A 247,048-nucleotide genomic window follows, 5' to 3' on the forward strand; every position below is an offset into this window, starting at 1 on the left:
TACACTGTGGAAATTGGCAAAGGCTATATATCAGGATCCTCTTCCCAACCCCACCCAGAGCTGACCAGCAAAACTCTACCAGCACAGGGTCTCCCAAATTACTGTGGGGCAAGTCTCATCTCCCACCTGGACTTTTATTTCTGGCCTCTTGCTTCAAAAACCATTCACGCTAGAGTTCAAATATTCTAGACTTGACAGATATCTGCCAGGTTAAGAGGGCTTCTTTCCTGGATTATCTTTCAGGATTCATCTTTATCCTTTGATTTCAGGTGTTCATTCTTATTTTGTCAGCATGTGGTGGCTTTTAGAATGTTTTCAGATACTTTTTCTACCATTTTAAGTTGCTTTTAGCTTGAGAGTTCATCTGGATCCCTGGTTACCAGAAACTGGGAAGTTGGGTTCTCTCTGAATGTTAGATATTGTTCCAGATGTTAAAAGAGAGATCATAGGGTTACAGAAGTGAGTTATTTAGTTATGGCTTGTGTCTTAACCTCTCTGTGCCTCATCTGTAAAATGGGAAAATAGAAAGAACACCTGCCTTTCGGAGCTCTCATGAGAATGAAACACGGTATTTGTCAAGGACTGAGAACAGAGCTTGGCACATCGTAAGAGCTAGAGACCCGGAAGTATTTGTTGAATAAAGGACCTGGGGATCCTTCATCATTATGAACCACACAGGGTCAACTACCTCTCTTTCCTGGGCTGTTAAATTCAACCCTTAATCCACTGTGAATGGGGAAGGGGTTGGTGAGGAGGTTTCCAACTCTGGAGTGTGATACATAATTGTGCAGAAGCTCGGGCCCGGCTCCTGCTTCTAGGCAGCCTTGGTCCTCACCTAGCAACTTGCAGCGGCGAGTTGTTTTCGTAAACAGTGGTGCTTTGGTGTTTGGGGAGCAGGCCATTAGCAGAGGAAGAGTACTGAAGAGAACGTTCCCTCTCCCCTCTCGGAGACAAGAGCCGAAGGGTATGTTGCAGGGTGTGAAACCCCACTCCTGTTTCGGAAAAGGACACGAAAACTCAGAAGTCACGCAGCCAGTTAGCAGAGTTCTGGCCAGAACCCTGCTCTCGTGCTGTGGTCTCCAGGATTCCCGGCTCCACATCCATCCCGAGGCTGGAAATCAGCATGGCGGGAATGTGGACGCTATGGAAATTGGCAAGTGCTGTCCACCTGGCCCTCCTCCACCCAGAGCTGGCGGGTAAACACTTAACAAGCATACCACTGCTGGAGCTTAACGGGGTCCTAAACAAAAGTGAGGGACATCTCCCTAGAAATGTGGGCCTTATGATAGACTGGAGGTCTTGAAAAATTTTTTTGACAAGCCAGATACTGTAATCTGCCATCCCTAACTTTCTTGCCTGAAACTACAACTATAAAAATGGTCGCCAGCTCAAATTCCAGTATATGGGCAATTTGCCTATCCATCCATGCAACCATTGGCTTGCCCAGAAATTGGGCCACTGGAGGTTATTTAAAAATAAAGAGAGAGTGGACATGAAGTGCTTTGAAATACTGATGCGTTCAAAGGTGAGTCAGTGTAATTCAGACGCTTTTCTAACAATAATGATTAAATACAGGGCGTCTGCTCAGGACCCAATGACTTGGAGCAAAATCAGAGACCTGTCCACAAACAGGCTTGGTGAGTTCTCTGGTCAGGAACCTAGAAGGCTGCCCAAACGCCTTCTGCCGCCTTCCTGCACACTACCCGGCATCTGGATATCTGTCCCAGTTCTGGGTAAGCCCTTGGGGGTGAAGGCCACCCCCCACTACAGAAGCTAGCAGTGGGGGCCTGTCTCCTTTTTCTGCCAGGGCCTTAGGTCCTGGGCATGGGTTCCAACCTTAGCCAGATGGCAGATGGTTTAGCCAGTTGGTTTTTTAAAATAATAGCTTTATTGAAATATAATTAGCATACCATAAAATTCACCCTTTTAAAGTGGTTTTTAGTATGTTTACAGAGTTGTGAAACCATCACCACAATTATTTTTAGAACATTTTTGTCATCTGAAAAAGAAACCCTCTACCCAATGACAGTCGTTCCTCCCCCTCCCACCCCTGCACCCCCCCCCCGCCCCCGCGCCGCCCCCAAGGAACGACGCAGCTACTTCCTGTCTCTATGGATTTGCCTATTCTGGACATTTCACATAAAGGGAATCATACAATGTGTGTCCTTTTGTGTCTGGCTTCTTAGCATATTTTCAAGGTTCATCCACGTCTCACTTTGATTCTTTTTTATGGCGGAACGATATTCCTTTGTGTGGGTTTACCACATTTTGGTTGTTCCGTCACTGGTTGATGGGCACTGGGATGTTTCCCCTGTTTGGCTCTTACGTACAAAGTTACTATGAGCATTACCATACAGGTTTTTGTGCAGATGTGTTTTTTCATCTCTCTTGCCTGTATATATACGGAGGAGTAGAATTTCTGGGCCATATGGTAACTCTCTGTTTAACATTTTGAGGAACTGCCAGACTGTTTTCCACAGCAGCCACACCATTTTCTGTTCCCATCAGCAGTGCACGAGGGTTCCAACTTCTCCGCATCCTCACCGACACTTGTTCTTTTCTGTCTTTTTTATTTTAGCCATCCTAGTGGGTGTGAAGCGGCATCTCACTGGGGTTTTGATTTTGACTTTGATTTTTCGAGGGAGCGGAGGAGCGGTAGGAAGGTGACTTACAGAGGAAGTGGCCACTGGAGAGCCCAAGAGCGTTGGAGGCACTGAGCTCCTGGCGTGGCGGGGCCGTGGCATCTGGCCGCCTTTGGTTCCTGCTCATTTTCAGAACTCATTTCTCCATCTTTCCATTGCTTCTGTGAGTTACTGGATAGGCTTCAAATAAAGTCCCTTTCCACTTAAGCTAACCACTTTCTTTTGGGGCAAATCAAAGATCATGATGGATACTATATTTAAGCTATCCCTTAGTCTCGACACTTACTTATACTTTCCTGAATTTGTCTTATTGTAATCCTTCCCTTCTCCCCAAACTGCTGTAAGAGTGTCCTGCTGTTGTCCCTTTTCCCAGCCATCCCCTCGGGTCATCTAGTCCTATGCTTCTAAGATGCAAATGCAATCCACTTCTCCTTTAATCTTCAAATTTCACCTCCTTGTTTTAGTGCATGCGGCCATCCATAATGTAAACACTGCTTTCTCTGGATTGCTCTCCTGCCACCACCCCGGGGACCCCTCAGATTGGCTTAGAGTGCCTCATTTATGTGATTTCCTCTCCACCTACCCTGATCTCCTCCTTCCCACCCCATCTGCTCTAGATGCCCCTACATCTTATCACAAGATACTGTAATTATCATTGACATGTGTTTCCCTCATTACAATGTAACCTTCTTAAGGGCAAGAACCAGGCTCTGCGCCACATTGTATCCAGGGCTTACCCCCCCCGCTGTGTTGACACTGAGGTCACTTCCTAAGAGGATCTGTAGGCCGCAGGTTATTGCCGTTTCATCATCTATTCTAAAAAAGTAAAAAAAGGTAGAAGGGGCCGGCTGGACACTGAGGAAGGGGTGATTGGTATGCTTCGCTGAAGCTCTTTTGCATAGCAGGCTGCCTTCTGGCAATTACCAGCGGCTAGGGGCAAGGAAGAGTGAAACATGATTGTTCGTGAAGGCACAAGATTGTGGAGAGCATTGTGATTACATTTTTTAAGATACGGAAATCTCTGGGAAGCTAAGGAAGATGGAGTGATGTCAACTCAACACCTAAGGTTTCTGAAGCAGGAGCCAGCTGTAAGCATTTCCACCTTTGGTCGGTGTCACGTAAAAGAACGCGTCAGCTTCAGGGCTGGCTCCCCCCGTGACTTAGGGTCTTTCCTGGGATCCTCTATCTCACACCAAGACTCTGGATATAAAAAAACGAGAGTGGCCCGATCTTCTACTTGGGAGACCCGGCTAGCCTCCCTTCCTCCTGCTGATTGTTCACACGAAAACATTCCTGTTCAGACTCGTGAGGAAGAATCATATAGAAGAAACTTCTAGACCACTGAGGTGTCATCTTGAGCCTACAACCCTCTCTATGGTCACTGAATGCTTCTGGCTTTCATGCACACTGTCTTCTCCATCTGGAATGTTCTCCCCTATCTCTTCCCATGACTGGCTCTCAGCATCTATGTCTCTCGTCTTCAGAGAGACCCTTTCTGACCATCTTAAGTAAAGCGTATTCCCCCTTGGTATTCTATGTCATAGGGTCTGGGCTTTTTCTTTAAGGCTCTGAGCACAATTTGCAATGACATGTTTATGGGTTTGTTTCACATGAGCTCCCTAAAGACAATGGCCATGCCTGTCTTGTTCACCCCCGCATGCCCAGCGCTAGCGCTCAGTAACTATTTGCTGGACTCATGAATGGACAAATAGATGGATGAAGCCCATCTGTGAACTCAGGCTCTCGCAGAGGAGAAACAGGACAGCAGCCGGCCCCTTCGATAGGACGGTGTGCTCTGGATTTGCCACGACCCCCCCTCTCCCTCGTGTTGGAGCCTGAGCTCGATGTGTTCATGGTGCTTCAGACCCCAGGGCCGCGGCAGGGGGGCGGGCATGCTGCCGGGCTGGCCGGGGACACGCCCCTTGCGGCACATGCTTCCGTGGGGTTTCGAGTGCTGGTGAGTCTGTGCTAGCTGCTTAGAACTGGACTGCTTCTCCTCCCAAAGAAAGCAACCCCACTTGCTTTGAAGAGTAAGATACAGGGGCACCTGGGTGGCTCAATGGGTTAAAGCCTCTGCCTTTGGCTCAGGTCATGATCCCAGGGTCCTGGGATCGAGCCCCGCATCGGGCTCTCTGCTCAGCAGGGAGCCCGCTTTCCCCTCTCTCTCTGCCTGCCTCTCTGCCTGCTTGCGATCTCTGTCTGTTAAATAAATAAATAAATAAATAAATAAACAAATAAATACATAAATGAAATCTTTAAAAAAAAAATAAAGAGCAAGATATACAGAAATAAATGCCATGTGTGCACTAAGGTAGTTTGTGACTTCCGATCAACAAAACAAGCAAACATGAAGGACTTGGGAAGGCCACGGTGGTTCCGTCCTGTTCTGCGGCCGCACCTGATGTAAAACTCCCCGCATCGTACATGTCATTGCAAACTACCAAGAACGACAGCGGGACCAGCAGTGGCCGGTGATCTTCCTGGGCCTGATGCTTCTCACCTGAGCATTGATAAATACCCATCGTGACCTAGAAAGGCCGGAGGCCTGCCTCACCTATCAGCAGCTCAGGGTAACAAGCTCAAGGGCACAGGGACCCCACTATTAACTGTCCTGTGAGGTCAGTCGGTCCTTATACTCTGTATCGCATTCTCATTGAAGAATGTCACATCAACCCAGGGTGTCATTTCAGATTTTGGGGCTCGGTCCCAGGACCCTGGGATCATGAACTGAGCCGAAGGCAGAGGTTTTAACCCACTGAGCCACCCAGGCGCCCTCAGATTTTATTTTTAAGCAATCTCTACCCCCAATGTGGGGGTTGGACGACTCAACCCCGAGATCAAGAGTTGCACGCTCTACTGACTGAGCCATCCAGGCGAGCCTGGATTGTTTTTTGGTTTTCGTTGTTTTTCCCTTCAAGCTAAGCTACCGGAGGGTAGTTCTATGACATATGAGTAGGGTGGCAAGTTGCTGTTGATTCCCAATGCCCTGTATCTATTTATTACACTCAATTTGGAAGCAGCTGCCTGCAGGGGAACTGTTAGCCAAATCCCTAAAGAGCGTGTTGAGGCTGAAAACACCAGTGTTGAGGGAGCCGTGGCTTAAGGACACAGATCTTTAGAAAAAAGACCCTTCTTGTCTGCATTGCCAGGAAGCGCAGCAGAGGCTCGAGTTCACAGAGCATAGACAACAAGTGAAGTGAGCCCAAAGCAGTTGACCCCGACTGGCTTCAGGAGCATTTGCTTGAGAATGGAGAGGCACAGGGCAGATTTGGAAGCAATTTGGGGGTGACTCAGTCAGAAAGGTGGTACAGATTTTTTTTAAGACTTAAATTTGAGGGACGCCTGGGTAGCTCAGTTGGTTAAGCAGCTGCCTTCGGCTCAGGTCATGATCCCAGGGTCCTGGGATCGAGTCCCACATCGGGCTCCTTGCTCGGCAGGAAGCCTGCTTCTCCCTCTGCCTCTGCCTGCCTCTTTAAGGTCTGTGCTCGCTCGCTCTCTCTCCATCTGTCTCTGACAAATAAATAAATAAAATCTTTAAAAAAAAAAGACTTAATTTTGAGATAATTTTAGATTTTTAAACAATATGTTTTTATTTATTACTTTAGAGGGAGAGAGAGAATCTCAAGCAGACTCCCCACTGAGCATGGAGGCTGATGTGGGACTCGATCTCATGAGCCTGAGATCATGACCTGAGCCAAAATCAAGAGTCAGATGCTTAACTGACTGAGCCACCCAGGTGCCCCAAGATAATTTTAGACTCATAGGAGAGTTGCAAAGGTAGAAGAGAGAGTTCCCAGGGACCATGTGCCCTGCTTTCCAGGTGTGTATACCCAATGTAACCACTATACTGTGATCAAAACTAGGAAGTTAACACTGGTGCGATGCTGGTAACTACATTACAGACCTCACCTGGATTGCCTTCTTTCCCCAACGTCCTCCTCCTGTTCCGGAAATCTGTTCTGGGATTCCATTTCTCCACTGTGTCTCTCTAGTCCCCTCTGGTCTGTGACAGTCTCTCAGTCTTGTCTTGCTTGTCACGACCTTGATAGGTTTGAAGAGCGCTGGTCAGGTGGGTCGTGAAGACTCAGTGTGTTCGTAAAGATCTGTGGGGATGGGTGAGCCTGGCCTCAGAAGTTCAGTGGCCTATGAACTGAGGCACAAAGGAGGTCTGCAGTTGTTCAGAATGGTTTTCACATTTTTTAATGGTTGCAAAAAAATCAAAAGAAGGTAGGGGCGCCTGGGTGGCTCAGTGGGTTAAGCCTCTGCCTTCGGCTCGGGTCATGATCCTGGAGTCTTGGGATGGAGCCCCGCATCGGGCTCTCTGCTTAGTAGGGAGCGTGCTTCCCCCACGCCCCTGCCCTGCGCCTGACTCTCTGCCTACTTCGTGATCTCTTTCTGTCAAATAAATAAATAAAATATTTTTTTATTTGATTTTTTTAAAAGATTATTTAATTTATTTATTTGAGAGAGAGAGACAGATATTACAAGTAGGCAGAGAGTCAGGCGGAGAGAGGGGGAAGCAGGGTCTCTGCCAAGCAGAGAGCCCAATGCAGGGCTCGATCCTGGGACCCTGAGATCATGACCTGAGCTGAAGGCAGAGGCTTAACCCACTGAGCCACCCAGGCGCCCCAATAAATAAATAAAATCTTTTTTAAAAAAATCAAAAGAAGATAATTTCATGATATATGGAAATTATCGTGAATTCCCATCTCAGTGTGCGCGAGTAAACAGGATTGGAACGCAACAACACTCACTCATTTCTGCATCGTCTGTGGTTGCCTTTCTACTCCAATGGCCAAGTCAGGGAGTCGTGACAGAGCCCATTTGACCTGCAGAGGCTCGATATCTGCTCTCTGGACCTTTATAGAGAAAGTCTGCTGACCTCAACATCGAGAGCCTGGCAGGACTTGGCGTTCGCCTTCATTTGAAAGCAGCTCCAAGTTCATCTGTCCAGTCATTCTACAGATACCACTGAGGACCCACTGTCAGAGCCAGCAGAGACCCCTATTTGAGCAAGCACTAAGGAAGCCAAAACTTTGGAACTGGAGGAGGTCAGTGTCCATCAGCGGCCTCCCCGGGTCTCCGTGCGGCGTGTCCTATAATAATAGCTGCTGCCCTATTTTGAGTTCTGCCTATGCTGGTAGCGCTGTACCAGTGCCCTCTCCTTTAATCCTCTCAAACAGCCAGGAGCTGTTCCCGGAGGAAACCGAGGTTTCAGAGCCACACCCACGGGCACACAGGGAGCCACTGAAGGGCAGGAGCAGAGAATGAGCCCAGTTAAGCTCATGGGCTTCCAGAACAGATGCCGGGCAAAGATGCAAGCCATGCTGGGGAGGAACCTTGGGGTCTGGAGCAGAGGGGCGAGGTGGAGGGGTGGCAGGGAGGGCTCCTGGGGTTTCCTGAACTCTAGAAGCACCAAACCATTGATCAGCAGCTGGAGGCCCCGTCTGAAACAGTATTCTCCTTCCAAAGGAACAGCGCAGTGTTCAGTGATTGGGCCTTCAGTCTTGAAGTGCAAGCCCAACGACTAAACTTCTTTGGCTTTTCCTCGCTCCCTTCCTGGTATCACTGCTCAGCCGTGCATGCTGTTGGAGGGTATGGGGGCTGCGCTCACTCTGTAGGAAGGCTACCCACCACTTCCTACGCCTCCAGCATCTGTGTGGTCAGCAGGTGGGGCCTGCCGGGGACAGCAGGCAAAGGGCCTCCTGGGGCTGAAAGGTACACGGGTCTTCTCCATGTTGGTCAAACAAGTCGAGAGATTCCCAAACAAAAGCACTGCAGAAGGGGGCTCCAAAGATGAGATGGGGAACCCCTGGCCACGCTGGGCTGGGAGTGGTTGGAACGCTATTGACAGGAATCCTGCTGTCCCTTTTTGGCTTCCCCTCCCGGAGGAGACTTGGAGACAGGGAAGCTGGTTCAGCACAGTGGGAGCATTGCAGGGACCGTGCGACCATGGTTCCAGCTCACTGGTCCAGCCACAGTGGGTCAGGCCGCTGGCCAGTCCCGCTTTAGACAGTGATTCCAAAACATGCAGTCACCAAGAACAAAATCAGAGCATGCCCAATTTAATGAAAGAAGCCTCTGCTTGGTGTCCAGGCTGCATCCAATTCTGAGCAATTTTTTGAAGACAACAAGTCATCTGAGAATTTCCTGTTCCCTAAAATGTCCCTAGGAACTTTTTAACCAGCTTGGTAATATATCTCCTAAGCCCTTAGCAGCTGCAAAATTGATTCGTAAAGCTTGTCTTTTTTTTCCTTCTCTCTCTCTCTCTCTTTTTTTTTTTTTTTTTTTTTGGTTGTTTGGTTGTTTTTTTTTTTTAAACAAAATGTAAACCTGATTACCAAGCCTGGCACGACAATTTGATGAGCAGACGCCACGGAAAACCGGCCCACGCTGTTGGTCCCAAGGTCGCCGTGACACAGCCTGTTTTGGGGTAGACAGTTCTGTTCTATGTTCCAGAGTTCCAAAGACTCACAGAAGCCAAGTCTCCAAGTGGATGCCAGGCAGGGGGGAGCGCTCTGCGCACAGGGGACGGCGTCCTGTCATTTACTTCTCTCACGCGCACTCTGCTCCTGAGGAGGAAGGGCTCTTGGGGGAGCCGAGATGTCATCTCCCACGCCAGGGCCTCCGGGGACAGACCCGGTGTGGGTGCGAAGGACTGAGCATGTGTAGAGAATCACATTTGGCACACGGGTCTGCGCGAGAACTCATTACTGGGAACAAATCTCTAAAATCAGACCGTCATTTCACTTGTTTACACAAAGATGGTGCTCTATTCCCAAGGTCAAAACACCGCTGAAAACTCAGTCCTGTTCCCCAAACATCCCCCGAGCTGGGCAACTGGGCCCTGTTTTTGCCTGCTAATGTGTTTTGAAGCCCAGCGGAAATTGAGGCAGCGAATGTCCCCGCCGCTGGTTTTGGGGGGGAGGTGTCGGGGAGGGGGAGGCTCACAGACTCTGGTCGGTGAGTTCTGCCCTCTGGGGGCCAGCCAGGTGGTTTCTGGCCCAGGTGCAGAACGCAGGGCCCCAGGGGGGCTTTTTTGCATTCTTTCTGGCAGTTGCCACCAGGGCTAAGCATGGCCAGTGATGCTCTTCCCTAACGGCCACACACAGCCATTTAGGTGTTTTGCTGATGAGAACCCAAAAGCAGGGTTCTCTTGCTTCTGGGTTCTCCCCTTCCTCCCCTAGTCAAACTGCAGGTAGGGGTGACCCACAAGAGGTCTAAGGTCCAGGTGGCCCTCGAGGGCCACACGTGTCCCTAGGACCAGCCTACCTCCAGGTCCTTTCCAACTCTGCTCTGGTAGCTTTGCCTTACATTAGGCAGAGGGACGGGCCAGGGGACCCAGCCACCCCGTACATCCGGCTGCCAGTGTGTTTCTTGCCTCCACCCACTTTCCTATTTCAGAAACAGTGGAATGTCCAACTTTGTGAATTCCATTGCTTAACAGAAATTTGCTTTTAATGTCTAAATATCCCAAAGATTAGAGTGGGGGCAGGGAAATGCAGGAAAGCAGTGCCTCTTGGGGCGGTGGGGTGGGGGGAACACCCCACACACACAAAGTCTTTTGTGCTTCAAACATTCTTTAAACTTCACTGCCTATAGGATCTTGTCTGAAATCTTGTGAAATGGTTAGGCCAAGAATGTCCGTCGTGAATATTTCTGCAGTGATTTCGTCTGGAAGTTCTTCTTCAAGGCAGATTTCTGAACCTAGCCAAACAAGAAAAGAAAACAAATGCTTTCATAACGATTAGGTTTCTAACTTAGAAGAATTTCCCAAAAATACAAAGAACCTATACTAGCTTTGTGCTACAGTTTGGCTGTAAGTTCTTAAAAACCCCTGGGTGGAAATTGGCTGAAATCCCTCCTTTACGGTTTGGAGCACTGTTACCAAATCTCTGTGAACTCCATTGGAAAGCTTTAATCACATGGTTTGGTTGATTTGTGTGTAACAACTGGGAGCTTTACATCCTGAGGTCCCACGGGCACAAGGAATGGGGGAGGGGAGCTTGGAGGCTAGAAATGACCCACAGGATACTGGAGTCTAGAACTGTCTGAGATCAGGAACCCTGTTTAATGTGAGACTGGGAATGAACAATGAAGCTGAGGGAGGAGCGTCGGGGTGGCTCAGTAGGTTAAGCGTCTGCCTTCAGCTTGGGTCATGATCTCGGGGTCCTGGAATCAAGTCCCACATCAGGTTCCCTGTTCAGTGGGGAGTCTGCTTCTCCCTCTCCCTCTGCCTCCTCCCCTGCTTGTGCTGTCAAATAAACAAAATCTTTAATAAGTAGACCTCATTATAGAAGCACCACCATTTTTTTCCCCCAAGATTTTATTTATTTGTCAGAGAGAGAGCGAGCGAGCACAGGCAGACAGAAGCAGGCTCCCTGCCGATCAAGGAGCCCGATGTGGGACTCGAACCCAGGACGCCGGGATCACGACCTGAGCTGAAGGCAGCTGCTTAACCAACTGAGCCACCCAGGCGTCCCAATAAAATCTTAAAAAAAAAAAAAAAAAAAAAAAAAGCCACCTACAGCATCTGAAGTCTTCACAAGGTTGTTTGAAAAAAAAAAAAAAGAAAGAAAGAAAGAAAGGAAAAAGAGGAAAAAGGGAGGCAGAGGGAGAAGGAAGCCTGGCAAGGGTTTGGTAATGATGGCAGGCTCTGACCACCATGGGCCATCGGGCGGCATCTGGGGCTTGGCAGTGGAGACACCCTTGCAGGCCTGGGAGAACTGCTTTTTTTTTTTTTTTTTTTAAAGATTTTATTTATTTATTTGACAGAGAGAGATCACAAGTAGTCGGAGAGGCAGGCAGAGAGAGAGAGAGAGGGAAGCAGGCTCCCTGCTCAGTGGGGAGCCTGCTTCCCCACCACCACCCCGCTCTTTCTGCCTGCCTCTCTGCCTACTTGTGATCTCTATCAAATAAATAAACAAAATCTTTAAATATATATATTTTATGTATTTATTTCAAAGAGTGAGCGAGAGAGAGAGCATGAGCAGGGGGAGGGGCAGAGGGAGAGCGAGAAGCGGACTCCCAGCTGAGCAGGGAGCCTGATGCAAGACTCAACCCCAGGACCCTGGATCATGACGTGAGCCAAAGGCAGACGCTTCACCAACCAAACCCCCAGGTCCCCCTCGGGAGAGCGGTTTAGACTGGATTCTCCAGCACTTAAATTCACAAGCCCAACTTCAGGTCCATTGTCCTCGCTCCGGTGGGCTAAAGAAAGAGGTGGACCATCCTCCAGCAGGAGGGGCGAGGAGGGGTGAGCTTTAAGAACTTCCAAGCCCTGGTGGCTTGAAGCCGGGCTGATGCTTGCTTGTTGCCTTGTCCCTACTCAAGTTTCCCGACAACGCCTCTCGCAAAACACCTTCCAGGCTGTATCTTCTCGTGCTCAGGACTCACGCACCCCAGCCGGAAAGATGGAGACCGGGTCCGTGGAACTAAGGGAACGTGCGAACAGAAGGCACCGAGGAGGGACCGCACATGGCAACAAAGGCTTTCATCTCTCAGACACGACCCCCGCCCTCTGGTCCTTTCCTAACTTATTCATGGTGGGTCCCCAGCCGACTTTGCTGTGTGCACGGTATTAAAGAGAGAGGCTTGCACCAGTCAAGAGAAATAAATGCACTTAGGTCTCCAACAAATTGGGAAGCCACAGCTGCACGCCCAGGCAGAGCCTGCCACAGTACCTTTGACGGAGGAGGCCACAGGCTCGGATTTCCACCCCTCAGGGTTCAGTCCAAACAGGGTAGCGAAGCAGTCAGACATCTCCTCTTCGGTCATGTGCTCACCTGAGTAAAGTAGAGGAAAAAGTGTCCATTCAGCTCCTGGGACGCCGCCTCACGTCAGAGCTTATTAGCATCATTGTCCCAAGGTCTTAAAGAGAATTACTCCATGATTTCCTTTTCTCAAGACACAAAAACAATCTACGGGGTCCCATGTCACTGTCATATATCCTTTTTCATGTTGGGGTGAAGAACGGTGCTCCCAGAAGGGGAAGGCTGTTGGGGCTCGTAAGGAGAAAGAAGACAACTTTCTTTCTTTCTTTTTAAAGATTTTATTTATTGGGGCGTCTGGGTGGCTCAGTGGGTTAAAGCCTCTGTCTTCGGCTCAGGTCATGATCCTGGGGTCCTGGGATCAGGCCCCTGAGCTTTCTGCTCAGCGGGGAGCCTGCTTCCTCCTCTCTCTCTGCCTGCCTCTCTGCCTACTTGTGATCCCTCTCTGTCAAAAAAATAAATAAAATCTTAAAAAAAAATAAAGATTTTATTTATTTATTTGTCAGACAGAGATCATAAGTAGGCAGAGAGGCAGGCAGAGAGAGGGGGGTAAGCAGGCTCCCTGCTGAGCAGAGAGCCCGATGTGGGGCTCGATCCCAGGACCTGGAGATCACGACCTGAGCCGAAAACAGAGGCTTTAACCCACTGAGCCACCCAAAGTTGCCCCAGAAGATAACTTTCTGATAAAGGCCATGTTCAGCTTCATTTCCCCTTCCCTCACACCAGGACCACCAGGACCACCAGTCTGACGGAGAGGAAGAAAGTCTACCTGACTTCCTCGTGTACAATAATGAGGAAAACAGTGGGGAGAAACAGAACATTTTACATTGGCGTTCTTTTACCTCACCATTGCGTCCCAATGTCATCGCAGCCCAGTGACACTGGTGGCTCACCCTTTCGCTCCCCTTTTACAAGTGAGGATACTGATCCTCACGGGGGTTCAGCAAGTTGGGGCATAAATCACATTCTTAGGGACCCAGGATGGCACCCTTCCAATCACCCTGAGTTTGCCAGCTCTACGGACCAGCAGGTAACGTCCCTCATGGTTGAAACCATGGTTTTGGGGGGAAGCAGACATCGTCTGCTGATGCCAGGGGGTCTGCTGCCCCCCCAAAACAACTCCTCTCCAGTGGCAACAGCCCAATGGTGTGATAAGAAACTACCTATTGGGGCGCCTGGGTGGCTCAGTGGGTTAAGCCTCTGCCTTCGGCTCAGGTCATGATCTCAGGGTCCTGGGATCGAGCCCCACATCGGGCTCTCTGCTCAGCGGGGAGCCTGCTTCCCCCCCTCTCTTCTGCCTGCCTCTCTGTCTACTTGTGATCTGTCCGTCAAATAAATAAATAAAGTCTTAAAAAAAAAAAAAAGAAACTCGCTATTTATGGATTTACCTTTCGTTAGAAGCAGATTCAGGAAATCTTCTCTTCGTATGGCTTTCTTTCCTTTTGAATTGGTAAAACCAAGAATGTCAAAGCTCTCCTGGATCCCACGCATGGTGTTACCGAAAGGTGGCCTATGATTGAGGTAAACTTTGAAGAAATCTGGTAAGTTGATTTTGTCAATTAGCTTTCCAGTGTCCACATATTCACTAAATCTGACTTCGTTAAACATATCATCAATCTAGGGAAGAGAGTTTAAAAAAAAAAAAAGACTATGGTGAGCAGGAGAGGCACTTCGGGGGCACCTGGGTGGCTGTCTCGGTTGGTGGGGTGTCCAGCTCTTGGTTTTGGCTCAGGCTGTGATCTCTGGGTTACAAGATCGAGCCCTGTGTTGAGTCCTGTGCTCCGCATGGAGTGAGTCTGGTTGTCCCTCTCCCCCACCCCCTGCCCCTCCACCACACACTCTCTCTCGCTCTCTCTAAAATAAATAAATAACACCCGTTTTTTTTAAAAAAAAGAAAAGACACCTTTAAAAAACATCTTAAAAAAAAAAAAACACCTTGCTATATTTCTAAAAATTGGACAGTAACAGACAGATGTTTACAGTTAGCTGAAAACCTGTCTGTTGAGGGTTGCTTATATCCCCCAAGAAAAAGATGTTGATGTCCTCACCCCCAGGAGCTCAGAATGTGACTTTATTTAGAAACAGGGCCATGGCAGCCGTAATTAGTGAAGATGAGGTCATACTGGGGTGGGATGGGCCTTTAATCCATTGTGAATGGTGTCCTTATAAGAAGAGGGGAGAGACACAGGGAGGGGACAGCCATGTGATGACAGAGGCAGGGAGTGGAACGCTGCTGTTTCAAGCCCAGGGCTGCTGGTGGCCAGCAGAGGCTGGAGGAGGTGAGGAAGAAGGGAGGATTTCCGAGCACGCCCCTGCTGACAAGTGGATTTATCCTATAAGAGGATACACGTCTGTTGTTGGAAGCCACCAGGGTGTGATGCCTTGTTAACAGCCCTAAGACAGCTGGCCAGTTTTCCAATCCTATCGGCACTGTTACTTACCTACCCATCTCATCTACTTCCTTGCTTTGGCAAATAGAGCTTAATTTCATTTAGAAGGCAGAATCCTCACAAACTTGGAAATTAAAAGAACAAGCAAATAATTCCATGTGAAACTCAAATATAGGACCAAGGGCCCTAGTAAATTTCAATTAACTGCACCATGATTCTTGTTTTCTTTCCTCTCTTTTCCATTTTCAATGTGCAATATTTTATATATACAAAAGATTACATGGAACTTATGGGATTTGATTAAAAGATGAACACCTAAGAAGCCATCATTCATTGAAAAGTTCAACAAAATTGATAAATCTTTAGGTAGAATAACCAAGAAAAAAAAAAAAAGAGAAAAGACTCAAAATACTAAAATTGGGACTGAAAGAGGGGCTACCAGTACCAACTTTTCAGAAATAAAAAGGAGGGTAGCTCTTTCTGCCCATAGATCTTGTCTTTGTGTTTTAATAAAACCTTTTTTGCACCAAATAAAGTATGAGCAACAGCCTGTTAATAGGATAACTTAGACGAAATGAACACATTCCTAGAAAGAAACAAACGACCAAAGCTGACTCAAGAAGAAATAGAAAATCTGAATAGACCTATAACAAGTGAAAAGATTGAATTGGTAATTTTAAAACTTCCACAAAGAGGGGTGCCTGGCTGGCTCAGTCAGAAGAGCATCTGACTTGATCTTGGGGTTGTGAGTTGGGCCCCATGTTGGGTGTAGAGATTGCTTAAAACAACAACAACAAAAACTTAAAAAAAAAATTTCCTTGAAGGAAAGCCAAAGACGAGATGACTTCACTGGTGAATTCTACCAAATACTTAAAAAATACCAATTCTCCACAAACTTTCCCAAACACAGAAGAAAAGGGAACACTTCCCAATTCATTCAATGAGGACTGCTTCCTGATTTGGAAATTCATTATGCATTTGCCAAGTTTTCTAGAATGAGAAAAGGGTGCTGACCTGTCTATGGATTCGAAGGAAAATACGGTGCCCTTTAGTACAGATCTCTAATGGGTCTCCTTAGGGAACAGGCAGAATGAGGGAAAGGGAGAAATAGAAAAACAAACAAAACCCCTCCTCAGTGTCCTCCTCCTCTCTCTCTGCACTATTTTTTTTAAGATTTTATTTATTTATTTGACACAGAGAGAGATCACAAGTAGGCAGAGAGGCAGGCAGAGAGAGAGGGGGAAGCAGGCTCCCTGCTGAGCAGAGAGCCCAATGTGGAGCTTGATCCCCAGACCCTGGGATCATGACCCAAGCCAAAGGCAGAGGCTTTAACCCACTGAGCCACCCAGGTGCCCATCTCTGCACTATTTTTGTACCATGCATATTGCAGTCAGCTGAAATTCAGAAACCCAAGTTATGTCTGGCAAAGGGCTAAAAATTAGTAATTTACTTTAATATTTACATTTTAAACTGATATATTTCCTAATAAATTGTGAGACTTGGAATTTTACAGAGAGAAAATAAGAGTCACAGAAAAGTGGGAAATATTTTTTTCCCCCTGAACATGAACTCAGTTTTGGTCTGTAGGAATAAATCAGGAAATGAATCTATATTTGTATACAACACTTATCAATAGGGAACCAATTTTTCCCTGTCCACTACATTTTAGAAAACAAAAATTGGAAGAACACCCTTTTGAACCTACATCAAATATCAGCTGGTCTGGGGCACCCTAGTGCCTTGGTCTGGCCCCAAGTATCAAGAAGAAAATGGGGCGCCTGGGTGGCTCAGTGGGTTAAGGCATCTGCTTTTGGCTCAGGTCATGATCTCAGAGTCCTGGGATTAAGCCCCGAATCAGCCTCTCTGCTACTTGTGACCTCTTTCTCTGTCAAATAAATAAATAAATATCGGGATGCCTGGGTGGCTCAGTTGGTTAAGCAGCTGCCTTCGGCTCAGATCATGATCCCAGGGCCCTGGGATCGAGTCCCACATCAGGCTCCTTGCTCAGCAGGGAGCCTGCTTCTCCCTCTGCCTCTGCCTGCCTCTCTGCCTGCCTGTGCTCACTCGCTCTCTCTCCCTCTATCTCTGACAAATAAATAAATAAAATCTTTTAATAAATAAATAAATAAAAATCTTTTACAAAAAAAGAAGAAGAAGAAGAAAATAAAAGTCTTTTGCAGTCCAACCAACCAACCGTAATTTCTGTGGAAGATCTGAGGTATTTTCTTTCCATTCCCCTTTGCAAAATTCTCATCACATATGTATATAGCTTTGTATCCTGGGTTTTTTTTCCCCCTTAAACACTGTATCTTAGTGATCAGTATTTAGATTAGTACTTAGATTAGTATTTTCTTTTTTTTTTTTAAGATTTATTTTTTTTTTTTTTGACAGAGAGAGAGATCACAAGTAGGCAGAGAGGCAGGCAGAGAGAGAAGGAAGCAGGCTCCCTGGTGAGCAGAGAGCCGGATGTGGGGCTCCATCCCAGAACCCTGGGATCATGACCTGAGCCGAAGGCAGAGGCTTTAACCCACTGAGCCACCCAGGCGCCCCAAGCCATTTATTTTCAATGTAACATTCTAGGAATGGTCTTTTTTTTTTTCTTCAAGATTTTATTTATTTATTTGACAGAGAAAGACACAGCAAGAGAAGGAATACAAGCAGGGCGAGTGGGAGAGGGAGGAAGCAGGCTTCCCGTGGAGCAGGGAGCCCGATGTGGGACTCGATCCCAGGACCCTGGGATCATGACCTGAGCCAAAGGCAGATGCTTAAGACTGAGCCACACAGGCACCCCTAGGAATGGTCTTTAGACATAACGTCATTCGTTACAGATACGAATAAACTTTAAATGATACTACATAAGTAACTTTAAGTGGTAACATTTTCAATTGGAGCACTTATTTAGTTTATATTATGTACAATTGCAAGTCATGTATAATTTTATGTATATATAAAACACTACCCAGGATAACATTATTTAGATTTTTTTAACTGTATTAATTATAATTGTATTATAAACATGTGCTACTATTTAACTATGAGCCAGGAGAGACTAGGGCTCAAAGTTTGACCATTGATGATAGACCTAGGTTCAAATCTTGACTTTCCCACTTTCTTTCTGCACTGACTCAGTTTCCTCATCTTGAAAAAGGGGGTAATGGAGTTTTGAATGTATTTATTTGAATGTATTTAAGGTGCTAAACATTAATGCCTAATACATTGTAAGCTCTCAAAAGGCGGTAACTATTCTGGTGATTATTATACTGTCTATGCCCTTGCTAATTACGACCCATGTAATTATTATATAAATTATAATTCATAGTTACATAAAGTATATGTACGACTTATAATTACATAAATAATATACATGATTAATATGAATTATAAACATCATACACGATTTAACTCAATTCCGAAATAGAAGACTAACCCAAAAACAACAAAAAGGAGCTCTAAAGCGGGAGTTACTCATACCCAGAGTGCTCCGAAGACCTCAGCGAACGTTCTCAGCACAAACCGAGGAGGTGATTCACCTCTTTACCCTCTTTTCCCATGCAACTGATCAAGGATCACTGCTCGAAAAGCACCGAGTTGGCAGTTAGAGCACCCTTGACATCTCTTTCCTGAGACTCCTTTGCAAGCGTGAGTTGAAAAGACAGACTTCGCTACATGTCGAGACAAAGTTCACGCTGGGAGAGGAGCCCCGGAGACAGAATGGAAGGCTGTGAGCCTTCCCCGAACCCCAGAGCGAGGCCGGGCTGGGGAGGAGCAGAGGCTCCCGCCATCCTGCCCCGAGCGCCAGGCTTCTGCCAGGCCTTTTATCAGCATTCTGGCCCTTCCTCCGCAAAGACTGTGTTTTTCATTTGGTTCACTCGAGCAGATTTAAACATTGGGTCCCCTTCCCAGAGATCCTGATTTCATTCATCGGGGTTGGGGGGGGCAGTATAAGCAGTCGTGTTTTTTAAAAGCTTCCCAGGGGATCTGAATGTATAGCCAAGGTTGAGACGCACAGCTTCAAATCAGGGGTGCTCAAGCTTTGTCAGGGGGTCAACAGGACCAGGAGGGCTTATTTTAAAAAACACTTCAGGTCCCGCCCCCGGAGTTTCTGATTCAGTGAGTCTGGCTGTTGGGGGCCGGGGTGGGTGGTGGTGGTGGTGCAGAGAGTCTGCCTTTCTTAACAAGTCTCCGGCTTGCTGGCTTGGCCGGGAGGGGCACCTCTTTGGGAACAACTGCTCTTAGACCACAGAGCTTGGGCAGAGGGAAGACACCAGCCCCCAGAAGAATCGGGACCTGGCTTGGGGTGTTCAATAGAGAGGCGCGTTGTAGGGACCCAGAGAAGTAAGAAAGGAAACGAAAGAAAGCCCAGGATGCAGGCACAGGAGGTCATGGGAGAATTGTTCTTGAAATACACAAAAGTCTTCTTTAAAATAAACACTTGCAGGCACCTGGGTGGCTCAGTCGGTTAAGCGACTGCCTTCAGCTCAGGTCATGATTCTGGGGTCCTGGGATCAAGTCCCACATCAGGCTCCCCCTGCTCTGTGGGGAGCCTGCTTCTCCCTCTTCTGGCTGCTACTCCTCACTCCCCATCTTGTGCTCTCTCTCTCTGTGTGTCAAATAAATAAATAAAATCTTTAAAAATAACCACTTGCTGCCTTCGTTGCTTTAGTTCAGTTTAGTAGCGGTAACTGAGCATTTGGTTTCGTGCTAGGTGAATGGAAAGCAAGCCACTTAATTATGACGAGAACAGCCCTGCACTCTAGGACTTCTCAGGCGGCAAATATTTATTAAACACCTGCTAGGTGCCAAGCCCTGGTCTGGGCCCTGTGAAGAGACAACGTATATGGAGAGTGAACCAAAAGGAAGGTCTTTCACTGCGGTTTGGTTCTCAGCCCTGGCTGCCCGTGAAGCACCCCTGGGGGGCTTTCCTCATCAGCTGAGCCCAGACTCCACTCCTAGATTCACTGCTCAGAAGGGCGGCCCAGGCACCGGCACGAGTGACTTATGTTTGGATTCCGCAGCTCTCAGACCTTCGGTGCCACATGCAGGTGCTCGGCTGCAGAAGCCCTCGTGAGGTGGGCCTGGGAAGGCCTCATGGAGGAGGTGGATGGGGAGGTCAGCCAGCAAGGATCCGGCCAGTCTCAGGTGAGGGGGAGCACGTGTGAGGAGGGGGCGTGAGCAGCTCCCCCAAGCCCCTCCCACGTCTCCTGTCACTGTTGGAACCCCCACCGACAAATGAAGCGGCTTAAAGCTGGTCTCCTTGTTCTCAAGGTCAGAAGTCTGCCATGGGTCTGAAGAGCCAACATGAAGGTGTGCGTGGGGCTGCGTTCTTTCTGGAAGCTCTAGTGGAGAATCTGCTTGTGTTGCCCTTCAGCTTCTAGAGGTGCCACTGTTCCTTGGCCCTTGGCCCTTCCATCTTCAAAGCCAGCAGCCTCATCACCAGCTCTGGCGCCTCCTTCCCTTCTCGTGCCTCCTCCTCTGACCCCGACCTCTTGGCTCCCTCTTCTAAAGACCCTTGTGATTACACCAGGTCCGCCAGATTATCCAGGATAATCTCCCATCTCAAGATCCTTAATTTAATCATACTTGTGACATTCTCTTGCCACATGAGGTAGTGTATTCACAGGTTGCAGGAATGAAGACCCAGACCCCTCTGGGGGGTATTATCCCTCCTGCCACCAGACCGGCGGGTCGGGATTCCCATGAAGCACCGAGAACCTTGGTGCTATCGGCAGGTCAGAAGTGGCACACTGGCAGGGTTTGTGTGGGACTTCCAGAATTAGGAGATTTCATATAGAAATCTAGCTTTCAGGGGCACCTGGGTGGCTCAGTGGGTTAAGCCTCTGCCTTCGGCTCAGGTCATGATTTCAGGATCCTGGGATCGAGTTCCGCATCGGGCTCTCTGTTCAGCAGGGAGCCTGCTTCCTCCTCTCTCTCTCTCTGCCTGTCTCTCTGTCTACTTGTGATCTCTGTCAAATAAATAAATAAAATCTTAAAAAAAAAAAAAAAAGAAATCTAGCTTTCAGACTTCTCTTGGAAAGTCGGAGGAGTCTGATGATGGTAGGCCTGCATTTCCAGACGCAGACCTGAGAAGAAACCATCCCTGTTAGAGAGAGGGGTTCTCCGGCAGGGACACCACGGTATCCAGGCAAGAGGGGCCCCCTCTGGTTAACCTCAAAGGAGTCTTGGGGCCATAGGAGGTCCCCACCTAGACGCCCTGCCCTCCATCATAACCCATGCTCTGGGAACCCGGAACCCCAGGACTACCCCCGCCCCCAAATAACCCAAGCCCACTTCCAGGGCCTGCAGGTCTCCTGAAGTCTTCCTCGGAGAGGGACCTGCACTGTGACCACGCCCACGGGGTTGAAGGCTGGCCAAGGAGGGAGCCGGGCAGGAAGACAGGCAGTCGCCACTGGCCCGGCCCTCCTCATGCCGCCCGTCCAAGTGGGAAATGCAGGGAGCCCCAGAATCTGAAGGAGCCCAAGTCAGAGGGAGAACTGTCAGGGCAGAGTATTAACAGCTTGCTGCTTGGTTTGTAACTTCCCAGGCTTAGCCACGCGGTGCCTGGGCTTCTGCAGGCCCTGCTGTGTGGCCCATGACAGAAGGGAGACCCGGTCCTGGTGGCCTGGGTCCCCTTGCTCAGGCTTGTTTTACTCTGCCTCCTCGGCCATTCACTCCCATGGCAGCAGAAAGCCACCAATGGCCTTAGCACCATTTTCTACTCACGCTTTCCAGCCTCCCTGTGAGGCAGAGAGGAACACGCGACATTTGAGCGCAGGCCTCCCTCGGTGGACAAGCAGGCTGCTGGCTGCTGGCACGCCTCTGTTTCTCTTGTGCTGGTTTCTCCGGCTCGCATGGCCAGGAGGACTCTCCGTCTGCTCAGGGCCCCCGACCCCCGTCCCCCGCCCCAGGGTGCCCTCTAGCGCGGCCCCAGCAGATGCTGAGGAGCCCACTGTCCCGGTGCGTGTCGTCACCGGGGACCCTCTCCTGGGGCCCCGGGCACGGAAGGAGGGCACTGGGGAGGAGGCTGCCAGGCCTGGCAGCCCCTCTGCACACTCGCATCTGGAGACACCTCCGCTATTTATGCTGGGCTCCGTGACTCACGACCGCTCCCTGCTTCCTCCAGGAACTATATTTGGACGACGGCTGCCTTTCTCCAGGAGTGAGACGGGCCACACCCGCGGGACCCAGTGGCAGGGTCAGGCCAGCCCTTGGTGCTTGGCCTCCGTGCTTGCTCTCTCCCTGCTGTCTGCGGTGAGGGGGGCCCAGAAACGAAAGCACTGCTCACTGGGGGCCCCTTAGGAGAACCTTCCCCCAGGCCCTCATCAGAGCCCCGGGGTCAAACACTTCCAGGCTCACCCTCCAGGAAACGGCTTTAAAATCTAAATGTCAAGTCCTCCAGCTTGTCCCAGACCCACAGTCCAGGGTTTGTCAGGCAAGCGCTCACCGCTCTTCAAAGTCCTGCTTCCTTGTAGCTACCCAGAAACATGCACCCAGAAACTGGTTCAGGCCAAGAAATAATAAATAGAGACCAATCTGGCCGTTCTGCAAACATGGGAGTTATTGATACGCAATTCTACCCCCCAGGTACGGAGGCACAAGAAATTAAAACCCAGCTTTTGTACACAAATATTCATAGCGGCGTTACTCATAAGAGCCAAAATGTGGAAACCACCCAAATGTCCATCATTCGATGAATGCAAAAACGCGACACATCCATACGAATGAACAGAATATTATTCAGTTACAAAGAGGAAGGAAGCATGGACACCTGCTACAACCCGGAGGAAACTTGCAAACGTGATTCTCCCGTGAGGGAAGCCAGACACAAAAGACCACATAGTGCATGAGGCCATCGCTATGAAATGTCCAGAACAGGCAAATGCATAGAGGCAGGAAGGAGACGGGTGGGTGCCGGAAGCGGAGAGGTGGGAGTGGGGACCGTATTTGGTGGGTCACCGTATTACGTGCGTTCATGGGTGTGGGGTTTCTTTTTTTTTTAGGGTGATAACATGCTCTGGGATTAGACAGCGGTGATGGCTGCACAACTCTGTGAACTAAAAGCCATTTCAAATGCATGAACTGTAGGGGATGGGACAGAGCTCCGCAAAAGTTGTCAAAAAGAAAGAAAAATAATGGGAGGTGAAGTCATGGCAAAGGCAAGTAACAAAGCAAATAACACTCATATTTTTTTGAATATGTTTTCCACCACCACTGTGACCTATCCTGTTGCAATCATAAAACCAATAAAGATTAGTACACGCTTGTTATAAAAAAAATTCAAGCAAAGATATATAAGGAGAAAAGAGATATAAAATGAAATAAAATGCCCTATCATTCCCCATCCCTCAGCTATAACCAGCATTCAATGTCGCAATTTTTAGGTTTTTTTTTTTCCTTGTTCGCACTAACGAGTCCGCGTAGAAACAGAACCTGGGAAGCCCTACTTCCCCATCTGTAAAATGGAGACCATAAAAGCATCTTCTTGCCGGAGGGTTAAACACCAGCAGGGTTGGCATAAAACAGGGCGTGTGGCAGGAGCCCCAGAGAGAAGGGCCTGGCTGTTGCTGGTGGTGCTGGTGTTATTATGGTATTGTTGTCCCCTGCACTCTTTTTTTGGCGGTTGTGTGGCATTTCGGGATTTCTTTCTTTAAACGCGTTAAAGTGTGAACAACAGAAATTGTTTTGTCTGACCCTGATCTCTCTGCAGGGGCACACACTGCTCCCTGGTATAGGGCTCTCAGCTGACCGGGAAGTCCTCCCTAGAGCACTGGGCCATAGAAGGAACTCCCAACATTTCTGTTTCAGAGCAAACCCAACATGTTGAGGGCTTCTTTTCTACGTGCAAATCTCCCAATTCCCATGGGGTCTTGATCGGGGCAGACCCTGTGCCCAGGACCACTGGTTCAGATTTCTCCTCCTTGCATGGGGAAAGCTGCGCTGGTTGGCCACGGGCCCTCCATCCCAGCTGGGACCATGGTTTAGCCACAAGATTAGCACAAAGGGCTTTGGGAGGATTTGTTTGTTTATCTTCCTGGGTTTTGTTCTAGATACAAAAGCAACACAAGCCACACGCTTGTAGCTAAGAAAAATTAAAACATTACAGAACTGTATAGTGTAAGTCCCTTTCCCCATATAACCACAACTGTCTTCTAAGGAGGGTAGAAACTACTAAATGGGTAATTTTTCATTTATAGACCCTCAAGATGGGCTTGCGTTGCAGGTTTGGACACAGAAGCTAAGAAAGCCAAACTGGCCATGGCTAACACAAGGAGAACGTGGCGTTCCTGGGCGCGCACCAGGACAGAGGGGGAGCAGAGCACGGAGTCGTGCGTGGGATGAAGGCCGGCAAGGAAGCCCCTGTCAGAGTGACTGGCAGGACTGGGAGAAACGTCTAAAAGCAGTTTCTGGTACATTGCTGGGAAATCCAGGTCTGTGTCTCTTTCTGATGATTCCCAAATTTTCAAGCAAGTTGTCTTCCACGAGTGGGCTTTGTGTTTTTGTGGAAACTGAGGAATGAGCTGAGTGTCAGGTCTGGAATGACGTGGGGTAGATAGAGTCTGCACACACACATGGGAGCCCCCAGGGGAGCCCCAAAACCCTGACTCTCATGGACCAGAGCCAGGTTCCAGCTGGTACCAGAGGCCCCTGCTGACACGGGCTTATGTGCACAAAGTGGGAAGTAAAGATTCTCCCAAAGCCCGCCCCTCAGAAGTCAATGTTGTTAAGCATTTGGGGCGTGGTCTTTCAGAGTTTTGCTAGGCATGTACGAATATCTAAATTATTATTAATGAAATGAGTTCATGCTTTACACATGGTTTTGTGACTTGCCCTTTTCCCTTTAATCACAAATCCTCCGTACATGCTTTTTGAGTCAAAAAACGTTGGTCATGGGGCACCTGGGTGGCTCAGTGGGTTAAAGCCTCTCCCTTTAGCCCAGATCATGGTCTCAGGGACCCAGGATCGAGCCCTGCCTGCATCGGGCTCTCCGCTCTGTGGGGAGCCTGCTTCTCCCTCTCCCTCTGCCACTCCCCCTACTTGTGCTCTTTCTCTGTCAACTATATAAATAAAATCTTTACCAAAAAAAATTTTTTTTAAAGTTCAGTGATTGTTTATTCCTCTCTAAATATTCCTAAAAACACTAAGTTCCTGAATCTATCAAATGCTACTGCTGATTACCCTGAAATCAAATAATAATGTCAGGGATTCTCTTTCCCTTGTCTTTGTGCCAGATCTGACCAAAGCCCATCACCCCCTCGCTCCCTCATTCATCTGACCAACATTTGCAGAGTGTCCCTTATGTGAACACTTGCCAGACACACCCCTCTCTGCTCACATTTATAGAACTAAGTGGTGACCCAACTGTTAATTCAATGCGAAAACCTATCAGGATTAAACAAGGAGTGCTCTGCAAGCAAAACAGAAACATTGCCACCAGTAAGCATGTGACTTGCCATGTGACGCAAAGGCAAGTCCCCAACAGGGCACTCCAGAGTCCTGCAGGAAAAGAAAATGATGAAGCTAGAAGACGAAACTTTGTCCTGTGTGTACGTTTTCCTGTAGAAAACCGTGATGCCGAAGTTTTGGTTCCTTCTATCACATTACAAACCGTGCAAACAGTTCATTTTAAAAAATGAAGATCTCTAAGTAGAGTAGGCCCTCCCTGACCACACTTTGGCTGTATTATGCCCAAGTACAACGCTCTGCAAAGCATGGGAAGGGTTAGGAATTTGCAGGGAGGGTTATATTCTTCTGTAATTTGGCTTCAATTTACCACACTGACTAGATTCAAAACGCCTAGGCAGTTAAATTGACGTAAGAGAAAGATAAGTAACGTATAGCCTGGGTGGTGGTGGGGCACTGGTGTGAACCTCTGTGACTGTGTCTTTTATGGAACCAAGTGCTGAAGTATTCTACTAGCTCTGTGTCCTTCCTACAGCTTCTCAGGGACGGGGGAACAGCTGCATCTTAATGGGAAATGTTTCATTAACCACAACGAAGCCTGAATTTGAAAGTTTCAAAGCCCTGAAGAAGTTCTTATGGAAGTCCCTATAAATCTAATGTGAAAACAAGAGATCAAAAAGTTTTCAGATAGAAACAGACTCATCAGCTCGTGAGGTCTGCACACTGATGTGGCCACATCTGGGCCAGGGGCCTTTGGAAAACATCTCCAGAGAGTGAGTGTGTTTATTTAGGTGGACGGAAAACCCTGGAGGCCAAGGGATTTATGAAGACCTCCCAGGGGGCACTGAAACTCTCCTTTGTGACAGAGAGGAGAGAGGTCTCCAACAGCCATTGGAAACCATACAATTGCCATTTCCACTTCTTTTTGTGTATAGCGGAGGCTCGATGCCACTTTACATTTGCTGCAGACTAATGTTTTTTTTCTGGGGACGGTTCACTCACCAGCAAGACCTGGAGAGGGTGTTAGGTCTTAGTATGTTTTGCCAGTGACTGGCTGGCTGAGGACCTTCAATCACGGCACGAGCTTGCTTCTACAGGAAGCAGGAAAAGGCCGGTCACTCTGAGCCCTCCATCTGTCTGTAGCACCTCATGTGCTAGGTAGCGAGGGTCACAGAGGCTAAACACCAAGAATTCCCTTACCAGCCAAGCAGGACTGCAGAGGACACATTTAAATGAGCTTAGGGCTGAAAATCAAGGATCCTGAAGGAGGAGTGCGTGGCTGGCTGCCAGTAGAGCATGTGACTCTTGATCTCAGGGTTGTTGAGTTTGAGCCCCACACTGAGGGTGTAGAGCTTACGAGAAAGAAGGAAGGAAGGAAAAGAAAAGAAAAGAAAATCCCTTAAAAAAAATCCTGAATGAGAAAACTGCTATCAGTTTGATGACTTTTCAGTCACTTATGCAAAGTGCCTTTACCAGATGAGTCAAGGAAATAAGAAACTGGTTTTAGAAAGGAAATTGTGAACAAAGAACCACACAGTCAGAGAAGCCCTGGCCCTGAGGTGTTTCACAAGCTCGCGTCCAGAGATGAGGACACGATGATGAAAACAGTGATACTCGATGGTATTTTCCAAACGTGTAACACGCCACGGCCTGTGCTAAGTAGATGCGCGGTCACTCTTCAGTCACCCGTCCCAGGAGGTGGGCGCTACTACTACTCCCACTTCACAGATGAGGAAACAGAGACTTGGAGAAGTCAGGGATGCGACCCAATCGTGCGGCTGCCCAGTGGCTCCAGGCAGGGGGTCGGCCCTGGGGCCACCTGACGCGGGAGGCACTGCCTCCCTACACGGACGGCTTGAACCTGAGACACATCTGATGCCCGCCCGCAGGACGTGCATAGCGGTGAACCTGAGACACCTACAGGGGTGGAAGAGGGACCCTCTCCCCGGCTAGATGATGGAGTAAGGGACACCCCAGTTCCAGAGGCCTCCCTGTGAAGTAAGAGTGTGTGGCACCTGCTTCAGAACAGGCCAAAGGTGCCCAGGAAGTTGGTGGGTCTGGATGTAACAGGAGCTGGTAATTGTTGAAGCTGACTGATGGGCACACGACAGTTTATTACACTATTTTCTCTGCTTTTTTCTGTTAGGAATTTTCTAAAATAAAAAGTTAAAAATAAGTAAGAGAGGGGCTGTCTCATGTACCTCTTAAACAGAACACGCCGTGTTGACAGGAAATACGAAAGTGAGAAAAGGGGCTAATCAGTAGCTACTCTGTGTGGCACGGGGTGGGGGGGGTCCTTAGACCCACGTCTGTCAGTCCTCGAAACAACGCTGGAGGTGCCAGCTCCCACCAGCCTCGTCTGACAGACGCCGTCACAGGAACTCAGACTCTCACTGACATGACTTGCAAGGGGTCAGCAAGACCAGCCAGGTTCTGGGGCCCCCGCACTTCCTAGCAACGTTCGCGCTTCCCCTTCCTCAGTCTGGAAAGCCATATGCCAGCCGGTCACCCCGAGAAGGTGGGGCTTCACTTAAGATCAGTGCGTGGGAAAAAACGGAGAAGATGGACCACAGATACAATAAAGATGATGGAATACGGGGGCGGGGGGGAACCCAGGTGAGAAGTGGAAAGCGGTTATTTCCAAAGTGAAAAAAGAAAGAGGTTTCTCTAATCAGTCCAGTTGGGGGGTGCCGTCCCGCTTGTGTTCACCTCACTTCCCAATGTCCAGGAACTTCCCAAAGCCTCAGAATCGTGGACCCATTTTTTTTTTTTCCTCTGCAGAATTCCATCTGAAGTCCACTCCTGCCACCCCAGAGTCCTCGTGGTCAAGGTGCCTGACCCTGCCTCTGACTCACGGGAGCATCCAGGCTTGGCCAACCTGAGGAGCGCCTGCCCCGAGGACAGCAGGACGAGGCTGGGGGCAATGTTCGGGCTCTGGAGTTGTGCCTGCTGCACACAGGGGCCCAAGGACCTACTACGTTTACAAAGCAACACGGAGGAAGGAGAGGCCTGGGGGGGACGATGCTTCCTGGCAGCAGCATGTGGGCCTAACCTAGGTCATTCTGGGCATTACCTCTACCTCTAGACTTGGAATCCTGCGAACCAAAAACTAGTCCACATTAGGTTTCGGTAACCTGTGACCAAAGGAGGGTCCTGACTAATAATCCTGTTTTGCTTTGTCTAATCCTTCCTTGAGCAGGAGCGACCCTGGGAAACACCTCACCGGGCCAGTGTTCCAAGGCAGCTGTTTACAGCCAGCCCTGGGAGGGGGAAATGCAGACTCCCAGCCCCCCTGCTTGGAGAGTCTGACCAGCTTGGTCCAGGATGGGCCCGGGAATCTGTTCTTCCTTAAGTGCCCCTTGTACTTCTGAGGCAGTTTGCTGGTTTGGGACCTGGCCGTTCGAAGGAACGTGCTTTGGAAGTGCAGCTCTCTGTAACACTTTTATGTGGGTTGCACAAACTTTCACCATAGTCGCTGCCATTTCTGGGCATGTACTTTTACAAAATGTACATTGGTCAAAAGGCCTTTTGAGGAGCTCAGAAAACCCGCTGTGCGGAAGGCACTCGTTCAAGTCTCTGCATGGGTCTCTGGGCCCTCAGAGCTCATTTTTCCCGATGCTATTTGGAGAATAAAAGTCACCTTCTGGTCAGACCCAGAGTACATGGAAACAGGTGGTTCTAGGTGCGCCAGCAGAAGTAACGGGGACCACAGCTTCCCTCCCTGAAATGCACCCAGCCAGCAATGTGGGCACCACAGCGGAGCTGGGTTTCAGGCCTTCTGTGTGCCTGATGGTGGGCTGCGAAATGCGACATTTTTGGAAAGCTGCTTGGCAGCGGAGCCTTGAAGTTCCTATTCTCTGACCCAGTAATTCTATTTCTAGGACTTGGAGATGGGAAAATAATCAGAGGAGTATGCAAAAACTGGAACCAGAGATGCTCATCGTCGCCATTCTCAGACAGCTGAACACTTCAGACAACCAATGTGTCTGTCAGCTGGGGACTGGTTCAGTTAAGTACACAGCCTGTCAAAAGCACGTCATCTACATCAAACCCAAAAGCTTCCGCGCAGCCATAGAAATTAGCAAAATGAAAAGGTAACCTACAGCATGCGAGAAAACATTTGCAAACCACATCTCTGATGAGGGGTTGCTATCTAAATACATAGGGAACTCACACAACCCAACAGCAAAACAAACAAACAAACAAAATACCCCAATTTATAACTGGGCCAAAGACCTGAATAAGTATTTTTCCAAAAAAGATATTCAAACGTGAAAATGTCCTCGACATTACTCACCGTCAGGGAAAGGCAAGTCAAAGCTGTACTGAGCTATCACCTGCCCCCTGTTAGAATGGCTACCCTCAAAGACAAAAGGTAAGTGCTGGCGAGGATGTGGGGAGAATGGACCCTTGTGCACTGTTGGTGGGAATAAACACAGAAAATGTGATTTCTGGCTATATAATGGAATATTATTCAGCCATAAAAAAGAAAGAAATTCTGCCACTTAGGACATGAATGAAACTCGAGGGTATTTTACTAAGTGAAGTAAGTCAGACCGAGAAAGACATGTATGTGGAATCTAAAAAGAGAAACCCCAAACTCATAGAAACACAAAACAGACAGTGGTTGCCAGGGTACAAACTTCCAGTGACAAGATGAAAAAGTCCTGGAGAATGTTACATGCAGCATGATGACTATAGTTAACAATCCTGTATTGTATATTTATGTGAAAGCTGCTTGGGGGCACCCGGGTGGCTCAGTCCTTACGTGTCTGCCTTCAGCTCAGGTCATGATCCTGGGGTCCTGGGATCAAGCCCTGCATTGGGGTCTCCACTCGGCGGGAAGCCTTTTTCTCCCTCTCCCACTCCCCATGCTTGTGTTCCCTCTCTCAGTCAAACAAATAAAATCTTTGAAAAAAAGAAAGCCGCTAGAAAGTAGGTTTTAAAAGTTTTTTACCAAGATCCCACATGCCCATTGACTGATGTGGCATATATACACACAGTGGAATATTACTCAGCCATCAAAAAGAATGAAATCTTGCCACTTGTGGTGCCATGAATGGAGCTACAGTGTTACTATGCTCAGTGAAATAAGTCAGTCAGAGAAAGACAAATACCATATGATTTCACTCATCTGTGGAATTTAAGAAACAGATGAACACATCTGGAATGGGAAAAAAAGGAGAGAGGGAAACAAACCATAAGAGACTCTTAATGACAGAGAACAAACTAAGGGTTGATGGAGGGAGGAGGGTGGGGGATGGGACAGATGGGGGGGGGTTGGGCATTAAGGAGGGCACCGGTTGTGATGAGCACTGGGTGTTGTATGTAAGTGATGAACCACTGAATTCTACTCTTCAAACTAATATTATATTAAATGTGAACTAACTAGAATTTAAATAAAAATCTGAGAAAGGGACGCCTGGGTGGCTCAGTTGGTTAAGCAGCTTCCTGGTCATGATCAGGTCATGATCGAGTCCCACATCGGGCTCCTTGCTCAGCAGGGAGCCTGCTTCTCCCTCTGCCTCTGCCTGCCACTTTGCCTGTGCTCGCTCTCTCCCTCTCTCTCTCTGATAAATAAATAAAATCTTTAAAAAAAATTTTGAGAAAAGAAAAAATAAATAGATAAAAGTTTCTTGCCACACACATACACAAATGTAACTGTGTGAGGTGACAGATATGTTAACTAAACTTATTGTGGTGATCATTTTGCAATAATACATATATAAAAGCACTACACTATATATTTGCAACTATATAAGGTTATATGTCAATTATATCTCAATTAAGCTAGGGGGGAAAGTATACTGTCTGGGAATTTTTACCATCATGCTCACAAAACAATAGTTACTAAGAGTGTTGATATAAATATATCCATATATACACATATATACCTATATACACCCACAAATCCTTACATCTACACATGCATATCTGTAAACTGTTGATATACATGGACATATACATGTATATACCATATAATGCCAATTTTTAATTTTAAAATAGAGATGTATCTATATCCATATATAAAACAACAGAAGGGGGCGTCTGGGTGGCTCAGTGGGTTAAGCCTCTGCCTTCAGCTCAGGTCATGATCTCAGGGTCCTGGGATCAAGTCCCACATTGGGCTCCCTGCTCGGCAGGGGGCCTGCTTCCTCCTCCCTCTCCCTCTCTCTGCCTACTTGTGATCTCTCTCTGTCAAATAAATAAATAAAATCTTAAAAAAAAAAAAACAAACAGAAGGAAGTCCACCAAAATGTGAACAGTGATCATCTCTGAGGAATTTCTATTTCTTTTTTATAGTTCTATTTTCTAAATCAGAAAAAGTTATAAAATTAAGATATGTCCGCCAAAGGCAAGGAAGCAGGGGCAAAAATGAACTATTGGGACTTCATCAAGATCAAAAGCTTTTGCACAGCAAAGGAAAGAGTCAACAGAACCAAAGACAACTGACAGGATGGGAGATGATATTTGCAAATGACATATCAGATAAAGGGCTAGTATCCAAAATCTATAAAGAACTTATCAAACATGGGCACCTGGGTGGCTCAGTTGGTAAAGTGACTGCCTTTGGCTCAGGTCACGATCCCAGAGTCCCGGGATCGAGTCCCACATCGGGCTCTCAGCTCCATGGAGAGTCTGCTTCTCCCTCTGACCCCCCCGCCCCACCTCATGCTCTCTCTCACTCTCTCTCTCTCAAATAACCAAAATCTTTAAAAAATTAAAAAAAAAAAAGAAATTACCAAACTCAACAGCCAAAGAACAAATAATCCAATTAAGAAATGGGCAGAAGACATGAACAGAAATTTGGCAAAGCAGACATCCAAATGGCCAACATACACATGAAAAAGTGCTCAACATCACTTGGCATGAGGGAAATACAAATCAAAACCACAATGAGATACCACCTCACACCAGTCAGAATGGCTAAAATTAACAAGTCAGGAAATGTCAGATGCTGGCGAAGATGCAGAGAAAGGGGATCCCTCCTGCACTGTTGGTGGGAATGCAAGCTGGTGCAGCCACTCTGGAATACAGCATGGAGGTTCCTCAAAAAGTTGAAAATAGAGCTTCCTATGACCCAGCAATCGCACTATTGGGTATTTACCCTAAAGATACAAAGGTAGTGATCCGAAGGGGCACGTTCACCGAATATTTATAGCAACAATGTCCTCAAGAGCCAAACTATGGAAAGAACCTAGATGTCCATCAACAGATGAATGGATAAAGAAGATGTGGTATGTATATACACAATGGAATACTATGCAGCCATCAAAAGAAACGAAATCTTGCCATTTGTGATGATGTGGATGGAACTAGAGGGTATTACGCTTAGTGAAATAAGTCAATCAGAGAAAGGCAATTATCATATGATCTCTCTGATATAAGGAACTTGAGGGGCAGGGCAGGGTATCATGGGGATAGAGAGGGATAAAATGAAACAAGATGGGATCAGGACGGAGACAAACCATTAGAGACTTAATCTCAGGAAACAAAATGAGGGGGGTTGAGGGGGAGGGATAGGGTGGCCAGATGATGGACATTGGGGAGGGTATGTGCTATGGTGAGTGCTGTGAAGTGTGTAAGCCTGATGACTCACTAAAGCAAATAACATATTATGTGTTAATAAAAAAAATAAAGATATGTCCTTTAAAAATCATGTTTTCAGGAGAATCTAGGTGGCTCAGGTAGTTAAGCATCTGCCTTCGGCATAGGTCATGATCTCAGGGTCCTGGGACTGAGCCCCGCATCAGGCTCCCTATTGGGTGGGGAGTCTGTTTCTCCCTGTGCCCCTCCCCCCACTCATGCTCTCTCTCTCTCTCTGCTCTCTTTCAAATAAATAAATAATCTTTTTTAAAAAATCATGTTTTCAAAGAATTACTAATAAATGCAAAATGGTTAGAACAGCAAGTGGAAATATAGAATAAAAATATGTATTCAACATGGTACCCATTCGTTTTTTAAAATTTTATGTAACTGTTATGTCTGTGTATGTGGGATTATAAGTAATTATGTTCTTCATTCCACTTGTGTACCTTTCCCAAACTTCCCACGATGAAAATGTGGTAATCTTTCACGTCTGAAGGAAAACCCAATCGGACAACCATTTTCCCTGCGGTGCTTCTGGTCCCTGGGAGCCCCGCGCAGCTGGGCTGTGTTTTGTGAGGGTCATGAGGACTGATGGCTTCTTCTGAGCCCCACGGCCCAGCATGAGCGCCCACCTCCCAGCGGCACCCCATTCACACAGGCTGGGGCGGACAGCAACTGTTCCCTGAAAATCACCCCCACAACACCTATTCCCTGAGCTCTCCCTCCGCGCCCAGCCCTGCGCCCCATGATTCACACGCATCACCTCCTTGAGCTCAGCGCGGGCCCCTCTGCCTAATTCCCAAACCCGAGCGCTTCCCCGGGTCACACTCCGGTAAGGAATAAGACTTTCCAGAATATCTTTATGGTAAGTCTGTTTCTAAGGAGCACGTCTGGTACACCCAGAACCTTCTTTCTGATCCGTTTATGTAAGAATGATGTGAAATTTTTAGCTTGACCTATAATTGTTGTTCCCAGAGGTCGTTTTCATAAATAATGGGTCCCACCGCTGCTCGTGTTTTGTTTGTACCTACCTTCTCTTCCGACGGGTAAAAGCCAATTGCCCTCATGACAAAAGGAAGCTCTGACAGGCAAATGTGTTCCGACACCTTTCTGGTCTCCATTGTATCAATACCTTGACTACGGAGCTGAGAATAGTAAAAATAGTCTTCCAGCTCCTACATTGGAAATAAAATGGAAACACAACACACATTTTGGCTTCAGTCTGAAGCATCCATTTGGACTCCAAGGGCATTTTCTAGAAAAGTACATTTTGAGCTCAGTGGGGAAAAGAGATTGGGGAAAAAAGTGAGAAGGTTCACCCCAGGCACATTTGTTTTACAAACATAACTAGATGTTACTAGCAAGTGTTTACTCTGAGGACAATTACCCTGTAGAATTTTCCTTCCCTGCCACCAGCCACCAGACCATAGAACGGGGTCAAGTCTTCGCCCCCAAGAGAAACAGCCGCGTCCAGCGCTCTAGAACAGTAACAGAAACACGGCTGTTAGAAGGCGCGAGCGCAGGTCAGCCGGCGTCGCCTGGCACCGCGGGCCTCACAGGGAATTACAGGGCCCGTACAATTAGGGGCTCTAGAAACCTGTTAGGAAGATTCCCTCGAAAATGAGGCTGAAAATGACAAATCCCATCGCCATGCAGAATCTGATGGTACAGGGCACCCGCCTTAATGACAGTGATGCTCTCTCGCTGGTGACAGCGCAGGCACCTGGCAATTTGTCTGCAGTGTTTGGGGAGCACGGCTCTCCTGAGGGAGGGCCCCCGTATGCTGAACCCACAGTCCTCCCCGGCAGAGCAGCTGCGCCCGTAACATGAGCCCTGCATATGGCCGGAGCCAAAAACCGGGATAAGTGCAGGTACGCTGCCAACACTAATTGCTTCCATAAAAACTCGGGAGGCCACCAGGGACCCACGCCAGTCAGATAAAAATAACCCTCTGCTCTCTAACATGGGGTCAGGCTTTCTAAAAATAGGCACTGTAAATGGTAAGAAAACCTACTTTTTGTATGAGACTGACTTTGCCCCATACAAAATCCACGTAATACGAAGTCATCGTAATAATCCACTAACTGGATTTCTGCTAATCAGGCCATTAGCCTCTTTGTGGGGTTATTAAAACACACTTCAGTGTAGACCACAGTGGCGAAGTGGTTTAAGTATCCAGAATCTGGAGTCAAAGGGACAAGCGTGAGCCTTGACCCTGACACCTGCAAGCGGTCCGATCACGGGCGAGTGACAGCCTCCCTGAGCTCCTGTTTCCTCATCTGTAGAATGGGAATGATTACAGGCCTGCCTCACGGGGTGGTTGTGGAAATGGACTGAAGCCACATGAAGGGCTGGACGGACACGAAGCCCTCCGATCTCCTGCGAGGAGCGTCTGTTAAGGTGTGCTGTTGAATCCGAAAGCCCAGGTGTGAGTCCCAGCCTCTCCACTGACTCCAGTGCCTGGGAGGGCCCTTTAACACTGGGGAGCTGGTTTCTGGACACATGGGGATGCCGTGTGGGGACACCAGTCATCCCTGCCTCCCAGGATGGCTGTGAGATGAAACCAGCAGCGCACAGAAGACAGGCGGCACAGGGCCCGGCCCAGAGAAGGCTCGGTACGAGGGAGTTAGGGTTATTCTTCTCTGTTGAATGGGGTGTCAGTATACACCGACGTCTTTCTTCAAATAACCTCTTACCAGGCCCTGCATAAGCAGGCAGCATTGGTGTCTGGGGGTGCTGTGTGTTCTCCAGGTGGGTCCGAGGCCTCCTCTGCAGCAGGGACCAGCCCCCCCCCCCACCCGCCCTCAGCTTGTTCTCAGCCCTTATATTCGTCATGGAGGCAGGTGTCTAGCTGAGAGGGCCTCCCCCTCTGTGACCTCTGGGCATTGCCCAGGATCTGTGGGAGGCCACTTTTAGCCATGTGGCTTGGGCACAGGGCCAGGTGAAGACCAGAAGTGACGCAGAGGAGCCTGTCACTACGAGGAGTGCCTGGGAACATCTCCCTGGGGGTCAGGACTGTCCTGCACCTCCTGCTTCCTGGCCACTGCCAACAGACCTGGGACAGCCGGAGGGACAGGACTGGGGTGGTCCAACCGGAGCCAGGGAAAGAGACCCACTGTCTGTGTGGTACGAGCAACAGCTTGTGGGATCTGAGGACTGTCAGCGGCCGTGGTCGCGCTGGGTGACGAAATCCAGGTGTACGAGAACAAAGCCCACAGCAGAGCCGGGCGGAGAGCGAACGCGGAGTGCACACCGTTCCGGCTCTCCCCGCAGGACGGACCGAAAGATGCCCAAGACCGTCTCACGAATTCCCCTGTGTGCTTAAGCTGGGTCTCTAATGCTTGCAACAAAAAAGGGGGTCATTAGGGCACAAAGGGCAACACGTTTATAGAAAACCTACTGTGTGCTGAGACAGACAGACAGTACTTCCGGGAAATGAGCTCAGTCAGGAGAAGCAGCAAGTACTGTGACCCGTGGTTAGTTCACACATGCGCCGAGGAGGCTCGGGGGCGGGGACACCAGCAGCGGTGGTAACCTTTACTCTCAAAATGCTGATGGTATTCCCATTTAACAGATGGAGAAACTAAGACCCAGGAGTTAAGGGACTAGCCTGAGGTCATGCCACAAGCAGGCAGGAAAGGTAGCATTTAAATGGGGTCTTTCTGACAGCATGGTACTGGCACAAAAACAGACACATAGATCAATGGAACAGAATAGAGAGCCCAGAAATAGACCCTCAACTCTATGGTCAACTAATCTTCGACAAAGCAGGAAAGAATGTCCAATGGAAAAAAGACAGCCTCTTCAATAAATGGTGCTGGGAAAATTGGACAGCCACATGCAGAAAAATAAAATTGAACCATTTCCTTACACCACACACAAAAATAGACTCAAAATGGATGAAGGACCTCAATGTGCGAAAGGAATCCATCAAAATCCTTGAGGAGAACACAGGCAGCAACCTCTTCGACCTCAGCCGCAGCAACATCTTCCTAGGAACAACGCCAAAGGCAAGGGAAGCAAGGGCAAAAATGAACTAATGGGATTTCATCAAGATCAAAAGCTTTTGCACAGCAAAGGAAACAGTTAACAAAATCAAAAGACAACTGACAGAATGGGAGAAGATATTTGCAAACGACATATCAGATAAAGGACTAGTGTCCAGAATCTTTAAAGAACTTAGCAAACTCAACACCCAAAGAACAAATAATCCAATCAAGAAATGGGCAGAGGACATGAACAGACATTTCTGCAAAGAAGACATCCAGATGGCCAACAGACACATGAAAAAATGCTCCATATCACTCGGCATCAGGGAAATACAAATCAAAACCACAATGAGATATCACCTCACACCAGTCAGAATGGCTAAAATCAACAAGTCAGGAAATGACAGATTCTGGCGAGGATGCGGAGAAAGGGGAACCCTCCTACACTGTTGGTGGGAATGCAAACTGGTGCAGCCACTCTGGAAAACAGCATGGAGGTTCCTCAAAATGTTGAAAATAGAACTGCCCTATGACCCAGCAATTGCACTACTGGGTATTTACCCTAAAGATACAAAGGTAGTGATCCGAAGGGGCATGTGCACCCGAATGTTTATAGCAGCAATGTCCACAATAGCCAAACTATGGAAAGAACCTAGATGTCCATCAACAGATGAATGGATCAAGAAGATGTGGTATATATACACAATGGAATACTATGCAGCCATCAAAAGAAACGAAATCTTGCCATTTGTGATGATGTGGATGGAACTAGAGGGTATCATGCTTAGCGAAATAAGTCAAGCAGAGAAAGACAACTATCATATGATCTCCCTGATATGAGGAAGTGGTGATGCAACATGGGGGCTTAAGTGGGTAAGGGAAGAATAAATGAAAGAAGATGGGATTGGGAGGGAGACAAACCATAAGTGACTCTTAATCTCTCAAAACAAACTGAGGGTTGCTGGGGGGAGGGGGTTTGGGAGAAGGGGGTGGGGTTATGGACATTGGGGAGGGTATGTGCTTTGGTGAGTGCTGTGAAGTGTGTAAACCTGGTGATTCACAGACCTGTACCCCTGTGGATAAAAATATATGTTTATAAAAAATTAAAAATTAATTTAAATGGGGTCTTTCTGCTCCTGTCTGAGCACAGTAGCAGGACTAGCGGTGGGTGTGAGGTTGAGCATCAAAAGTAAAGGGGGTTTTAAAACAGGTGCCAGGCAAGGGAAGGGGGGGGTATGCCAGCAAAGACAGGGCAAAGGTCGAGTATGTGTAGACTGAACCTTAGGAGAAGATGCCAGGGAGGGAGGGGTGCGCCCCGGAGAAGGGCCACGTGCTGAGGGATGGTCTCTGGCCCAGGAGCACACGGATGAAAACCGTGGGAACGTGAGAGGACACAGGGTCTTAGTTTCGCCCTATGACTCTCCCCCCGTCGGTAGGCCAGCAGGGAATTGTGTTTGTTGACTTGTTTAGCATTGTTACATTTCTTCCCATTAGCGAAGCACTGAACATATTAAGACACCAGAAGCAGCAATGAAGTGCTAATTAGTTTATAACGATCCTTTGTCCCCACAACAGATTAAATTGAAATTCTCAGAAGCCTGGACTCTGGCCAGGCCCAGGAAAGCCATTGGAAAGCCGGTGCCTTTTTTTTTTTTTTTTCCCTTTAATCTCTACCATGATTATGGAGAAGACAAAATGAGAAGGAGGAGATTTTGTTCTGTCCCCAGGGTGTCGCTCACTCCCACTGTCCCAGGTGACACTCTAGCTGCCTAGGAATCAAGCAGCTCCTTCTGGGCACACCAGCGGGAAGTGCTTTTTCAATGTGCGAGCTCACCTCTAGCTTCTAAATTCCCACGTTCCCAAGATCTGCTGTCTTAGCTGAAGGCAGAGGTGAAGGTCAGAGCTCCTAATGCAGTCTGAAACCAGTGTGGACCTACAACAGATCTACCTGGCTCTTCCTGCCCCGGTTTTTTTTTTTTTTTTTTAATATTTTATTTATTTATTTGACAGAGAGAGAGAGAGAGATCACAAGTAGGCAGAGAGAGAGGGGGAAGCAGGCTCCCTGTTGAGCAGAGAGCCCGATGCGGGGCTCGATCCCAGGACCCTGAGATCATGACCTGAGCCGAAGGCAGAGGCTTCAACCCACTGAGCCACCCAGGCGCCCCTTCCTGCCCCTGTTTAAGCAGCTTCGATGTCTGCCATAAAAGCGAGATGTGCACTTGGCACAGGAATCGAAGGAAGGAAGGATTCTCTGGGAGGGAAGGGGCCTCCGAGCTGTCGGCACCCAGCTTTTGAGTGTGACGCCGTGAGGCAGGAGGCTTTCTGAGAGGCAGGGGCTGGGAAAAGGTGCTCAGGGGTGGGAACCGGCTCTGCCCTGTGGCAGCTCCGTAAATCTGGGTAGACCAGAGGACTGCTGTAGCCCTCGCCCCCTTTTTCAGTAAGGCTCTTCAATAAGCCCTTCATAAATAGGAGAGAGAAACCAGTTAATGTACTGAGCCCCTAGCTCTGCGTTATTCAATCCTTACAAGAATCCTATAAAAGTCCGTATTACTAGCCGCCTCCCCCCCACCCCTCCTGCATTTCACAGGCAAGGACTCTAACAAGCAGAGATGTTGCAGAACAGGTCCTAGGTGTCACAGCCGGCAGAAGGGAGGCTCCACACCCGAACCCATGTCTCTTTGACCTCAAAGTCCGAGTACTCAGTGGTGTTCAAGCCTGCACCTCTCCGGCTTCACCCAAGGCAGTCTCAGCTCAGGCCAGGTGGGTCAGAAGAGCAGACTGGAAACACATGTTACTAAGAATACTATTGCTGTCACACAGGCTTTGGAGATTTGGGCAGGATCTTTCTAGCTGGCGTGAATCTGCAGATGACAGTGCGGCCCGCGCAGGAACAAGGCGGAGCCACGCCGCCTTCACTGCAACCCCCATCGGTCCCTGAAGCAGAACAGTAACCTTCTGTCTGCGCACACATATAGGCAGACGTCGTGGCGGTACAACCCAAAGGCCGGGCCCAAAGTAGGGGCCCGACACCTGTCTGCTGTGGCTGGTTAAAAACAGGGGGTCTACCGCTGACACCTTCCTTGTGGGGTCGAGCTTCTCGCCTGGTCACTTACCTTAAGTTGATTTCCCACTGCACCACCGATCGGTCCTGTCCTCCCGCCGTGAAGGCCCAGCAGCCGTCATAGGAAAGGGCCATTCCCGCCACCCCACTGGGATGGCATATGATGGCAGCTGTCTTGTGTGGATTGCCATCAACTGGTAAGATCTGAAGACCAACCTAGAGAGGAACAGGTCATTGGAAATTCAGATTCAGATGACTGGGCCCCAAGCTCGGGTCTGGCACGTCCGCGCATCACCCCTAGTGCGGTTTACTGGAAGGGCCTATGCTTCTGGAGCCACCTCAGTGTGTGCCAGCCTGTTTCATAGGGTTGGGGGTTCACACACACACACACACCCCTGTGGGGTCGTCCCTCAGGAGAGATGCCAGGTTGCGGTAGCAACACAGGAAGGAAACTTTTACTGGTCTTCCTGGTCAGATGTCCAAAGTTTTCCAGGAGAGTTCTAGAATCCTATGATTTTATGCTTTTCAACAGATTATTTATTAAACGTAGAACCAAGTGTAGCTAGTTTGCACGTCTTTATGAGATTTTTCCATGTCAATAAATCGGAAAGAAAAAAAAATCCTTTGGTGACCCCGTGTCTTCATGGGAGTATAGAAAATGCAGTAACTCTGCTCAGAAATGCTTCCTAAGACCCAATTTTCACTCGTTTAATGGCAATTTTCAGGATCACTGTGAACCAGGAGGAAATAGGTCATAGCTAGGCTATGACCTCTGGCATCCTGGAATGTGATCCTCGTCGGGGCGGACTGCTACCCAAACCACACAGAGACGTCTCCCGGAGGCAGAGAGCCAAGGGCTGATACCTTGTCCCTGTTAATAAACACCATGTAGCGTTTCTGCAGTTCCAAGGTGCTTTTCACCGGGAGGATTTGTATCTGCTCAATGGGAGAACCAAAAACCGGCCCGAGAAGCGTCTTTCTGCATGAGAAAAAAAAAAAAAAAGAAAGAAACACTTTTTTTTTTTTTAATTCCACAAATCTGAACGTAAGCTCCCTGACTAGCTACCTTTCATGAGACCGCACATGTTTTGCATTCCCAATTTCCTGTCCTGTCACTCAGCAAAGAACCTCTCTCTCAGCCGCTGCTAACAGCCGCCATAAATGAGGGGCAACAGCTCCAAACAGTAAATGCTCCAGGGAAAGTCTGATTGTGAAGAATGCTTTCCGTGGTGGAGGCTCTGACTTGCCTCCTTGACAGCTGAGTGAAGGGAACATTATGCCTCGAAAACGTGTATAGGAACAAGGGACAGGGAAAACGCGTTGAGGAAGTGGCACGCGTTGGCGGGGTGTAGGGAGACACCCCTCTCCCAGGGGCAGCCCGAGAGATCAGAATGAGGGGCCGCCCACGGCTCCAGACCCCTGACATACATGCACCTGACTCCAGGGGCAACACATAGACTTCCAAAACACCGTCTGTGAAAATAACTGTAATGAATCATACCCCGGCAATGGTCAGGCTTCTTTAGCTCAGACTCTGCTAGGAATCTGATCCCAGGCGAGGCTCCGGGACATCACCTGCAGCCCAGACAGGAGCTTCAGGACCCCTGGCTCCCAAAGACACCTTCTGAGGTCTCGGAGGCATCCTGCTGTGTTTAATTCTTAAACTTCTTTTTTTTTTTTAAGATTTTATTTATTTGACAGAGAGAGATCACAAGTAGGCAGAGAAGCAGACCAGGAGTGGGAAGCAGGCTCCCCACCGAGCAGAGGGCCCGATGTGGGGCTCGATTCCAGGACCCTGAGAGCATGGTCTGAGCCGAAGGCAGAGGCTTTAACCCACTGAGCCACCCAGGAGCCTCATGCTTTATTTAACTCTTAATTATGAATCCTTTTTGCTTTTTATCAGGGCCCACGAGATTCACTTTATAACCTATGAGAGCTGGATCTTCTCCCATGTGAGGTCCGTGGCTATTGCAAACTTTTTATATGATAAGCCCCTCGTTGTTTAGATAGGTTTTCTCCCTGGGGCCCCCCATGCCCAGCCCGTGTCTGGCGGGGACAGTACACACCCCAGGCGTGTGCACTGACTAAATGAAGCGCAAATCCATTAAGCAGTCTTTTTTAAGGCCAGGCTGTGCCAGGCTCTATGTGAGGGGCTCGGGACATACCCGTGAGTGAGGTTTAGTCACGGCCACTGAGCTCACAGCCTGACAAGAGATGACAAACACTTGGAAGCACCGTGAGGGGAGAGGTGTAGGAACGCGCGAGTGCAGGGCCCCGAGACTGCTCTGAGGAGGGAGACGTGCGAGCTGGGTCTGCAGTGGTAAGTTGGGAAGGTAGAGAATATGGAAGAGGCAGACAACAGGCAGCAAACAGGTGGCACAAGGCCGCGGGAAGTGGGCTGTGAAGAAAACATAAAGGGGCAGGAGCGGGAGGAGGAGGGCAGTGAGCTGGGCAAGGGGCCGGGGCCAGCTGTGAGAGTGCCACGGGCAGGGGGCCGTCAGGTTGGTGATCCGCGGTCAAGTTCATACACATGGAGACTTAGGTAAGGTGTCAGACACGCTAAATGGCCGCCTGAGGGACCACGCACCAGCTAGCTGCCGGTCACCCTGGGTAGGGATGTCCGAGGGCTTCCCCCAAGCATCACCGAGTAGACAGAGGTAGGGAGAGCACGGCTAGGGGCAGACTCTGGTTTGAATCCCAGCTCGGACCCTCGAAGAGTAGGGGCAAGGCTGCGGAGAACGTGCAACCACCACAAACTGCTGGTGGGAATGATACCTGGTGGCATTGCTTTGGGAAACAGTCTGGCGGATCCTCAAATGGTTAAACAGAGTTACCAGGTGACCTGGACATTCTGCTCCTAGGTCTTTGCCCAAGAGAAATGAAACAGGGCTCTGCCTGGAAACCTACACAAGCATGTTCACAGTAGCCCAGAACAGAGACGACCCAAATGTCCGACAACAGGTGAATGGATAAATAGGGTAGGTTTATACCATGAAATATGAACCAGCCGTAGAAAAGGAAGGAAACACTGACACACAACGGTAGCACGGACGAGCTCTGAAGCATCTTGAACGAAGCCGGACACAAAAAGTCACATGCTACATGGTTCCACTTATGTGAACTATCCAGAATAGACAAATCCACAGAGACAGAACATAGCTTGGCGGCTGCCGGGGTGGGGCAGGAGTGGGGGAAGGGAGGGATGGGGAATGACTGCTCATGGGTATGAGGCTAAATAAGTAAAACCTTTAAAAAATTTTAACAATGGGTATGGGCTTATTTTGGGGTGGTGGAAATGCTCTTAAATTAGATAGTGGTGATGGTTACACAACTTGGTGAATATGATAAAAGTCCCTGAAAAGGGGTAAATTTTATGATAGGTAAATTACATCTTAATTTAAATCATAAATAAGAAAAAGGGGGGAAAACATCAAACTAAAAATCAGCCTTGGTGCCTCGGGTTCCTTGCCAGCACATAGGGACAATGACACGCCTACCCCGAGACTGTGTGAACAAGTCGGTTAATATACATAAAGCACTCACAACAATTTCTGGCACATAGGAGGACCCTGGAACTGTCACCTCGTATTTGTTAAACGTTATCTGACAATTTTGCAAAGTTAATATCTTTTGCTTCTGACTGAAATATGTCACATACTCCTTGCAAACCATTTCAGACATTTAGACATGCAAAAGCCTGATAATCTACCCAGACCCCCACACTGCCACACCCTGGAGTTCCCGGGGACTCAAGAATTTCCTTTATATATTCTAACATATACAGTTTTATGTGAAAAGTAAATACATTATAGAAATCTAACTATAGGAAAATACATTGTGTCTTGGGAGCTATTTCCATGTCACTACACAGACAGCATACTTTTTTTTTTCTTTTCTCAAAGCAGCATCATGTTTCAGCACAGTGACGAGTCATCATTTAACTAATCCCCTATTAATGGACATCTGGATTGTTTCCATTTTTGAAAGTATTTTCGAGCAAGACATCCTTTTACTTATGTCTCGGCATACTGTGTGAGGGCTTCTGTGGGCTACATTCCTAGACATCAGAAGACAGGATGCGATTTAGCAAAGGGAAATAAAGCTCTCTCCCAAAGAGCGTTTCCATGTCCCCCCCAACAGGCAGTGGGACTGTCCACCCGCTTATACCTTTGCCAACACTGTGTCCTGTCAGTCATTTTTATTTCACTAATCTGATTTGTGAAAAAATGGTGTTTTGTTTTCATCTGCATCTTTGATACTCAAGTGAACATCTGCTCATAGGTTTATTGGCTTTTTTCTGCTCACTGCCTTTCAAGTTCTCAATATTTTAAGTGCATTTTAAAATCGCTTTTTATTTGTCATGAAGAGACAATTCCTTCCCAATTAAGCTGTGGTTATGAGGCCTTGTTATTCCTACCACTTAAAAGATGCTTTATGGGGACGACTGGGTGGCTTAGTGGGTTAAGTCTCTGCCTTCGGCTCAGGTCGTGGTCCCAGGGTCCTGGGATCGAGCCCTGTGTCGGGCTTCCTGCTCAGTGGGGAGCCTGCTTCCCCTTCTCTCTCTGCTCTGCGCTCTGTTGCTCTCTTTGTCTCTCTCAAATAAATAAATAAAATCTTTTAAAAAAATAAAACAAAAATGAAAATATCCATTATGCTAATTTCCAATTCATTGTCAGTGGCAGAAATTCCAAACTGTGTGGCTTGGAGTCCCTGCTTAGTAACTGTTAGCATCCCCAATCTACCTGCAGAGTGAACTCAGATTTACTCAGGACTTGCATATCCATGGGATATTCCATTTCCAAAAAGTTTGTGTCCGTTAAAGATGATGTACGAAGATTCTGAGATCTTCCTAAAATCCTTTCTACCTACTTCTTTCAAATGTCTCCTTCCCAGTGTTTTGATATATTTTTTTTAAAATGGTGCTGAATTTCTCTCCTGTGCCTGCCACATGACATGGCATTTCTCAATTATTTTTCCTTGTATCCTTCTGGAAACAAATGTTTAAAAAAGAAGAAGATGATGTTGATAATCTTGGGTGATGCTGACCTTTGAGGACCAGAACCCTGATCCTCCTCTGGCACGGGGCCAACTGCTGTTGGCGTCGCACTTCCTTCTCTCAGGTGAGGTCCCTAATGGGTTCTCACCTGTTGCTCTAGCCTCTGGACCTCTGTTCTTTCCGGCCATACCCATGAGGCAGCCAAACCACAGGCGGAAAGGGATGCCCTCTCTAGGGCTGACTAGGTAGGAGCCCACGGCCAGGGCTGCACCTGGGCCCAGTAGTGCCAAGTAGAGGACGGGGTCAGAATTAGGCTCATGGGTTGAGTCCCACCCCATCCTAAGCACAAGCTCTGTCACTGCTCTGAACCTCAGTGGGATATTACTTGAGAAGCAGGAGAGTTGTTGAAGATGAATGTGGAGCCTGGTGCAGAGGTGATGCACCATGATCTGTATCTGTCACGAGGAGCAAACCTAGGGAGCCCCGGGCCTAGCAGCACATGGGCCAACCACAGATGTTGACCTACTTCAAGATGGAGGAGCTGCTGCTCTGAGATGAGCAGCTTTGGATGCCCTGGGGTCAGTCCTTTGGCCCCTCCTCTATATGCTCGTCCCCTCTAGAATCTTCTCTCGTCTCATGGCTCTAAAGCACCATGTGCTCCCGACCTCAAATGTGGACCTCCAGCCCAGGCTCTCCTACAAACTCCACTCCCCTACCAAGATGCCAATGCCGGGGCAGCAGGAGCACGGCGGTCGGCATCCCTACCTTCAGCACCTCGGACAGAACCTGGCTCAGGTAGGGGCTGGGTAAACACTGAGTGAGCACACGAATGCCATCAGGTAAACTTAAAAACGCCTCTAGGAAGCAAGAGTAAGGCAAATCGCACAACGACGGGCCCCTGGTGGCTCAGTGAGGAGCGCCTGTGATTCCTGATCTCAGGGTCAGTTTGAGCCCCACAGTGGGTATAGAAATCACTTCAAAAAAAATAATAAAATCTTTTTTTTTAAATCGCACAATTGATACTATTCAAGTGAAAAGATGTTTTTAACGCAGGAGGAGAAGATAGGAGAGTTTATAAGGCATCAGCGACTTTGCGGGGTCCTTCCCTGGGTCTCGGGCCCGGAGCTCTGGCTCCCTCATCTCCGTGCGGGGCTGGGCTCAGAGGCAAGGGCTCTGGATTCATATCCTGCTTCTGGCGACTTCCCAGCCACGGGACCCTGGGTGAGACTTACTCAACTCTTCTGCACCTCAGTTTCTTCCCCTGGGTAGTGAGAGATAGTAAAGGCAGCCAAGCTGCTCATGGGTCTGTAAGCCGGGACTTAGAGAAGATGGGGATGGAGAAACTGAGGGAGGCGTCACGCCAGCGGGAAGCTGTTAGCGCTTACCGGCACATTTTGGTGGTAGAATTAAAAAGTTTCACTTTGTAGCCGCTGTTGCAAATGAGCAGGAAGAGCTCCTTGGTGAGCGGTGGGTACCAGACCATACAGGTGGGATAGTTGCCCTGGTCGGTGCGGTGAATGTCCAAGATCTCCAGGTTGTCTCTGCAGCTCTTAAGAAGATTATATTCAATCTGCAGAGGAGGCCAGATAGACACACATGAGGCTTGAGCCAAAGAAGGCAGTCAACAGTCCTGTTCTGGGGGACAGTACTGGTCCCCCTAAGAGAAGACTTGCCTAGACCCTCACTCCTAACAGGCTGCCCTGATGAGCATTCCTTTTTTTTTTTTTTTTTTTTTTTTTTTTTTTTTTTTTTTAAAGATTTTATTTATTTATTTGACAGAGAGAGATCACAAGTAGGCAGAGAGGCAGGCAGAGAGAGAGAGAGAGGAGGAAGCAGGCTCCCTGCTGAGCGGAGAGCCCGATGCGGGACTCGATCCCAGGACCCTGAGATCATGACCCGAGCCGAAGGCAGCGGCTTAACCCACTGAGCCACCCAGGCGCCCCTGATGAGCATTCCTTATGAGCAAAGACAATGAGCTGCTCTAAAAACACGATGCTACTTACCCCTCCGGACTCCCCTGCCAAGTCATACTGTTGTGCCCATTTTACGGGTTAGAAAGCAGAGGTTCAGAGAGGTTCGGTGGGTTGCTCAAGGTCACATAGCTAAGAAGTAGCAGGATGAGAATTCAAATTTAGGTCCAACGGACCCCAAAATCCGAACTCTCACAGTTGTGTCCTACCGTCTCCCTTACCATTATCTCGGGAACTCTTCAAGGGTAGGAATACATTCATACCTAATCTCTATACTTGACAGTCATAAATTGGTAGCTTGCCGAATTTCATCCACTGGCAGGTTTTGGTGGCCAGACCATAACGAATGGATGACTGGACGGCCAGTAAAGGAGAGATGGGAATGGAAGAAAGGGAAGGAGCGAGGAACAAAGTTTAGATGCACAGATACAGATCTTCCTTGACTCGGGGTGGGGTTACGTTCCAATAAACTGTTTTAAGTTAAAACGGTCATAGACAAAAATGCACTTAATATGCCTCCCCTACCGACCCCCACAGCCTGACCTGGCCCACCCTAATTGTGCTCAGAACACCGAAGTGAGCCTACAGTTGAGCAAAATCACCTACCACAAAGCCTGTTTTATAATAAAGTGTTGACTACCCCATGTAATTGATTGAACTCTGTCCCAAGCTTGACAGAACGGCTTGGCTGTGTGGGTGCAGCTGGTGGCCGGTGTGCTGGCTGTTCACCCTCATGGTCGCACGGCCGACGGGGAGCTGTGGCCGCTGCTCACCATCACACCAGAGGAAGGGACCACAGATCACGAGCCCGGGACAAGAACCAAAATCAAAATGCCAAGCGTAGTTTCTACTGTAAGGAGTACTGCTTTCGCGCATCCTTGAGAACAAGTGTCGACTCAGAGAGCTTTATGCTACCTCACTGTACATTCATTTTCTCCAACAAGGACCCAGACTGGGGGCCCGGTTCTAGGCCAGATGCCAGGGACCCAATCTCACAGGGGTGAGGTAAACGGACATTGAACAGCTCACCAAGAGCCTGTCCCTCCCGAGGCTGAGCAGCCTCGGCTCGTTGCTGTCCAGATGAACCCCAAACAGAAGACTGCGGATGCTTTTGCGATGAGAACGAAGCCTTGCCAGGTATTCCCAGACCCGGTGTCCGTTTCTGACTACCACCATGTAAACGGCCACAGTAAAATACACGTCCTGAATTGGAGCCAAAGAGCAGAAGTTATTCCTTTTTCAGTTTTGTAACTTAAAAATCATCACCATGTTTTCCATATTAATGCTGCCTTTAGGGCATTTTATCCAAAAGGAGATTTTAGTCTGTCTGAGCAAGTAATAAAATCACACCCATTTTATAGATGGGAAAACTCAGGTTAAAAGTAGATAAGCCACAAAGGTAAGGGGGGGGTTAGAAAGCATCCGCCTGACCCTGGGGCCTTCTTTCCGGTCCCCACCTCATTCTGTGTGGAAAACTGAAACCCTGACTCTTTTTGCTTTGCTCCTCCCTTCTCTGTATCCAGCCACGCAAAATGAAAAAGGTATGATTTCCACGGCTGAGAGTGAGTTGGGAGTGTGCGCAAGACCAGCCTAAAGGGAAAGGGACACCTAACTTGGGAGCTGCAGGGGCCCGGAGGCTCGGCGGCCGGCCTATGAAGGTTTGGAGCACAAAGACCAGGGTAGAGGCCGGGCACACAGGCAGGGGTGGGGGCGCAGCAGTGACGTGGCAAGCAGCGGTGGCTCTTCCCCCTCACCCAACATCAAGGCAGGACGAGCGCATGGCAGACCAGGAGAGCTGGCAGGAAGAGAGAGGCTAAAGGTCTCAGAAAATCTTTACTGAGCTTAAGAGCCCTATTCATAGAGGGAAGGAACGGAATCCAAAACACCGGGGGAAGATGGTGCTTTGAGATACATGAGAATGTCATCTTGTCAAAAATCAAAGAGAAAGATGAAAGAAGGGGACGCCGAGGAAGGGGTCCGGAAACCAACACACCGACATGGGCTGTCAGGATGGCAGAATCCCCGCCTGCGCGTCCTGAGGCCTAGGCTCCTTTCGAGCGACAGTCCCTCCTCTCTCTATAGAGGCCTTGTGGAGATACAGTTCACACCGCACACAGTTCACACCTTTAAAGTGTATGACTCTGTGGTTTTCAGTGTATTCACAGATCTCACCACCACAATTTTAGAGCATGTTCACGACCCAAAAAGAACCCCGAATCCATTAGCACCCCCCCCTCGCCCGCACCCCCCCCCCATGCCCTCTCTCCCTTTTGGTGGTAACAAGGTTGCTAGATTCCCTGGACAGTTCCCAGTGGAAACACTTACAGCAGTCGCCATGTACTGGGAGTCATGGGAGAAGCTGATATGAGTCACGCTGGTTCTGGAATATTTGAAAGGCTCTGGGATTTGGTTTTCTAAGGACATTGCATCAAGAATGTAAACTGTCCCCTCTGTGAAGCCAGCTCCAAGAAGGGCTCCTGAAATCACAAGCCAGAGAACAATGCTGGAAAAGAGACTTCATTCCTTCAAAAAACACCGACTCCAGGCCAGGCTGTGCTCTAGGAGCTGAGAAGACAGTAATGAACGTGACAGACCAGGACCCCCGGAGAGAAACGGAAAAGCATAAGGCTCTGGGGTGAGTGTTCAGACACTAACTAGGCACCGAGAGTCGGCAGGGTCCAGGACAAGGCGTCTCATCTAGCCTGCTGGGGGGAGCGTGGCCTAAGTAAGCTTCCTGGAAGCTGTCACAGCCAAGGGCACAGCCATCTGGGTCTGTTTTTGACTTGGAGCCCAAGATAGGCTGATATAATGAAAATACCTTCAGGATTGTAGGTTAGACTCTGGACGCCCAGCCCCTTCTCAAAGACCCTGCTGAAAAGGTACTTTTTCTCCTCATAATCCCACACTTTGATCATCCCACAGAAACTGCCAATGGCGATGAGGGGCTGGTACGGGTGGCAGGAGATGGCACAAATGGCATCCTTGGGCTCCACGAATAACTTCTCAAGTTTGGTCCCATCTGCCGTTAAGTGGTACACTGTCGCATCCGACGTTCCAATGATAAGATTCCTGTTTGCCAAGAAGGGACCCGACAGTATCAGTGTTTGCGGCGCATGGGGCACGGAGGCTATTCTGCTTCTAATTGCACACGAAACGCCTCTGTCGTCTGCAATTTAGTGACATTATTAACCCAGCGTCTCCAAAAATATACTACCAATACCCAACAGCCTCCATTTGCAAGGGAAAAAGCCCACATTTCTACATGTAAATGCAGTCATTAAGTATGCAGATGGACAGTCAGTTGTACAATTAGCTAATCTGCACATGCAAATATTCATTTGTGTATGCAAATATGGAGTGTGGTGCACACATACAGATGTGCCTGCAAATGCTGCAAGGGTAATTAAGCAGACTCGCAGATAATTCAGTCTTGAAATGTTATGGCTATTAATTATCAAATGCCTTTAACCGCAGCACTAGGACAAACTCGGCTTCGGGAGAAGATACCAAGCTCCTGCAAAGGCCTTCAAACACAACAGAGACTGCAGCTCAGGGATAAAAGCCCTTTCCAGTTTCCAGTCGCTAAAGATCCTTAATACGCATAGAATGCTTCATTCTAAAAAAATGACTGAACGGTGATTCTAATCAGCTGCGGAGATCCACCTGCGGGCCCCCGAGAAGGACCGAAGAGGAAATCCCGCTCTGTCTCGTGTCCCGGGAGCAAGGTGGCCATTCCACCGCGTGCCAACCGACAGAGAGGGCAGCAAAAATTTCTTGGCCATTCAGCGGACTAGATTCATTAACAACCTACCTTACAATAAAAAGGTCACCTTTTAGAGTGCAGTCTGGAGGATAGTTTGATTTTTCGGTGGGGGGAGCTGCTGGGGTCTTGGAAAACGACAGGGTCCTTATGGAGCTCAGTTTGAAGTTGCTGTACCAGTTAACAATGGACAGGGTCCGATCGTAGAACTTAATGTTACCTCTAATATCACCTGTGACGATATAGCTGAAATGGAGAAAAACATCTGTCTGGGAAGGAACAGTAGTAACTACCAGGTACTGAACAGATAATTTTGTGTCCGGCTCTGCACTCCAGGTGTTGTAAAAATTTCACTATAATATTGTCCTACAAGGTTGATTTTACTGTTGTTTCACTTTACATCTGGGAAACGAAGCCTCTGAGAAGTTGAGAAATTTGCTCAAGGCCCCGGGTGGGGGGGGGTGGTTTGCCAGATTTAGCAAATAAAAAATGCAGGACGCCAAGTGAAATTTGAATTTCAGTGAAGCAAGCAGTAATCTTTCAGCAGAAGTATGTCCCAAATACCGCCGGGGACCGACTTCCACACGGCAGCCCCATCAGGCCCCATGGCTAGACTGTGCGGGGATCCAGGTGTACCCAATGCAAAGCACATGCTCCTCTCTCTTCGCCCCGCCCTCCTACATCAGCCAAGGGCAGTGGCAGTGGGCGGTGACTGACATTCTCTGCCACGAGACCACAGAGGACACCAGAGTCCGTCCACCAGCCCTCTGAAATCACACAGCTTGGCAAAAGCACACAAGCCGCGTTACGGGAGGGCACTGCTGTCAGAGCCATATAAAACCCTGTCCGGTCGTCACAGCCAAAGGCAGTGTCGCGTGACAAAATGGCTTTTATTTCCAGTCCTCAGATCTATCCCAAATGGGCTTTTTCTTTTTTTTTTTTTTTAAAGCTTCTGGCATAAGTCTAATCACAGTGGGGGGGGGCAGGATGGGGAATGAATTTCCTCTTATAGATGCAAAGTGATTAAATGCAGTTTCTGATTAATAAGCGAGGCAGGTGGGCAGAGTAATTGGCGAGAACATCGTTCACTGCCCTCTGCTGGAAAGAAATGGCAAAACAGGCCAAGTGTTTTCAAGATCTTGGTGGCCGACCCCCCCCCCCCCCCCCCCCGTCCTGGTTGGGTTTTATTTACCATGGAAAGAGGGGAACCCAGGCCTGGTCTTCCCTGGGCCCTAGCCCCCTAACTAATTAAAGGCTGATTCATCATCAGCTGCAATTCTACTATCGTCTTTTCCGCAACCCTGAGTGAGGACAATTTGCATTTCTCTTTGTAAAGACGTGCCAGGACCTCACCGCTCTCTGGATTAAAAGAAATGAAAAGGAAAGCAGGGCTTTTGGAAAGCAGATGGCACAGTGACTCTGACCACGTGTGCACGGTCCCTATCATGAGGCAGAGTCCTCCGTCCCTGTGGGGAACTTCTCAAGCATCCAGATAACGACCATTTTCATTTAGAGCTCCTCTGTGCCAGACAAGGTACTAGAGTTTTACGTGGCTTATCTCACAAAAATTCTCATAAAATCACTCTGAGGGAGAGGGTTGTCATGCCTGTTTTGCAGGTGGAAAAATGGAGGCTCAGCCAAGTTAAGTTCCTTGCCCCGAGTCGTTCAGCAAGGAAGGGATACGTCTGGAAATTGAACCCCTTTCTGTCTGAGACTAAGGCTTTTTTTTTTTTTTTAAAGATTTTGTTTATTTATTTGACAGAGAGAAATCACAAGTAGATGGAGAGGCAGGCAGAGAGAGAGAGGAAATCAGGCTCCCCGCTGAGCAGAGAGCCCGATGCAGGACTCGATCCCAGGACCCTGAGATCATGACCTTGAGCCGAAGGCAGCGGCTCAACCCACTGAGCCACCCAGGCGCCCTGAGACTAAGGCTTTTAATGACACTCTCTGAGCTCCCATAGTCTCTCCAGCCAGCGAGCTTTTAAAGTCCTGTTGTATTTCACCTTTTCATAATGGGTGATATTTTGTAATTAGAAAAAACAATACAGGGCACCTGGGTGGCTCAGTGGGTTAAGTCTCTGCCTTCAGCTCAGGTCAGGATCTCAGGGTCCTGGGATCGAGTCCCACATCAGGCTCTCTGCTTGGCAGGGAGCCTGCTTCCCTCTCTCTCTCTCTCTGCCTGCCTCCCTGCCTACTTGTGATCTCTGTCAAATAAATAAATAAAATCTTTAAAAAGAAAAAAACAATATAGCTATTTATGTTATTTTCTTAAAATTAAAGTATGTAATATTTAGGGTGAAAATGACTGTAATTAGTGTGAAAGGAAAAAAAAAACAGTTTTTGTTTCACCCACACAAAGGGATTTTTTTAAAAGTAATACATGGCCATGATTTTTTTTAAAAAAGCAAACCAATTAGTACAAATGAGATCATGAGAAGAGGGGAAACCACCCCCACCCTTGCTCCCACTTCTCTGGTCTTTTCCTCAGAGATACCAAACATTCCCAGTTAATAAGGAATTTCCCCAGAAATATTCTCTGCATATACAAAATATGTGTGTACATCCAAAAAGGTTTTAACATACTTTGGTAATCACTGATAGCTGCTTTTTAATTAAGTTAATTACCGATCCACTGTAGTGAGCACAGTGAGGCCCTCTTTCTGCAAATGAACCAGTTTACAAGGTTTGATTTGAGGGAAGCCCGCAGAGGCGGAGGCAGACGACGTTGGGCGGTGGATGTCCCAGACAACCAGCTTCCCTTCCATTGTTGCGGAAAGTATTTGTGTTAAATTCAAATGAAAGACTGACTGGCTAAATTTTCCCACGAGCTTGTTGAAGGTCTGCATTTCAGAAGACAGATTATAAGTTACGTTGGTATACATGTAAAACAAAGCATTTGTCAATAGGGCCTATTTTATAATATTACATTGATTTACAGTAGGAAAAAGATACAATTAGAAAAGCCAATCGCTAAGAAATCTCTCCCCCGTGGATTGCCACGGTGCAGGCCATTCTGAACCTCTGAAGGTGTGCTAGGAGCGAGTGAAGGGCTGTGTACGGGGTTCATTAAACTGTCTGCTTAAAGCAAATGAAAAAGTGTTTAACCAGTTGTTTATACCTGCTGAACTTCTCTTACCGAGGTTTCAGAGACTGATAAAAGAAACTAATGTCCCTGCCTTGTGCAAAAGCATGTCCGGTTGTAAGATATCACAAAATAATTATCCCAGTCTTATAACTATAAACTTTTCCCATAAACTATTTTCCCATCAGTAGAAATTAAGTACTGTACACAGACATGCCCCTGACACCTCAAGAAATTTGTGCTACATAAAATAAGGCATGAGGGCCATCTTTCTTAGGCACTGTCTTGGAGACGAAGTATAGAAAGAACCCAGAGCGGTGAGTGGAGTCCTGCAGTGAATGTTCAGTGAATGAATCAGTCAAAGAAATGTCTTCATTTGTCACGGGTACAACAAGTTTGCTGCCCCCTTCTCTAATGACACGGAGAGGACCCTAGGGCTCACCTCTTCTGCCTAGAACACAGGAGGGTCAGGAAAACAATAACTAGTCAAGGGAGGGCATCTGCTTCCATACAAGGCATTTTCATGGCTTGTGGGTTCTGTATTTGCAAACTCACCTACTCACAAAAAATTATTTATAACCCCATGGGGCGCCTGGGTGGCTCAGTGGGTTAAGCCTCTGCCTTCAGCTCAGGTCATGATCTGAGGGTCCTGGGATTGAGCCCCGCATCGGGCTCTCTGCTTAGCAGAGAGCCTGCTCTCCCCAACCGCCAGCCTCTCTGCCTACTTGTGATCTCTGTCTCTGTTAAATAAATAATAAAATCTTTAAAAAATTTATTTATAACCCCAAAAATCAACCCTTGTGGCCCCTTCATGATTGTTTGCAGATGTGTGCATATGCGGAGTGGCAAAAATTTGACTCTCGCTATGCGCACGTCCCCAGCTGAGGTCCAGTGAGGACATGCTCTGCCGTCTTCTTCCAGCTTTCAAGCTGTAAACAAGAGTCCTTTCCAGGGTCTGCTTAGCGCCACGTTGTTCATGTTTTTGAGGTGCTTTTTGTTAGTGAGGCAGTATTTAACGCCAAACACGGTACTGAAAGGCAGTCTAGTGATGTGCCTTCCAGAGCACATACCTGAGTTAGATAAACGTCATTCAGATATGAGTTCCAGAGCTGCTGGCTGTGAGCACTAACACATCAACACTGTGTATTAAATACGGTGTCTTCAAACAAAAATACACGTAATACAAGGTTCTGTATCTATCTGTGGGTGAAACTGTTGTGACCCGAGGCTGGCAGGACCCCAATCCTGTACTTCTCGTAGGACCGATGACTTCGTATTCCCTGAGGTGTGCAGAGACTTTGTGAAATGGAACTGCCACGCATAATGAGAATTGAACTTTATTGTTTGATAACTTTGATTTGTGAAAAAGAGGTTTGGACAGAATCATTTCTCTTTGTATTCATCTATCTCAACTTTTTTTTTTTTTTTTTGGCATTCCCTCTTAAAAATAAATTTCTATAAATCGTAATAAGAGTGAAGAAAGGAAGCAGAAGAAACACCATAAGGTGCTGACTTAGGGCAGATTACATGGGTGTCAAACACAGAAATTGTGGCAGGAGACGGGACCCGAGGCCCACCTCAGATATGATTATGGCCCCAGGCGAGCCGGCAGGCAAGATACCTGTTTCCTCCAACACCTGCTGCACCGCCTTTCTACTGGCTCTGAAACGTCTAAATAGCCAAGATCACGTTTATTATTCTGAAAACTGGGTAGCCTAAAAAGGAGCCACTCACATTCGACTATTTATTATATCACTCCCAAATAATTTTTCATTCTTTGTCCTATGAACACATACATTGGTAAAGCCATCACTTTTTTGGGTATTTTCTCAGAGTAGTCAAATTTCTTTTCCATAATATTTTATTTTGAATAATGTTTCCATTATTTTCAGCTGACGATTCAATATGGTAAAGGACCCAAGTAAAAATGTCAAATCATTTCCCCACGGTGTAATATCAAGACATACAAAGGGTAGCCCGGAGTGAATAAGCTTACACATATTTACTCTCCACAACATCTGACATATAAAAATGCGGGAGGCATACTCACTTTTTCTGTTAAACGTGGGGCACTGTGAGCAAGTAGATCTCCCTCTTCACACTGAGGGGAACAGAAAAAATAATCACTACTACAAAAAGACCTGGTTTCTAAAAGAAAGAACTACTATAACCACAAAATCAAAAGAAATGCATCTAAACAGGGCCAGAGCTTTGCAACCTCTACAGATAAGAGAACCTGCTGCCTCAAGGAACATCTGAAAACATTCTGAAAGAAAAGCAAATACGTTAAAAAAAAATGCCACAAACGATTGTGACTTTAAATGGTAGTAAATGAAAATCTGAATGCTATATTTATATGGCATTAAAGCTGCAATAAGTCCTGGAAGAAACAACTAGCACTGAAAATTGGTGATTGAAATCAGTGTTTTTGTTTTGCATTTTTAATTGAGGTAAAATTCACATAACATAGAATTAGCCATTAATCATTTTATGATTTTTTAAAGATTTTATGCTTTAAATGTTTTTAAAATTTAAATTAAATTAATCATAAAGATTTTATTTTGAGGGGCGCCTGGGTGGCTCAGTGGGTTAAGCCTCTGCCTTTGGCTGAGGTCATGACCCCAGAGTCCTGGGATCGAGCCCCACATTGGGTTCCCTGCTAAGCAGGGAACCTGCTTCCCCCTCTGCCTCTTGTGACTACTTGTGATCTCTGTCAAATAAATAAATAAAATCTTATAAATAAATAACGATTTTATTTTGAAGTAATCTCTACACCAAACAACTCTAAGATCAAGAGCCACGTGCTCCGCTGACTGAGCCAGCCAGGAATTCCAACCATTCATCATTTTAAAGTGTACAATTCAGGGACATCTAGTACACTAACAATGCTGGGCACCATCCTCTCCATCTGATTCAGGACATTTTCATCACCCCAAAAGGAAGCCCCCCTCTCCATTAAGCCATAATGCATGCCCCTCCCCTAGCCCCAACCACCACCATTCTGCACTTGTCTTAATGGATTCCCCTCTTCCGGACATTTCACATCAATGGACTCATATAGCACATGGTTTGTTGTGTCTGGCTTCTTTCCTTTATCATGATGTATATGCGGTTCATTCATGTTGTAGTGGGTGTCAGTGCCTTGTTCCTTTTTATGGCCAAGTCATAGTCCGTTGTACAGACGGACCACATTTTGTTCATGCATTCACTAGCTGATGGACATGTGGTTTGCTTTTGGTCACTGACAATCATACTGCTGCTATGAACGTTTGTATGTTTGTATTTGTCTGAGTGCCTTTTTAAATTCTTTTGGATTCAAGGGCGCCTGGGTGGCTCAGTGGGTTAGGCCGTTGCCTTCGGCTCAGGTCATGATCTCAGGGTCCTGGGATCGAGTCCCGCATCGGGCTCTCTGCTCAGCAGGGAGCCTGCTTCCCTCTTTCTCTCTCTACCTGCCTCTCCATCTACTTGTGATTTCTCTCTGTCAAACAAATAAATAAAATCTTAAAAAAAAAATTCTCTTGGATTCAGGAATTGCTGGGTCATGTGGTAATTTTATGTTTAACTTTGATGTTTTTTTAATCTCACGATTCTGCCCTATGTCAGTATATACATTGCTGATCTGTTTGCTAATTCCTTTCTAAAAGGGGGTAAAAACCAAGGTCTTGAAAAACCCTGTATTTTTTTAAACCTGTTAAATACATTCAAATAAATATTTGCCTCAATACTTTAAAAAATTAAATGAAATTTAAATTATCTGCTTCTGATTTAATACACTAGTTTCCAATGAGTCTAAAGTAAATGCTATAATTAAATCAAAGCATTTTAATACATATTTATTGCTTCTAAGTAGATACTGTACTGTTACATTGCCAAAACATCTGTACTCAGGGAATGAACACATACTTGTCCCTACATTTAAGACAAATCAAAATATTTCTACTTACCCACAAATAATATATTGCCTGTGTTTTACTGTTGCTCACCAATTCTTTATTATTTGCTGGATTAAAAGTAAGATAGTTCTGAAATATAAGGTACAGAAATATATTATATTACAATAAATTTTCTGTTTCTCTCTGGCTAAGCTAAATGTTAAAAATAAATAATAGCTGAGTAGGAATATAAAACAGAAAAGACAACAGCATTTTGTAAGCAAAAGGAATAGAATTTAAACACTGAGTGTTGGGACGCCTGGGTGGCTCAGTTGGTTGAGCAGCTGCCTTCGGCTCGGGTCATGATCCCAGCATCCTGGGATCGAGTCCCACATCAGGCTCCTTGCTCGGCAGGGAGCCTGCTTCTCCCTCTGCCTGCCATTCTGTCTGCCTGTGCTTGCTCTCTCTCCTTCTCTCTGACAAATAAATAAAATCTTAAAAAAAAAAAAAAAAAAAAAATAAACACTGAGTGTTAAAATTAATGGTCTCAAATGTGTTCCCTTTCTTATTTAGTCTTATTTATTATAATCCATTGGAACAAGCAAAAGTAGCACAATATTCACTAATAACCTTTACTCTGTGTCCTTTTGGACAAAAACTGCTGCATACACATTTCTAAATTTGACAAGGCCACAAGGTAACTTGGAATGAATGCCAAATACTGGAAAGAGTTTCTGATTCCTGCCAACACGGTGAATAGCCTGGACTGCCTGGCTCCCTTCCCAAAAATCAACCCTGCAGTAACTATGCAAGTGAGGAAACCACGAAGTACAGAAGCTGAACAACAGCCACACCACCACGGAGCTCCCCAGGGAGACTGAGGCGCGTGTCCTGCGGGGGTATGTGTGTGGGAGGGGGCGGCTACGGCCTGAGGTGAAGGGATGCAAGGGGCAGCCCTGGGAGACAGCTTCTAGAAACACGACTTAAGTTCCATTCCTGCCACCTCCACACCATCACCTACTCCTTGCCTGCTCCAGGAATGTGAAGGACCAGTGCCAATGTTTGAGAAGTAATTTCAGGACAGCTCAATGGCCTCAGCAGGGGTGGGGAAGGATAGGGAAGGCGGGGCGGGGGGTTGCAGAACAGTTGGAAGAAAATGCATGGACAAGTCCTCACAAAGGCTGGAAATCAGCCTCAAATCACTGCGATCTGTGATTCGATTAATCAGTTAATCTCGTTAACTTTGCCAGATGCCAGCAAGAAGCAAAAGTGAGTCTTCCTTGGAGGAAGGTACCATCCTGAGCCTCAAATTATTCCTAGACTTTTTAAAGCATGACACTGGGCATCTGATGAAACATAAGCAGGCATATGAAAGAGACATTTCCAAATGACTGACAACTGAGGGGGAATCAATCGTCAGCAAGAGACCCCAGGAGATGCAGGCATAGCACCAACACATGCAGACTTGACAATAACTGTGGTCACGATGTGCCAGAGAGTAGAGGGCACGATGGGCAATCTCAGCAGTAATTCTCTTTTTAAAAAGAATCAAATAGAAATTCTAGATCTAAAAAAAAAAAAAAGATTTAAAAAACCTCAAAAGAGGATTTAACAGAAAATTAAATATAGCCAAAGAAATAATTAGTAAGTACAATGGGAAGATAAATTAGAAGAGGAAAGATCCAGACTGAAGGATAAAGACACAAAAGAACGGACAATATAGACAATAAGAGACATAAAGGACAAGACGGGTCCAATGTCTGTATAATTGGAGTACCAAAAGGAGAGGAAAGAAAAAAAGGTGATAAAAGTGATCTTTAAAGAGGCAGTGGCAGAGAATTTTGCAAAACTGAAGAAAGAAATGATATTCCAAGTTCAAAGAACCCCAGAAGATATGTTTTGGGTTTTTTTTTTTTTTAGATTTTAATTTTTATTTATTTATCCTTTTTTGTGAGTAATCTCTATGCCCAACATGCAGCTCGAACTCACAAGCCAAAATCAAGAGTCACACGCTCCACTGACTGAGCCATGCAGGCACCTAGTTTTGGATTTTTAAGAAAAATCAACAACATATCCATATACATACAGACACATCATTAAAAACTGCTAATAATCAGCAGAAACCCTTAAAAGCAGCCAGAATGGGGTAGGAGGGGAAAGACATACATAACTTTCAGAAGAGGGAACAGTAAGATTGATAGTTGACTTCGCAATGGAGTGGTGTTAAGTCTGAAGACAATAATGTCAGGGCGCCCGGGTGGCTCAGTGGGTTATCCCTCTGTCTATGGCTCAGGTCATGGTCTCAGGGTCCTGGGATGGATCCCTACATCGGGCTCTCTGCTCAGCAGGGAGCCTGCTTCCCTCTCTCTCGGCCTGCCTCTCTGCCTACTTGTGATCTCTCTCCCTCTCTGTTAAATAAATAAATAAAATCTTAAAAAAAATAAAGACAATAATATCTTCAGAGTAAGGCAATAAGAACCACACTACAGCCCTATAGTTAGGGCAGATAGCCTTCAGAAACAAAGATAATTACCAAGAGAAACGAAGGCATATATCTACAAAGACTTGTGCGTAAAAATTCATGCACCTTTGTTTTCAACAGCCACAAACAGGAAACAGGGCTAATGTCTTTTAACAGGTGAAGAAGCAAATTGTGACATATCCATTCGATGACTACTCAGTATTCACATTTTAAAGGACATAAAGAGGAATAAGGAAGAATAAACTATTGTTGCATACATAGATGAATCTCAACAATTAAATCGAATAAAAGAAGCCAGAGCCCTCCACAAAGAGAGTCCATTTCTGTAAAATTCCGGGGCATACAAACTAACAGACATTAATAAACAGGAGGAGGGTAGGTGCTGGGAGGTAGGCGGAGGGTGAGTTTAGGGTTATCCCCATCACAAAGGGAAGTCACTGAAAGACTTTAAGCAAGAGAGAGATATGATCTGTCCGGCTCGTTTAAGAACTGTCGCTCTGGCTGCTGCAGGAAGGCAGGAAGGGCCAGGACAAGAGCGAACACGGCTCAGCCGGAAGGATGTCGGAGTCACGCAGGGAGCTGTGGTGCCAGCGGAAACGGAGAGGGAAGGGAGGATTTGGGGTGCATCTTGGGAATGAATGCACAGGCCTTAAAAGTCATGGGAATGGATGAGAACACCCAGGAAGAAGGTGCCGCCGTGAGAGGAGCTCCCACAACTCAACCCTGAGGACGGCCAGCATTAGAAGGTGTGCAGAGAAAGAGGACAAGCCCACAGAGGAGCCCAGGGAAGGCTGTGAGCCCAGGGAAGGGGTCTTCAACAACCACTGGGAACGGTGCTAGTGAGGATGTAATAGCCCTCGCTTGACTTGGAAACGCCAGGGACTGTGATAAGCACAGATCTGGTAGGGCCATGGGCAGGCGGAAGACAGATCAGAAGAACCAAAATGTTCATCACCGGTAGGATAGAGAAATGAGCTATATTATACTCAGACAAGAGGAGTCTACATAAGCGTGAAAATTAGTGAATTATAGCTCAGTAATCAAAATGGATGAATCTCAGAAACAAGGCAGACAAAATGAAGCCATTATGTCCAGATAGGCACCTAACAAAACAGGTAAAACAAAATACGATCGCACTGAGGGAGGGGCGCCCGGCTGGCTCAGCCGGCAGAGCCCGCAGCTCCTGATCTCAGGATTCTGAGTTCCAGCCCTATGTGGGCTGTGGAGCCTACTTCAAAAAAAGTGGTGGGGGGATCCAGGTGGCTCAGTTGGTTAAGCCTCCGACTCTTGATTTTGACTCAGGTCAGAATCTCGGGGTCCTGACATCGAGCTCCGCATCAGGCTCCGCACTCGGCATGGAGTCTGCTTGAGAGTCTCTCTCTCTCCCTCTCCGTCTGCCCGTCCGTGCTCACGTTTTCTCTCTCTCTCTCTCTTGCTCAGGAAGTCAAAAAAAAAAAAAAAAAAGGAAAGTACTGAGAGATACTTGCTAGACAAAAGTATACAGGAAAGCAAGGGAATGTGTAACACAAAACCTGGGACACTCCTTAACTAGTTAACCCTAGTTAACCCTAGTTAACCCTAGTTAACCCTAGTTAACTTGGGGATGGATTTGGGGAAGGAGGACAAAGGGCCTCCCAGGGTTTGGGTGATGTTCTTTCTTGATCAGGCAGTAAACACACAGGTACCTTTTGTTTTGTGCCTTTAAATGGACACATTTTGCTCGTATGCCTCCTTTAGCAATGAAAATATAACGAGATCGAATATTTTGTGCACAAAAGAGTAAATGAGACATCATGAAGTCGGAAAGCAGGCACAGACAGCACCTCGGAGACATGTTACTGTGAAGAAGTGCAGGGAGCCAGAGCCGGAAGGAGACGCTCCATCCGTGGTGTCCTTCGGAGATAGGGGGAAGCGAAGGCATGTGTGTCTGCTCTGGGTATAGCCACCCAGCGGAGGGACAGCTGCTCGCTGCAGGAGACGGCCTCAAGCGCCCGAGAGGAGGGCGTCTCGGGCACTGGCTGCTCTTACAGGCAGAGGGGAAGGGGCAGTGGTGAGCCTGAAGCAGGTTGTAGGCTGGGAGTGAGAACAGGCCAGTGTTTGTACCTGATGGCCCCCATTCTCTCAACGCAAAATGAAAGAGGTCATCAGGGACGCCTGGGTGGCTCAGTTGGTTAAGCAGCTGCCTTCGGCTCAGGTCATGATCCCAGCGTCCTGGGATCGAGTCCCACATCGGGCTCCTTGCTTGGCAGGGAGCCTGCTTCTCCCTCTGCCTCTGCCTGCCACTCTGTCTGCCTGTGCTTGCTCTCGCTTCTCTCTCTATGACAAATAAATAAAATAAAATAAAATAAAATAAAAAAAAAAGAAAGAGGTCATCAGCCAAGAGGAAGAGGAAGGGCCGGGGAGCGATGAAGAGAAGGTGTGAGACAGTTCGCTCTAGACACAAAACAGTCAGCCTACTAGAAAGCTGGGCTGTGCTGAGAGCTCGCTCACCCTGTGTGACTCAAGCCCAAATCGAAGGGCTCAGTCCGGCTGGGCGGGCAGGAATGCAGGGCAGGCCGAAGATGGCAGAATCCTTCCAGACTTGGGGCCTTGCAGCGCTGTCCACAGCACATTCCGCTGTGACCGAGATGTTGGCTCATCTGTTCTGTCGAACGTGGCAGCCACTGACCACAGGGGGCCGGGGAGTACTTGAGACGTAGTGACATGGAGGAAATCAATCTGTAGTTTTATCTCACTCTACCTGACTTAAATCCAAGCAGCCACATGTAATCAGCAAAGTTTCATGGCAGAGAATCCCCCCAAAATCAGTTGCGTTTCTATAGACTAGCAATGAAAAGCCACGAAGGAAATTAAGAACACCGATCCACTTACGATAGCATAAGAAGACCTAGGAATAAACCTTCGGTGGAGGGTTTGTTCACTGCAAACGGCACTGCTGAAGGAAACTCGAGAAGACGCAAGTGAGTAGAAAGACGGCCTGTGCCCGTGGATTGTTTTTTGTTAAAGATTTTATTTATTTATTTGACAGACAGAGATCACAAGTAGGCAGAAAGGCGGGCAGAGAGAGCGGGGGGAAGCAGGCTCCCTGCTGAGCAGAGAGCCGGATGCGGGGCTCGATCCCAGGACCCCAAGATTATGACCTGAGCCAAAGGCAGAGGCTTTCACCCACTGAGCCACCCAGGCACCGCTGTGCCCGTGGACCGTTAAGAGGACAACTGCCCAAAGCAATCCACGGATTCAATGCAAGCTCTAAAAAGTCTCAGAGCGGTTTCTTGCAGCAAGAGAAAAGCTTGCTATAGGCTACTGTATCAGCTCAGCTTATAAAAGCTGTGAGGAAATTTTTTGGAGACCTAGAGGGATGATGGGGGCCAGAAGGAGCGAGATGGACACAAAGCTGCCGCATGACGTGTGCCCCGCTAAGCCCAGTCACCCAGGCCCTCTGACTGGGTTCTGGGTCCTGCACCCAGGTGAGCACTTTGCACAGTGTCTGGTGTATCGCAGGGACTGAGCAGCCGTGTGACAGGCGAAGGGTGCAAAGGACAAGTAAGACGACACAGAGCGGAAGAGTAGACTTGGTGGGTGTCCTTGGCAAGTCGCTTCAAGCAAACCGAGACTAATAATTTCTGGGTCTCAGGAGCAGTTAAGAGCGTGGGTCTAGAACAGGAAAGGCTGCTGGCCTGGGACTTCAGACAAATGACCTAGCACTTAACAGTAGCAGTCCACTGTGTTACTAAAGAACTCCTTCCCAGCCCGTTTGCATGGACTGCATGAGATGCTTGCTCTAACAAACTTAGCAGAACCTGGCACATAATATATGCTCAAGAAAATATTGCTCACTATCATCAAGATTAAAATGAGTTCAAGGACACGATGGTGTTTTTTTACAAGTGCTAGTGTACCGTAACTCAACACCAGCAAAACCCAAAGTAGGTTTGGACCTGGGCTCGGTGTGACTGTAGACACAGCTTTGCACACTCAAGCTGAGCTCACCTGAACACCATATTCTTTGAGGAGCTTGAGGGTACACGCTGGCGTTTCCACAGCTAAGGTCCACCTCCAGATGCAAACTTCCTGTGAGTGACAGCAGATGGAGAATGAGAAGGTTCCTGAAGGCTGCTGACGAACCCAACACCTCTCGCGGTGGCCGTGTAACTTTGGCTCGGGAACATGGCACTGTGAGCTGAACCCCAGGGAGAGAACACCTAGCGAGGGGCCATGGGGTCCGGTCGTTCCCTGAGAGCATCACAGATGCCATGTGGCCTGAGCAGAGCTGCTCACCGGGACACACTTGACAGGCTGGCCAGCCCGCTGAGGCGGCCTCCAAGTGCTCCGTACCTGGATTTCAGCATCGGAGATGGTTGCCAGATATTTGGCGTCCCGGGTGATGGCTATGGCCTCGATGCCGTGGCCTTCTGGGCAGCTGTCAAATATTGTGTGCACAGGAATGCTGCAAAACAGGACCGGGGAACACCACTTTGCGGAGGTCTGCCATGCTCCCCGGAGGGACTTGCTTCAAAAGCTAAGGAGGAACCAAATGTGGTCCGTCCGTACAACGGACTGCAATGCAGCTGTACAAAGGTAGGAAGCACCCTGCTGTATCAGGGGTGGACCCCAAAAACATCACGTGAAGTAGAGAGGCCTGACACAAAGACCACATGTCGTTCGAGCTCCCTGATATGAAGATTCCAGAATTAGAAAATCCACAGGGACGAACTGGCACATCAGGGGCTCTCAGGGGGAATGGGAGGGATGACCCATGGCTTTGGGTTTTCCTTTTGGGATTTGGGAACTAGGGGCACCCAGCGGGCTGAGGTGGTGGAGCATGGAACTCCTAACACCTTGGGTTGTGGGTTCGAGCCCCACATTGGGCGTAGAGATGACTTTAAAACAGCAGTTGGAACTAGATATAAGCGGCGATGGCACAACACTGCAAACGCGCTCAATGCCACTGAATCGCACACTTCATGACAGTGAATTTGACCTTATGTGAATTTTACATCAATTTAAAAAATAATAAAACTAACAGCATTACGCAAACGTGCCGTTTGTTCTCTTCATGAAGTCGACGGTCACCCGCTACTGAGCGCTGATTCCACGCCAGACACGAAGGACAGAAATATGGAAGAAAGATGCTGAGGACAAGACCCGGGAAATACTCAGGGAAACGAGTGCCCTCCCACCTAAGCTTTTTTCCCAGAAAAATAATAGCAAAAGTAAACAGGGAGAAATATAAATTCATGTTCATCGTGGCACTGCTTTAGTGGCAAGAGAATCTCGAAACACAAATATCCACGAATGTGGGAACTGTTAAAAAATATATATATATTATGACGTAACCATATAATGAAAAACTAGGTTACTTGCAAAAAGAATGAGGCAGGGGCGCCTGGGTGGCTCAGTTGGTTAAGTGGTTGCCTCCAGCGCAGGTCCTGGGATCGAGTCCCGCATCAGGCTCCCCTGCTCAGTGCAGAGCATGTTTCTCTTTCTCCCTCTGCCTGCCGCTCTGCCTACCTATGCTCTCTCTCTTTGCCAAATAAATAAATAAAACCTTTAAAAAAAAAAAAAAAAAAGAATGAGGCCGATGTGGGAAGGTGACCAAAATTTTGAGAAAAAAAGCAAATTGCCGAACAGTGTAGGTAGCTTCATCCTGCACGAGGGAGAGAGAGTGCACACGTTTCTGTGCACGGAAGAGTCTAGAGCAACAGATTCTAAACTAAACAAGGATGACTCTGGAGATGCGTCTGGGTGAGGAAGGACTCACTTGTTTCCCCCTCATTCACTTCTCTACTGTGTCACTCGCAGGACTGTAGAACCCTAAGAAGCAGGAAAAACCTTGTCACATGCAGAATTAAATGAGATATTTAAATGTCTAAGTGAGCCAGAGAAACGCAACAGAAGCAAGGATGTAGGTGATTGTGAGTGAGCAGGAGCGGGTGGCGGAAGGCCGGGTGGTAGGACCTCCTAATCCAGGACCGTGGGCTGGTGGTTCCCCATTGTTTTTCATCACAGAGCCCTTGTTACTGGAAATATCAGCAGGCCTCGGAGGTCACTCCAGTGCCCCAAATGGCTGGGACCAAATCTGTGCCTCAGCTGAGGACCTGGCTGGTTCTCTGTCACCGGAGAGGACTTCATCCCCCTGGGAAGTAGCCCCCCAAATCATTTGAGAGAAGGCAGCCCTAACATTGCTGTGAATGACACAGTGATGTCCTTAGTGGGGAAAAGCATCTTATCCCTGTGGCTTTCCAGAATTAAACGGAGAGCCAGTGATGTCAGCTGGGCCTGTTCTGTAAACAATTGGTGGGAAGAGAATCTGTTTATTTTTCTTAGGAATGGGTGATGCTTAAGAGAATTTAACATTATCAGAGACTCTGATGGATTAAATTTGTGATTCTAATTTAAAGCCCGTGGTTGATTCAGACTTGTGATTTTACATTCAAATCACACTGATTTATAAACAATATTAGAATGCTTATGAGAACTTAAGATTTGCCATAGTTATGTCTAATTTATTAGATTTACAAGAATCCCTTAAGTATGGGTGAAGGGCTTATTTTTTTAATCAGACTACTAAAGAACTTAGAGATAAAACCAAATATATTCAATTTCTAAGTGCAGTTTAAAAATGTTTAAAAGGAATTAATAATCAAATTTGTGAGTGGGGCCAAACATTAATCAAAACCCCCTTAAAGGCAATGGTAAAAATATGCTAGATTTATAAAAGGAGTAAGATTTATAAGCTGAATAAAAAGCTTAAGGAAAAACTATGGTTCTTAGTTTATCACTCTAATAAAGTGAATATTAATTCTAAAACCAAGTATTCTTTTCTGGGTCCCAAAGTCATCATTTACTGTATCATAAAACTCGTATTGACATATTGAATTATTAACCACAGATGCACTTTACTTTACAATTAAAAAGAAAAAAATCACTGCCAGAGTCACCCCTAGTCTAGTAGGGGAGACAGCTTTATAAGCAAGAGCAAAGTGGGGCACCTGGGTGGCTCAGTCAGTTAAGCCTTCGGCTCAGGTCATGATCCCAGAGTCCTGGGATCGAGCCCTGCATCAGGTTCCCTGCTCAGCGGGGAGCCTGCTTCCTCCTCTCTCTCTCTGCCTGCCTCTCTGCCTGCTTGTGATCTCTATCAAATAAATAAATAAAAACTTACAATTTTTTAAAAAAATCATATTTTTACGATGGGGCGACTGGATGTCTCAGTCGGTAAAGCATCTGGCTCTTGATTTCGGCACAGGTCACGATCTCAGGGTCCTGGGATTGAGCCACATGTCGGGCTCTACACTCAGCGAGGAGTCGGCTTGAGGATTCTCCCTCCCTCTTCTTCTGCCCATCCCCCACTCACACTCTCTTGCTCTTAAATAAATAATTAAATCTTTTCTAAAAATTGTGGAGATGGTCAGTTTTATGTTATGTGTATTCTATTTTTTTTAAAGATTTTATTTATTTATTTGACACAGAGAGGGAGATTACAAGGAGGCAGAGCCGCAGGCAGAGGGAGAGGGGAAGCAGGCTCCTCGATGAGCAGAGAGCCTGATGCGGGGCTTGATCCCAGGACCCTGAGTCCATGACCTGAGCTGAAGGCAGAGGCTTAACACTCTAAGCCACCCAGGTGCCCCTGTTATGTGTATTCTAAATCACCATCCTGGAGGTTGCGTTACAGAGTGAAGCTGCAGAGGAGGAGGCTGGCCAGGCGGGCGTAGTGGGGCAGGGGCAGCAGAGGTGGGTTTAGAAGGCCTCTGGGAGGAGATGCAACAGGGCTTGGGGACATTTTAGCAGGAGATATCCACGGGACATCCAGGTGGAATGTTCTCCAGCAGCTTCCTCATCCATGAAAAGTGGAATTCTGAGGTGGTTATGGAGATGAAGATGGTGTGGTATCAACCCCAGGTCTGCTCCCTCCCGGCTGGAGAACAGGACCAACCACAGCCTCACCATCTTGGGCCAGAGTAAGCAGAGTCTCAGAAGGTGGGTGAAAACCAAGGGGACGTGGCATCAGAGAAGCCAAGGAAATGAAGGGTCAAATGCCACTGGGACGTCTAGTAAGATGAGGACCAGGATTAAGTAACAGGGCCCTAGGAGGTCACCGGTCACCTGGGGGACCTGCATCTTAGGACATCCAACCAAACTTTCCAGAACACCCGAGAGCATTTAACACAACTTCTTCCTAATCGTCCCCAACTGGACTCATCCACCCCCCACAACCCAATCAGGGCCTTACAATCTTATCAATTAATCTAGCACTGCCCTCTGCCTCTAGGACCAGGAATGAAGAAAGAAAACACACATGAACATCTACCATGGGCCATGTGCTGTGCCTTACTGGTCTTCACGACAGTCCTGTAAGGTAAGTGTAGTATACTGAGGACCCCATCAGTAGTCAGGTCCATCCAGAGCCTCAGGATGTGAGCATTATATGGGAATAGGGTCCTTGCAGATGTGTTATCTCAGATGAGGATGGGTTAGGATGGAGCCTAAAACCAATGACTGCTGAACTCATAGAAGAGCAGACACAAAGAGACACACAGGGGACAACGCCATGTGAAGACAGAGGCAGAGACTAGAGTGACTGGTCTACCAGCCAAGGAACACAGGGCTGCCAGTCACCAATAGCATCTGGGAGAGAGGCCTGGAGCAGGTTCTCCCTCAGAGCCCCAGAAGGAACCACCCCTTTAGGCACCCTGATTTCAGACTTCCAGCCTCGTGAACTTTGAGGGAATAACTTTCTGTTATTTTAAGCCCCTTTGCACGTGGTAATTTCTTAGAGCAGCCCAAGGAAACTAAAACAGTGGGTATGATCAGCCTCTTTTTTTATAGATGGGGAAAATCACTTCACTTCACTGGGTTAGAGTCAACTCCCTCACCTACTCTGGGACACCGCCAAACCAAGTTTCTGGGCCTAAAGAGACAAGAACTGTAAATGGAGAAATTCAAGAAGGTAATGTCACTCGACCGGGCCTCAAGGCAACAGGATGGCCAGCCTCCCCAGGCCGCTTCACCCTCACCCGGCATCCCGTCGCTGGCTTCTGCACGCCCAGACCGGCATTTCTCATTTGTTGCAGATACACTACACTGAGTAGGGAAAAACAGGCCTGCGCCACGCTTACCCTGTGAAGGAGTCCCAGATGATTATCAGGCAGTCGGGCCCTTTGTCGGCAGTGGCAATCCACCGCCTGTCTTCACTGACGCAGAGGCAGGAGATCACGTTAGCATGGCCCTGCAGAAATGCAGAGAAAATGCTCTGAAACATTCAGGACAGCCGGAGAGGCTGGGGCCCCACAGAGAGAACTGAGCTCCCTCTCCAGGTTCATCAGGCTGAAAATTCCACTCCAACGGCCTTTCCCAGGCATTTCTCCACAGCCAGTGGTTTTCCGATTTTCTCTCCCTCAAAACCCCTGAAGGGTAAGCCACACTCCCCAAAAGGACAGGGGCTCCCTATAGATCTAGGCATGTGCCCAACTCTGAACCCAGGTGGGGAATAAATGTTGGGGTTCTGCCCCGCCTCCAGCCCCCTTGAAGTCCTGCTGGCCTCATCTCCCTTAAACAGTGTCCACTCAGGCCCCTGAGCAGATCTGGAGCAAAAGCCTCTTCACTGTCCTCTCTGCTTTTGCTTCCATCCCCCCACAATCCTTTCCCGGTAACTGAGGAACCTTCCGGAAACAAACAAGATGCTAGTGCTCCCTGCCAGGAAACAGCTCGTTTCCTCTCCCCTTGCTCACTCCGTGTCAGTCACACCAGCCTTCCTTCTGGAGCCCGTGGGCAGGCCTGCAAACCTGGATCTCCCTGGGTCTGGACTTCTCCCCAGACTGCCCCTGGTTGGTTCATTCTCCTCAGTCAGTCAGATCTTGGCGCAAAGTGCACATTTGCCAGCCTACCCAACTGGAGGGCCATCTTTCACTCCTGATCTCTCTCCCGCAGCAGCCCACATTTCCTTTGGAGTGCTTGTTGTAATTTGTAATTGTGTATTTATGAGACTATAAGCTCCATGAGGGCTGGGGGACTAGATCTGTTTTTTTCATGACTACAGACCCAGAATCTGAAACAAAGAGGTTCTGATAAATACTTATGGAATGAATGAATGGATGGATGGATGGATGGATGGATGGATGGATGGTCAAGGCCACTCCCAGCCACCTGACTCTGCAGGAGGCCGGACACCTGCCTGGCATGGAACCTATTTCTCAGCCCCCCTGCCTGCTGCTCCTTCTTCACTCTGCAGACACGAACTACCCCCTCTCCCTCCCAACAGCACTGTGCTCAGTGCTACACATTCAATGAAGCTCCGAGAAGGGCTGCTTGCTGGGCTTGTGTGTGTCTCTGGACATCTAGATCCAAACTTTGCACCCACATGGCATGGATCCCTGAATACCGACTAGGCTTTTGGGAACCCCTCTCTGATGTTTTTGACCTAGGCATTGACTTAACGATGGTCCTTATTAAAATAAATGTCCAGGGGCTCCTGGGTGGCTCAGTCAGTTCAGCCTCTGCCTTCGGCTAAGGCTTTGATCTCAGGGTCCTGGGATCGAGCCCCACGACAGGCTTCCCGCTCAGCAGGGGAGTCTGCTTTTCCCTCATGCTCTCTCTCGCTTGCTCTCTCAAATAAAAAAATAAAATCTTAAAAAGCAACAACGATGGGGCACCTGGGTGGCTCAGTGGGTTGGGCCTCTGCTTTCAGCTCAGGTCATGATCTCAGGGTTCTGGGATCGAGTCCCGCATCAGGCTCTCTGCTCAGTAAGGAGCCTGCTTCCCCCTCTCTCTCTGCCTGCCTCTCTGCCTACTTGTGATCTCTCTCTCTGTCTCTCTCTCTCTCTCTCTGTCAAATAAATAAATAAAATCTTTTTAAAAAAATTAAAAAAAAAAAAAGCAACAACGAAAACTTGCATACCTGAAGATGGTGCTGAGTATTCTTGAAGACATCGTAGATGACCGCAGTGTGGGCACAGACGTACAGAAGAACTCGCTGGTTTTCATCTCGAATGTAGTAAACAGGAAGCGAACTGTTCCATCCAAAAGACCAAGTCATGGTCTGGAAGACAAAGGCAAGACCAGCAAGACACTGAGTGCGCCGAGCCCTGAACTGTGACACCAGGCACCCCTGGCGCAGTCTCTGGAGGGCAAGGATTTCACATCATCAGTCCAAGGTGAGAGGGATCACTTCGAGAACATCCTCACCCACATGCTAGGGCGCAGAGGACCCTCGAGTCCACGACGCCGAGTGAAAGGGGCCACACACAGTGCAGGGTTGGTCCGATCCATAGAGATGGAAAGGAGCCCAGTGGCTGCCAGGGGCCTGGGGAAGGTGGGCGGGGAGTGACGGCTCCAGGATATGGATTTCTTTTGTGCGGGATGAATTAGACAGTGTGACAGCTGCACAACCTTGTGGACATGCTAAAAAGGAATAAATAATACGTTTTAAAAGGGTCAGTTTTATGAGGATGTGGAGAAATTGGAACCACTGGGCATGCTTGGTGGGACTGTGAAACAGTGCAGCTGCTGTGGAAAACCCCAGGGAGAGCTCTCCAAACACTGAAAGCAGAATTAGCGTATCATGCGGCAACGACACTTCTGGGTACCTAACTCAAAGACCTGGAAGCGGGGTCTCAAAGAGACATTCACACGCCCATGTACAGAGCAACATACTTCGCAGAAACCAAAAGGTAAAAGGAAACCAAGCATCCAATGACGGATGAATGGATAAACAAAATGAGTGTTGTTCGAGCTTCCACAGGAAGGAGATCCGATGTTCTACAACATGGATGGGCCTTGGGGACATCACGTAAGTGAAATCCACCAGTCACAAAAAGACAAATACAGTAGGATTCCACTGACATGGTCCCAAGAGGAGTCAGATCCAGAGAGACAGAAAGTAGAATGATGGTTGCCAGGGGCAGGGCTGGGGAATAGGGAGTTGTTCGATGGGTAGGGAGTCTCCGTTTCGCAAGATGAGTTCCACGCGTTGGTTGCACCACAGTGTGAATGTATCAACTACGATGCTGTACACTTCAAAATGGCTAAGATGGTAAATTTTAGGGGCGCCTGTGTGGTACAGTTGGATCAGCAACTGACTCTTGGCTTTAGCTCAGGTTGTGATCTCAAGGTTGTGGGATCCAGCCCAACACTGGGCTTCACGAATAGTCCGCTTAAGACTCCCCTCGGCCTGGGGTACCTGGCTGGCTCAGTGGGTTAAAGCCTCTGCCTTAGGCTCTGGTCATGATCCTAGGGACCTGGGATCAAGGCCCACATCAGGCTCTCTGCTCAGCGGGGAGCCTGCTTCCTCCTTTCCCTCTCTCTGCCTGCCTACTTGTGATCTCTACCTGTCAAATAAATGAATAATAAAAAAAAAAAAAGACTCGTCTCTGCCCTTCCCCACCCCCCTTTCAAATAAATAAAGAAATATTTAAAAGAAAGAAGAGGGGCGCCTGGGTGGCTCAATCATTGGGTGTCTGCCTTCAGCTCTGGTCATGATCTCAGGGTCCTGGGATCGAGCTCCGCATCAGGCTCTCTGCTTAGCAGGGAGCTTGATTCCCCCCATCTCTACTTGCCTCTTTGTTTGCTTGTGATCTCTCTCTGTCAAATAAATAAATAAATAAAATCTTTTAAAAAAAAAGGAAAAAAAATACAGGAACAGGAACAGAAAGAAGGTGTCCTCAAGGAGCTAAACAAATTTGCAGAGGGAGGTGGTCTAGAAGAGTTGAGTTCTACAGTGAGCCCAAGGCTAACAGGGGACCCAAACGCCCAGCACACAGGACACTTGCTCTCATCAGCGACATCACGGGATGTCGTATTAGCTGGCTAAACAAGCCAAAAGCCTTCACGGGCTCCAAAACATTTTCTTTCAGACTGGGCAAGCCCAAGTTTTGCCCTTGAACTTCACTGCTCAGAGGAAACCCAGTCTACAGAAAGGAGGCTGTCAGGGGTCTGCATCTGCCACGAGGCTTTGCCCTCAACCTCGTCCATGTTATCATCCCTGCCAGCACCACCACGATCATCGTCTAGATGTGAACACCCGTCCAGCGCTCACTGTGTGTCGGGAACGACATTCAACACTCCAAGAGCCTTCGATCCCTTGTAGATCTTCCAAAGGCATAATCTACAGGGAAAAGGGGAAGTGAATCCTAGGAAGCAATTTTCAGTAGCAGGTGGAGGAAGAAAGGAAAAAACCCTCCTCCCCTTCCTTCTCTTGGTAAATGGTAATATTGTGCGGCCACGCAGATGCCTGGGGACCTCCTGGTGCCTTTCTCGGTGGCTTTCACTTTTTCCAGAGGCGAGGAGGGAAGGGGGAAAGGAATGGAGCAGGAGGAGGAAGGGAGAGAGAGGCGGAAGGGGAGGACAGACTGGCCTTGAGTCTCCCACAAGGAATGGCACCCGATGCAACAGACAAGCCACGTCCGGAATTTCCTGCCTGGGGAGCGACGCTGTCGGGCCCAGATGTCAGGCCCAGATGCACATGTCCCGCCAGAGTGCTGAACTGAACTTTAAAGCATACGAGTCTATTATTAGTTCAAACAGGATATTTCTGGTGGTATTTTTTCTTCCATATGCATAAAATTCCCTTATTTCACAATGCTTTTAAAGCATTAGAGGAAATTAAAAAACACATTACACTCACCAAAGGATACACGTTGGCGCGGTCATCCTTTCGAAACAGTATGTCCTCGCTGGTAGACACCAGTGATTTCTCCGGCTTCTCTGCTTCTCGTCGCTCACTTAAGTCTGATGATCTTTTTTCCTCTCTCCTTTCCTGTCCCAGTTCATCCTGGGGCATCTGGTCGATTTTCTCCCCAAGCTCGCTTGAGGGCTGTGTTTCGGGGAAACTAATCTCTGGTTCCTCGGAACGGGTTTGATCCAAATCAAGAAATTTTAGTTTTGGGCTCAAGTCTCTTAAAGACTCATTTGTTTCCAAATGCTCTGATTCTAACGCATCCTTCCCCTCGCTAAGGGTTCTCTTAAAAAAGAAATAAAAGAAGATTGTGATTTCAAATACAGCGCAAGCTGCTTGGTTCCTTTACCTTCCTTTCTTTTCATACTCAGCCCCCTTAGAGTTGGCCTCACAATGGAACTATGAACTGTTTCAAAAAGGTGCCTGGGGGGTACCTGGGGGGCTCAGTTGGTTAAGTGTTTGCCTTTGGCTCAGGTCATGATCCTGGGGTCTAGGAGCGAGCCCCACATTGGGCTGCCTCAGTGGGGAGTCTGCTTCTCCCTCTCCTGCTCCCCCCCTTCTTGTGCCCCCTCTCACTCTGTCAAATTAATAAATAAAATCTTAAAAAATAATCATAATTAAAAAAAAAATAAAAAGGAGCCTGGGACGTTTTGTACTTAAATAACATGAATCATGTGTGTGCCAGGTTTATTCTTGGCCTACGAGCAGAACCACACAGCAAAACCATTCTTCTAAGTGGCCCTGGTCATCTCCAAGGATGGGCGAGTCACAGTCACTTCTCCTTGGACCACAGCTGAGTTCTCCTTCAGGGGGAGAGCCTACATTACTGTGATCTCGCTGACTCTGTTCTAAGACAAGCGCATTCCAACTAACCCCTAGGAACTCCTTCTGTCAGCTCCCCTGCACACCTCCTCCAGGAGGCCTTCCCTGACCATCCTCCTAGCTGGGCTAAGTGTCCTTGATTTTTGTTTTTTCAATATCTCCCATGCATCTCTCAATCACTGCCGTTAGCATATTGTTTCATGGTGTTCATGTACCCTAGAGCTCCTTAAGAGAATGGACTGTTTCTTATTTGTATCATCCCCATAGCCTGGCAAATGGTAAGCATTGCATGATTCTGAATGAATGAAAGAAAGAATAGATGAATGACTTAAAATTACTACTTACTAGGGAAGTTCCTGATATGACTGACTGGGCATCAGTCAGTGTAACTATCTCCAAACTGGTTATGGACTTGGTGATTTGTTGAGGCTTTGCTGTGGTTTCCTCCTGAATGGCAGCCTCCTCCCCCTGTGCTTCTCTAGACTTTTCCTCTGTTTCTTCTCTGACGGCCTCCTCCTCTTGGCCATATTCTTCCCCCTCTTCCTCCTCCTCCTCCCCTGCTCCCTCCTCCCCTGTCTCTTCCACTCTTCCCTCTTTCTCCCATTCCTCCTCTTCCTCCCCCTCTTCTCCTTCCTTCTCTTTCTTCTCTGCTCCTTCCCCCTCCTCCCCTGGCTCCTCTCCCTCCACTCCTTCCTCCTCCTCTGCCTCCTCCCCTTCCTCCTCGACTCCTCCCTCCTCCCCTTCCTCCTCCTCTCCTTCCTCTTCCTCCTCCCCCTCCTCTCTTTCTTTGTCCCCCACCACCTTTCCCCCTTCCTCCCCCTCCTCCCCTACTCCTCCCTCCTCCCCCCTTCCTCCTCGACTCCTCCCTCCTCCCCTTTCCTCCTCGACTCCTCCCTCCTCCCCTTCCTCCTCGACTCCTCCCTCCTCCCCTTCCTCTACTCCTCCCTCCTCCCCTTCCTCCTCCTCTCCTTCCTCTTCCTCCTCCCCCTCCTCCCTTTCTTTGTCCCCCAACCACCTTTCCCCCTTCCTCCTCCTCCCCCTCCTCCCCTCCCTCCTCTACTCCTCCCTCCTCCCCCTCCTTCCTCTTCCTCCTCCCCCTCCTCCCTTTCTTCATTCCCCACCTCCTTTCCCCCTTCCTCCCCCTCCTCCCCTTTCTCCTCCACTCCTTCCTCTTCCTCCTCCTCCTGCTGAGGCTCTCTCGGTACTAATATGTCATCTTCTCTGAATTCCGGTTGCATACTTTCCACCTCTCTATCAAATTGATTATATTCTTCTTCCACTTCTGTTTCTTCTTCTTCTTCTAGTGGGAACTCCCCTGCACCTGACATTCTTCTTTGTGGAGTTTCCTTTAGAGAAATTTTGACCATAACCATCAGCAGTTCACTCTATTTCCCATTTTAATTTCCTAGTGCATGAACCTATCAATGGACTGTGTGCAATGCCAGCTGTGGCTCCTTTCCACAGGAATAAAAAGAATTTCATACTTCTGGGAAAGCCTGTACCAAATTGGAAGCATATTCATACCAGGGCCTCTCATCTTTCCAGGAATAACTTTAGAGCCCTGTAGCTCATTTTGTATATATTCCTATTCCCACAGGCAAGCAAAATGATAACCCAGGCATCAACAACAATTCTAATAATGTAAGTAAGGGGAGAAGCAGCGGCTTAGTGGTTAAAAGCGTGGGCTTTGCAGACAGCCTCCCCTACCACCAATCCTGGTTCCACCACTCACTTGCTCTGAGACCTTGGGCAAGTCCCTGTACCCTCAGAGTGCATATTCGCTCACAGGCAGGATAAAAGTGAGAACCCTCCATTCTGGGGTTGAGATGACCTATGTAAAACGTTCAGTGCAGCTGCCGCAGAGGGCTTGAGAAAGGCAGCAATCGTTTACAAAGTTTAATGGCCTTCTAACATAGTCTCTCACTTATTTCTTCCGACAAACTGGAGTTTGAGGCTCTGGGAGTTGAAATGACTTCATCAGCTCACACCGCTGGAAAGAGGCAGACCTCTCTAACGCTGGGTTCCTCCAGGTGGAAAAAGTGCTAAGATTGCAAGCCCGGGGCCCTGAGCACGGGGCATGCTCCCACTGCAAACTTTGCCGGTGCATCTTGATACTGGGGCCCAGGGGAGGGGAGGAAAGTGTGGGGGTCTGTGGGGGAGGGGAAGGGGACACAACGCCCAGGCGCGGCTCCTTCCTCCAGCTCAGGTCTCTCTGAGGCCACCCCGCCCCTTCCCAGGTGGGGCGAGCGCCCCCCACCCCCGCGGGGCACCAGGTCCTCCTGCACCAGGAACCCCGCCCCCGACTCACGGAGTGCGCCCTCCGACAACCTCACAGGGCCGGCCCTCCCGCCGCCTGGACCCCTCGGTCACCTCCCCAACCTCCAGCGGCCACTGCTTTCTCCTCCGCGCGCTCCTTAGCTACGGTTGCCACCCAAGCCCTGTCCCCAAGGTAACCGCAGCGGCCGTAAAGCGGGAAGGCCGGCTGGTGGTCACGTGTGCAAGGCTCCGCCGCGGGCGGGCGGCACGCCCCCTGGCGGTCCGCGGGGGAGAGGCGCCGCGGGGGCCCCGTGGCGAAATTAGCCTTCCTGGTCCCACCGTCTTCCGCTCCCTCCCCCAACTTTTTCCCCAGGCGCCCACGTCTGAGAAGCGGCATTGGTGGCTCCCTGTAGTTCTGACTTTCTGAAGGCTAAGTAGGAGCTGTTTGGTAAAATCCTCTTTGTCAAAAGCAAACTAAATTTCCTGGCCTCCCGGACACAGCACGCATCGACCCTCCCCACCTTCTCATGGGGCACTACCTGTCCTGCGCAGTATTTCAGCTAGCTGGGAGGACACCCTAGGTAGGCTACGTTATTTGCTGTTCCGATCACAACGTATGTCTGCAAAACCAGCTGAGTTCAACCTGTGAGGATCATTTCAAAGTGACTTTCAGCTGCGATCTCACAGAAGCCGGCACACACCGCCATCCTGAGGTTTCTAAAGGGAGATCTGCGGGAAACCAGCCAAAGGCACTGCCGCAGAAAACTCGGGTGCTCTCATTTTAGGAGAATGTGAATGACTCTCTCCGTCCCCCACCCCCCACCCCAAGCCCCAACGCTGGTTGATTAATACATACATCGCAAAAAAGAAAAATAAAAAGGAACAAACTGGATGGTACAAGCTGTATTTATTATAATCTAGGGCTTATAAAAGATTGGAAAACACTTGGAAAGAGAACACACACAATTTAAACAGCAAATGCTGGTAAGCACAGCATGTAGGGTTGTGGGGGGGGATGCCCCTGGATGTAGTTTTGAGGAACACACCCAACAGGAAGGTTTTCCCATTGAGCATGAGAATCCATGGCTGGAAGCACACCCCAGGGCTGACTCCTGCCGGGCAAGCTGGCTTCTGTATCCAACCCAAGCAAATCCATTCCCAAGGAACCCAGGCATGGTTCATCAGAATGGGCCACACTGCCTCAGAAACAGAAAGTGGTGGGCAGCAAACAGGGAAATAAACATTGTGATAAGGTGAAGAGAGAAAGTAAAACACAGGGTCACTAAGAATCACTGAAACCCATGTTGCCATGTGAAAGAAAATAAAAGGAAGAAAGAATCCACATTTCCAAGGAGTCAGATCTGCACACACTGCTGGTTCTCATCAGCGATCACGCACACCTTAGCAGTTTACAAACTACTGTTGATGTGAGGGGATGACCAGGAGATTCAATTATAAAAAGTCAATTTAGAAGGTAATTTGCAAAAAAAAATAAAAAATAAAAATAAAAAATTATCAGGTTTGTTTTTTTTAAATTCCAGAAACAAAGGGAGCTTGCTGCCCTCTGGTGGGATACAGGAGAGGAAGCAGACACCACAGTGGGTTACCTGGGGAGCCTCCTGATTTTCCCCACTCTTCAAAGGAGCAGTTGTGGTCCCATAGGATGTAATTTCTGTATCCAAGCAGCAATGCCACACTGCAAATGTATGTGGTGAAACCCCATTCCCTAAAGGCTGATGTTCTTAAAGTGTTGTTGGTCAAATCTTGACTGCAGCACCACTGTTCATTTGTTCTGTCCCAAATTTTTTTTTTTTTTTTTAAATAAGCTCTACACCCTATGTGGGGCTTGAACTCAGAGCCCCAAGTTGCATGCTCTACCAACTGAGCCAGCCAGGTGACCCTGTTCTGTTTAACTTTCTTTCTTTTTTCAAGATTTTATTTTTCTTAAGTAACCTCTGCACCCAACGTGGGGCTCGAACCTACAACTCCAAAATCAAGAGCTGTATGCTCCACCGACTGAGCCAGCTAGGCACCCCTGTCCGGCTTTCTATAAGAATGTTCTAATTCTAAGCTTTGGTTTGAGAGGTTTTCACAAGAAATTCAGTTGGCACTAAATGTTAACTGAATTTAATTTAAATAAAAATTAAAAAAAAGAAATTCAGTTGGGGTGATAACATGGTCATATCAACACTGAAAACTGTTGATTTGGGAGAAAAAATTCCTAAAAGAATAAAGTCCTATCGGCTCCCGCCAGAATAACTCCCGCCCACTTGCCCACAATCCAGAGGACTCCCCTTTAGGGGCCACGGCCTAATTTGCAAAAGATACCAAGCACAAATCAAGTTAACAAGGCCTTAAACCCAAGAGATTACACTGGGAGGCCACGGCATTTCCGTCACCCAGAAGTTCAGGCTTCCAGCCTCTTCCAGATCCTGAAGCTTCGGGGAGAGAAGAAAAGGAAGAAATTCCCAACCAGACCCATGTCCAGGGCAAGGGCAGATGTTTTCCTACTACCGTTCCCCAGGGAACATCATCTTTGCAAAGGAATAATGTTGCAGCTGGAAGAAAAAAAGAAAAGGAACAGCATAAGTTTGGTGGCTCCATTCAGAAGACCAGACAGTGAGCCCCCTAAGTGTTTCACCTATGCTCTTTTTTTTTTAAGATTTTATTTATTTATTTGACAGAGATACCAAGCAGGCAGAGGCAGGCAGAGGGAGAGAGGGGGAAGCAGGCTCCCTGCTGAGCAGAGAGCCCTATATGGGACTCGATCCCAGGACCCTGAGATCACGACCTGAGCCAAAGGCAAAGGCTTTAACCCACTGAGCCACCCAGGCGCCCCTCGCCTGTGCTCTTTAATTCTTTTAGAGCAAATGCCCAGGTAAGGCGAGAACCAGAGTGACCAGGGCTCCCTCTGCCGCCATACCTGTGATCTCACTGCTGCTGTAGGTGCTTATCAGGCGATCTGGGGAAAATCCTCATTTCCCAGAGGCCCCCCACCTCCTCCCCACGGCTTTAGGGCTGACACGCACTCAGGTGACAGCTGACAGGGTGTCGTCAGCGAGCAGAAATGATACTTTACCCCAGCAGTCCTTTTCCTGCCCAGCGGGTCGGGACAAGTCTAAGCTGGTGTTTCTCCCCTCTGCGGATCACTGTCACATTCAAGGGTTTCTGAAAGGAAAAGAGGCTCATTTTATAGTCCACGTGTTTCGTATTCAAAGAGATTCAGACTAACAACCCGGAATACTGACTTTTCACACCAGAGTGGTAGGGATGCTTGTATTAAACATAGTCCCATAGTTGTCAAGAGTGTGGGGGACGTGACACTCTTGGGGCAGCCGATGAGTCACAAATTAGTAGGGTCTTCCTGGACAATTGTGTCTCCCCACCAAAAAAAATCTTTAAAAAGGTGAACACGAGATACATTTTGCAGAAGTACAAGACGATATATGAACAAAGTGTTCCTTCTAGGACTGTTTATAAATTCAAAACCTGAAAACACTCAAAATATCCCTCGATAAGGTATTATTCAAATATACCATAGTAAACGAAGCAGTTTTAGTAAAAACAAAATGAGCAAAGTATGAACCCCTTTGAATATATGCTTTTTTGTTTGGTTTTTGTTTTTTATTTCTTTATTTTTTTTAAATTCTTTTTTAAGAAGGCTCCATGCCCAATGGGGGGCTCAAACTCTTGACCCTGAGATCAAGAAGTGCATGCTCTACCAACTGACCCAGCCAGGCACCCCCTGAATATACCTTCTAAAAGGGGATATAAATTGCTTCATGCATACAAAGCTTTCTGGAAGAAATACCAAAACACTGTGAACAATGGTTACTTGCAGAGAGAAGCACTGGGAGTTTGGAGTGAAAGAGGATGACATGTATATCTTTTTTTTTTTCCCTCTTTTTCTTTGAAGATTTTATTTATTTGAGAGACAGCAAGCGAGAGAGTACAAGCAGGGGGAACAGAGAGGAAACAGCAGAGGGAGAGGGAGAAGCAGAATCCCTGCTCGGGCTCTGGGCCCAATTCCAGGACCCTGGAATCATGACTTGAGCTGAAGGCAGATGCTTAACCAACTGAGCCACCCAGGCACCCCCACTTTTATGTCTTTCTGTACCATTAATTTGTTTTTATCATGTGTATATATTACTTTGATGTAAAAAATTAAAACAATACATATGAAGGAAACTTAACAAATTACAACAAGGTGCATCAAAGGCCACTATCAACAGAGTGAAAAGTAGCTCACAGGATGGGAGAAAATATTGGCAAATCATATATCCAATAAGGGATTAATATCCAGAATATGTGGGGCACCTGGGTGGCTCAGTGGATTGAGCCTCTGCCTTTAGCTCAGGTCATGATCCTGGGATCCCGGGATCGAGCCCCACATCTGGCTCCTTGCTCAGCGGGAAGCCTGCTTCTCTCTCTCCCACTCCCCTTGCTTGTATTCCCTCTCTTGCTGTGTCTCTCTCTGTCAAATTAAAAAAAAAAAATCCAGAATATGTAAAGAACTCTTAAAACTCACAATAGCAAACCACCCAATTAAAAAATAAGCAAAAAACTAGGGGCACCTGGGTGGCTCAGTCAGTTAAGTGGCTGCCTTCGGCTTGGGTCATGATCCCAGGGTCCTGGGATCGAGCACCACATAGGGCTCCCTGTTCAGTGGGGATCCTGCCTCTTCCTCTCCCACTGCCCTCCTACTCATGCTTTCTATCTCAAATAAAATAAATAAAATCTTAAAAAAAAAAAAAAGCAAAAAACTCAAGTAGATATTTCTCGAAAAAAGATAAACAAATAGCCAAAAGCACATGAAACAATGTTTCACATCACTATCACTGAAGAAATACAAATCAAAACCACAGTGAGGTATCACTACACACCCACTAGGATGACTACTGTCCAAAAAGCAGAAAATGACAAGAGTTGGTGAGGATGTAGAGAGACTGGAACCCTTGTGCCCTGCTGGGGGGAATGAAAAATGGCCAGTTGCTGTGGAGAACGGTATGGCTGGTCCTCAAAAAACGGATGATAGGGGCGTCTGGGTGGCTCAGTTGGTTGGGCGTCTGCCTTTGGCTTGGGTCATGATCTGGGGGTCCTGGGATTGAGCCCCACATCGGGCTCTCTGCTCAGCAGGGAACCTGCTTCCCCCTCTCTCTGCCTGCCTCTCTGCCTACTTGCGATCTCTCTCTCTCTCTGTCAAATAAATAAAATCTTAATAAAAAAAAAAAAAAACTGATGACAGAAGGACCACATAATCCTGCAATTTTTTTTTCAAAGATTTACTTATTTATTTGAGAGAGTGAGTGAGCGTGCAAGGGGAGGGGCAGAGGGAATCCCAAGCAGACTCTGCTCTGAGCACAGAGCCCCAAGTGGGGCCTGATCTCATGACCCCAAAGATCACAGCCTGGGCCAAAACCAAAAGTCAGATGCCTAACCGACAGTGCCACCCAGAAGCCCCCACATAATACTGCAATTAAACCTCCTGGTATACACCCCAAGAATCGAAAGCGGGGACTTGAACAGGTATTTGTGTAGCCCTGTTCACAGCTACATTACTCATAACAGTCAAGAGATGGAAGCCAACCAAGTGTCCATCAACGGACAAGCGGATGAACAAAACATGGTCTATTCACACGACGGATCATTCAGCCTTAGGAAACATGGACACACACGACAATGTGGATGGACCATGAAGACAGTATGCTAAGTAAATCCACCAGCCACAGAAGGAGAAATAGAGTCTGATCCACTGGTAGATGCAAATCCCACTGAGAGCAAATTCACAGAGACAGAAGACAGAGGAGTGATCTCCAGAGGCTTGGGGAGAAGAGAATGGGAAGTTAGTGTTTAACAGGTACAGAGTTTCAGTCTGGAAAGTTGAGAAAGTTCTGCGGATGGATGGAGGAGATAGATAGGATGTACTTAATGCCAGAGAACTGCACACTTAGAAACGGTCTAAGTGTTAAATTTATGTTATGTGTATTTTACCACAATTTTTAGAATTATGGCAGATCTAGCAATGGAATTTCTGAAATCTGACAAAATAAGAAGAAAAAAAGAGAAAGATGCCATTTTTCACCTAGATGGTCAAAGAAGAAGAAAGAGCACAGGTGAGAGATGACGAGAAGCAAGCCCTCACCTACACTGCTTGAGAAAATATGAACTGATCCGAGCTTTCTGGAGGACACCTGACAACATCTATCAGATCTGTAAATGTGCACTGCCTCTGACCCAGTAATTCCACTTCCAGAAATCTCTCCGACAGAACCCTCACACAAAACAAGAATGTTTACTACCCCATTGTTGGAGATGGCCAAACATCGGACACAACCTAAATGTCTGCTACGGAGGGCTGGTGACATAAAAGATGGCGGACCAACAAATGGAATATGGGAATATACCCACATGGGAATCTTGGGGGGAGGACCCAGAACACTATGTACAGTAGGTCTTGTTTGCCTCCTTTTTCAAGGAGAAATCACTATAGGCATATTCATTCATACTTAAGAAATGTGTGAGAGAAGCTGATGTGCTTCTGGTTCTAGAAATGATATCCCTAGACAAGCTAGAAACGCAGAGGTCATCCTTGACATGAGATAGGCGTCATATTACCAGGCTGCTAAAACTGTCAGTCCTCCAATCAGCTCTCTGTCTTCCCAGCATCTGGAGAAATCCTTCCGAGACACAAAGCTGCCTACATTTGTTACCCTCAGTTTGGAAGTGTGCATGGCTCTCTACTGCTCCTCAGGGAAAGAGAATGAAATCTTGATAGGACCACAAGGCCTCGCGCAGTCTGGCCCTGGCCAACTTCCCAGATCTACCTCCTCTCTCCCTACTCCCTTTCTCCTTGTTCTGGGCTCCAACCATCTTCTCTGGAACTCCCACCTCAGGGACATGGCCATCTCTCTGCCAGTCTCTGGCCTTGATCAACTTCTTTTAAGATTTGTATCTTTCTAAGTAATCTCCACACCCAACATGGGGTTCGAACCCACAACCCCAAGATCAAGAGTCACACGATCCACCGACCGAGCCAGCAAGGCAACCCCAGGACTTTATCAACTTCTAACACTCACAGGTCACGTCCTCAGGAAGGTGATCCTAAGACCCATCACTGCTCTCCCAGCCTTCTCGAACTTTCCCTTCATGACACTCATGAGAGTGTATAATTACGTTTGATTAATGTTTGTCTCCCCCACGAAAGGGTTCCCGAGGCAAGGGCCTTCTGTTTTTCTGTGTTGCTCCCACACCTTGTCCAGCCCTCAAGCAGAGCAGGGAAGGGACTTAGAGGAGGGATAGACCCTCTTTCTTCAAAAACGTTTGCCCTACCTGCTGCTTTTATACTAAAAATGCATGATTTTTATTTATGGGAGATATAATTAATATACCACCAAATCCATTTTGAAGTATACAATTCAGGGGGGTTTAGTATATTCAGACATTTGTACAACCATAACCACGACCTGACTGAAGAACATTTTCAGAAGACCCCTGTGCCAAAAGCAGTCACTCCCCATTCTGTGCTCCACTCAGCCCGGGGCGACCACCAACCTGCTTTCCGTCTCCGCGAATCTGCACGGTTCTGGACGCTTCACATAAACCAAATTCTAAAACACGCAGCCCTTTGGGTCTGGCTTCTTTCAGCACAAATCCTTTCAAGGCTCATCCATGTTATAACATGTCAGCACTCCATTCTTTTCTACAGCTCAATACAACATGCGTTGTTTATAATAAAGATGACTTTTTTTTAAATTTAAGATTTTTTTTTTCCTTTGAAAATACATGGATTTGATGCAGAAGCTGAGCTCTGGGAAGTGACCAAAAGACAGAGATTTGTCTACAAGAGGACTGATTTCCAGGTTTCCATAAAATTGGAAACTACCTAAATATCTAAAAACAGAAATGTGGTGGGGGTTTTTTGTATCATTTTTCTAAAGTCACAAAGCGGACTCTTGATACTCAAGTTGGACTGTGGTTCCGGGAGGATCCAGGGCCTTGAGGGGGTGAGGTCTCCCGACCCCAGCAGTATGATATAATGGAATTCCCCAAGGAATTTCATTTGAGAAAAGGTGCTAATGGGGCACCTGGGTGGCTCAGCAGGTTAAGTCTCTGCCTTCAGCTCAGGTCATGATCTCAGGGTTCTGGAATCGAGCCCCGCATCAGGCTTTCTGCTCAGCAGGGAGCCTGCTTCCCCTCCCCCCACCTGCCTCTCTGCCTACTTGTGATCTCTCTCTGTCAAATAAATAAATAAAATCTTTAAAAAGAAAGAAAAGGTACTATTACTTACAAATGTTCAGTAACTGCTTTTGTAAAAAAGGGTTCATAGTCGCCATGCCCTGCGTGATAGCTGATAATAATATTGTATTGCCTATTTGAAAGTTGCTAAGAGAGTAAACCTTAAACGTTCTCATCACAAGAAAAACATTTTAATTACGATAATGGATGTTAACTAGACTTATTGTGATGATCATTTCTGTAACATATACAGATAGTGAATCATTACACTGTACCTCGTAACTAACATAATATTATATGTCAATTATACCTCAATAAAAAAAAAAAGGATTCATAGATCTATGAAGAGTTTAGTAATAAATTTTAACAAGAAAAGGCAGACTAAACACCAGTAGCTGTTATCACTAATCACCAAAAACTGGAAACAACCTAACTGTCCCCACGCTGGTAAATGGGCAAACCATCTGGCACTCATCTACGCAGCGGGACACGACTGAGCAGTAAAAAGGCACGAACAACAGAAACACACAACAATACAGAAGAGATCTCAGATGTACGCCGCCAAGTGCAAGAAACCAGAGTTAAAAGGCGACGCGTACTGTGTGGTTCCATTTATATTCTTGAAAAGGAACAACTATAGGGCACGGATTGTGGGGTGGGGGTTGGGGGAGGGGTTAACCACAGATATGAGGCCATTTTGGGGAGGATGATGGAACTGTTCTGTATCTTCATTACAGTGGCAGTTCCCAGACTATGTACATGTGTCAAAATCCCCAGTACCGTACGCCATACAGGGTAAATTTGCTGTAGGTAAGTTACCCTAATAAAAATAGCCAATAGTTCTATATGCTACTATATGAACAGACCGACCCCAGAAGAACACAGAGCTGCAAAGTGGCTACCTCTGGAGGAGAGATTTTTCATTACACGTTCTTTGATTCGGTCTGAAACATGTGTAGGTATTACCTCTTCCAGAAAAAGAGACATATTTACAAAACAAACCAATAACAATGAGCCCAGGCAACTGCAAAGTTTAGAAGCGTGTGCAGCAAGGTGCACAGGACACGTAAGAAAACCATAACCCTAGGAAAGTCTGGGGAAAAGGAGTGAGAAAGCAGGAGAGACTCTGGGTAAACATAACAGAAGAATGCTACATCTAGAACCCTCACTAACATGACAGGACAACTGACAGTAACGAAGGAACACCACCACAGGACAAATAAATCACAAGAAAGGAGACTGCAAAGATGAGAGAAGGCACCAGAATGAAAAGCCAACAGAAACCGGCAAGTGGTAGCTGAGCAAGGAGAGAAAACAGAAACCCTGTGTGGTGGGTTCTAGAAAGTGCCCATAAATTCTTTGATACTCCTTTAAGAGGTAAAGGCTAATTCCCCTACCTTTGAGTGTGGGCTGGACTTGGGTGAGTCGCTTCTAATGAACAGAATCATGTGGAAGTGATAACGTGTGTCTTCAGACACTGGGTCAAATGTGGCTCTGCTGCCTCCTCTCTGCGTTCTCCAGGACCCTCACTCTGAGGGGAGCAGCGGCCACGTTGTAGGGATACCCCAGCAGCACTACAGAGGGGCCCAAGCGACGAGGAGCTGACGTGCTATCAGCCATGTGAGTGGGGCATCTTAGAAACAGATTTTCTAACCTTGACTACAACCTCATGAGACTGTCGGCCAGAACCACCCAGCTAAAACACGCCTGGACATCCACCCCTCAGGAACTGTGAGAGATAATAAATTTAAGCTGCTAAGTTTACAGTGACTTTTTTTTTTTTCATCACCAATAAACAACTAATAAACCCTTCATGGCAACAGGTTAAAAAGACGCTGATACGTGTGCCTGGGTGGCTCAGTGAGTTAAGCCTCTGCCTTCGGCTCAGGTCATGATCTCAAGGTCCTGAGTCAAGCCTCATGTTGGGCTCCACACTCAGCAGGGAACCTGCTTTTCCCTCTCCGTCTGTTCCCTCCCCCTGCTCATGCTCGCTCTCTCTCTCTCTCAAATAAACAACAACAAAAAAAATCTTTAAAAAAAAAAGAAGCTGATAAAGAACAAATTAATTTGTTCTAGGCAACCCCAGAAAGGTTCAGAACAAACAGACCAATGGATCATAAAGAGTAAGAATCCCACTCATAAAAATTTGATATATAACAGAGGTGGCCATATAAATGAGTGGGTAAAGTATTAACTATTCACTAAGGGTTTGGGGACAACTCTTATCCATCTGGGGTAAGAAAAACTTTTGGTACCCTACCTCACACCATTCACAGAATTAATTCCAGATGAGGTATATACAAAGTTGCTGTATATGTAACAAATGTCTGCACAATGTCTTCTACATCAATGTTCGCAGGGGTATTATTCAACAGCCATAAAGTGAAACCAAACCCAATACTCATCAACTGACGAATGGATAAATGAAATGGGTGAGTAATGGATGTCCACACAAAAGGGTATTCCTTGGCCACAAAAGGTATGGTACTGACGCCTGCTACAACACGGGTGAACCTTGAAAACACGATGCTAAGCAAAAGAAGTTAATCACAAAATAGCCCATGTTATATGATCCCACTTAAATGAAATGTCCAGAATAAGCAGATCCATAGAGACTAAAAGTTTAGTGTTTCAGGGGTCGGTGGGTAGGGAGAAGGGGGAGTAACTGCTAAGGGGTATGGAGCTGATTTTCAAGGTGTGAAAATGTTCTAAGATTGACTGTGGTGATGGATGCACAGCTCTATGCATATACTAAAAACCACAGTTATGCACTTTTTGTAATCTCTACACCCAACGTGAAGCTCAAACTCAAAACCCCGAGATCAAAAGTCACATACTCCACCGACTGAGCCACCCAGGTGCACCAAGCTATGCACTTTAAATGGGGGAACTATACAGTATGTGAATTATACCTTGAAGCTGTTAAAAAAAAATAAGAAAGATTGGGGCACCTGGCTGGCTCAGTTGGTTAAGCAGTTGACTCTTGATTTTGACTCAAGTTATGATCTCAGGGTTGTACAATCAAGCCCCACATCGGGTTCTACATTGGGCAGGGAGCTGCCAAAGATTCTCTCCTCTCCTTCTCCCTCTACCGCCTCTCTCCCTCTCTAAAAAAAAAACAATAAAATAATAATAATAATAATAGGGGCACCTGGGTGGCTCAAGACAGTTAAGCGTCTTCCTTCGGCTCAGGTCATGATCCCAGGGTCCTGGGATGGAGCCCCACATCGGGCTCCCTGCTCTCCATAGGAAGCCTGCTTCTCCCTCTCCCATTTCCCCCACTTGTGTTCCTTCTCTCGCTCTGTCTCTCTCTGTCAAATAAATACATAAAATCTAAAACAAAAAACAAAAAGACAAAGTGTAGATCTTTGCCAAGGTAACTTCTGTTAAAGTTACATTACTGAGCCATGCGCTGAGGTCGTCAGGTGGGAATGCTATGTAAAAGCCTACTGACTGCAACCAATTTTGAATCCCAAACCTTACTGTATTTTCAAGGACTGAAACTGACCATCTGTACATGAATCATATTCTAATGTACTCATCCCTGTCCCATATTTCCTTAAATTCTCAGGTATGGTTTAGGCAGGGAAGACCTTATGATCTTAACAAATTTAACAAAATGGTTATTAAGTAACTTTAAAACAAAACAAAACAAAACAAAAACACTTCCAAGTAATCAGTCACCATACACTACGTTAAAAAACAAGGAGCTAACGGGAAAAACGTATATAGCATGAAAACAGGCCACAGTTTCGTATCTGGAGTATGCAAAAAATTCCTACCCATCATTTTTTTTTAAAAGACAAATAACCCAAGAGAAAAAAAGATGAGAAAAAAGGTAAACAGACAATCCACAGAAATGAAAATAGGAACATTAATGGACATATAAAAGATACTCCACCTCACTGGTAATCAGGAAAATAAAAATTAAAATAAGATGCCATTTCAACAAAAATGTTAAAAGATCAGCAATACAGAGTACTATGGAAGATATGATGCACTCACATACTGTTGGTGGGCGTACAAATTAGTGAAACTTTTTTGGATTACCTACTATAAGTGTGTTTAATACACTGAGAGCCTACAATTCTATTTTCTGGTATTTACATCAAGAAGTAGTATGTGAACATGGATATACGATTGTTCATGTTAGTATAAAATCAAAAGTAACCAAAACGTCCCCTGATAAGGCAGGGGATAGACAAGCTGGGGTCCGTTCATACAAGGGAGTGCTATGACCAATACAGCAGAGCAAGGTATGTGAAAATGCAAAGCTCTCCAAGAAACAATGGAAACAGGGATGGGAAGCAGGGCAGGAGTACTGATACAGGGTGGCTGCAAAGGCCTCTCCCAGGTGTCATTTGTACAAAATGAGGGATGGACATAAGGGAGAAAAAGCTCTCCAGGCAGAGAGAACAGCAAGTGCAAAGGCCCGGTGCCTGAGCAACCGCTCTCTGAAAGCAGCAAAGACCCCGCTGTCGATTCCTGGCCCCGGGCCATTCTAGGGTTACTGAGCAGATGTGACCTCCAACTCACCCCCTCACTGTGCTGCACCACACTGCCAACATTATGCAGAGACTGGAAGTTCTGGGTGTTCACAGAGCCAAACTCCACAATCTCGTCGTCCACTTGCAGACCCTAAAGAAAGAGAAAATAGAAAACCAGGGTAGAGGTCAAATGTGCTTCTGGTGTTCTTCACCCTTCCATGTCCAATTTAACATCCAGGCCAAGAGCTTGTTTTCCACCAGGAAGAGTGGCAGGTGTGAAGCAAAGAGGTCAGGCATTTAGCTATCTCACACGGGAGGCAGCGGCGGGTAACTGGGCCACCTCCTCCTGCGGGTTCCTTCTAGGACAGATCTAGTAAAAGAGGGCCAGATCTGCTCAATGTCTGATAAAAGCTGGTGGCAGTACAGGCTGTAAAGCATGTGGAGTAGGGGTACCTGGGTGGCTCTGGGTTAAAGCCTCTGCCTTCAGCTCAGGTCATGATCCTGGGGTCCTGGGATCGAACCCTACCTCGGGCCCTCTGCTCGGTGGGGAGCCTGCTTCCCCCTCTCTCTGTCTCTGCCTGACTCTCCGCCTACCTGTGATCTCTGCCAAATAAATAAATAAAATTAAAAAACAAAAAAAGAATGCGGAGTAAAAGCTGTTTTCTGGGGTTAGGGGTAAAAAGAGGCAGGCCAACTTCAGCCTCTTTTGTTCAGGGGTCAGAATTAATTAATTAATTAATTAATTTTAAGATTTTTATTTGAAAGAGAGTGAGCCAGAAAGAGAGCATGAGCAGAGGGAGGGCAGAGGCAGAGGCAGACTCCCCACTGAGCAGCCTCCCAGGACCCTGGGATCACGACCTGAACCAACTCAAGAAGCTTAACAACTGAACCATCCAGACGCCCCTAGAGGTCAGAATTTAGACACATCTGGGGCACCTGGGTGGCTCAGTCATTGGGCGCCTGCCTTTGGCTCAGGTCATGATCCCAAGATCCTGGGATCGAGCCCCACATCGGGTTCCCTGCTCCACGGGAAGCCTGCTTCTCCCTCTCCCACTCCCCCTGCTTGTGTTCCCTCTCTCGCTATCTCTCTCTCTCTCTCTGTTAAAAAATATATAAAATCTGGGACACCTGGGTGGCTCAGTTGGTTAAGCAGCTGCCTTCAGCTCAGGTCATCATCCCAGCGTCATGGGATCGAGTCCCACATCTGGTTCCTTGCTCCGCAGGGAGCCTGCTTCTCCCTCTGACTCTGCCTGCCACTCTGTCTGCCTGTGCTTGCTCTCGCTCTCTCTCTGACAAATAAATATATAAAATCTTAAAAAAAAAAAAATATATATATATATATATAAAATCTTAAAAAAAAAAAAAAAGAATTCAGAAAAGTTTGCCCTAGAGGTCCCCACACAAGCAGCCACAGGCACAAGGCTGACCTAGGACTAGTGTGACCCTTTCACTCTAAGAATGCACTGATCACGAGTCACTCACTCCTTCAGCAAATATCTGTCATGGGCCAACTATAGCCCTGTGCTAGATGCTGTGAACAGAGCAGCAAGTAAAATGAGGCTCGAGTATAACTTACCATCCTGTGATCACTACAGACAGTGAGCAGGACCTGGATTTAGGACCCAGTTCCATAGCTGAGGAGCTACATGTCTTAGCACCAGTTACTTCTGGTCTTAGAGGGTTTTTTCATGGGTAAGATGGGGTTATGATCAGTACTTACCCCAGGAGGCAGCTATGGAATTAAATATTAACTACACAGGCACCTAAAAACTTGAACATGATGTTCAGACTCGCATTACTCATCATATCCAAAAGATGGAAACCAAATGTTCATCAATTGATGTGTGGATAAAATCAATGGTATCTATCCACATGGTGGAATGGTATTCAGCCATGAAAAGGAAAGAACCAGAGATACATGTTCTCTCACAGATGAACCCTGAACGCATGATATTAAGTGGGAACAGCCAGTCATAAAGGACCATATATGATTCCATTTAGATTAAGTATCCAAAATAGGCAAATTCAGAGACAGAAAGCAGACTGGTGGCTGCCAGGAACTGGGAGAAGGTAGGACTGGGGGCTGATGGCTAACCAGCATAGGGTTTCCTTCCAGAATCATGAAAATGTTCTCCAACTGTTGGCAGTGATGGCTGCCCAGCTCTGGGACTACACTAACAGCCACGGAACTTTACGCTCCAAATGGGTAAACTGTATGGTATGTGAACAGTTTCTCAATAAAGCTGTTTAAAACTTTTTAAAAATATGCCAGGTAAGATCTAGAACTCACTTGGCAGGACAGTTGGTGCAAAGCAAGGACTCAGTAAATGGTAATACTACTGTCCTTCTCATGAGTACAACTCGGTGTCCAGCTGAAGTAAGCCCAAGAAGAGAGCCCCTTTCCCTTTCTGAGAATACTTATCACCTTCTTCCTCGTGTCTCGGGTCTCTCCCTGAGCAGGTTAGTGGGCAGCAGGGGCTGACTCCCCTCCAGAGCCCCGGCCCCAGCACAGGGCTGGACCCCCAGGGCTCCATCAGTGTTTGCTAAGTAAGTGGGTGAAGTCCGGCTACGGCCTTGTCTGTCTGTCCACGGTCCGCCCCCACCCCACACCCCCACCCGAGGCTACCTGACCCACCGTACCCTCTGGGTATGGATTTAGGGGATAGGGTTCTGGCTTACCGCGGTACTGGCTGGGGAGCCCGGGCTGACGCTGTTCACTTTGGCGAAGGCCTGCGGCTGGCTGAGGCCCTCGCTCTGGCCCAGGCTGCGGCTCATGGCCTCCTTGTGGGCCTCAGCCATGTCCCGGGCCTGCTTCTCCTTGTCGCGAGCGTGTAGCTGGTGCAGGGCCTCTTCCACCTGCTTCATGATGGCCTTGTGATCGTTCTGCAAGCCTGGGAGGAGAAAGCCACATCAGGGGACAAGGAAGACGGCCGAGGACACCAGACTCCCACATCCGTTCACGGAAGGGTTAACGAGCACTTACTCCTAGCCAATGGACCAGAGGCAGAGGACAAATATGTGGCCAGGATGACGCTCAGAGTCCAGCAAGGGAAGCCGCTCAGGAACAAGTCACTGCTAGACCTGCCAATGACTGCCGCTGAGCCAGCCAGGACCGACCCTGCCAATCTAGATCAGGGGAGACGTCCCAAAGGCAGCGCTGTTTCACCTGAGACCGGAAAGGTGCGGAGAAACAAGAAATCGCCCCTGTGAATCCAGAGCCGGCACCACAAATGCACACATGGGGCAAGTGCGCTGGTCACGCAAACAAGTGACCTGAGCTGGGCATAAGAAGGACCTCACCTTTCTCCTAATGCCCCGGAAGGAAAAAGGGATGCCTAAATCCGCTAATATGTGGCAGGCAATGTTCGGTCTAGGAGAAGGAACAGGAGAAAAGCTGGAAATTAGAAATTTGGGGGTAAAATCCCCTTTTGCAGTACTGATGGCTAATCCAAAATGTGGCAAACTGGGGCCGCCTGGCTGGCCCCTGTTGGAAAAGCACGAGACTCTTGATCTCTAGGGTTGTGAGTTAGAGCCCCATGTTGGATGTACAGTTTAGTTTAAAAAAAAAAAAACAAGAGGGGCGCCTGGGTGGCTCAGATGGTTAAGTGTCTGCTTTCAGCTCAGGTCATGATCCCAGGGTTCCAGGATCAAGTCCCACATCGGGTTCCCTGCACAGTGGGGAGCTTGCTTCTCCCTCTGCCTCTATCTCTATGAATAAATAAAATCTTTTAAAAAACAAAAGAAACGAAAACAACTTCTGAGAACAGTTTTTCAAAGAGGATCAGTAAGAATTGCTCAGAGGCGCCTGGATAGCTCAGTCAGTTAAACATCTTTTTAAAGTGTGGTATTAGCAAAGAGATAGATCAACAGAACAATATAAAAAACTAAGAGACCTAAATAGGTCTGCAAATTTCCTATGTAATACTGCTAGCATTTCACATTAATGGAGAAAGAACAGGCTATTTAATAAATGCTGCTAGAACATCAGGGGAACCATCTGGAAAAAAAGTAAGTCAGCACTCTCTCTCACATGGTAGGCTCTGTTTCTCGAATTTCCCTCAGAATCCTAAATGCCAAGTAAAGCAGGCCACAGCCCTGGGGAGTCTAAGGGTTGATCCAAAAGCCCCAAATTTCCCTCAGTCTTCACATGGTTTTTCCCTACTATGTAACTTCTACTTGTTTCAGTACAAAAAAAGGTTGCTTCTTTCCCCAAAACTTCCAAGGAAAAGTGATGCTTTAAGAAGCTGTTCTAGGGGGCGCCTGGGTGGCTCAGTGGGTTAAGCCTCTGCCTTCGGCTAGGGTCATGATCTCGGGGTCCTGGGATTGAGCCCCACATCGGGCTCTCTGCTCAGCAGGAAGCCTGCTCCCACCCCCACCCACCTGCCTCTCTGCCTACTTGTGATCGCTGTCTATCTGTCAAATAAAATAAATGAAATCTTTAAAAAAAAAAAAAAAAAAAAAGAATAGGCTGTTCTAGGATCACAGGGCAGCTCTGAGGAATGTTCGACAGCTTGAGATGTACCTCACTCCTATGGTTACTTGTGTCTCCAGAAGTTCAGCCTTATACCAAAACAGGCTATGGATGGAATCAAGATTCAGACACATAAACCATGAAAAATGTGCCTGGGCAACCAGAGGTTGGGAGGTGCAGCTCTGGAGAAGGGAGGGGCTCCGAGCCATGGAACACCTCCAGAGGCTGGGGAAGATAAGGCACCGGCTCTTCCCTGGAGCCTCCAGAAGGAACACAGACCTGCCAACACTTCCATCTTCGCCCAGTGATACCCATTTGGATATCTGATTATTTTAAGACAATAAATTCCTGACCTCTGAAGCCACGGAGTCTGTGGGTATTTGTTACAGCAGAAACAGAAACTCATATACTGCCTCACCACTACTCTCACTTGTTCCTCAACTACAAACAAATAAATGACTTTATTTAGGACAGTGACATGCCCACCACAGGGTACATTCCCCAGTGTGTCTTACAGGCCTAGGGAAAGCAAAAATCAGTGCCATAAGGCGGAGGTGGGACCTACAGGACAGATCCTTAAAAGAGGGGACTGGCTGGCAAAGGACCTTTCGCTCTTCCTACCTTCTTCCTTCCCTTCCTTCCTGCTTGGCACATGGACATGGTGACCCTAAAGACGGACGACATGTCCTACGGATGGCAGAGACTGGGATGTGATGGTCAGCCCCCCACTGGCGACCTCCACATGTCTGTCCTGAGGGACAGAACACTCCCGCGTGAGTGACCGCAGTCAGGTCACTATCCTTCCCAGGTGAACGTCTTTCCTAACACATAACTGATTATTGATTAGGACTGTAAGCAATTTGTGACTTGGGTTTCTATCATCATTTCAGGAAAAGTTTCCACAGTGAAGTCAAGTCCTTAAAAACAAAATAAACACTGAAACCGTCAATTTCGAACCCTAGAGGCAACTTCATTTCCTCAGTTCTCCATCCCTGGATGGGGACAGTGAGTTCATCCCATGACGGAGGCAGAGAGGGAAGCAGAGAATATGGACGAGGGGGATTTCCCTCGTGTGCCTCAGTCTCCCTCGCCCCCAGCCAGGGGCTGGGCTGTGTGCGCCCACGACTCACAGGCGATGTTGTGCCTTGCGGTTCGGACTTGGTACAGGTCCACGTCTGACCGGGGGTAGTCCTCGCAGTCCACCAGCGGCTCGTTCATCCCCACGCCTTTTTGCTGGAGGGAAGAAACATGCTTCAGATTTCAAAGGTACAAAGTCCTCAAGACCTTTTTCCCTTTGCAGCATCATCAGGGGAACAGGAACGAAAGCTGTCACAGATGTCACACACAGCACAGGACACATACTTTCCCCATAGGCTCCCGAAACCACCCTCTGGGCAGGGCATTATTGCTTTTTATTGACTTTTAATAACACAAGTAATGCAAGAATCCATTTTCCTCTTCTGAAGTTAGAACAGGACAGATAAAACTGAAGACTCTTTGGAGCTTTGTCCCCAAGGCCAGCCTCCTGGACTCCTCCAAACCCTCCTTCCTACAGCAGCTGATACCTGGCTGGTGGCCTTGGAATTTGGAAGGGAGTGAAAGCCCCAAAGAGCATCCAGCTGTGGCGGGACTTTGGTTCTTTCGGAAAGTAAAAAGGGACCTCAAAGGGATTTCAAAGAGGTTTTTATCCCTTGAAGGACACCCTGATATCAATTGCCGCCTCCGGGGAAAGGAACTGGGCGGCTAAGGGACAGGGAAGGAAGAGGGACTTTTCATTTTCTATCCCTTTGTAGACTTTTTGAATTTTGACCATGGACGTGTATTCCCTCTTCAAAACAATACATTTAACATTTTAAAGTCTTTTCCTAAGTAAGTCAGAGCAGGGTGCACAAAGGCAATGAAACGCATCGTGTGATGGAGAGCAGAGAGTTTCCAGTCGGTTAGACTTTGATTTGAATCTGTTCTGCCGTGTACCATCTGGGTGCCCTTGGTTAAGACCTTCCCCTCCCCAAGCCTCAGCTTCCTCAATTATAAAATGGAATAGCACTTGCCTTGCTCTCCACTTGTCGTGAGAATTATGAGCTGACCTGTGGAGTGCTTAGCACAGTGCAAGGCACACCGACAGGGGGGTGAATAGTGGCCCCCAAAAGATGTGTCCCAAGTCCTAACCCTCCAGAACCTGTAAATGTGACCTTGTTTGGGGCGGGGGAACAAAAGGATCTTTGAAGATGTAATTCAGGCTCTCAAGATAAGATCATCTTGGATTTAGGGTGGACTCTTAATCAATGACAAGTGCCCTTGCAAAGAAGAGAGGGAGAGGGGCGCCTGGGTGGCTCAGTGGGTTAAAGCCTCCGCCTTTGCCTCAGGTCATGATCCCGGGGTCCTGGGATCGAGCCCCGCACCGGGCGCATCGGGCACATTGGGCTCTCTGCTCAGCGGGGAGCCTGCTTCCCTCTCTGCCTGCCTGTCTACTTGTGATTTCTCTCTCTCTGTCAAATAAATAAATAAAATCCTTTAAAAAAAAAAAGAGAGAGAGAGAGAGAGAGAGAGGGAGATCCACAACACAGAGAAGAAGGTGTGATCAAGGGCAGAGACTGGAGTTACCCAACCCCAACTGTAAGCCACGGATGACCTAGGACGGAGGCATGAACAGATTCTCCCTCAGAGCCCCAGAAGAAACCAACCCTGCCAACGTCTCACTTATTCTTAGCATGAAATAATATTCTATTGTTTAGAGGTACCACAATTTACTTATCGGTTCACCGACTTAAAGACATCTCGGTGGCTTCAAGTTTTGGCAGCTGTGAAAAAAAGCTGCTGTGATCATCACGAAGGTTTCTGTATGGACACATTTTCAACTCCTCTGGGTACATACCATGGAACCCAATTGTGGATGGTATGGTGAGAGTTTCTAGTTTCTAGGCCAGAAAGTGCCCTGCTTTTGCATTCCCACCAGCACTGTATCAAAAGTTCCTCCACATTCTCACCAACATCTGGAGTCGGAATTGTGAATCCTGGCCATTCTGACACCTATGTAGTAGTGCCTCACGGTTGTTTTAATTTGCATTTCTCTGATGACGTATGACCTGCAGCATCTTTCCATAAGTTTACTTGCCATCTACAGACCTTCTTTGGCAAGGCGTCTGTTAAGGTCTTTGGCCAATTTTTTAAATCAAGCGGTCTGCCTTTATAGGATTGAGATGGAAGAGTTCTTGGTATTTTCTGCATCCCTTGTTAGGTATCTGCAAATATCCTCTCCCACATGGTGAGCTGTCTTTTCCCTCTCTTGACTGTGTCTTTTGAGACACACATTTTTAAAAATTTTTTTTTTAATTTTTTATATACATATAATGTATTTTTATCCCCAGGGATACAGGTCTGTGAATCGCCAGGTTTACACACTTCCCAGCACTCACCATAGCACTTACCCTCCCCAATGTCCATAGCCCCACCCTCCTTTCCTGACCCCCCTCCCCGCCCCCCAGCAACCCTCAGTTTGTTTTGTGAGATTAAGAGTCACTTATGGTTTGAGACACACATTTTAAATTCTAATGAAGTCTGTTTATCTACTTTTTCTTTCGTTGCTTGTGATTTTGGCATCACATCTGAAAAGGTTTTGCCTGATCCAAGGTAACAAAAATTCACTCCCAGGCTTTTTCCTAAGAGATTTATAGTTCTAGCTCTACCTCCTTTAAAAAAAAAAAAAAAAAAAAAATCACAGAGCAGGGCTTCAAGCTTAAAGCTTTCAGCCAGCAGTGGTAAACAGTCAAAAGGAACGAACATATTATATCAATGTGATATGCATTTTAACCTTATATTTAAGGGGAAAAAATTCCCAGTTTTTTCATATGCTGTAGAGTTATAAAATTTTCATTTAAGATAAACTTATTTAGGGACACCTGGGAGGCTCAGTAGGTTAAGCCTCTGCCCTCGGCTCAGGTCATGATCCCAGGGTCCTGGGATCAAGCCCCACATTGGGCTCTCTGCTCAGTGGGGAGTCTGCTTCCTCCTCTCTCTCTCTCTGCCTGCCTCTCTGCCTACTTGTCATCTCTGTCTGTCAAATAAATAAATAAAATCTTAAAAAAAAAAAAAGTGGATCAACATGAAGAAAAATACCAAGGGAACGGCAGTACAGGATGTATTATGGATACAGCATCCTATTTGAGGTATAAAATAAAGTTCGGAAAATTGTTAGCAGAACGCTTGAAAACACAAGTTCTGGATTCAACAGGCCTGAGATCTGAATCTCATTTTGTGACTCCAAGCAAGTGACCTCCCCTTTCTGAGCCTCAGGGTAACACACCAACTTCACAGGTGGTTGTGTGGATTTCATGATATAACACACAAACCAACGCCCCTCAGGCATTTAGCCAGCACCCAGTAAAATGGTACCCCGGCCTTCATTTGATGCTTCCATTTTACTCCCATCACCTAAAATGCATTTCATCCAACCTACCTAGGATGTACTTATTTTTCCTCTGCAGGCTGATTTGTGGTTTTACACTCATGGGCCTAGGAAAAACTACCAGTTTTGGTGTCAGACAGACCTGGGAACTAGGCCCACCAGAGCCCTAGACAAGGGTTGGCCTCACCCTAGGCCTCAGTTCCCTCCATACACAATAATGTTAATGACCCTTAACCCGTCACTCAGAGCTCGGTCTTTAGAGCAGCAGCATCAGGATCGCAGGAAATTTGCTAGGAATACAGCATCTGCACCTGCACGCCCCGTCCTCATCAGAAACTGAATTTTAACAAGATCCCCAGGTGCTTGCCAAACACATGAAAGTGTAAGACTTTCTGACGTAAAGTGGGTTAGCAAAGTACAGATCTTCTGGTACACGTTCAACCCCGAAGCTGGTGGTGATTATCACCCCACCGCTGCAAATGTATTAGCTCTGTGGCCTGAGGCAGGTTTAAGTTAAGTAACGCCTGTTTCCTCACCCCTAAAATGGAGGGAATGACAGACCTCAGCCCCAAAAGGCTGCTGCGAGGGTTAAATGAGCTAACCGATGTAAAGCAATTAAAACAGCGCCCAGCACACGGTAAGGGCTCCATAAACGCTGGCGGTAATACCAACACCCATTGCTTAGTTAATCCCGTTGGTTCCTCCTGCCTGCTGCCGACAGGGGCCGCAGTTGTGCCGCTATGAGCCTCCCAGGCAGGCAGCGATCCACGGCGGAGAGCTCAGACGCAGGCCGCCGGGAGCCCCGAGCCCACACTCACGCTCTCCAGCACTTCATAGTTGGCTTTGATCTGCGCCTCGATCTCCTCCTTGCGCCGTATCAGCTCCTGGACGTCGCTGACAGTCACCACGCCGGCCTGCGGGGAGCCTTCGCTCGGCCTATTTTCCCCCTCCGACATCGCGCACCTCCGCGCGGGATCCCGAACGCCGGGCTTCCCGGCTTCCTGGATGCGGACGCACGAGGAGACTGCGGCTACGGCTCCGCCCGCGGGCCAAAATTCCTCGCCACCCGCGAGCCGCCGTTGAAGGGAGAGGTGTGGTTTCGGGGGGGCGGGGTCGCCGGAAGCCACACCCTGCTGGAACAGATCCTTTGGTGACATGGGAAGAACAGGATGGGGAGGCAGGGGTTCCAGGTCCCTCATCAGCTAGAACAGGATGATCTCTCCCTCCGTGACTCATTTGCTTTCCGCGTTCCTTCAGCAGACATCTACTGAGCGCCTACCATATGCTTGTGCCAGAGCGCCGTGCCGGGCGCTCCAGCTCCGCTCCTCACATCTACCCAGCCCTCAGAGTTAACAAAACACATTCAGATGCCTTATCCCTCTTTTTTTAAAAAGAGATTGTAGGGGTGCCTGGGTGGCTCAGTGGGTTAAGCCTCTGCCTTCAGCTCAGGTCATGATCTCAGGGTCCTGGGACCGAGCCCCGCTTTGGCTCTCTGCTCAGCAGGGAGCCTGCTTCCCCCTCTCTCTCTGCCTGCCTCTCTGCCTACTTGTGATCTCTGTCTGTCGAATAAATAAAATCTTTGAAAAAAAATAATAATTTAAAAAGATTGTATTTTTTAAATTATTGTGGATATCACTGTTATTTTTTAGAGAGAGAGCTTGCACGCGGGAGGTAGGGAGAAGCAGAGGGAGAGAGAGAATCCTAAGCATGCTGCATGCCAGGAGCGGTGGGGAGTGAGGAGGGAGGGGACTGTATCTCAGGATCCTGGGTCAGGACCTGAGTGGATATCAAGAGTCAGATGCTCAACCCACTGAGCAAGCTCAACCCACAGAGCCACCCAGGCACTCTAAGATTTTATTGTTTTTAAGTACTTTCCAAACCTAATGTGGGGCTGGAACTTGGAACCCCCCAGATCAAGAGGCACATGCTCCACTGGCAAAGCCAGCCAGGTTCCCCACTTTATCCTCCATTTTACAGACCCAACAAGCTTAGGTTCAAATCTGGTTCTTGCCACTTACTGCAACATACATGACCTTAGGTAAATTACTTCGCTGCTCTGAGCCTGTTTCCTCATCTATAAAATGGTTGCAATATATCTCAGTGCTGTGATTTTGCCAACAAATATTTATCGAATGTCTCATATATGTCATATGCTGCCCCAGAAGCTGAAAAGGTAAAGAATTGAGTTATGACTCAGTGTCTCTTACATATGAAGGCCTCTATAAATTTTTCCAAATATAATGATGATAGGGGCGCCTCGGTGGGTTAAAGCCTCTGCCTTCGGCTCAGGTCATGATCTCAGGGTCCTAGAATTGAGTCCTGCATCCGGCTCTCTGCTCAGCAGGGAGCCTGCTTCCCACCCCCCCTCCGCCTGCCTTTCTGCCTACTTGTGATCTCTGTCAAATAAGTAAATAAAAATCTTTAAAAAATATACAGTGATAATAATTTGTCAAATACTTACAATGTGCCAGACACTGTTCTAAGTGCCTTACACGTATCAATCCAACAACCTTGCGAAACCAGGATTATTATTGTCCTCACCTGACAACTGAGAAAACCCTTTCAGTAACCAACTTGCTCAAACAGAAGAATAAGCTTCCAAATTTTCAGTCCAGCTTAATGAAATGATGAAACTTGACATCTAAACATGTGCCCCCTAACATTTTGCACCGAAAAGGACACACCATCACCTATGTAGTATTCAAACATGTTTGTCCTAAATCTAATCACGGTAAATAAACACAAATCCAAATTAAAGAACACTCTTCAAAACAACAGGCTTGAACTCTTCAAAAAAGGTCAGTGTTGTGAAATACACATATACAAGCTAGGCAATTGCCTAGCTTAAAGACTAAACAGACACAACAATTAAATGTAATGTGTGGTCCTTGATTGAATCCCAGTTCCCCTAAAAGAAAGAAAGAAAGAAAAAGAGAAAAGAAAAGAAAAGAAAAAACCCTATAAAGGACATTCTTGGGACAACTGGGGGAAATTGAATATGGATAGGGTAGTAGTGATGGGAATTCCTAAGTTTGATACTTTGTACAGTGGTTAGATAAGACGAGGTCCTTAGCAAATGCACCTGTGGTATTTAGGGGCAAGAAAAGCAACTTACTTTCAAATGCTTCAGAAAAAAAGGACAAATATATATTTGTAGACAAGAGAATGATAAGGTAAATGTGATAAGGTGTAAATGATTGGTGATTCTGAGTGAAACATATACTAACATTCTTCCTTACTATCTTTGCTACTTTCCTGTAACCTTGAAATTCTTTCAAAATAAAAACTTACAAAAGTAATCTTTACACAGAAAAAAAAACTAAAATTGATTACATTCCGCCTCCTATATTTTGTTCAATTATTTTTTTTATTTTTTTCGATATTTTATTTTATTTATCTATTTGAGAGAGAGAGGGAGCTGAAGCAAGGGGAGAGGCAGAGAGATAGGTAGAACCAGATTCCCCACTGAGCAGGGAGCCCAACGTGGGGCTCAATCCCAGGACCCTGAGAGCATGACCAGAGACAAATGCAGATGCTTAACCCCTCAATTACCTTTTTAAAATAAACTAACATTTCTAACATGGACACCTTCCCTAAAAAAAAAAAAAAAAAAATAGGAAGAAAAGAGAGAGACGTGATAACTAAACACAGTGCACAATCCCTAACTGGTTATTTGGGCTTTCAAAAAACAAAAAGCAGCAGGGTGCCTGGCTGGCTCAGTTGGAGAACCATACGACTCTTGCTCCTGGGGCCGTGAGCTCCAGCCCCACACGGGGTGTAGAGATTATTTAAAAATAATAATAATAATAAATTTTTAAAATTTTTAAAAATCAAAAGCAGCAGCTTTAAAGGACATTATTGAGGAGCACCTGAGTGGCTCAGGTCATGATCCCAGTGTCCTAGGATCGAGCCCCGCATCAGTCTCCCTGCTCTATGGGAAGCGTGCTTCTCCCTCTCCAGCTACCCCTGCTTATGTTCCCTCTCTATCTCTCTCTGTCATAAATAAAGTTTAAAAAAAAAATAAAATGGGGAGGGGTGCCTAGGTGGCTCAGTGGATTAAAGCCTCTGCCTTCCGCTCAGGTCATGATCTCAGGGTACTGGGATCGAGCCCCGAATTGGGCTCTCTGCTCAGCAGGGAGCCTGTTTCCCTTCCTCTCTCTCTGCCTGCCTCTCTGCCTACTTGTGATCTCTGTCTGTCAAATAAATAAATAAAATCTTTAAAAAAGAAGAATTTTAAATCAGTTACTGATACAGCTGGCACCCTCAGAAGGCTATTTAAGGGACATTTAATGTAAGGCCTGTTTATAGAGTAAACTTAAGGGAGCAAATCAGGGATAAAGAAAGCTTCCGGGACCGGCAATCCTGGAGGTCAGTTACCACCCCCAGACCTATAGGCACAGGGGGAGACAAGAGTTTCAGGACCCAGAGAGGGTGCAGCCACCCAGCAGGAGTGTGGTGTTCAGTGGAACACAGCTGCTGCTCAAACATCTGGAGTAAATACCCTTCCTTTGCCTCCTCTCGCCTCCTGCCAGAGCCTCTGATAAGCTGAGGGCAAGAGGGTATAGGATACAGAGAAGGCCAGGGAGGGAAGAGACTTGGAGGGGCAAAGGTATATCCAGCACAGTCGTCAATATTTCAACACTTGGGAAGTAGGACACAGAGCCTCACAGAGCGTATGGTCCTATTTTTATACAGCGAAGTAAATTCTCCCATATATGCCTATGTAATTGCTTGCACATGACTGCAGCAAGAGTGAGGGGCCCCTGGCTGGCTCAGTCGGTACAGCACGAGACTTGATCTCGGGGTCGTGGGTTTGAGCCCTGTGCCGGGTGTAGACATAACTTAAAAGAAAAAAAAACTGTATTCACTTCGGCAGCCCATAAACTAAAACTGACTGCATGAGAAAGGAGAAAGACAGGGGATTTTATACATGAAATTGTTAATATTTAGTACCTGGGCAGAGTGTGGGGCAGAGGAGAAGATGACTAGAAAAACAAAACAAAACAAACAAACAAACAAACAAAACAGGATATTTATGAATAGGAATTCCAAGTAATTTAACAAAGAAAATAATTATTAAAGAAACAGCATATCCAAGGAAGATAGATTATTGTAGATGCTTTTTCTAATGAATGACAAGATTTTGCTTCTAGGGGTTGGTTAAAGTAATTATGATACAGCCATTCAGTGAAACACACACAGATACACAATGAACATAGGTGTTTATTACTATGAAAAGTGTTTACAAAGCACACGTCTAAGAAGTTGTTATAGGAAAGTGTATCTATACTCATAACCATCTATACATGTCCCCATACCTACGTACGTATCAATGTGTAGCTCAGTGGTTATGCCCAGATCAGTCATGGTGGTTGTTTATAGTCTGTGGAGGAAGGATCCTGGGTGGGTTTGTCTTCTGTATTTTTTTTTCTCCTTGTTTTTTTCTCCTTTTAATTATGTGTATCTTCTCTTTTTTCCCCTAAATTGACTTTCAATAACTCTGTGATAAAGAATAAAATAAAACACATATCTGAGCTCGTTAAACATGTGTGTTCAGTTTGTAAAAATTCAGAGGTGCTTTTTGCATCTTTCCATGTATATGAATCTTCAATAAAAATACTACCTTTCAGGGCACCTAGTGGTTCAGTCAATTAAGCATCTGCCTTTGGCTCAGATCATGATCCCAGGCTGCCAGGATCGAGCCCCACATGGGCCTCAGGGAACCTGCTTCTCCCTCTCCGTCTCCCCTCCCCGCCCTCCTCTGCATGCATGCACTCCCCCTCTCTCTCAAATAAAATCTTAATAAAAAGTACAAATTCTACATCAATGGATTTCACATACAAATTCAAATTCCTAGCTTCATTTGAACAAAATCTGGCCAAATCAGGCGCACGTCCCCACAGGTAATGACTGCTGGAGCTGAGCAATCATCGTCCTTTTGGACAAAGAATGAGTGTAAAACTCCACAACCCCAAGCACCTCTTCTCTCTTTCATGACACCCTCCGGACATCCAGAAATTAATAACTTCTCCGAACCTTTTCATTTGTGAAATTCCTAAGGTTCTCCAGAAACTGTAGGACACGCCAAGAAAAAATGAGAAAATGGCACTGAGAATAAAGGGAATAAATCTCAACTCTACTATTTACTAGTATGTACTGCTTAGCTTCTCTGAGCCTCAGTTTCCTGAACTGTAAAATGGGTATAATAATAATAATACCCACCTTACAGGGTTGTCAAGTTACATGTATAGTATTAGACACAGAGTCACTCCCATCTCTATAGGTAGTAGAGACTCAAAGCTCTCCCCAGTATTCAGAAATGCGAAAAGAGGTTTCAAAGAGGTGAAGCAGTGCATTGACAGCAACTTGTAGGCCAAAGCTAACTCCCCTATTGCCCTTGTGGAGAAGGAAAGTCAGTCTTCTGACCTGAAGGGTGGATGATGTTTCAAAGCTTGGGGACTTTGGATGATGAGGACACAGGTTCAGTCTGGAAGGCATCAGTGTTTAATCTTGAGTAACCTCACTCCCGGCTTACGCAATGCTGGAGCCACTGACGTGATAATAGTGGTTTCACCTGAAAGGAAAAAGAAAACCCCTTTGATGTGCCCTGGGCCTCAAGCCAGAGCACTTGCTCGGCCTCCTGGCCATTGCTCTTCTCTGCCCACTCCCCAGTCACAAAGGCCTCCCACTCCCTAACCTCAAGCAACTAGAGCCCTCCAGCCACTCCTACGGGCTCAGGAAAGCCCATTATAGATTCTTCCGGAAGTTTGCAAACGGATTTTTTCTTCACACCAGCATCACCTAAAATTAAATTCTACTAAAAATTAAACGTTAAAACTGCAAAAATTTAGGGGTGCCTGGGTGGCTCAGTTGGCTAAGCCGCTGCCTTCGGCTCAGGTTATGATCCTGGGGTCCTGGGATCGAGCCCCACATCGGGCTCTCTGCTCAGCAGGGAGCCTGCTTCCTCCTCTCTCTCTGCCTGCCTCTCTGCTTACTTGTGATCTCTGTCAAATAAATAAATAAAATCTTTTTTTAAAAAAAGTATCTGTAGCTATTTAACTCTGCTGCTGTACCATGAAAGCAGCCATACACAGTTTGTAAATGGACTGGTACCGCTGTGTGCCAATAAAACTTTATTACAAAAACAGGCAGTGAGGGGGAAAAAAAATAGACCGTGGGCCAGATTTGGACCAGGGACTGTAGATTGTCCACTCCTGCCCTGACAATCAATAAAACAAATCCAGCCTTGGTCTGTAGCATTTGCTGAATTCTGTGCTGTAAATACTCCCCATGGCCAATTTCGAGCTACCACTGTGAGGTCAGTCCCTGAAACTTGGGAGTTGAGAACAACACATGCACCAACATGTCACACAGATATGATAGAAGCTGCCTCAAAAGCACAAGTAAAATGAAAAAGTGGCAAAATAACTAGGAGGTGGTGAAAGCTTACTACCTTTGTTTTTACCTTATTTATTTATTTTTTAAGCAGGCTCCATGTCCCATGTGGAGCTCAAACTCACGACCCTGGGATTGACATGTACTTTACTGACGGAGCCAGCCAAGGGCTCCCCTGGCTTGGCATTTTCTGACCAAAATAAATTATTTGGGCAAGTGTTTGAGTCCCCATTTCCTTATCTATAAAACATGAGCAATAATATTAAGTTGTGAGGATAACACGGGCGGAGGGCTCCATAGTGGCAAATCCAATGGGGAAGAGGTACAGGCAGGTGGCAGAAGGCCACCTTGGCCAGCCCCACCGGTGGTTCAAGACACGATTGCCGGTCAGTCTTCCCCACTGGAAATTCTCACGAGATTTCTTCTCCGTCGGTGCCCACAGTGCTTGGTCATGCCAGTGTCTTCCAGAACATTGAAGAGTGAAGAGGTAGACCAGACAGACTGGTGGGCAGCCGAGGAAGGTTTATGGAGTGATAGCAAAGTGATAGCACCAAAGCACCCATAGACAGAGGTCGGGGACCCGAGGGGCTTGCCACCGGGGATTTTATGTCTCAGGGGTTTTATGGGCTTGTTGACGGGGTGTTTTGATTTGAGCAACCCTTGGGCACCTCACCTGTCATCCAATCAGATTTTTGTCACCTATCTATCATGGGAAAGGGAGGAGGACTCCTTCCAGGTCGTATAAAACTGTCCTGGGGGGGGGGGTTCCTCTTAGGGCAGGGCCCCTCGTCCTGCATGCCTGCTTTCCAACTCTCCGCCATCATCCCCCCTCTGAAGAGGTAACCCTAACTGCTATTAGGGGAAAAGGGCGACAACCGATGGCAGCCACCTCCTGCTGGTCAGGAGCCTTGGGTGGGGCGGCAGTCAGGGGTCCTGTCCTCCCAAACTATCAAGGGGTCCTCGGTAGGTGTTTGGTTTTGACCTTCAAGTGAGGCTCCATCTGAAATACCATTTGGAGTTTGACCTTTATTCTGGAAAATACACAGCGGGTTACTTAGGAGGCAAGGCCCAGAGCACAGTGCAAGACCCAGGACAGCCCGGAGTCCTGTGAGATGTAAAACATATTTCAGTGAACTCCCCCCACACCGGGAGGAGAGGGCGGGCGAAAGGAATGCAATAGGGTTGACGACTTGAAGGGAGAGAGGGGAAGTAACATTTATCTGTGTCTTGTTGCTTCCAGCCTAGTTGGAGGTCCTCTCTGGGTTTACAGAGGGATTCGAGTTTCTTGCTGTTGGGCCCTGCTGGGGACCAGGGTTTGACGCTGGAATGGTGCATCCAGGCTTTACTCTGACTGCTGCTGGAGTGGCTAAAGTCGCTGTATGCAGGCCTTCCCAGCCTGGCTCGAACAAGCACTTGGTCCCCCCCAGGGTGAAAGGGGACAGGCTGGTTATTTTGGGGCTGGGAGTTAGGAAGCTCAACCAAGAGGGCTAGTGATTCCGTTATCGTTCTGAAGGGACCGGGGGGAGCCCAAACCAAGGGATTACCAGTGTCTTTACCACTGCCGAGGCTTTTCCGGTTTTACAGGGAAAGGCCTCAGTCCGGGGCATGGAGGGACCATCTACCCACACCAGGAGGTACCGTAGCCATGCATTTTAGACAGGGGTGACGTTCATTTGCTGATCTTCCCCGGGGGAAAGTTCCCACTTGCTGTGTGCCTCCGGGGAATTGTGAAGGGGGGGGGAATGGGTTCTCCTTTGGGCAGACTCCACACGTCTTTAACATGTTTTTAATAGTCCTATCTAAATTTCTCCCTATTAAGAGTTTGGGGGTCATTTGTAGGGTTTTATCTTTGACCTAAACAGTAGGTTTGGTGTAGGGTTTTAGGATCTTTCATGGGTTAGCAGCTCTGCCTGTTGACTGCGAGGGTATAACCCTGTTCTGTGGCCAGTTGTGTTTTCTCAACTGAACAGCGGGGTCTTTCCTGGGTTACGGGGCCACCCCTAATGGGGGGGAGGGGAGGCGGCGACCAGAGGGGTCTCTGACCTGACAGCCTATTTTGCTACAGCCTCAGCCAATCTATAACCGTCCATTCCTTTTTTGTGCCCTTTTTAGTGTACACCTGCTACTTCTGGGGTTTGTGTACGGCTTATAGAACCATGTGAATTCCTGATGATACTTTAGGAGAACCTGAAGCAGTCAGAACACGTCTCTCTCCACACTGTACTATGGCACAATGGACGAACAGGACGGCGTACCGGAGTCAGCACTGACTGTTTCGCCCTTCCTGCCCTCCACAGCTGCGGCGAGGGCCGTCAGCTCAGCCCGCTGGGTGCCTGGCCCGGGTGGGAGAGGGTTACTCTCTCTTGTTTCATAGAAACCTCCAGCCTCTCGGGTGTCCTGTTCAACAAATGAGCTCCCATAGAAAATAAAGTCTATTCCGGATTTTCTGCTGGGGTTTCTTTCTTTTTCTTTTTTTAAAGATTTATTTATTTATTTGACAGAGATCACAAGTAGGCGGGGGGCAGGGGGGAAGGCTCCCTGCCGAGCAGAGAGCCAGATACGAGGCTTGATCCTAGGACCCTGAGATCATGACCTGAGCCAAAGGCAGAGGCTTAACCCACTGAGCCACCCAGGTGACCCGCCTCTTGAGATTTCTAAAAGCTTTTTCTGACTCTGGATCCCATATACAGGCCTCCTGGGTGTCTTTGATCAGCCAACAGAGCATGCTTGCTATTTCTCCATGTCCCAGTATCCACGAGTGTCCTGTTATACTCAAAAAACCCTCTCCGGCCAGAGAAAGTTGTGGAGCCCGTAAGGTGTATGGGAATAGGCACTATTAAGGCCCAGCCCACTTCAGCCTGAGTTGTCCAGACCTGGGAATTAAGAGAAATGTGTGGCTCCCAAGCATTAAGAGTGAGAGGAAATTAGATCTCCCTAGGTGCATCCCAGAAGGCGAGAAGAAAATTTGGCTTACGGGTCACCCAGTGACGGCCTTAATGACAACACTGCAGTTAAAAAGTTGGCCTAGAGCAGAGAGCAGAATGGAAAAGGTGGTATCAAGAAGGAAATCAACTGGTTTTCCTTCTGTTTCCAGAATTACCGGAGGTGCTGGGTTCCCTAGGGTTAGCTGTTGCTCCCGGGCCCCAGCAACTCCAGTCGGAGCACTGGCCATCTGAGCCCTCGCAGACTGAGGTCCCCGAGGGCATTCAGATTTCCAGTGTCTCCCTCCATACAGGCAACAAGGGTTACAGGGCCTGGTTTTTGCCATGGGAGGCATTCTCACATCAGTGTCCCAGGCAGCTACAGAAATGGCATCTGTGCCAGAGTCTTGGGAGGTCACAACCAAAGCCTCAGACTTCCTGAAGCTTCTCTTCCTCACTCTCTCCTCTTGGTCCCAACTGTGAGAGACCCACTAGCAGTTCGTTAGAGCTCTTCTAGAGTCCCCTCAGGGCCAGCAGTCAACTTTTGCAGTTTTTTACCAAATAAGAATGATCTTGGCCTCAGGGACAACCAGGCAGGGGAGACAGAGGTGTATTTAATGAGATTCTCTCACGCTTAAGAAAAATTGTTGGGGGGGCGCCTGGGTGTCTCAGTGGGTTAAAGCCTCTGCCTTTAGCTCTGGTCATGATCTCAGGGTCCTGGGATCGAGTCCCGCATTGGGCTCTCTGCTTGGCGGGGAGCCTGCTTCCCCCTCTCTCGCTCTGCCTGCCTCTCTGCCTACTTGTGATCTCTGTCAAATAAATAAATAAAATCTTTTTTAAAAATAATTGTTGGGTTTTCTTCCTGAGTTTGGGTTCACAGTTTTATTTTTCAGCAGACCCAGACATCCTCTACCAGAGACTTCGAAAACTATCTTAACAATTGCCCTTGAAAACTTTGAGACACACAAGATTACCATTTTTTATCGACAGACCCAAACAGCCTTTGAAAGCATAAATTGATATCCGGTTATCAATGCTTTAGCACTTTGGAAAAGACCTAGATGTAATCCCATTAATCATTCAAACAAAACTTCCTTAACATTATTACCCATGAAAGCTTTTGAGACAGACAAGATGAACCACCATTTTAAGGCCAGCTTTTTTGACCTTCAGCAAACCAAGACAGGATCACTGCCAGCTCTAAACCTTCTGAGTGCAGGTGAGTAGATGCCATGGGGTTTTTTTTCCCACCAAAGTGGAAAGAGGCAGTCCATGTCAGGCCAGAGAAGACAGGGAATTTCCCTGAAACAAAGGGAGTTTTGGCAGCTGCTTGGGAATATTCCTTACGGTCTGTCCTGAGGGAGACTAACCACATTTGGCTCCAACTGTACCCATTAAGCCAGGAAATGAATGAGGGAGAAATCCCCATAGACCCTTCAGTCCCTCTAGGATACAAGCTTGGGAGTGACGGTGATACCAATTTCCAAGGAGATCCTTAGGATCCTAACCGGGCTCTTAAGGAAGCAGAGCTGGACTCGCGCTGGAAACTGAAGGCACCCATGGGCTCACCCATCCCTTGACACCCATATCTTTCAACAGTGGCCAGAATCCCACATTTTCCTGCTTCAGAGAGGATCTGATTTAACAGAAGGATTGTGCTCAAGTTTGGAAAACTTTGAGGTTCCCCCTTCAACTCAGGTCTTGTAGCAGCCCCTCCCCTTGATCCCCCTTGGAGCACTCCCTGTTCTTAGAGATGGTGAAACCCTAGAGCACCAGCAGGGGTCCCCAGATACAGCGGGACAGGTACGGGGACCTGATCTTATGCTAGGAAGGAAAGAGGCAGGAGTGGAGATTTCCCCTGCAGACTCCATTTGCCTATCAAGTTTGTTTGTTTGTTTGTTTGTTTTCCTAGGATTTTATTTATTTATTTGACAGAGAGAGAGAGATCACAAGTAGGCAGGCAGAGAAATATGGGGAAGCAGGCTCCCGGTTGAGTGGAGAGCCCAATGCAGGGCTCCATCCCAGGATCTTAAGATCATGACCTGAGCTGAAGGCAGAGCCTTAACCCACTGAGCCCCCCAGGTGCCCAGCCTACCAAGCTTTGATGAGGATGTGGTATTCCTTTGTTCCTCCCAGAGTCGGGGCAGGGAGGTTTCCAGAAGAAAGCCACCAGGAGGCTGGGATTGATCCTCCAAAGCTGAGATCAGAACAAAAGAAAATGAGCCACCTTTTTCCCAGTTAAAACCAGGAAGGCAAAGTCCTTCAGGTGGCCGAGTCTTGTCCTCTAACTTACACTGCGGCCTTGCCCCAGAACAAAAGAAAACGAGTTGCCTTCGTCCAGTTAAAACCAGGAAGGCATCCAAGTAAACAAGATGGGGCGATTTATGGGGCTGATACTGTTTCTATAGCCTATAATGCCAGGATGGGGCTCTATAGGAGTAAAGGTCTTGGTCGGGGAATTACCCATCTACAAGAGGAGAGGAAAAGGTGTCCCTTACCTCATTTTCTTATAGTTGATCAGGGAGACTTGGGAAGAGAGGAAAAGGCACCCCCCCCCACCTCAGTTCCTCCTCATTGTTCCTGATGTGTGGCCCTAGTGACTCATGCGACGGACAGCCAGAGCCCCTGTCCTCTCTGTGAGGTGCTGGGAGGAGCTGACTTTTACCCAGGCTTCGTTCTACCTCCAGAGAGTGACCCTGGTTTCCCCACCCTGAAGCTTCCCTTAGAAGTCAATGCATACACTAGACTTCTTTAAGCGTTCTGTCTGGCATAGCCACCGAATCGTCTTTTAGTAGAACTGCTCTGTCTGGCAGAGCCACATGGAGGGACAAGATGGGACACCCAGGCAGGGCAAATCCACCTGGGATAAGCCCCAATGGGACCGAAAAGTTGGGGAGCATCCCCTAGATTACAGTTCCTTTGTGCTGCTTGGCCATTCCTGCACATAGCTGCTGTAGCCAGTCTGATGGGTGTCCGAGTCGTGCCCAGGATAGGAGGAGTCAGAAACGGTAACAGGGAACTGTGAGTGAGGTCCCTTGCCCAGGGGACCCTCCTGGGCTTCCCCAGTCATTCTCCTGGGGGAGTAATCCACCAAGAAAATAGTAGGAGAAGGTTTTCTCTTCAGATACCTGGGTGGGCGAGTAAGGAGCCAGGTCCCTCCAAGAGCCTTTGGTTGTCCAAAGGGTAGCCTGAGGTAGCGGCCCTTAGCTGCTGCTCAGTTTTCCCTAGGTCCTTCACATCCGGGGATCTGTGCCGAGAGGAGTTCTGAGTCTTTACCAAACCAACATTCCCAACCTCAAGTCAGAGAGGAGCCCAGAAAACCTGTCACCCGAGACTTGAGAATGACAGCAGCCGTACTGACAGCTCCGACGTGGCCTCCCGGTGCCTTGCACCTGGGCAGAAGTTTCCTTCCTCGAGGGGAGCTGGGACAGGATATCTATGTGCCTACCACAGCGGAGCACTGTCTATAGAGAATTTTTTTTTAAAGGTTTTTTTTTTTTAATTTATTTATTTGACAGACAGAAATCACAAGTAGGCAGAGAGGCAGGCAGAGAGAGGGGGGGGAGGCAGGCTCCCCGCTGAGCAGAGAGCCCGATGCAGGGCTCGATCCCAGGACCCTGAGATCATGACCTGAGCTGAAGGCAGAGGCTTTAACCCACTGAGCCACCCAGGCGCCCCCGTAGAGAATTTTTTAAAGAATAATAAAAACTAAAAAAAAAAAAAAAAAGAATAATAAAAACTGATAAAGTCTGCCACTTTGTTTTATCATCTTGTGCCAGAAACTCGAAACAAGGTCAGTGGCAGTTTGGGTAAGTGCCCATGGATTGTGTTCTTGCTGTTATTAGATGAGTGTTCTCCTAGTGTTTGTCAGGATGAGTGGTTGTAAAGGTCGTAAATGCAACTCAGACGGGCCGAAGCCTTAGAGGGAAGATTCTGGCTCACCCAGACGCATGCCCGGAACACGGTGCTCAGATGTTAGGAATCTGCCTATTTCTTTCCCATCCCTGCATTCCCGGGGCGGGCTTCATACACTGGCACGTTCTTCCCTCCGTGGAGGCAGATGGCCTCCAAAGCTCTATTCCATAAGCTTACCCACACAGAGCTCAGAGAGAGGCTCCTTCTCAAGCAGAAGTCCCACACCAAAGTAGCTCATTGGCCAGCTTTGGTCAGGGTCCCATCCCTGAAGCAATCACAGGGATTCTCCCTGGCTGGTCCTGGCTCGCCTAGCCCCAGATCACATGCACAGGAAGGCGAAGGAATGATTCCCGAAAGGAAAAGTGAGATGCTGTAACAACAGAGTAGGACTGGACGCTGGCAGCAAATATCCAAGATATTCCTCAGCGCTCCCAGAGCCAAGCCCAGAAGACATCCTTCATCTCATGAACACTGAGAATCAGAGAGGATCTGGGAGCAGCCCAAATTCATGGTGTCCAGAGCCCGGGGATACTGTATCCCGTGCCAGCAACTCTCTTGGACACTCCGGGCCATCGCTGATAACTGGTAATACAGCTCCCTGTCCCCCGAAGTTCAGGCATGTGGGCTCTGTGCCCTAAGAGATAAAGACTAGCCACACCCAGCACCCCACTGCACTGCACCACCGGATAACAGACAAGCCCCCTGGCCAGCCCTCACCTGCTCCCAGACTGCTGTCTGCCCTTGTTGGCCAGGGCTCTGGGGCCTGAGTCAGAAAGGAGAAGATCTATCCATGCGCCTTTGAATCCTCACTCTCTCTTTTGGGGGCTCTGTAGCTGTGTTGATTCTAGGAAGCAGAGCACAGGACCGTTTGGCTGTTTTTAGGTCCAATTTTAAAATGCAACTAAAGCCTTTTGGTTTATTTATGTTCTCTGAATATAATAAAGATTCATAAATAGGCCACTGGGCCGATCCACTCCAAGCACAGCAGCTAGGAACAGCTGGGTTTTTTGCTCAGCCCTCCTCCCTATGTTGACCTTGAAGAGAGGAGCCTTTCAAGTCCTAATGATGTTGCCGCTATAAAACTCGAAAAAGCCCCCCTCCCCTGCTGCCTCAGAGATAAAACCCAAATACCATAATTTAACATTTGAGACCCTCCCACATTCCTTATAATAGTCAACTTAATCAGTAATCATTAACTGGCTCTCTCTGGGGGCCAGGTAGCCAGCAAGGCACTCTGCACACGGCGGATCAGACGACCCTCGTTAACAACGCTAGGAAGGAGGACTAGTTTAATTCCTACTTTACAGAGGAGGAAATTGGCAAGGCCACGTTCAGGCAATAGGCTTGAGCAATGGAACCGGGAGCAAGGCCCAGGGGCCCCCAGTGATCACACCAGGGGCCAGAATACAAGCAGGCTCACTAAGCCACCCACCTCGAAATAGCCACAGGCCTTAATATCCACTGGGCTACTTACAACCAGGCACAGTTAGCTTTTTTAAAAGGGACAATTCCATACGTTCCCATATGTGCTCAGCCCGCCCTGTAACTGTGGTCCTCACCACCAGCTCACGGCAGACCGTGTCTCCTTTGCCCTGGTGCCCGCTGCCTCCTTACAGTGTAAACTCCAATAAACTTCTATGCCCGTTGCTCTGCCTTCCCCAGCTGGGATGCCCACACTTTGGTGGCTCATCTGGGGGAACGTCTGCTGGCCCAGGACTCTCCCCATTCTCTAGGAATTTCTCAGGACTTTCCCTCAGAGCATGGCCTCTAGGATTCCTTGGAGAACTGATGATCTCTCCAGTTGTTTCGGGAACTGGTTAGTCCTCAGCGAGGATCCCAAGTCAGTAGGGGAAGCCCTCGGATGGCCCTGTCTGAAAGGGGTAAGGATTTTCCCTCTTGCCCTTCAGAGGGATCCTTCCCTTTCTGGCCCTTCAGTGGCCTAACCCTAGTATTCCTCAGACAATTGAAAGTCTCGGGCTAGGGAGGCTCCCTGGTGTGGTCTTTTGGGCCCCTTTCCTGATGCGGAACGACTGTCATTTCCCAGGACCCTCTCCTTGGTGGGACACCCTACTACAGCCAGTCGCCCCATAAAACATCGGGCTCTTTTTCAGGTCAGTGGCCATGCAGGGACAGGAGCAAGTGGTCAAGGATGAATTCTTGAGACGTTTTGGTTGCAGAAAGGGGCTTTTGTTACCGTACGGGGACAGGACCCGTGAACAGGAAGAGCTGTACTGGGATTGTGAGGAGTGACCGATTATAGACTTGTTAGTTAGTGGGGGTTAGGGGACAGTGTAAGTCTCTTAGGAATTTATGCATGTTAAAAGGAAGGTCTCCAGGACCTTGGAGAGCTAGCTATTGTTAAGATAAGGTTGCTTTCATGGTTTAGTAAAACATTAGTCATGAGACCCTTCAAATGTCTATCAGTGGGCTGCATGTTTGAAAGGCGATTGCTAACATGTATCTTTTGGGGGGGGTGGTTACAGGAGGGCGTAACAGGGACAGAAGAAAAGCTTTAGAGGTAAAACATTAAAGGAAGTTCTTGAGGGAGCTGTAGGAGTGTTACAATCAGCATGCCTCAGGAATCCTGCCGGGAGTCACAGCAAGTTCTTCTCTTTCCAGAGTGGGGCACACTGCCTGAAATCTTGATGATCCGAGCTCCATTCCCCTTGGTGGGACGCCCCTTTGGGAATCCGCAGCTGGTCTCTACAATTCCCTTCTATTCCTTTGAACTTGCCCTGGGGATGTGTTTGTTTTTTTTTTTTTTTTTTCAAGATTTTATTTATTTGACGGATAGAGATCACAAGTAGGCAGAGAGGCAGGCGGCGGGGTGGGGGGGCAGGCTCCCCACTGAGCAGAGAGCCCGATGTGGGGCTCCATCCCAGGACCCCGAGATCATGACCTGAGCTGAAGGCAGAGATTTAACCCACTGAGCCACCCAGGCGCCCCGGGGATGTGTTTTTAATAAAAACTGGAACAGATACATCTGGGTGGCTCAGATGGTTAAGCATCTGCCTTCAGCTCAGGTCATGATCCCAGGATCCTGGGATCGAGTCCCACATCGGGCTCACCCCTCAGCAAGGAGTCTGCTTCTCCCTCTGTCTGCTGCTCCCCCTGCTTGTGCTCTCTTTCTCTGACAAATAAATAAAATCTTTTTAAAAATAATAATGAGGGGCGCCTGGGTGGCTCAGTGGGTTAAAGCCTCTGCCTTCAGCTCAGGTCATGATCCCAGGGTCCTGGGATCGAGCCCCGCATCGGGCTCTCTGCTCAGCAGGGAGCCTGCTTCCTCCTCTCCCTCTGCCTGCTTCTCTGCCTACTTGTGATCTCTGTCTGTCAAATAAATAAATAAAATCTTTAAAAAAATAAAAATAATAATAATAAAAATAATAATGAAATAAAATAAATAAAAATAAAAACCGGAACAAATTGGGCTCCCAAGGCCTGAGGAAAAATGTCCCATCTATTTATGTCGTGCTTCCTGGCTTCATTACAGACTCCCAGATCAAGAGGTATGGCCCCTCTAGGGAACTTGCTTATAATACTTTTTTTCCCGGTTGACCTCTTTTGCCAGAACTTCAAATGGTCAGAGGTCTTACATGCAAGCCTTCATGGCATTGTCCCCCAAATCTCCAACCCCCCCCAAAAAAAACTGCAGAATGTGCCTTGCTGGGTTTCATGGCCCATCTGGTCCTAGAACATTCCAGATGATCTTTCTTTTATGCCATCCCATTATCTTTCCCTTCCCCCTGAAGGCCCAGCAGCTCTCCTGCACTTACACTGCCCACTTTAGACTTTCCCACGGGTACCCCAGGTAAAAACTGACAATGGGGAAGAAACTGATCGACTTCTAGTGCCCACAGATGCATAATTCTGAGTATGAAGGCTAATTTAAGTTTGTTGATGTAACTAAAATAGATATGTCTTTAGAGTTATCAGCATTAACTATAAAACTTCTCATTCAAACAAGGTTTACTGAAGTCCAATAACCTCGCCTTATCTCTGTTGCAATTTGTTGGCAAAAAGATGGCTTAAAATGATGGTTCGTTTTATAAATAAATAAATAAACTTCTTTTAAAAAGATGCACTGTGGGGGTGAGGGGGTGCCTCTGGCTGGCTCTGTTTGGAAGAGCATGTGACTGTTGATCTCAGGGTTGTGAGTTCAAGCCCCACATTGGGTATCGAGATTACTAAAAGTAAATAAGCTTTCAAAAAATGATAGTTAATTTTGCCTGTCTCCTAAAGTTCTCATAGGTCATTGCTAAGTTAGCTTTCAAAATCTTCGGTAACCTGAAACTTGGAGGTTTTGCTAAGTTAAATTATAAATTGGGTTGAATTCATTGGATATCTAAGTCTCTTCCAAATAAGATAAAATACAGAAGCATTAATTATTAAACATAATGTTTACCTGCCTTAGGCTTCTTATTGTGGAGAGACTAAATATACTAGGGTCTGTAGGAAACATGCTTCGTGCCTTCCTGAGACATTTTACTAGGAAAATACATGTTCCTAAAAATGACGAAGTGTATTCGTAAATTTGCCAATCTAAAGAATCCCGTTCTAATAGTTCACGATTGAACTATACTACTTCATTTTCAGTGGAGACTAAGGTTTCTAGGAGTTAAAATTCTGCTGAATGTAATTAAGACTGATGGAAATGATAAGGAAAGCAACTCTTTATGTAAGAAAGTAGGAGACATGTAAAAAAGGTATAAGAAGTGAGCATACGTTTTCTTTTTTTTTTTTTTAAGATTTTATTTGTTTATTTGACAGACAGAGATCACAAGTAGACAGAGAGGCAGGCAGAGAGAGAGGGAAGCAGGCTCCCTGCTGAGCAGAGAGCCCGATGCGGGGCTCGATCCCAGGACCCTGAGATCATGACCCGAGCTGAAGGCAGCGGCTTAACCCACTGAGCCACCCAGGCGCCCCAAGACTAATTCATTTGTAAAACAAGTCTGGTTTTTAAGATTTTTAAAAAGTTATTATTCATTTGAGAGAGAGTGAGCAAGAGGGAGCACACGAGCAGTGGAGAGGGCCAGAGGAATAGGGAGAAGCAGACTTGCCCCTAAAACAAGTCCAGTTTTAACAAACGTGGCCTAATTATTTAAATAAGCTCAGCAAGAATAGTGATTGGCCATATAGATCCTTTTTTTTTTTAATTAAAATTTTTTCTTAGAGAGAAAGCAGGGGTGGGGGTGGAGGAGCAGAGAGGGAGAGAGAGAATCCCAAGCAGGCTCCATGCTTGGCTCCATCTCACAACCCTGAGATCACGACCTGAGCCAAAATCAAGGGTCCAACGTTAAACAGACTGAGCCACCCTAGTGCCCCGACCATATAGGTCCTTTAAACTCTGCTTTTATGGGGTTGCCTGGGAGGCTCAGTCCGTTAAGCCTCTGCCTTCAGCTCAGGTCATGATCCCAGAGTCCTGGGATCGAGCCCCATATCCAGTTCCCTGCTCAGTGGGAAGCCTGCTTCCCCCTCTGCCCTTTGCCTTTTGCCCCTGTTGGGTTCATGCTCTCTCTCTTCTCTCAAATAGATAAATAAAATCTTTCTTTTTAAAAGATTTTATTTATTTATTTGATAGACAGAGATCAGAAGTAGGCAGAGAGGCAGGCAGAGAGAGAGAGGAGGAAGCAGGCTCCCCGCTGAGCAGAGAGCCCAATGCAGGGCTCGATCCCAGGACCCTGAGATCATGACCTGAGCCAAAGGCAGACGCTTAATGACCAAGCCACCTAGGCGCCCCTAGATTGAACTTTTAATAGCCTCTTGATTCCAGTAGAGATTTGGGCACATGCCTCTTCTCTAGGTCCCCGAAATGCCCTCAGGTTCCTGCACCTGCCAGGAACTAATGTTCTTTGCTAATCTGGTACAGCTACCAGGAACTCTATAAACAAAGTTTCAGACCAACGTTTTCAGCGGGTTTCACTGTCCCCATAAAGTCAACCTTAGTTCTTTAGAGCTGTCTGGCCTTACCTGAGTTTACACTTATCTGTCTCAAATATGACAGTCAGTCAAAACCTTGGCAAAATAACTAGTGTTTCCAACAGTGTCCTGTTACAAGAACAGATTCTTATTGAACTTATGCAAATAATTGTAACTGCCGTGGAAGGAAGAATACTCACAGAGAGTTTCTGAATTTTAGAGGGTTTGAATGGGAAGAAAAGTTAAGTGTTTCAATTTGTTCACAAAGGGATATTTTATCATGATATTTCTGTGTATCATGGATGTCTTAAGAGAAAGTTTCCTTTGGGGGCGCCTGGGTGGTTCAGTTGGTTAAACAGCTGTCTTCTTTCAGCTCAGGTGATGATCCTTGAGTCCTGGATCCAGTCCCACTTCGGGCTCCCTGCTTGGCAGGGAGTCTGCTTCTCCCTCTGACCTCTCCCCTCTCTCAAATAAATAAATACAATCTTAAAAAAAAAAAAAAAAGTTTCCTTAATCTGAAAGAGCAAACATGAGAGAACCAGCAGTGGTTCAAACAAGAATCATAAAAACTATAATCATCTTCTCTAATTCATTCGGTCCTACATTTTTTATTTTTGTCCTGTTTGAATGCAGCTTTCCCATAAGTTCTGGAGATTCTTACCCAGTTTGGTTTTATGATCTTAAAGATAGCAAATACCTGTGTTTGTCTCACACACACACACACACACACACACACACACAAAAGTCCTTTTCATGAATCCCTTTAAAGACAGAACTCATTTTGCAGGAACCTCAGAACAAGAACTCAGAAACGGGGGCACCTGGGTGGCTCAGTGGGTTAAGCCTCTGCCTTCAGCTCAGGTCATGGTCTCAGGGTCCTGGGATCGAGTCCTGCATCGGGTTCTCTGCTCAGCAGGGACCCTGCTCCCCCACGCCCTCTCTCTCTCTGCCTGCCTCTCTGCTTACTTGTGATCTCTCTCTGTCAAATAAATAAATAAAATCTTTAAAAAAAAAAAAAACCCCACAAATGAATTAGTCTTGATTTGGCTATCTCTGGAAATAAGGGGGAATTTAGAGAAAAATTATGTTCCAACAACACAGCTTTGTGGACATCAAATTCTAGTTCTGTCTTTGAATGTTTGTTGTTTGTGTAAGCTAGACCACTTGAGGGAAGAAACTTCAGAAAAATTGCTACAAAGGCTCATGTATGGACAATCTTCGTGCTTGTTACTCTGTGGAGATAATAACAGGACTCCATGGGCATAGGATTATTTGAACAGCTGGAAAACTGGATGGAGTCCCCAACAATTGTGTAACTCAGCTATCCCCTTGACCGATTCTGTATGGCTGAGATGACAAAGTTGCTCCGTAAAATCCAGAGCGTTAACTGTGGACTTGCGAAGATAAGGGATGACTCCGCTTTCCTTAGGACTTGATAGAGGACACACCTGGGGTCACCCTTATTCCCCAAACAAGTCTTCTCCCACTGGCCAGCCATTCTTCATAATTAGGATATTGTTAAGGCTAGACACTAAACAAAGACGACTTCTTGATGGTTTTATTCCTTAGCCATATTTCTCTCAGGAGCTGCCTCAATTGATATAAACTTGCAATTAGAGGCTTTGGCCAAGCATCATAGAGCGGCCATCTTTAGTCAAGCCCAACACACAGTCACCCACAAATTCAAAAGGTAGCCCTCCAAAACTGAGAACCAGTGCAACAGGCCCCTCCCACAGAAGATCAGCAAGAACATCCAGCCAAGGCCAAGTTCATCGATCAATAAGAACTGCAAAACTCCAGCCCTAGGGGAATACAGCACATAGAATTCACGGGTTCTCCCCCGCGATTCTTTGGTCTTTCAATTTTAATTTTTTTTCTCTCTTCCCTTTTTCAACTAATTTCTTATTTCATTGACTCTCTAAAAAACTTTTTAATTGTCATTTTCACAGTTACATTCTATCCTTTCATTATATTTAATATCATTTTTGTGTGTATGCACACACACACACACACACATACATACATACAAGTTTTTCTCACTTTACAATTTGGGGATGTAGTTTCTTCTAACAGACCAAAATACATTCAGAATCTAGTGTATGGCTCTACTCTCCTCACCTGTCTGATCATATTTTCTTTCTCCTTCTTCTTCCTCCTCCCCTTCCTCCTCTTCATTCTTCTTGTTAAAGTCTTCTTTTTTTTTTTTCTTTAATTTTTTATTTTTTATAAACATGTATTTTTATCCCCAGGGGTACAGGTCTGTGAATCACCAGGTTTACACACTTCACAGCACTCACCAAAGCACATACCCTCCCCAATGTCCATAATCCCACCCCCTTCTCCCTAACCCCCTCCCCCCAGCAACCCTCAGTTTGTTTTGTGAGATTAAGAGTCACTTATGGTTTGTCTCCCTCCCAATCCCATCTTGTTTCATTTATTCTTCTCCTACCCACTTAAGCCGCCATGTTGCATCACCACTCCTCATATCAGGGAGATCATATGATAGTTGTCTTTCTCTGCTTGACTTATTTCGCTATTGTTAAAGTCTTCTTAAATTTTCATCTTTACAGTTACATTCTACCCTTTCAATGTATTTAATTTTTTTGTATTTTTTTTTGTATTTTGTATTGTGCAAAAGTTTCGTATATTTTTGTATTTACATAAGTTTTTCTTTTTTACAATTTTGAGATGTAGTTTCTTCTAACAAACCAACCAAAATACACTCAGGGTATAAAGTATCGCTCTGTTTGGTTCAACTGTCTATTTATATTCCTCTTTTTTTTTTTTTCTTTTATCTTTTAACTCTCATTTTTACAATTACATTCTATCCTTTCACTGTATTTTACTTTTGTATATATATGTTTTTCTTTCTTTACAACTTTGGGATCTAGTTTTCCAACAAACAGGCCAAAATACACAAAGGATCCAGTGTATTGCTCTATTCTGTTCACCTGTCTGATTATATTCTCTCTTTTTAATTTTAGTTTTTATTTTATTATTTTTATTTTTATTTTTTTTTTGTTTGTTTGTTTCAGGTCTCTTCTACTTTGTTTAGTGTACATTTCTCTGGGGACATTGTTGCCATTTTAGTATTCTGTTGTCTCATTCATCTAGTCTTCTCTGGACAGAATGACAAGATAGAAAAACTCACCTCCAAAAAGAGAACAAGAGGGAGTAGTCACTGCCAGGGACCTAATCCGTGTGGACATAAGTAAGATGTCAGAACTAGAATTCAAAATAATGATTATAAAGATACTAGCTGGACTTGAAAAAAGCATTCAAGACACTAGAGAATCCCTTTCTGGAGAATAAAAGAACCAAAATCTAATCAAGTCAAACCCAGAAAGGCTATTAATGAGATGCAATAAAAAATGGAGGCTCTAACTGCTAGGATAAATGAGGCAGAAGAGAGAATTAGTGATATAGAAAACCAAAAGATGGAGAATAAAGAAGCTGAGAAAAAGAGAGATAAGCAACTACTGGATCATGAGGATAGAATTTGAAAGATAAGTGATACTATATAGCGAAACAATACTAGAATAATTGGTATCCCAGAAGAAAAAGAAAGAGAGAGGGAGGGGAGAAGGTATACTGAAGCAAATTATGCAGAGAACCTCCCTATTCTGAGGAAGAAAACAGGAATCCAAGTCCAGGAGGCACAGAGAACCCTGCCCAACAATCAATAAAAATAGGTCAACACCCCAACATATAATAGCAGAACTTGCAAATCTCAGACAAAGAGAAAATCCTGAAAGCAGCTTGGGATGAGATCTGTAACCTACAAGGGTAGAAAATCAGACTGGCAGCAGAAAAGAGACCTGGCAGACCAGAAAAGACTGCCATGATATACTCAGAATGCTAAATGAGAAAAATACGCAGCCAAGAATACTTTTATCCAGCTAGGATGTTATTCGAAATAGAAGGGGAGATAAAAAGCTTCCAGGACAAACAGAAACTAAAAGAATTTGTGATCACTAAACCAGCCCTATAAGAAATATTAAAAGGGGGGCGCCTGGGTGGCTCAGTGGGTTAAGCCTCTGCCTTCAGCTCAGGTCATGATCTCAGGGTCCTGGGATGGAGCCCACATTGGGCCCTCTGCTCAGTAGGAAGCCTGCTTCCTCCCCTCTCTCTGCCTCCCTCTCTGCCCACTTGTGATCTCTCTCTGTCAAATAAATAAGTAAAATCTTTAAAAAAAAGAAATATTAAAAGGGGACCCACTGAACAGAAAGAAAGACAAAAGTAACAAAGACCAGAAAGCAATAGAGATAATATACAGAAACAATTATTTTACAGGTAATACGATGGCAGTAAATCTGTATCTTTCAGTAGTTACTCTGAATGTAAATGGGATAAATGTCCCAATCAAAAGACACAGGATATAAGAGTGGATTAAAAAACAAGACCCGGGGCGCCTGGGTGGCTCAGTGGGTTAAAGCCTCTGCCTTCGGCCTAGGTCATGATCCTGGAGTCCTGGGATCGAGCCCCGCATCAGGCTCTCTGCTCAGCGGGAAGCCTGCCTCCCCCTCTCTCTCTATCTGCCTCTCTGCCTGCTTGTGATCTCTGCCTGTCAAATAAATAAATAAAATCTTAAAAAAAAAAAAAAACAAGACCCAACGATATGCTGTCTGCAAAAGACTCATTTGAGACCCAAAGTAACCTCCAGATTGAAAGTGAGGGGGTGGAAAACCACTAATCATGCTAATGAACATCAAAAGATAGCTGGGGTAGCAATCCTTGTAACAGGCAAATTAGATTCTAAACCAAAGACTGTAATAAGAGATGAGGAAGGACACTATAAAATAATTAAAGGGTCTAGTCAACAAGAAGATCTAACAATTGTAAATTTTATGCCCCTTACATGGGAGCAGCCAATTATATAAGTCAATTAATAAAAAAATTAAAGAAATACATTGATAACAATAAAATAATAGTAAGGGACTTTAATACCCCATTTGCTGCAATGGGCAGTCATCTAAGTAGAAGATCAACAAGGAAATAAGGGCTTTGAATGAAACACCGAACCAGATGGACTTCACAGATATTTTCAGAGTTCCATCCCAAAGTAACAGAATACAGATCCTTCTTGAGTGCACATGGAACATCCTCCAGAATAGATCACATACTGGGTCACAAATCAGATCTCAACTAGTACCAAAGGACTGGGATCAATCCCTGCATATTTTTGGACAACAATGCTTTGAAACTGGAACTCAATAACAAGAGGAAATTTGGAAAGAATTCAAATACATGGAGATTAAAGAACAGCCTACTAAAGAATGAATGGGTCAACCAGGAAATTAAAGAATTAAATTTATGGAAACAAGTGAAAACACAACTGTTCAAAGCCTTTGGGATACAGCAAAGGCGGTCCTAAGAGGGAAGTATTAGTAATACAAGACTTTCTCTATTCTTCTGAAGTTGTTTCAAAAAACAGAAAGGGAAGAAAAACTTCCAAACTCTTTCTATGAGGTCAGTATTACTTTGATCCCCAAAACAGACAAAGACCCCAACCAAAAAGGAGAATTACAGACCAATATCCCTGACAAACACGGATGCCAAAATTCTCACCAAAATACTAGCCAATAGGATCCAGCAGTACATTAAAAGGATTATTCACCAAGACCAAGTGGGATTTATTCCTGGGCTATAAGGGTGATTCAACATCCGCAACTCAATCAATGTGATTCACTACATAAAAGAAAGAACAAGAACCATATGATCCTCTTAATAGATGCAGAAAAAGCATTTGACAAAGTACAACATCCTTTCTTGATTAAAACTCTTCACAGTGTAGGGAGAGAGGGAACATACCTCAATATCATAAAAGCCATATACAAAAAGCCCATAGCAAATATCATTCTCAGTGGGAAGAACTGAGACCTTTTCCCCTAAGGTCAGGAATATGACAGGGATGTCCACTGTCACCACTACTGTTCAGCACTGTACTGGAAGTTCTAGCTTCAACAATCAGACAACAACAAGAAATAAAAGACATCTGAATCAGTTAAAGAAGAAGTCAGACTCATTCTTTGCCGATCACATGATGCTTTATGTGAAAACCCAAAAGATTCCATCCAATAGAACTCATACAGGAATTCAGCAGAGTGTTGGGATATAAAATCAACACAGAAAAATCAGCTGCATTTCTATACACTAACAGTGAGACAGAAGAAAGAGAAATTAAGGAGTTGATCCCATTTACAATTGCCTCCAAAACCATAAGACACCCAGGAATAAACCTAACCAAAGAGGCAAAGGATCTGTACTCAGAAAACTATAGAACATTCATGAAAGAAACTGAAGCTGACGCCAATAAATAGAAAATTGTTCCATCCCTCCTACACTGTTGGTGGGAATGCAAACTGATGTAGTCACTCTGGAAAACAGCACAGAAATTCCTCAAAAAGTTGAAAATAGAGCTACCCTACAACCCAGCAATCACACTACTGGGTCTTTACTCTAAAGATACAAACGTAGTGATCTGAAGGGGCACATGCACCCGAATGTTTATAGCAGCAATGTCCACAATAGCCAAACTATGGAAAGAGCCCAGATGTCCATCAACAGATGAATGGATAAAGAAGATGCGGTATATATATATATACAATGGAATACTATGCAGCCATTAAAAGAAATGAAATCTTGCCATTTGCAATGACATGGATGGAACTAGAGGGTATTATGCTGAGTGAAATAAGTCAATCAGAGAAAGACAATTATCATATGATCTCCCTGATGGGAGGAATTTAAGAGGCAATGTGGGGGGGCTTGGGGGTTAGGGAGGGAAAAAATGAAACAAGATGGGATCAGGAGGGAGACAAACCACAAGAGACTCTTAATCTCACAAAACAAACTGAGGGTTGCTGGGAAGAGGGGTAGGGAGAGGGTGGTTGGGTTATGGACGTTGGGGAGGGTGTGTGCTATGGTGAGTGCTGTGAAGTATATAAACCTGGTGATTCACATACCTGTACCCCTGGGGCTAATAATACATTATATGTTAATAAAAAATTAAAAATTAAAAAAGAAAATCATTCCATGTTCATGGATTGGAAGAACAAATAATTGTGAAAATATCTACGCTACCTAGAGCAATCTATATGGTTAATGCAATCCCTATAAAAATGCCATCAACTTTTTTCACAGATCTGGAACAAATAATCCTAAAATTGTATGGAACCATAAAAGACCCCAAATAGCCAAAGGAATGTTGAAAAAGAAAAAGCTGGATGCATCACAATTCCAGACTTCAAGTTCCAAAGCTGTAATCATCAAGACAATATGGCACTGGCCCAAAAACAGGCACATAGATCAGTGGAACAGAATACAGAACCCAGAAATGGACCCTCAGCTCTATGATCAACTAATCTTTGACAAAGCAGGAAAGATTAGCCAATGGAAAAAAAGTCTCTTCAATAAATGGTGTTGGGAAAATTGGACAGCCACATGTAGAAGAAGGATAATGGACAATTTCCTTATACCATACGCAAAAATAGACTCAAAATGGATGAAAGACCGAAATGTGAAATAGGAATCCACCAAAATCCTAGAGGAGGGATACCTGGGTGGCTCAGTTGGTTAAGCGTCTGCCTTTGGCTCAGGTCCTGATCCCAGGGCCAGGGTTCAAGTCCCACATTGAGTTCCTCGCCCAGTGGAAAGCCTGCTTCTTCCTCTGCCTTCTCTGCCTGCCACTCCCCCTTCTTGTGCTCTCTAAATAAAATCTTTAAAAAAAAAAAAAAAGCCTAGAAAAGAACACAAGTAGCAAACTCTGTGACCTCAGCCACAGCAACTTCTTGCTAGAAACATCTCCAAAGGCAAGGGAAACAAATGTAAAAATAAACTATTGGGACTTCATCAAGATAAAATGCTTTTGCACAGCAAAGGAAACAGTTGTCAAAAGTAAAAGACAACCAACAGAATGGAAAAAGATATTTGCAAATGACATACCAGACCAAGGGCTAGTATGCAAAATCTATAAAGAACTTGCCAAGCTCAACAGCTGAAAAACAAATAATCCAATCAAGAAATGGGCAAAGGGGACGCCTGGGTGGCTCAGTTGGTTAAGTGGCTGCCTTCAGCTCAGGTCATGATCCCGGAATCCTGGGATCGAGTCCCACATCGGGCTCCTTGCTTGGCGGGGAGCCTGCTTCTCCCTCTGCCTCTGCCTGCCTCTCTGTCTGCCTGTGCTCGCTCGCTCTCGCTCTCTCCCTCTGTCTCTGGCAAATAAATAAATAAAATCTTTAAAAAAAAAAAAAAAAGAAAGAAATGGGCAGAGGACATGAACAGACATATTTCCAAAGACATACAAATGGCAACAGATACATGAAAAAAATGCTTAACATCACTTAGCATCAGGGAAATACAAATCAAAACCACAATGAGATACCATCTCACACCAGTCAAAATGGTTAAAATTAACAAGTCAGGAAATGATAGATGTTGGTGAAGATTCAGAGAAAGGGGAATCCTCTAACAATGTTGTGGGAATGCAACTGGTGCAGCCACTCTGGAAAACAGCATGGAGTTTCCTCAAACAGTTAAAAATAGAGCTACCCTACAATACTGCAATTGCACTACTGTGTATTTATCCCAAAGATACAAATGTAGTGATCTGAAGGGGCACATGCACCCAAATGTTTATAGCAGCAATGTCCACAATAGCCAAACTATGGAAAGAATCCAGATGTCCATCGACAGATGACATGGATAAAGAAGATGTAGTCCATATACACAATGGAATACTACTCGGCCATCAAAAAATGAAATCTTGCCATTTGCAACAGCGTGTATGGAACTAGAGGGTATTATGCTGAGAGAAACAAGTTAGTCAGAGAAAGACAATGATACGATCTCACTCATATAGGAAATTTGAGACACAAAACAGAGTACCATAAGATGAAATCAGAGAGGGAGAAAAACCATAAGAGACCCTGAATCATAGGAAACAAACTGAGGGCTGCTGAAGAGGAGGGGTAGGGTGATGGGGTAAGTGGGTGATGGACATTAAGGAGGGCCCAAGCACTGGGTATTACATAAGACTGATGAATCACTGACTTCTACCTCTGACACCAATAATCATTATATACTAATTAATTGCATTTAAATTTTTAAAAAGGAAAATAAAATAAAATAAATTACAACTTTTGTGCTGCAAATGATACCATCAAGAAAGTGAAATGAGAACCCACAGAATGGTAACTAATACTCCAAATCATCTATCTGGCTCAGTGGGTTAAGCGTCTGCCTTCGGCTCAGGTCATGATCTCAGGGTCCTGGGATCAAGTCCCACATCAGGCTCCTTGCTCAGTGGGGAGTCTGCTTCTCTCTCACCCTCTCCCTCTGCCCCTCCCCCACTCATGCTTTCTCTCTCTCTCTAACTCTCTCTCTCTCATAATTAAATAGAATTAAAAAAAAAAAAAAAAAGAATAGGGGCGCCTGAGTGGCTCAGTGGGTTGAAGCCTCTGCTTTCGGCTCCGGTCAAGATCCCGGGGTCTTGGGATCAAGCCCTGCGTCGGGCTCTCTGCTCACTGGGGAACCTGCTTCCTCCTCTCTCTCTGCCTGTCTCTCTGCCTACCTGAGATCTCTGTTTGTCAAATAAATAAATAAAATTTTTAAATAAATAAAGAAAGAATAAAAAGATATGTAATACAATTTAAAAATAGGCAAAGGATATGCATAGAGATTTCTCCAAAGAATATATGTAAATTGGCAATAAGGACATAAAAATGAAAGTCATTAGCCATTAGGCAAATGCAAATCAAAACCACGATGAAGCATCCTTTCCGGGAGAGCTGGAAGGGCTTGAGTCAAAACGGTAGCCAACAGCCGTTGGTGAGGTTGGGAAGAACAAGCAAGCAGCCCTCCTGCTTTCTGGTAGGAATGTAAGTGGCACTGCCACTGTGGAAACCAGTTTGGCAGTACCTCTAAATGTTAATGAGAGTTACATTATGACCCAGTAATTCCACTCCAAGGTGTTCACCCAAGGGAAAGACTTGGGCACCATCATCCATGGCAGCCTTCTTCGTAATAGCCAAGAAGTGGGAAATGGCCCAGCAACTGAGAGTGACAGATAAGTAACATGTGGTATATGTGTTTGATGGAATATGGAGCCATGAAGGGAAATGAAACCTGCTTCAACAAGGATGAACTTTGACATCACTCTAAGTTAAGGAAGCCAGACACTCAACCACCTGGGACATGACTCCGTTTCCGTGAAAGGTCCAGAAAAGGCACATCTACAGAGACAGAAAGCAGATTAGTGGTTGCCAAGGCTAGGAGGACAGGAGAACTGAAGAGTGACAGCTAAGGGTTGTGAGATCTTTTTGGAAGGTGATAGGAATGTTCTGGAAGCAGATACAGATTGTGCAACACTGTGAACGCACTAAAAGTCCCTAGTGGTGGGGCGCCTGGGTGGCTCAGTGGTTTAAGCCTCTGCCTTCGGCTCGGGTCATGATCTCAGGGGATCGAGCCCCACATCGGGCTCTCTGCTCAGTGGGGAGCCTGCTTCCTCCTCTCTCTCTGCCTGCCTCTCTGCCTACTTGTGATCTCTCTCTGTCTATCAAAAAAAAAAAAAAAAAAGTCCCTAGTGGTAAATTTTATGTTGTGTGTAGTGTACCACAATAAAAGAATAAATCTTTTTTTAAAAACAGATTTATTTATTTAGTTGAGAGAGAGAGAAAGGGAGCACATGCATGTGAGTGGGGAGGGGCAGAGGGAGAGAGAGAATCTTCAAGCAGACTCCCCACGCAGAGCCCAACGCAGGCCTCAACCCCACAACTCATGAGATCATGACCCAAGCCAAAACCAAGAGTTGGACACTCAGCTGACTGAGATACCCAGGCACCCCACCAAAAATAAATGGGTTTTTAATTGAAATTTAAAGTACATTTGAATCTACACACACCTCAATTAATTCTGACAAAGTGAACACACTTGGTAACAAGCACCCAAATCCAGAACATTTCCAGTACCCCAGAAACTCTCACTGTGACTCCTATAATCATTGTCCTCTAAAATGGCTTTAAGAAATAGGGCGCCTGGGTGGCTCAGTGGGTTAAGCCACTGCCTTCGGCTCAGGTCATGATCTCAGGATCCTGGGATCGAGTCCCACATCGGGCTCTCTGCTCAGCAGGGGCCTGCTTCCCTTCCTCTCTCTCTGCCTGCCTCTCTGCCTACTTGTGATCTCTCTCTGTCAAATAAATAAAATTCTTAAAAAAAAAAAATCTTTAAAAAGAAATAAACTGGTGGGTGCCTGGGTGGCTCAGTGGGTTAAGTCTCTGCCTTTGGCCCAGGTCATGGTCCCAGAGTCCTGGTACTGAGTCCCTGCTTAGCTGGGAGCCTGCTTCTCCCTCTGCCCCTTCCCCTTGCTCATGATCTCCCTCTGGCTCATGCTCTCTCTCAAATAAATGAATAAAAATCTTAACAAGCAAAACAAAACTCATCTCCCTCGGGGCTCCTATGAACCTCCTCTCTCTTCTTAGAGGCCACACCTGTTGGGGGCTCCTGGTTTGTTTCCCGAGCTCACCTACCCGCTGACGTCTCACGGTACCCCCTTCCACTCCCTGCTTCCACAAAACACATTTTATAGTTAGGTTGCAATTCCTTCTCTTCGTCACTTAAATACAATTCTACAACTTCTGTTTCTTGAGGTTTTACCTTTAGAGACCAGGGTATAACTCTCCTCTTAGTAAGACAGAAGGATACACCTCCCAGTTTCCCAAGGTTCCCACTTTGTCAACAGGCTGATTACAGATGTTCATAAGAAGTCTTAACGAAGGGCACCTGGGTGGCTCAGTGGGTTAAAGCCTCTGCCTTCAGCTCAGGTCGTGATCTCAGAGTCCTGGGATCGAGCCCCGCATCGGGCTCTCTGCTTATCAGAGAGTCTGCTTCCGCCTCTCTCTCTGCCTACCTTTTTGCCTACTTGTGATCTCTCTGTCAAATAAATAAATAAAATCTTAAAAAAAAAAAAAAAAAAGAAGAAGAAGTCTTAACGAGCCCTGTTATAGCCATCCAGGGAAACACTGGAACTTTCCCCCAATCCACATGTTCAGATCTTAGCCAAGGGCCAAACTTAGAAGCAGCCCTTTCTAGAACTACTAGGCTAACTCTCTTCTGCACGCTCCCTTCGCCCTTTGCCAAGCATCTTGAAAGCAGAATATGATCACTAGGGACCCATACAGCAGGGAGAGATGAGCTCAGTTACACCCCGCAGGGATCTCGGACTTAGCCAGGGGCAGGGAAACCCACAAATCGTGGAAAGTGCAGTATCTAGGCCACACCTTGCTGTCAGGTGGGCTCTTGGACGCAGAATCTAAAATTCAAAGCTAGACGCTGCGTGGGAAGGCAGCAAGGGGAGTTCCCTTCAGAAAGAAAGGAAAGCTTCCAGAACAGTTCTGAAAAACCAAGATCAGTAACGCTCTCTCCTCTCCTCCTATGAGCATCCTAGTACAGGGGTTTTGTTTTTCTCTAGTGTTTTTTTTTTTTAAGATTTTATTTATTTATTTGACAGACCGAGATCACAAGTAGGCAGAGAGGCAGGCAGAGAGAGAGGAAGGGAAGCAGGCTCCCTGCTGAGCAGAGAGCCCAATGTCAGGCTCGATCCCAGGACCCTGAGATCATGACCTGAGCCGAAGGCAGAGGCTTTAACCCACTGAGCCACCCAGGCGCCACGTTTTTCTCTAGTGTTTAAAAAAAAAAAAAAAAAAAAATCGCTTCTTGGCCTTTTGGCTAAGATCAAGTGTTAAAAAAAAAAAAAAATCAGTATTGGGAGCCTGAGTGGCACAGTCATTTGAGTTCTCTGACTCTAGGTCTCCCCTTGGGTCACCGTATCAGGGTCCTGGGATCAAGCTCCATGTTGGGCTCTGTGCTTGGTAGGGAGTCTGCTTGAGATCTTCTCCCCTCTCCCTCTCTGTCTGCCCCTCCTGCTCATGCTCTCTCTCTCTCTCTCTCACTAATAAATAAATAAATCTTTTTTAAAAAATCAGTATGTCCCATTCAGTAACTAAAACTTTAATTCATTTTCAGTCACTCCCTACCCTCACCCAGACCTTTGTCGGGAAGGGTTCCACACAAGAAGGACAAAAGTATTTTTGAAGGAAAAAAAAAATTATACTATAAATTTTTATATCTTTATAATAATAAATTATATAAATAATAAATAAAAATTATAAAATAAATATTTATAAAAATAAATAAATAATAAATATGTATCCAGATATAATAAATATATCTGGCTATATATTTATATAAAATATTTATAAGAATTTATATATTTTTATATAAATATATAGCCAGATATATATTTATATCTGGAAAGACTCCTTAGGTTCAGGAAATAGGGCAAAATCCTGCTTTTTCAAAAGTGTTCAAAATGGGTTTCTATAACTCTCTACCCCTTCCACCCTGCACGGATCTAGTGAGGCCCCTGGAAAAGATAATGTCTTTCGGGGGGACAGCTGCACTTAGCACATGGCCCCACTAAGGTGTGTGTACCAAGAGAAAGTGAGGAAGGAAGAATCAGTCTATCTGTCTACCGATGGAAATTGCAGCTAAAGGAAAAATCAAATGCAGCAATCCACAGCCATGGGATGTCCCCCGTCCATCAGGAGTTGGGGGGAGGGTCACAGTCCTTGTGACATGCCCTCACCCAACCCGCTGGCTTTGGGCAGGAATCACAGTTAGGAAGGCAACGAGTCTGCACCAGAAACAGCCAATGAGCAGCTGGGGTTTAACTTGTGCCATCAAACCTTTCGGGGGGGCCTGGGTGGCTCAGTGGGTTAAAGCCTCTGCCTTTGGCTCAGGTCCTGATCCCAGGATCCTGGGATCGAGCCCTGCATTGGGCCCTCTGCTCAGTGGGGAGCCTGCTTCCTCCCTCTCTCTCTGCCTGCTTGTGATCTCTGTCTGTCAAATAAATAAATAAAATCTTAAAAAAGAAAGAAAGCTTTTCACCTGCAACAACCAGATGGTCCAGCAGCATCCCTAATGTTTTCACAGAGTCTGCTGCACAGGGGGGTGTCCCAAATCTGCCCAGCTCCTCAGGTGCAGTGATTTTACCTGATTTTAGCTCCACGCAGCTTGCGATAGGGCTGAAACAGCAGCAGGTGTCAGCTTGGAGGCGGAGCCAGGCATCTGGGATCTGTGAATGCGGGATTCCAAAAGTCAGTGGCCAAAAGGTAACGTGTAAAATAATGGATACACTCGTTAGCTTGACTGTGGCAAACCTTGCACAGTGCCTACACTGTTTATCAAAATATCACATTGTATACCTTGATTATCATCAAGGCAATTTTTGTTAGACCTCCCTAAAGCTGAGGGGGGAAAGGCTCTGGCTTTTCTTCTGTTGCAGCCAAGCGAGACAGCTTTCCTAACCCTTTCTGTCATGTTGGTCTTAGAGCCCAAGTGGATGTCCTCCAAACTATGCCTCTAACGGTCACACAGGCAATTTCACGAGAGCTCATTAGCAACGAAACAAACTGCTTTTTCAAGCCTCAAAGGTGTATCTCCATTTGGAGACTGCTTCTCCTTCTCAGTGGTCTTCCCCCTTGCCCCAACCCCAGAAGCTCCAAAAGGCAAAAATCATGGTAAGAATCTAGTTACAGAAGATTGCTCTGGTTTCAATACTCAAAAGATTTCACGGGTGCCTGGGTGGCTCAGTGGGTTAGGCCTCTGCCTTCAGCCCAGGTCATGATCTCAGGGTCCTGGGATTGAGCCCCGCATTGGGCTCTCTGCTCAGCAGGGAGCCTGCCCCTTCTCTCTCTGCTTGCTTGTGATCTCTGTCTGTCAAATAAATAAATAAAATATTAAAAAAAAAAAAAGATTTCAAATTCCAAGGAAAGTTACATCTCTTTGATGGGGACGATCCCTCTGGCACTTATTAAATTATAGGCATATGACATTTTACATCAATGTTAACCATACATCTAAATACAATAGCTAGGAAATACAAAGGAATTTTTAAAATTCTTTCTCTAATTTCACTGCAGATGAGAGTCCTGAAATCCGAGTTTCTCAGGACCAGCCAAGGCTTCAACCTTACAAGCAGGCCTTTCCGTGAATGGCAGCCTGGAGCCTGCCAGGTTCCCTCCTCTCTGCATACCAGGGCCCAGTCGAGGATGGGTCTTAAGGGCCCCTCTGAAGAGAAGGCACCAGGAGCAAGATCTCTAGGACCCACCCAGCTCCCAGCTCCGTTGGACAGAAGGTGGCAACTTGGGAGCAAAGAGAAGAGAGAGCCACCCTGGGCCACCGCTGACCTGTTACCCTACCCGGCCCAGCCTGAGAAGGAGAATTAGGAGGGAACATGAGGGCTCCAGGGACTGGGCCCTGCAGGCTCTCCCTCCCTGGTTTCTGGCGGCCACTGGAAGAGGAACCTAGCAGTGCACCCACAGTGTGACTGAGATCCACAGTGTTTCTGGAAGCAAAGTCCAGGGGTAGGACAGACACCAGCCCAGGCCAGCTGTGCCACTCACCTGCCTTCAGCACTCTGAGGCTGCTGATTATGTGCTCCCTGGTTTTGGTAAACATTGACTGTGTGCCTAGGACACCAGCCAGGCCAGGCTGCAGAAGCGGGGGCTCGACTTGGCCACTGTGAACAAAGGGACACAGCGGGAGGCTGAGGGGGCTGCATCGAGCCCTTCTCCTCTCACGGAATCTTCTGGCCTGTGAGCTCTGTTCTGGGCTACCTCCATGCCATTTTCTTAGTTGGAAACCTAGACCCGGGGGTCTGAGGAGGACACTAGGGAAGCCTGACAAGACACCCCCAGGAAGGGCAGAAGAAGGAGGTGGGACTAGCTGGCCAGCCTCCAGACCTGCCCAGAAAACAGAGGAGAGAAGCTGGGGGAAACTGTCTGGATTGGTGGAAAAAGATCCAATTTCAGAAGCGAACAGGCCAGGGTTTGGGTCTCTCTTCTTCCCAGATCTGCAATCTTGCAGACCTACGTTCGCCTCTCCGGGGCCTCAGTTTCCCCATCTGTCTGGTGGGAAGCTGACCAGTAGCAGAGCTCAGCCTCAGACCTGCTGAACCTCAGACCTGCTGCTGGGGAGTGCCCACGGTTTCCTGGGGGAGACGGCAACTTGAGAGCCGCTCAGGGGGCCTGGTGGGGTTTGCCAAGGAAGGCGGGAGGTGGGGGGGGGGGGGTCTTCCCTGGCACAAACCCCTCTCTGTTCCCCGGTGGGAAGGGAAAGGCACGGGAGGGAAGAAAGAAGGAAGGAGGAGAGTGGCCTCGGGCACTTTCTTGCCGCTTGTCACTTTCTCTCCTTTGAAATATGGCAATGTTGGACCCACTGATCCTTGAAGTCATCACTAGACATGCTGATCTGTTTTTCTGTATTTAAAAAAAAAGAAAAAGAAAAACAAGGGCTGGTGCAGGACATTTTGGGAACCCAAGTGATGCAAGAGCGCAGGGGGTCATAACACAGTCATGGGCCAAGACTGAAAGCCTCAGAGACTGGAAAAAGTTTCCAGGCAATGACGATAGTTGAAAGTCAGTTCCCTGGACAGAGGGCAAGATGGCTCAGCAACAGAGTTTCTGGGGATTGGGGCAGAGCACGCGGCAGGGGGCTGTCCTGGAACCCTCAGGTGAATGCCAGGGCTGGCCAGCAGTCAGTGAGCATTCTATCTTTTAGGAATGTGAGACCTAAGGACTCGGGTGTGGCTTTGCTGGGAGAGCTCCGAAATCCCCCCCAGAGCCCTCTGCTCTCCCTCCCACCACCCTGCAGATACTGACAACCTGGGGCAGGGGGCAGGGGGCAGGGCCATAACCTCTTTCCCATTACTCAGGCTGTGGCAACCCCAAGGACCCCTGTTCTCTATTGCCCAAAGCCCTAAAGAGATGTAAGTAAGCATAACCAAAATTAACAGAGAAGTGTCTGTGTGCTGGGCTCTACTCCAAAGACTAACACTTTATCTCACTTAAACCCAACCATGCTATTATTGCTTCCATTTTACACATGGGGAGACTGAGGCTCAGAGGGCTTCTGTGGCTTTCCCCAGTCACACAGTACGTAGCAGGTCCAGGATTCAAACCCCCATACCCATGCCTCTAATCACTATGGAGTACAACCCTTTTACCTAATTATAAACCACATGCTCGCTATGCAAACAGGGCTTCAATACCAATCCCTAATTCCTCCTCAAATTCTCCCTAAACAGCCACCAATGCACTCCGTCTGGCCTTGACTTCTGAACTTTGGATTCTGCAGGGCAGAGGTCATAGTCCCCACCCGAGGTCCTGGAGTGCGTCCTTGGCTCTCTGCCTTGGCTCTGTCCCACTGGCCAGTGGCCCTGAGGAGTCACTCCCCTTCTCTGGGCCTGACGACATCACCCTGTCCACTGAGGCCGCAGCCAGATCAGAGGCTCCCAAGCCTGGGAGTTTCCAGGGTTGGTGCAGATCCAGCCCATCCCTAGGAAGGCCAGGAAGCCAGGGGCGGGATCTCCTCGGTCTTAAATACTCTGTCCAGCGCTCCACTGGCCTCTTGTCCCAATCTCGGAGCAGGAAGCATCACCTAGATCAACCATGGTAAGGGCCTGCCCTGGGGCACAGCAGCCTCCCCCGTGATGATCTTCCAGAAGCGCCTTATGTCTGAGCTTCCAAGTCTCACTGTCCTTTTCTTTCTCCTTAGACAACTTACAGCGACAAAGGGAAGAAGGTAAGCAGTAGGGAAGGGTGGGGTCTGGGCCCTGGGAAACTGGGATGTCAGTAAAGAGCAGAAAAGGAACCTCAGTGGGTACGTGATACCCCAAGATGCTCGCCCTAATCTCTCGCCTTCCCATCCCCCCAAGACTGAGCTGGACCCAACCCGGCTCTCCGAAGAAAAAATTACCTCTTCTTAAATTCGTGCTAATCTCTCAATCCTGTCTGGGAGTTCTTTCTAGATTGTTTTTTTTTTTTTTTTTTTTTAATGTGTAATCTCTACCCACAATGTGGGACTCAAAACTCACAACCCCAAGATCAAGAGTCGCATGCTCTACTGACTGAGCAAGCCAGGTGGCCCTAGAAGTTCTTTCAAAGGTCTAACTTAAATCCATGTTGCTGTAGCACACAGCAGCTCCCCCTCTGTGAAATCTGGGCAGGCCTCCCGGAGGGGGCTTTCCGATCTCCAACACCCAGGAGCTCGGTTTCTCCATGAGAACCCTTTTTAGGGGCTTGGCAAGGCCGCAGGGTGTTTGGCTTCTCAGTTTTGGAATTAAGGCTGGGACAAGGAAAGTGGTTAGGGGACACCTGTCCATCCACACTTTTCTAGACCCACTTCCAGAGACTGAGCCTCTCCCCCTTTCCCCCTCCTGCAGCCTGAGAGAGGCCGATTCCTCCATTTCCACTCGGTGACCTTCTGGGTTGGCAATGCCAAGCAGGTAAAAGCTGGGGCCAGGTATTAGAGCAGGCAGAGGACGGGCCAGAGGACCTGCTGGACAAGGGTGGGTCCCCAGCTGGGCCTGTGATTGGTCCCTGTGTGGGGAGGGTCAGGGCCAATGTTGGGACCATCCCAGATACACAGAGACTCTTTAGATCCTAATTACACAATCAGGGCCTTGGACCCCACCAAGAAACTTATCTGATACTGGAAAGGGCCAGGGAGTCGCCTTTCATCCCAGGATGTATTCTGCCCCTGGGGCAACAGGGCCAGCAGGCTGATGGGGACTGGAGGTTTTGCGAGGGGGGGGGGTCCCCCAGCCTGGCCCTCAGGAACCCTTTTGCAACTCTGTGATTCAGGCTGCGTCATTCTACTGCAACAAGATGGGCTTTGAACCACTAGCCTACAAGGGCCTGGAGACGGGTTCCCGGGAGGTAGTCAGCCATGTCATCAAGCAAGGCAAGGTGAGTCCCCACCGCAGGACCCTACTCACCCAGCAGGCCAGCCTCTCTGCCCCCGCCGGTCTCTGAGCCTCCTAAGGGCTCTGGTGCCTCTGGGTGAAGTAGACCAGGAGGCCCTCTCCCCAGGCCCACCTGGTTCTCTCCCAGGATGTCTGGCGAGGCTAAGGGAACAGGAGCTGAGAGCTCCCACCGGCCCCTCCTTTGGCAACTTTGTATAACAGACCACAGGGATCTTAGTTTCGTCTCCTTCTCGGCCTGACCCGATGTTGGCCTCACAGATGTTTGGGAGAAGTTGACAGAGGCCTCAGACATCAGAGCTGAAAGTCGGACTAGTGCCCCGATCCCTGGGAGCCCTGGCGCTTTCTCCCATGGGGGGCCCAAGCAACAGCTCATCTCAGAGGGGAAACTGAGGCAGAGAAGGGGCTGAAAGCCAGGGTCAAGGAGTCCTTCCTGGCTGGGAGGGGTGATCTGATCCAAATGCCCCACGGGTGTGTCTCACACGGGGGGTGGGGAGGAGGGGAAAGGGGTGCCTGACCCACCGGCTACACCTCCTCCCTCCGCTGTGCCTTAGATCGTGTTCGTCTTCTCCTCCGCCCTCAACCCCTGGAACAAAGGTGAGGAGGCCCAGGGGGTTCAGCATGCCGGGGAGTGAAGACTCGCTATCATGAGGGGCGGGGTGCTCGGGGATTAGGAAGGGGGTCTGGTTCAGCAAGGGTTCCCAGCCTAGAAGAAGATGGAGCCCAGAGGCGGACCGTCGAGGTGAGGGAGCCATGACTCCAGCGCCATGACCTCCCCCACCTGCCACAGAGATGGGCGACCACCTGGTAAAGCACGGCGACGGAGTAAAGGACATCGCGTTTGAGGTGGAAGACTGTGACTACCTCGTGCAGGTGAGCCCGCACCTGGGCTGCCCTCTGCCTGCCACAGGGGCCTCCGTGGGTCCGGGCTGGAGGGCCCGTCATGTTGGAACGACAAGCCCAGACACTGGTGTGATGCACGCCCGAGTTCCAGGGATACCCTGGCCCTCGCTAGCTGCAGGCCCTCTCGCTGAGCCTCAGTTTCCACATCTGTAAAATGGGGACAAGCACAGTGCCTACGTCACTGAGTTGGACACGGAGGACACAAGCCCGTAATTACCACTTCTTGAGCAGGACTCTGAACCAAACGCCGTATTCAAGAAGCAGCTCAGAGGTTCAGAGCATAGAAGCCAGAGGCTGACTGCCAGGTCTGAATCGTATTACTGTTAGACTTTTCGCAAGTGACTTAACTTCTCTGTGCCTATAGATCTCATCACCTCCAGAATGGAGGCAGGAACAGTACCTTTCCTGTAATGTTGCTAGGAGGGAGAAGGAGTTTGGTAAATACCTTCACCAACACCTGGCATGTGATAGGCACAGCCATGCACATAAATGTGGAAGCCATGCTGGGAAGGCCCTGCAGGGGGTCTGACGCACAGCAGGTGCTCAGTCAGGCCCAGCTCTGATTCTTCCTCTCCCGCCTCCCACCGCCTGGTTTACAGATGGGGAAGCTGAGGCCTGGAGAGGGGGGAGGGCCAGAGTGGGTTAGCAGAGGTGGGACACAGCCCCACCCCACCTGGTTTGTCTCTCATAGCCCCAACTCTGGGCCTGGGCCTCAGTTTTCCTATCTGCCAAATGGGCACAAGGCACAGGGCAACAGCTGATGCTGGCTGTGGTTCCTGCCTGGGGCTGGGAACGCTGGAGGAGCCTGTGGCAGGCCGAGGTGGGGAGCAGCTAGCCAGGGGTCTGGGAGGGTCCAGCGCTTCCTGCCTCCCTGCTCCATCTTCTCTGCAGAAAGCCCGGGAACAAGGTGCCAAAATTGTGCGGGAGCCCTGGATAGAGCAAGATAAGTTTGGGAAGGTGAAACTGGCTGTGTTGCAGACGGTGAGTTCGCTTCGGTGCCCCTACCCCTCGTGCTGTCAGCTCCCCTGAGATGCCAGGATTCCCCACACCCCTCCCCGCCCCCGCCCCCTCATGCCAACCCACCCTGGTGCTTTGAAGCAGACATTCTCCCTCAAGTCTGACTACCCGTAAGCCTTGGCCAGTTTGCAGAGGCTGATGGGAGCCACCAGTCCCCCCTTGGTGCTTCCCTTCGTCCTCTGTGGATGGGGGTGGGGGGTTGGGGAGGGCGTCGGGAGGCGGGTGGTAACGATACACCAAGGATGTAAACTGAGGACAAGGGCTTTGAAGAGGGGGAAAGTGGGGTCTGGGAAAGCCCTACCCAGCTCTAGCGGTAGGACTTTGGGCAAAGCACTCCTCCTCTCTGGGACTCCACTGAAATGAGTGAGGACAGTGGCTGGACCACCTGTGTGGCCCGGGCAGGCCACTTAACCCGATTCTTCACCGATAACCCCATCCAGGGTCACTGCAAGGCTCAGATGAGATAATTCACGTCCAGAACTTAGAACAACAGTGCCTGGGATCTCACACACCCAGCAAAGATTCCCATGTCTGTGTTACTGCCACACAGAGATGATCATAGGTCCCACCTCCTCAAGGCTAAATACAACTTAAAGATTGTCAAGATGATCAAAAAAACCCTTTAAAAAAAAAAAGATCTTAAAGATTTTATTTATTTATTGAGGGGGGAGGGGCAGAGGGAGAGGCAGAGAGAGGATCTTTTTTTTTTTTTTTTAAGATTTTATTTATTTATTTGACAGACAGAGACCACAAGTAGGCAGAGAGGCAGGCAGAGAGAGAGAGAGGGGGAAGCAGGCTCCCTGCAGAGTAGAGAGCCCGATGTGGGGCTCGATCCCAGGACCCTGGGATCATGATCTGAGCGGAAGGCAGAGGCTTTAACCCACTGAGCCACCCAGGCGCCCCCAGAGAGAGGATCTTAAGCAAACTCTTGAGGAGGATGGAGCCTAACATGGGGCTCGATCCCACGACCCTGAGGTCATGACCTGAACTGAAATCAGGAGCCAGATGCTTCACCAACTGAGCCACCCAGGTGCCCCTTAAGATTTTATTTTTTTAAGTAATCTCTACACCCAGTGTGGGGCTTGAACTCACAACCCTGAGATCCAGAGTCTCACACTCTACCAGCGGAGCCAGCCAGGTGCCCCAGAACCCTGTGATGTCATCTGAGCCAATGCCCTCATCACTCTCACTTAGTCAGTACCTTTGTATGGAGCACCTCCAGCGAGCTGGGCAGTTCTAGGTGCTGAGGACTCCGTGAGGAGGAAAACAGTGACCCTGCCCGCACACGGACTCTGGTCCCATGGGGCAGGCGGACTGCCAAAGAGAAGTCCCAAACAAATGACAGATTGCAATTCATTTCAGAGAGGAGAAGTGACTTACCCAAGATCACACAGAGAGTTAGGGTCAGACCCCGCTTGGAGTGGTGTGGGCACCACGAGATGGGGCCCAGTCTTGGCAGGGATGGGGTCTCGGGCCAAGCCGGGCTGTTTTCCACCCATAGTATGGGGACACCACGCACACCCTGGTGGAAAAGATGAACTATACTGGCCGGTTCTTGCCTGGATTCGAGGCCCCAATATCCGTGGACCCCCTACTTTCCAAGCTGTGAGTGCCCCTCGGGCTGGGGTGGTGGGAGCAGAAAGTCCTGAGGCAGGGGGTGAGGGGAGGGGCGGAAAGCCATGCCTTACCCTCCATGCAGACTGAGCATCTCTGAGCTGCCCTGAGAGGCTGCTGGGGAACGCCTGAGGGTTCCCAAGGGTAGCCTAAAGAGGCAGCACAGAGGCTAAGCACCTAGGCTCTGGAACCAATTGCTTGGGCTCAAAACCCCACTCTGCCATTTTTTTAAAAAGATTTTATTTATTTATTTGAAAGAGAGCGTGCGCACAAGCAGGGGGCAGGGGGAGAGGGAGAAGCAGACTCCCTGAGGAGCAGGGAGCCCGATGCGCAGGTGACCCCAGGACCCTGAGATCACGGCCTGAGCTGAAGGCAGCCGCTTAACCAACTGAGCCACCAGGCACCCTAGGGCTCGGTCATTTCCTAGCTATTTAACCTCTGTAGTTACTTTATTCCTCTCTGCCTCAGTTCCCCATCTGTACAATGGGGCCAGTAATAGCACACCAGTCACGACACCTGCAAGGTGCCCCAGTAGGCGCTATGTCACAGTGAGCTGTCACTGTGGGGAAGGGGAGGTGTAGGAACTAACCCTGTCCTCACCTCCTAACGGCTTCCTCCCCACCCCCATCCCTCCCCCCAGGCCTACCTGCAGTCTCGAGATTATCGACCACATTGTGGGAAACCAGCCTGACCAGGAGATGGTGTCTGCCTCTGAGTGGTGAGTCCCTGGCCCAACCCCTCACTGCAAAGGAGACAGGCCCACTCCCCAGTTCTCTGCTCAGGACACGTGAGTGGGAAATGGAGCGCAAGGGAGAGGGAGCTTTGCCTGATGTCCCTAAGCCATCTGTTCCCAGAGGACCAGAGGCTTGAAGGCTCAAAAGGAGCCACAAGTCCTCCCTCGGAGGACTCGTGGGGAAGCTTGGCACACAGGGCATCACAGTCCAGGGAGATCTGGAGGAAGTCTGTCACTACCCCAACAGCAGCCTCATGCAAAACAGAAACAGGTTCCCTTCTCGAAGCACTTCTCTTGGTCGGACCCGTGCCAGACCACACAGGTCTTGTCATGGGACACTTCATGTTCCCCCTGAAGGAAAATGGTCAGAATCAAGGTCCTGGTGTACCATGTATGTGAGGTGAGCAGTGGCTCCTTTTTGGAGCCTGCTCAGGAGACAAATTCTGGAAGGCGGAAGTCGGGGCAAGGACCCAGTCCCTGCTGGGCACGCAGAGCCCACGTGTCCTTACGGCCACCCCGCAGGTACCTGAAGAATCTGCAGTTTCACCGGTTCTGGTCCGTGGATGACACGCAGGTGCACACAGAATACAGCTCTCTGCGCTCCATCGTGGTGGCCAATTACGAGGAGTCCATCAAGATGCCCATTAATGAGCCGGCCCCGGGGAAGAAGAAGTCCCAGATCCAGGTGGGGCCTTTCCTAGACCCTGGGGCCCTGGCTGCGGAAGAAGAAAGCAGGGAAGAGCTTGGGTGACAGGAGCCAATGACCGTATTTGCCTGGTTTCCCGCCCACAGGAATATGTGGACTACAATGGGGGCGCTGGGGTCCAGCACATCGCTCTCAAGACCCAAGACATCATCACAGCAGTGAGAAGCTCATTCCTGGTCCTAATTCACCTTTCATCTAGCTCCAGAGCCAATCTCTGCAAAATGGAGGGGAGAGTGGGGGGCGGGTAGTGGCAATCCTGGGCCCCCTTTGCCAGCCCATATGGCCGACCGGGCTCTCTTACTAGTTCCTGCGACTCAAGGGCAGGCACATTCTCTCTCACCCCAGAGAGTTCCCTTTCTCTGCTGTCAGAAACACTGCTGGCTTTACAAGTAGCAGGTGCCAGAGTAAGAGGAAACCTGGATTCTAGTCTTAGTTCTGCAAGTGACTTGCTGTGTGTCCCTGGGGGATTCAGCCCCCTCTCTGGGCTTCAGTTGACTCACCTTGAAAATGAGGATATTAGGCTACAAGATTGATGAGGTCCTCTGAGCCACGTTAAATGTGCTGAGTCTGTGGAATCAGCCTATTCCTAAGGCAGCCGTATATCAGAGTGGACACGAGCCTGACTGTCCCATTCTATCCTGGCCTAACGGAGAAGTCACTACATGACCTTGGCAACTCCATTCACTCACCCAGGCTGGGTATGGGGCACCTACTATGTGCTGAGCACCCTTTTAGGTACTTGGGATGCATGAGCCGACAAGACGACAGTCTCTGCTCTAATGATGGCAGAAAACCCAACAGGGAAAGTATATGTGTTAGATGGTGTGAGTGCTCTGGGGGAAACCAAGCAGGACGATGGGAGAGGGAGGGTGAAGGACACTGCACATTTACAGAGGACGGTCAGGAAAGGCCACGCTGAGGAGACATCCGGGGACACAGAGTTGGAAGGAGGGCAGCATGCGGACATCTGGGAAAAGTGCTCGAAGCAGAAGCGACAGGCCAGGCAGAGGAAGGCTGAAGGAGATCAAAATGTGGCTGGAACAGAACGAGCAACAATGAGGGGGCAGATGAGGTCAGCAGGTGGGAGTGTGGACAGCTGAGGGCTTTGAATGTGACTCTGAGACAAGACCCCGTGGGGTAAGCAGAGGAGGGACGTGCTTTGACTTGTGTTTTTAAATAAAACCCCTCTATTATGTTGAGAGCAGATATTTAATCTCTCGCTGCCTCAGTTTTGCCAGCTATGAAATGGGGATAATAATTTGTCCAGGTGCCTCAAAAAATGACGGCATGGACATAATGAGGGAATACACGGAAAGTGCTCGAGACAGGCACATAAGGAGAATTCCATAAACGTTAGTGATTACTGTTCTTCTCCCCGGGCCCACAGGGCTCCAGTGTGGAAAGGCATGAGGTCACGGGGATGCATCTTGGCCGGCAAGGGGAACTAGGATAGGGGCTCTGCCTGCTCCTGGCTGAGGGTGTCATGCATGGAGAGAGGGGACTGACCCTGACGCTTCCTTGAGACAGATTCGCCACTTGAAAGCAAGAGGCATGGAGTTCTTGGGTGTTCCATCATCATACTACAAACAACTGAGGGAGAAGCTCAAGACCGCCAAGATCCAAGTGAAGGAGAACATTGATGTCCTAGAGGTGAGGCTAGTGTAGGACCCTTGAATTCCACCTCTCCTCACAAATACTGTCTAAGCCTCTACCCTGCATTAGGCACTGGGACACAGAAGGAAATCCAGACCAGGTCCCCGTGATCATGGGACTTGAAGGCTGGTGGGGAGACAGAGGACAGGCAAATAAATAACAACACAAACACCATCGAAGAGAGAGATGGTTCTGCACAGAAAATTAAAACAGGTTACGACAGAGAGTGAGCTAGGGTTACTTTACAAGAGGTGATCTGGGAGGGCCTCTCTGAGGAGGTGACTTTTCAGTGAACTCTAAACAATAAGGGGGAGATGACTGTGTGAAGGGCTGGGGGAGGGACAGTGCTGGTGGAGGGAAAAGCAAGCACAGGTGAGTCAGGAGCAAGTTGCAAGTGTCCGAGGAGCAGAACGAAGGCAAGAAGGGATGAAAGGAAGTGTCTGGGGACTGGCCTCGGTCACTGAGGTAGGCAGGGGCTGATTCCTCTTACAGGCTCTTTAGAAGTTGGGATTTTGTTCTTCTGTGCCCAGACACCACTGGGAGATTTTGTTTTGTTTTGTTTTGTTTTGGTCACATATAAGGCACTCTTTTAAATTTGGGGCACCGGGTGGCTCAGTCAGTTGAACGTCTGCCTTTGGTTCTGGTCATGATCCTCGGGTCCCAGGTTGGGATCAAGCCCCATGCCAGGCTCCCAGCTCAGCTGCTCAGTGGGGCCCCCTGCTCAGCAGGGAGTCTGCTTCGCCCGCTCCCTCTGCCCCTCCCCCCACGCCTTCTCATTCTCACTCTCCCTCTCAAATAATAGAATCCTTTTAAAAAGTTAAAAAAATAAAGAGCACAATTCAGTGGTTTTTAGCTACTCACTATGTTGTGCAGCTATCATCAAAATCAATTTTAGAACATTTCCATCACCCCAAAAAGAAACTTCACACCCCTCATCACCTCCCAGTCCCTCCATGCCCTCCCCACCCCCTGCCTGGCTCCCCGCAGCCCTAGGCAAACATTCATCTGTCTTCTGTCTCTAAAGATTTGCCTATTCTGAATGTGTCATATAAATGGACTCATGCACTACGGGATCTTTTGTGTCGGGCTTCTCTCACTGAGCATGTTTGCAAGGCTCAAGTGTCCGTTGTAGCAGGTGTCCATGCTTCCTTCCTCTTTGTGGCTGAATTACCATTGTCCATTGTGTGGGTCTATCCCATTTTTCTTACCTACTCATCAGTTGATGGACATTGGGTTGTTTCCATTTTTTTGGCTATTATTTTGAGTAACGCTGCTGTAATCATTCATATACAAGTTTTTGTGTGGACCTGTGTTTTTAATTCTCTCGGGAGTATACCTAGGAGTGGACCTGCCAGGTTATAGGTAACCCTATGTTTAACCTTTTGAGGACTCGCCAGCTTTCTGCAGGGGGTTGCAACCATTTTACATTCCGCCAGTAACATAGGAGGGTTTTGATTTCCACTGGAGGATTTTAAACAGGGGAACGACATGATCTGATTTTTTTAAAAAGATCCCTTGGGGTGTCTACGGAGAGGCTGAATTGTAAGGAGGCAAGACGGAGGCAGGGGGACCTGTGCAGAGGCCACTGGGGTGATCCAGGACAGCCATGGGGGCTTACACATGGTCTGTGGCAGGCAGATGGTAACAGGAAAATTTAGGGATCTATTTGGAGGTGTCTGGAATTGCGGGAGGATGGGGTCTTTTCTTGGCTCTCGGGTGCAGGACTTTTCTTGGACTTTCTAAAAAGACTCCACCTTGCCCGGTTGGGGTGTGGGCCAGCCGCCCCTCTAACTCAGCCTCCTGCCTCCTACCTAGGAGCTGAAAATCCTGGTAGACTACGACGAGAAAGGCTACCTCCTGCAGATCTTCACCAAGCCCATGCAGGATCGGCCCACGCTCTTCCTGGAAGTCATCCAGCGCCACAATCACCAGGTACCAGCTAGCCCCGACAAGCCCCAGACGCCAGGAAGGGTAGTACGGTTGGCTTTCTCTAGGCCCGCAGCTCACCTTCTTCTCTCTCCCGCTCCAGGGTTTTGGAGCCGGCAACTTCAACGCACTGTTCAAGGCTTTCGAGGAGGAGCAGGACCTACGGGGAAACCTCACCAACCTGGAGACCAACAGCTCCCTACGGGGCATGTAGGCCCCACGGGCCCCGCCGACCCGCCGAGGCCCCGCCCACCCGCGACGTACGGTGGGCCACGCCCTCAGTCCTGGAACACGCCCGCCGCACAGACCCTGAACTGCAAGCCGGCCTTACTGGCCCCTCCCTTTAGATCCCGCCCACCAACCCAGTACGCCCCAGGTGTTGACCACGCCCCCTAGGGTGGGCCTCTCCCTGCTCCCGCCCTCCGGAATAAAGCCAACCCGGGTCCAGTGAGCGGTCTTGGTGTTTGAGCCGGGCTGGAGCAGTGACGCCCTTTGGCCTGCAGGGGGAGCTCAGGGCCGCAGCATTGCGGGAGGCGTAGCTTTCCGGCTTCGGAGCCCTGCCGAGGCCGAAGCCGGGAGGGAGTGGACTGCGTTTTGCCAAGTGGCACCGCGCGGGTCAGGGAGAATTCTGGAAACAAGGGGTGCAGAGGGCTGACACGCTAGAGGGGAAGACTATTATTTCACAGAGGGTTATGATGATAAAGCGGCGATGATGAGATTGTGTAATGGTAAAACTGGGAGGAGTGCAAATTTCGGTTGAGAGAGAGCCCCTCTGGAGAGACGACATTTGGGACGCAGCCACGGAAAAACCTGGGGAAGGAGCATACTCGGGAAGGGTAGCAGGCCTTGAGGTGAAACCGTGCTTGACAGCATCCCGTCTGATGACTTGATGATATTTAAAGACGAGCTCTCCCCAGGTTTGCTGCCCTGCGCCACAACTTCTGGGCACCAGAGAGAGGAAGGTGTCAGCCAGGGGATTTCGGGGCACATCCCTGCCCAGGAACCTAACGACACAGTTCCTGGTCTGAGAAGTAGAGCAGGTGTGGGTGGGGAGCTCTGAGCCCCTCAGCTTCTGCCTTCGGGTTTTAAAAACCAGAAAAGGAATTGGGGGCAAATGGGGTATCTTCTGCTTGGGCAGGCGGATCATCTGAGCATAAGGAAAAATTCTAAGTTGGTAAAATAGGGGGTTCCCCCCCCACCCCAGATTGTAGAAATAAGGGCTTCTAGGATCATGAACTTCAGAAATAAAAAGAACAGCAGTGAGAAGTCAGAGGAACAATGGCAACCCTGGTTAAAAATATTCTCCCTCCATTGTCCCATGGCTTATGCAAAGCAGAGAAATTCTTTATCTCAGGAGGTTGCAAACTGGTGGCTCATGGGCCAAATCTGGCTCACAGATGTATTTTATTTAGTCTGTATAGTTTTAAACAAATGTGAGTCATCATTTCAGAAAGTTGGATATTTCACATACAAATTCTAGGATTTTGGTTCTTCTTGGAATAACCAGGCAGTTCTGGGCTTGTCTTCCTATGCAGTAACAATCACCTCGTGCCAAGTGGTGGGTGCCTCCTTAGACGGGACATGGGCAGAGCGGACCCTCATTAGCTGAGCACAGACTAGGGAGCAGGATTGCCTGGGTTCATACCCCAGGTCAGCTGCTTGTTAGCTGTGTGAACTTGGGCAAGCTACTCAGCTTCTCAGGGCCTCCCTTTTCCTTGTCTGTTAAATGAGGATGGTAACAACACCCACCTCCTAACACTGCAGTACCTTTAATAGCAGATGTTTAAAACAGTGGCTCTTGGCATGATGTCACTGGTATGTGTTTGCTTTTGTTATTTTGGGAGAGGGCCCTGGGTGAGGGGTCTTGCCTGAGTCTGCCTGGCACTTCCTCCTCCCCTTCCCATCCTGGTCTACACGCAGATGGCTCAAATTGGGGTTTCCTTTTTGGCGCCCACAGCAGGACCAGAGAAGAAAGGACTTGTCCTATGGGACTGAGAGGGCAGAGGGGGCAGTGGATAGATTTGAATAAGGGAGAAGGAGAACCGTCTGACTTGGTAGTGGAGGGAAAAGGAGAAGTTCGGGGTTTCTGGGGTTTGGGTTTAGGTAACCAGCCACAGCCGTGGTGGGTGGAGGGGACGAATAGAAGTGCCATTGACCAAGGTGGAAATTAGGGCAGGAGGAGCAGGTTCAAGAGAGAAGATGAAGGAAACTCAAATTTGGATGTTTCTTTTCTTTGCCTTTGGCTAGTTGCCCTGGGTCGTCCTCACTGCCCTGCCAGGCCCCCCACAGCGTCTGCCTCCCCCTGCCCCCAACTCAGCACCTCTCCGACCTCATTTCCTTTACTCCCGGCCCCCTCCCCTCATTTAGCTGCAGCCGCATGGACCTCCTCTAGGCTGGTCCTCAAACACACCAGCCATCTTTAGCCTCAGGACCTTTGCACTCACGATTCCTTCTGCCTTCACTACTCTCTTTCGTGGTGTCCACAGCGCTGCCTCCCTGATCTCCTTTGAGTTTTGTTCACATGTGTGCTAAGCAGACTGCCCTGACCACTGTATTTAAAATCTCACCCCCTCTCAACTGATAAGGCCTTTCTCGTAGCTGTTTTTCTCACTATAGCATGTGTTCTTCATGTTTGCCTGACTCACAAGAACACAATCACATAAAGCCGGGGGGGTGTGTTTTCTCCAACCCTGTGTCCACAGTGCCTAGAGAACCATCTGACACCTCATAGGTGCACAGTCACCTTGGCTGAATGGACAGAATGGCCAGCAACTGCTCTCTTTCCTGGTCAGTCTCAGCTTTTTCTGTCCCCACAAATCCACCTTCGGTGGTGTTCTCCTGTCTGGAAGTACGATTCTGGAAAGCAGCCCACCAACAAGGGCATCTCCCCTGCCTTCACAAGTGAGGCTGCAAAGAACATCCGTGTACATTCTGTTGCCTGCGTGTGACTGTTGGGCTCGACTCCAAGCAGCAGAACACCTGTGCTGAAAGTTTTTGTTAATTTTTAAACCGATTGTTAATATCTACTTTTTCTTCTTGGAGGTTGTGGCCATTTGAGCTTACACTAATGATGTCCAAGTGCCTCCAGCCCCATACTAGCCAACGTTGGCTATTTTGTGGTAGAATTTACATGTCCCTAGTGAGAAGGGAGGTCAGGCACTTTTTTTTTTTTTTTAGTCAAACTGCTTATGGCTGGGGTTTGGCATCTGTTCTTCTCAGGGGTTAGGTGGACATCTAACAAAGTCTCCAGGGACCCCTGTGGCTACCCCGCCACAGGATCAGGAAGAGTTGAGACCCACGGGGCATAGAGGCCAGAGCCTCAAACACCACAAACACTAGATTCACTTAATGCTTCTCGTCTTCTGACTATTTTATCAGTCCCTTCCCCCTCAAATGCAAACCAGAGGGCTGTCTCAAAAGGAGTAGTGACCATCTTTGAGATACTCCCTTTCCCATTGGATAGTTGAGCTTGTTTCCTAATTACAAACCTTTAGCAGTGTTAGATACCCAAGATTTCAAGAAAAGTTGTAGAAGCAAAACTTAAAAGCAAAAAAACCTTAAAAGGGTCTAACTAGGCCTAGTTCACAGAATCCACCTAACAGGCTCAGAGTTTAAGAACCACCAGTCTAAAAGAAAAAAAAACAAAAAAGAACCACCGGTCTGAGTGGACCGCACACCACACCTAGCTCCTTCTACCCGCTGAACCTTGCCAGGCCCCCCTCCCTGTGAGCAGGGGTGTGCCCCATCAGAAAGAGGAGGAGGAAGAGAGGGAGAGAGGAGAGCAAGAGAGACGGCGTATCTGTAAGAAAAGTCAGTATATTTATGGTTTGCTTTATAAAAGTTACTATAATACAATGGTACATAGTATTGAATTCACAAAAATATGAACAAGTATTTACAGCAAGACACACCCACAACGGAAACACTTCTCTTCAAAACAAGTTACATACGGATGACAGAGTCTATATGCACAAACATCCCTAAATCTTATGGGTTCTCTTCTTTGCAGGAGGAGAGAGGCAGGGAGGGAGGGACAAGAGAAATTTAAGAAACAAAAGCAGAAACCCCCAACTTTTCAAAAGCAAAGATTTGTTCAATGAGAACGAAGGCATTGAAAGAAAACGAGCCATGTTTCTGGATATGGCAAACCATTTTGGGGGTGGGGAGGGGGTTCCCAGGGACAGGGAGGGTGCAGCCCCTCACCAGTTGGGCAAGGTGAGGCCAGGGCGAGGCATGAGGCTGGCCCCCAACCCTGGTTTCCTCACATCCCCCTCCGCTTCTTCTCGGGGGAGAGGGGTGAGCACGAAGGCAGCCCCTTGGGGGCTGCACGACTAACTTAAATCAACCATCTCTACAGACTACACATTTCCTCATGTGAAAAATAAATATTTCCTCAGTTGCACAATTAGGCAGAAAACCGCAAACGGAAGAGAAGGTCGCCGCTGTGCCCAGGTCCCTCCTCTGTGTCTTAATGCCACCGATTTCATCGACCTTGAAACCTTGAAACTGGTGGGCACAATCTCAAACAGGGAGGGCATGGGGTAAAGAAATTAAAAAAAAAAAAAAAACACAACAAAACCACCAACGACAAAAAAAAGAGAAAAATAACAATTCTTTGTACAGAATTTACATGATAACAAGCTTGACACAAGCTGAAGATACCAGAGGCTCCGGGCCTGCGTCCGCAGGGTTGGGGGGGGGGGCGGCCCCACTGGGAGCTCTCCCGTCTGGGTGAAGATGACTCCTGGTCACAACAGTCACTTTCCAGAAATTATTTACATGCCTGCTCTGCTTTCTGGGATGCGAGGGACTTGCCTTGTGTGTGTGTGTGTGTGTGTGTGTGTGTATGTGTGCATGTGAGTGAGATTTTTGGAAATACAAAGAAATGAGCAAAAAAGTCTTCCACATGTTTCTACAAGAAACAATGTTCCCGAGAAAAAGTCCTTTATGGCAGCCTATATACAGAAGTTGGTTCTGAACTTCAAAAACCTATTTCTTCCCTTCGTTTTGATTTTATACACGCACAGGGAAAAAAAAAAAAAAAGAATCCATGGAAATAAACCCTGAAGAGGATGATGGGAAGGGGGTAAAAATGGTTAAGGGGGAAAAAAACCAAACCTGTCAGACTTAGATGAGTTTTTAAATCTTCTCCAAGATTTTCCTCTCTCTGGGAGAATAATCTTCTCACTCCAAAAATAAATATGCTCTTGCCTTCTTGGGATGAGGGGGCTGCTGGCTGGGTGAGTTGGGGTGTGGGTAGGGGCAAGTGGGTGAAGCTTATAAATGAAAAAAAATGCCACGTGCATATGGTCAGAGACCCGTAGTGGCGGGACTGGGGGACCCGCCTGCCCTGGGAGGCCCTCCTGCCCGGATGAAGGTGAGGGCAGGAGAGGAGACAGGACCCTTCCCAGTGCCCCCACACCCCCACACTGGGGCCTCCGGGAGGCTCCCTCATTGCTGGCATTTGAATGAGAAAGTAAACATTGAACCCAAGATTTTGGGGGTGGCAGGGTGTGGGGTGGCAGGAGAGCCCAGAGGGGAAATCCCTGCCTGGGACCAGCTTGGCTCCAACCAGGGTCTGCTAGGGGAAATGGCGCCCCCAGGCTGCTGGGGAAAGAACAGAAGGCGGGGGTCTTCTCCTCATGGAGTCATCACCAGCAGAGAGGGGGCCTTGCGTAGTGTTCTGAGGTCAGAGCCATGTGGCCTGACCCCCCTCCTCTCTGCAGCACCTGGCCCAGCGCCCTGGCCCGGGCATTCCGGAACGTGGGCCGACTCACCATTACACCAAGGCCTCTGCAGCCCCCACGGGGGATCCCCGCTCTCTGATTCTGCTTTCACATTTCAACGGTTAAAACGTCTTTTCTTTTGACAAGGAAGAGAGTAAAGAGAAGACAAAACAACATAGCAGCATTCATGGGAAGAGGCTGGTGGGGAAGACGGAAAAAGAGAAGGACAGAGACAGAGAGACGGAGAGTGAGAGACACAGACAGAGAGAAGTTTACGCTGGAGTTCAACAAAAATCCTGAAGGGAGCATTTTTAAAAACCAAAGAGACATGGGCCGAGAGACAGAGAAGCCCTTTCCCGCTGAGGGGCTGGAGCTGCACTGGGTCCTGGGGGTAGTGTTGGGGGCGCCAGGCCCTGACATGGCCGCTGGGTAGGGGAGAGCACCTGAAATGGGGGTGGGAGGTGGGGCTGGGCCCCGGGGCCCTGGGGTCCACGCTTGGGAGCCCTAGGGCGGCACGGGCAGCCATCCGCGGGGCCTAGTTGAGGGTCCCCCGGCAGTTCTCGGAGCCACACAGGCAGGGGATCTTGACGTCCTCGATGGGGAACTTGTAGTCGTAGGTGATCTCCTCATTGACGTTGATGTGCTGCTTCGAGTAGATGACAATCTTCTTCTGTGACTCCACCGTGATCACCTTGGCATAGCAGTTGGGCTGTGGGCAAGGCAGGAGGGGACCGTGAGCTGATGACTCACCCGGTACCCCAACCAGGCCCTCCGCCATGAGGCCCCCAAAACCCGACGGAGCTCCCTATAAACCCTGACAAAGGTGCCACACGACCTCCATGCCCAGTGCCCACCTGCTCGAGCCTCAGCTGCCCTATCTGGGTGACAAGGGGAGCCCCTGCCTCTGATACTAAACAGGAAAGATGATGATGGTAGTAATAATAATAAATGTTGCCCAGGGCATCAATTTCCATTTATACTACAGGTGACTCCCCAAATTCTGTTTCTAGCCCAGGCCTCACTTCTGGGCTCCAGAGGTGGGGTCCGCAAACACTGGCCCCTCACTGTCCGTTTGAGCAAACAGAGTTTCACTGGCACACAGCCAACCCCATTCATTTACGTACTGTCTGTAGCTGCTTTTGTTTCAATGGCAGTTACAATAATTGCTAAGAGATCCTCTGGGCCATAATGCCAAAAATATTTACTATCAGGCCCTTTAAAGAAAAGGTTTGCTCGACCCTGCTCCAGACCTAGAAATCCAAGTACCTGTTCTTGGTATCTGCCTTTGGCAGCTCCAGGAGACATTTTTTGACTCCGTAAACTCAAACCGAAAACTCACAGGAGTAGCCACACTAGGCCCTCAGGCCCCTGGACACATGCTGGATCTGTCACGGCCTGTGGGTTCTCCCTCCAAAGGACCTACCGATTCTGTCTACTGCTCTCTACCTCCACTGCCATAGCCCCCGCCAGGCTCCTCTCATCAGCAGCTGGACTTCCGCATTTCCCACTGCCTCTCCAACCTCTGGAAAAATCTACTCCTGGCCCAGCAGCCAGCGAAATCTTTCCTAGGGAACAGCAGACCCTGTCATCCCCCACGGCTCGCGACCTTCCAGTAGCCTGCCTGGCATATAGAGAAGCTTCTCAGCTCTGCCAGCAAGGCTCAGTGATGTGGCCATCCCAACCCTGCCAACGTCCTCTCCTACCCACCCTCTCGCCCCCTACTGCATCCCAGCTGCCAGCCTCCCAGTCTCTCTAGCAGGTGTTCTCCCCTCCTGGGCCTCCCTGAGCCGAACGCCTGCCCCACTCACTGCCATTTGGGTGAGTCCCTCCAACCCTTGGATCCCAAAGGAGAGGCAAGCAAAAGTCCCTACTGGCCCAGGTGACAATCCGGTGACGGCTGGGAGAGCTGCCCGTGTCAGCACACGCAGAGGGCCTGCATGCGGGAGCACTGAGCTCTCCCAGCAAGCTCTAGGGAGGGGCTATTTCCAGATCAGGAAACTGAGGCCCTGAGACATGACGTCACCAGCCTACGTACGGTCACTTGCTAAGTAGCGACGTCGTGACTTCAAAGTTTGGTATCTTTGCTCTGGATCTCGCCTGCCCCGTCTGGAGCTCCCCGTGCTTGTCTTCAGCACGAGAACCAGCCCCGCTCCCAGCAGCCGTTGCGCCCCCCGGGCCAGTGCCGTCCGCCACCATCACCACTAGCCACGTGTGACTATTTAAACTTAAGTGAAACCAAAGTAAACGACGAGCTCAGCTCCTCAGCAGCACCGGCCCCGCGTCCAGCCCACCCGCAGCTCGCGCCCCGACGGCGGACAGCGCGGACGCAGAGCATTTCTTTCCCTGCCCCAGAACGAAAGTTCTCTGAGGGCGGAGCCCAGGGCCAGGAGGAACGCCGTCCCGCGAGCGGTGCAGACCGCTTCTTCCGCACCTTGGCTCTCGTTATGCCCCCGTTTGTCGAAGAGAGAGACTCCGCCAATGATGACCCCCCCCGCCCCGCCCCCATCACCCCGTGACCGGAACTTGGGAGGGAGGCCACGCCCATCCTGTGCCAGAAGCTTCCGGGGGCAGCGGCGGCCCGCGCCAGGCACTCACGTTGCAGCTGTGGTTGATGAAGCGTGCAAAGTTGCCGCACTTGGTGGCATCGATGATGGTGTCGTGGTCCACCCGGAACATGTAGCTGCTGCCAATGCCCTCGTCCTCGTAACGCTTTTCCCGCATGTCCGCGATCACCTGGCCGGGAGAAGGTCTCAGTCTGGGCTGGGCCGTCCCACCCGGGCCCCGATGCCCCCACCTCTGGGCAGTGCCTACCTGGCGGATGTTCTGGCCCACGTACTCAATCACCATCTCGTCGGCCGCGATGGGCTCCATGGCAAACAGGCCCCAGTCGTGAATGTGGCTCTTGCAGAACTTGAGCTTCTTCTTCCGGAACTGGGGGAGAGAAGGAGCTGAGAGGTGAAAGCTCTGGTCTCAAGAGTCCCGCCCTCCCCCCCAGGCTACCCTAGGTGGGGCCGGCCTCACCTTGAGCTGGTTGAACTTGAGCAGGTCACTGTCACAGCTGCCAGTGAAGGAGGACAGCAGACGACGCTGCTCGGATCGCCGCTCCGAGCCCGCCCGAGTGGAGGCATGAGGCTGCGCCGGGATGCTCATGCCCTGTGGAGGACAGGGGCCACGGGTCAGGGGCGTGGCTGTCCTGCGGGGGCGCGGGGGGGGCGGGGGAGCTGGCCCACTCAGGGTGCTACAAGGTACCCATGTCCCTATCGCGTTCTTGGCGACTCCATGCTAAGCTCTGGGTCCCTGTCTTCCCAGCTTCCCATCCCTACTTGTCACCTCTCCTCTTCGCTGGTCCTTCTGAACCGCTGGTCCTTCTGCTGGAATCTGAACGTGTTCAACGTCCTCCAGCAAAGCAAATAATACAACTTTCCCTTCACACTTTGTCTTTCCTGTCTCAGCCAGAAGTTGCCTTTACTTTCAGGAGGGAGGATGGTGGGTGTCTATCCACCCCCGCCCTTGTTGCTTTCACCACGGGGCCTCAGACTTTTCCAAGCATTTGAGATCACAGCTCCTTCCTCAACACCCTTGCCTCCCTCCCCTTTCCCTTGGTCGCCCTTGTCCTCTGCCCTCCTCCCCATAAACGCCCTCTCCCTGAGTAAGCTCATCCTTGCTGTGACCTTCCCTCAACATTGCCATCCTGATGACAGACAGCTGTCCCCCTCCTAGGCTCTCTTCTGTGCCCAAAAATCCAACTGCCTAACAGACCTCATTACCTGGATGTTCCACAAACCCCAAAACTCAAGCTTCCCACCTCAGTGCTCGGCACCCTGCTTCCTAGCTCCTCAAGCCAGACCCAGTGACATCCCAGCTGGTTCCTTTGTCCCCTGTGGCCAGTCTGGCCCCCAGGTCTGTCCTTTCAGCTTCCTAGTATTCTTTCAAACACACCCCCTTTTTTCTCATGGCCAACGCCGTTGAACGTGCCCACATGTCTGGACTGGGAACTGCCACAACTGTGCCATAGTCTCCCCTCAGGACCTCTGCAATCAACGCTCCACAGCAGCCAGTGGGAGTTATCAAAATCATGGGCTGAGCCACATCACCCTCACCCTCCGTCTGGAAACCTCCATGCAGCTCGCTGTCACACAGAGAATATGTAACCTTGTCACCACTACCTCCAAGGGCCTTGATGACCTGCTCTGTCTCTGGCCTCAACTCCTCTTTCCTTCCCTTTCTCACACCACCTGAGATCCTCTCTACCTCACGGCCTTTGCACATGCAGTTCACGCTGTGCTAACTTCCAGACTTAGTGAGTCCCTCTCCTGTTTTAACTTTTTGAGGCTCCACACCCAACACAAGGCTCAAACTCACCACCTCAAGATAAAACTCACATGCTCTATTGAGCCAGCCAGGAACCCTTCCTGTTTTAACTTTTTACTGAAGCCTTCTTCTACTTCTCTGTGGTCTTTGCCAGTTATCCACATGGCTCATTTCTTTACTCTATTCAGACCTGGCTTAACTGTCTCTGACTCACCACACCTAACCTCCGGTCCTGTTTACCCCACTTGAAATTCTGCTTATTTGTTCACGTATTTCCTACCTCCCTTCTAAAAGGTAAGTTCTGCAAGGAACATGATTTTATTTTATTCACTGAACCCAGTGAATGGACCCAGCACAGTGCCTGGGATACAGCAGGCACTCAATAGACATTTGCTGAATTTAAAAAGGAAAGAATGAACCTTCCGGAAATGCAACTCCACTTGGCTCACATCCCTGATGAAAACCTCAGAGGCTCCCACTTCCCAACCTCACCACGCTTTTCCAACCTGAGCACCCAGGTGATTAACACTCTCTGTGCCAGCCCCTCTGACTCCACAAGCCCCCCATGCTGCCTGGTATCCCATCCTGGAATCTCCACCCTCCACAGCCCAGGAGGCTCCAGTGTGGCCAGGCACCTGATAGCAGTACCTGGGTGTCTGTCGGGGGCTCATCCGTGCTGGCGCGGCTGCTGTTGAGGTATCTGAGCTTGTCCTTCTTATCGATGGTATAGAAGCCCTCGCTGCGGGCACAGCCCGTCACGTGCTCACGAATGCCATCATCCCGTTTCTTTTTCTTAGCTGAAGAGAGGCTGGTGGGTGGGTGTGGGTTAAGGGCCACAGGGACATTCTTGAAGAGCCCCTCCCACTCCTTCCTGGGAGGAACAGCCCTACAGCCCAGCCTGCCTACCCTCGGGCTGATCTCCAGGAGGCTCCACCCCCCCCAACAGCTAAGCCACTGCCAAGAGGCTGCCCGCAGGCTAACCCTGCTGATGGTCTGACCTCTGTTGGGTAGGGGTACCAGGTGCACGGCCCTGGTGTGGTCTTAACAATGCCTCTCTGAATGAGTACATATGCTTAGGTACTTAGCTGACTTCCTGAAGTGGAGGTACTCAGTAAATTAGCTTGATACAGTGGTGACAATGACCACTCCCAACTTGACAGTGCTTAACCAACAATCCAGGTAGCATCGTGGTCCAGAGCCCAGAGTCTGGAAGCAGAGTTGCCTGGATTCAACTCTCAGCTCTGCTCCTTCATAGCTGTGGGGCTTCAGGCAGGTCAGTCAACCTCTCTGAGCCTCAGTGTCTATATAGATAAGATGGGAATAATAGCCCACACCTCCCTGGGCTGTTGGGAAGATTAATGAGGTGACGAGGGCAGCTAGGATGGGGCCCTCAGTCTCCGCAACTGTGATATTGTACATTCACGTTGCTACCTTGGGCCCCGAGACCTGCACAGGGTGAGATGGGCCTGGCCCGGAAGGTGTGTTTCAGAGTGCCAGTGAGGACTCTGCACGGAGCCCACATCATGCCGGCCCAGACTCGGCTAGTAGGTGATGGGCATTTGTGCTGGTGCCTGTGTGGGTGTCCTGGGAGACAGGGCCCAGGGAGGTGGGCGAGGACCACGCCCCGTAGGCTAGGATATAGGGATGGTAGACCCAGAGGGTGTCATTGAGCCAGTCCATGCCGTTGTCCTGCTGCAGCAGCCGCTCATAGGTGACACACAGAAAGCGGATGTCCTCCTCATCGATGCCACCATTCCAGATGTCATACAGGATGGTCATCTCCTCAAACTCCGACCGGGGCCGGAAGAGGGGTTGTGGTGGCGAGAGCTCGGGCGAGACTGGGGCCACCAGGTCCTCGTGGCGCTTCTTAGGCGGCCGGCGCCAGGGCCCCCGAACCTTGGCCAGGTCCATAAACTCCTCAGTGACTTCATCGCGCCCACGAGAGCCTGGAGGGATGGCTTCCGAGGGCCACTGGTTCTCTAGCTCCTTAAAGGGCAGCTTGGACTCAACAGGGGGTGGTGGTGGGGGCGGAGGAGGCTGGGGGGGCAGGGGTGGTGGGGGGGCTGGGATCCCCGCGTTCCGGAAGTCCAGGGTCACGGCCCGGGGGTCATGGGTGCTAGGAAAGACAGGGGTCTGTGGCTGGCCTGGCAGGAGCAGGAGGTCCCTGCCGAGGGTGGCGCCCCCTGGCGCCCGGACCAAGGGCCCATCCAAGGAGAGCACAGCCGGCGGGGATCGCCGGGGCCTGCCCGGCTTCCTCTTGATTGGGGGTGGGCAGGGGGCCAGCGGCGCTGGCAACAGAGGTGGCAGCTGGGCAGGGGCCCGTGTCTGGGCCCGCAGGACGGGGACAGGCAATGCTAGGGGCAGGGGCAAGGGCAAAGGCAGGGGGAGAGGCAGGCCCGTCTCCAGGAGCACCGGGGAGGCCAGGGGGCCAGACCGCTCATCGCGCCGGCCAGCTGGGAGGGGACAGACAGGCAGGAGCAGGGGCCCGCCAGGCTCGGGGAAGGTGGGTGTGAAGCTGAAGTCCCGACCAGGTGTCCTGGGGAGGCCCCCACTGCTCAAGCTCGGGGACTGGGAAGGGTAGGAGAAGGGGCTGCCAGGCACCTGCGGGGAGCTCAGTGACAGGCCGCTGCTGCCCCCTGAAAGTGGGGGCTCCCCGCTCGGCGTGGCCGGCACTGTCTCTGTACTCTGTGACTTGGCCAGGCTGCCACAGAGGCCTGGAGTACGCGGGGGCTGCTCCTCTGCAGAGGGCTCCAGAGGGACGGGTGGGTGCGAGGGGGCTTCTGGGGTCTCAGGCTCTGGTGGTGGGCTAGGCGGCCGGGGCGGTCGTGGGGGTGGTAACGGCGGCTGCAGGGGTAAGGAGAGCAGCGCAGGGGGGTCCACTTCCAGGTTCTCCTCTGCAAAGAGGTGGGCACAAACCAGACCATTAGTATTCGATTCAAACATCTCTTGGTGCCCTATTTATGTTGCCACACTGTGTGCTTAATACCTGGCCTCATAGCCATCTGAGACCCCTCCAGTTCTCTGAGTATGGGGACTGTCCCCGTATAGCTAAACTACTCACGGCTTCTCAATGCTCAGCCCACTGTCAGGCACACAGTAGGTGCCTGATAAATGATGGTGGAATAAATGAAAGACATAAGAAGACATGGTTGCTAGCTTTTGACATTATGTCCTTAGAATGGTGTCCGTGTGAACAGGAAATGTCCTGTGGACCAAGAAAATGAGCTCTGCTATTGAGTAAAATTCAAGTCCCTTTTTCTGCAGGACTTATCAGAACCTTTCTCCTAACATTTATCTCCACTGTCATATAATACATTTTTCTAGCTTAGTACATTTTAGTACATTTTCTAGCTTAATACATTTTTCCACCCTGTAAGCTCCATGAAGGCAGATACTTTTGTCTGTTTGGCCCAGTGTTGTATTGTCAATGCCTAAAATAATACTGGGGACACAAAATAGGCTAAATAAGTACCTACGACAGTATTAAAGACCCGTGGTTCTGTAGCCAAATTATACAGAATTACAGAAAATACAATAGTATTTTTTTCCCCCTAAAGGACTTATTAGAGGTACGAACTAATCATGCATGACTATGTAAGCTTAAACTAATTAAACTTAAATAAAATTACAAATTCAGTTCTACTTGCCACATTTCAAGTGCTCTTAGCAACACTGTGTCTAACGGCTATGGGACCGGACAGGGCAGAGAGGGGACATTTCTATCATTGCAGAAAGGTCCACTGGGCAGTACGTTAGAGCACTGAGTATGCTCTGTGTGGCTCCATAAAAATGGTGGAGGGGGCAGTGTCCACGGCCTCCCCCACCTGCCTGTCACCGAAATGACCATGCACGTCTGCCCCCCACCCCCTTCCTCCCCACCTTCCTGGGAGCATCCCATAGGACTCATGGGCCAAGGCCCAAACGGTGGGGAATTACTCGCACCAAGGACTGTCTGGAGTTCTGGCTGGGCGCCAGGCTCCACGCTGGCACACCATGTCCCCTCCCTCTGTCGTTCCATCTGACCTCACGGGAGAGACACAATCCACTGACCCCGTGTTAACAGACGAGGAAACCGGAGCTTGGGAAGGTTCAGCGATTCACCCAAAGGAGCCTGGGCTCATTCTGTGAGTGAGGCCATCCTGCCTCCCTCCCCACCACCCCACAGTGGGTGCAGGTGTTACCTGGGGTGCGCTCGGGGGACGGCGGGGGCCGGGCCTCTGGCTCTCCTCCGGCGGGGGGCTCTGGAGACAGCAGCCTGGCCACTTCCTGCTTCAGGCCCAGCTCTGGGGGGGGCTCCTTGCAGCTAGCCGGCACCTCGATGCACACAGGCAAGGGGGGCTCTTCCGGCACGGGGGTCCGCTCCCTGGGGGCTTCCTCCTCAGCCTCGATGTCCACCTCCTCCTCCATGACCGAGGACTCCGTCGCAGGGGCCCCCGTGGCTACGTCCTCCTCAAAGTCCTCGTCGGGAGCCGCCGGAGCCATACTTTCATCCACTGCTGCCTCTTCCTCCTCCCCCTCCTCCTCCTCTTCCTCCTCCTCCTCCTCCTCCTCTTCTTCCTCCTCCTCCTCCCTCGCCACCAGCTCTTCTTCATCCTCCGAGGATGATGACGAGGACTCAGAGCTTGATTCGAACTCAGAAGACTCAGAACTCTCGCTGGAGGACTCAGCTCCAGCCTTGGAGGTGGCGATGCTCACGGTCTCCTCTGGGGCAGGGGACACAGGCGGGAGCCCTTCAGCATCTGCTGCGCTCCAGGGACGCTTCCCCGCAGCTCCCGCAGCTCCCGCACGCGTGGCCCCTCGGGCTGCACGGGGCCCTCGGGTGGCCGGGGGACATGTGCATGTGCCCACGCGTGCTCACGTGTGGTAACTAGTCACCATCGTAAAAAACTGAGATGAATCCACAGAACGTAAAACTAACCGTATTAAGGAGAGTAATTCAGCGGTGGTGAGTACATCCGCAGTGCTGTACAACTACCTCTAGTTCCAAGACATCCTCAGGAGCTCAAGAAGCCAGCCAGCACCTTTAGCGTGGGATCAGGCCTCCAGCCTCCCAGCGTCAGACCCAAGCAACCACTAGTTTCCTTTCTGTCTCCAGGGACTGACCTACCCTGGCCGTGTCGATGTACACGGAACTGTCCCTTACGTCACGCCCGGGCACGCCACTGAGCTTACGTGCCGAAGGCCAGAAATCCTGCCCCAAAAGTATAGCTGAGAACTGCCCAGGCTGTGTCCTGCAGGGGACCCCGGGCCGGGCCAGGCGCCTCGGCCCACGCCGCTCACCTCCGTCCGAGTCCCCTTCGTCCTTCTCACTCGCCTCCGAGAGGGCCATGTCCTCGTCATCGTTCTCAGACTCCTCCTGGTCCTCACTGTCGCCGTCATCCTGGGAGAGACGGACGGGGGGAGCCAGGGTGAGCCAAAGGGGCCCCTTCGTCGGGCCCAGCACCCCAGGCCTCCCCAACCCAAACGTACCTTATCCGACATAGATGAGGTCGAGGAAGAGGAGGCCTGGCTCCGGGGGCCTTCCTCCTCCTCCTCCTCCTCCTCCTCCTCGTCCTCCTCGTCCTCCTCCTCGCCCTCTTCTTCTTCCTCGGTGCTTTCCCGTTCCTCCTTGTCAGAGGCCGAGGACGACGGTGAGGTCGTGGAGGAGCCCGAGGACGAGGACGCCGATGACGAGGAGGACACCGACAGGGACTCCTTCTCGTCCTCCTCCCCACCGCTGTCCAGCTCCAGCGGCCGGGCTGGCCGTCGCCGCACACCGACACCCTTGGGGTCCCGCTTAGTGAGCTCGCAGGGAGCGTCCGCCATGTCCCGCTCCCGCTCCCGCTCTGACTCTGAGGGGAGAGAGGGGTGTCTGAGCCAGGCTGGGGAAACGCTGGGGGACAGCCCAGCCCCGGCTGAGGGGGGCATATACCTTCATCTTCCTCATCCACAGACGTTGAAGGTCGCAGGCGCTTCTGGTCACCAGAAGAGGCTGTGTCTGGCGGCTCCTTTCTCTTGACCTTGAAGGACGGCAGGCGGATGGCCCCCCGCAGCCCGATGCCCAGGCCAAGGCCCTCGTAGCCCAGGCCCTCGCCCTTGCCCCACGACTCCAGCAGACATGAGGCGATGCGGTCCTTGGGCTTTGGCCTGTCCTCGTCCTTGTGCTCACCGGACTTCACTGGGGTCAGTGAGGCCTGGGGGTGCCAGAGCGGAGGAGACTGTCACCATGGTTACGGGCGGCCCTCTCTCAGCAGCCCGCCTTCCCTCAAAAGTGACAGCCACATCGTAACTGCTGCTTCCTTCCCACAAAACTGGCTGCGCTTTGTGCCCACGGCTCAAGACACAAGCAGCGCTCCACTCTGCCTCCCTGAACCCCGACATCCCCACCCACAGAGCGGGTGCACACCCGTGTCACGCACACACAAGCTTCACGGAGTCACACGCACGCTGTCCTACTTAGGAGTTAGAGGGAGCGCTGTCTCCAGTAACACAGCTTGGGAGAGGAGTGGGGGCTGGCCGGCCTACCTTGGCCATCCGCTCCTTCTTGTCCCACCACTCGTCAAAGGCCCGGAAAGCCACCACCTCCACCATCTTGCGGTTCAAGTCACGCTTCATGATGGCCTTGAGCTCTTTGAGTACCACCAGCAGGACGCCATCGACAGTGGCCTTGTGTGGGTCTTCCTGGCGTGGCACGTAGCCTGGTGGCGGCACTGACGGGTCAAACTTCGGGAGGGGAGGCCAGGGCTGCCCGCGGCCCGGCCCGCTGTTGCCCAGGGAGAACGGGCCACGGTAGGGCGGCAGGTTGACAAACTGTAGCCCCGCTGAGGCCGCCGCCGCCGCCGCAGCCATGAAGGGTGGGTAGGGACAAGCGCCCTGGCCGGTCATCAGCCGGCTCAGCATCTGCGTTTGCATCTGGAAGGACATGGGCATGCCACCCCACTGGCCACCCAGCACGTGGCTCATATCCACCTGCATCACCGGAAAGAGCCCGGGAGGGAAGGGCGGCAGCGGTGGCAGGATGGGCGGGGGTGGGACACCGGGTGGGGGTGCTGGCAGGGGTGGTGGGGGCACAGTCACAGCTGGGTGGGCCGGGGGCGGTGGGGGTGGGGGCGGCGGCAGAGGTGGGGGCATGGGGAAGCCTGGCTGTGGTGGGGGCGGTGGCGGTGGCGGGGGCAGTGGTGGGAAGCCGGGGGGTGGGGGCAGCGGCAGGGTAGGAGCCAGCACAGAGGGGGCCGCCACAGCCCCTGCCCCTGGGGTCACCACCATGGGTTTGGGGCAGTCGGCGCTGGTGATGGGGGCTGAGGGCATCTCATCATCCGAGATCTCCATGTCCTCGCCCGAGGACTGCTGGCCCTGCAGGGAGAGCCAGGAGAGAGTGCCGAGGTTAAGCCTGGGAGACCACGCTGGCTCATAGAGCCCTTCCAAACACCAGAAAGTCAGAGAATTCCCCCTCAAGACTCAGAAGCACTGCAGATCCTGTGGTTCAGATCCTGGTCCCCTCCCTTCTGGACCATGTAGGCTCGGTGAGTCTCTTAGTCTTGCTAAACCCCAGTTTTCCTGCTTGCATAATGAGCATCTCAGTACCTGCCTCACGGTTCATGAGGATTCATTCATTCACTCATTCAACAAACACTTGCATGGCACCTGCTGTGGGCCAGGCACTGTTCTAGGTGCTGGGAACACAGTGGTGAACAAGATGGGTAAAATTCTTGCTGTCATGGAGCTAAGCTTCTAGAGGGAAGAGGCAAAGGATAAGCAGAATGTAGAAGTGAAATACGTAGCCCACCATGGAGAGAGAGGAAGCTGGGGAGGGAGACAGGGTGTGGCGAGAGAAGCACATTCCATCAGCTTGAGAGATTCTGTCTGTACCCAGAGAAGGTAATACTAAGGTGCGACACTGCTGCCATTTCCACCCATCTTTCTAACGACTTGATATATGGACTGAGTCAAGTAGTCTGCAGGACGACTCTACAAGGTAGATCTGTTATCTCCTTTTTTACCAAGGAAACCGGAACACAGAAAGCTTAAGTAACTTGCCCAAGCCCATAGAGCCAATAAAGAGATGGCACCAGGATTCAAACCAAGACGTGGCTCCCCTGCCTCCTCTCCCAGTCAGCCTGCCATCCTCATTGCGACGGGGCCAGCTGTCCAAGGTGACATTTGAGTTAAAGGTTTGGCAGTTTTAAGGCTGTATAAACAGGAGGTATGTCTTTTCCCTTCCTTAGTCACTCTTCGTATCTGCTCCTGAGACCGCACGCTGAGCACGGCCGTGTGGGGCTGAGTACTGTGGGTACAGTGTTTCATTTTTCATCCGTGCTCTAGCCTTGTGAGGTGGGGGGTCGACTCCAGCCCCCGACAGATGAGAAAACGGCCACTGGCCAAGGAGGCACAGCCAGTCGGAGAGAAGGCTGGGACTCAAGCTCAGGATGGATCCCCATGGAATCTAGGGACAGGGTACCAGGTGAGGAGGGGAGGGGCCGAGGACGACCCCAGCTCTGAAATGGGCACAGAAGGGGGCACTTTGGTGTACATGGCAGAGGTGGAGTGAAAAGGCAGAGCAGAGGTGGGAGAAAGAGGCTCTAATGTCAGGACAGGAGGTGAGAAAGTGGCTCAGGTCTTGATCTAGATGAACCTGGCTGAGGAGACAGAGCGTTTGTAAGTTGGAGACGGAGAGTGCATCTGAAGCCTGAGAAGGCGAGAAGGCGGGGTGTGTGGAGGCTCTAAGATCCGGGGTCAGATCTTTAGGAGAGCGAGTGCTCAAAGGCAAATTGGGAGAGCACCGCAGGGAGGAGGAATACCAAACTTTCAGCACCTGTAGGAAGCTCTGGATTTTGCTAGACCGCCCTCTAGACACACACACACACACACACACACACACACAGTCTCTCTCTCTCTCTCTCTGTCTCAGGGTCTATCAAGCACATGGTGGACGAGACACAGGCTCAGCGTGAATCTCAGGGACAGCGCAGGGGAGGGAGATCAGTCCCGGACAGCGCCCAGCTTCGCGAACACAGCACATACAGGGTTAACCCGGCACTGCCGCCAGCCAATCGCAAGGAGACCCGGAGCCTGCGCTCCAGCCCTCGGCCCTGCCTCTCCCTCCGCCCCTCCGGCACCCGGGGGTGGGGGTGAGAACCAGCGGGAACTAGCCTACAGCTGAAGTGCTCAGCAGCAGCCCTCCGCCGTGCCTGGAGCTCTCCTGGGGGCACCTCACTTAAGCCGCAGACAGTGGGAGGCAGGTACTTCCACCGTCCCATTTCACAGACCATGAAACTGAGACTCAAGAGAGGGAAAGTGCCTTACCAAGGTCACATAACCAGTAAGTGACAGAGCTGGGTCTCCAGGCTCAAGGACTGGAGCCTGAACTTTTAACCACCAGCCTCTGTGAGGAAAGGGAATGCCCCTTAGTGGTACCCCCTGCTCTCTCTCTGGAGTCTTCTGCATGAGCTGGGACAGCCTCCCAGTTCAGTCTGGAGGAACGCAGCTGCCGCTCTCCAGGCTGCCAGCAGGGGGCTCCCGAGGGCCAGCCTGGATGTTATCAGTACTGTGGTCTTCCCAGGGCTACTGTCCTGGGGCATCCGACCCCACCTCTCGGACTCCAGTCTCCCCTTTCCTACAGTGACAAGATGGGAGAGCCCAGTCCCGCTGGCTGCCCCGGGCTTCCCAGTCCTGGACCAGCCAGTCAGCATGGTGAACTTCCCCTTACCCCAAGCAGCAGAGGGAAGAAAAGATGGCAGGGCTATCAGCCCCTCACCTCTGCACACCTGTCAACTCCTCCTGCTCAGACCCCCTGGCACCAGAAACCACTTCCCTAGAACCATCTCAGGGCGTCTGGAGCACCAGCCACCCGCAGTCCCCTCCTGGGCAGGCCAAGTTCCTCTCTGTTCCTCCCTGAGGCGGCCAAACATGCCTAATCAAAGGCCCTGGGAAGGGGGGAACCCTCCTTCCTGCCGCCCACAGGGGCACAGAGCTCTAAGTCCCTGGCTGCTCAAAGCCACTGGGCACACAGGTTCCAACCCAGGTCTCTGGGAGTACCGGGACAGGTGCCTGGATCAGAAATGGGGAGGAGCAGAGCCAAGGGAAGATGACCTAATCCTTCCCTCCAAGGGAATGTAGCACAGCAGTGCGCCTACCCCAACCCGCCTACCCCAACCCGGAGGCTGGAGATTTGGGTAATAAGACCCCCGATGAGGTTCTATGGGTGATGAGCAGTGGAGAATGATGTTTTGCCTGTTTCTGGCTGTGGCCCTCCCCCTGGGCTAACCCTTAACTCCTTCACTCCTGGAGACAGAGAGAGAGGGCTAAGGGAAATTTCAATGCCCTCCCCGCCCACCAGGGCTTTCCATCTCTTCAGAGGGCTCTAGGTTCTAGGATACAATGCTCCAGAGCTCCCACCTGGCCTAGCCTAAGAATGCTCTGGCTAATCCCTTTCCCAAATAAGCCTGAGTGTCAGGATCATACCCAAGATCATACCCAAGCCACCCAACAGAGGAGGCGATCCAGAACCATTACCACAGTCCCTACTATCTGGGGTCTCAGTAAACTCCCACTCAAGAAGCTCAAGTCAGAATGGATCCCTAGAAAAGGTCTTAGCTTCCCATACCTAATAGGAGAGCAACAGAACTAGGTCATGTTTCCCTTCTCTCCATGGCTGCTGGGTTGCTCAGAGCCAACCAGCTGCTCAGTCACAGTCCCTGGTGCTTTTTGCTTTCTCTTTTTATTCTCTATATTTGACCTGTTATTTTCGCTGCCCTAACCCTGATGCTTCTGTGTTTTAGCTCATTGTCCTAAGGGGAGAATGTTTCAGGGGAGGAAAGAGGGAGACACAAGATAGACAAAACCAATCCAAGACAGAGGTGGACAGACATGGTACCTCATCCATCTTCTCTGAGGTTGGGGTCCTGTCTCCAGCCAGGTCCAAGGCTACCTCAGCTGTCTGGCCCAGAAGACCAGAAGGGTCCGGGGGGCCTGGCTCCGGAGGGGGCCGGGGCCCCAAGCCCAGGTCAAGCTCATCGTCCTCATCGGAGTCAGGCAGTGGCGTGGGGCTGATATCCTCCAGGCCGGTGCTGGAGGGGCGTGAGGAGGGTGGTGTGGGGCCTCGAAAGCCTGGCTGGGAGTTGGTGCCAAAGGGGGCCAGTGGGGAAAGCTGGGAGGAGGAGGAGGAGATTGGGCTGCCTTCCATCTGCAGCTCGGTGTCCGAGTCCTGCTCCCGAAGGAAAGGCAGCTTGGTGCGCTGTTCCTTCAGCAGCATCTCTATGCGTGAGTCCAAGCTGTCGTGGGGCTTCTCCAGCCCCGCAGGTGATGACTCCAGCGTAGGCGTGCCTGGACTGTCACAGGGCTCAGGACTCCAGCCGAAGGTCGGCCGGCCACCCAACTCCATGCTGTTGGCTTCAGGAGGTGGTGGGCCAGGCGGGGTGCCTGGCTTCTCCTTGGTCAGAGGCTCAGCGGGTGGCAGGGGTGGGGGCACAGGTGCTCTCCGGAATTCCCCGCTGTCACGGCCCCCAAAGGTGGTTGTGGTGGCAGGTTCCTCGGGGGGTGGGGGGAAAGGGGGCACAGGGGTCTGATACGGAGAGAAAGTCGACTTGAATGTGACTCCAGGAGTGGGGGTTGCTTGGGCAGGTGGTGGAGTGTGGGCGAACGTGGCCGAGTCCTGTGATTGGGCCTTGAACGGAGGGCCACTGTTGCCTCCACTGCCGCTGACTGCCCCAAACGGGAGGTCCACGGAGCCCCTGAAGGCAGCCGGGGCCCCTGCCACCGCAGTGACGGCACAAGAGTTGTGGACATAATGATGCTCGTGGCGGCGGTTGTAGGCATCTGTGAACTTGCTTTCGTGGCGCCGGGCCTTGAAGGTCACTGTGGGGTCCTGGCTGAAGAGGTAGGAGGGTGTGGGCTGGCGGCTGGAGTAGCTGGAGTCTTGTGAGAAGGGGGTGCCCAGGCGCGGTGTGAGCGGCGTGCCCTGTCCGTAGGAGTTGGGCGTGTCCAGGCGGCAGCTGGAGTATGCCGTGTCCTGGGAGAAGGGGGTCCCGCCACTATTGGGGGTGACAGAGGATGAGCCAGAGCCACAGCCCGCAGACAGGCTACCATCCTTGAGGCGCTTCAGAGCATCTGACAGCTGAGGAGAGGGAAAGAGAGGGAGAGCGGTATGTGAGATCTGGGGTGGGTGGGGGGCGTCGTGCAATTTGGGGGGGCTGTTCTCCCTTCTCACTCTGGGGATCTCAGAGCCAAACTGGTCACTCCAGAACTGCAGCCTGGTAAAAGGAGGTGGCGGGGTGGGGCACGGGTGGGGTGGGGGGAGCAGGAGACTGAAGAGGAGTTTCTGGATGGTCCTAACTGTTCTCTAATCTTAGGATATCCAGTTATCCTCAAGGAACCCTGAGGATTGTTTATCATCGCTAAAGCAGAGAAAAGAGAAGATCCTGACTTCTTGGTTTGAATTGGGATTTCCTCCCTGTCTCAGATTGTCAGAAATCAAAGACCTTCCAGCAGAAGAACTATGGGTTTGGGGAGGAAGGAGATGGCCAAGGGCCCTGTTCCCTCTGGTCTCCTGTGTTTTAGCAGTTAAATAGCATGGCATGGCTAAAATGCCTACTGAACACCCCAGCAAGTCAGCAAAGACCTTTCATTCTGGAAAAGCTCCTCCTGAGGGCAGCTGCGCTGTTGCCAGGGAGGGACTGGACTGAGAGAGACCCCGTGCAAGGGCCGTGCAGGTGGAAGGTAGCGGCTGGGTAAGGGTTCTTGCTCTGTTTTCTGGGGGCAGCGGCAGAGCAGTGACAGGATGTCAGACACAACACTGCACCGACACAAAGTAAGCCCTGGGAAGCTGCAGGTCTGCGGGAACCCCAGCCCCGGCAAGGCTAGGCTCCTTTCCCTCCTAGACTCTGGAGTCCAACGCTGGAGATGGTGGGGGGGGGTCATGCCAGAAGCTGATGATGAGTGTGAAAGTGAGCGTGGGGGGGGCGGGCGGGTGTGCTGATGGTGATGTACCCACCTGCAGGGTCTCATTCACGAGTGGAGAGACAGCATCCAGCTCGCCCACTGGGAGGGTCTGAGGTGTGTATCGGCCTGTGACCAACAGTTCGTAGAACCGCATGCGGGTTTCCCCTGTGAGAGGGGAGAGAGAACTGAGGGAGGCTCCAGGTTGGGGCAGACCCCACAGGTTGGCCTGAGACCCCAAGCCTGGGAAGCTCTGTGACCCTGACTGGGTAACCCCCTCTCTTTGCACCTGACTGAGAAGTCCCATCGGTTCAATGAAGCTGCTAAACTGTATGATTTTTTTTTTTTTGGACAAGATTCAGAACTTAATCCTCTGTGGGACTGGGACTCCCCCCACCACAGAAATGCCACCCCCAACACAAAGCCCTTTCCTGTCACTTGGGCCAGGGCACCCAAACAAAGGGTCAGGTCTTCCCACTTAGCAGCCAGAGGCTACAGTAAGCGGAGAGACCCAGGGACACAGAGGCAACAGTTTGTTGCTATCTATCAGGGGCCAGGTGACGAGCAGTTTGTAAAACACACTCCAGCTCCCCTTTACTGTGAACTCCATAGGCCTCCTCCTCTGACCAGGCTCCCAGGGCTCCCCAGCTCTGCGTGGGACTCAGTCCCAGAGCGCAGTCTGGTAACCCTCCCCCCACAGCAGAGAGAGGCCTCTATAGACCAGGGGGCCCCAGATTATTGATATTTATAGAGCCCTCTGAGGCAGCTGCTTACATATGCAAAGGAGACACATTCCTTGAGCTACACTTTACACTTTACTGGTCTCTTTCTTGAAATACAAAGTTAGCTGGTAGTTTCTAAGGGCCTCCCACCCCCCCCCCTTTTCAGAAGTGGAATTTTGGTGAGAGCTGGCTGCTCCTTAAAATGGGCAAGTGGCGGGGAGAGGGGTCCACAGTCAATTCTCAGGGAGACATCAGAAAGCAGCCCCCCAAGGGATGAGTAGATTTGGAAGGGTCTGAATGCTTCTGACAGAGACTGAGAAACTAGAGGGAGGGAGAGAGGTGCTGTGTCGTGGCCAGGAACCTGGGCTTGTGCCCTGAGGAAACTCAGATCCAGGTACAGGCTTGGCAAGACTTTGTGGGATAACTGTGCCCACCCGCTTCCAGCGTCCCTCTACAACCCCCAGCAAGGGCTTAAAGACCCAGTCAACATGTATTCATTATTAAAAGCAAAAAAGAAGAGTTTGGATCTTCCTGTTTGGATCTGGTGTGCCCTGGTTGCCCTGAAACCCTGTGCTCACAGAACTCCTGGAAACTTCAGGCCGAAGCCCTCCCAGGCAGTATCTCCCAGGAGACCCCAGGAAGCACTGCACCCAAGGTGGCCTGTCCACTCACACGGTAGGCTGCTCCTCAGGGCACCCAGCACCTCCTTCAATATTGGTGGAAACTTCCCTAAAGAGGCCGCAGGCGAACTTTGGGGGATGCCCTAGAGTCTTACAAGCCCCTCTCTGCAGCATCGAGCTTCTCCTCCCAAGAACCTAAGGGAGGAAGGGTGGCTTCTCCAGCTGCACTCTTCCAGCAGCCAGCTCAGAGAGAGCACACAGCTGGATCCCAGTGCACGGGAGGCGCTGCTGTCTCTTTAAGAGAGAGGAGGGAAGGCACAGTGTCAACCCTTGAGCACCCAGAGCGGCTCCATCGGAACATTATCAATGAAACCACACTCTGGGCCCAGATTGGCTTCCACTTCCAGAGGGAAGGGGTAACATGGGGGCGATGGGGAGGACCCTGGATCCTCGGAGGGCTCTCTTGTTAGTTGAAGGACCTACCCTTTCTGTATTTAAAGGCATTCTGGCAGCTCTCCCTCAGCCCCTCACAAATAAACAAACCCCGCCTCCTCCCCTAACACAGATGGCAACACTGGGGACTGCCTAAACCCAGGCCACCAGGGCTCCGAGAGGGGCCCGCAGGGGTGTCAGTGGTGGGGAAGCCTCTGGGTGGTCCCCAGGGGTACATGCAGTAGCCAAGGACAGCACATTTGGTAAATTATAGCTTGTCTCCTAGCAACAGACAACACATTTAGCTCCACGTGACTCTACCCTCAGGAGGGGGCAAAAAAAAAAAAAAAAAAAAACCAGGGCTGAGGGGGGGTCCCCAACAGGGCTCAGGGAGGGAAAGGAGTCCTAGTGACAGAACCACCTGCGGAGGAGGGGAGGCAGGACCTAAGCACTCACCTTTAGTGTCCAGCTCCACGTGGATGATATTCCCCATGACCGAAGTGCTGTGAAGGTGCTGAACAGCCTCCTTGGCTCCCCTGACCGTGGCAAAGACCACCTTGGCAATGCCCAAGTGCTTCTTGGTCTTGGGGTTGTACAAAATCTCCACCTCCTCCACCTCCCCATACTTCTTACACATGTCCCTCAGGAAGTTTTCTCGGATGTTATCATTCAGCTTGGCAAATGTCACCTGCTTTGGAGGCACCGGGCCCACGTAGAACTCATCGATCTGGCAGGGACCGGGGGAGGGGGGGGGGGAAGGGAGTTTGGAGAACATTGAAACCAAAGGGAAACACAACATTCCCCACTTGCATGCCCGTTTAAAACAACGAAGAATTTTTAAAAAATACATATACATATATATGTATGTTTTGGGGTTTTTTTGTTTTTGTTTTGTTTTGTTTTGTTTTTTTTGGGGAAAAAAAAAAATGCACGCGGGCGGGCCCGGGAAGCGGAGGATTAAATCGTTTGGAACGTGGAAGTCCTTTGGGTTCGAAAGGAAAGGGGAAAAAGAAACAGTTTCTCTTTCCCCACCCCCCATTCCGGCCTCCTCTCCCTGCTGCGGGGTCAGGGGCGAACCCTTGGTCTAGGAAGTTGTCCCCCTTAAGCCGTAAGGCTGCGAAGGGGGGCGGGTCCCGGGGCAGAGCAGCCCGGCTGGCAGGAGCCAGGTGGGGACCCGGAGCCCCCAGGTGGGCCGGCAGGACACTGTATCAGATCCTTGATTACAGTTTCACTGAGTGTTATTCTGTTTACAGCAGCCCGGAGGGGACACCCCCCTCGCTGCCATCTCCCCCTCCCCGCCAAAACTTCCCCAGCCGTGGACGGCGGGAACTCAGAATCTGGCTGGGCTCGGTCAGGACTGGCGTTATTTTCGAACTCGGGGAGCGGGGAGGGGGGAGGGAAGAGACCGTGGGGTCGGGGGGAGGGGTCCTACCTTGAATTTGGGCACCGACAGCTCCAGCTCCTTGTTTTTGGTCCAGATCCCAACCACCCGGGGATCTTCGACAATTTCCACCGGGCGGTTGCTGGACATCTGTGGGGAGGAATTGGTGAGGGAGGGGGCGGAATGAGAAGGCTGGTCCCACTCCCCAGGGGCAGGGGCAGACCACCCCCCCCTTCTCCAGGCACTTGTCAAACTCCAGGACTGGGGACCGGGCTGACAGTTGGCCCGGTGGTCGGAAGGGGGGTCCCTTGGGCCGCTCGGACCCTTTTCCCCCACGCCCCGGGCTCGGCTGGGGGTGGGTGGGGGCGGCGGGGAGGCGCGCCGGCTACTCACCGCCAGGCTGAAATGCTGCCCATCGTAGCGGTACAGTTTATGATGCCCCTTTTTCAGAGCCGGGTCAATCATCAACTTGTAACTTCTCCAATGGTGGTTCCTCCTCTCGCCCGAAGGGCCGGGCTGCGGCGGGGGCTGCTGGTGGTGGTGGTGGGGGGGGTGACTGTTCTCCATGCCGTTAACCCAACCTGAAAACGAGCAAGTTGTTGTCGTCTCCGCCGCGGCGGCGGCGGCGGCGGCGGCGGCCGCTTCTACACACACGCGAAAGAATCAAATCGTCCAGCCCCCACCCCCTCCCACCTTACCAGCGCGCCCCAAAAGGAGCTGTCTCGCTGGCTCCCCCCAAAATAAGACTAGAGCGAGAGAATAACCCTTCCGGGAGAATTAGGCGCCCGCCCGGTCGGCCACCGTCTCGGGGCGGCAGCGAGGGGCTCCCGGGGGCCCCCGGTGCGTGCTGGCGGGGCCCGGGGCGCCCGGAGGACGCGGGCTCCGGCCCATGGTGTCCGTCCGGCCGCCTGGCCGCCCGGCGTGGCGCTCGCTCGCTCGCTCGCTCGGCCCGGCTCGCGCGCCGGGCTCGCGGCAGGCCTGGCGCCGCCCGCCCGCCCGCCCGCCCGCCCGCCCGCTCGGCCGGAGCCGGGGCCGGGGCCGGGGCCGGGGGCTTGGGGCCGCCCGGCTGCCGACCGCGGCCTCTCTCTCCCCGAGCCGCGCTTACATCCCCGCCGGGCGCCGGCCTCCCTGCGCCGCCAGCCAGTACATGGTGTCCCCCGCGGGAGCCGAGGCCGGGGCGGCCGGACGGGGGGCCGGGAGGGGGGGGCGCCGCCGCCGCGGCTGCCGGGCCCGGAGCTGCTGCCGCCGCTGCTGCTGCTGCTGCTGCTGCTGCCCGGGAGGCGGCTGGCGGCGGAGGCTCGGCTCCCAGTAGCCGCACATCCCACAATACACCGCTAAGGAGCCCGACCCGAGCGCTCACCCTCCTCCTCTTCCTCCTCCTCCTCCTCTTCCTCCTCCCCTCTCCTTCCTCGCCGCTTCCCCAGGCACTCTCCCGGCGGCGGCAGCTGCGCCGCCAAAGCCCCGGGCCCCAGCGGCCCCCCACCCCTCACTGGCTCCCACACTGCCTCCCCCCCTCCCCCGGGGAAGGCCTTTTAATTTATTTATTCTGCTGGGACTTAGGTGGGGGGCTTGGCTGGCAGGGGAGGGGGGGTCTCCCCGGGCTCTACCTCCCGCGGCTGGGGCTACCCTCCGAGCCGCGGCCGCCGCGGCGTGCGCCTGGGGCCTCCAAAACTGTTTCCAAACTGCCAGGACCGGAGGTGGGCGCGTGGGGGCTCTGAGGGAAAGGGCTGGGGTTTCTTTTTGTTTTTTGGGTTTTTTTTTTTTTTTTTTTGGTCGGGGAGTGTGATTGTGTGTTTAGACTCTGGGAACCATGGGGGGAGGCAAGACGACTCAAGACGAGTTGCAATCGAGGTATCTGCTCCGGCTTCCTCCTCTGCCCTGAGACCCCCTCCTCCTCGGAGCTGAGCTAGGGAGGGGAAACCAGGATTTTAACCAAATTAGCATTCACATTCCTGGGAGGATGTAGCCCTCGCCTGGACCTGGGTGATAGAAGCTTTTTGCTCTGTTTTTATTTTTGGAGAGGAGCGCCCTGTAATTGTCCTAAACACATGCTTCTCCCCCCCCCTTCCTCCTCCACCAGCAGAGGAGAGAGTCCCCCTTTTTTGCATTTATCTTTTCCTTCCCCTTTCTTTATTAAAGGTCCGGGAGTGGCGGCGGCCAATCAGCGCGCGGCTTCCATTTTGTGAGTTCAACTCCGAGGCTCCCGGGCTTCACGAGGACGCATTTGCAGCCCCCTCTGCCTCTCCTCTCGGGCCGCCGAGGCGAAGGAGCCGCCTTGCTGGGGCTTCGTGGTGGTGTATTTCATATTGGGGCTCTTTTCGGGGTTTGTAATTTGGCCGTGGGTAGGTAATTGGCTGGAGCAGGGCGGCAGGGCGCGGCAGCCAATCAGCGCGCGGCTTCTATAGGGCTTGAGTTATTAGACGCTGATCTCAAAACATCGTTCATCAGACACCAAGGAGAGGCCAACAGATGAGGGGAGCCATTTTTCTGCAATGGAATTAAATGGCCAAGTGGGTTTTTCCTTTGTTGCAAATGGGGAATGTTTTTCCTTTGACTCCACCATCCAGTTCAGGACGCCTCAGTGTTGTGTTTAACATTTGTCAACAGGCTAAAGGACTCACAATTGGAAGAATGAAGAAGACTTTTTAAAAAGATCTGGATTTTTCCTTATGACTTGGAATCCATCTTTGTCTTGTATAACTAGGTCATAGCACACCATTAATGTCAGCAGTTAACAATTTTGAATTCCAAAAAACCTAAGTAAATGACATATTTAATTTTTTTTCCTCTTTTTTTTTTTCTTGGGTGGGTGGGGGGAGCTTGGAGCTGTCTTAATCTGTATTCTCTTGACTGACTGAACAATAAATTTTTATATATATATAGTTTCCTCTATTAAACACTTAAACCTGGCCATCTTATTAACTCCTTCTGCTCTCTTTTTAACAAGGTAATGTTTTAAATGTATAGTTTTAGGACTAGCGAAATGGCAGCAACAAAAAATTGTAAGCAGTTGTTACTCTTTTAAGTTTTTAAAAACCTTTTACATTGTAAGTACCCAATCCATTGTGTCCTTACGCAGTGCAGTTTCTATGTTAATGTTGCTGAGATGTCCTTAATTTTCTGAACCTTCATCTGCATGTTATGTCTTTGTCGCTCTTGTCTAATATAAGCCAGTTAAAATGCTTTTAGACGATTTTGCTTTTTAGAAAGCTAAGGTTTTAGCTTTAAGCTTTTGAAAATGTTTACAGCCAAATGCTAGTCAGCTTTCTTCCCAGTAACATGTACACTTTCTTTGAAAATCGATCTATTTGAAGAAAAACAGCTCTGGTTTTCTCGTCTTGGTAGGGGAGTGGGTGAGGGAAAAGAAGACCTTCTCTTTGTGTACAGAGACTAAAGCCGTCACAGGAAACTAGATTAAAACTGGAAAACAAGTCCTAGCTGGTTGGAGCCAAACACCAACCTTAACTCGCGGGTATTTTCTATGGTGGTTGGGATGGCCGTGCGTCTTTTGCCTTTTGTTTGATTTGACTGTGTATTTTCGCCTTTTGTCTCTTAATGACGATCACACCATTGCTATATCCAGAGCAGTAAACAGTCCTCAGCGAAGCCGCCTTTTGCCAACCCAACCCTGGAAAGTTTGCAGAAGTGGAAGGAGCAGAAAATGCCATGAGAGTGTAACTTACAAAAAGGTAACAACAGGAAAGACACCACCATTCTCCCCCAAATCCTAACTAAACAATCCCCCCCAAAAGATATTTTTTACATAACACGTCCAAAACCTCCGCCCAGCTTGATCTTCCAGACTCCATGGCACCGGGCTGAGCGGGTAAGTTTAAAAAAAAAAAAAAAAAAAAAAAAAAGGCCTTTTGCCCCTTCGAGGAAATCTTTTTTCGAGCAGGCCAAGGGGCTGCAGATGCTTGGGAGCCGAGGGGAGAAGGAGGTTTCTGGAGCTTTAGGTTTGGCAGCCGGATGGGGAGGGGTGGGGGTACGAGGAGGGCTCCTTAGACCCTTCTGCCCCGGAGGCGAGGGAAGGTTCTCCCCTAGCGAGCTCGGGGATCCATGGAGCTGTCTGCGCTCACCCCCCCCCCGGCTTTTCTAGGTCTGCGCCTTGATGGGGAGGGGAAAATTGAAGTGTTTTGGCGGTGGGGGGGGCTCAAAAGACAAGGAAACGTCCCCGCTCGGCCTAGGAACTCTTTCTCTTTTGATTGTGGGTCTCGCACTCTGAAGCCGGCTTTTCGGGGCTCCGGGGCGTGCCTGCGCTTCCTAAGCAAAAAAAGGACAAAAGGCCGGCGTCCATGTTGGCACCATGACGCAGCATCTCTCCTGCCTGCCACCGAGCGGTGCCTGTTCTCCCGGCCGCGCTCGCTCCTCCCTCCCAAACACGAGTTTTATTTTCAGGTTCAGAGCAGAGCTGTCAGCCGGGGCCCGGGGCCGGGGCCGGGGCCGGGGCCGGGGGGCAGGCAGACGGGCGGGCCGGGCTGCCGGTGGCTAAATGGCGGCCGCCCTCCTCCTCCTTCCTCCCTCGTTCCTTCCCCGGTTGCGTTGGGGGCCTGGGGCTGATGGCGGCCTCTCGCCGGGCCGGGCCCCGAGAGCCCGCAGGCCACAGAGCCCCAGGTCGGAGGGTGGCCGCGGAAACTGCTGCGGGGGGCCGCGGGCTCGGGGGCGTCGCGCGCCGGGGCTCCCGCGCTCGCCTCCGCCGGGCGAGGCGGCCAGACGGGCGCCATTTCGCGCGCCGCCCGCGGCTCGGGCGGTGGCGGCTGCTGCGCGCCAGGCGGGAGGAGGGAAGGAGGCGGCGGAGCCGGGCGAGGGGGGAGGGGAGGCCGGCGCGCCGCCGCCCGCGTTCCAGGCCGCCGCCCGCGTGGACGCCCCTGGCCCGGGGAGGCCTCGACGACGACCGCGGGCTCCGCAGAGGTCTCGGACCCCGCGCCGGACTCGGGGCCCAGGCGGGCACGAGGAGGCCTCATGGCTAGGCGGGGCCGTGGGAGCCAGTAGCAAAGGACCACGGGGACGGTCGGGGCCTCGAGGCTCCCCCTGACTCCGACCGGTGCCTCCCGAGGCGGGGGCAGCCTTCCTCGGGTGCCGGCCCTGACCCTAGGCCGCTCCCCGCTGCCTACCCGGGCCTCGGCGCCCAAGTCTGGCTCTCCGAGCCCGAGGGGTAGGGGCCCCCTTTGTCCCCAGTTTGGGCTCGTGGCCCTCCCGGAGGCCACCGACGTCCTGATTTGGTCGTTCAGGGCACACCCTCCAACCCCGCGCTCCCGAGGCCGGGGGAGGTGGGGTGGGGGGTGGGGAAAGAGTGTAGCCTGGGAAAGCTGAGCGGGCCTTCCCCGGGATCCCCCGAGGCGGAGGGCTCTAGGGTAAGCCCTCACATCTCCGGCCCTTTCTCGGGGAGGGGACGAGGACAGGGCGGGCCTTTGGAAATGCAGATGAGTCGCCTCCTGCTGCTAGTCGCCCGGGCTGAACCTTCGTGACTCAGCGGCACCCCCCCATCCTTTCCCGAGTGAGGGCCGCCTGGGCAGATGGAAAGGGGGGGGCTATTGTGAGGCTCCCTTTCAAAGAGGAACCTGCCCGGTTTGTGGCTGTCAAGTCCCTAACAAACCCTCCGACTTTGTCCTGTCAGGCTCTTGGCTGGAGAAGGGCAACCGCCCGGTACCCCCAGAGTGAACCACCCTCCTTTGGACAGCAGGAGCAGGCCTGATTTCACTCTGACAATAAAGGTAGGTGTGAGTCCTTTGCCAGCCTGTGAGGGAGATGTGGGGGGCTTGGGCCTGGAGCCCAGGGAGGGCGGGCACCCCAAACCCGCTAAGCTGGTTCTGCAGCCCCTCCCCCTCACAGATGTGCGGGAGTGTGTGTGTGTGTGTGTGTGTGTGTGTGTGTGTGTGTGTGTGAAGTCGGCTCCCTGCTGGGCCTGCACGGTCCATCCATCCCCGCCTGTCAGCTTCTGTTGTCAAGCGTTTGGGGCGTGCAATTCTCTGCCGTATTGAGCCGCATAGGAGGCTGCTTGCAAGCATTTCCCACTTGTGTGTTGGGGGTGGGGGGTGCGCGGAGGGCCCTGGGTGCCTCTTCTGAAAGGCACTGTCTGCTGCCAGGAAGCCCGGCCCTACTCTGGCCCTCCCTTCCGGTGCTGAGTGGGGGCGTGTGGGGTGACTGTGTGAGCCAGCCTCTTCCCTCTGCTGTCTAGCTGCTAGGGAGGTCGAGAACACGAGGACCTGAGATCTGGGCCAGCTTCTTCTTGAGAAAGAGGTTTCTTGACCCTTCTCCCCATTCCTGGGAATTCCACCTTTCTCTGCGCCACCCCCCCCCCCAAATCCTGTTTCTAAAATCAACAAAAGGATTTGAAACCTGGCTAGCCACTTACGTGCTGGAGCTCTGCTCGAGCTGCTTAGTCTCTGAGCCCGTTTCCCCCTGTGCACAGATGGGGCTGGGTCCTGATTCCCAGTCTTGGGCATGCGGGGTAGAACCAACCCACTGCAGGGCCCAGTTTTCCACTCGGTAGGCGGGGTCTGAGAACTTGTATTTCTAACAAGGTCCCAGGTGATGCTGATGGTTGCAAGCCGAGGACACGCTTTGAGAACCTTTGGGCTGGGTAACACCTGGAGGTTTTGTGAGGAGCTAGTGCACTTGGAAACTCCAAGCTCAGGGCCGACACAGGCGTTAGCTTCCGGGTGTTGGCAACTCTCTCCTTACTCAAGAGGACTGCTGATCGTTTCCCACTGTCTCCAGGAAGCTCCACAGCTGGAGGTGGTGTGGCCCTTGATCTCTGCCCCCTCCCCCGTGTGATCTCTAGTTAAGGGATTACTTTGATGAACCATTTGGGCCCAGGTGCCACCGGCGTGCACCACTCCCCCTTCCTTGTGGGATGAGCCCGGCCCACTTTGATCCCACCCCTCAGTGTGAGGGCTAAACTGAGGTTTGGGGGAGCCGGAAGGGCTTGACCTGGAGGTTTGGTTGAGAGCCATCTTGGCACTTGCTCAAGGGAAGCTCTAAGTCCAGTGGTTGTGCCGGTGACCTTGGGTGAGTCTCTCCTGTGTGCAATGATAATAAAGATGCAGGCTGGAAACGGGAGTGGGAGGATTAAGTGCGATTAAGGGGGCTTGGCCTCACGTTCCGGCTTCACACTACTTGGCCTCCATTCCCATGTGGCTGCAGGGAGTGGGGGTTGGGCTGTCTGTGAGCTCCTCCCCCACCAACCCACCCCCAAGGCACGTGGCAAAGCCTCAGGGCAAAGGGGAAGACTGACTTTTCAGTAGGCAGGGAGCCAGTTCCATTTTTCCTCCTGTGTGGTTGGAGTCGGAGTCGTGGCCTGCCCTCAGCTGTTCCACGATCAGGTCATGATTTGGGGTCACTCTCCCAAAACACAGAGAGTAGAAGTGACTCACCCAAGGTCACGAGGCCACCACTGGCAGCCAGGATGGGATTCCAGGTGTCTTGACTTGCAGCCCATCGCCTGTGTCCATGGCACCCCCCCCACCCCAGCTGTCTGGGTTATTTTGGGCTCCCTCCCGTGCCAGCTGTCTGCTGGCATCATTGCCAGGAAGCTGGGGAAACTGTCTGGTTGAAAGTAACCAGCGTGGTGCTCTTGGCTCTTTCTGGCCCCTTCGCTCGGGCTCATGAAGGTCTCCAGTCCCAGATCAGCTGGGTTTGTCCATCTTGTGCTTTGCTGGGGGTATGTGGGGGGGGGGAGGTTCACTCTGCTGCACCTGGCACCAGACGCCCTTCCCCCTGTTGGCCAGGGGGGAGCACTTCGTAAAAGTTGATGAGGTTCACATTCTTCTTATCCCATGGGGATCTTCCTTCCACTCTGGCTCCCAACTCTGAGGATTTAAATTCGGTGCTATTGAATTGCTTTCAGCCCCCTTGATCCTCACGTGACTGGCTTGCTGCCTGAGGGTGTCCTCCCTCCCTTTAGATAGAGTCCTTAGGGCTTAGGGAGATGGGGGTCTTTATGACTGACGGGCATCGGGTAGTTAAATAATTGGTTTAAACTCCGCCCCCCCCATCCTAGCCACAGCCTGAAGGGCTATAGCCTGCTCCTCCACTCCCGCCCTTGGCACAATTAGGGAGCAATTAGGTGCGAAACTGCTCTGGTTGTGTGAGGGAGAGGTGTCCCGGTGACCTGTCAGGGTCATGCCCCCTCCCTACCTCTTTCACCTTTCTTTGTCCACCCCTTCCCCCACCCCAGCCCATCACCTCCTGGGGGCAGGGAGAGGCGGAGCAGGCTGCCTGTCCTCGGGCCGTGCTTCCTCCCGGCTCAGAGGCTGGCCCCGCCCCCGGTCTCCCAGCGAGCCCAGGGCGGGGCTGCTCCTGGCGCCAATCTGGTAGGGCCGTCCTGGAGAGGGCCACGCCGGCGGAAGGGCGGCCCAAGGCTGGGAGGTGGCCGAACCTGCCTTGCTACTGGACACCAGGGCCCCGCCTCTTCCGGCCCGTCCGCCGAGAGCCCCAGCCTGGAATACGACCTTTTGGACCCTCTGGGTGGAGACTGGCTCTCCCTGGACCGTGGCTAGAGGCACCCGGCCATCTTGGAGGCCGCCTGGGTCCGGCGCTGTCTCCAACCGGCCAGTGACCTCAGCAAGTCCCCGCCCCTGTGGGAGCTGAGGTTCTCCCCATGTGAACCAGGAGGAAGAAGGTGGATGATGACCTTTTGAGCTGTTTCCGAGCCCGGCTTTGTAAGGAGAGCTTTTTGTGTCTCAGCATGACCTCCCCAGCAGCACCACCAGGTACTGAGCCCTGGAGAGAGTCCTTGACAACCAGGCTATACCCCTGGCCACCTTCCATCGCCGGTACCTCAAAGAATAGCTCGGTTTCTTCGGTCTCATCTGGGGTGGATGACTCCTCAGGTGTGAGGTGACCTTTTAAGATCTTCTGAGGTACCAGGGAAGTAGAAGCTGGAAGAGTTACCTTCCCCATCCTGTGCTGATCAGACTTTGACAAGACAGAAATGGATCTGGCCCTTAGTTCTCTCCTGGGCTCCGCTGGCCTTAAACTCTAGCACAGGCCAAGTGAGTTCACCCCACAGATGCATGCTGGCCTGCTCCCCTAGTCCTCGGTGTCGAACAGCTCTGTGTTAAGATCCAACGTACAGACTCTTTCTTGTTTTCCTAAACCTCTCCAGGAATTCCTGGTGACTAGAAGGTGAATGACTTGGGTCCTCAGAACCGCTCACAGGTAAGGGAGCAGGGCTCCCCGGGCGTGTGGGCAGGCCCAGCTCCTCAGCCCGCCTGCCCTGGCCCAGCTGCCTCTGAGGAAGCTCTCAGCAGCTGGCCTGGCTCCTGGGTATTTTTAGGTACAGATCCAGCCCCTACACCACCACTGGAGCCCCGTCCAAATCAAACACACTCCAGGCCGTGTGGGGCTGGGGTTGTGCCAGCCTCTTGGCGAGGCGGGGGTGGGTGGGTGGGTGGGGGAACGGCTGGGGCCAGTGTCAGCTGTTCTGCCTCCATGCACGCAGGGCTGGGAAGCCTTGCTTTTCCTCCCGGACACCCCTCCCTCCCTCCCATCCCCCCACCCACTCAGTTTTGTAGAAGCCATTTGTTCTGTCTTAAGTTGGGATCAGAGTCCTGTTTCTCAGGTGGAGAAAATGACAACTTGAGGTCAGGGATTTTGAGGAAATTTCGTCAGGAGGTGTGGTTAATAACCCCCAGGTGACAGTTTGCTCAGAGGGGGGCAACTGAACTCTCTCCCGCCCCTCCTCCTCTTGCCCTCCAGCCCCTCCCTGAGCTTCAGGGTCCCTGATTCAGGGTCAGGTCCAGGGCTGGCTTGTGAAGGTAAGTGGTCCTCCCCTCACTCAGAGGCTTCTTCCATCCTTCCTCTCCTGTTAGCCTCAGGCTGCCACTACAGAAGTGTGACCCCAGCCCTGCCTCACCAGCCAATCACAGAGCCTCTTGGGTCACCAGAGAGCTTGCGGGACTGGCTTTGGCTGGGCACTTCTTTTCAGGAGCTTTCTGTCCCATACCCATCTTGAACCTGGCAGCAAGGCCCTCCCTGATCTAGCCCCAGTTACCTTGACAACCATGTCAGGCCTCACTGCCCAGGTGCTGTGGAACCTGACGGGGTTTTCCAGCTACCGTGCCTTTGCCCAGGGTACCCATCCTGCGCCCACTGGTCCGCTGTCCCAACACTGCCTAGCTTGGGCTCAACCTTCCCCGAACCCTACAGAGGTTCTGGTCTCTAAATTGTTCACGTCTCCCAGACTCCTTTGGACTGCTTCCCCAAGATAGCTCCTTCCAGGCAGGAACACAGTTGCCTCTCAATAAACTTGTTTTGCAAAAAAGGAATGAATGAGTTGCTGTAAATTTGTATGGGGGGGGTGCTTGACCCAGCAGGTGGCCCTCTGACCCAATGAGGAGGTGGTGGGGCGGGCGTAGGACTCACTTGACCTGGAGCTGGGCCTTCCCTCCCTTTTCCCACCTCTGGGCTCTTTTTTTTTGCAAGCTTCCACGAGCGGTCGCTGCTGCCCTCTGGTGGTCAGACCCTGCCTTGCTTCCGCGGAAAACCTACCCGGCCTTTTTTAAATTGCGAACCTGGCAATTTCCTCCGTGAACTAAAGTTTACCTGATCTTTGCTGAGAACTTGAAAATTGAAAATCTTCTTGGGGGGTTATGGGGGGGGGGTCGTGGCTAGAAGATCCTGAGTCCTTCCTCTCTGAGGAAACTACCAAGAGTAGACAGGGTAGGACCTGTCCCTCACTTATCCCTGCCTCAATCAATGCCCACCAGCCACACACTGGCTCCAGAGGTCCCCAGCCTCTCCTGACTGCCGGCCTGGCTTGTGCAACGGACGGTTGGCCCAGGGGTCGCGGGGAGGGAAAGAATGGGGGATAGGAGTGATCTCAGCCAGCCAGCAGCCCCAGTAGTACCTGCACATTGCGCTCGATAAATAGCTGTTTCGATCAGGGAAGTGGGAGGGTTGGTGACAGTCCTTGGCATGAAGATACAAAGCTGCTGTCTGGAGGGCGCTTAATCAAATTTCAGGCTGGGGTGGGTGTTACGAGGGAGCCCAGCTTACCTCAACTAGATCTGCCCTGGCTTTACCCATTCCTTCCTCGACGGTGTTTTCCTCGGTTCATGCCTCTGCCCCTGCTAGAAAGAGACTTCCGCCCGCGTGGTTTGGGGCCAACCCCCAAAGGGTATTGTTCCGGAGTCGTTCACCTGCTCTCCAAGCTGCCCGCCCCAAGGCGATTGCCCGCCAGAGGGCGCCAGACGTCCACCTTGCGCTCTTGGGGAGGTGGTGGGGGTAGGTGAATGGAACCGCTATTCCCCAACCCCAACCCCATCACTGGCGCCCGTAGGGCTGGTCTAGGTGAGCAGACACGCCCCCATGCCAGCATCCTCCCTGGCACTAACAACCTACCTCGTGGGGGACCAGGTCAGAAGCCGACTTGCCCCAGGCCACACAGCTGAGGCGGGGCAACGACAAGGGGCTTTTCCCTGAGCCTGAGACCGAGGCTCCCGGACTCCTGGTGCTGGGGCAACGATCCGCCAATCAAAGGGTCTCTGTCCGGTTGGGGGGGAGGCGAACCGGCCAATCAGAGGGTCCCTGCCAGAAGGGGGAGCCTGCCAATCAGAGGTGCCCGGCAAGGAACGGCGGAAACGATCGAATCTTGTCGGTGGGGGGCGCGCCTTGACATGAAGGGAAGGGAGTGGGAGCCGCGCTTCAGGCTGAGTGCCCCCGTTTCTCAGTTGCCTCAGTTTCCCTGGGAATGAAAAGTGAACGCCCCGGTCCGGGACCGAACAGAAAGGAAAACTGAGGCTGGGAGGTGGGCCCGGGTGGCTGCCTGGCGGAGGCGATGCGGGCACATAGTGGGCGGGGTTTGTCTCGCCCCGCCCCCTGGATCCCGCCCCCGCTCCCGATCGTTCAGCCCCAGAAGTCGGCCAAGCGCGCGGTTGCGGGTGCCGGCTGCTCACAGCTATGGATGCCCCCGGGGCCCCGGGCCCGAATGCGGGCCCGGGCAGGAAGGAGCTGAAGATCGTGATCGTGGGTGACGGTGGCTGCGGCAAGACATCATTGCTTATGGTGTACAGCCAGGGCTCCTTCCCTGAGGTGAGGCCCGCCGGGGGGTTGGTGGGGGTGAGACTGCGGGGCAAACGGGCTTGGGACCACGGGGGGCGACGGACGGCCTTCAGCCTGCGCCTTGAGCCTGGACCCCGGCTCCCCGGCGTCCTGTGCGTAGAGAGGCAGCCGCCACCCCGGGGCGCCCCCTCGGGAATTCCAGAGCCCAGCAGGGTGAGGGGAGCTGAGCTGGATGGGGTGAAGGGGGGCGGCGCAGCTGAGCCCGCCCCCCCCCCCGTCGCACCCCTTAAGAACCGGCCGACCCCTTCTCCGACAGGACTACGCCCCATCCGTGTTCGAGAAGTACACGGCCAGCGTGACTGTGGGCAGCAAGGAGGTGACCCTGAACCTATACGATACCGCCGGTGAGTGCGCCTGCGCACCGAGGGTCCCGGGTGCCCGAAGGGTTTCCCCCGCCGGGGCGTCCCCCTCCGGGCATCCCCGCCCACCAGCCGCTGTGGGGCCCTGACATCCCAGCACTCCTGAGGGCCGCGAGGGGCTCTGGCAGGGTGGCCCTGGAGGCTCAGAGGGCCTCAGTCACCCCATATTTGAAAGGAGGGGACTTGAATGAGAGGAGCTCCTGGGCCACCCTGCTAGCACTAATGTGCTGAGAACCCACGGCTTCATTCCTCTCCTGTGGTTCTAGAAAACCGTGGGCATCGCTTCTGCTTCCCATGGTTCCAGGCTTTCGTGTGTTGCATGCTGTGGTCTCTTAAGATTCTGTGGGCTGCGGATTTGAGTCCCCTGGTGCTAGGATCCTGTGGGCTGAATTTCTGGGTCCTGTGGTTCTAGAATACTCTGGGCTACAGATCAGAGCCTGTGACTCCAGGATTTTGTGGTTGACACTCCTGAGGCTCCAGGGTCCTGTGGACATAAATTCTGGGTTCCACACTAATTCTGAGTTCCACACTCCTGGGATTCCATCTGGTACAATACACGGTTCTGGAATTCTGTGGTCGTTTTGAGCCTGTAGTTCTAGGATTCTGGCTACAATTCTGTGTCTTCCTCATTCCCTGGGAATAAACCAAACACCGAGGAAGGAGCAGAGCTCCCACGTCCAGAATAAGACTCTCTTGGCCACCTGTGGCTCCTAATGCAAGTAGATTTATGCTAATCCTGTCAGTTCTCAGAGACCCTGTTTGGGGAGGGGGTATCCGGCAGCGCCGGTTTGGGGGGGTAGGGGGGGCTGTTGGGTGTCTGCCCTGTATCAAGGAGCTTCCATCCTGCCCTCAATCCCCTCCTGGGCTGAACCACTGGGGAACAAAGGTCAGGATCTCACCCCACCTCTCTGACTCAATGTTTAGTGACCTGCATGGAACCACGTCATCGGGTGCCCTGTCCCCTGCCAGCCAAGCCTTGTATATGTTAGGGGAAGTCTCCACTAGCCTTGGATGGAGCCAAAATCCAGACATCCCCTAACTGTAGGCAGCCAGTGGCATCTCTTCTTTCCACCGAGCAGAGAATCAGAAAAGGGATTGGCCCATCCCCAAGCTCCTCCTCCATTCCTGATTTCAGCAGCCTTTACTGTATGGTGGGCCCTGCCCTGTAGTGGCTTCTAAGGACCCCCTCTTATTGGTTGAGGTCCCCGAAAGTGTCCCCCCCCACCAACAACAGGGGCCTGTTTCCAGCCCTGAGAACTGAGAAAGGCAAAGGTTGCTGAGAAACTCCCCTGGGAACATTGTCGTGAGACCCGTAAAACTTACGGTGTTTCTGGGATACTTTCAGTTTCACATACTTTCTGTCGGGGACCCAGGGAGGGGCAGGCCTGTGAGCCCCACTTTGTGGGTGAGGTGCCAGTTTGTACTCTCCTCTGCCCTCCAGGACCTCAGGGCCTCTCCTATCAGATCCCTGGGCTTCACTGTTCATGGAAGCCTCCCTCTCAGACCCAGCACAGGGACCACTTCTGGTCTTTGTGGCCGCACCCAGAGAAAGATGCTCAAAGAACGTGTTAGGGCCGATTGTGGTGTGGAGGTTCCAGAAGTTTTCTGTTTGGTGTAAAGGACGGACTTGCACTCACAGCTGCTGCAGGAGAGACTGGAGAGGCTCCAGGCTGGTCATCAGAGGCACGTGGCCACCACAGCAATGGTGCTCTTCCCGCCACATGCTTTGGAGTCAGACCTAGGCTTTGATGCTGGCTCCCCGGCTATGTGTCATCTGGACCTCAGTTTCCTCAAATGTAATCAGGGCTAACTAGATTAGTCTTGAGAATTAAATTAGATCCATGTGATGCGTAACACGGGGGTCGGTTCTTGGGAAGGGCTAATTGTTGTCATGATTTTTTAAGCCCCCTCCACCCGCGCCCGGCCATTCAGGCTCAGACCCAAGTCCAACCTGTTGGGATTCGAAGGCCTGAAGAGCTCCAGGCTGGCCTCCACCCTGCCCTCCCCGAAGGACCACTGCAAGCAGCAGAGAAACAGAGCTGGGGGTTGAACGACTCAGTGGAGTCCTAGGGAAGTCGACTGGCTTCATGGTCAGCAGGAGAGCCCAGGGATGAATGAATATTCAAGGAGAAAGAAATGTGGCCACTCCTTCTGGGGTGTCCCGCTGTGACCCAGGAAGCCCTGTCACAAGGAACGGGAAGGAGAGACTGGGTCATTCCTTTTCCGCGTGCCAGTGCCCAGCACGGTGACTGCGGAATGAATGCAAAAGATATTGGAGGCAGAGGCTCTCCGGGAGAATGTTCCATGTGATAAAGGCAGTGAGATTGTCTCTACCTGTGGAAGGACAGAGATCAAAAATCAGTGGCAGGAAAGGAGACCCAGTGGACCAAGTAGAGGGAGACAGTAAGCGGGGGAGGGGAGTGACTGAGCCAGAGACAAGGCTCTTAAAGGTTGTAGACGGTTCTGGAACCTGCTGAGCTAGACCCCGTGGTGGGGGCTGGTGGTGCAGAGTGCCATCTTTCCAACTGACCACCGGTGACCAGAGCTATGGAACAGGATTGGCCCCGGGAGGCCGAATTTCTCCGTACCCAGGACCTGGGCCGTAGGGGTGTGCGTGGGAGGCCAGTCTGGCTGCTGGTCTCCATCCTGCGGAAGCAGACGCAGACGCCACAGCAGTGGGAGGGAGGTTGGAGGGGCGACGACGGAGCTCTCAGTGCTGACGGGAGGGGAGGCAGGCACCGTGAGCTCTTGCCCTACCAGACTCACCTGCTGTGCGCCTGACACCCTCAGAGGCAGGAAGCTGTGGTGCGGTCGGGGGTTTGCTGGCAGAGGGGAGGCCGAGGCTAGGTGGGATGATAAGACACCGGCTAGGGGTAAAGCTGTCTGGGTCTTGGGGTGGGGCCCGGGAGCGGGGCATTCAGGATGGGGTGAGGGTTGCCCCGGGAGGCGGGGAGCTGTGGTCCCCTTCCCAGCCTGAGATGGGAACAGTGAGGTTGGGGACAGACAGAGGAGTTGCTGAGTCAGGGAATCAGGGACCAGGGGGCTAAGATCCAGAAGGCCTGGGGGCTTGAAGAGCTGAAGCCTCCGGTCAGAGTGGCCTCCTGGGCTCCAGGCTGGGCCTGCGCAGCCACCCCTTCCTCTGGGGAGGAAACGCAGGTGGGTGGGGAAGTGAGTTCCTCTTCTGGCAGCTTCCCCTTCTCACACTGCCTGCGCCCCTCCCCTGCAACGCCCTGGCCGGAGCTGGTAACCACCGGCTCTCTGTGTGTCCCGCGGATATGGGGATCACTGTGGCCCAGGGACACGCTCTTCTCAGCTTAGCCCCAGGCCTTAGAGACCCCTGCCTCTGGAAAGTGACTGACACAACAGAGCTCCTTCCCACAAAGGAAATACTCTCGTATGAGGTGAGAGCCTCACTTGCTCCCTGCCCCACAGCCCCACCAGCTTCAGGAAGATGGGCCACTTTCAAGGGAAGCTGTGGCCCAGAAGACCTTTCCTGGCTGCAAACAAATGCATCCCTTGCACGTAACTCCGTGCAGGCCCATCTGCAGAGGCCAGAGTGGGACCACGGTGTGCTGCTAGACAGGGGACTCGGCCCCTTTAAGTCTTGGCATTAGTGTGCGTAAATGGGGAGGGCCAGAGTATCACCTTGTGGCTGGGGGCCCCCTAAAGCTTGTGGGTCCAAAGATCTGGGGTTAGATCCCCGCCCAGGCCCCCCATCTCCTGGAAGTTTCTGTTTTAACCGTAACCATAGTAGCAGTCCCTCACCTTCGTTCAGCTTTGCTTAGCCTACGAGTCTTTTACATCCGGTGTGGGGGGCAGGGTAAGCATCCCCTCTGCCGGATAACCAAGCTCCAGAGAGGGAAGGAACCCAGGTCATAGATCATGAGTCTGCGTGTGTAGCTTGGTTCTCCTGACTCCTATGGGAGAGGCGTCTAGGGGGGACACGAGGTCAACATGTCTATCTTTTGCAGGCCTGGTCCCCACGGGGAGGTCCACACTGAATCTTGCGAAAAGTTGAGCCAGGCCCAGTCAAGTCAGGAAGGCAGCCTGGAGGAGGGAGCTAGGATCCAAGCTGGCTGCCCATCCCCTCCTAGGGCCGCTACCCCTTTTACTCTCTCTCTCTCTCTCTCTCAATACCTGTGTTGGCAGCCTTTTGGTCAGGCCTGGGACTTGTAGGGTGAGGACAGCTCCCTAGCCTCTGCAGTGGGCTGAGAGAGAGGCATCCCCTGCCCCCCGCCCCGCCCCAGCAGTCTTACGGAGCTTTTCCTTAGCTGTGCGACCTTAAGGCGACTCACTTCACCTCTCTGTGCATCAGTTTCTGCGTCTGTAAAATGCGGTGGCAATCGCCCTACCTTATTAGCATCATAATGAGGTATGACGGCTTAGTGTAGGCGCTGGGCTTCAAGCGAAGCCCTGAGGGAGCCTAAGAGCCTTCATGACATGGGGGCGGGCATTGCGAGGTGTGTGGTTGATTGTCACCCCTTTTAGTATTGTTTTCAAACTCACGACTTCTCAAGTACCCATTTCACAGGTGAGGAAACCATTCGTATGGAAATGAGGTTGATTCCCAATTGGGAAGTCTGGAGGAGCCTTCCTGGGAGAGTCTGTGGCAGTTTTAGAGTGGCATGGCCCTGGAGTGACCCTAGTGTTGACCGAGTTGGCGCTCCAGCTCACAGGGAACCTGTCTATGACCTTGGAAAAGGTCCCTCTCGGCCTCACGGGCTCCTTACAGGAAGAACTTTCTCGGTCCTTGGCTTAGCTCCCCAGGGCGGCTGCTTAAGTGGACACAGGTGACAGAAGTGAAATGCCCTTGCGGGGAAACCGGAGAGGTTAGCGTGACACCTTAATCCACACTCATTTGTTCGTTCCTTCACCACTGGCCTGGCGAGGTAACTGTCCTCAGGGGCTTCTGTGTTCATGGGGCAGACAGAGCCAAACTAAAACCCAAAGTATGGAAGAATAACAGAGCCATGGTGGGGGGTGGGGCAGCAGTCAAGGGAGCTCTCCTGGAGGAGGTGATATTTCTGCAGACCTGAAGGAAAGGGGGGAGCAAGGCATGCTACCTGGGCAAGAACCTTTTGAAGAGAGATGGGCGAGAGCAAAGGCCCCCGGGGCAGGGGGCAGGCTCGGTCTGACTTCTTCCTCCCAGCCCCTGCAGCCCGACTTCTGCTGAAATCCTCCCCAGCCCCAGTTACTAAACCCCCGGGCTGTTGCAGCCCTGCTCTCTGCTGCATCAGATGGGAGCGGAAAGGCTTCAGGCAATGAGTAGCCAGGCCTGACTGGACACCTGCCAGGCGTCGGTGATGATTTTTAAGGACAGACAAGGTCCCTTACTCAGTACTCAGGGCACTTACAGGCCCTGGGGAGGCAGGCCCAGGCTGTGGACACCCAGGGCGGGGGACAGATGCTGTGTGGTGAGGGAAGACCTTGGTCAGGAGGAAGGAAGCCAACAGAGCCCAGGAGGCCCATTTTGCAGCTACTCGTCCACTCCCGCCAGATTTCCAACAGATCAGACATGCACGTCGTAACATCGTAGGGGCCCAGAAGCTATGTTTGCACAATGCAGAACCAACTAGAGCCCCGCTGGCTGTCAGCAGCACAGCTCCACCAGGACCCAGACAGACTGGGGCTAAGCCCTGGCTGGGTCACTGGTGCAGTGACCTCGGGGAGATCACTTCTCTGAAGTTCAGTTTCTGTGGAAATGGAAATATTCTTCACTTCCTGTCTAGCCCATCAGGTGATGGCTGTAAGGATTTCTTAACTGTTCATAGGCAGAAGCACTCTAAATGTGTGAAAGCATAAAGTGGTGTTACTGGGGAGAAGTAGAGAGAAGACAATTATCTTGAAGAAGGAAATAATGTGGACATTCAGTCTGAATGTCTTAAAGTAAAAGGCTGAGAAGGAAAGGGGGGTGGTAAGTAGGGAAAGCATTCCAGGTTGGGGGAGGGGAGCAAGTACAAAGGCCCTGAGGCACAGGAGCTTGGGGGGTTTGAGAAACAGTGAGCAGGGGGTTGGGGGCTGGGATGGGGGGGAGAAGAGGTCAGGGTCTGTGGGTGCCAGGTCATGCGGACCCTTGGGAGATGTTTGGATTTTATACAAAGGACAATAGGGAGCCATTGAAGGTATTCTTCATTTGAGGGGAGAGAGGCAGGATCTTATCTTAGATTCAACCACCTGCCGGGTGGAGAATGGGTTGTTGAGGGGCAGCATGGATCACAGGAGGCCAGTGGTGGCTTGCACGGGGATGGAGCCATGCGGTCCAATAGAACTTTCTGTGGTGATGGGATGTCGGGTATCCACACTGCCTGTTACGGGAGCCACTAGCCCTGTGTTGCAATTAATCACTTGAAATGTAGCTAGTGCAATGGAGAACCTGAATTTTTAATGTTAATTAGTTTAAACAGCCACATGGGGCTAGCAGCTACCCTACCAGACAGCACAGGTCTAGAAAGACATGGACCAAGATTAGGAGAGGGGACAGTTTGGAGGACACGGGCAAACCTACAGGACACCCCCACTGAGATGTGAATGTGGCCCGTGGGCTGGGTTGGAGCACAGAGTCTGCGGTGGTTGCCCCAGCTGGCTGCCTTTCTCCGCGAGATGATGGAACGCTAGTTCTTAGAAATCTGCAGGCACTGTCCTGGGGTGAAGCCGCTGAACGCGCACAATTATGCTCGCCTGTTCAAGTGTTTACATGGAAGAGGACAAGTGGGACAAAATATAAACACTCAGGAATCTCAGGAAGGGAGTTTGTTTGGTTTTAAAGATTTTATTTATTTATTTGACAGAGAGAGATCACAAGTAGGCAGACAGGCAGGCAGAGAGAGAGGAAGGGAAGCAGGCTCCCAGCCGAGCAGAGAGCCCGATGCGGGGCTCGATCCCAGGACCCTGAGACCATGACCTGAGCCAAAGGCAGAGGCTTTAACCCACTGAGCCACCCAGGCGCCCCAGGAAGGGAGTTCAAGTTTGAAATTGCCAACGTAAAAAAATTACTTAAAGGCATTAAAAAAAAAAAAAAAGCATTAAAAAACCACACCCAGCCTTGGTGGCTGATTCAGTGGTGCGGGGGAGGGGCCAGGCACCAGCCGTCCCCCCGCCACTCTCCTCCTGGGGTTCACAGAAGGGCAGGAGGAATTGAACCCAAGGCCAGGCCTCTGGGCCTGGGGGTGCCCTCCCAGATCCTGCAGTGGCCTGGTCGTGCCCCAGCCCCAAACCTTCTTCTGGGAGGGAGCTGATCTGGCCTGAGTCTGTTCTCTTCCACCTGAGCGCCAGGGCAAGCTGGGGGGTTGGGGAGGGGGGTGGCCATACTTGCCAAGGACATAATTGCTAGCAGTTTCTCCAGCTTCTCCTGATTACCCTGTAATCAGACCTGGTTCTGAACCCTGCCTGGGTTTTATCTCCTCTTATCTTTGCTACTGTGGGCTGCCCCCTCTGTTTTACAGAGGAGCAAACCCAGGTCTTAGAGGCAGAGCCCAGACTCAGGTGGACAAGGAGGGGGTGCCTCCCTGACCCCTACCTCCTCTCCCGTTCCAGGGCAGGAAGATTATGACCGGCTTCGGCCCCTGTCCTATCAGAATACCCACCTCGTGCTCATCTGCTATGACGTCATGAACCCCACCAGCTATGACAATGTCCTCATCAAGGTGAGGCCCGGGACGCAGCCAGCCTGTCTCGGGGGTGGGGCCCCCGAATCTGGCCTTAGCCCTGAGGCCTGCCCTCTCCCTCCGCAGTGGTTCCCTGAGGTGACACATTTCTGCCGTGGGATCCCCATGGTGCTCATTGGCTGCAAGACAGACCTGCGGAAAGACAAGGAGCAGCTTCGGAAGCTCCGGGCGGCCCAGCAGGAGCCCATCACCTACATGCAGGTCAGGAAGGGGTCCCCCACCCCCACCTCATTTAATCCTTACAACCCCAGGGGCTCGGGCTGTTCCCATCCCCTGTCACACAGGGGAGAAACGGAGAACCAGAGGGACAAGGTTGAGAGGGACACGACTGACCCGCAGCGGAGCCAAGTCCCGCCCGCAGCAGAGCCAAGTCCCGCACGGGACTGGAGAGGCGGGCTTTGCTCGAGAGCCCGGCTCCCCTAGCCTTGAGGGTCGTGGGCAAAACCAAACCCTGCGGCTTTTCTGGGTGAGGCGTGAGACAAGAAAAGCAACACAAAGGAAAACTAGTAAGAAAGTTTAATAAAAAGCAATAAGCATTAATAAAAGTAAATTTTGGAAGAAGAGCTAGTTTTTCCTGTCCTCGCCAGCTCCGCTGCCTGGATGGAGCTTGTGGGAAGGGGCAGGGAGGGGGAGTGGAGGAAGCCCTTTGTGTCTGGGGGCCTCTGGCTCTTGTCACAGGCCTGGCGCACACAGAGGCCCGCGTCGGGACGCAGCCCCCTCTCCGCCTGAGGAGGTGGGGGGGATGTGGGGGCCAGTGGGGAGGGCAGGGTAGAGGCCAGGATGGGGCTTCTCCGCTGCAGCCCTTGGGCCACACCACAGGCCCTTCCGTTCCATCCACAAACACTGCTGGGGACTGGGCCTGGGATGGGGGAAGGGCCTAGACCTTTGTCCCGCTTTGGAGAGTCCCCAAAGCCAGCTCCAAGTTCCCAGATCCGTGGGGGGCTGTCAGGAGGTGCCCCGTGCTCCAGGCTCATCTAATGCCAGCCCCTCCCTCCAACCCAGGGCCAGAGCGCCTGCGAACAGATCCGAGCCGCCCTCTACCTGGAATGTTCTGCCAAGTTTCCGGGAGAATGTGGAAGACGTCTTCCGAGCGGCGGCCAAGGTTGCCCTCAATGCGCTGAAGAAAGCACAGCGGCAGAAACGCCCGTTGTGCCTGCTGCTCTGACCCCTCCGGGCAGGGCACACAGCCCTCATGGCAAGACTGACAGGGCCTAGGCTGCTAGGCCCAGACTGTACCCCAAGATCCTGCTCTGTCCCCAGCTTTCCAATGGCACTTTGAGTTAGGGGTCTCCGTGTGTCTGGAGCCTGTGGCTAGACTTTTAGAACATTCTGGCAATCTCTCCTTTCCCAGCTGGGGCTCTGGCCGGGAACTCACCTCAGGGTTCCCACGCCTGCAAGGAGGTGGGTGAGGGCCCCAGACTCAGTCCCTCTGTACCCTAGAACCAGCATTTGTCCCGAGGACGCGGGAGTACACAGCCTCCCCCCAGCCATGTGCGTCCCCCTTTGCACACCCGCCAGGTCCTGAGAACCTCTGCTTGAAACAGCCGCCTCTGGTACGTGCGTGGGTAAATGTGGATTTGTCAGCGCTCCACACGGCCCCCCACCAAGCCCGCCGCTCCTGCGTCACCCGCCTCCCTGGGCTCCTGAGATAGGCACGGCTGCTTCCTCCAGCTTCTGGCTTCCTTCCTCCAGGAACGTGGGGACCACAGTGGGATGGGGACTTATCGGGACAGCGCATGCATCAGCCCCGGACATGGGGGCTGGCACCGGCCCCTATCCCTACCCCTCACTCCCCGGCCAAGACTTCAGTCTTAACCTTCGGCTCGGCTGCCATCTTCCCAGAGCTGGGTGCACATGCCCAAGGGGGAGAAGAGACTTTCTCAAGAAGCAAAAGGTACCCTGGCCCACCCACCCAAGCCCTGCTCCAGGGCGCCTCACCTACAACCCCCCCCCCCCCACTGCCGGAAACTCAAGACAAAGAGTGACATCAGCTGCGAGTGATCGTGGGCAAGTCACTTCTCTCTGCAGACTGTTTTCCTATCTGCAAAAGGACAGCACGGACTCATGTTAATAGTCATCACGCTGCTTCCTATCCCTCACAGCCTCCACTGCTGCCACGCCGAGACTGTCCTGGCCTCCTGCAAGAACACGCAACCCCCGGCTGTAGAGTCACTGAACTTTCTGGAAGGTCTGGGGCCAGGAGTTTTTAAACAAGTGCTCCAGGTGGTTCTAATGCCCTGGAGAAGGAGAGCTGCTTACTTCCTGGGTGAGCTACAGGTCCGTGTTACTGAACCTGGGATGATGGCTTGACGGGGCTCCTGCCCCCTCCATGCCCCCTCAAGTATGCGCTCAAGATCTCCTGCCTCAGCCTAAGCCTCTGAAGTCAGCTGCTGGAGAGAGAGACAGAGAGAGAGACTCCTGTACCCCATCCCACCGCACCCCACACTGGTTCCCCATGGACAAGTGATGGTATAGGGTGGCGGTTAGCAAACCATACTCTGTGGACCAAATCTGGCAGCTGTGTGTTTTTGTAAATAAAGTTTTGTTGAGACTCAGCCACACCCATTTATTTAGGTATTGGTGGCTTTGGCCCTCCAGCTGCTGCTGAGGGAAATGGGGACCAGTTATCTGGCCCTTTACAGAAGACGCTTGCCGGCTCATTAGTCTCAGGAAAAGCCATGTGCCTCAGGGCCAGACGGAAGACCCCAAGGAGTGAGAGGGCAGGTACGAAAGGGAGCGGTGGGTGTGCGGCACCCAGAAAGCAAGCACCCCATGCTAAGCGGGCAGCTAGCCCAGTCGAGTTTTCCATTTTTCTAAGGAAAGTTGAAATCTGGATTTTTATGCAGACTCTTACTGGGGTGGAAAAGAAATTTCTTAAAAATGTAACAGTTCAAAAAGCGCAAACTCCTCTGGGGGCCCAAGCAGGACTGGGGGTGCCGGCTGTGAACTCCGCCCAGAGGACCCGTGGGGAGGTAGTTAAGGGGAGCTGAGACCCCTGTGTGGGAGAGAGGGCTGCAGCTCGTGGGGGCAGCGGGGCGGAACATTCCCCCAAGCCTGCCGGCTTCTTCACCCTCGCCTCAAATACAGAATCGGACACAAAGTGCCCAGCGGGTTTGTCCTGACCTCCCAAGTGCCACCTGGAAGGGAGCCTGCTCAGACTCTCTCCACCGCATTCCAGAACCTGAGAGGAAGGTTGGGAAAGTGGGGAGGGTGGGTGAACTCCACGATGGCCTGAGTCTCAGCCAGCGCTGAAGTGCGGATCCCACTCTGAGAACTCGCTGCCAGGATTCCGGGAAGTGGGCCGAGGGGTGGGGGTCAGGAAGCCAAACGCAAGTGTCAAAAAAAAAAAAAAAAAACTAAAAACCAAAACCTCCAACCGCCCGCGGGATGCCGAGGCTGGGGCGCCCTCTGGTGGTCACAGCGAACCCTCCCGCCTCCGGCCCACGCGGGTGGGGGCGTGGGGCCAAGCCCGGGGGGAGGAAGGGCAGCTGTCCCCGGGTGGCCGGCAGCCTGGGAACCGCAACGAGCACAAGGCACAGACAGACAGTGGTTCTCTGAGAACTTAAATACCCCCACCGCAGAGCAGCGGCGGCCAGGAGAGCTTACAGCAGAAGCGGTGGGCCCCGGGGGCGGGGGGTTCCACAGGACGCCCGGGGCTTTCCTTCCACCCACTGGGGATCCGTAAGGAGCCGGTTGGCACCCCAGCGAGGCACATCCAGACCCCAACCTGAGGGGCTCCCTGAGGCTTTCGGCCACCCCACCCCAGGAAGACGGACCCAGGCTCCACCGTAGCCAGGAGGGCAGCGCGGGAAGACTGCGGGTTCCGGGGCAGTCGGGAGGAGGCCGCGGTGAATAGGTCATAAATAGGGAGACTGGGGCAGGCGAACGTTGTACGGACAGGCAGGGCTCACGTTCCTCTTGTCCGCCAGGGACCGGGACCTTGACCCGCCTCCCCGCCATGCGCTGGCCCCCGAGCTGGCTGCTGCCAGTGGCCACAGACCCCGTGAGGAGAACTGGGCGGCAGTGGGGCCGGCTGGAAGCCCCTGCAGTCTTCAACCCCCCATGGGGGGGGGGGCAGAGGGGGGCGCACAGGTCCCTTGGTTCACAGCTTCTTCCCCTTGTTTCTGTTCTTCTGAAGTTTCGCGTGCACGACTTTGAGTGTGGTCAGGAAGTTGCCCAGGAAGAGGACGAGGAACGTGAGCGCCAACACGAACACCTGCGCAGGGGCGTGCAGGGCGACAGGGGAAGGGGTGGCAGGGGGAGGAGAGGAAGGGAAGAAAAGGTTGAGTCAGCGCTGGTCAGCTCGCTGCTGAGACACCTCTCTGGCCAACCACACCCCCCTCCCCCAACCCACCCCCGCCCCTGCCCCCTGACCTTGCAAGCCCTTAGCACAAGCCACTGGCAAGCTGCAGAGTTCCCACAGCAGAAAGCAGAGATCTGGGCTAACTGCGTGGGAAGGTGTCTCCTCTGGCAGCCGCACAGCATTCAGTAGGGTTCTCAGATACTCGGGGGTCCCCGGCTTCCCGGATTCCCTCCCACAGTCTCCCAGGCCCCAGTGCCAGGGAGCTCTGGGCACAGGGCCCCATGGTGGGGAGCGAAGGGGTAGCTGAGGAATTCTCTCCAAGCTAGCCCAGGCTTCCCCAGGAGCCCCCACCCTCATCCCACAGCCACAGGCACATGCACACGCCTGCGCATGCGTACACACACACACACACACACACACACACACCACCACCCCCCCACCCCCCCCACCCCCGACCCCATACCTGCCATTCTCTGCATTCCTCGTGGCTGGAGAGCTCAAACAACGTGACGGCATTGTAGAGCTGCCAGAACTGGAAAGAGGGGAGGCAGGCAACACTTATCCCCAACGGATTCCCACAGACACGCATGTGGGGAAGCCCTGGGAGTGGACCAGGTCTCCCAGCTTCTGGTATCAACTGTCCTATGACCCTGAGAGTCCCCCCAAATGAAACTGGGGCACCCTAGGCCAGAGCAGCCTAAAAGTCTGGGGCTCAGCATGCTGGTGCTGAGAGCCATTTCTGGCTCCTGCCTGCAGCTCAGGACCCAGGGGCCATCTCTGCCCCAGAACTCAGTGGGGCCAGCTCAGGGATGGCTGGTGAATGCGGGAGACGCCTGAGGACCTTTTGTTCCCAGGGGTCAGCCCAGAACAGGGGATACGCACAAATTCCAGGGGACTCACATGGCCACAGAACAGGAAAGGCAGGAGGAAGGTGAGGCCCTGCCACATCCAGGACTGGAATCCTTCTGTGGAGACGAAAGAGGAAGTGAAGGGCCGGTGTGAGGGGGTTCATTTGCCCCCACAGCCCCAGCAAGCGCTTAGTGCCTAGCCATGCCAGTCCCCCGAGATTAGCCACGTGGGACGGGGTCGGGGGCAGCCCTCACCTGTCATCAGTGTGTGAGCACTCAAGTATGAAAATCACCCAGATACCGTGCACAACACCCGTCACGGGGTCTGACCGCTCTCACGCCTCAAGTCATCACGAACTCACAGGGCTTGACAACGCTTCCAGAAAGCTGACGGGCCAGGCACCGGTTTTTGATAATGTCTTTGATCTGCGTGGGGTTTTGCATTTCATAATGGACTTCTGCACCTATCATTTCAAGTAAGTCTTGACAAAGTTGGGCCTACTCTGCAGAGTAATTCGGTAGAAATGACCATCTCAAAAGATTTGAGAATTTTATTAGTTTCCTGTGAAAGTTAAGACTCCTCCAAGTTAAGAGTTAAGAAACTCTTAAGAAAGTTAAGAGTTCTCCAAGCTCTTCTGACTGGGCACTCGACCCGTGAGTTAAAGAAGTTGAGCACAGGGGTGTTGGGGTGGCTCAGTAGATTGAGTGACTGACTCTTGATTTCAGCTCAGGTCATGACCTTAAGGTCCTGAGATCAAGCCCCATGCCAGGCTCCAAGCTGGGCATACAGCCTGCTTAAGATTTTCTCTCTCTCTCCCTCTCTGACCCTCCCCATTGGGTTCTCTTGCTCTCTTTCTCTAAAAAAAAAAATATATATATATATATATATTTACATATATGTATATTATATATAAAAGTTAAGCACACATTCCCAATGCATCTCTCTACATATTTATATGTAGCCATATTTTTTTAATTACTATTTTTTTTATTCATTTGACAGACAGAGATCTCAAGTAGGCAGAGAAGCAGGCAGAGAGAGAGGGGGAAGCAGGCTCCCTGCTGAACAGAGAGCCCAATGTGGGGCTCGATCCCAGGACCCTGAGGTCATGACCTGAGCTAAAGGCAGAGGCTTAGCCACTGAGCCATCCAGGTGCCTCGATACATAGCCGTATTATTTTTTAAGTAGGCTCCATGCCCAGCGGAGAGCCCAATTCATGACCCTGAGATCAAGACCTGAGTTGAGATCAAGAATCAGATGCTTAACAGACTGAGCCACCTGTGCCCATATATGTAGGCATATTACACAAATTATACATGCACAACATAATGCATATATAATTACTTGTATTACAAAGCACAGACCAAAAAATAGGCCTTTAAAAAGGATAAGACATGGGGTGCCTGGGTGGCTCAGTTGGTTAGGCAACTGCCTTCGGTCAGGTCATGATCCCAGGGTCCTGGGATAGAACCCCGACCCGTGTTAGGGAGGAGTCTGCTTCTCCCTCTCCCTCTGCCTGCTGCTCTGCTGTGCTCCTTCTCTCTCTCTCTATCAAATAAATAAATAAATTTTTTAAAAATAAATAAATGAATAAATAAATAAATAGGATAAGGCGGAAGCCAGCATGGAGGCCTGGCACACAGCTGGCCACAAGCTTGTCGACTGAAACAGAATCCACGATGAATTATGAAAAGCAACTCAGGTAAAGGGCGGCAGCCCAGGCATTGTGTGGTAGGTGCTGTTATGTTCTTACTGGCTCATGCTCCCAGGGCAGTGAGTAGCGGTGAGGTCTGGGGGAGCAGGGAGGGGCCGGTACTTGTCCCCACCTTCCATCCCCTCCCCAGGCTGGGGGCTACTCACCCACTGTGAGGTCCAGATGATTCCTCTCCCCCAGGGCACGCAACCGGTAGAGGCAGCCTCTCTGGTAATAATATTGCAGGAACTGGACACAGCCTATAGGGGGAGCACAGCGCCCGGCTCAGGGTCCAGAGGACTGGATGCCAGCACAGCATACACACATGCACACGCATGGGTCTTCACAGCCCAGAGGGCACCCTCTCTCACCCCAACACACACACACACACACACACACACTTCAGCCTGAACCTACACACACACACACACACACTTCAGCCTGAACCTACACACACACACACACACACTTCAGCCTGAACCTACTTTATCCCCTCTTCAGAATACAACGAGAGCAGGTTATCTGAAGACCCAACTAAGCGCCCATGAGATTAGAAACTTCTAGAGCAGATGCTTGCTGGAATGGTGGCACCGTGCCGGGAGCTGTGTCTAATGCCAAGATGGCAAGAGACACTTTCATACAATGGGATACTTAGTCGTTACCAAAAATGAGGTAGAATTCTGTGTCTTGACATAGAAAAATACCCTTCGTTATTGTTAAAAAATAAAGAGGTTATAAGCAAAGCTCTGTGGACAAAGGGATCCCATATTTATAGACAACATAATGAAGTACATAAGCATATATAAATCAAACTGAAAGGACATAGATCAATCAACAGTGATCACTCCTAAGTGTGAGATTATACATAATTTTCATTCTTGCCTTTACAGATTTGAATTTGTTGGCAGGGTTTTATTTAAAAATTAATTGTACTTTTTGAGTCAGTAATACATACACAATAAAATTCAAAGGGAACAAACTAGTACTTGGCAAAAAACAAAACTCTCTTTCTGTCCCTATCCCCCACTATCCAAGCTCCCCCTTCTCAGAGGGGACCCTTAGGACTGGTTTACTGTATATAAAATCCAGAGCGAATCTTTTTTTTTTTAAGATTTTATTTTTAAGCTACCCCTATACCCAACGTGAGGCTTGAACTTACAACCCCAAGATCAAGAGACATTGGCTCTACCGACTAAGTCAGCCAGGAGTCCCAATCTAGAGCTATTCTTAAATGAGAAAGAGAACATATACTTTATTTCCATTTTGAGGTAGTGTCCCCAACACCACTTAGATCCCAAAAGTCACCATTGGTCCCCAGCTGTGACACAGGGCAGAAAAGGCAGCAGTGGGGGTTCCTGAAGGTGGGGATAATCAGGCTGTCCCTCCCCTAGGACTGGGTGGTGATCTCGGGGCAGAGAGCTCTTTGCTGGATTTCTGGGACCATCCCCTGCCCCAAGCTCCTTCAACACTAGACACACCCCTCACAAGGGAAGAGGAATGACAGAGGCCTCCATCAGCGAAAGACCTGGAAACTGGAAACCGAAAACCATACCCCCTCCCCTGAATCCAGGCAAGAGGCACTCACTCTGAAAAATGGAAAACGCTAAAAACTGATTACGAAACTTCTGATAAATCAGTCCGTTGGGCCTGCGGAGAAGTGGGGAAAAGCAAAGGTGAGGTGTGCTGTGAAATCAGACATTCATCCCTGCCCCTCTCCATTCCAGCCAAGAGAGAGGAAAAGCTTTCAATTAAAAAAAAATTTTAAGTAATCTCTACACCTAATGTGGGGTTCGAACTCCCAACCCCAAGATCAAGAGTCACATGGTCCAACAACTGAACCAGCCAGGTGCCCTCAGAAGAAAAGCTTTTACAATAAAGGGAGGTCCCTGATTTCTGTCCTTCTTCAGCAGCAGTGTCCCTGGGGCTGGACCCAATCACTTTCATCATTGCTTTAACCCCGTTCTAGAAGCAGGGGGGCCAGTATCATCATTCTGAAGCCTAAGTTCTCACTGATCTCCACTCTCTCCGTCTGCCTCCTTTCGAGCCTCATCCCTGTAATTCTTTCTGTCCATTGCTCCCTATCACCTCTGTCCCAGCAGGCAGGCCACCCCGACATCCCCAGAAACCTCCCAGCTGGCTTGGGGGATCCCTGTGGCCCAGTTGAAAGCTCACGTTTTCCTTCTTGGCCTAAAAGTCAGCCCATGCTAGGAGCCTCAAAGGTGTCCCTCATCCACCACCAGCTCCCCATTCACAGGCCCCCATGAGACACTCACCAGGTCAGCATCACTCCAGAGAGGAACGTGGACACATAGTGGTGAGACACCCACCAGCCTTTAATTCTTGGAGATAAGAGAAGGAAAGGGGGTTCAGGTGGGGAGGGAAACACAGGTGGCTCTTGCTTCCCAGACTATGAGTGTATCGGCTACTCTGCGGGCCTCCAGCCAAGACACAGGCCCAAGCCATGATTTTTCCCTCTCCTTTGTCCTCCAGAGATGCACGATCACATGTAAACCACCCACAGATTGGTCAAGAGGCCCACAGAAGCACTCGGGCCTCCAGGGGCTTCCAGCTACCCTAAAAGCACATCCCTCACCGCACCCCAACTTCAAGCCCTGTCTCCCTGTCCTCTCCTTGAAGCTCTTGAACCTGCCAAGCCCATTACCACCTCAGGGCCTGTTATGGACAGAACTGTGTGCTCCCCAAATTCCTATGTTGTAGTCCTAACCCCCTTAGGGCTGGTACCTTAGAATTTGACTGTATTTGGAGGTAAGAACTTTAAAGAGGTAAGTAAGGTTAAATGAGGTCCTAAGGGTGGGTCCTAACCCAACAGGGCTGGTGTCTGTGCAGGGGGGAGACACCAGGGGTGTCTCACAGCGTACCAGGGTACGCTCACAGAGAAACGGCTCCCCGAAGACACGGTGGCATCTGCAGGCCAAGGAGAGGCCTCAGGAGAAACCACTGGGGCTGGCACCTCGATTTTAAACTTCTAGCCTCTGGAACTGTGAGAAAATAGATTTCTATCTTTTCAGCCGCCCAGCCTGTGGTCATTTGTCACGGCAGCCCACACGGACCAACAGGGCCTTCGGACTGCTCTGAGAACTTGGCCTGCCTGGCTCCTGGTCCAAATTCAAGTTTCGGACCAACTGTCACCTCCTCCGAAAGGCCTTCTCTGGCTACCTTATCTAAAACAGCCAGGAAGCCCCACTCTAGATCACACTGCCCAGTTTTATTTTCTTCATGGGGCTTACCACTATCTGAAATTATGCACTGCTTCCCCTCGGTTTGTTCTCTGACCCCTCTTCCCCGCTCACATGTAAACATCAGGAGAGCTGGGGTCTTGTCCATGTTCTTCATTGGTGTATCTGTGACACCTGGCTCCGAGCAGGTGCTCAGTGTGTTGAATTAACACAGCATACGTGCACATACGCGTACACACACACACACACACACACACACACACACACACATTCATGCTCTCCCAAAGCTATAGCTACCTGTTATCCCACACAGACACAGAGAAATGCCAGAGTGCCCACACAGCATCTCAGCATCCCAGACGCACTTTCTCCCCGGGAGCTCATGCCCTGGGCTCATCCACTCCCCCATTGGCAGCAGGCCCTAGCCCAGCCCTGGACTTCATGTGTCTAGTCCGGAGGCTGTGGGAACCCTGGTTTCAGAACCCAGTACTCCCCCAACTGAGGGCTCTCATTCCACAGCAGGGGAGGGAGGCTCGTTGTCACCCCGTCCTCCGTGTTAATGTCCCAGCCTAGGCTGAAAGCTGGACCCTCAAACCCTTACCCTTCAAAGTCCTTGAGTCTGTCTCTGGCCTCTGCTGGCCTCCTCCAGTCCGTCTCGGAGCTCAAGGAACACAATGTGGCAGGGATTTGCTTTGCCAAATACAGCCTGGGAACAGCGGGGCTCCTGCCTCCCAAGGACTGGGCGGTACAGACTGGGTGCCTCAAACCCTCACCAGTGCTAGATTCCAAGCTTTAAAATTTCAGCCAGTCTTGGGTGAAAATTGGTATGTTATTGAGGCACGGCATTCACGAGCCCCTCAGCCATCTGCACACTCCAGGGTGCTGAGCTGATTTTGTACACGTTTATGCAACCGTATTACTGTCACTTAATTCAAATGTCATACAATTCCCCCATTTAAATTATACACGTCGACGGTTTTTAGTACATTCACACAGTTGAACAACCATGAGCACTCTCAAATTTTAGGACATTTTTATCACCCCAAAAGAAACCTGGCCCATTAGTGGTCACTCTTTGGGCCTGTTTTGCCACGGAAATACAGCCTGCATGGCCTATGGGCATTGTAATGAGTAGACAGCAGACAACCAATTAAGAGTGGTACACACAGCTGCGGTGTGGGACCAGCGCGGCCTGCTAGCTGGGAATTGTGCCCGAGCATTCCACGGCCCTCCTTTCGGGACACCTTAGCCACGTGGGCACCACTCAGAGGCACCAGCAGCCACAGACTGTTTCTGGCTTTGAGCTTCGGGTCACGTGGCAGATGGGGGAATGGCTTCCACACTGAGGATCCCTCCCTGCTGGCCGCCCCTACACGGCTTTATCCCAGGAAAGGCCCCTCTAATAGCCAGTTGGAAGCAGGCTCCCTTGCGCTGGCTGGCCAGAAAAGCTAACACGATCCCTGATTCATCATTTATTCTGGCCCAGAACTAACCGCAGAGGACATCTGCTGTTTTGCCTCTCTGTCAATCACCCCACCTCCGCTCCGCCCCCTACGTTCTGGTTGCCCGCCAGGCCTTTCTTCGGGTGAACCACCTCATCCCCACGCTCAGTCTGGGTGGCTAAGGGGGAGCGGGAGTGATATAACTGGGCACGTGACTCAGAGCCAGCCAACCAGGGCTCTGCATCCCCTCCCCCAGTCACACTGATTGGCTCAGGAATGTGCATGTGACCTCATCCGAGCCAATCAGAAATCTTGTGTCAAAATTACAACTCAACCTGCGAAGGAAAGCCCTCTTCCCTGTGAGATTGTCAGTCTGGCGGGGAGGTGGTCTGGGCTGCCAGAAGCCGGCGCTTCCAAGTTGGGGCAAGAGATCGGGTTGGAGGACGGTTAGCACTGTGTGAGCCCTTTGCACCTCCTTGAACCATTGATATACAGGTACACTTTAGAGATACTGTGGCTTCCCTTTCAGGGAATAAAAGCAAATGTCGCGATAAAGCGAGTCGAATGAAGTTTCTGGTTTTCCAGTGCCTCTCAAAGTTACGTTTACACTATACGGTAGTCTAGTAAGTGCGAAATAGCAGGTCTAGAAGAACAATGTACATACCTTAATTTTTTTAAAAAAAATAGTGCTAAAAAATGCTAACTAACCATCATCTGGGCTTTCAGCAAATTGTAATCACTGATTTCAGATCATCATAACATAATAATAATGAAGAAGTTTGAAATACTGCAAGAATTATCAAAATGTGACAGAGACACAAAATGAGCAAATGCTGTTGGGAAAATGGTGCCAGCAGACCTGCTGTACATGAGGTTGTCACAAACATTTAATTTGTAACACACACACACAATACCTGCATAATGCAATTAGACAAGGTATGCCTATATATGCTCCCCCATCATATTTACTCTTATCAGGCAGTTTCCCTCATTTGCAGGATTTCCAAGGGAACTTGATTTGCTTATTGCATTGAGCTAATGAGCTACAGCTCCCAGTCCTTCCAGAAGATAAAGCACCAAGCCCACCCCACCCATTCCAGACCCCAGACCCCACCACATCCAAACCCCTGCCCCAGGCCAAAGCAGGCAGACAGGCTCAGAGGAACAGTACAATTACAACTTCAGATACAAGCTGAAGTGTTAGGCACATGAGGTCTGGCTTTGGAACTTCACTTCTACCCCACCTCCAGGGCCCTGTCCTCCTCCTCACTCTCCTGGTGTGCCCCACACTTGCAGGGACCTCCACTCAGTCCTGTTCCCTTCCCTCTAGTAATCACACCACATACTGCCCCACCCCACAGATGCCCACCACACACAGCTCGTCACACTAGATAAAGAGCTGACCAGAGTAACTCTTAATAAAGTAAGTAAGCTTTAGTAACTCTTACTACAGTAAGAGTAACTCTTACTAAAGTGTTAGTGATTGTTAGAGATGTGGCATGCCTCTGAAGACTCAATATGACTCCATCAGAAGGATGGAACTGTAAGACTGCCAGCAAGCCCATGGGAACAGGTAGAGAATTTATGACCAGGAGTCCTTGCCATTCGTCCTGGCCCTCTCTCCCCACTACCTGCCACCCTGGCTCCCCTCCAACGACACCCAAAAGCAGAAAGATACTATTCAGTAAAATTAAGGAAGACTATGAATGTTATTTCCTTGGTAAGATTTTCTACTTCAGTGTTTCCCAAAGCATGGGGCACGTACCACCAAGTTTTAGATGACACTCAAGCCTAACACTAGGTGATACGGAACCAGGTGGTAAGAGGTCATCTGCTCAGTTCTTTGGTCTCCCGATTAAGTCAAGGAGTCTCTTTAACGCCTCTCAAGGCCCACTAATCTCCCTTTTTATACACAAGTACGTATATGGAGAGACAGCAGGCCTCAGGCTCAGTACCTCCTGGAAGCGAGAATAATTGACTTCAATACGTAATACAAGGAAAACAAAAGATTTTTTATACTACTTCCTCTTTCCTGCAACTGATGCTGGCTTCCCACGTACAGTGATGAAATAAAATTTCCTTTTAAAATAAACTAGTATTTACTTAAGTTAAAAAGAAAAAAAAAGGGAGGTTGATTTAGAATGTTGAAAATTATCATCCGGATGATACACGGAAAAGGCAAAAATGGTGAGGATAGGTCCCGAATAAGTGCTGTTTGAGAAACACTGATCTTTTCTAACAGGCTACATGCTACAGGGCCGCATACCTAAAAAATCGCTGGGCCCCTGGTCCTTACCTCTGGGCTCTACCTTCAGGTTAAGGCCCGGCAGGGCAGGGATCTGCCATAAGAGACCACTGGGCAGAAAAGTGAAAAGGTGGCAAATTATTGAGGGGTTTGCAGACACCCCGAATCTTAAATCCACAGTTCATGACGGTCCTTACTAGCGCCCAAGAGGGAGGAAGCAGGGAGGGGCTGGGAGGCTGTTACCTTCCGTTTCAGGGAAAAACAGGGACAAGCTTGGTACACAGAGAGGAAACAGCGTACCCCGGAGAGGAGATCAGACCTATGGAAAATGGGCCCCACAGGTGGCAAATCGTGGGTCTTAACTGGGCCCCAAGACTCTCAGCTCAGAGAAAGGGTAGGAAGGAGAATGACAAAAGAGCAGGGCTCCTCATATTTGCAGCCCCTCAGAGGTGGGGAGCCCCCCAACTGTGCCTCCAGTCACTTCGCAATGCTGAGGCACATGTCCCCATGGGGCTGTAAAATAGCCCAGGGCCACAGAGCCACTCAGCAACAGCCGTGGGACTAGAACTCAGGAACCCTCCCTCCCAGCTTGGCTGTCTTCCTCCTTAGCACCACCTGGGTAATAAGGCAGGTTTGAACCAAGACCCTCACTACCTGTCCTCCACCCTCCCCATCTCCCTGTGGGGGACCACCTACTCTTGTCACCAGAATCCATTCATCCTTCTAATGACACTATCCCAGTTATCCTCTGGGGACCAACCCACTGTCCCCTTGACACTCAGCTCCTAGGCTTCTGATGGTGGCCTGCAGGGGCAGGCACGAGGCTCAAGCCTTACCAGTCAGTCGTGCATTCTCTGACCACAGTGATGGGTTCAGAGACAGGCACAGGATTCAGCAGGCGCCAGTGGGACCCAGTGAGACTCTTGGAAAACAGCAAGGTGCCCTATTTTGCTGGGAATGCTAGAAATAAAAGACGTGGGCCCAGAGCTCCGGGATGCCTTTGCATGGAGCCTGAGAATGAAGACAGCATCACAGAAGGCAGAAGGGAGGGATGGAGAGAAAGTGGATCCTGATGCCATTGTTTAAACACCTGGATTAAGCCTGACCTGAAGTCAGTCCCAGCGGACCTGTTCCTTGAGAGGAGAAAACCAGTCTTCTGTTGTGTTAAACCTCTCTGAGTTAGAGTTCTTGGTAAGCAGGAGACCACAGAAGGTGGCCCCGCAGCAGCAGACATGGTTTTCCTCCACCCTGGGGCAGTCAGGGACACCCCGCCCCTCCCCGGAGGAAGGGAATATGGGCTGAGGGTGCCAGCCCTCACATGCATCCCTTCCATGACAGACTTCCCTTTGGCTCCCCCAATCCTCCCCTCCCCCCCGCGCAAAGCCGGGCCCCCAATTACCTTGAGCCATTGCTGATGAGAATACTTTCTCGAATTGTCAGGGTGCAGTAATACCACACCAGCAGGAAGTTAAAAACTTCGTCCGTCACCCTGGTGGAAAAAAACAGCCCCGGGGAGGAGCGCAGGCATGAGAACGGTGGATGGCTCTCACCAGCCCCCCGCACCCCCTCCCCCGCCACAGGGCAACAGAACAGCAAACCAGGCTGCCTCTGGGAACAACCCCCCCCACCCCATTCTGCAGAAGACAGAGTAAGCGTGGCTGCCACCTAGCCTGCCTGTCCCCCTCTTCTGCCAGAATCCTGCTTGCTTTTAAGGCGCTGGCTGAGGTTTTGTCCCCTTCCCTGAGCACTGGGACATCCTCGTTCCCTTCTACGTTCTTCCTGTCTGACGTAAAATGTTTGGTGGAAGGGCAACCGGAGGACTTCAAGCAGAAAACTGAGTGTCTTAAACTGTCTACAGTGTAAGTGTAATTTACAAACGTCAATTCCCTTCCTTCCCCTTAAAACATCTATAAACTTTGTTGCACTTACAAAAGAATTCTTTTTTTTTTTTTTAAGATTTTATTTATTTGGCAGAGAGAGACACTGCGAGAGAGGGAACACAAGCAGGGGGGATGGGAGAGGGAGACGCAGGCTGCCCGCTGAGCAGGGAGCCCGATGCAGGGCTCAATCCCAGGACCCTGAGATCATGACCCGAGCCAAAGGCAGACGCTTAAAGACTGAGCCACCCCAGTGCCCACAAAAAAAATGCTTATGGCCTGAATGGTCTGTAAGATGAATTAAGAACCTCCTGCCTGCTCTGCAGTCCTCGTGGCCCAGAGCCAGGCAGAGAGGCCTTAGGACAGCACAGAGGGGCTGGAGCCGGTGCTGTGCCCGGGTCAGGGCGGAGAGCTAGCAGATACGTGGAGACACGTGGCATGTGACCTCACCAGAGACCTCCCCCACCACCACCCGGCCTCAGCTTTGCTGTGAGATTCGCGGGCTGACCCCCTACCTGAGTATGGCTGGGTGAAGGGCCCTGGGGCAGAGCCCATGACAGACGGCCCCTCGGAACCTCCCCTACCACTGACTCTAATGGAGGCTCTAGCTTCCAACCCAAAGGGAAGCCCCTCTGTCCTTTCCAGTGCCAGACAAATCCTTTCACGACTGTTGGGGGCGGGGGGTATCCACCTGCACCAGGGAGGGAGAAACCCCCCCATCTCCTCCATTTCCATATCCGAACTGGGACAATTACTATAACCCTGGCAGGGAAATGGAAAGGTATGACTCAAACAGTAAGAGCCGAAGTTGGAAGGTTGGCTTTTAAGTGATGTCACCCTGTTCTGTGGTCACAGATGACAGACTTTCAACCCCAAGCCCTCCTGAGCCATCGCCTGTGGAGGGCCAGGAACCATTGCCCTGGGAGGGCCAGGAACAGACTCTGGAAGCACAGGGCCTGAGTTCAAATTCCAGCTCTGCCTCTTCCGAGCTGTGGGATGAGGGGCAAGTTGGTGACTCTCCTGTGCGATCGCGCCTGCACTGAAGCGGGAGAGCAGCTCCCGCGTAGGTGGGAGTTTAACCCAGGAAGCATGGGACGCGGGGCCGGGGGCATAGGAAGGGCTCCCTGCAGTCCCCGTTGTAACTCTGGGAAGGATCACAGAGTACCCGAAGCCTGAGAAATGAGTCTCAGATGCTGAGTTCTAAGGAAATCAAAAGCCTACTTGACTTGAATGGGGTGTTGGGAGGGGGAGGGCCTCCCCAGGGCAGAGGGTCACGCAGACACCGACTTCCGAGCTCCCCTTCAGGCAGGAGGCAGGCCCAACAGTGAGTCGTGAGCCGTGGTTACCAGAATGTTTCTCGCTGGGCCTTTCCTACACCTTCTCTGTAGAGAGGGGAATAAAAGTAAGATTTTATGGCCCCAGCACTTCAGGGAAATGCTGGAGGTGCCGGCCCCAGCCTTCTCTGCCAGAGTGTATGAGCTCCCTGTTGCGGCTGTAACAAAAGACTTAGTGGCTGAAAGCAACACACATTCATTCTCTTATAGTTTTGGAGGTTCGAGGTCTGAAATGGGGAGGGCTGGGCTCCTTCCGGAGGCTCTCAGGGAGACTGCCCGTGTTGATCTGTGCCGGCTTCTAGACACTCCTGCATTCCTTGTTTGGTGGTATCACGTTCTTCTCCGACTCTGACCCTCAAACCTCCTTCTTTTTTTAAAGATTTTTATTTATTTATTTGACAGAGATCACAGGTAGACAGAGAGGCAAGGCAGAGAGAGAGGAGGAAGCAGGCTCCCCGCTGAGCAGAGAGCCCAATGCAGGACTCGATCCCAGGACCTGGGATCATGACCTGAGCTGAAGGCAGAGGCTTTAACCCACTGAGCTACCCAGGTGCCCCTCAAACCTCTCTCTTATAAGGATCCCTGGACTTACTGAATAATCCAGGATAATCTCTTCTCAAGTTCGAGCTACCCAGGTGCCCCTCAAACCTCTCTCTTATAAGGATCCCTGGACTTACTGAATAATCCAGGATAATCTCTTCTCAAGTTCCTTCACTTAATCTATCTGCAGAGACGTTGTGCCAAGCAAGGTCACACATTTGCAGATTCTGGGGATTAGAACACGCACCTCTTTGGGACCCTGAGTCAGGCCACACCAGGCCAGCTCTAATTACTGGGAACTTGCAACGCCGCAGGCATTTCATGTGGACGATCTCTCTGAATCCTCGTCCAACCCTAAAGGACGGCTTCCTGTGGCATCTGCGCCCGTCGACATAGCTCCCGACAGCCAAACCTGCCGTTCCTGGCACGCCTGGCTTTATCAGGCCCCCGTTGCTGTGAGAGGCAGGTCGGGGCCAGGGGGAACTGCTGCCCTCTGGAAGCGGTCCTCAACTCCCCTAACCAACAGCAGCTGGAAGATAAATACCCTTGTTCCCTCGTCCCTCAAGTGGGTAACTGAGGCATGTTCCATGCTGCCCCCCAGTTCTCCAGATGCCTACAGGGGAGCACCTCCTGTCTTACTTCCCATTCTCCTACCAATGTTTCCTGGGATCACCTCTGAAAGACTACTGGCACCCAAATGCTTGTCTTGGGGTTGCCTCTGGGGGAACACACAACAAGACAGGACAACTTCCCATTTTACAGATGAGGACACTGAGGCCCAGAGAGAGGAAACGACCTGCCCTGGAGTGAGATCCAAAACCAAGCCCCAGTGAACCTGAGCTTAACTCCAACCACCTTTTTCCTGCAGCTTTAAAACCAAATCCTGACAAAGAACAGTACTAACTAGATCCAGCCTCTAGGCCTGAAGGCAGAACATAGAGGCATCGCACTCTCTAGCAGCCTCACCAAAGCCTCCCAAGGACCAGGCAGCGCGGGCAGATGTCTTCTGGCCACGGGAAAGACAGGAAGCAGACGGAGACAGAGCAAGGGCTCTACTCAAGGTCACACAATCTGTGAGGGCAGACCTGGACCTCTAGGTAGAAGGGCCTTTCTGTGGGGCCCCCAGCAAGGAAACCATCCCACGGGGGCGAGAGTAAGGAAAGAGAATCCTGCTCCTTGGATGCACTGGACATTAAGCGGCAGTCTCATACAGCCTGCCCAGCCTTAGCGCAAAATGCTGGCAGCGATCACAACTGCTCACACTCAGACGGCACTTAAGTGCCAGGCACTACTGTAAACACTGCAAATAGGGGTGCCTGGGTGGCTCAGTGGGTTAAGCCTCCGCCTTCAGCTCAGGTCATGATCCCAGGGTCCTGGGATTGAGCCCCACATCGGGCTCTCTGCCCAGCAGGGAGCCTGCTTCCCGCCCCCCTCTCTCTGCCTACTTAGGATCTCTCTGTCAAATAAATAAATAAAATCTAAAAAAATAAAAAATAAAGACTGCAAATAGAACCTATCCGGTCCTCTCAGCCATCCTACCAAGGAGCTCCTGTTACCCTCATTTTGTGTGTGAAGAAACCCAGGTGGGGAGAGGTTAGGTCATCTGCCCAAGGTCACACAGCAGGACAGACTTCCCTGAAGGCAGAACAGAGAGGAGCTGCCTGTCCAGTCCCGTTCCCCTGTCCTATTTTTAACCCACGGAAGGTATACTAGTGTTGCCTCAAAATTCACGTCCACCCAGGACCTCAGAATATGACCTTTGGAAACAGTGTCTTTGCAAATTTAATTAGTTAAGACAAGGTCATAACAGGTTAGGGTAGGCCCTGAATCCAAAGAACTGGTGTCCTCCCGAGAAGGCCATGAGACAAACACAGGGACACACAGGGAAGGGGGCTACGTGACAAGATTGAGGCACAGGAGGCTGAGAGTGGCGGGAAGCAGCTTTAAGCTGAGGAAGGCCAAGGAAGCCGGCAGCCCTCAGGCTGGAAGAGGCAAGATGGGACCTTCCCCTATAGCCTTCAGAGCGAGCATGGTCCCACCAACACCTTGATTTCAGACTTCTGGCCTCTAGTACTGTGTGAGAATAGATTTCTGTTGTCCCAAGCCAACCAGTTTGTGGTGCTTTGTTATACGAGCCCCAGGAAATGAATACAGAAAGGGACGGGGAGATGAGAAGCTGAGAGAGCCAGGCCCTCGCTGAACTTTAGAACCAACCACAGGTTTGCCCTTTGAGGGCCCCAGATCTGCCAGCGCCAGGGGATCTGGCTGCACATCGAGAACGTCTCTCCCTTCCAGAGGGGCATGTGAGCAGGCAGTGCCGATGCGCGCAGCCTTTAGCCTCTGGGGAAACAGGCCAGCCCGAGGCAGCAGGCAGGCATGGGCCCAGGACCTAAAAGAGGCTTTGTCTGGACATTCAAGTGGCCAGACCAGAAACCCGACTCCCAGCCAAGCCCTTGCCAGCAAATAAGCCCGACACAGGGCCAGATGCCCAAGCTGTACTCTGCTGCCTCCCCTCGAGGCACAAAACCCAGGGCCCGGGGAGGAATGAAACCCCCTGAGGCACTGGCCTTCAGCCTCTCAGAGCCACGTGGCTCCTTCCTGCTCCAGAAGCAGCGGCTGGCGCCCGGCAGAGCCCTCCGCACACGGTGCTAACAAAGCCTGGTGTCACCCCCGTTTTACAGATGGGGAGACTGAGGCTCCCAGAGGGAACCTGCTCATGGTAACAGCCAGTCAGTCCCAAAGCCAGGATTCAAACCCAGGCAGGCTTTTTTTTTCTTTTTTTTCTCTTTTCTTCCTTCCCTTCTTCCTTTCCTTTCTTCTTGCTTTCTCTTTTTATAACTGATACATAATTCACATACCAAAAAATTCACCCTCTCAAAGTGCCTAATTCGTTACTTTTTAGTATATTCACAGAGCTATACATTCATTGCCTCTATCTAATTCTGGAATATTCTCTTCATTCCAGAAGAAACCGCTTCCGCATCAACAGCACCCCCTCCCATCCCCCACCCCCACCAGCTCCTGACCACTAACCTGCTTTCTGCCTCTATCGGTTCACCTGTTCCGGATATTTCATATAAGTGGAATCATACAATATGTGACTGGCTTCTTTCACTGAACATAACATTGTCAGATCCCATGTTGTAGCATATGTCACTACTGTATTCCTACTTATTATAGGAATAATATTCCATTGTGTGGCTGTGCCACTGGGCTCTTTCCTAACTCCTAGTTATAAGGTCTCTCCAGTAGTGGTTCAGTAGGTATTTGTTGGACGGATGTCGAGTAGACAGGACTGATGTTCCGTATGAGAAAAAGCTCTTCTCTACCTACAATCGCCCAAATACTGCAGACACAGGAGAGAGCCCCACCCCCAGCCCTCACCAAACTTACACACACCACCATGTTTCCTGTTACCTGTAGTGGAGGACAAATCGACAGGCCACAGCCCCTAGGAGCAGGATGATGGTCAGGTAGAGCTTGAACTTCTCATACTCGTCCTTGTAAGCAAATCTGCAGTGAGAGACACCCCCAGGAAAGGTCACGTAACTATTACTATAGTTAACAGTAATATAACTATATCCTGTCTGGGGACACAATCCTCGGCACCATCAGATCCTCTGCCTACCACCAGCCACTGCCCACAGGAACCTCGTGATCCCACTAAAGGAAAGCTCTGGCCTTGAATGAATGGTGATGGTCAATGAGACAAAGAGGACAGATGAGCAAAGCTTCCCATGTCCCTGGGCTCCTGGGGGTAGGTCTCTGGGCTGGTGATGGGGATGGGCAGGGGGTGGAGAAGGGCTCCTCCCTAATCAGCTATGGCAGCAGAAACGCCACAGCTCGACCGCCCCTGGGACTGACTGATCTCAGGTGGACAGCACTGCCTGCTTCCCAGGAGAACCGTGTGTGATGAGGGGGTGGAACAGAGCAGGGACCGTTTCTCACGGGAGAGTGGCATTTCTGCTCACCCAATGTACTGACTGCAGGAAAAGAAGGAAGGAACACTCCCAAGGTGGTCTCCTCACTGAGAAGGAGAGTGTCAGAAAGACCAAGGGCCACAGGCCACACTATAAATTTTTTTCATTTACACAAAATTTTTAGCTAGTTCATTTCTTCTAAGTGGAAAGGGCAAAATTCCTGGATTCCCTAAAGTCAGGCGGGGGTCAGAGATACTTACTTGGCCTGGTTGCTGAGAAGGGTCACATTCACATTGCCAAGGACGAGATTTAAGTAGAGCCTGGAAGGAAAGGACTGGTGAGGGCTGACTCGTTCCTTACCAGCCCTAGGAATGGGCCCCAACCAAAAACATTCAAACAATAAGCATGCCTTGAGCACGGATGTTAGAAAATAGCGTGCTAAACTCAGCAGAAAAATTCTCACATGGAGAATAAAGACTAACTAGAGAATGAGACAATTGTGACACATGCAGTCATGACTAAACTATTTCCCCCCATCTTAGCTGGCTTAGAGACCAGATTTCCCAGGCACCCATGCAGCTCGTGTGAGCATGTGACTGAGTTCCAGCCAATGAGGTGATGGAATGTGTACAATCTCTACAAATCTCTAGGTCAATTTAAAAAGGGTTCTTTTTTTTTTTTAAGATTTTGTTTATTTATTTGACAGACAGAGATCACAAGTAGGCAGAAAGGCAGGCAGAGAGAGAGGGGGAAGCAGGCTCCCTGCTGAGCAGAGAGCCCGATGCGGGGCTCGATCCCAGGACCCTGAGATCATGACTTGAGCAAAAGGCAGAGGCTTTAACCCACTGAGCCACCCAGGTGCCCAGAAAGGGTTCTTTTTTTTTTTTTTTTTTTAAGATTTTATTTATTTATTTGACAGAGAGAAATCACAAGTAGGCAGAGAGGCAGGCAGAGAGAGAGGAGGAAGCAGGCTCCCTGCTGAGCAGAGAGCCCGATGCGGGACTCGATCCCAGGACCCTGAGATCATGACCTGAGCTGAAGGCAGCGGCTTAACCACTGAGCCACCCAGGTGCCCCTAGAAAGGGTTCTTTTTTAAAGCTGAAGTATAACCTTCAATATATTTATAGGTATACCTATAGTATATTTTATGCCTGGCTTCTTTCCCTCAATACTATGCCTGGGTGGTTCACCCACGTTGTCTGTGTATAGTGTTCCCCTGAGTGGACACCCCACAACTTATTTATTCATTCTACTACCAATACACGCTTAAGTTGTCCTCAGTTTTTGGCTAATAGAAATACACTGCTATGAACAACTTTCTTTTTTTTTTTCTAACTGAGATGTAATTCACATACCATAACATCATCCTTAAAAAAAAAAAAAAGCTTTATTTATTTATTTAAGTGATCTCTACACCCCTCATGGGATTCGAACTAACAACCCTGAGGATCAAAAGTTGCATCCTCTTCAGACTGAGCCCACCAGGCTGTAACATCACCCTTTTCATGCATACAACTTCATGGTTTCCAGTATATTCACAACATTGTACAGCAACATCACCATGACTTAATTCTATACCATTTTTTAAAAAGATTTATTTATTTATTTGACAGACAGAGATCACAAGTAGGCAAAGAGGCAGGTAGAGAGAGACGGAGAAGCAGGCTCCCTGCTGAGCGGAGAGCCCGATGCAGAACTTGATCCCAGGACCCTGGGATCGTTACCTGAGCCGAAGGCAGAGGTTTAACCCACTGAGCCACCCAGGCGCCCCAATTCTAGACCATTTTCGTCATCCCGAAAAAAAGCCCATACCCATCAGCAGTCTCTCCCTTTCCGCCCTCCCACAGCACCTAGCAACCACTATCTATTGCACATGTATGGATTTGCCTATTCTGGACATTTCACTTATAAAAGACTCTTGTGGGTGCCTGGGTGGCTCAGTGGATTAAGCCATTGCCTTCAGCTCAGGTCATGATCTCAGGGTCCTGGGATCGAGCCCCACATTGGGCTCTCTGCTCAGCGGGGAGCCTGCTTCCCTCTCTTTCTCTCTGCCTGCCTCTATGCCTACCTGTGATCTCTATCTGTAAAATAAATAAATAAAATATTTAAAAAAAAAAAAGACTCTTGCAACATGGGACCTTTTGTGTCTGGATTCTTTGCTGTCGACCTTCTTATATATGTCTATTGGAGGTCAGAAGCACTTATTTCCATTGGCTATGCAGACAGGAGTGAAATTTCTAGATTATAGAATAAGTGTGTTTTTGGCTTCCCCAGGAAACAGCAAACTTTTTTTTCTAAAAGGTGTCCGCTTGCCCTCCGCTCCCTGGAGATGTGACGGTGAGAGCCAGCTTTGGCCGCGTAGGTGAGGACAACTCCCTGAAGGGTGGTGAACCAGCGAGCTGGAGATGGAAGCACCGAGTCCCTAGATGACCCCATGAGCCCGCCACTCTTGGTCCCCTCAGCTCTGGACTGCTGTGTGTGAGAAGAGAAACTTCCCCCTTGTTTGAGCCCCCGTATCATTGGGCTTTTGTTACAACAGCCTGTACTCTAATGGCACTAATAAAGATGCAAGTAAAGAGTTACAAAATCTCAGGGGAGGAAGGGTTTAATTCTACAGAGGGAGGAGGGGTCTTTGGAAAGGCTTCACCAAGTCGGTAACATTTGAACTGGGCTTTGAAGGGCGAGTAGAAGGCGGAGAGGAGAAAAGTCTTCTTTCTAGCTCTGAATAAATTTGAGGGGCATTTCTGGTCTGAGGTAACTGGAACAGAGATGTAAAAAGAACATCAATCCCCCCCTTCCCACCTAGAGATACAGGCCCTACTTCCTGAAAGAGCAGTGCCATTTCCCTTCGGAGAATCTCTTTTCCCCCTCCAGGTCCCGGGGTAAAGCATATGACAGAGCCTTAGCCAACCAAAGCACTGCATCCTCCTGATTGGGTCAATGATGGTCATGTGACACAATGGTCTCAGGCCAATGAGACTCAGTCCTGGGACTTTTCCCAGAACTACAAAGAAACAAAGAGGCTTTCTCTGCTGGAATTGCTAAGCTGGCAGAATGCCAACCCAGAGCGCCTGGGGCCAGCTTGTAGAGAAAGTCTCCTTAAAAGCAAGACACACAAGGCAAAGGGAATAAAAGGAAAGCTCATGGAGAGACAGAGCCTAACAGTATCATTTGAGCATCAGGATCCAGCCAGACCTGCAGCCACCTCTGCACCTTGAGGTTACATGAGCCAATAAATTGCCCATTTTTTTGTAAGCACTCTGAGTTGGGCTTTCTGTCATTTGTAATCCAAAGATTTCCAACTGTCGCAAAATACGCAGAGGACTGAGGAGGCTGGAGCTGGGAACGTGGACCTGGGCCACTCTGTAAAAAAGGGTCATGGGAGGGGCGCCTGAGTGGCTCAGTGGGTTAAAGCCTCTGCCTCTGCTCAGGTCATGATCTCAGGGTCCTGGGATCAAGCCCCACATCGGGCTCTCTGCTCAGTGGGGAGCCTGTTTCCTTCCCACCCAACTCAGGGAGGATTTCCTGTGGTAAAAGAGGAGAAGCCAAGAGGAATGGCTTCAAGTGTAAAAGAACTAGTAAGCCTCCTGACCAGGGGCTCTGATTCAGCACTTAGGCAAAACAGGGAGAAAGGGCCACAGGGAAGGGATGGGAGTGCACTTAGCAGCCCACCTCAGGTTCTGATACAACACCGTCTGATCTCACTTTGGAACAGGTGGCAGTCATGTCACCTGAAATGGACTTCTCCAAAGGAGGAAGAGTGTTCACATCTAAACCTGGGCTGAGCCGCCTGAGCAGAACACCCCCCTAATGTCTTTGTACCTTGTAGAATTTGGGTACCTGGGTCTGACTCACCAAGCTGTAGACAATACAAGAGCTCCCAGCATAAGGCTAGGCATACAGCAGGCACTCAATACATGTTTGTTCTCAAAGGAAAAAAAAAGAAAAAAGAGAGAGAGAGACCAACAAGCACACCCTTAAGTGCAGAGAACTGATGGTTACCAGAGGGGAGGGGGCTTGGGAGGGGTGAACTAGGTGACGGGGATGACGGAGTGCCCTTGTTGAGATGAGCACTGGGTGACATATGGAAGTCTTGAATCACTCTGTGGTACACCTGAAACTAACACGATACTGTTTGTTAACTATCCTGGAATTTAAAATAAAAATAAAACCCATGGGGGCGCCTGGGTGGCTCAGTGGGTTAAGCCTCTGCCTTTGGCTCAGGTCATGATCTCTGGGATCAAGCCCCAAATTGGGCTCTCTGCTAAGCAGGGAGCCTGCTTCCCCCTCTCTCTCTGCCTGCCTCTCTGCCTACTTGTGATCTCTGTCTCTGTCAAATAAATAAGTAAAATCTTTAAAATAAAATAAAATAAATGTTTGTTCTTTGGGAGAAAACACCTTTCCTCTTCACCTCGGGTGAGACCAGGCATGCAGCCGGTGCCGGAAACCAGATCTTGTATGCGGTTCCTCACAAAAGGTCTCCTGAGATCCCCTCCTGTTCCAGGGAGGAATGCATGAGGAAGCCTCCTTCTCTTTCCTGCCCTTGCTTCCTCAACCTCAAGCCTCAAGCCCTAGCAGGGAGATGGGAGTCACCAAACCAGGTACGCTAGGCCTGGGCATCTGCCCGCAGCAGGGGTCCAATAAGCTCCCAGCTCCTACCCATTCTTCTTGGGCAGGTAGGCCTCCATGTCGAAGAAGACGTTCTGCCGTTCCTTGATGTTGGCACTCATCTGCTGAATGAGCTCTGCCTCCTCCCGGCTGGCATGCTTCCTGTACCTGTTCGGTCAGAGATGTGGGCACAGGAGAAGCAGGGGTGTTACTCAGACTGGAGGAAGATGTGGGAGCCCTGGGCACTGCCCTGCCATCTTTCTATCTCGATGCTTCTTACAACCTCAATCAGTCTCCTTGCCTGCCTGGGGATCACAGCACCCATTGGACTCCTTCACCTGTGGGGGAATGAAAGCACTTTCCAAACCATGAAGACATGAGGACTGGGAGGTGAACATATGATCCTGGTCTCAAGAACCGAACTAAGTCATGAGCTTAAGTATTTCCCCCCGGGGATCCCAGACTTCCTACCACCTACACCAAAGACCTACAGCAGCTTCCTCCAGGAAACTAGCTCTCATCCTCTTTCCCCCTCCATATGGTTCCAGTAAGGCTCTTCTGTCCCCCAGGCCCATGAACTGAGCACATGACCCAGTACTGCCTAACCAGAGTCTCAGTGATTGGTTTACAAATGAACACGTGACCAATTCCAGCCAATTAGGATCACACCCAGAACTTTTACTGAAAAACAAGTTATTCTCCTGGGGTAACCCAACCAAGAGGAAGGAAGGCTGGAGACTTATATCTGGAAGATATAAGTTGGGCACTGCTGGAGGCCACCTGGGTGACCATAAGGGGGCAGTCAGCCTGAGCAAGAAGCCAATCTAGAGGAAGGCAGGATTTAGAAAGGGGGGAAAAAACAAACAGATTCCTAAAAACATCTTTCGACCCCAGGATCCAGTGATCCAGTGATGTCTGAAGCTACTCCTGGTTTTTTTCCATTAAAATTTCCATTCTCTGCTTCAGCCAGCTTTGAGCTGGGTTTCTGTCCCATAAAACCCGAGGAGCTCAGCCTCGCCTACCTCTGGAGTGTGTGCTTCAAGTCCTTCAGGCGCGTCTTCTGCTTGTTGATGGAGCCACTACACAAAGTCTGGAGCGAGGTCAGCTCCTCCAGCTTCTGCTTGTAGATCCTGTGGGTCTCCTGAGGGATGGAGGGGCCCGAGCAGAGTGTATGGGAGTGTAAGTGGGTGGTTTTGCACAACCGGACATGACCGTGGAAGTAGGTTTGAGAGCTAAGATGATACAACTACTACGATCAGAGAGGTGGCTTAGACAACTAGGATGGGAATTGGGGAATGCAGCACGGCACAGCACTTCTGTAAGGAACTCGTGGTTTTTTCCTACCCCCGTAGGAAATAATAGCAACAGCAGCCAACTATGCCTCTGAGAAGCAAACTCTTGTCAACCTCTACTTGGTCCAGGAGTCAAGAGTCTCCGCATCAACAGCAGTCATGTGATCCAGGCCTGGCCAATCAGTATCCTCCAATGCCCTAGCCACTGATTGGTTCAGAGGCAGCAGACACATGGCTCAAGCTGGGCCAATGAGAGGCAGCCCTGGGACTCTGGTTTAGAAGTATTGGTTTAGAAACACCCTCCTTCTTCTGGGTTTGCTAATCTGGGAGAAAGTACACCCGGGGCTGCTGAGCCAATGAAGCCAAACAGGAAAACAGAATTGCAATGCAGTTCGAGACAGAATTCTCACCATCAACTGAGCCCTCAGATCTAACCAGGTCTGAAATGTAATGCTCTTGATGATATGACGCAGAGACTCCTTTTCACTTAGGCCAGTCTGAGTTGGGTTTCTGATCCTGGCAATGAAGAGAGCTTTTGCTAAGCCAAATAAGAAAAGGACACACCTCTTCCCTTAGAGCCAGCCCTCCCTACCCCAGGCTCAGGAAATAACCACTCAGGACCGCAAGGCCTGGGGAAATACAAGAGACTTCACCTCAAGGCAAGGGGAATGAACACATTAACTTCTCAATCTTGCTGCCCCAGCACAACTCCCCCAACATTCCGCCATATGCTCAGAAACAAGCCCTTCCCCCCAGTGTTCTGATAATCTAAGACAAGCACCAACAATTTGGAGGAAACAATATGAGGGACAGGGACCATGAAATTAAAAACAATAACCCAAGGAACATATTTAAAGTGTCTGTTTTCTTGGGTGGGGAGAAATGTATTTACCAAGGGAGAGAAAAAGGGGGTAGTCAAAGGATGAGGCCAGAGCCTAAACGGGGTCTCCAGATACCTGCCAAGCGGGGTCTCTAGATAGGACAGTCAAGACAGAAAATAAAAAATGAAGGCAATGAAGTGAACACGTAACAATTAGGAGCAACATCAAAGAACACTGTGAGCAAGTCTCCCCTGAACCCGATGTGAGAGAGCCTGTCCCCTGAATTCACACAGCACCCTCAGTCTCTCCTTCCTGGGTCCCCGGAGAGGAAAATCATGTCTTTTACATAACTTTCTCTTTTTATTTATTTATTTATTTTAAAGATTTTTTATTTATTTGACAGACAGATCACAAGTAGGCAGAGAGGCAGGCAGAGAGAGACAGGAGGAAGCAGGCTCCCCACTGAGCAGAGGGCCCAACGCGGGGCTCGATCCTAGGACCCCGAGATCATGACCTGAGCTGAAGGAAGAGGCTTCACCCCACTGAGCCACCCAGGCACCCCTGACTTTCTCTTTTTAAATACTTTCAACCTTCTTGCTAAAGAATTCGAATTCAAATTCTTGCTAAAGAATTGTAGGAATACAAAGAACCTCCCCCCTACCCTTCACCCGGATTCACGAACTGTTGGCGTTAGGCCATACATACTTGCTTTATCGTGTGTGTGTGTTTTCTTGGTCTATATCAGGCAACAGTGAACTACAATCCACAGGCCAGATCTCCAGCCACCAGACTTTGCATGCAGTAAGCTAGGAATGGTTTTTGCCTGGTTGGGGGGAAAAAAATCAAAAGAATATTTCAGGACGCATGAGAAGTCCACGAAGTTGAAATTTCGGAATCCGTAAATAAACTTCATTGGAGCACAGCCACACCCGCTCGTCTGCGTATGGCCGAGGATATGCAGCTCAGCGAGTAGCTGTGACATAGACCATATGGCCCGCCAAAATCTAGGATCCTCATTACCTAGCCTTTCTGCCAAAAAAAAAGTTTGCCTACTCCTTCCTAAACCGTTGGTCGTAGACAACATGCTTCTTTACTCTTAAACACTTCACAGCACCCATTTCCTAAGAATGTGGCATTCTCGGGGTTCCTGGGTGGCTCCGTTGGTGACGCATCTGCCTTAGGCTCAGGTCATGATCCTGGGGTCCTGGGAATGAGCTACCAGTTGGGCTCCCAGCCGCTCCCTCTCCCTCTGATGCTCTATCCACTCCTGCTCACTCTCTCTCTCTCTCATATTAAATAAAATCTTGACAAAAACAAAAACAAAACCCTCAACATTCTCTCATATATCCATAGTACAATGATCAAATCATCGCATCTCTTTCGGTTCCTTTAATAGTTCCTCAACTTTGCTTTTTTTTTTTTTTTAAGATTTTAGTTATTTATTTGACAGAGACAGACACAGCAAGAGAGGGAACACAAGCAGGGGGAGAAGGAGAGGGAGAAGCAGGCTTCCCGCTGAGCAGGGAACCTGATGCGGGGCTCAATCCCAGAATCCTGGGATCATGACCTGAGCTGAAAGCAGACACTTAATGACTGAGCCACCCAGGCACCCCTCAACTTTGTCTTTCATGACATGGACTTTTTTTTTTTTTTAACTTGACACAGAGAGAGAGATCACAAGTAGGCAGAGAGGCAGGCAGAGAGAGAGAGAGAGAGTGGAGGAAGCAGACTCCCTGCCAAGCAGGGAGCCCGATTCGGGGCTTGATCCCAGGACCCTGAGACCATAACCTGAGCCGAAGGCAGAGGCTTAACCCTTTGGCTTAACCCAGGCAACCCATGACATGGACATTTTTCAAGGGTTCAGTCCAGTTGTTCGGAAGAATGTCCCTCCATTTGGATTTGTCAGATATTTCCTTGTGAGCCAATTTTGGTTATGCTTTTGGGACAGAAATACCATTAAAGTGATGCTGTGCCCTCCGTTTCTCCTATCAGGAGGGACAGTGTCTGTGATGCTAACTTTGATTGCATGCTGCCCACTGCGTTCTCCATTCACAGTGACCAGCTTCCTATCTGTAATTAACAAGCACTCTGGAGAGTGGGAGGCTGTGATTTACTCCCTTTTGAATTCTGGGGCCCTCTACGCTCAACTAATCTGCTAGTAATAAAGGAAACCCTCCAGAAAGGGACAGGAATGAATGAATGAATGAATATGAATAAATAAATAAATAAATAAATAAATAAAGGAAACCCTCCAGAAAGGGACAGGAAGGATGGGGGCAGAGAGATCCCAAGTATGAGGCCTTGAGAAGGTGGGGCCTCTGACTCCGGAGTCCTCCGCAACAGCAGCTGAGGCTCCTGGAAGATAAAGGGCTCCGCTAACTCCCGGCACTCTGTGGGGTGGGGTTCCCACCACGGAAAGATAAGACCAAGACTGCAACATCAGGCAGCCAGATGCTCACCAGGCTCTCCTGGGTTTAAATTAATATTTAATTTCTTAAGTAAAACATGAAGACATTATCCTTGTTAAAAATTAAAACACTACCGCTATGCCTACAGTCGGCTATGAATATCCCACATTCCGTCTTCCCCCCTTTCTCCAGAGGTAACTACTGGTACCACTTTCTTCTGTCTATGTATTCTTCCAGACTGTAGCCTGGCATTTCTACGTTCTATATAGACCTATTCCTATATATATGCACATAAATATATATACATACATATGAGAGATGCACACTGTTGCAAAACCAAATTGTTCCTAATGCTTATTACTTCCTTTAGTAACAGGACCCCACTGAGTAGTAGCTGGGCACATGGCTGTCCAGTAACAGACATTTCTCAGCCTCTCCTGCAGCTACGTGTAGCAGCAGGATGATGAGCTAGCCACAGGGAGGTAGGTAGGTGTGACGTGTGTAATGTCTGAACCACACCTTTATAAGGAGCTGCTGGTCCTCCGCTGTCCCTTTCCCTAGGGATAGGGCGACAACAGGTGCAGTTAGTTACCTTGAAACCAGAGATGGAAGCCTCGTAATGTCAATGGCAAAGCCCACTGTCCCTTCCTCAGCCAAGCCAAGCTCATGTGACCGAGCTTTGCGCCTGTGACGGTGTTAAAACATGATCGACCATCCTTTAGCAGGCCTCTCGTAGAGGTGGGATCTCTGTTCCCTCCTCTTAAATAGAGACAGGCTTGTGGCTGGTGTGACCAATAAAATATGGCAAGAGCAACACTACAGGCTCTGAGAAAAAAAGTCGTGAAGCCCATGTGGCTTCTGCCTTATTGCTGGAACACTACCTTTAGAGCAAACAGTCCAACTACCCTGAGGCCACCATGTTGTATGGAAATCCTAGCCACACAGAGAAGTCACACGTAGGCACTCTGACCAACAGTCCCAAATGATATGAACATTCTCGTCATTGCAGATCAGACATCTAGGTGTGTGGGTAAAGAACCACCAGATGATTCCAGCCACAGCCAAGTAAGCTACTCCCGTCCATTCAGTCTTCCCAGCTAAGATCTCCGACATCACAGAGCATAGTCAAGACATTCTCCTCATGCCCTGTCTAAACTCCCGACCCAGAGACTCCATGAGCAAAATGTAATCATTGTTGTTTCATACATATGAACACACATAACTGAAAATCATTTACCCTGGACCACACCTCCCTTTGGACTGTTACATGAGGAAGATGCTATCTCATTTAAGCCTTTTTTTTTTTTTTTTAATTTGGGGATATCTTTGTTATAGCAGCTTAGCTTATATCTTAGCACATACTTTTGATTTTTTTTTAAATTTTATTTATTTGACAGACAGAGATCACAAATAGGTAGAGAGGCAGGCAGAGAGAGAGAGAGAGGAGGAAGCAGGCTCCCGCTGAGCAGAGAGCCCGATGTGGGACTCGATCCCAGAACCCTGAGATCATGACCTGAGCTGAAGGCAGAGGCTTAACCCACTGAGCCACCCAGGTGCCCCATACTTTTGATTTTTAAAAATATATTAACGGGGGGCACCTGGATGGCTCAGTGGGTTGAAGCCTCTGCCTTTGGCTCAGATCATGATCCCAGGGTCCTGGGATTGAGCCCCGCATCTGACTCTCTGCTCAGTTGGGGAGCCTGCTTCCCTTCCTCTCTCTCTCTCTGCCTGCCTCTCTGCATACTTGTGATCTCTGTCAAATAAATAAATACAATCTTAAAAAAATATATATATATATATACACACACACACACACACACACACATACATACAGTATCAGGGGCACCTGGGTAGCTCGGTCGTTAAGCATCTGCCTTCAGTTCAGGTCATAGTCCCAGGGTCCTGGGATCGAGCCCCGCATCGGGCTCCCTGCTCAGTGGGAAGCCTGCTTCTCCCTCTCCCCACCCCCACTTGTGTTCCCTCTCTCGCTGTTTCTCTGTCAAATAAATAAATAAAATCTTTAAAAATATAAATATATATAAACAATATCAGAATATGGACATGATTCCACATGTTTCTTTTTATCGTTCAACAATATGTCCTGAAGATCTACCAACATGAGAATGTAGAGATGTACTTCAATCTTTTTAGTGCTAGGCAATATTTCATGCTATGAACATACTACCGTTTGCGGAGCCGTTCTAATGCTGAAACATTTATTTAGGTTGTTTCCAGTCTCTGCCTGTAACCAACAATGCAACATTGACTAATAGCCTTGCACTGCCTCCCTGGGCACACACACAAGCATCTCTCTAGGGAAGAGAAGAAGGATCACTGGGTCAGAGTGTACAGCCTTGTTTTTAGTTTTAATAGATCTTGGCAAACTGCCCACAGAGTGGCTGTACCAATTTACACTCCTACCCACAGCTTATGACAATTGTCAACACCTCACCAGCACTAAGTGACATCAACTTTTCTACAGGCACTTCTCTAATCTGCTGGTGATACTTTCTGCTCAATCCTAAGGCATCAGACTGGGTGGGGATAGGAAGTCCATGAGCCTTGCCACTATTTTGTCCCCTGCATATGGAGTCACTCCTGATCCCCTTTGGTTCTTTCTCTCTGCCATTAGCTAGAGCCACTCCCCAGGGGAGATCTTGTATTGGAGACCATACATCTGGGACCAATCTTGTCTTCAGTTCCAGACTCAAGATTTGTCAGTTAGGAGGAGGACAATGTGGGGTTGGGTTGGGGGAGTCAGAAACAGGGCCCTCAACGTAACATACTCTCCACTCCCGGGGCATTCCTTGCCCACACCCAGACTCTGTGGATTCCATCTCGTACCAGTCCCACAAGCAGTAGGAAAGGTTATCAATTATTTCTTGGATCCTAACTTTTCTTCAGACAGCTGCTTCCTATTCTCACTCTTTAACTGTGGTAAAATACATATGAAATTTGCCGTTTTAATAATTTAAAATTTCTAAATTTTTTCTGATTTTAATAAAATACATATAATATTAGCATCTTAATAATTTTAAAAAATATTTTATTTATTTATTTGACAGACAGAGACCACAAGTAGGCAGAGAGGCAGGCAGAGAAAGAAGGGGAAACAGGCTCCCTGCTCAGTAGAGAGCCCAATGTGGGGCTCGATCCCAGGACCCTGAGATCATGACTGAGCCGAAGACAGAGGCTTAATCCACTGAGCCACCCAGATGCCCCAGCATGTTAATAATTTTAAGTGTAGGGGCACCTGGGTGGCTCAGTCAGTTAAGCGGCTGCCTTTGGCTCCGGTCATGATCTCAGGGTCCTGGGATCAAGCCCCAAATAGGGGTCCCTGTTCAGCAGTGAATCTGCTTCTTCCTCTGCCCCTCCCACTCATGGTCTCTCTCTTTCTCTCCATCTCTCTCAAATAAACAAAATCTTTAAAAATAATAATAATTTTAAGTGTACAATTAGGTGGTATTAGATGTGTTCACATCACTGTGAAACCATCGCCACCATCCATCTCTAGAACTTTTTCATCATCGCAACTGAAACTCCAAATCCATTAAATAATAACTCCATTTTCTATTTCCCCAGCCCCTGGAAACCACCATCCTACTTTGTCTCTGAATTTGACCCTCCAGATACTCCATATACGTAGAACCATAGATAATGTCTTTTTTTTTTTTTTAAACCCAACGGAAGAGAATATAGTTTAATTGAATCATACAACATGTGAACCCTTCTAGTTCTTCATAATCTATATCTGACTTCTCAGAAATATTTTGGGTGGGTGGAACTAGAGGGTATTATGCTAAGCGAAATAAGTCTATCAGAGAAAGACAATTATCATAGGATCTCTCTGATATGAGGAATTTGAGAGGCAGGGTGGTGGAGTTGTGGGGGGTCGGGAGGGAGAAAAATGAAACAAGATGGGATCAGGAGGGAGACAAAGCATAGGAGACTCTTAGTCTCACAAAACAAACTGAGGGCTGCTGGAGGTGGGGAGTAGGGAGTGGGTGGTTGGGTTATGGACACTGGGGAGGGAATGTGCTATGGTGAGTGCTGTGAAGTGTGTAAGCCTGATGATTCACAGACCTGTACCCCTGGGGCTAATAATACATTATATGTTAATAAATAAATAATAAAATAAAATAAAGAAAAAATAAAAATAAAATTTTTAAAAAATACATATTTTGGGGAAAATGCAGAGAGCTTTTGGGGGGAGTGAGGGGAGATAAGTGACCACATTTTTTTTTTAATTCCAATCAGTTAACATACAATGTTATATTAGTTTCAGGTGTACAATATAGTGATTCAACCCTTCCATACATCACCCGAAGCTCATCACAAGTGCCCTCCTCAATTGCCATCACCTATTTAACCCATCTCCCCACTCCCCTCTCCTCTGGCAACGATCAGTTTGTTCTCTATAATTAAGTTTGTTTCTTGATTTGCCTCTTTTTTCCCCTTTGCTTGTTTTGTTTCTTAAATTCCACATATGAGTGAAATCACATGGTATTTGTCTTTCTCTGACTTATTTCGCTTAGCATAATACCCTCTAGCTCCATCTACGTTGCTCCAAATGCCAAGATTTCATTCTCTTTTATGACTGAATCATATTCCATTATACACACACACACACACATACACATACATACATACCCCACCTTCTTTATCCATTCATCATTTGATGGACATTTGGGCTGCTTCCGTATCTTGGCTGTTGTGAATAATGTTAGTATTAACATTTGGGTGTATAAGTATCTGTTTGGAGTCCCTGCTCTCAGTTCTCTTGGGTATAAAACCAGAAGTGGATTGCTACATCAAATAGTAATTCCACATTTAATATTTTTTTTAGGAACCACCATACCATTTTCCACAGCAACTGCACCATTTTACAACAGCTCTCTCTCTCTCTCTCTCTTTTTTTTAAAGATTTATTTATTTATTTGACAGACACACAGCGAGAGAGGGAACACAAGCAGGGGGAGTGGGAGAGGGAGAAGCAGGCTTCCCACAGAGCAGAGAGTCTCCAATGCAGGGCTCCATCTCAGGACGCCAGGATCATGACCCGAGCCAAAGGCAGACTCTGAACAACTAAGCCACCCAGTCCTCCTCAACTGCTGTCTCTTAATGCACTGTCCGTGGGGTGGGGAATACAATTCTTGCCCGCCCTCGGAATCCCCGGCTATCCTCTGCACATGAGCGTGTCTCCAGAAGACCCTCAAACCTGTGTTTTGAAATGCTTCTTCCAGGAGCAGGAAGAGCCACACCGCAGCAATCTAGCCCTGGCTTTCATCCAGTCGGCCTTGAACCTGTAGCCTCAAATGGAATTGGTCACCATATGGAAGCCTTCTATTGTTTCTGCCAGCTAGGCAGCTATTCCCCTTCTGGTTAATGTCTCCACAGTTTCTTTGGAAACCCAGCCCTCCCCATGTTCAGTTATTGAAATCTGGCTAGGAATGGGGTTGAACTTGCCCCAGGTTCCAGGGCATGTGATCTGGGCCTGGCCAATCAGAATATCAGCCTCAGGACCCAATTGGCTGATTCAGGGACAGGCATTCAAAACCCACAAATCTTAGCTGGGGTGGGGGTGGGGGTAGCTTCTACCAGAACTGCTTAAAAAAAGCGGCTCTTTTTCCACTAGTCTGAAGGAGGAAGAGCTTGTGTGAGCCCAGAGCTAATGGAGCTGTCTTGCTTGAACATGAATCCAAATGACGGGAAAACGGGGCAGAGGGGCAGATGAAGGCTGAGCCCAGGTGGCTCCATTTGAGCCCCTGGATCAACTCGTACCTGCAGCTGGTGCGCCTCTGACTTCCCAACTACATCAATAAAGCAATGCTGTTTTATTCTGATTGGTTTTGCCAGTTTGGATTGAATGTCTTTATTTCAAAGGCAAGTGTCAGAATCTAGATTAAAATGCCAAAGCTCAGAGTTCTCCTTCTAGGCAAAGTTAGCCACACAAAATAAGAAGAGAAGCCACAAATCTTGGACTCATTATTACCAAACTCTGGCCCTGGGTGCTATCATCCTAAAGACACCAAAAACAAGGACTTGGAGCCTCGTCGAACGAATCCTTCACCAAGCCAGTAACTAAGCAGACACCTAAAAATGTAGATCTTTGAACAATCAAACTGGGTGTTTTTTCTACAAACCAAAAACCTTAGCCATCATTTTTTAACAATTTTGAGGTGTAATTCACATATATTTTCTGTGTAATTCACTCATTTTCTTAAAAAGATTTTATTTATTTATTTGACAGACAGGGATCACAAGTAGGCAGAGAGGCAGGCAGAGAGAGAGGGGGAAGCAGGCTCCCTGCTGAGCAGAGAGCCCGGAAGCGTGGCTCGATCCCAGGACCCCGAGATCATGACCTGAGCCGAAGGCAGCGGCTTTAACACTGAGTCACCCAGGTGCCCCTAATTCACTAATTTTATGTGTACAATTCAATGATGCTTATATATCTGCCAAGTTATGCAACTATTACCACATCATTTTAGGACATTACACCACCCAGTGAGATCCCTCGCGTCCATGACAGCGCTCCCTCCTCCCTCTGGCCCCTGGCAACCCCTACCCTACCTTCTGTCTCTACAGATTTGTCTTTTCTGAATAGTTCACATAAATGGAGTCACACAGTTTGTGTGTGGGGTCTGGCTTCTTTCACTCAGCAAAAACACTCCTGTTTCTGAGGTTTATTCATGTTGTAGCATACACAAGTGTTCCCGCTTTCTGAAAGTTCACGTGATGCCATTTTGCTTTTACGAAAGACCGCCATTAGTAGATCAATGGCTTTTTTTTATAGAAGTGAGAATCCTCCTTGGATCTCTTTTGGTTAGCAAAAACAGGTATTAATGGAGGTCTTTCAAAAAAGCAGTGGTGTAACTCAAACTTTCGGGAAGCAGGGGATACTCTTTGCTTTACGCCATTCTGGCTTATGAAAGGTTTCCCTGGAAGGTGGTACTTTCGGATAGTAGCGGGGGAAGCATGTATTACTATGTTCTTATGGCTACTTAACAATAAAAATTTAGTATAGATGCATCACACTTTGTTAATACATTCACCTGTTATCGGGCATTCCAATTATTTCCACTTTTTGGCTATTATAAATAATACTTCCATGAATATGTACAAATCTTTGTTGTAGACATATTTTCATTTCTCTTGGGTAGATACCTAGGAATGGAATTGCTGTTCATATGGTAAATGTACATTGAACTTTTAAAGAAAATGACAAACTGCCAAACCACTATTTTAATTTCTAAACTTGGCAGCAGTGGATTGGAACACGGGAAACACCAAACATTGGGAGTCCGCTCTCTGCACACGGTGCAGGGAGTACCAGCTTATTAAATGTGATTGACTCCCACATCAAGTTGCTACCTCTAAAAATAACCCCCAGTGCTGGGGGCACCAAAGTAGACAAGCAGCTGCAAAAGAAAGAAAGAAAAAACTCCATTCGAGAGCACAAAGCAAAGCCCCCAGCCCCTAACTTGTCTAGTTCAAGGCCAAAGAAAAGAAACACACTTGACAGAATATCTAAGGAAGGAGCTTTAAGCAATTAAAAAAAAAAAAAGGATAATTATAAGCACTGCCAGTAAAGAATTAAATGCTAACTACATAAATTTAGTTAAAATCTCCAAAAGAGAAAAAAAGCATGGTTCACTACTCGACTCTGCAGTAAATAATATCTACATGGTCATAATCACATGTAAATGACGTTGAACCTATAGAACTGCCTTTCTTTTTTCTTTTCTTTTAGTTTGTATTTTAATATTTTATTTATTTGTTTGACAAAGAGAGAGAGAGAGATCACAAGTAGGCAGAGAAGCAGGCAGAGAGAGAGAGGGGAGGAAGCAGGCTCCCCACTGAGCCGAGAGCCCAACGCAGGGCCCGACGCCAGGACCCCGAGATCACGACCCGAGCCGAAGGCAGAGGCTCAACCCACTGAGCCACCCAGGTGCCCCCTTTTCTTTCAGTTTTATTTAAGTAATCCCTGCACCCAACATGGAGCTCGAACTCGTGACCCAAGATCAAGAGTCACAGGCTCTTCCAACTGAGCCAGCCAGGCACCCCGGAGCTGTTTTTCTTTATTAGCGTTTTGGTACTGTTGGGTTACTTTTTGGCCTCCTGCTCATTGTATTGTGAAATATTCCAGGCATACAAAAAAGAAAATCATAAAATTGATAGAAAATAAACATCAGCACCCATATTCTCACTCTCAGTTTAACAAAGAGAGTTAAAGGCCCCCTAAGTATTCTTTTGAGATGGTGTATCTATCCTCTGCCCCCAAAGAGGGGAACCCATTTGCTGGCTATTTCTGTCCCCATGTTCGCCCCAGATCAATTCTTTCCCTCTGCCCAAGGAGGCTGACCCCTATGGACAGCATCTCCTGGATGCCGTTACCCTGCTTCCCACTTGAGATTGGCCCACGGGATGCATAGCAGGAAGACAGAAGCTGGGGTATTTGTTCCTCCTGCCTCCTCTGGTTTGCTGCAGCCTTCAACCATTGCAGTGCTGTCCTTCCCCAGAAACAAGCTTTGGCCAAACTCTGGTGATGCCCCCCTCCCTCTGCCCGTTTAGGAACAGGACTGGCCCCAGCTCTAGAGGCCTCACCCTTAAACTGCCACACTTCTGTAAATAGTCCCTCCTTTAAACTCCTTTGAGGGGTGCCTGGGTGGCTCAGTCGTTAAGCATCTGCCTTCGGCTCAAGTCATGATCCCAGAGTCCTGGGATCAAGCCCCACATCAGGCTCCCTGCTTGGTGGGAAGCCTGCTTCTCTGTCCCACTCCCCCTGCTTGTATTCCCTCTCTTGCTGGCTCGCTCTCTGTCAAATAAATAAATTTAAAAATCTAAAATTAAACAAAAACAAGAAAACTCCTTTGAGTGAGATCCTTCTGGAAGAGTCATTTGCTTCTCATCAGGGCCCTGCCTGATCTCCACTATTCTGAATCTGGCCCATATCAGTCCCTTGTACTCCATAAGCATGTATCAGCAAGCAATACATAGTATCGGTTAGAATGTGTTTAACTTTATCACACATGTCATACTGTGTATATGTCTCTGCAACTTTCCACTCTTGCTCTTCTTTTAAAAAACATTTATCCAGGTTGACACATGTAGCTCTAGTTTCCTCATTCTGCTCATCATACCTCATTCTAAGAATGCTCGGTGGAATTATCCATTCGGAAGAACATTAGGTTTCCAGTATTTAGCTGTTAAAAACAAGTGTTCTGAAAATTCCTGAACATCTCCACTTGAATATTTAACTTTGCAGATATGTATTACTTCTTTTTTTCTTTTTTTAAAGATTTTATTTATTTATTTCACAGACAGACATCACAAGTAGGCAGAGAGGCAGGCAGAGAGAGAGGGGAAAGCAGGCTCCCCGCTGAGCAGAGAGCCCGATGCGGGGCTCAATCCCAGGACCCCGGGATCATGACCTGAGCCGAAGGCAGAGGCTTTAACCCACTGAACCACCCAGGTGCCCCAGATCTGTATTACTTCTAACTAAACATGTAGGATGGATCAAAAGAGAGGGAGAGAGAGAAGCGCTAACATTGGCTCTATGAGCTGGGATGCCGATACCTCCTTTCCTACACAGCTAATTACCATCCTTCTATACCACGCACAGAAGACACAAACAAGCAGGTTTCTGTTGGAGGCTTGGGCAATCTGCTGCCTCTCCTGTTCTCTGAGGCCCCAAGCTCTGCCCCGGTGGGAAGAGGAGGTTAATGACGCCAGGTCTCAGCATGGCTGTGGAAATCTGGAAATGCCTGCTTAACACAACTTGGCTACATCATAAGATCCAGAACCTGAGTCCACATTTACTGCAAGAATTGTCAGCAATGGAATCTCACAGCATTTTCAGACAGGGGTTCGGCCCAGAAGCATCGCAAAGTTGGTGGGCAACCCGGTAGGTTGCAACTGAGGCATGGCCACCAGCAAAATGTGGTGTCTGATAGCTGTGTTTCTATCAGAAGTTTGTTTTTTTTTTTAAGATTTTATTTATTTATTTGATATAGAGAGATCACAAGTAGGTAGAGAGGCAGGCAGAGAGAGAGAGGGGGAAGCAGGCTCCCTGCTGAGCAGAGAGCCCGATATGGGACTCGATCCCAGGACCCTGAGATCGTGACCCGAGCAGAAGGCAGCAGCTTAACCCACTGGGCCACCCAGGCGCCCCATCAGAAGTTTTTGAGAGATTACATTTATATAGTTCTCCTTCCAAGGAATCAAGATCAAATGAAGATTTCTTGATGCTGAGTACACTTCACTAAGACTCATCACCATGAAAACACCACTAAGGACGGCAAGTTGACTTCACCAAAATGACATCAGTTCTGTATTAGAAAGAACTCTGAGTCATGGGCCAGGATTGATTGGTGATGCCTTACAGGAGCGGTAAGTGCAGGTATTAGACAGCGGTGTCAGACATTTGGGAGGCAAGATAACCTAACTCTTCATCCCAGAGTTGTCGCTTCTTAGGTAAGTCATATAAGTTCCTTGAAGTTTCCTCAGCTGTGAAGGGGTCCTGAGATGAGTTTTATGTAACAGGCCATATACTGGCTTACTTTTATAAAATCAGTTTTATTAATGTATAATGTACATACCAGTCCAACAATTTTCAGGTGTACAACTAAAGGAAATCTGGCAAATATATACAATTGTGTAAACGCCACCACAATCAGGACATACAACAAAGGTTCACAAACTGCTGGTTCACCATGCCCTTTGGGTCTCAGTACACTTCCCATAGTCTCCAGGCCAAATGATTGAGAAGTATTTATGTCCTAACAACTTAGTAGCCTTTGGGGGTGGGGGAGAAAAATACGCAGAAATGGACAGAAACATTTTTATTTCACTCTGAAATAACCAAAATTATTTACTAATGGAATGTGTGAGGCTATTGGGCTCGGCACAAATTCTCAGACCGTGGAATGAGATTGGACTCTGTCACTCCTCCTTTCTTTTTTCACACGAATTTTCACACAGTACTTGATTTTTTTTTAAGATTTTATTTATTTATTTGACAAAGATCACAAGTAGGCAGAGACAGAGAGGGGGAAGCAGGCTCCCTGCTGAGCAGAGAGCCCGATGCGGGACTCGATCCCAGGAACCCAAGATCATGACCTGAGCCAAAGGCAGAGGCTTTCACCCACTGAGCCACCCAGGCGCCCCATACACCGTACTTGATTTTAATCACAGATGACTAAAAACCTAACTTTACAAAGATATGCCATCATCAGAAAAATGTGACCTAACGTGTAAGCGTGAACTACCCCAAGTTAGCAGTTTAAGCGTTGTAGGACAGATGTCACTGTGTTTCCCTTGAAAACTAAAAACATCCCATGGTGTCCCTGGGAGCTTAATGCAGGTCCTCGGGGGTGCCTTGACACAGTCTGGGAATGACAGACATAAACTACTTCTATGACCCCCCACAAAAGATGCCTGTCCAGCATCCGTCTCTCTTTTCTTACTACCAGTATTTTCATTTTCCTTTATAGGTCTATCTGGATCTCCCTCACTCTTCCTTCGTATGGTTTGTGTGGGACTCCTGTGGGAATTACCAAGGAAAAGTCGCTCTGTTTTGGCCAGATTTGCTGAGTTTGGGAGATGTCAGGGGGGGTGGCCAGTGCACCTCTTTGCCGCAACATGAGAGAGACTGCCTGAGCATAAGGCTGATACAGAAGACACAGAGAGGGGGTGCCTGGGTGGCTATTTGGTTATGCGTCCAACCCTTTGCTTCAGTTAGGGTCACGATCTCGGGGTTGTGGGATCGAGCCCCACCTCGGGCTGTACCCTCAGCATGGAGTCTGCTTGTCCCTCTTCCTCTGTTCCTCCACACACTTGCGAATGCACACGCATCTCTCTCTAAAATAAAAAAATAAATAAAATCTAAAAAAAAAAAAAAAAAAAGAAGAAGAAGAAGAAGTAACAGGGAGACACACATACACACAGAGACATCATTGGAGCCCCTGGACCTAGCCTGGCCTAAAGCCATTTGTCACTGGACTTCCCAATACATGAGCCAATAAATTCCTTTTTTGGCTTAAAGCCAGCTGAATGGGGTTTCTGTCACTTGCAACTAAGAATCCTGACTAATGTATTACACATGTGTGTGTGTGTGTGTGTGTGTGTGTGTATACATATTTATATATATTTCAGTGCTTTACTACATATACATTATATATAAAGAGAGAGCACATATAAAGTAATGCACGAATGAAATGAGGCCCCACAAGTTCAAAAGCTTCTTTGGAGAGCCAAGGGTCTCAAGATATTTTGGGAGCCCACAGTGTGAGGAACCCCCAAAATATCTGACAAACACAGCAGACCTGGGTTCAAATTCCAAAATTCCATGACTTTCAAGTTAGTTAATATCTCTTAGCCTCAGTCTAAAGCAGGGTTGGTCATTTAGATTAAATGGAAGGATCCATGTACCCTACAGTTAGCTCTTACCGTTATTATTGTCAGTCTTTGTTTTGTAGATAAAGAAACTCGAGCTCAGAGTGATGGCTTGGTAAAGGTCAGATACTAGACAGGCACAGGCCTCAGGCCTGAACCCAGGAACTGTGACTCCCTGTCCAGGGGCTTTCCACACAAAGCACTTCTAAAGAAAGAGACCCATAAGGCAACGCAAGATGGAAGAGAAAAGCCTACAAAAGTGTGCCCAGGGCACAGACCTGCCTGAAGCAGTGGTTAAGAGTATAGACCCTGACATTCAACAGCCTGGGTTTGAATCCTGACTCTAGTACTTACAAGACATGTGACTTTAGGTATATGATTTTCCCTCTGTAAAATGGGACAACAGGATCACTTTCTTAAGGTTTTCATAAAATAATACTGACCTTCTTGCTTCTACCCTGTCCCTCTCATGTCTATTGTATACACAGCAGCCAGAGAGATGCCTGTTTCATTGGTAGGAAAAGCCAAAATCTTTACAGTGGCCTACTAGGTCCCTGCATTTCTATAAGGTCAGATTTAGGGAACAGCCTCTTCGGGCCACCTCCTTCCTGGATGGGGAGGGATGGGGTCAGGTTTCCAGTGATGCAAGTCAGGAAATGCTTATTAAATCACCTGCCACAGTGTCTGTAAGTGACCTTCTGTGGTCACACCACAGGCCACAGGGCCAAACATGTGCTGGTCTCAGACTGATGCTCAATTCACCAGCATGGATGAAACCCCAGCCAGCCAAAACCAAAGTTCCCATAGCCACTTGACCTTGCCCCTGAGTCTAGTGAGGCCCTGGCAGATACAAATCAGTCCAAAGAGAACAGATCCTTTCCTCTAGAAAGTCCCAGAGAGTATGACTTTTGCGGTGAGGGGATTCCAAAGACATTTTGAATCCTCTGTGGTCTGACAATTAGGTTTCCTCTTTCCTCTATTCATTTGAAAAAGGGAAGAAGAGGTGAAACACAGACATTAGCTATGACCCCAAGAAAGAATCAGAGAGATACAAACATGAAACCCACAAATCCCAGATTCAGAGGCAGATGTAGGAAAATTAAGATACACAGGAATTTTCTGGTAAAAAAAAAAAAAATTAATCCTTCCTTTTAGTTCCAATTTGTTCACCTGCCTCCCTGTTGTGACCTCCTTGCCCCCCAATAAATGTCTCATATCTGAAAGTCTGTCCAACACATACCCAATGACATATACCCTACTTATTATACACATATCCCAGAAACTTTCATCTCAGGAGTTCAAAGCTCTCATATTTATTATGGGGGGATGTGGAAGTGAGAAGAGAGAGTGAGACCTACCAGCACAATGACAGACATCCAAAATAAGCATTCAGACTACTAAGTTCTAAAGGCAGCTTTACCTCTCAAGAGCTGTGTGACCCCAGTTGAGTGAATTAGATTCTCAAGTTTTAGTTTCTTCATCTATGAAGATACAGACAATATCTATGACCTTGATACACGGGGGACTCTGTGGCCTTCCATCCATCACTGTCCTCTGACCCAGGAGTTGTCCACTAAACCCTGAGGCCAGCAGAGTCCCTCCTCCCCATAGGCCCAGTCCATTCCAGTTCCCCCACTGCTGAAGAACTGAGTAACGGACACCTCAGTTTCCCCACAGTCAGCTGTCCTCCAGCCCTCGCTGTGCACCAGGGGACAAACTCCAGAATTCCCAGTTCTTCTCTGTCTCTCACATACCTGAACCAAGTAAGAACACAACAACAAATCCAATGTCTCCTTTGCGAGCTCTGCCTGCCAAGACTAGCTAGCTAATTGCTGTTGATTGCATTAATTGCATGGCTCTGAAGTGTTAAGACAACTCCTCCTCCTAGTGTAAGGCAGGGCAAGGGAAAGGAATTCAGGAACGAAAGCTCCACACGGTAAAACTCTTCTCCCACTCCCGACCCTAACATCCCTTCCATGGCTTCACAGCTGAATTTGACCCAAGAGCCCAGTAGGGCAAAGTGTTAGGAAGCAGCTGAATCTTCTCGACGGGACTGGAGCCAGACGAGTCCCCTGAGAACTGGGTGGGCCCCAAGCCCCAGACCTGAAGGAGAGGGCACCAACCCACACATGCCGCACAGGCCAAGAAAGGCATACCAGTTCTGGATACTTTATTCTCTGCTCATGCCTAAAACAAACCCCTCGCCCCCATCTTCCTGCTCCATCTCTGCAGCAACCCCCTCTTTAAACATCAGGGCCTACTGCCTCAGGTCCAGAAGACCCATCACAGACAATCTCCTCTCCCCTCCTCTGGACCCTGTAAGAGGACAGTCAACTGGAGATGAGAGCTACATGGACAGGGAAAACGTCATGGCTCCAGCCGGGGACAGGAAGAAGTGGGGCAGAGCTGTGCAGTATGGTTTCGGGCAAACAGAGCCCAACTTCAGAGAAAACAGGCACAATCTAGTAGCTGCAGAGGAAAAAGCCCCATCTCCAAAACTGGTCCCGGAGTCCCTCTTGGCCAACCCCAAGGTTTCATGTGTGAGACGTCTCTAGCCACCTGAGTTGGTAGCTGAGACGTGTCTGAACCTCCTTTCAGGGACAGCTTTTCCTGCCAGGCCCCCACAGGGGCAATGCCATTTTCTCAAGGGGCCTCTCTTACATCTGCCCTCTCCCTACTCCGTATAAGGTTCTGGGCCAGATGGGTGAGAGCTGAGAGCAGCCTCTATCACGGAGGGAGGCAACGCAGCTGTCAGAAGTGACAGATGCCATCCACAACGCCAAACTCAGCCTGCAGTAGCAGCACAGAGGAGGGCACAGACACCAGAGTCCCAAAGACGCAGAACAGGGGTCTCTAATCCCTGAGCAAAGCCTAGAGGTTCAAGGTGAACGGCTCCCAAGCACATCTCTCAAAATGTAGTTGCAGAAGAGAGCACTGCTCCACCAAAATACAGAAGTCGGGCTGCCAAAAGCAGGTGGACAGGGGTGCGGTTAGGAAAGACCCCTGCGTAGGTGGGGGCTGGGCTGTTCTGAGTCCCAGCACATATATGTCCCCTCAGGCCTCCCCCACATGACACATCTGGAAGTTCCCCTCAGAAGCCACAGACCAACTTTCTGCAGAGAAGGAGGTGCGCGGAGCAAAGAGTCGGTGCGAAGGCGGGGTAATGGGGAGCTTCCACCGGGCGCCCCAAGTGGATGAAGAACTGAAGTGCTGGGAGATAGGAGGGTGCTGGCCCACGCGGACCACCAGCCCCCAGTGCCCAGCCAGGGGCAGCCCTCTGGACCGTGATGGTCCCCACCGCCCCGGCTGGGTTGGCAGGAAGGGGAAGGCACCGCACCGCAGGTAGCTCAGTTGCGCGACCAGGTGGCCCGGCCCTACCTGCAATTCCTGAAATTCTCCCTCCAGCTCGTGCCACTCGCGCTCGCAACGCTCCAGCTGGCCGGACATGGTGCGGCGGTGCGAGGCGGCGGCAGCGGCGGCGGCGTCAGCTCCCGCAGCGTGGCGCGGGCGGCCACCAGCACCGGAGCCCGTCCGCCCGCCGGCCGCCTTCGGAGGCACCAGCTGTTCCTGCGCAGCCGGAGCCACGCGCGCACCTGACGTCACAGCCCCCGCCCCAGCGCCCGCCCCACCCCCTCGCCAGGAGGCAGGGCCCCGCGCATGCGCACGCACCTCCCCAGCTCCGCCCCCGCGCGCCCGCGCGCCGGATGGGGGGCGCTGTAGTTCGGCGCGGCTTGGAGGTGTCTGCTGCCGCCCCTTTGAGAATGCTCCTGCGCTTCCAGTCTCTCCTATGAGGCTGGGGAGCTTGTCCACAAGCTGCATTTGCAGAGCTTATCTTACTTAGATTGTGTTTATTGGGGATGTCTGGAGTCGTAAGGAAGATTCGGAGGAGGTGAAAGCTCACCGCCCCTTGGCATTGCCTGACCAGAGTCGAAGCCAACGGCTGGGAATGCTAGAACTGACATTGACCATCCAGCAAGGTCGCCAGGCAGGGCGGGGAAGCTCAAGAGGGACCCGTCGTCTCCCCTGTCATTACTTAACTGCAACCAAGACTCCTGCCCCCTAAGATTCTGCGTGACTCTCTTGACAGCTGTGTCTGTCGCTCATGTGACACCACTGCCTCCTTTCCCTGCATGGACCTGCAAGATCTAACCCTGCCTAGCTTCGCAGTCACATCTCCTGTCTCACTCCCCTGGATCAGTACTTCGCAGACACGGTTTCTTTTTCTCTTCTTACCCTTCAGGAAACATTCCCTCCAAATCTTATGGTTGCCTTTTCCTCATCATTCAATCCTTAGTTCCAACGACACCTGTGTTAATTTCCTGGGGCTGCTGGGGAACCTGCCTGGCTCAGTAGGTAGAGCGTGCAACTCTTGATCAGAGTCCTGAGTTCAAGCTCTGCACTGGATGCGAAGACTACTAAACAAAAAACAAAAGGAAGAGGAGGGAGCAGGGGAGGGGCAAGGGGAGGAGGAAGAGAAGAAAAAATCCTAGGAGTGCCTTAACCACAAACGGCGCTGTTTAAATACCACAAACTGAGTGCCTTAAACAATAGGAGTGTATTCTGTCTCACAATTCTGGAGGCTAGGAGTGTGAAATCAAAGTGTCAGCAAACACAAGCTCCAAGACTGGGTAAAATCTTTCCTTGCTTCTTCCTAGCTTGTGGTGACCCTCAGTCCTTATCATTTCTTGGCTTGCAGCTTCATCCCTCCAGGCTCTGCTTCTGTTGTTACATGGCCTTCTTCCCTGTGTGCTTGTCTCTGTGTCCTCTCCTCTTATAAGGACACCAATCTTACTGGATTTAAGGGTCCACCCACTCCAGCATGACTTCATCTAAGTTGAACTAATTACATCTGCAAAGACCCTGATTCTAAATAAGGACAACCTTCTGAGATAATGGGTCGTAGAACTTCAACATATCTTTCTGGGGGACACAATTCAAATGGTAACAACACCTCTGAAAAAAAAAAAAAAAAAAAGACCTTTCCTGAATACTCAGAGTTTCATGCCTCCTCCCAGTCACTTCTCTGTCACCTGTCTTATTTCCTTCATATAAGTTACCGTTACTTGAAAGTGTTTGTCTCCATACTGGTTGTGTGAATCCCTCCGTGGGTATAGAATCAGCATGAGATCTCAGGGATCTTGTCTCTGTCTTGGTCATCATTGTATTCCCCGAGCTTGGCACAAAGTAAGTCCTTAATATTTGTTGAAGGAATAAACATAAAAGACCATCTAGTGCAAAGGTTCTCAACTTTTGGGGTTCATAAGCCACTCTAAAAACTCTGAATGGGGAATATACACATAAGCACACAGAGAAACATTCAGAAGTCTTTTTTTTTTTTTAAGATTTTATTTATTTGACACAGAGATCACAAGCAGGCAGAGAGGCAGGCAGAGAGAGAGCAGAGGCTTTAACCCACTGAGAACCCCGACATTCAGAAGTCTTATCTGATGCCTGAAGAAAAGCATGATTTACTCAAGATTTCCGGTTAATTAATGACCGACTTTGAATTATGACTGTCATCCCTGGAGGTTGGAACTTCAACATATCTTTGGGAGGGATGCCTAGGTAGTTTGGTCAGTTAAGCATCTGGGTTGTGGTCCCAGGGTCCTGGGATAGAGCCCCATGTCCAGCTCACTGCTTAGCAGAGAGCCTGCTTTTCCCTCTCCCTCTGTCTGCCACTCTGCCAGACTGTGCTCTCTCTCTCTGAAAATAAATAAATAAAATCTTTAAAATATATATATATATATATATATATATATATATATATATATATATATCTTTGGGAGACACAGTTCAACTCCTAACAATACCTTTCAATAAAAGTGAATTAAGGCGTGTTATCATGCCTCATTATTGCAGATTGGATGCCAGGCATCGTGCATTTTACCTTGTTGATTCATTCCCTTCATCTACCCTTTTTCTTCTCTTCCTCCTGTCTTCTCTCCCTCTCCTTCTTTTGTATTTCGGTTTCCCTAAAAATATCCTTAAGCTTTACATTAGACGCAGTTACTTGGAAACAATTTTATCCTTTCCGATCTTGCTTTTAGCATTTATCTGGGACTAAAACAGGGCTCAGTCGAGAGCTGATTTTTTCCCCCCACTACGTGAGGCAAGATCAGTACACCATGAAGTTTTCCATTCTGGCTGTTGGGATGAGGCACTATTCCTGGGCCAGTGTGAGGGCTATACACTCTTACTTCTAATCATTGTAGGTGGTTCCTTCCTTGGCCTCATGTGGCTGCCCTTGCGTACATGCTGACCAGTGCTCCCGCTGACTGCTGGAGGGGGTTTGGTGGACCGCTCGGGTCTCTGTGTGCAGCTGTTTCCTCATTACAATTCCAACTTCCTTGCACCCCCGGGCTCTCAGCTCTATCTTCTCAACTCTGGGGGTCTCCCAGGCTTCACCTGGGATTCCCCGCCCTGCATCATCACCTAGAAACTCTCAAGACAATAAATGGGACAATGGTAGAGTAATTCTTACAAGTTGTTACCTGTTTCTCAGTGATCGCGTCCTCTGTTGACTGATGTCCAGTGTCTTGAATGAAAAACATAATTTCATGTGTTTTTCCCCATTTTGTGCTTGTTTCAGATGAGAAGGTAAGTCTGGTCCATGTTACTGTTTCTTGGCCAGAAGCAGAAGTCAACATAATGCATTTGGGATCCGTGTGATCAATAGTTCATTTCTTTTTTTTCTTCTGCTGAGTATATCTCATTGTGTGATCAATTTGCTTCTCCATTCTTTATCCATTCACTGGTTGAGGGAACTTTGGGTTGTTTCCAATTTGAGCTGATTATGAATAAAGCCACTATAAACATTTATGTAAGTCTTTTAATTATGAAAAGGACAATTTCACATTAAAATCCAAACTTTCTTTTTTTTTTTGATTTATTTATTTATTTATTTGACAGAGAGAGAGAGAGAGAGAGAGAGAGATCACAAGTAGGCAGAGGGGCAGGCAGAGAGAGAGGGGGCAGCAGGTTCCCTGCCGAGCAGAGAGCCCGATGCAGGGCTCTATCCCAGGACCCTGAGACTATGACCTGAGCTGAAAGAAGAGGCTCAACCCACTGAGCCACCCAGGCGCCCCTAAACTTTCATTTTTTTTTTTTTAAAGTAATCTCTACACCCAACTTAGGGCTTGAATGTCACAACCCCATGATCAAGAGTTGCAGGCTCTACTAGCTGAGCCAGCCAGGCACACTTAAAGTCCAAACTTCCACTGTCTTTTGAAAAATGAGAGGATCTGATCACACTAGGCTCACATCTCTCTCTGCGTGGCAATGGGCTGGAACAGAGTAAAATGGGCTTGCCACTTGCCCCAGTCCCCACCATGCTCAACTGTCTTGCCCCAGACCACACTTCATGTATTTATGGGAACTGTAGTCCTTGGAGCCACCTGAATTTGAGACTCCTGATAGAGTATGTCATGAAGATTACAAAACCAGATGGACCACTCATATGGTGAAAAAAAACAGAAGTGGGCTTACTTAATTGGGGTTAGTGGAATCAAAAAGGAAACACGGGGCCTTGAAGGATGAGTAAAGTGGCACCAGCGGAGGATTTGGGAAGATGTCCCTCCACCTTTGCTGGCAGCCACTCAATCCAAGCAAGTCCATCTGCCCCAGGCCACCTGTGTTGGGAGAAGCTGGGCCTGCCCCCCAGGGAGATCTGGGCAGGTGCACCTTATCTGCAGGCTGGCCAGCAGTCAGGCTGCAAATCTAAGGGACTGTTCTCCCTGTGGGATCAGGACTTGGTATGCATTATTCACCAGCCCTTTTGTAGATGGCAGGGGCTGGCCACCCCAATCTGCACAGCCACTCGGGGGGTGCCAAAAGTCTCAGTTCATACCTGGCTGCTGTCGCCCTGTCCCGGTTCCTGCCCAAAGTGTGTTCAGACTCTGTTGTCAGCTCCCTGGGGCCGGATCTGGCTCTGCTTAAGAACTTTGATCACTCGGGGTGAGAAAGTATGTTATCCTCCTCAACCCTGCCCATCCCACCAGGGGGGCTGTTCTCTTTAAGGCACTCTATTTAGGAACCTGGTAGCCTGAGACTTTGTACACCAGTTGGGAAGAGTCATAAAAGTAGCAAACACATAGCGGTCACTATGTGCCTAGTGCTCTTCGTAGATACTTCATGTATACACATCCGTGCTCTAAGTCTTCAAGTGCCTTAAGGAAGGACCTCTATTCTCTGTTTGACAGGTGAATATTTTAAGGCCTAGTTTCTTCAGCTTATAATGTGATCAAGAACTACCTTCTGAAGATCTGGGGCGCCTGGGTGGCTCAGTGGGTTAAAGCCTCTGCCTTCGGCTCATGATCCCAGGGTCTTGGGATCAGGCCCCCATGGCTCTCTGCTCAGCGGGGAGCCTTCTTTCCCCGCTACCCCCACTACCTGCCTCTTTGCCTACTTGCAATCTCTTGTCAAATAAATAAATAAAATCTTAAAAAAGAAAAAAAAAAAAGGAAAGAAAAGAAGAGAAACTACCTACTGAAGATCTTGTTAAATGCAGATTCCGGGGACGCCTGGGTGGCTCAGTTGGTTAAGCAGCTGCCTTCGGCTCAGGTCATGATCCCAGCGTCCTGGGATCGAGTCCCACATCGGGCTCCTTGCTCAGCAGGGAGCCTGCTTCTCCCTCTGCCTCTGCCTGCCATTCTGTCTGCCTGTGCTCCCTCTCTCCCCCCCCCTCTCTCGGATAAATAAATAAAAAATCTAAAAACAAATAAATAAATAAATGCAGATTCTGATTCAGTAGGTGCTAGGAAGAGCCAGTGATCCTGTAATTCTACAAGCTCCCAGCCAACATCATTGGTCCGAGCACCACATTTTAAATAGCGAGAGTCCAAGTTGCGGAGAGGTGAAGTAACGTATCCAAGATGATCCAGCTACCGATAGCTGTGTTATTTACCCGTTACAGGATGCCAAGAGCTAATTCTAAAAAAAGAGCATCTGTCCAAGGAGAACTGAAAATTCCAGGGACTTTTCCTTCATCTGCTTCCCACAAATGCCCTTGCTCAAAATAGTCCCCAAAGATTTTAACAAGCAATTTGGGCAAAGATGTTTATAGCAGCACTTTTTAGATCAGCCACGCATTGGAAACGTCCCAGATGCCCCACAACAGGCAAACGATGAAGGAAGCTGTAGTCTATTTCATATAATACTATATGGCTGTTAAAATGATCACTATGGGAGCTAAATGGATGCCTCTAAACAGGTATATTAAATCATGTTAAGTAAAAAAGTAGAGTCCAAAATACTGTGTATAGGGGTGCCTGGGTGGCTCAGTTGGTTAAGCATCTGCCTACAGCTCAGGTCATGATCCCAGGCTCCTGGGATCTGGTCCTGCAATGAGCTTCTTGCTCAGCGGGGAGCCTGCTGCTCCCCCTGCTTGTGCTCTCTTGCTCTAACAAATAAATAAAATCTTTAAATATATATATATTGTGTACATACTGATTAAAGGTACATGATCATTCCTGCAACCTGAAAAAAAGATTGGGTGAATTTAGTATAACAGAAGTAGTCCATCATGTAAATTGAATGAATTTTTTTTTTCTGAAATGTTTTTCAGGTGTTTGATGGAAATTATAAGCCCCTATCTTTCTGTTCATGGCTTTTTTTTTTAAGTTTTATTTATTTAAATAATCTCTACGCCCAACCTGGGGCTTGAATTTGCAACCCCAAAATTAAGAGTTGTGCTTTGCTCTTCCAACGGAGCCAACCAGGCACCCCAGTTCACATATAATGTAAACAGCAAGCATTATTTGTTTTTTTTAATATTTTATTTATTTATTTGACAGACAGAGATCACAAGTAGGCAGAGAAGCAGGCACAGAGGAGGAAGCAGGCTCCCTGCTGAGCAGAGAGCCCGATGCGGGGCTCGATCCCAGGACCCTGGGACCATGACCTGAGCCAAAGGCTGAGGCTTTAACCCACTGAGCCACCCAGGTACCCCAAGCATTATTATTAAATTTCATTTATTTAGTGTTTACTTTTCAGTATCAAAATGCCCTTTCTGTCCTTGCTCAGTTATTTGCACTACTGGACATACCTGGGGCTACAAGTCCTTGCTGGAAGGGCATGGGATTTCTTTGGCCCAGCAAAACCCATGTTTAAATCCCAGCCCTTCCACTTGCCAGACGTATGACCTTGAGTCCATAATTCGCCTTCTCTATAAACAGGGTTACCATCAGTAGTATTGTTGTGAGGATTAATCCATTAATGTAGATAAAGTGCCAAAACTATGTAAGTACTGGAAAGCACTGACAATGTATTTGGGTTTAAAAAAAATTTTTTTTATTTTGGGATACTTTTACATTTACAAAGCTGCAAAGAGAGTACAGAGAATTCCTACGTACTCTTCACTCAGTTTTCCCTCATGCGGACAATTTACGTAACCATGACACCTTTATCAAAACCAAGAAATCTGGTGCCCGGGTGGCTCAGTCGTTAAGCATCTGCCTTCGGCTCAGGTCATGATCTCAGGGTCCTGGGATCGAGTCCCGCATCAGAATCCCCATTCAGCGGGGAGTCTGCTTCTCTCTCTGCCCCTCTGGCCCCCAGCATGTGCTCACGCTCTCTCTCAAAAATAAATAAAATCTTAAAATTAGAAAAAAAAAACACAAGAAATTAACACAGGCATGTTACTATAAACAAAACTCCAGACTTTACTCAGATTTTTCGTTTTTCCGTTGACATCCTTTTTCTGTTCCAGAATTCAGCCTGACGTGGCATTTAGGGTTCCTGTCTTTGATAGTCTCCTCTGCTCTGTGATAGTACTCAGTGTTTCTTTGGTTTTTATGACCATTATAGTTTTGAAGGGTAATATATATTGTTGTTGTTCTTGTTGTTGTTTTAAGTAAACTCTATGCCCAATATGGGGCTCAAACTCATGACCCCTGAGTTCAAGAGGCTCACACCCTACTGACTGAGCCAGCCAGGTGCCCCTATACATAATATATAATAGTATATTTTAATAGTTTGTTTTATAATAAATTTATATTTAACATTATATTGCAATATATAATTTAAAAATATATATTACACACAAGAATTTTTATAATTATTTTAATATTAATATTTAATATAATAGTATATTTTAATAATAGTTTTATTGAGATATTGTGATGGCTGATTTCATATGTCAACTTGACTAGGCCACACAATGCCCAGATGTCTGGCTAAATGTTACTCTTGGTGTGTCTGTGACAGTGTTTGTGGAAGAGATTATTTGAATTGGTAGACTGAGTAAATCAGATTGTCTTTCCCAGTGTGGTGGGGGTGGCCCATCCAGTCAGTCGAGGGTCTGAATAGAACAAAAAGGTGGAGAGAGAATTCTCCCTCTCTTGCTCTGACTGACCGCTTTAGCTGGGACATCAGTCTTCTCTGGCCCTCAGGAGGGGATTCGCAGCATCAACTCTCCCGGGGTCTTCTTTTTATTAAATAAAGCTTTATTTTTTAATTTACATATTTTTAAAGATTTTATTTATTAGACAGAGAGAGGGAACACAAGCAGGGGGAGTTGGAGAGGGAGAAACAAGCTTCCCGCTGAGCAGGGAACCAGACTTGGGGCTCAATCCCACCACCCTGAGATCATGACCTGAGCCAATGTTAGACACTTAACTGACCGAGGTGCCCCTGTGTTTAACATTTTGAGCCACTGTCGAATCACTGTCGAGCCACTGTGTTTAACACCCGGGTGCCCCTGTGTTTAACATTTTGAGCCACTGTCGAACTGTTTTCCAAGGTAGCCACACCATTTCACACCCTCACTAGCAATGCACGAAGGCTCCAATGTCTCCACATCCCTGTCAACACTGGTTATTGTCTGTTTTTCATTTTAGCCATCCTTACAGTTCTGTGTGGAGTCTATCTCATTGTGGTTTTAATTTTGTGTTTTCCTAACCGCTAAAAATGTTGAGTGTCTTTTCATGTGTTTATTGACCCTTCATATATCTTCTTTTGGAGAAATGTCTATTCTAATCCTTTGCTCATTTTTAAATGGGGTTATTTCCCCCTTCTTTAAGATTTTATTTATTTATTTGAAAGAGAGAATGAGAGAAAAAGCGCACACACA

General features: G+C 49.6%; 6 protein-coding genes, 1 long non-coding RNA gene and 1 pseudogene across 9 annotated transcripts; 3 read left to right on the forward strand and 5 right to left on the reverse strand.

The window, feature by feature from the left end:
* Positions 1 to 10,073: 10,073 nt before the first annotated feature.
* CFAP251 (cilia and flagella associated protein 251) lies at positions 10,074 to 76,914 on the reverse strand. Of its 2 annotated transcripts, XM_013056484.2 has the most exons (21): positions 76,802 to 76,914; positions 73,621 to 73,956; positions 70,897 to 71,037; positions 69,119 to 69,228; positions 64,338 to 64,449; positions 63,993 to 64,073; positions 57,593 to 57,670; positions 55,699 to 55,749; positions 53,192 to 53,406; positions 50,618 to 50,812; positions 49,625 to 49,875; positions 49,132 to 49,283; positions 47,836 to 48,009; positions 46,222 to 46,406; positions 40,705 to 40,819; positions 39,893 to 40,056; positions 34,178 to 34,268; positions 33,822 to 33,965; positions 13,801 to 14,029; positions 12,326 to 12,427; positions 10,074 to 10,349 (listed from the first exon to the last, which is right to left on the reverse strand). In XM_013056484.2, the coding sequence occupies exons 2-21, from the start codon at positions 73,774 to 73,776 to the stop codon at positions 10,225 to 10,227; spliced, it is 2,871 nt and encodes a 956-aa protein (XP_012911938.1). In that variant the 5' UTR covers positions 73,777 to 73,956; positions 76,802 to 76,914; the 3' UTR covers positions 10,074 to 10,224. The 2 variants fall into 2 exon arrangements, with proteins under 2 accessions (XP_012911938.1, XP_044929573.1); XM_045073638.1 differs by lacking the exon at positions 47,836 to 48,009.
* A 723-nt stretch (positions 76,915 to 77,637) lies between these two features.
* PSMD9 (proteasome 26S subunit, non-ATPase 9) lies at positions 77,638 to 99,381 on the reverse strand. Its single transcript, XM_004753188.3, has 6 exons — positions 99,166 to 99,381; positions 95,073 to 95,175; positions 92,151 to 92,362; positions 89,521 to 89,622; positions 79,829 to 79,917; positions 77,638 to 79,307 (listed from the first exon to the last, which is right to left on the reverse strand). The coding sequence occupies exons 1-6, from the start codon at positions 99,301 to 99,303 to the stop codon at positions 79,280 to 79,282; spliced, it is 672 nt and encodes a 223-aa protein (XP_004753245.2). The 5' UTR covers positions 99,304 to 99,381; the 3' UTR covers positions 77,638 to 79,279.
* A 4,169-nt stretch (positions 99,382 to 103,550) lies between these two features.
* LOC106005843 lies at positions 103,551 to 146,085 on the reverse strand. Its single transcript, XR_001179525.2, has 5 exons — positions 145,948 to 146,085; positions 142,108 to 142,297; positions 132,544 to 132,625; positions 104,774 to 104,921; positions 103,551 to 103,847 (listed from the first exon to the last, which is right to left on the reverse strand). It is a non-coding gene; the product is annotated as an uncharacterized LOC106005843 (long non-coding RNA).
* LOC123390171 lies at positions 131,198 to 131,341 on the forward strand (annotated as a pseudogene).
* HPD (4-hydroxyphenylpyruvate dioxygenase) lies at positions 135,907 to 146,317 on the forward strand. Its single transcript, XM_004753190.3, has 14 exons — positions 135,907 to 136,004; positions 136,108 to 136,134; positions 136,775 to 136,837; positions 137,196 to 137,300; positions 137,869 to 137,911; positions 138,105 to 138,187; positions 139,109 to 139,198; positions 140,736 to 140,839; positions 141,489 to 141,566; positions 142,104 to 142,266; positions 142,374 to 142,445; positions 143,815 to 143,937; positions 145,756 to 145,872; positions 145,970 to 146,317. The coding sequence occupies exons 1-14, from the start codon at positions 136,002 to 136,004 to the stop codon at positions 146,078 to 146,080; spliced, it is 1,182 nt and encodes a 393-aa protein (XP_004753247.1). The 5' UTR covers positions 135,907 to 136,001; the 3' UTR covers positions 146,081 to 146,317.
* A 3,345-nt stretch (positions 146,318 to 149,662) lies between these two features.
* SETD1B (SET domain containing 1B, histone lysine methyltransferase) lies at positions 149,663 to 173,318 on the reverse strand. Of its 2 annotated transcripts, none has more exons than XM_045073610.1 (17): positions 173,076 to 173,318; positions 172,364 to 172,551; positions 172,022 to 172,120; positions 171,046 to 171,316; positions 168,871 to 168,983; positions 166,756 to 167,994; positions 162,408 to 163,235; positions 161,815 to 162,076; positions 161,373 to 161,734; positions 161,184 to 161,283; positions 160,085 to 160,606; positions 157,544 to 158,797; positions 156,552 to 156,718; positions 154,614 to 154,745; positions 154,404 to 154,523; positions 154,188 to 154,325; positions 149,663 to 152,301 (listed from the first exon to the last, which is right to left on the reverse strand). In XM_045073610.1, the coding sequence occupies exons 2-17, from the start codon at positions 172,535 to 172,537 to the stop codon at positions 152,128 to 152,130; spliced, it is 5,955 nt and encodes a 1,984-aa protein (XP_044929545.1). In that variant the 5' UTR covers positions 172,538 to 172,551; positions 173,076 to 173,318; the 3' UTR covers positions 149,663 to 152,127. The 2 variants fall into 2 exon arrangements, with proteins under 2 accessions (XP_044929545.1, XP_012911939.2); XM_013056485.2 differs by lacking the exon at positions 173,076 to 173,318 and adding an exon at positions 172,669 to 172,882.
* Positions 173,319 to 183,577: 10,259 nt separating this feature from the next.
* On the forward strand, positions 183,578 to 194,614 carry RHOF (ras homolog family member F, filopodia associated). Its single transcript, XM_004753201.3, is given in 6 exon segments — positions 183,578 to 184,006; positions 184,293 to 184,380; positions 191,929 to 192,038; positions 192,126 to 192,260; positions 193,062 to 193,118; positions 193,120 to 194,614. Coding segments are annotated over 6 exon segments (627 nt in total). The 5' UTR covers positions 183,578 to 183,874; the 3' UTR covers positions 193,225 to 194,614.
* A 991-nt stretch (positions 194,615 to 195,605) lies between these two features.
* TMEM120B (transmembrane protein 120B) lies at positions 195,606 to 238,577 on the reverse strand. Its single transcript, XM_004753197.3, has 12 exons — positions 238,360 to 238,577; positions 219,090 to 219,208; positions 218,119 to 218,235; positions 213,720 to 213,779; positions 212,957 to 213,052; positions 207,188 to 207,277; positions 201,178 to 201,243; positions 200,490 to 200,551; positions 199,072 to 199,164; positions 197,263 to 197,327; positions 196,826 to 196,894; positions 195,606 to 196,275 (listed from the first exon to the last, which is right to left on the reverse strand). The coding sequence occupies exons 1-12, from the start codon at positions 238,426 to 238,428 to the stop codon at positions 196,162 to 196,164; spliced, it is 1,020 nt and encodes a 339-aa protein (XP_004753254.1). The 5' UTR covers positions 238,429 to 238,577; the 3' UTR covers positions 195,606 to 196,161.
* Positions 238,578 to 247,048: the final 8,471 nt, after the last annotated feature.

This window comes from Mustela putorius, unplaced genomic scaffold (genome assembly GCF_011764305.1).
Source record: "Mustela putorius furo isolate JIRA1106 unplaced genomic scaffold, ASM1176430v1.1 tig00537248_pilon_pilon_pilon, whole genome shotgun sequence".
Classification (NCBI taxonomy): domain Eukaryota; kingdom Metazoa; phylum Chordata; class Mammalia; order Carnivora; family Mustelidae; genus Mustela; species Mustela putorius.

Bases quoted from the DNA above. Each gene is read 5' to 3' on its own strand.
- CFAP251 (XM_013056484.2), bottom strand. From the start codon at position 73,776: ATGCCCCAGGATGAACTGGGACAGGAAAGGAGAGAGGAAAAAAGATCA. The intron at 71,038-73,620 runs GTGAGTGTAATG...TTTGTCTTCCAG, and splicing joins GCGCCAACGTGTATCCTTTG to ACCATGACTTGGTCTTTTGG. The intron at 53,407-55,698 runs GTGAGTATGCCT...TCTGAAATGCAG, and splicing joins CCCCACGTTTAACAGAAAAA to ACCTTCAACAAGCTCGTGGG.
- PSMD9 (XM_004753188.3), bottom strand. From the start codon at position 99,303: ATGTCGGAGGGGGAAAATAGGCCGAGCGAAGGCTCCCCGCAGGCCGGC. The intron at 95,176-99,165 runs GTGAGTGTGGGC...TCTTCCCTCCAG, and splicing joins ACTATGAAGTGCTGGAGAGC to CAAAAAGGCGTGGGGATGAA. The intron at 89,623-92,150 runs GTAAGCCAGAAC...CTCTTTCTTTAG, and splicing joins GCTCCCCAGCCAGTACCGCG to GGTCTGCAAGTGGACGACGA.
- HPD (XM_004753190.3), top strand. The intron at 136,838-137,195 runs GTAAAAGCTGGG...TCTGTGATTCAG, and splicing joins GGGTTGGCAATGCCAAGCAG to GCTGCGTCATTCTACTGCAA. The intron at 140,840-141,488 runs GTGAGTGCCCCT...CCCTCCCCCCAG, and splicing joins GACCCCCTACTTTCCAAGCT to GCCTACCTGCAGTCTCGAGA.
- SETD1B (XM_045073610.1), bottom strand. From the start codon at position 172,537: ATGGAGAACAGTCACCCCCCCCACCACCACCACCAGCAGCCCCCGCCG. The intron at 168,984-171,045 runs GTGAGTGCTTAG...CCCCTCTCACAG, and splicing joins CGTGGAGCTGGACACTAAAG to GGGAAACCCGCATGCGGTTC. The intron at 163,236-166,755 runs GTACCATGTCTG...CTCTCCCTGCAG, and splicing joins CCTCAGAGAAGATGGATGAG to GGCCAGCAGTCCTCGGGCGA.
- TMEM120B (XM_004753197.3), bottom strand. From the start codon at position 238,428: ATGTCCGGCCAGCTGGAGCGTTGCGAGCGCGAGTGGCACGAGCTGGAG. The intron at 213,053-213,719 runs GTAAGTATCTCT...CTCTCACTGCAG, and splicing joins CTTCTCAGCAACCAGGCCAA to ATTTGCTTACAAGGACGAGT. The intron at 207,278-212,956 runs GTAACAGGAAAC...TTTTTCCACCAG, and splicing joins CGATTTGTCCTCCACTACAG to GGTGACGGACGAAGTTTTTA.